The sequence below is a fragment of the Barbus barbus genome, assembly GCF_936440315.1.
Source record: "Barbus barbus genome assembly, chromosome: 50".
NCBI lineage: Eukaryota > Metazoa > Chordata > Actinopteri > Cypriniformes > Cyprinidae > Barbus > Barbus barbus.
In genome coordinates, this window is record NC_136728.1 from 14,101,205 (window position 1) to 14,346,444 (window position 245,240).

A 245,240-nucleotide genomic window follows, 5' to 3' on the forward strand; every position below is an offset into this window, starting at 1 on the left:
TGTTAGAGCCAAATAGTCTATTCTTGCCAGAAATCCACACTATATTTACCACAAGCCAGTCTATTTTGAAAAGTATATTTTGAAAGTATACACGTGGGAGCTTCATGTCCAAAAGTCAGATTCAATTAGAGTCAATAGTTTAAATATTTGTAATTAAAAAAATAATAATAATGACACCATCCTTACTGAGACCTAGAAATACAACGAAGCTAAAACCGCAAGTCTGATCCCAAAAAACATATTTTGAGACCATATAATGTGATTTTTTTTCTTAGAGGACAACCGAAATATATTCACATACTCCCATTTGCTCTATTGTCTGACTGGCCCATTTACTGTATGTGACTTTGTCTTACCCTGCAAACATTTCACACTTCTGTGCTGTGAGACTCAGTATGCCCTCAAGATTTATTCTTTTGTATTTAATATGCACACTGGCACCCCTTTCTCACTTTCCCTTTTATCAAAAGTTTTTCTATTAGAAAAAAAATCAATTTTAATGATCTTATGTGGATTCTCTTGGCAAAATTTGGCAAGCTTTGCCTGAGCAGCTAAATAAACATGCCTGAAGAATAGTGAATCCAGAACTACGATTTTAGGCCAGGCAGTTCATGACCTTATGACCAGCAAATAGCGCTTTGCAAATGCATTTTTCAGAGACAGCTTTCCCATGAGACAAGTCTCTTCATGGTCAAATTTAGCATTTTCTGAATTCAAAATGGCAGACAGACTATACTTATTAAAGTGATATACCGTTTTCGGTTTCTAGACTAACACCAAACTGTTGCCAGTGGCATTACTTCCAGTTTGGTGTGCATGCCATCATATATGTGAAGCCATTTGTTAGAAATGTAATCAAATCTTAATTAGGATTGGTCTGAAGATCGCCTGTGCCCAATTTGGTGAAAATCAACAAAAACGTAATTTTTTTTTATACAAAAACAAAACATTTCAAAATGCCGGCCAATTTTGCCAGGCAGAAATTGAAACAACCAGGTGTGTTGAATGAGTCATAAAACAATAAAGCCCAAGCATTTCATTTGTAGACCACATGTTCATTTGTAGACCAGCAGAAACATAAGTAATTTTGAGCATGTGTCTCTGTAGTTCTCTGTTGATGCCTGAGGGGTTGTGATGGCCTATAAAAACTTCTATTCCCTGATTCAGGATTGGACGTCTCAAACCAAACAGAAGAGGACTACCTGGAGATACATACATTAAAGCCTTTCGGATTCCAGTTGCATTGAAAGCTGTTTTCTACCATTTGTTAGTGTCTACGGGTAGGTAAAAAATTCAGTAAGTGCCTGGAGAGCACCAAGACATACTTGAGAAAGAATTATATAATTAAAAGTACTAGAGTATATTAATTTTAAAAGTACTATATATATTACTATATTAACATCTCTGTTTAATCAGTACTTTTATTCATGCATTAATTAATTAAAAGTTACAGTAATAAAGATACATTTACAAAAGATTTCTAATCAAAATAAATACTGTCCTGTCTTGACAACTCTCTGAGAGTTTAGCATTGTAATATGCATGGTATTATGTAATATGCATAATATGCCTTAGTGGAATAGACCAAGTAAGAGATTTGCTACTGGAAATACATCCACAGACATGCTGTGAGCATGTAAGAAATACTGCTGCTGCACGCATGACACAAATAAAAATAAAAAACATGTATAACATACATGAAATCAGCCCATAGCAGATCTCTACAGGTGGAGCTGAGGAAGGTGGAGGCAAAATTTTGAACACAGTTGCTGAGGGGGTGCTAGATCAATGACAGGGGAGCTGGGCAATTAATAGTAAATATAACAAAAACAGGTTGTTATTATTATAATTTTTTTTAAATGAATAATAAATCGCTATATAGCTGCATTTCAAATGTTTATGAGTGTGGGAGTATTATTGCGCTTACTGTATGACATGGAGGTGCCCTGCAATCTTTTTTTTTTTTTTTCCTGCGGAAAGACCTTAAAATAGGCTACTGCCATCATTTTTGGATGTGCTTTCTGTCATCTCATGCAGTCTTCATGAATGGAGCGCATCCCAACAATGAACCAACTCACAGACATAAGAAATGCAACTGCAGAAACCTTGAAAACCAATTAAAATAAAAAACAAACCTTCGCTGATGATGTAGTCCGTATAGGTGCATTTCTCTATTAAAGACACGTCCATTACTGTGGTGATGGCGAGACAGCGCCGGCGTTCGGCAACTTCATCTTTGCAGCAGACACTGACTGAGAAAGCGCTAGTTTATTAATACATAATTAAAATGTCTTCTTTTTTTACAGATGCATTCGTAATCATTACTTTAGCCAGTGCTTTGCAGCAAGCTTTATTTGTGCGCTTGAGCGTGGAATAGGCTATAATACGCCTAAATGCCTATATTAAAGGATGGTTTAGTAGGCTAATCAATTTAATATAAACGTACGACTAGTTGACTAGAAAAATCTTTAGTTGGGGCAGGCCTACTTGGCACAAGGAACTGATTAATTTTTAAATAATTATGTGCGACTACAAATCACGTCACGTTGTATTGCATTGCAGTAGTTATGCATGTGTCCATGGGTGGAGGGTTTCTGAAGTGCGCTGCAACTGCTACAGCAAGTATTTGAATGTTAAGCATCGAGATGATTGGCTGCTGACGTGCGTGCGTGTGCATGCGTTTGTGTGTGTAAAACATTGTAGCAAACATTGCATATTCGCAATGATTTTTCCACAACCATCTAGTTTTATACTCTTTAATTCCTACTTTAAACTGTTACAGATCTCGGAAAATAAATGGACGGGTGTAGTTCTCCTCGGAAATTTCACATTCACCTGTGTTTTTGATGCCCATTAAACCAGTGGGTCACCAACTAGCCTTGAAAACCCACTGGGTTGACATGGAAATGTACTGAAGTGCTATGGTTTTAAGCTAATAATTATACATATCCTGTGAAGGCCTCCTTTTGACATGCTTAAGGGTCATGTAGATTTTTACAGCCCACAAAAAGTCCCCATGTTACCAGTTTTTTAACGCTTGTATGACTAATCCACACACACACACACACACACACACACACACACACAGCATGCTATTCCATCAGTTTATTAATCGTCCAACCAGTATATGAAGTCACCGGCGCATTACACAGAGATTAGTGAAACGTGTATAGTCACGCCATGTTCCACATCAATCTCCGACCAAAACTAACAGCAACTCCATCCCACCCTGCTGGATGCTCAGGAGTCAGACTCACCTCACTCTGAGCAGTCCTGTTTTCATTTGCGTGGTGTATTGTCTAAATGGCTGTTCTTGCAGGCCAGGTCACACTTCCGTTCACCAGAATAGGACCGTGACCCATGTGCGTGCCAGCTGAACCCACTACTTTCTCACCGTCCTGAAACTGTGTGCGGCAGAAAGAGAATGATGAATGGGCGTGGTGTAAGTGTTCGTGTGTGTGATGAGTCTGCAGCAGAGGACACCTTGTCCATTCCACCACACACACACACCAAACCAAACAAGACTCAGGGGTCAGTCGCTCATCCCAGCCGTGCAATCTGTCCCACCAAATTGGGTTTGATAACAGATCGACTATAGCGTCAGCGGGCAAAATAGCTTCATGCCCGGCGTTATTACATGTGCCCGTCCATGGCCAGATGTCTCCCTTAAAATCTGATATAAGACCGTTTCCGTTTGTCAAAAAATAAATATAAACACAATATTCTTTCTGTTATTGTAGGGTGACCACCTGGTTATTGCTCTGTTGCAAGACAGCAGATGCGATTTTGCGGGACATGTGGGAGAGAGATAAATTTACTACTATTATCCACTTTTTTCCTAACAAGCCTAAATTATGGGTAATTATCCTTCATGTTGTATTTTCAGACGAGAATTATGTAAAGCTTGATATTTTAATGTGTGCTAAAAGCTTGTTTTTAATTGTATAGCAAGAATAACTATGGAAGATCCCTTTTCAATTCGCTTCATTCTTTTCCTCTGATTATTTTTTCCTTTATATTCCGCTGCAATAGTATGAAAAAGAGAACATATAGTGTACATTTGTGGTCTGCTCTTGCAGTGTAATTTATGATATATCATATGAATAATTCACTGGTATATACTAAGAATTTCTCATTGTTCTCCCAAATCTTCATGTCTCCTTCCAGGCTTGTTTTCACAGATGCTTTAAATTGCAATAGTTACATTACTTATTTTACATAATATAGACATATATTACTACAAAATGTTTGCAGATAGAATCAAGCTTTTCATAGTCTTTTGAAATTTGTTAATGCTTTTACATTTTTAAATTTCCTTTTAATTTTCGCAGATTTAAGGATGAATAAAATAATGTCACCTCATTGTATCCCTTTTTTGAACATTTTTATTATTGCGTTTATAGAGAGAACCTTTCGTTAGGTTCATAATTCACGCAAAGCCCTATGGGGCTGAGTAAAATTGTGGATACTATGTAAATATTCATTTACATTAGTTAAGCAGCTTATTTAGTGTGACGTTGGATGATATATATATATATATATATATATATATATATATATATATATACAGTCATGGCCAAAATTATCGGCACCCTTGCAGTGTTAATTTCGTTGACTAAGACGACGACGAAAAATATTCGTCAACGAACCTTTTTTCTGTGACTAAGACGAGACGTTGACGAGCTAAAACTAATATCTGATGATAAAAACTATGACGAAATTTATGCGCGTCTTCGTTAACAAGACGAGACGGGACTAAAATGTTATTTGAGGACTACCAGACATTCAAAATACATCCTATAGGCTAAGTTAACTGACTTGTCTTTCAAAATGTGCGTCTCTGTCATTGGATAAGGGGCGTTTGCATATCTAGCCTCAGTATGGCAGCCGCAGTGGACGGATAGGCTACCAAAACGCGAACTATAGCGATCTGAAACAATGGCCTCCGCAACCGAAGGGTTAGGGAGTGGGTGACCAGACGTCCCGTTTTTCCCGGGAGTCACAATTCATTGTCGATTAACTTAAAGGTGCCATAGAATGCATTGATACAGTATTTTAAATTGTTCTCTAATATCTACACAGAAGGTATGTGGCTTAGGTAAGGGCAAAAAATCTCCAGAAACGATTTTACATGTCCATTTACAACCCTAGGATTTCTCCCTAGAATGAAACGGTCTGTTATTGGCTTATTTGGCAGGGTCATGAATAATAATGAGCTCTGTTCTGATTGGCTGTTTCACAGTACGGCTCATCAGCAAGAAGGAAGCACAGGGAGGAAAATATATATTTAAATACTTTCTCTCGCAGTTATATCGTCGGGTAATTATACTGTATATAAAACGCGGGCATCAGGGAGCCGTTATTAATATGCGAGGCATTGAAACGGCTTTTGAACGATCCATCGATCGCGTTATAGTTTCACTTTCAAGAGACGCGATCACACAAACTATGTTTACATTATGGAGCAACAGTACTTACCACACATTTCACAAGATCAGATGCTTGTCAGTGGTGCTCAGGATCTGTAAGTCATTCGCCATCATCCTCATCTCTCCTTACTGAGAGTGAAATCTTATGTACTGTAACAGGCTACCGCTAGCAAGGAGCTAACCATGTCCCTTTAGTGGCTCACGTTATTTGCTTTCTGTGCCTTTCTGAATACAGACACCAACCCATCCCTGCACGGCCTGGAACATAACATTTATTTTGTTATTTTCGCTGTTGTCCGCGCTTGTTTATTTACAATACCTGCAGAGCTTCTGATTGTTCGGCCGGCTTAGAACAAGGGCGGGTTTATGCAAATGTTGGGGGCGTAGTGATCCCGACTGTTGCGTCACAGTCGGTGTTATGTTCTGATTCGCCTGTTTTTCAGTGGTCTTTTTTAATCACGATATTTACATATGAAGGAGGAAACTATGTGTTTGAGGCTCACTGTATGTCATTTCCATGTACAGAACTGTTAATATTTAAATATGCCAGGGTAAAGACAGTTTTTCATTCTATGGCACCTTTAAAGTCAGTGAAGGTGCGATAGGCGGAAACGCGCTGATAGAAGTGCTCTCTCGCGCTCGCTCCACTTCTTCAGTTCTCATACAGCGCGCGATCAGTTCTCAGCGCTCAAATACACACACAGCAGTCCAAATGTCTCTCATGTAGAGTATCTCACGGAAATACAGTCCGTTATGGTTTAAGTGCGCTTAAACAGGTGGGTGAAAACTGAATGTAGGCCTATGTCAGTAGGCTATTACATACATACCTTCCGTCTTAAATGGACAGCATTCCTAATTATCTGTCATAAATGTTAACCACCAAAAGATGTTAAATAAATGTATACTTGTTAAGTAAACCTACTGTATCTGAAAAATGAGTTTAATTTATATTTCTACCAAAAAATGAAAATTTATTCCAGTTTTTCCAAATTCAATCCTTGATTCAAATTTCTCATAACTAAGCTTAATTGATTTGGTCTAAAGAGAGAAGAATTGATGACTATTTTTGTTTGAATACTACATATAAAATAGCTTCCAAAATAAATGTTGGTAACTGCAGTTTGACTAAAAGTTGACAAAAATGCAATGACTTTTTGTCGACTAAAACTAGACTAAAACTATGAAAGACTCATATGACTAAAACTAGACTAAAACTATGATAGACTCAAATGACTAAAATGTGACTAAGACTATTAAGCATTTTCGTCTCAAGATAAAGACTAAATCAAAAATGCCTGCCAAAATTAACACTGCACCCTTGTATGATCAAAGGAGGCTGTGAAAATTAATCTGCATTGTTAATCCTTTTGATCTTTTATTTAAAATATTCACAAAAATCTAACCTTTCATTGGATAATAAAAATTTAAAATGGGGGGAATATCTTTGTGAAATAAATATTTTCTCTAATACACATTGGCCACACTTAACGGCACCCTTTTGTTCAATACTTTTGGAAACCTCCATTTGCCAGTTTAACAGCTCTAAATTTTCTCCTATAATGCCTGATGAGGTTCGAGAACACCTGACAAGAGATCAGAGACCATTCCTTCATCCAGAATCACTCCAGACTCTTTAGATTCCCAGCTCCATGACGGTGCTTCTTCTCTTCAGTTCACCTCACTCATTTTCTACAGGGTTCAGGTCAGAGGACTGGAATGATCATAGCAGAAGCTTGGTTTTGTGCTCAGTGACCCATTTTTGTGTTGTTTCTGAGGTTTGGGTTTGGATTATTGTCCGGTTGGAAGATCCAAACATGGCCCATTATAAGATTTAAGAGTCAGTCACTTATTGATTTTTTTTATCTGTTGGTATTTGATAGAATCCATGATGCCATGTGTCTAAACAAGATGTCCAGGACCTCCAGCAGAAATATAGGCCCACAACATCAAAAATACAGCAGTATATTTCATTGTACACATGGGGTACTTTTTATCCCTGTGTTCACCAAACCCATCTTGAGTTTTTGCTGCTAAAAAGCTAATTTTTTTGTTTCATCTGACCATAGAACCCAGTCTCATTTGAAGTTCCAGTCGTGTCTGACAACTGAATATGCTGGAGTTTGTTTTTGGATGAGCGAGGAGGATTTGTCTTGAAACCCTCCCAAACAACATGTGGTGATGTAGGTGCTATTTTTTGAGACTTAGCTATTTTCTGCAATTTTCCAGCTGTGGTCCTTGGAGAGTATTTAGCCACTCAAACTCTCCTTCTCACTGTGCATTAGGACGATATAGATACATGTCCTCTTCCAGGCAGTTTTGCAACATTTCATGTTGATTGGAAATTCTTAATTATTGCCCTGATTGTGGAATTGTGAATTTTCACTGCTATAGTGCTTTTCTTAAAGCCACTTCACTAATTTGTGAAGCTCAATTATCTTTTGCTACACATCAGATATATATTCTTTGGTTTTTCTCATTGTGATGAATGATTATGGGAATTTGGACTTTGTTTTCCCTCCTATTTATATTTCTGTGAAACAGGAAGTCATGGCTGGATAATTCCATGTTCATAATCGCCCAGGAGTGCTCAAAATTGTGATTATGAAGGGGAATATACTTCAGAGATATTTTAATCATAAGAATTTCTAGGGATTCCAATAATTGTGTCCAACATGTATTTGAGAAAAACATTTATTTCATAATGATATTTCCCCCCATTTTAAATTATTGGTATCCAATCAGAATCAGAATCAGAATCAGAATGAGCTTTATTGGCCAAGTATGTTTACACATACAAGGAATTCGTTATAGTGACAGAAGCTCCACAGTGCAACAGAAAGACAGTAACTGGACAGGACACAGGTAATAAAACAAAATAACTAGAAATAGCCAATAACCAATGTACAAAGCAGCTAAAAAATAAAAAATACACAATATATAATATAGGCGACTATGTATGTACAGGTCAAGTATGTGCAAATTAGAAATGAGAAAATAAAAATAAAATAAGTGAGTGTGGTGAATGGATAATGTATTATAGTTGTGTGTTCTACGTTTATTTATTGAGTGTTCATGAGATGTATTGACTGAGGGAAGAAACTGTTCCTGTGTCTGGTCGTTCTGGTGCTCAGAGCTCTGTAGCGTCGACCAGACGGTAACAGTTCAAAGAGGTTGTGTGCTGGATGTGAGGGGTCCAGAGTGATTTTACCAGCCCTTTTGCTCACTCTGGATAAGTACAGTTCTTGGAGAGTGGGGAGGGTTGTACCAATGATTCGCTCAGCAGTCCGGACTACCCTCCGTAGTCTTCTGAGGTCAGATTTGGTAGCTGAGCTGAACCAGACAGTTATTAAGGTGCAGAGGATGGATTCAATGATGAATGAGGGTTCAATGAAACCCTCTCTACAAATACATTGGTTGGTTATTTTGTCTCACTCTAACTAGAACATGACAGCTGTGCAAATGGATTTTTAAATGCTAATCACAGTTTTTATAATATTTTTTATTGTGGTATTGTACTTTCAGAGAACAAAAAAAAACACATACATAACTGAAATGCAAGACACCCAATTTCGGGACTATGTTAGTGTGGTAACATATACACATTCTTTTTGAATGTAATCATTCAATTTGTAGGCAAATCCAGTCTGACGTTCCTCATATTAGAGTTTTGTGAATCAGTCTGCCACTTTAATACTTTAAAAATCTTTTTGTAGATTATGAGCCCTATCTGTCAGCCCACACAGCAAATCTCCCACAATAACCCACCCGGCAATGACAATCGAAGACATTATCATGGAAGACTTTGCTTCAGGAGAGTTTTATCTCCATCAGAAGGGGTCATTAAAACTTCTTAAACTAAGTGCACTTGAATAAAACGTTCACAGACAACAAGGTAATCTTGCAGACACTGAAACTCTTATTGTACCAGCGATGTCTCCCTGTTAAATAAAGCAATGAGGCCCAGTGATATGCCTCGCTTTCCCATTTAAACACCCACCTATCCTAGAATTTCATTTTGAGGTCTCAATTATATTTATTCATATGCATTTTAATTGTTTCATATTTTTATTTTTAATCTCAAGTATAGATCTCATCTGATCTTCTATAGGTAGTGAACTTGCACAACTCAATTTAGGTAAGTAGTTAGAGGTGCTTGCTAAAGCAACAATTTCTATTGGATTAAGAGTTTTCATACAGTTGGGGTCAATGGGGTCTAAAACAACATTGGGCCCAATTGACTTTTCTTCTTTTGTGTTGCACTGAAGAAAGAAATGACCCTCTTTAGCAGCAGTAGGAATTAACATTTTCACTGCTGCTGCTGGAGTTAAGCTACTTCAGCTCTGTTTGTAGACACTTCAAATATACAGACATCATAATTTCACTGAATTAAAATCAGAGACTGTTTGCTGGCTGATTCAGTTTGTAATCAATGTTCCCCTTATATGACCGCTTTAAAGAGCCCCAAATCTCTGATGGAAAAGAAAATAGTCCATTAGATGAGTTCAAGAGTCAAGTTGAGTCTTATATCCTTCTGAGCTACTGCTCGCAAAATCACGCACAATTTCACAATAAATTATTCGTATATTTTCTGAAAACATTCTGCAGATCAATATGAGACGGCTTAGCTTTGCAAAGCATCAATCTGTCCCTCAGCATCTTAAAACACTAATGCATCTATTTTGGATGAAGCACTTCTTACCCTTCGGCTGTTGATGGGCTTCAGATAAATGAGTGAGAAAGCAATCTTATTTTCGCTAAGAGAGGCTGAGAGAGGGAGGATGAAAATCGCATAAACTGCAGTGGATGATGGAACCAAAAAGTAGAGGTTTGCATATTGAGGTTTGAAAGGATGTGTTTTAGGGAATCGCAGCTAAATCATTCTTGGTTCTGTTGTTGTTTGATTAAGATGGGCCAGTAGTGCACCCAATATTGAAGTGTTTAATGGTTTATTCACAAATACCCAAATTTCAATCAAACAATGAGAATTTAAATGAATAGTTCACCCAGAAATTAAAATTTGCAGAAAATGTACTCATGCTCAGGCCATTCAAGATGTGGATGTGTTTGTTTCTTCATCGGAACCAATTTGGAGAACTTTTGCATTACATTACTTGCTCACCAATGGATCCCCTGCAGTGAATGGGTGCCATCTGAATAAGAGTCCAAACAGCTGATAAAAACATCACAATAACCCACAAGTAATCCACATGACTCCAGCCCAACAATTAACATCTTGTGAAGCCATTGTTGAAACCATTGCTTCTGGCCTTCAAAATGTATAGACATTTTGTCTAATGCTGTTTTGGACTGTTTTCACTTGTAAACTATGTGCATATTTCTCTCCTGATTCATACAAGATGGATCTTTGACTAGAGAATCATGGACATTAATGGACATGGATTATGGACATTAATTGATGGAATGGAGTTGTGGATTACTATGTTTTTATCAGCTGGTTGGACTCTCAGTCTGACGGCACCCATTCATTGCAGATGATCCATTGGTGAGCAAATGATGTAATGATTCTCAAAATCTCTTCTAATGAAGAAACAAACTCTGCAAATTTTCATTTTGAAATGAAATATTCCTTTAAGTTAGTCATCCGTTTTAATAACTGGAACTAAAACAAGGCAAGCAGCATGCAGTACAATCACAGCGGCAAGACATTTTGGCTGTTACTTTCTGAAATGTTCCCACAGAATGTACAGGAAATTATATTTCTTGTCTGTTTAAACAGGGAGCAAAGCAACTGGAGATGTTTGAACAGTTGAAACCAGCTTTGAGTACCATTGTCAGATCTATTCATTCTTCTGAAGTTTATGGTTTACTCTTCAGACATAATTTTAGTGGAATGAACGGATAATGCTGCTTTCCGAAATTGTTTAGTGTTCATAGTGAATTGTCCATCTGTCAGATTAAGACAAATCCTCCATTAACAAATGAAATGAAACGTCCAGATGGCATGAAAATAACACTTCATTATGGTACCAAATGTCACAGCAGAGTGGTTAATGCTCTTTAATTTTTGCATCTCTTCATGCATCAGTTTTATATTTTTTGTTCATATAGACTGTTTTTAATGTCCTTGCTATCATACACTCAAGTATTATACTTTGAGATGATATATAAAGACATATGTTACTCGTTTTTCCCATCTCTGGCATATTATTTGGAACAGTAGAATTTGTCCTCAGAGATCTGATTTAAGAGAAATCCTCAGTGTTTCTTACATCAGTGTGTGCCTTCCTACAAAAGTCATAATAAAACTAATAAGGGAGAGGATCAATGAAAACTCTGGGGGTCTAGGTTATCAGTTTTCAGATATTAGTTCTGAAATGAATGCCTGTAAATAGAAGCTTGAAAGGATTTTTTTTTTTCATTTTTAATTTAATGAGCAGCCAAGAGAAAATGCATCTTGTCCATCCTTTTTTATTTCATTTAATGTAAAATCATGTCTGTACTACCTGAAGGATATAATGCTTAAAAATCAACAAAAAAATCCTAAAAAGTTAACTAACCAATTTTCATTTTCCAATATGTTTGGACATCTCTGGCTTTATTAAGCATGCAGTATAACAAGGTCATGTGACATGCAAACAGAATCGTTCATTGTGAAATAATGTCACAATGATAAAACTATTCAGTAAGTTATTAACATATTCTGTCCAAAAATACACAGTAATTTTTACAATTCCATTTGCGTTGTATTTGAAATATTTGCATGCTGAATTGTGATTGGTCTTTTGTACATCCATTTGTTCCAGCTACTGCATCCTATTTGTGTTTACAACTTTTCTAACTATCCTATCCTACTTTTAGCACTGGTCTTTTGCTGCCTTGCAAGCACCAGTATTTCCTTCAGGAAATGCAAATGTGGTTTGTTTGGATCATTGCATCTCTCCTGCCAGACATCACAGGCAATTTTGCACTTATCACATGCAGAAAGAGATGAAGCCTTTAATGTTTACAACCACTGCTCCGTCGACCGACACAAACCAGTGAACAAACATTCATATCGTTTCATCTCCAGAGCCCTGGAGTCACTCACCCTGTGATCCAAACAGAGAGCAGTCCATCGCCGCAGCAAGCATATAATCTGCACCCTCTGACTAAAAAAACCCCTAGAGCCCTCCAGGATGGAGAACAATATTTCCCCCTGACTCGCTACAGCTGCGAAATGAATGCTCCGCTGAAAAACAAAATCACCACCGGGGGTCTGGCGACTTACTGCTGACATGAGAATCAGCGATTTTCAAGACTCCAGTAATTAACGCCTCAAAGATGGAAAGTTACCAGGAGCCGCTACATCAGTGTGTGTTTTCCACTATCCTCAGCACACACATCACCTGCGTGAACTTCTAATATTCTGGATGCTCCTGTTTATCTGTACATTGAGACTCGAGAAGCAATTTTTGCTACACTCATAGATGTTTTCCGAAATTTTTGCGAGATATGCAATATGTATTTTGAGTGGAGAAGGTCAAAATGGATGCAGAAAAAATTCAGGCTCGAAAATTTTGTTCAGTAATAAACACGAGATATATTTCATGCTGCCACATTTATTTCTCAATGTATGAAAAAAAAAATATATAGTGTGCATTTGTTTGCATTGTTTAAAGAAATTATGGGCGGGGCTTGAAGTGATCATTCACCCAAACATGAAAATTCTGTCATTAATTACTCACCCTAATGTCGTTCCAAACCTGTAAGACCTTCGTTCATCTTTGGAACACAAATTAAGTTATTTCTGATTAAATCCGAGAGCTTTCTGACCCTGCTTACAAGCAATGCACCTACCATGTTCCAGGTCCTGAGAGATAGAAAGGACATTGTTAAAATAGTCCATTTGACATCAGTGGTTCAACCGTAATGTTATGAAGCTACGAGAATACTATTTGTACGCAAAGAGTTTGGAACGGCACGAGGGTGAGTAATTAATGACAGAATTTTAATTTTTGGATGAACTATCCCTTTAAGGCCTGTTTACACAAAGCACAATAAATATATGATAGCCATTAAGTTTTAATTATCATTCAAATTCTACAAGAATAGGAAAGTCCACATCACATTTATAACAATAAGAAACTATATCATTGGAATCAATTAAAAATTATTTTTTATGAACGAAAAAGTTATTGACAGCCAATCAGAATCCATCCTGCTTTAAAGAGCTTGAGCACTTCAAGTGGCAGAAGACAAATTGTGCGCTTATAATACACAGAACGTTATTGTGCCTCAGTTTGGACACTAATATATTTATAGTTAGATAACATTCTTGGTGTGAATGGGCCTTTACTGTACAAAACTAGCTGACAAAATGCAACAGTGCTTGCCAAGACATTGTTATGTGGTTGTTCTATGTGTATTTTATAGTGTTGCTATGCAGTTGTTAGGGCATTTGGTGGGGCATTTTATCTTTATGGAAGCATTAACAATATAAAAACACACAATGTGCTGCCCATTTATGTAAATGTATACTTACAGGATGAGTGAACTAAAATAAGTTGTGAACAATAATGGCTGTTATCTGCAAAAGCAAATCAACATCAAATAGCTGTAGTCAAATAGAAAGTACAGTAGTTGTAAATAATGTACTCGATTTGGAGTTTGGGAGCGTTTGCTTCAAGTTTGATTTATTCAGTCAGCAGCACTCTCTAAGGTGCACTAAACCAAATAGGCCGTTAATAAAACAACAACGTTAGATATGTATATAAACACCCTATGCACCAACATTTTAGATCTTTCGTTTTTTTAGACAGATTAATTTTTCACACTGATTTGGGTAATATTGGTGGTTGCTCACTGGCCAAAGTAAAAGTGCCCAAACCCAAGTCCGTAAAAGTGAGCAATAGTAAGCGATACTTGCTTTAAACACTCTGAAATAAATTAATCTTTCAGTGATCTGATGAATTATTGATGCTTCATGCAACATGCTCATAGCACATGTTGTTAAACCTAACCAGAAATGAAGTGAAATCTGAATCATAAATGTGCAGGATGTTGCCAGCTTTCTTCTTACGCCCTAGTAGACCCGGCATCATCCTGTGAGAATATTACTCACTGTTTAATGAACACACCATCGTCATTTTCCATCTTCTCTGCCTAACCAAGTAAAATTTTTAGACACTTGTCTGATTTTAAATGTCTCCGCTTTTGTCGATCTTATTTGCTTCCTTATCCTGAGAAATCGATAGGATGTGGGAGAAATAAACATGTATTGATCAGAGAAGGGAAGTTAGATGCAAGGGTGGGATTAGAGCAGACCCCTCTCTATCAGTCTGAGAATGTACCTCTAAATGGGCTCACACACACTCTCAGATGGTGATGCCAGAGCTGCTTATTCCATCCGATTCCACATCAGATTTGAAGATTAAAGACTCATCTGGGATTTATCCTCAGAGACTTTTACCAGTTTTTTTTTTTTTTTATTACAAAAGTTGGAGCAGAGTGCAAGTACAGAGCAGTTAAAGGCCATGGCAGGTCACCAGACAGCTGTTGGATTTTCGAGAGCCAATCACGACTGTTTGAGCTGTAGCCTAATATTTGCCATGTTTTCCAATTAAAAATGACAGACACAGACAAACAGAAAATTGCCTGAAAAAACAGTCCAGCTTGATTCATATGAACAAAACGCCTGACAACATCCTGTATCTGGCTGATATATATCGTTACTTCTGATACTGTTGTTGGTTTGGTTTTTGGTTGGACGAGAGGCCCTTAGACTATGTTTGTGGATTATAGACTGACTTTCATTGACATGCTAAATTGCTATGCTAGCAAGTGGTAACAAGTGACTGTGTAACAAATGAGTCATGGAATCGTTGATTCAAACAATTTGTTCAAAAACACTTATTCATTCAGGAATTGTGACATGTGACAGTCTTTATGGATGAGTCACTGAATCTTTCATTCAACTGATTCTTCAGGAAAATGTAATGTATGAATGATTCAGTGAACTATTCCTTTGACTGATTCGTTAAAAAACACTTATTCATACAGGACCAGAGCAAGTAAGAGTCTTATGGAAGAGTAACTGAATATTTTAATTCAATTGATTAATTTAGAAACTTTATGAATGAGTCACTGAAGCATTCACTCCATTCAAGAACAAAACAAGTGACATTCTTTTTGGATGAGTTACCGAATCAACTGATTTTTTTATGAACATGTAAAACATGTAACTCTATATAAATGAGTCAATGAATTATTCACTCAACTGATTTATTCAAAAACACTAATTACTTCAGAAACAAAGCAAGTGATAATCTTATAGATGAATGATTGCATTTTTAACTCATCCAGTTTTAACATTTATTAATCTTGTAGCAAAACAAGTAAGTGTTTATAAATGAGTCACTGAATGATTCACTCAACTGATTCATTTCCAATCCATTCAAGAACAAAGCAAGTGACAGTCTTATAGATGAGTGATTCAATTGTTCATTCATCCAATTTGTTCAAAAACACTGATTCTTTTAAGAACAAAACATGTGATGGTCTTTTTGGATGAGTCACTGAATCTTTCATTCAATTGATCTTTTCAAAACACTGATTCATTTAGTAAGCAAGTGATAATCTTATAGATGAATGATTAAATTTTAACTCATCCAGTTTGTTCAGAAGCACCGATTCTTCAGAAATGAAATAGGTAACTGTATTTATTAATGCGTCACTTAATTATTCACTCAACTGTTTAGTTCAAAAATACTCATGCAGGAATAAAACAAGTGACAGGCTTTATAGATGAGTCACTGAATATTTCACTCAGCTGATATTTTTCTCCCAAAACCACTGATTAATCCTGGAGTAAAACAAGTAAGTCTTTATAAATGAGTCACTGAATTATTCACTCAGCTGATTTATTTAAAAACACCAATCCATTCAGGAACAAAGCAAGTGACAGTCTTATGGATGATTGATTCAATTTTTAATTCGACCAATTTGTTCAAAAACACTGATTTATTGAGAAATTGAATAAGTGACCTTTTTCTGGTGACTGAATATTTTCAGTCACTGAATCTTTAATTCAACCGATTCGCTCAAAAATACATATCATATGCTAATGTCACAAGGGTGGGTAAATGATGACAAAATTTTCATGTTCGAGTGAACTATCTCTTTAGATGGCTGATCATTTGCACTTAGCATCACAGCGAAAAGAAAAAAACCGGTATCGTCCATCTAACCCAGCAGCATGAAGTACAGCTAATATCCAGCACCCTCCCTCCCACCAGCCACGTCCCAATCAGCCTAGCCAAGCGATTTATCATCCTCACCTGCGGCCGCTCCATTTATCATCCTTAGATCGCATCTCCAACGGACAGGAAATGTTTATTTTCGCTCATTACAGTCACCACCATTCCCCTTCCACCAATGCCGACTCAACCCCCCAACCCTTATGTGATACCTGTGCCCGTCTGATCTCATTGCATTTACCCCTGTCTCATGCAGACCATGCACCACTGCCCTCAGCCATCAACCCCTCACAGCCTCCAGCACCACTCCATTTGCATTTAAATGGCCAAAAATACACATTTCACAGCCTGTTATTGGATTACACTCCCCCTCCCCTGATATCTCCTATTAGCAACCGGAAAGGTTAAATGGCTAATATTGTCAAGTCACACCAGGACTCGTAATAAAATTGATGCGATGCTGCACAAACTCATATGGAGGGGGTCCGAGGGAATTACCTTACATTTTATACACCAGCAGCATCCCAATTATTCTGTCAGACCTGTGGTGATAGCAAATAACACCCACATTTCATACAAGTTAACTCACCCTGGCGAGACTGCATTAGAGTTGAATTATGAGGATCCAATAGGGATTTGTTTGCAATCTTGCATAAAACCCTTCATCCTGGAGAATATGATCAAGAGCAGAGTATTATTACAGTGACTGCTACAAGCTACCCTTGATTGCACACCATGTAGTGCAGACGGTAAACAACCATCTCCAACCACCGATAAGGGCACTTGAATCTCTTTCACACTTTGCTTCATTCAAGATAAATCATTACAATCCTCTGCGCAGGGAAAGGACTGTTTGCTGGCACCAAACATCCCACTTTTTCCCCACACTCTGCGTAGCATTGAAATTCTCATTTGGAACTAAATCCATTCAAAATTTTGTTAATGTTAGTGTGTGCAAGCCTGTTCTGATCTCTCTCAGTGTGAATAAACAGCTCGATAACTTCACGTTTGTACATCTCTCTGCTCGTATTTCAGTCCGCTGTGTTTTTCTGGCCTCTAATTACTAGACTTGGTTTGGCTGGGATGAACCAAAGCTCCTTTTAGAGTCTTTCTCCCCCGTATTTCGCTGAAAACTGAACCTCTGCCTCTGCTTTCCCTGCTGACAAATCAATCCAACACTTTTCTTTATTGCAGCAGGCCGGAGAGGAGCTATCGACTGCCTCCTTCGGTTTTGTGGATTGTAATGTACTTCAGTAATGGGGAATAAATCATATACACATGCTACAGTAAAAAAAACTGTCAATTGTTAAGTTATCATATAAAAACAATGCTAAAAATATTTTTTAAGACTTTACTGTAGACTGCAGCAAAAGATATTTTAAAGTAAAAATGATCAATTACTATATAACTTATGACAAAAGTTAAATATTTTATAGTGTATCATATATAGACAATATGTGAACTTTTACAATAAGAATACAATTATTAAGGTTAGTAAAATATTTCACGTTAACAAATCATATTAATATTATAATACAAAAACATATTCTAACCTTTGATTTTAGAGTGAAAAGCAGTAAAATTGTGTTCCCTTGCTTTTAATGATGTCATATTTTGACCCTTGATTTTATTCATTTATAATATTTTTTTATATTTATGTATTATGTTCAGTTATTAATAAATGTATTTATTTATGTTACTAGTTATGTACAAGTATTAGAATGTTACACTTTTTGTAGTTTATTGTTTGTTTGTTTGTTGCAGTGAACCATAGCTCACCTGCAAGTTTGTTTAGCAGTAGGACTCTACTTAAAGGGATAGTTTATGCTGGGTACACACTAAAAGATTTTTTAAATCTTATAAGATCTTCAAAATGTGAGAGACCACAAACATGAGGACAAAAAAAATCCTAGATTTAAGGTCCCGAGTCCCGACTGTGAACATGGGAAATCTTGCAAAATCTCTGGAAACTTGAGAATATACAATATATATATATGTTTTTACCTCGAAATGACTGCGTTTGTTATGCTTCCGTCTTCTGTCAGCTCACTTTCTGATTAGATATTGTTTCGTTCCACATGATAATCTGCAGATCATATACATGCGTTTGTCCTCGGGGGTTCCCCCCACACATCAGGATTTCTGATCGTAAATATTCACCATGCTCAACACCACTCATAACACACCTCACACCACAGGAAAATCTGATAAAATAATCTTTAGATCCACCATCTTTAGATCGCCCTAAAATCAGCCCGATTATCTTGTGGTGTGTACCCAGCATTACCCAAAAATTTTAATTCACCCTCATGTCATTCCAAACCCGTGAGACCTTCGTTCCTCTTCGGAACACAAATTATGATATTTTTGATTACATCTGAGAGCTTTCTGACCCTGCATAGACAGCAACGCAACTAGAATGTTCAAGGCCCAGAAAGGCAGTAAGGACATTGTTAAAGGGTTACTCCACCCCAAAATGAAAATTTTGTCATTAATCACTTACCCCCGTGTCGTTCCAAACCCGTAAAAGCTTTGTTCAGCTTCGGAACACAGTTTAAGATATTTTGGATGAAAACTGGGAAGCTTGTGACTGTCCCATTGACTGCCAAGTAAATAACACTGTCAAGGCCCAGAAAAGTATGAAAAACATCGTCAAAATAGGCCATCTGCCATCAGTGGTTCAATCTGACTGTTATGAAGCGACTGTAATGTAAAAACGTAATATGCAATTTAAAGCAAATAGTTTAATTTAGCTCAAAGGGAATCATTTATGATTTTATAGGGAATTTGAACAGACTCACTGATCACTGAGGCGGCAGCGATTCATTAACCAAGCCATAACACATCAACTCTGCACTGGATATTAAAATCCAAAATATAGTGAAAACACTATTTAATAGCACAGTAACAAGATCGGCAGATTAAGACATTAACTTGTAACCACAAAACACAAGATACTTCTCTTTTCAATATAAGTAAGATTTTATTTATATAAACCTAAGACATAAACTAATCTAACACATGAACACAAGCATTCATACATTCACACGTTGCAGAAAGAGAGAGAGTGAGGAAAGGATGAGTTTAAGAGAATGGAAATGTGAAATCCCAAGTTTACAGCAATATGCGCTATTGCATAGACCTGAACAACCATCAATCACTTACCTTCGCTTTGAGTTTCTCAACGAGGCTAAAATTTATATTAACTGCACCAATTCAGTTAGAATTTGAGGTCACTTGCTTGTTGCTAAGGGAGTCCCTTTTGTGTCCTCATTGCAGAAAGGGGGTTCCCCGAAGTTGCTGATTGGCTGAGAGTTCAGTAGTCGTGAAGTGACGTCTTAGTAAGCCGATGGTTGGCTGAGGATGCGGAGTTGTGGCTGGTAGAAGTTTTGAGGCGGTCACAGACTCGAGTTGAACTCGGAGACGAGGCATGGCGGCAAAACTTATCTGAGTACACGAAACTCGCAACGGAAAAGAAAATAAATTAAAGTAAAATAATAAAGGGATGTAAAGAGACTAGGTGGGTTTTCTTCTTATCGTGGTGTTAAGTAGCCGCTGGCATGTAGGCCACAGCACGCTCAGAGAGCGCTAAAAGGCAGTGTCAAAACGCGGTGGCAAAAGTTGAAGGAGAGAACCGAGAGAACAAAGAGAGAGGGTTTGATGGTGTCCTGAGTTTTTAAACTCGGCTTCTGGACACATCCCATCTGGTGTCTTGACCAATTAGATAGGCCATTATCTTAGCTAGGGGTGCTCCTTCCATCATAAATCAGCATGTTATGAATCACATGGTCAGAATTTTACAGGCTCTTGCAAAGTATACTTTTGAACATGATTTCTATAACAAGACTATGATACATTTGACAAAGAATTGATTGGAAGAAACATTTAAAGCATGATTTTTCAAACTCAAACATATCAAACACGCATATGAAACCTTCAGCTATTCAATAATGATTAAAAAGACATACATAATATTTGATTAAAGTATGATAGTCTAATGTGTGGGTTACATGCATAATATGGAGTGATGCATAAAAAAGATTAGTTTCATTAAAAGGAAAATTAAAGTCTTTTAAGATGATTTTAGGTGCATATGGAAACGATAGTCTCTGTGAACAAAGGAATTTCAATCTGGTTCTTTCTCTTGTATGTGTGGGGGAAAAGTCAATCTAAAGGAAGCTCGTGATTTCAATCGTGGAACACGTGATGGCCATCTCTTTGACCATCAGTCTTGATTACTTGCCCCCAAATTTGACGATCTCCTTCCTGAATCAGAATTTTCAATAAGTCAATATCAGAATATCAATATTCTTTTGTCTTAATGTTGTAAGCTGTTTTGTGAAAGAGGCTTGGTTAGGCTTTCTTCAAACGGCTGGAGCTAGGAATATGATTTACGACATCCTGTTGGGCCTCTCTGGAATTTCAGCTTCTCATGTTTCGATGTTCTGATCGAATCTTAACTTTGTCTGATTCGGTCTCTGATATCCTACACGACGAGAATACTTTTTGTACGCAAAGAAAATAAAAAATAACGACTTTATTCAACAATTCTTCTCCTCTGCGTCAGCGTAGCACCATTTTGGAGAATATCCGCTGCACGCAAATAGTGTACTCTGTTCTGTGTCAGCTGCACCACACAGATACACTGTTTTCGTTCAAATCAAAGAGTAAAGAACATAGAAGACGAATCCGTGAAAAAGTACAAAAAGTATTCTCATCACTTCATAAAGTTCAGATTGAACCATGGACTATTTTTACGATGCCTTCACACTCATCCAAAATATCTTAAATTGTGTTCCGAAGATGAACAAAGCTTTTACGGGTTTGGAATGACATGGGGGTAAGGGATTAATGACAAAATTGTCATTTTGGGGTGGCGTAACCCTTTAAAATAGTCCATCTGACATCAGAAAATAGTCCATTGCTGTCTATGCAGGGTCAGAAAGCTCTTGGATTTCATTAAGAATATCTTAATTTGTGTTCCAAAGATGGTTTTAGGGGCTTGGAATGACATGAGGCTGAGTGACAGAATTTTCATTTTTTTGGGTGAACTATCCCTTTAATGATATCAGAAATTAGTGATTTGTAAAAAAACTCTTATTTCTCATTGGAAACATTGAGTGGCTGGTAATTAGTAAGATACATATGCAGACAATGTGTGTAGGCGTATGCGTGCAAGCACGTGTCCATTCCCACTGGAATATATCTGATGAGATCGTGTGAGATTAAATTGTCTGAAGCCTCTGCACCTGAACTAAAGTGGTTCACACTACATGGCAGAGAGCCCAAGAGACAGTTAGATTTATATGACAATAACACAAAAAGCAAGCACTCCACTCTTCTTGCATAAACACAAGATGGGGACAGAAAAATTGAAGACGGAAACACAAGGATGCATTTGTCATCGGCTACAGAACCTTCAATGCCAGGGTCACTCATATTTCAGAGAACAACTAATTAGAAATGCTGAATGCCAGATGAATTCTTAGTAATTCTTGTATTCTTAGTCTACAAAGCCATTTTTATCCATCCGTATGATCAACCAAAGCCATGTTCCTAGATGGATATTTATGCACAATTTTAAAATGTTAAATGTAAAGTCATCAATGCTTGTTTATTGACTTAATTCAGTTCCAAAGAGTTCACAATAGTGTTTTTTTTTTTGACACCCTAAACACCTTTGGCTCAATTACTTGCTCCAAAGTGACAAATATTACCATTTTTATTTCTGTTTTTTTACCATTTTTTCAGACACACAATATCACAGTGAATTATGTTTTCAATTAAACTCAGTTGGACCTAAAAACCTTGAATATTTTATGTATTTTTTAGATACGCGTCCATTACCATGACAGAATACGCAGTAGGCCATTGTATAAACCATTTAATGGTTAGCTTCCTTTGATATTAGCTTGTATTATGCAAGAGCGCTCTTTATTAAACATTCATGCTTACACATCAATCTCAAAGGTGGAGCGAAACCCTTTTATTTTGTGCAAGCAGAAAAAGAAACACGTTAAATAAATTTCCACAGGAAACATCCAAGCACCAAAGAAATCATTTGACATTATAGCAGATGAAAACCGGCAGCGCAAAAATGCTGACGTAGAGCGAACAGACCTAAAATGCGAAGCTGACCCTTGCTAAGGCCACCACTGAATTAAATTTGATATTTCTCAACAAGGGAGAGCTTTGACTGGCAGATAAATTAAACGAAATGACATGTGTTACCCAACCGCAGTCGCATTCTATGCAAGCAAACGCGAACTACTCCGTTTGCCTCAGGTAAGAAATCAGAGTGCAATTATTTCAAAGCATTTAAAAGCCTGTTTCTAAACTTCAACTCGAATACTTTGTGCCCTATGTTTGCATAAGTGTTCATTCTGTCGGATATTTTGATATCTGAGTCAAAGCTGCTAAGGTAAAGAATGCTATTTTTGCATAATTGCATCTATTGAGTGGCCTGGCACGCTGTAATGCACGGCTGATGAAGGGGGTGAGAACCAGCTGCCAGCTGTGGCATAATAAAACCCTTTTATGCCTCACGCTGATTGCTGCGCTACAGAGTTAGAGTTTATGACCACCGAGCTGATTTCCGCCACCAGAATAGCCCTTTTCGATGAGATGTAGGCTGTGTTTAAACGCTGAGAACATACTGATTCAGATTTGGTGTTTGCGTAATATGTTGTCCATGATACCTTCAGCTGGTCCGTTTAATATGTGTGCTCGAGTTGAACTATACTTGACTTCCACCGACAGGCAAATCTGCCGATTTCAGGAGGGAGAGGAGTAAAGAGTCACTTTCTACTTCCTGTAGTGACACACACTAACTCGTTGTTTGCATACTTTATCACAGATAAAATGGATTAGATGCAATATTTGTCAAATTCACAGATTTTCAGACATTTTTATGAAGCAACAACAACACTTTTCTTTCAGTAATTTATGTGTGGTAGTATAATTTTTATTTTATTTTTTTGGAATTTCTCCAAAGTTGATATGAATTTGTTCTAGATAGGCTACTTAGAAGTGATATTGCAATGCCTCAGAAGACTATCTGAAACCAAAGACTATTAAGTTTGTTTTCAACATTAATAATAATAAGAAATGGTTCTTGAGCAGCAAATCAGCAAGATTTCTGAAGGATCATGTGACACTTATGACTGGAGTAATGATGCTGAAAATTCAGCTTTACCATCACAGGAATAGATTACATTTTAAACTATATTAAAACAGAAAACAATCATGGTAAATTGGATTAATATTTCAAAATATTACTGTTTTTACTGTTTTTTTAATTAAATAAATGCAGCTTTGGTGAGTATAAGATTCAAAAATAAAATAAATCTTAGCAACCTCAAACTTATGAATGGTAGTGTAAGCGTACAGTTTGTGTACATTTCTACAGTTGTTTATAACAAAATTCAGGAAAATTATTCTGAAAGCTTCGTAAACTGTTTCAAACAGATTGTAGGCAGATTGTAGACTCGGAGGTAAATGCCCACTGCTATGATTGGCTAATAGTTATCAATGTTTGACAGCCTATGTCCTTCACAGATGGACGCAGTAGTGATTTAGGTTAAAAAGCAAATACTCAGTATATCAAACGATCTGTAATTACGGACAAAGCAATAGTGATCACGTAATAAGTTAATGATTACATAATAAAAACAGTAATAATAAAAATCAGTAATAAAAACACTTGTGTGTTGCTACATTTCTGTCAGATACAAAATAGTCATCACAGCATCGTCTTTTAGTTTCAATCTTTCATAAAATCCTCGAATTGTGCCTTGTTTGAAAACAAATTTGTGGTAAAATTAAGTGAACAAAGGATTAAGTTCTTACTGATGTGGTCTGGAACTTAATTAAAAATAAAATTCATCAAATAAAGTTTATCGTTTGGTTTCTGTGCAGACCTGCATTTGCCGGTCTTGTCATTTACCTTCTACATGCGCGAATCGCTTGTTTTTTTTGCATAACTCTGGGTCATCGACATCAAGCTTCGTTGCAATTTCTTTCTAGGAATTAAATGCTTTCTCTGAATCTTTAAAGTCTCCCCGCGAGCAATTGTACAGGTGTGAATATATTTGTGGCAGCTCAGCTATTCGACACAGTGTATTTATGTTGCTAGTGACTTGGAGATGTTGTTCTCCTGGCTGAACTTTGTTGAATGAGAAACAAACCGGGGGGAAAAAAAATTGCGCGTCAAAGAAGGCGGAGTTCCAGAACACACCCACCAATTGCATAATCGCCACAGACCAATGGTAGCTCAAAGGTGTTTAGGAGCCAAAACTAACTTCCCCAGAAAGTTCACTTTGGTGAGCTGTTTCAATCTGATTTTGTTCGAAATGACGTCATATCAGTTCGTTCTTCGATTTCGTTTGAAGTATATCGGGGCCTTTAAACAGGCAGTGATGTAGAAGCAGGCGTTGATCTTCTTCTGCAGACGCGGTGTTTAGCCACACTATTACCTCATAAAGTGGCACATTGCACAACCTGTCATTTTGGCAGATTGGCTTCAATATAAATTGATTTTAGGCTATCGACAAAGTTTTGAGTTTTCAAGCTTATAGGATGTTTTTATAGTACAGTGACCTTTTATGTCAAAAGATCAAGGGAATTTAGATTTTTTTTTTTTGTTTATGACCCCTTTAATACATTAAGCAAGTTCTTTTAAAAACCATTGCTACATTCGGATTATTTAGACAAGAAAGTGTACTATAATGTTCACTATAGTATCCCTTGTGGCAAAACTGATAAATTATGAATCGCGACATAAAGCTGTTTGTGCAAGAGCATTCACATACATAAAGATTATTCCTTTAATAAGTCCTGACACATTTTGGAAACAATTTAGGCTTGTGTATTCCGATGTATCTCCAAAAAAGAAAACATTAGCATCAATTTGTCATAATTAGACGCCTGAATGTCACCGTCACTTCATTGTCAAAGATGAACTGGGTGCTATGTGATACGTTTCTCTGAAAATACACTTGCTCTTACTCTAATGATGCTGATTACTCGCCAAACTTTTCTTTTTTTCTTTTTTTTTTAAATTGGGGCATTAAGTACAGTCATGAATCTTGTTCTTCCCCCAAATGGGAGCGACGTCAGGGGCAGCGCAGGATTAATGGTCATTCCTCCTGCCTTCTCCTTTTTCCTCAGGGCCTGGGTTTCTATTCACCCACAGGCTAATGCAAATTAATATCCACTCTCCCAGAAAATGAGTCCTGCGGAGCTGGGCTCTCTCGGCCCCGACAGATGTCGAAAAGGAGTTGCGGAGTACAAACACTTCATTAACTATTTCTTCCCGCATTAATGGAAATAAAAAGCAGTGGAACCTAGCCACAGACTTGATGGTGGTAATTAGTTTTCCACTTGATTGTTTGTTTGTTTGCAGAAGAGGAAGTTAACCACCCATGGGTCCTCGTTTGGTTAGTGTGATGTGTATATATTCAGAGGAATTCGAGGACAAATGGAAATCCATTCATTGTGTAGTCGTCCTTGGTAAGATTCGTTTTGCTCTCACTCATTCATTCATTCTGGCTACCAGTGTGTAAGTTTCAAAGCACTTTTGACCCTGACAAGGTTAAACATCTGCATTGATTGGTAGCTTAGAGGGCAACTTTCATCAATGTCATGTCATGCTGCACATGTAAGTGAAAAGCCTTCAGAAGACTGTTCTCATGCACAGCTTTTTAAATCCAGATGTGACTCAGTAAAGTGGCACAATTAAAGCCATCTCTATGTAAATTTGAACTTTTGTCCTAACCAGCTGTGAAAAGGACATTTTGTCGACAGTTTGCTTGATTCAAAATAATGGTATATGGTATGATTTTATGGCAATGTCAAAATTAAGCAACTTCAAATTAGTAGGATGTCTGAAAACACATTTCATAAAACAATATGTTTTGAAAGTGTCTCTGATTTAAATTTCATAGAAAATGGAAAGGTTCATTAATGTTGAATTTATTTTGATGGTTTTTTTTTATTATAGTTCCTAAAATAAATAAATAAATAAAAAGGTAAAATAAAAAACATAATTTTTTTTAAACATATTTAATATTTATGACATATGCAAGATGATTTTGCTGGCAAAGTCAGATTTAAGCTATTTTAAAAGAGCAGGATGCCTGAAAACACATTATTCATAAAACAACATTTTAATAGTCTCTCTGATTCAAACTTAAGTAGCAAAAATGGCAAGCTTGTTTTCATTTTGAATTCATTTTGATTCATTTTTTAAATTATGGTTCTTACAATTAATACATAATAAAATGTTGCATTTTTTAAACATTGAATATTAATGATATGTTCAAGATGATTTTGCTGGCAATGTGAAATTTAAGCAACTCATTATTTATAAAACAGTATGTTTTGATATTGTCTGATAAAATGGCAAGTTTAAATTTTAATCAATTCAGACTGTTCATTGATTCAACGATTTATTTGCATTATAACATTTTCGTTTACACTTAACTCACCATGAAATCTTATTGGCCTTAAATCCTAATATATATGCCACCCATTTATTCTGTCCATCATCCTGCTCTTTCCTCTTCATGGTTGTTAGGTGAAATTTCACTCTGGCATGCATGAAGTGGGCCAGGCTTCCTATGCTTGCGGTTTTCAGGAAGTCGCACAGATGGAGACTTGCCTCGGGTGGATTTGTCACATTATCTACAATTAGACATTCTGACCAACATGCCCTGCAGGCTGAGTCCAATACCCATGATACAGTTTGTTAGCAGTAGTTTTGGGACAAGGAAGGTTTCGCACAATATGATGCATGTTTGACAAATTAAAAGTGTGTTGTGCAGCCTGATTTCCATAGAAATGATTCTTCAGCTGACAGGAGACTGTAAAGACACAGAGCTTCCTCAGAGAACTAAAGCGTTCCAAGCTCCATGTGTGCATCGCTGTGTCTCAAGAGACTAAAAGATGTAAACACATCACAACACAACTTCACGTCTGTCATTTCATAACCTTGAACCACTTAGATGATCTCATATGAGGTTTATAAATACAGTACCGTCTTTCAAAGCATCTCTATTTTGATTCTGCTTTCTGAAAACTCTGCTGGACTTCCAAGGATATCAAAAACGATGGGGCGGGGTAATACGTGCCACTTTTTTCTTGTCCTATAAGTAAAAGAAACAAAGACATGGCTAATACTGCTAAATATAAAGCTGTTTTATAAAGCCCTCATGTCAAGTGGTAAGTTGAATTACTGGGGAATATATATAAATATATATATCATTAAAAAAAAACATACTAATGCACAGTCCTATTCCAAAGTCATATTTTATGCACATCATTTGCGATAAATAAATTGATACCCATGGCCTTGCTAGTGGCATGCCTCACTGTTATGATTAAATCTATTTAATTAGAAATTAGATTAGAAATCTCTTTAATATATAATTATTTATATATAAAATTTTAAATAATAATTCATATCTAATATAAAATTATCTAAATACAGTCATGGCCAAAAATATCAGCACCCTTGGTAAATATGATCAAAGAAGGCTGTGAAAATTAATCTGCATTGTTAGTCCTTTTGATCTTTTATTTAAAAAATAAAAAAATCTAACCTTTCATTGGATAATAAGAATTTAAAATGGGGAGAAATATCATTATGAAATAAATGTTTTTCTCTAATACACATTGGCCACACTTAACGGCACCCTTTTATTCAATACTTTTTGAAACCTCCATTTGCCAGTTTAACAGCTCTAAATTTTCTCCTATAATGCCTGTTTTAATTTTAGTTTTAGTCGAGTCTTTGTGTGAAGCTGTCATTTTAGTTTTTATTAGTTTAAGTCACGTTCATACTCTTTTTAGTCTAGTCAAGTTTCAGTCAACTAAAAGTCTGAGCATTTTAGTCTTATTTTAGTCAGAAATAGCCATGACTATTTTCGTCTAGTTTTAGTCAATGAAAATTGCATTTTAGTCTCTATTTAGTAATTATATTTAACCCAGTCAATATAGTATAAGTACCTAGTAGCAGTGGCATACCGTGGGGTTTTAGTCAGGGCCTTCAGTAAGCAAGGTTAGTTGTGTATAGGTTTATAGTGTTTTTTTACTTCATTGTTGTATGTCTGTATTTATGTAGCACAGTGGTCCTGCGAGGCACGACATTTCATTCCACTGTATGTCCCCACATGTAGCGGAATGACAATAAAGCTCAACTTCAACTGTAAACATCTTACACATCTCTATTACAGCTGATGCAGCTATATGCATATAATGCACATATTATACTGCACACTCGTTTTCTACAGGGTTCAGGTCAGAGGACTGGAATGGCCATAGCAGACGCTTGGTTTTGTGCTCAGTGACCCGTTTTTGAGGTTTGTGTTTGGATAATTGTTCGGTTGGAAGATCCAGACATGGCCCATTATAAGATTTCTAACAGAGTCAGTGACTTGTTGATTTGTTATCTGTTGGTATTTGATAGAATCCATGATGCCATGTGTCTAAACAAGATGTCCAGGACCTCCAGCAGAAATATAGGCCCACAACATCAAAACTACAGCAGTATATTTCATTGTACACATGGGGTACTTTTTATCCCTGTGTTCACCAAACCCATCTTGAGTGTTTGCTGCTAAAAAGCTAATTTTTTAGTTTCATCTGACCATAGAAGCCAGTCCTATTTGAAGTTCCAGTCGTGTCTGACAACTGAATATGCTGGAGTTTGTTTTTGGATGAGAAACCCTTCCAAACAACATGTGGTGTGACACAGAACAGCCTGATTCACACCCTAGCCAAACCCAGCGCACCTCATCACCTGAATACTGATCACCCACATCTGTTGCTCATTCACCCAGCCACTACTTAAGCACTCACAGCGCCTCACTCCAGTGTCCGGTCTCGTAGAAACCTTGTGGACTCCTACCTGATACAAGTGAATATTCCAAACGATATCCTGATTGAGTTATCCCCTGTACTTACCTCCTGTGTTTTCTCCAGAGTGTTCTCCTCGTCTTCGTCCTCCTTCGTCTCCTTGATCTCTGCCTCCCGGAACCAGGCACTGAAGTGCTCACCTCATCTGTAAGACAAACCTTAACTTCACCAACCACATCCAGAAACCGAAGTATCTTTGTCCTGGTTACTCACCTGCTCATCTGCTGTGTGTGTTCAGAAAATCTGCTAACTAACATCTCTGTGTCTGGGCATCCTTCCGTAACATGGTTATGTAGGTGCTGTTTGACTTTTTTTTTTAAGGTTTTCTGACCCTGAGACTCAACTATTTTCTGCAATTCTCCAGCTGTGGTCAAACTCTCCTTCTCACCGTGCATTAGGACGATATAGACACGCGTCCTCTTCCAGGAAGTTTCGTAACATTTTCTGTTGATTGGGAATTTTGAATTATTGCCCTGATGGTGGAAATGGGAATTTTCACATTTTATTAAATTTTTATTTAATAATTCATAACTAATCTTCAGCCAAATATTTTGCATGATTTTATACACACGTGCATGATAGATATTTTTAGAACTGGATGAATTTGCTTTGACATTTAGTCTCTTTCCAACATGTTTTATCAAGCGATTTTCACATTGGCATGATTTATCAAGCATATGACACTGTGGCATATTCGCTTCTCATTTTAATGACCCCTTTCCACTCATCAAACAGGAACGATAAAAGCAGCAGCACAATTTCCTGTTGTGAGAGGCTAAAAATACCTCTGGCTTGCTGATCTAGATGGATTCAGTCAAAAAAAGTATGTGAAAATAACTACACAGCTCAAAAGGACAAGGCTAGTAGCCGGTGAGCGTGCATTTGCATGAGAAACTATATGCATACGTGTGTATTTGCATGCGGATGTGCATATAAATGCATCTGACAGGTGTGAATGTAATGCAAAAGAGCCAGGGAGTCGATAGAGAGCCCATTCTAATGAAAATACTCTGTTAAAGCCCAGTGCCGAATGGAGTTATAGGAGAGCTGTTTGTTAGACCACTTCTCTCAGCTTTTCTCATTTGGGGAGCTTCAAATTAGATTCAGTCTGTTACCACCATCAGTTTTCAGCAGTCCGTCTACCTTCTTTACTCTCTGCATTCTAATTTGATTCTCTTTCAGTCGCCATTCATTTTCCGCCCCCTCTCTCTCTTATTCACTCACTCTCTCTTAAACTCCTCAACATCTCTGTCTTAGCAGTCCAATTTAATTCCAATCAGCCTTGTACTGTCCAGCAAAAAAAGAAGAAAAAAAAGGAGCCAAAGAGAATAATGGAAGGCATTGTTAATCCAAGAAAGCCAGTGATATTGGATACCACATTAAAGCTGAAATAGCTGCTTTAGAAACTTAAGTAAACAGATTGCACTTGCTTTTCCTAATGCCCTTGCACTTGGTCTGAAATATTTCCAAATTAAACATTAATTGTAACAAGGTAGTAAGACACTAACAAGCCAGCATTGCCCATATTGCTTCATTTACTTGTAAATAAGACTGCTTCTTGCTAGGCCTTGACGATATGTTGAATGTTAATGGTATATTCAAAAGGTTTTTGCTTGATATCCAATTTAGTTTCTTAAAGATCATTCCTACTGTATAATACGTACATTGAAATATCTGAAGCAGCACTGCTCTGCTGTTAAAATAATTGTTTGTATATAAAAAAATAATAATAATAACTGCAACCATAATTAATATAAATAATTTAATAATAATTAAAATAATTTAATAATAATTAAAATAATTAACAAATTAATTAAAAACAATAAAAACAAATTAAAATCTGAATACACAGTATTGAATACACAGTACTAAATTTTTATTATTTTTTTTTAAATAGCATTTCTAATTTAAGCAGCAAAATGGTGTTGAATCATTTAATGAATCGGTTTAAACTATTTGTTTCAGTGAATCAAAACTCAATTATTCATCTGAATCACCGCTCAAAACTGATGATTTGATATGAAATGATGGTTTATAAAATACAAAACAGCCAACCTTTTAGCAAGTTTGATTCATTTTGAATCAGTGCCGATTCAGATTCAGAATGAAAAGTTATGATTCCTTTTCAGTGTATACTTTCGTGTATCAATTTGAATATTCCCTATTTCTTACTAAGTCCTGTATTAACTATTAAATAAGCTGAGACTTTTTTTTTGGAAACAACAGAGTTGTAATAGCTTTAATAGCATCTCTGATGTAAGTAGCAAAAATGATATTAGAAATGGCAAGTTTGGTTCATTTTTGTGATTGAGTTCAAACTGTTTGTTTTAGTCAAAACTCTGATTCACTGATTTATTTGAATCATCTTTACAAACAAAACATTTTTTTTTTAAATGATGGTGCATAAAATACAAAACACCCTCTTAGCAAGTTTGATTTAATCAGTGCAGTACACTTATGATATTGATTCAAAACGGTCCTTTTCAGTGTATCGATTTAAAACTTATTCAAAGATTCATTATGTCATGACTCAAAAATTAAAAATGGTCTAATTTAATGAACACTTTCAAACATTTCCGGATGAAATAAACAAGTATTGAGATATCAAATATCCCTATTTCTTACTAAGCCCTATTATATCTAACTAAGCAGAGATTTTCTGGAACCGAGAGAGGAAGGGAGCGAATTCAAAGTGTATCAGCGGCTCATTTGCATATAGAGGAGGTTTCACAATCGTGACCATTGCGAAATGAGTTTGATCACTGATGAGAAAATAAACAGTATTTGTTTGCTCATCTATTCACTGAAGTGCACTTTTTGCACAGAGTATGTTAAAAAAAAATTATATAATAAACATGTTACATTGCACTTTACAAACCATTTGAAGGTCATTCTGTGAATAGTTGCATGGAAACTGGAAATATAATTGAAAGGACATCCAGTAAAGGATGACAATGAGAACAAATTAATCGAACTGTGTTTCTATCCCATTTACAAGTTATCTGTGCTGATAGCAAGCAGTTGGGAAATGGGAAAACTCTTATCTTCAACTTCATTAGCTGGGTTATCTAAATCACAGCCCTTATCTGTTTTAATTATTAATTTAAGTTTTAAATGACTTCTGCATCTGTACTGTTCAAATACAGTGTGGTGCTACACTGCTGAAAGAGTTATAATGAAAAATTGTAGCAAATTTCAATTACAAGACTAAAGGATTTTCATGCCCTAGAACTGTTAAATTAATACGAGGCTCCCATCTGCTTGTCGTCTTATTCTAAGTCATCCAACAGACCCAAAAAAAGAGGGAAAGTTTGATTTGAACCTGAAATCCACATGGTGCTCTGGCGTTTCATTTACGAGCCCAGCAGCTCCAGACTGCAGTCAGATTTCAGCACCATGGAGAGCTCACAAAGCAAGCACCGCGCAGCTGAGCGCTCCCCTTTCAACTAGGGAATTTTTCTGTGTGCATGTGTGTTTTAGGTCTGTTTTTGGAAAGTGGCATGAAATATCATTTCCTACCTTACTGGATGGCTTCTGTCATATTGTTCACCTATTTTCCCTCTCCTCAAATTTAAATTAAAGGCCCATTTGAGGACATTTCATGCCACTAAATCGTTGATTACTCAATTATTTGTGTTAACTGTGCAGCTTTCTAAACTCTAAAATAGATAGATAGATAGATAGATAGATAGATAGATAGATAGATAGATAGATAGATAGATAGATAGATAGATAGATAGATAGATAGATAGATAGATAGATAGATAGATAGATAGATAGATAGATAGATAGATAGATAGATAGATAGATAGATAGATAGTAAAAAAAATGACAGCCCATCCAATTTTGGGGTCAAATAAAATTAAATAATTATATTAAAATATATATAAAAAATTAAATTATTATTTATGAGTAAAATCATTTACAGCCCAATAAAACAAAGAAAAATTCATTTAAATTTAATTAAATAGTACATTAGTAAATAAAGTAAATAAAGTAAAGTAAAACCTATTTAAAATATTTGTATTATTTTAACATTATTTTTATGACAATGAAGCATATTTAAACTCCCATCTCCCAACTAATGCAAAATAAAATAAAATAATTATAATTGTATTATTTCATGTTTTAAAAGTGGCAGCCCATTTATTTTTTTGGTCAATTACAAATATTTTAATTAAATACAATTATTTTATCAATGTTTTTTTTTTTATGTTTCATCTATTACCAGTATTTGTGTGTGTGTGTGTGTGTATATATTTATATAATAATTATATTATATATGCAGCCTTCTTAACCCCTAAATGAAACAAGCAATGACAAATAATATATAAAATTATTTTATTTTTCATGTTTCATCCATTGTATATTTATATACATATGTAATTCAATATCAATAATGTTAAATCATCAACATAAATAGCTGTCATTTAGCAGACTCAAAAAAGAAGATACCTCAACCAATTAAAAACAGGTATGCATTTAATGTGGTAAAGTTAACTGGGTTAGGGTTAACTGTATTCTTCACTGACTTAAGTAGTCAATCCAAATTAAGCTAATTATGACTATAATTTTCTTGTCTTGTATTGTAGCATCGCAGTACATATGCTAAATGCTTCCTTTCTCTCTCTTTACTTCTCATTTTTAGTCTGTCCTTGATGCCATTTCACTCAACCCAAGCCGAAAAAAAGCTACACGGAGCTATTTTAGCAACACAATAGCTTTTTTTATACAGCGCCACAACCTTTTGGCCCATTATCCACGGGGCCTGTGAGGTCATTCAAATAAGACCGTAAAGAACAGGAGCCTTTCAGGCGCTGTTGTGATACGTCTTCGGATTTACACAGTTTGGTTTCGTGCATTTGCATATGAATGTACATTGCTAATAAAAAGCATTCACGAGCGCAGACCTTTATTACTGTGCTGCAAAACACCTCCACCGTGGTTTAATTAGTCCCATTACCCAGCATTCTCTCTGGCTGAGCATTGATAATACAGCGAATGCAAACGCTGTGTAATTGTATTCGAGGCCCTTGCTTGAAGCGGGCGTCTGCGACACATTAAAACTGAAGCAGCGCACATACCCAACTCTCACAAACACTCAACTTGCTAATCTCCTGCCTGAGTTAGCACTTGTTATGTTGAGGGGAGAGTCAAATAGTATGGCCCACTGCCTCACAGACAAATGTGCCACATTAGCATTTGAATATGTATTGTATTCTAATCTCCTTTCACTCTAACATATTTGAATATAAACCAATTTCCTTCCTGCCCATTCAGATTAGTCACTTTGCATTGCTCCAAAAGGACAAGTTTAATATTCAGTATCAGATTTTCATATCTTGTAGTTTCATTGTGTGATATTGATATTTGATGCTATAATACCTTTTTTTAGTGACTTTGATGTTGTAGGTTTTATACTTGGCTTTGTCTGAAGGCCTTTTTTTCTTTTTCTCTGATATGAACCTGTCTTTGAAGCTGTCATAAACTTTGGAAGGATGTTGAGCAAAGTTTCAGCATGCTGTATTTAATCAGAGCTTTGAAGGCAGGTGCTAGCCGGCTTCTTCTGAGCGAGCCTCAAAAGGCCAGATCTGACATTTTTTTTGACATGTGGTTTATTACAGAAGTATTATTAGCAGGGCTTGCTGAACAAAACACCTAACCCTGAGTGTTAAATGCAGGCACGTAATTGGCAGGTAACAAAACAACACCGAAACTTCATTTATAGATGCATCTTTCTGCTGCACACAAAACCATACAGCGTGAGCAGTGTAGTCTGATTCACAAACAAATGACTCATACGAACCAATTATTTTCTGTGATTCAAAAACATACAGCACAAACCGTGTAATGTGATTTACAGAGCTTTGAATGCCATTTCAAAGTAGTTCCTGAATCAAAATTATCTGAACCTTCCAGTAATATAATTAGGGGCCAAGCAACCCAGGTGCGTAGGCACCTATTGTAATCGTTAGCGTTCTATTATTCTTCGTCTTCCGCTGTGGAAGTCTGTGGCAGCCCATAGAACCGCGTGCGGGAAAGTTGTAAAATTTGGCACACTGGTAGATGATACGGTCAGTAGTAACCACACCAAATTTGGAGTCTCTAACTCAAACTCTCTAGCGCCACCACTTGTCCAAAGTTTCACTCATATTTATGTTAATAACTTTTAAACCGTAAGCCACAAAATTAAAATAATTTTTTTCTTCTGAATCCTTGGCTCAAGCTGAGTCGAATCAAGTCCAAAATTACAAAATCGTAAGGTTTAGTTTTTTTCGCTATCTTCAAATGTTCGTAAAACCTACTTTGTCGAACTCGTCCTAGACAGTTTGTCAGATTCTCACCAAAATTGGCTCAGATCATCTACAGACCATGCTGGCAAAAAGTTATGGAATTCAAGTCGATTCGTCCAAGCGTTCTCGAATACCACACTAACGAAATCGCTGAAAAGCACGATCTGAGTTTATAACTTTGCCAGGGTTTGACGGATTGAGACGAAACTTGGTGGGTGTTATAACAAGCATGACCTGAGGCTACCTGCAGTGTTTTGGCACTGTGCCACCTAGTGGTCAGGATATATAAAAAAATGATATTTTTGCTTATAACTTGTGAAAGGTTTGGCCAAAAATCATAAAAATTGTCTCTTTAGATTCAGTGCATCATGCCATTTTTGGCGTCGGCCATGTTGAATTTTGTACTAAAATGCTATATTTTACGAAGACATTAAAGTATCATTACGAAACTTGGTATGGGTCATCAGCACGATGCCCTGAAGGAGCCTGAGAAGTTTTGAGGCAGCGCCACCTAGTGGTAAAATAAATTTTTCACATGCTTATAACTTTGAGTGGGGTTGACCTATTTTTTACGAGAATTACATTCTTAGACTCCTGAAACCTTGCTGAGTCCAGCGATACCAAACTTGCCAGATTTTGGCTTATGGTTTGTGCAGTGTTGCATTTTAGCGCTTAAAAACATTTGCCAATATCGTAGAAACCGTTACTCTGATCGACACGAAACCAGCGTAGGAAATTCGAAAACTTTGAGTCCCGGCTGTATACTAATACCCAATTGCCAAAATGTTTATATTAAGTGGCACAAAAATGCAAACAAAGTCAACAGTCAGTCATTTTTCATCTGATCATATATAAATATGTCTATAACTCCAAAACAAAATTAGATATTTTCCCCAAATTTGACACATATGTATGGGCACACTCTCAGGACACGTAAAAAATTTGGTGGGATTGTGCCTCTTGGTGGTGCATTATGGTGGTATAATTTAACAAAACATGAAATTGCCATTGATTATAATAGATTATTATTATATAAAATGCTATATTTTACGAATGCATTGGTATACCATTACAAAATTTTATATTTACCATGGAGACCATGACCTGAAAGTACTCAAAAAGTTTTGAGACAGTGCCACCTTGTGGTCAAGATTTACAATAACATGTCAAATAAATGCTAATACCTTTCTGTGAATTGCTGGTCAAAAGTGAAAAGTCATTCAATCATATTACTAGTAGTTTTAAATTATTTTTCAGCCATTTGGACTACAATAATCTTAATATGCCTTCAATTACTAATTTCTGCAGTTGATCTGATGCTCCGTACTATGCTTAGCTCCTCATTTTGCCGCTGATGTGCTTGGCCCTGTCAATTCATATTATATAAATATTTCATAATATATAAATTTACATTTTTAAAAGTAACAACACATTATGCATAATGATTATAAATGAGTAATAAGGACTGAAATTATATATTCAATATAATAAACATTATAATTCACAATTACTATATGAAGAGGTTATTTGCAAAAACAGATAACCAAGTTCTTTTTTGTGTTATTATGTTTTTATTGTGTTTTATTGTGCTAGTTAGCTGTATTTTTTAGTTATTATTATTATTTAATCAAAACCACCCAGCTGCAGTTTGATTGATATTAATTGGAATGCAGGATAAAAAATATGAAATTCAAATTCAAAATCTGTGTGTGTGGTGTGTGTGTGTGTGTGTGTGTGTGTGTGTGCGCGCGCGCATTACAGATTACATTGTTGGTTACTTGGTTACTCATTAGGTAATGTATTCTGACTACTTTTTAGATTACTTTTAGATTACTTTTTTATCAAACTTGTTTTAAACTTTTCAGATTTCAATATTTTCAGAAAGGAGAATTTAAAAGAAGAAGAAATAAGAATTAGAATATTATGTTTGTTTGTGTGTGTGTGTGTGTGTGTGTGTGTGTGTGTGTGTGTGTGCATGTTTATGTGGTTTATGAGGACACAAATTTGTATAATGACATTGGTATGACAGAGGTATTACAATATGAAGGTGGTTTATGAGGACACTGCCTATGTCCCCGTAATTCAAAAGGTTTAAAAAACATACAAAATGGTGATTTTTTAAAAATCTAAAAATGCATAAAGTCTCCTGTGAGGGCTAAATTTAGGTGTAGGGTTGGTGTAGGGCAATAGCACACACAGTTTGTTCAGTATAAAAACCATTACGCCTATGGAGAGTCCCCATAAACCACAAAAACCAGCATGCGTGTGTGTGTGTGTGTGTGTGTATCAAACCAAAATGGAATTGAAACTAACCAAGTGCTTGTTAATCTGAATTTAATCTGGAAATGAGTATTGACACCCACCTGAAGCTGCATAGAAACTCCCAGGACAGTGACCCACAATGCCCTTCCATTGTGAAAGCGAGTCTTTCATGAGCAAATACTGCTCGAAATCTACAAGCATCTCCATCTGGTGTGTGCTTCATGAAAGCCCTATGCGACTAACAGGCTTCTGTAGATAGAGCTTTGCCAATCAAATATTGAATTTCTGGACTTGTTTTATTAAAGGACAGTATTCAAAGGAAAAAAGAACAGCCTGTCTCATCAGTGTCGTTCTTTATAGCAAAGGACCCAAGCAGGTGGTGATCATTAGTCCCCGGGTTTGATGTTGCTTCTGGGAAGTGTCTAAGTCATTGTGTCTTATCAAAGAGAAATGCACCAAGAGGCCACGGCTTCAGATGACCACAGCGGTGCTATTGTGGATCTGTTCACCTCTAACATAATTAGAGGTTAAGAGCTTTTAAAATGGCCCTTGACTCATTTGTTTCACCAGAGCTATCATTAAAGGATTTGAGTTCTGCACGGGAGAGCCTAATAACTCTCTGTTTCTCACTAAGTGTGAAATCGTGAGAGTACAGTCTCACACTTCACATTAAAAGACTTTATAGCCATTAGCTTACTGGAGCTTCAGAATTCTGGAGGCAAAAATACTGTAGATAGATAGATAGATAGATAGATAGATAGATAGATAGATAGATAGATAGATAGATAGATAGATAGATAGATAGATAGATAGATAGATAGATAGATAGATAGATGTATTTAAATCTACGCTTGTCATGAAAATGATTTCATAATGCAAAAAAACCTTAATCATCTTTTTGATTTTAGGCTGAAAAATGACCCAGCCATTTCTTTGTAAAATTCACCCTCAGCACTTTCCACTGACCACAACGCTGAGCTATGCATTCAGACCCACAAGTGAGGGAAGCGCCTGCAGTCAGCTGCGAGCAGCCGTTCGTGACAAGTTACGTCCATGAGTTGACGAAGCGCATCTTCAGAATGAATGGTGTCAGGTCATTACAATGACATATTCTATGGGTGGATTATCCTTTGTTTGTTTGAAAGGTGGCAAACAAAGCAAACAGTTATAAATATTAAACAGTTTTATAATGTTGTGTCTGGGACAGCGTTTGTTGTGATGTTGAGGCCTGTGCAAATCTGCTCCGCGCTAAAGGACAGATATCAAAGTGAACATGTGTCCAATGGCATGTGTGAGGGTGATTGTATCGATGTAAGCACCGCGCGTTGAATTTCAAAGAGGGATGCGTTGAACCTGACTCCAGTCACAGTGGGCTGACAGTGAAATGCTTCGGATTGAGAGTGGATACAATGTCAACATTCATTAGACAAGGCCCTAAATGAAATGGAGAGCTAATGGACTAGAAACTAAATGAAACTCTGGTCTGTGTGTGTGGACAGCAGGATAAATTCATTCGCTCGTCTGCTTTTAACTGCTTTTCTGGAGTTTTTTTTTACCTTGGCTAAGCAAACTTTGCATCAAATATTAAAATAAGATTATACGTAATGAAATTTTAAAGCTAATGACATCAATTTAGCATATTATAATGGCTCCTCTTTAAATTTCAAGCACAGCGAAGCAGTATTGTTGAGTCTTAATTAATGATAAGCACAATACCTACAGTGCCTTTGAATGCCGACCACAGAATGTGTTCTATAGGAACTATGGGTTCCATCTATCTAGTACTTCTGAGAAAGAGGCAAAAAAGAATGTCATTTGCAGAAATAAGCTTTTATAGATGAAATACCAAGAGTAAGAGAAGAATCAAAGCCCATTGAAACAAAGAAAGTCGTCGTTTTCAAACAATTAGCCAGGCAGTGTTGGCATAATGGGCACAATAGTCTGATGTTAAGAAATGTGGAAACAGAAAGATCTTTTACAAGAAGAGTCTCTTGTAAAAGCCATTTAAAACAGGCTTCATTTAAAAGTTATACCTCAGGTATTAATTTCAACATGTACAGTCAATTTAAATGTTAAATATTAAAGGGATATTTCCCAAAAAAATTTAAACTCTGTCATTAATTACTTGCCCTCGTGTCATTCCAAACCCGTAATACATCATCTTCGGAACACGTAAAAATAATCTTCGGAACACAAAATAAAATAAGAAACCTGAGAGCTTTCTAACCCTCTGTAGACAGCAACGCAACTCAAATTCCCAGACCGAGAAACGTAGTTAAGACATCGGTAAAATAGTCCATGTGACATCAGTGGTTCAACCATGATTTTATGAAGCTACAAGAATACTTTTTGTGCAGAAAGAAAACAAAAATAACGACTTTATTCAACAATTCTTCTCCTCCAAATCATGTATTCCGCTATTATAGAGAGTACCACGACACATGCACGTTCATTCCTCTGTACAGAGGTACTCTCGATAATGGCGGAAGGCGAGATTTGGAAGAGAAGAATTGTTGAATGAAGTCGTTATTTTCGTTTTCTTTGCGCACAAAAAGTATTCTCGCAGCTTCGTAAAGCTGTGGTTGAACCACTGATGTCACATGGACTATTTCAACGATGTCCTTACTACCTTTCTGGGTCTAGGAACATTTCAGTTTTGTTGCTGTCTATGGAAGGTCAGAAAGCTCTTGGATTTCATCAGGTTTTGGAACGACATGAGGGTGAGTAATTAATGACACAATTTTCTTTTTTTGTGGGGAACTATCCCTTTAAACTTGTAATCTCTAAAGATAAAACTCCCAAATGCTTAGTGATGCAGACCAGACCAGTGTTATTTCAGTATTATTTCCATATAGTATTTTTATTAATATTAATGTTGATCCCTGAAGACATATATTTTTATTGAGACATTAATGCTAACAACACATATGCCTACACAAACACTCATTGATTTTAGATGGCGGTGGATGAGAGAGTCTGTAGATGCAGGATTTGTATTCAGAATGCTTTGGTCCAGTTGAATGAGCTCATGTTTTGTAATGATGATCGTAATAAGAGGCTGTGTGTTTTCATAAAGATATCCCATGAGCCCCATTATGGACATCAGACAGCTGCCGCCGCCACCTCTGTCCACCAGTTCCAGCATCTGCTACACACACACACACGGACGCCAATAGACACCATTCACTCACCTACAAAGGCAGACTTCCTGAGGAGCCAATAGAGGCCTCAAGTTTCACTTCTCACCTTTAAAAGGTGAAACAAACCCATTCGGCCACTGGGACGTTGTACTCTTATGCCAGTAACCGTGCCAAGTAAGGTTCATTAACATTTTTTCTCATTAAAGTGAGAGGTCACCTATGAGTTACAATTCTGTCATCATTTATTCACCCTAATGTTGCTTAGAACCCGTGTGACTTCCTTTCTTCTGCAGAAAAGGATATTTTGACTGATGTTTCAACTGTTTTTGTTGAAGTCAGTGGGTTCAAACACTGAAGAATACATAAGCCATACAGGTTTCTACAGAAGAATACATAAGCCATACAGGTTTGGAGCAACATTAAGTGAAAAAAATGATGACAGAATTTTCTTATTTGGGTAAACTATTGCTTTAATTAATTTTCTTGTAAAATTCTACATAAAAATTATATTTTCTTACCAAAAATTGCTTAAAATGACCTGAAACAAAAAAGTGCATCAAGGAATCAATTATCATTTAAATGCACCCAAGGTTTATTTTACATTTTAACTGTCAGACCTCTGTCGTGTGTGTCATGTGTTCCTGCCTCTTGTACCCTTATTTGGTTTGTTTCATGTCCTCGTTTCATGTCATTAGTAGTTTATTCTTGTCCAGCCCTGTTCTCCTTGATTATGCTGAGTATTTATAGTTCTGTCTGTTCAGTGTAATGTCGTCTGGTCTACTCGTTTCTCCCCGGTGTTTGATGTCTGCCTTGCCTTGCCTTGCCTTGCCTTGCCTTGCCTTGCCTTGCCTTGCCTTGCCTTGCCTTGCCTTGCCTTGCCTTGTCCTGCCCTGCCCTGCCCTGCCCTGCCCTGCCCTGCCCTGCCCTGCCCTGCCCTGCCCTGCCCTGCCCTGCCCTGCCCTGCCCTGTCTTCATCAGTAAAGTATGTTATTTGAGTTTACCTCCTTGTCTCCGTGTTCCTTGTTCCTCCCTGCTGTGTGCACCGTGACATTAACTCCATTTTCTTCCCCAAAATTCAACAAGGAATATGCTATCATGTAAATTCACTTGAAAACTCATGCTAACAAGTTATATTTTCCCCATTTTCTTTTAATTTTCCAGAATGCTTTTATAAAATCGCTTACTCATTGTCTATAATAAAATGCATCAGATTTCTTTTAAAATTCACTATAAAATAATTTTTTTCTTCCACCAAAATTACTTAAAATGGCAAAGAATCAGTCGTCGTTTAAAGCACCTCAGAAATAATGCAGACAGGGTTTATTTTACAATTTTTAACTCAATTTTCTTACTCATAGTCTATTTCATAATGAAATATAGAAAATAGACTATGAATAATACATATATATATCTCTGTTATGTATATTCAGCTTATAACTAATGCCAACATGTAATATTTTGCCATTTTTCTTTTAACTTTCCAGATTGCTTTTATAAAATCTGTTTGTTTAGTTTTTTTTGCCGTTTTTAATTCACTGTAAAAAAACATTCTTCCTCAAAATTGCTTAAAATAGCCTAAAACTAAGAAATACAACAAGGAATCAGTCATTGTTTAAAAGCACCTCAAAAATCATGCCAACAGGGTTTATTTTACATTTTAACTCTATTTTCTTTCCTAGAACTGCTTACTCATAGTCTATTTCTTAATGAAATTTATTTTTCATTATAGTTATATTTTGCCATTTTACATCAATTTTCCAGATTGCTTCACTTACTCATTGTCTATTACATATAATGAAATGTATTTTGAAAAGACATTAAGTCTATTTTTCTGGTCCACTAGAGTAACATAACCACAAAGTGATGTCAGCAAACCCCGCCAGACCCAGTCCACAGTTGCCAAACATGTTAGCCGATAGCTTCATGTGTGCCAAACACCAGCAGAAATGGGAGGGAATGTTCACCTAAAACTGACTAATCATGAGAAACCAAGATGACCCAAGCCTGACTTCACCGATCTGTCGTTTTTTTCCCTCCGAGGGGTCAAGATTAAGCCGAACAAATGGAGAGATTGTGCAAAAGAAACCCCATCTCCTTTCAAGCCAACTTTATTACATTGTGTTGTCATCCGATACCATGATTAGGACAATGACTCTCACTGTGAGACAGCGTATGGCTATACGAGACAGAAATGAATATCCTTCGTTTCCCACAAAAGCGGCCTTAAATGTTAGCAGACATCCAAACTCAGCAAGGTTTGGATGTCTATTCTGAATTCCTGATTATTCAGACTAGATGGACCCCAACAATATGTCTGGTGTACAATGATCATCTCTAGTGCCCATTTAGCAAAGGAAAGAAAGAGCAGCTTGTTGATTAAAAAGCTTTTTACTTTAGACATGTCCTCCATTAATTCTATTCAAACGCTCACGTCAAATCGCCTTGTCTGGAGGCTAATCACTATGAATGATCTGTAAACTCAAGCAGCTCAAAGAGAAGCTTTTCATAACCGTTAGCAGCCTCAATAATAAAGCCTTCTAATGCTTTAATGGCTTTAGCTGTTGTGTAGCGGGATTCATTTTCCCTTTTAAAAGCAATTACATTCACATACTCAAACAAAGGTGCACAGTCTCTCTCAGAGCTATTTACTGCAACACCGAGCACAATAACCCTTCTTTTGGGTGGCGTATACTAATTTAAAAACAGCAGATTGATTCATATGCGAGACTTTATAGCTTCCGCAAGCTCTTTGATGGATGCTAGCACGGTTTTAGCGTTGTATAATATGTTAAAACTAAGCTAAGCTAACTCACGCTCGAGCCTGGAAAGTTTTGCCAGTTGGCGCCGTGATTTTTAACGAGCGCAACCTCTCATTACTGTCAAGAACTAAAGAACGGTCCTCTCTGACCTAAAGGCTCTAATTTCGCAAACAGTGCATTTTTCATCAGTCAAGACCTCGTTCCTTTATCTTTTCTGTGGCACGCTGCAGATTTGAATCCGCGCCGCAGCCGCCCCTAATTAGAGGATACGGGTAAGAAACTCATCTCCTTGAAAACTTGCTTCCTCCCACTAGCCAAATCAGCAAAGACGTACGGTTGAGAGCTTGAGTAACACTTTGCGGTGGAAGCTAAAAGTCAGTCACGAAAGTTTGCAGACGGCACGTACTGTACAGCACCTCTAGACTCTATGTCTCTAGTTTCTGTTACTGTCATCACCTCGCTCTTCCAGACATCTCAAGGGGACGCAAGCAGGTGCAGAGGGTCATTCATGGCAGTAATACATTCTCATTCATTCTGACAGAGAAAAAGAGCTTTTCTGAGAAAGATCTAAAGAGGTCGTCTGCCCACCAGCTGATAGTTGCATTTTAGACTGAGAAAAAATGAGAAAAAGAAACTGTAATGTTGCAGAAATATTAGTGGATGTAAAAAAAGAAATTCATCATTTTCAGCCTTATGTCATTCCAAACCTGCAGGATTTTAGGTTTACTGGAAAGCGCAAAAGTAGATGGTTAGATGGACGTTCACGCTGCTCTTTTCCATCAAAGTGAGCAGTGACCTGAAAATCTGTATAAATTGTTCTTTATAAATGAGATAAATGTATAGCTTTCTTAATATTTTTGGAAGGTGGCAAGGGAGTCCATGGCATTGAAAAGCTTGAAAAACTTTGGGTTAACAAACTCCAGGAGGCATCTTTTTTTCTTGTATTTCGTTGATTTCTTCATTGCGTTTTCATTTTGATGATAGGCTTCGAGACGGTTTATTCTCTGTGACATTAATGATTCAGACTGACCTACCATGTTTGAGACAAATAACAAGGCCAGTGCTTACAGATTGCAGTACCAGCAAGAGTGGCAAATTATCTAAACATCTGAATCCTGCTATAGCAGATCATCCGACTCATCCTCTCCGGCGTGTTCATTTCAGTTCATGCCTAATGACATTTCCCAACAAGCGTTCTTGTTCGAGGTAGATGGAGGATGAGTCATTGGAAGCGTTTTAAGCTCATAAATGCACTCTGCTCATCATCTGCAACTGATGAAGTCATAATTACAGAGTTCTCGCCGTGCAGCCGCCAGATATCATTCAGCATCACCTCCATCCTCAGATGTCTGACTAACAGTCGGGCGAATGAAAAGAGATGCTGCACAGCCACAGTTATGAATCCGTGTTCACAGATGGTCACAGCCTTCAAACACTTTTTGCAACATCAATCTTGTGGACGTGACATTTGGCCCCCTCTCGGCGCCTTACACAAAGGTTGCTTTTGAAAGATTACTTCGGAGAGCGATTTTCAGGAGAACAGAACAACCTGATATATTTCGGTCCTGGAAAAACCTCAAAAAGATTAAATGCAGACTGCACCTGCACCTGCTATTGACATATTTTTGTACAGCATGATAAATGGATATCCTAGTTTTTCAGTTATTAACTGCATTAAACAGTTTCTGTACCACTGAGCAGAGATCTGGTAGCCAGTCATTAGTAATGCTTGCTAAAGCAAAGCATTGCTATCGCTTTTGCTCATACTTAGGGGATTTGAACAATTCTCTAACACTAAGCAGTAAACATTGGTGCATAAATTTTCCTGAATGCCTAAAATCAAACAGCTTGTAGAGGAAATGTGCTATTGCGCTCGATTTTTATGTCTGGTGGACAATAAAACGGATAAAAACAACCTTAGACTTAGACTGAAGAAGAGACCTGAGCCAAATCTAGAGACCAGAATAGTGTAGAGATTTGGGGATAAGTTCATCTCTCTCTCTCTCTAACTCTTAACTCAAAATTTTGTATTTCAATAACAGACGACTGCAAAATTATCAGTTTCTCTGGTGTTTCTATTTATAGGTATGTGTTAGAGTGAAATTAACATTTTTGTTTTATTCTATAAACTACTGACAACATTTTTCCCCAATTCCAAATAAACATCTTGTCATTTAGAGCATTTATTTGCAGAAAATGACAACTGATCAAAATAACAAAAAAAAAGATGGTTTCTGACCTCAAAAAAAGCAGAGAAAACATGTTCATATTCATTTTTATACATCACAATACTTATGTGTTCAGAAATACATTTTTTGGAATAAATCTGATTTTCATTCACAGTTTTCATGCATGTTGGCATGCTCCCCACCAGTTTTTCACATTGCTGTTGGGTAAATATATTCCACATTTGATGGCTTGTGACCATCCATCTTCCTCTTGATCACATTCCAGAGGTTTTCAATGGGGTTCAGGTCTCGAGATTGGGCTTGGCCATAGGGTCTTGATCTGGTGGTCCTCCATTGACACCTTTACTGACCTGGCTGTGAATGGAGCATTGTCCTGCTTGGATAGTTGGGTAACAGTGATTACATTTATATGGATATCGGTAATCTAATTATTTACTTTATTCTAAATAAGACAATATTAATGGCACACGTCATTATGTCCCCAAGCGACGCCATCCGACTTCCCCTCCAAAATTTCACATGTAAACATATAGTTTGTCTTCGTTATGATGCCATACACAGTTTTAGGTGTTTGTTTTTTAATTTTACGAAAGCTTTGAGTGCAGGTTATTATTTGTCATTCTATACGTGCAAACAGATGGCGGCGTTGTTGAAGGCACGCTCTATTGGCGTTTGGCGTCAAATGGTTGACCACTACCATGTATGTATCCTGTCGCAAAATGTGGTGAAAAGTACACGACGGTAATGGTATGATTAAGGTGTTAACGTGTCTATACTGCACTTTGATAATCCGACTAAAATAGGAATACTCCACATCTTAATTCAATTCGTGTTTACTTCGATTATTTCTATAGCCGGATTAAAGGGGTCATCGGATGCCCATTTTCCACAAGTTGATATGATTCTTTAGGGTCTTAACAAAACGTCTATAACATACTGTACTTTGGTTAAAATTTCTCAATGGTAGTGTAAAACAACACCCTTTTAATCTTGCCAAAAATGGCTTTGCACACAGCAAGCAAGGTAATCAAAAATCTCTGTTTACATGGTAGATTCTTAATCAGAGTATTAATCGTGTTAAAATTGTATTATTGTTGTCCATGTAAACGTACTCAGTCAGAGCAGAAGGAAGCAAGTTTTCTTCCAGGACAACCTTGTATGTTATCCATGTGCCTAATTCCAGCCTTGCTGTAGCCCCCCAGTTTATCTCCGACCCTCCACCTAATTTTACAGTGGGTGTGAGACATTGTGGCTTGTAGGCCTCTCCAGGTCTCTGTCCAACCATTACGACCAGCTGGACTCAACAGACAAGACGACCTTACTTCAGACCTCTATAGTCCGATCCCTATAGTCTTTTGCAAACCTCAGCCTGGCTTTTCTTTGCTTTTCATTGATGAAGGGCTTTTTCTAGCTTTGCACAAATTCAGCCCTGTTTCGAACCTTCCTCGCCACTCGATCACTTGATATCATCCTATGGCTGCTGAGTGACATTCAAATGAGTTGGCGGTCATCCGATCAGTGGAGAGTCAGTAGTTGTTTTTTGATTCCAATTACTTTTGATGTACTACTAGCACTGTTTTTACCATCCAGCTGGTCCTTTTGCAAGAGGATATTAAAGACCACAGAATATATATAGAGAGAAAGAGAGCGAGAGGGAGAATGTAATAATGTAGAGAAACATTTATTGACGAATACATAAATGCATTTTGGTCTCTTGAACAATTTTGAAAATAAATTTAAAACATTTTATTCATTGATTTATTTGTAGTCTTTTAAAGGTAAATTCGACAAGACTGCTTTGCTGTTTTCTTGCACCATGCCAGCTCTGTTAGACATCCAATAAATCACCTGTGCGTTAACTGGCATGGACACTCATTCCTGGCAAGACATGAATTAAACCTAATACAGCATGGATCAGCACCACCTGTTCTCTCAGAACAACAAGCCTTAGACCCAAAACTTATCGGTTTTCATTTCAAGAACAACACTTTACATAAAAACACTCTTAAACCACTATAAAAATGGCTCTTGGGAACTGACTTGGTTTGAAAAGAATGATACCATTCACTGATAATGTCCGTATCAAATCTATTATCTTTCTAATTAAGTCACATTCACGATTTAACATAGTGACCCTTGCTACTCATATAGTCCTGAACATACAAATGAATGTAAGGTTATTTATATGCTTATATAAATTCATATTGGAATAATAATTTATGTTATATATTTACCATGGTATACTAATGTTTCATACTTTTATTCCTTATGATATCTACTAAACCCATTTATGCCTAAATTTGCAGATTAAATATTTCAAATCCTGTACAGCTGCTAAAAAGATAAAGATAACCATCATATACCTCTCAGCTATTGTAATATCTGGTATAATAATAAAATGGCACTGTCTTAATCCTGTGAAATGCCAGATTAAGAGACTTCCACAGCAGGAAACTATTTCTAATGAAGTCTACTTTTAGATACAGCATTACTAAAAGAAATGAGAAGGTCATTAAAAAAGCAGGAATGTGTTAATCATTTATAATGTCTGAGACGTGTAAAAAAAAATAATAATAATAAAGCAAATGCTTTTCCTAAAGGCAAATTTCCTCAAGTAATATACTTTTACATCGCTTGAATTTTACAAGAATGTAGTTTATATTCAAATTTCTTCTATTGGTAGCAAGGGACAGCTTAATGGTCAGCTCTGTTGACGCGCTTTTTAAAAGCATTCTGTTTTATTTGTCCTTGGCTGATTTTAGGCAATAAAAAGGGATTATTCTAAGAGATATTTCTCTGATATCACTACATACTCCAGGAGTTTTGAAGGCTTATTGCAGAGCAGGTTCTTGCTTATCAGCGACTTTGCCTCTGCTTTGTCAGTGATTGAATTTAGAGCCTTTAACACCCAGAATTTTATCAGGCCATTCATAACAAACGTCTGGAATGTCCCCAAGTTCAATCTAGACTTACCATTATTGATCAAAACACATGGCACATCTCAAATTGGATTGGTCGTCTTGGAAAATATATAAAAATAAGAGTGAGCGTCTGTTTAATGCACATCATAAGGTGTGAGGTATTTGAGCCATTCTTAATGCAGATCTTAATTTTGATCAGCAGAAGAAAGAATTTTGTTTATAATTGTGATTAGACTTTAAACCATAACAATTTAATGGAAGAAATCCGTATTGGCATTGTAGATTGATAGAAAAATAAAGGGGGAGGCTAGTTTAAAATGTGAACTTAAAGCGCCCTCTAGAGGCCAGTACATTATTATATTTATTATATATTTTTTTTCTTTTTGGAATTATAATACATATATAATATTTATAATTTAAAATATGTATTATAATATTTATACAGCATCTTCATTCGTAGTATTATATATTTAAAATGAATTAATAACATAATACTTTGAACATATGTTAATTTAATAAAATTATATAATTATCTTTTATATATTTCTTTAAATATTTTTTGTAAGTCAAAAACATTAAACATTGAACCATTTTCTGGGGCCTCAGTAAACTTCTAAAGATAAACAATGATATATTAAAAATGTATACTATTATTTAATGTGTTTAAAAAAAAAACATTTACTAAATCATTTGACACTCAATATATAGTGCAAAATTGATCAGAAAATCAGAAATCACAAAAAAAAAAAAAAAATCTGCTGATTTAAACAGTTTGTAATGACAAATTCTCACAGACATATATCAGTTGTTACTTATATTACTGACATTTTCTGAAGAAAAAAATGAGTGGCACTCAAAACAATAGGCCTACTCTTAAAAATAAAGGTGCTTAAACGGTTCTTCACAGCAATGCCATATAGAAGAACGGTTTTTGGTTCCACAGAGAGCCATTTAATCATTTAGTTTAGTTTCCATTTAGTTTCTTACCTTTTTATAATCTGAAGAACCTTCTTTCGCAACAAAGAACCTTTTGTGAAACATAAAGGTTCTTCGGATGTTAAAAGTTCTTTATGGAACCATTTAGACAAAAAGGTTCTTCTATGGCATCATGAAGCAGCTTTATTTTTAGAGTGTTATGTCAAAGAATTAGAGAAAATTTGATTCTCCGTGACATGACCCTTTAAAACATTCTCTGTTTAAAACATTTTTCTTTCATTCTAAAAAAAGGAAAAAAATACAATTGTAAGATGGTAATATTTATGTGCAAAACCTTGTCAGAAATAAATGCTTTAAAGAAATTAAAAAAGTGGTCATACAAACTGATTTAGCTGAACACAAATCCAGAAGATGTCAAATGCTTGAGGCATTAAAATTAAATATGACTAAACACAAAAGTCATGTTCACAGTTATTAAGTTAAAAATCCTGACCAATACTCTAAAAAATGTTTTAGTTCGTTTTAGTTTTTTTTTTTTTTTTTATTTAGAAAGTTTTTTCTTTATTGGCATCTCTGGTTCCATAGACCTTTAACATCCATTGAACCATTCCATTGCAAATATATATATATATATATATATATATATATATATATATATTAGTGGACAAAACATACTTTAGATTACTAAAATATTCTTCACATTTAAAAAAAGGGATACTTCACCCATAAATAAAATAGTTTTGGTTCCAGAAAAATGAAGAAACTGCAAAACAGAGACAAGACAGGGCAGGTTACTTTTAGTATGAAACACACATTTTGTCATTTTTTAAGAAAGGTAAACAAATACCTTCTTTTTTTTTTTGGCTCTTTAATGTGTCTGTCGGAGATGTCATGCAGTCACAGCCTCCACCGTCACCACAGTCATCAGCTGCCACTTACACCAGATCCCACTCACCTCTATTCTGATCACCTGCACCTGCCGATCTCCAATCAAGTCTCCATCTAAAGCACGTTGCACCCTGTCTATCACTGTCCGGTCTACTGTTCACTACCCTGAACTGTGCCTGACTCCCATGCATTACTGTATGTACTTATAGATCTCCAGATGATTCTCCAGCGTTTCTCCCATGTCGATTCCTGGACACTTCAGCATCTGCAAAACCTGCAAAGATACAGACTGTCAGCATTCAGCTAACCCTCGAGAACTGGTTTTAGTGTTCAATACTCACCTGCCATTGCTCTTCTCAATCTCCCATCTCCAGTTAATCAATAAACCTGTCTGTTGATCACTTACCTGTTGTTTCTGGCTCGATTTGTGACAAAAGACCAGACCAGAGACATTCAGGAACTGGTCAACACTCTCCGGGCTTCACTTATGCCAGTCACAACTCTGCTTCTGTATGTCCCATGGCCATGTCTGCTTCCTATGCGGATGATGCAGCTAAGTGTGGCGGCTTCCTCCTACAAGTAGCGGTCTTCATCAAAATGCAGCCAACGAAGTTTCCCACTGAATGCACAAAGGTAGTGTTTTTGACTTCTCTTCTCTATGGTTCAATGTTAATGCCAACACTGCCATAAACACTTCCTACGAGGCTTTCACTAACTATTTCAAAGAAGCCTTTGGCTCCGCTACTGGAAACCTCTCCATTTCTGACCAACAGCTTTGATTGTGCCAGGTTGCTATGTCCACCAATGACTATACCTTGCAGTTTTGGACGCTGGCGGCGACCAGCGGATGGTATGAGGCAGTGCTCCTCAGTGCCTACCAGCAGGGCTTAGATCCCCACATTCGTATTCCGATGGCGATCTATGATGACACAGTTGGTCTGGAGAGCTTTATGCAGAAGGCCATTCGCATAGCCCAATGCTTGTCAGCCTGCCACACTACAGAAGCCGCCCACCAGTCTGTCGCACCTGCCACCAGCCCTCTAGTACCAGAGCCCATGCAACTGGACTCCACTTGAATCTCCCATGCTGAACGTGCTCGCCACCTCGCGGGAGGACTCTTCTTATATTGTGCCACCGCAGATCACTTCCTCATCTGAACCTGCCCTGTCAGACCCCCATGCCCAACGGTGAGTACATTAAAATTAGAGCCACCCATTTCCTCCCTTTCCTTGTTAACTCAATGTAACTCTCTAAGAAATACAAGTCGCAGTTGTACAAGCTTCTAAGAAGGTCACGACTGGCTCCCAGCATTAACTTGTGCTCAACAGCATATCTGCTGGGAGAAAGGTGAGGGATTAAGGTCGTTTGGACATGATAGAGTGGTTCAAAAAGATAGAACAACTGGTTGAACAACTGTCCAACGAAAGAGGAGCCACTACGGGTGGTCGCCAAGATGAGGATGTGAGTCTTCCTGGAGGAACTGCAATTATCACATCCGATCGAAGGACTTCGCATCCTGTCCCAAGCCACAGTTCAAAAGGTTAGGAAGCAGACATTTATGAACATCAAAATCTATCACTGTGTATTGAATCGGTATGGATACCAATGCAAGCAGAATCACTGTCTTTCTTTAACACTGCATAGCTGGATAAGTTCATTTAGATGATGCGGTCTGATGTAGTACTGTCGACAAAGACCTGCCAAAAAAATTCTAAAAAATCATTTGAGTCTGTATCACAAGCACTAACCAATTTTATTTTAAATTCAGGTGCGAATGAGCAAGTTAAACTTCAGGACTCGCCGACAGCCCTTCTCGATGTTGATATCTGCCTGCTATGACCCTTTGCACAAATCTGAAGGATTGAGTTGTTTCCCATGCATCATATCAGAATTATGGAATGTAGATGGGCTACAAAATGAATTCTTCTCATAAACTGCCTCAAGATTATCCCCGCAGAATAGCCAAAGGCAAGGTTTCAGTTGTGATATCTGACATGTTTATGACTTATTGATGCTCAGAGTAACCTTTAACATACTTTATATCTTTTGACACATACTCCTTCCATTTCCCTTTAGCCCTGACTGTTACGGTCACATTATTATAGGCTACTAACATTACAAGCTGGAGAATCATTCAGTTATTACTCTATTAATTGTTCTCAAAAAAGCATTATTAATCAGTTTTAAACCTCCAACCAGACATGTAATAACAAAGGAAACTTTATCTATAAACGTTATGCTAATTCACAAAATGCACCAATTTAACTTATAAATATTTATGTTTGTTTTGTTTGGGGTCAGATGTTTTGTTTTTGTTTTTGAAAATTCCAAACAGACTATTCTCTTTTCATTAGGTTTTTTACAGTTAACTGTTATGGGCATATAGCATCCAAACTCGGTCCAGGAGAGCCACTGTCCTGCAGAGTTTAGCTCCAACTTGCCTCAACACACCTGCCTGGAAGTTTCTAGTACGCCTGGTAAAACCTTGATTTGCCCGGGTCAGGTGTGTTTAATTGGTGTTGGAGCTAAACCCTGCAGGACAGTGGCCCTCCAGGACCAATTTTGGACACCCCTGGTCTATAGGTATAATATTTAACTACATATAATGTTTAACTACATATAATGTTGCTCCCTCTCTGTGATCAAATCAGCGAGTTTCTCTAAAGCTGTGCTCACGTGCACTTGCAGTGGAATGTAAACACTCACGAGAATGAACGAGCAGAACTAAATAATAGAGAACACATAACTCTATTATTTATTCACCACACTTGCTTGCTTTTTTTTATCTAATTTTTTCATTTCAAATTTGCACATATCAGACCTGTACAAACATAATTGTCTATATTATATATTTAGTTTTTGCTGTTTTGTACATTGCATATTTGGATATTTGTATTATTCTTTATTATCTGTGTCCTGTCCTGTTGCTGTCTCTCTGTTGCACTGTGGAGACAATTGCTATAAGTGGCTGTCATTCAGTCAAAAGCAGTGGGCGATTTTGTTCTAATGCACAGATCCAATCTATTGATACACATCTGATTTTATTCCCAACAGTTTACATTCACTTAAGAGCTTATGCATTGAGTTCTTTTTTAGCAGGCTACATCTGTAACATAATAGAGCTTCGACAAATCATGTAAAAAGCAACTAATTATTAAGATAATAAGAAATGTACAGTCCTAGAGTGACACTAAGTGACACTAAGAAATCACAATGTAGCCTGCCAATTAGAAACGCAAATAAAAAGTCGTTTAACACTGACAAACGTCTTCTAAAAATTCTTCAGCAAATTAACAACTCCCTAAAACATTCTAATAGTATTAATATATAATATAAAAATATGTCATATATTATAAAGAAATGCATTAAATATTGTAATTTATAATAACTCTTATGATGATGATTGTTACTATATAATTTATTACATTTATATGAATAACATACACTTTATTAATATGAATTTACATTATTTGGGGCTAAATATTGTAATACACATTATTATTATTATTATTATTATTATAGTAATGTACTATGTTAAGGTGTAGATTACATTGCTACACTTTTGATATACAATCAAATACATTATATATAAACATCCATTCCTTCTGGAGTTGTATATACATAAAGAAACTCTGGTCAGAAGTTAAATGTAAACTTGAAACAATTCTAGATATTAATCTCCCGCTATCACTCTCAATGTTTCTGTTGGGAGATTTTTCTTACATTAACTCTTCACAAGAAACAAAAACATTTATCTTTACCTCATCCATACTAGCAAAAAACAAAATTAACAATATTATTAAACTGGAAGGATAGAACTAAAATATCTATTACCTAGTTCAACCTATTAATAGACACTTTATCACTTGAGAAAATGACTGCCTTTGAAAAATATGGAGTCCTCTTTTAAAGTTCCTGGACAGTTGAGTTTAAAAAATAAAACAAGGTATATAATTAAGGTGTGGATAATTAATTAGATACTGATTAGATACTTAGTGACTTGCGTTTAAGATGATGAATGAAGTGAATATAGTGTTAAGTATATGTGTTTTTTGTCTGTTTGTGTGTGCAGCATCTGTGGTATTATACTGTAAATCTATCTTATGCTCATGTTTGTTTGATGTATGATTCATGTGTCTACATCAGGGTTCCTCAAATCTTTCCCTGGAGGGCCAATCTGCTGCAGGGTTTAGCTCCAACCCTGATCAAACTCTCCTACCTGTGATTTTCTAGTGATCTTGAAGACTCTGATTAGCATGTTCAGGTGTGTTTGATTAGGGTTCGAGCTAAACTCTGCAGGAGTGGGCCAGATTTGAGGATGCCTAGTCCACATTATATGTATTGTATGTATTGTACCCTTCAACTAAATAAAAAATACAATGCACATAATAAATAAATATATGAATTAATATTATTACAGTTACTACTACTACTAACAACAAGAGTAATAATAATAATGCATTATATTATATATTTGAATTATTATATAATTTTATTATTAGTACTACTACTAACACCATTAGATTAGATTTCAACTTTATTGTCATTTTGCAGAGTACAAGTACAGAGCTAATGAAATGCAGTTAGCATCTAACCAGAAGTGCAAGAATATAGTGTTTTATATACATATAAGTGCAGAGTAAATGAAGATATGATTTACAGAATGTACAGTGGAATTGCTATATACAGTATTGAGCAGAGTATATACAGAATATAAATAGGAATGCAATGTAGGGATTGTATGTACATTATGAACAGAGCAATGTGGGATTATATATACACATTATGAACAGCAGAGACGTGAGAACAGTGGTAATAAATAAATACAGCTGGATGAGTGTGTGCAAGTATTGATAGAACAATGTATTCTATGCAAAATAACAGTAGTGCAATATTTTATAGAAATAGTTTACTGTGCTTTGTACAGTAACAACTTTAGACAGTTTATATTGTAATAACTTTAACAATGTGCAGTCTGTGCAAAATATGAGTAGTGCAAATGCATGTGTGTAAAGTACTGTGACCAGTGTAGTAATAAGCAGGTGCAGGTTAGATTGGTGGTGTGGCGTTCAGAAGTGTCACAGCTTCGGGGAAGAAGCTCTTCCTGAGCCTACTAGTGCGAGAGCGTAGGCACCTGTAACGCCTGCCGGATGGAAGGAGGGTGAAAAGTCCATGGTTGGGGTGAGAGGCATCCTTGATGATGTTTCTTGCCCTGCCCAGACAGCGCTTATGATAAATGTTCTCAATGGAAGTTAACTGGGTGCCGGTGATCCGTTGAGCAGTTTTCACCACCCGCTGGAGTGCTTTGCGGTCAGATGCGGAGCAATTGCTGTACCATACTGAGATGCAGTTCGTGAGTATGCTCTCAATGGTACAGCAGTAGAATTCCACAAGGATCCTGGGATTCAGGTTAACTTTCTTAAGGCTCGTTAAGAAGTAAAGGCGCTGCTGTGCCTTTTTGACCAGAGTGGAGGTGTTATGGGACCAGGTGAGGTCATCAGAGATGTGGATGCCAAGGAACTTGAAACTCAACACACGCTCCACTACAGCTCCGTTGATGTAGATGGGTGTGTGTGCATGACTCCTAGTCCGCCTGAAGTCCACAATGATCTCCTTTGTCTTCTGGGTGTTTAGTTCTAGATTATTGGTGGCACACCACACAGCCAGGTGCTGCACCTCATCCCTGTAGGCTGATTCATCGTCATCCTTGATCAGACCTACCACCGTGGTGTCATCTGCAAATTTGATTATGTGTTGGAGCCATAAACAGGAACACAGTCATGGGTGAAGAGGGAGTACAGGAGAGGGCTCAGTACGCAGCCCTGTGGCACGCCGGTGTTCAGGGTGATGATGGAGGAGGAGAGGTTATCTAACTTAACGGACTGAGGTCTGTTAGTCAGAAAATCTAGAATCCAATTGCAGATGGGTGTGCTGATTCCAAGCTGGCTGAGCTTGGAGATCAGCTTGGAGGGGATTACTGTATTAAATGCAGAACTGAAATCTATGAACAGCATTCTCACATGTGTGTTTTGACTGTCCAGGTGGGTGAGGGCAGAGTGAAGCGCTGTTGAGATGGCGTCCTCTGTTGACCTATTGTGGCGATAGGCAAATTGGAATGGGTCTAGTGTAGCAGGGAGACAGGATTTTAAGTGGGATGCAACCAGTTTCTCAAAACACTTGGCAATGATGGGGGTGAGTGCAACAGGACGGAAGTCGTTAGGGACCGAGGCAGTGGAGTGTTTCGGTACTGGTACGATGGTGGAGGTTTTGAAGATAGTGGGGACAGTTGTTTGGGCCAGGGACAGATTGAAAATGTCCGTGAAGACCCCAGCTATCTTAAGGCTTTAAGCACACGACCAGGTATTCCGTCAGGGCCAGCTGCCTTCCGTGCATTCACCTTATGCAGAGTGGAGTAAACATCTGATGTGGAGAGTGTGAGAGGCAGTTCACTGGGTTGATGCTCAGCTTTGAGTGAGATCTCCTTATTATTTTGATCAAAACGAGCATAAAAGTGGTTGAGCTCGTCTGGGAGGGAGGCAGAGCTGGGGGGGGGGGGGGGGGGGGCACAGAGTTAGGTGGTTTGTAATCTGTGATAGATTGTATGCCTTGCCACATACGCCGGGGGTCTGAAGAATTGAAGTGATCTTCAATCTTCTGTTTGTGTGTGAGTTTGGCCTGGCAGATACCCTTCCTCAGGTTGGCTCTGGCTATAATAATACTGTAGTATATTACAACAACAACAATAATATTTTATATTACAGTATACTACATTACTGTTGATGTACACTAATATGCATTATAAATAAATATGAATTATACAGTATTATTATTAGTAGTACTACTAACTGCAACAAAAACAAGAAGAATGTATTATTACAACAACAGTAATAATGTATTATACTACAGTATAGATTACATTGTTACACTCTTGACATACAATAATGTATTTATAAATGATATACATATTTTAATTATACAATTTTATTATGATTAGAACTACTACTAACAGAACTACCACAGTAACAACAACAACAGAAACAATGTATTATACACTACAGTATAGATTGCATTGTTACACTATTGATATACAACTTTTATCCATATTATAAAAAAAAATAAAAAAAACAGTCAGGCGGTTACAGCACTGGAACATGGACGTATCAACCACAAATGCTTTAAAAGTTCATTGACCCTAATCTGAACCTTGTTTTATCTGAGCACAGCTATGCGAAGAACTACCACGAGGGGGCGCAAAACACCACTTAACTGCAAGCACGTTAATGCAAGTGCGTTTCTTCAGTTTATGCTGATAAAACATGTAGACCGGTATCCACACCTGTGTGTACATGATACATATATTTTCCATTTCCGTCATGTCCTCTCGCGTTATACCAAAATCCCTTTTTGTATTATATAATCATTGGTTATACTCAGTATATAGTCTGCTATATTTAACAAAGACTGTCCGTCTTTATCTCAGATCACTTACGCGCGCGCCCTACATGTTTTACCAGTTGCATGAACTGATGTCATAATTTGGCGATTATTTCCCACGAACAACACACGAGAGAAACGTGACGGGGCTGGATTTCCACCGTGGGGCTGAACCAATAGCAGCTCTTAAACCCGAGTCACTCATTCTGGTAATCCTTACACGTGTCACTGTGCTGCCCAATGGAAGAAACGAGAGCGTCTCCTCTCAAACTTCACAGACAGGCGTAACGTGGCTCCTGGACGGCTGAAATCGGGGATTGTTTACGCTTTTGGACTACCATCGACTTCGCTGAGCCTTTAGGATGGAATAAAGTGCAACTATGGTGGTGAATTCCGTGCATTGGTTTCGCAAAGGGCTGCGGCTTCATGATAATCCGGCTTTGCAGGAAGCTCTCAATGGCGCGGATACTGCACGGTGTGTTTATATTTTGGACCCGTGGTTTGCAGGCTCGGCCAACGTGGGAGTTAACAGATGGAGGTATGTGCCTTTTGTTTAAGGGGATTGTTAGTTATAAACAGGCGTACGTTGGGAAGTTTGGTGTAATTGTGAAGGGTAACGTTAGATATGGTGGCGCGTAACTAACGTTACGCAGCTCGTTTGCACAGCCGCTCTTATGTTTTGGCCCTGACATGCGCCGACTTGGTGTGCATGGTAGCTGTTTTGTCATTTTAAGGCAATACTTGTGCAGAGATCTTATTTAAGCCCAAAATTTTTTTTATTATCCATATATGTTATAAAAAGCGTAAAATATTGACTCGCGTAAGGGGCCCGACTGCTGTTTACAGCAGGTGAATGAACTTTACAAGTCAGCTAGACACTTCAGTTCAACTATTATAAATCCAATAGAGTATGTTATTTCTGTTTTAAAAATACGCGTTGAATTAATGAATCGTTAATGACATGAAATATGAATAATTGCGGTGGTGCCATTACAGCGTTCAGACCCAGACCATTAAGCTATATGGAAGCTAACAGGTTAGTTTTACTCACGCCCACTTTAGTTTTATATAACAGCTAAAATGACCAATTTCATTATTGCGTCATTGAAAGTGTTTATCGGTGAAGTCAAACGCACGTAGTTTGGAGACAATGAACGCGTAAAAAGATACTAAATTCAATCGCGCGAGTCACGTGATGGAACTGTCCAGTTTTAACGTGTGCTGTGTACCAAGCATGCTGTGAGATGAATTGTGTGAATGAATGAATAACCTAGTGCTACAAATATTTAAATGGAATACATATCAGAGCATTGTCGTGTGACCTATCAAAACAAGACTTTTGAATCTTTTTATTGACGATAGTTTCGGTTTGTAATCAACCTTACCATATATAGGCTAATTAACTTTATTACTTCAACCCTGAATCAGACAATGAGTTTTATAAAATATTTTTTAGCTAAATGATTCTTACTATGGGGTTTTGATTCATCCCACTGACTCGAATCCTCTGAATTAATTCACCAGGATTTGTTCAATGACTCGGTTACGCCAGTAAGTGCTAAACTAACCATTTGAATCATTCACTTAACCATTTCGTTTTGGGTTTTTTTTATACTGCAAAACTTGTAGAGACATACAGAAGCAGGGAAGGGAGACATGAATATATTCCAACAAAGCAATCATAAAAATAAGAACAGAAAACAAATATTCTGGATTTGCGTATGTCAAATTATGGTATTATCTATACATAAAATGACATCCTTTTAGAAAAGTTGGCATTTAAGCATCAAAAAATTGGCACTCTTTTTGTTATTTCTAAGTCTAAGAGATGAATCGAGAGTCAAATTCAACAAGAAAAAGGAGATTTAAGCCATTTTTGCTTCTGAATGAAGAATTTTGCCTTCAATATAAGAAAATTAACAAAATATTCAGCAGATTATAGCTTTGGATTTTCATCATAAAAAATAACATCTTTGAGGATGAAGGTATGGGTCACATTTGTAAGGTTAGAAACATAGGTGCTTAAGTCAACCCATAATTTGTTGGTAACACCACAATCAAAAAAACAAATGTGCAGCTGTTTCCTCAACAAAACCACAAAACGAGCAAGACTCATCAACATTAGAATATTTAGAAATAGACAAATTAACTGGATCAATTTTATGAATTATTTTTATAATGAATCTCCTTAACCTTGTTATATATGTGAAATTTACTTGGCAAAAGCCAGGCCTTTCTCCAGTTTCTATTTGTTATAAAGGAACCCCAGTAGAATCCTTCTCTTTGTCTGAAATATTTAGCGAATATGTCTGTTATTGCACTGATACCACACAAACATAAAGCCGGATAAATACTGTTGCCTTTACTGAATTTAAGGTGACTTTTAATTAACAGGATTAGCCTACTGGGATGGCTCTCATCAAAGTATTATATTCCTTTGGCAGGACTGGAGAATTATGGAGATTCATAAATTGTTAATCAGTTAAAATATTATCAAAATCCTCAAACACAGACAGAATACAGTTCAAGTTGTTATTAAACAATCTAGGGGAAAAAATACTTATTTCTAACAGTGACATCAGCATTATTCCAAAGGAGAACTTTGGACAAAATGCAATTTCCACAAAAGAAACTTAACCATTTCGTTAAAAAAAACACCAAATGGTTTTCGTCCGAAATAGGTCTTACAAAACTTTATTAAAATATATGTACAAATCTATCACAAAAGCATCGTTCTCATTTTCTTTACAAATGACAATGAAGCAGATCTGTTGTGTTTTTAATTCATTTTTTCTTTTCAGTTATTTTGGGCATGATTTTTATAACAAATATTAACCTTAATTAATCAGTTTGTTTCAGTTAGGCACTTGTGGAGTATTGTGGATTATTTCTACACATTTGTAATTCATTTGCTCCATTTTCTCTCTCAGAACACTTAGCAGATCATCGTTCAGAAAAATGCTTCAAAAGGAAGAGAACGAGCAAGGACAATTCATTAGTTCAAACACAGATTTTATTCACTGCTGCCTATTTTAAAAAGTATATTAGGAGTAGCGAGCTGGAGTTGTAAGAGGTAGAATGAGGTTAAATAGTATTTTGGTGGCAAGATAGAATTTTCCAATGAAACCTGAATCAATAACATCCAATAGAGATTTGGGTGATCAGTGCAAGGTGCTATTAATATTGCAATTTGCTGAAAATCATTTGCATTTTTACTTAACGGTGACATATCATGAAAATCCAGGTTTTAAGTGCTTTAATCAAGTCCCCAGTGCATCTACCAACCAAGGAAACGTGAAAAAGATTAACCCAGTTACTTTGTTTTAGTAAGCCTTTTTCTGCAAGCTTCTGATAAAACGACCGCATCTGATTTCGCTCCCTTGGTGATGTGGCAAAGGGATCTCATTATAATATTACCGCCCCTTAATCTGTAAGTTTCCACCCGCTGCGGTGTAGCAGTTCTAATGCCATGCTTAAAGTTTGAGCAAAACATGATAACTGTTCTGCCTTTGGCTGCAATTTACGTTAGTCCCAGCCTCGAGAGAGCAGTATTGATTTATTTAGTGTATGCTGCTGCCACACAGATATAAAATAATCACGCGATTTATTTCCCAGCTGTTCACAGACATAACTGACTGTTTTTGTAACTCGTGTGTGTTTTTAACGTAAACTTGTGTGTGGATGAGAACTTAGTTTACTCACATGCTGTGACAGCCGCTTTCTGTCCGTGTGCTTCGGATGTGTACACTCAGAAAACCGTATAGCAGAAGTTTAAACTAATATGGTTTAAAACGCATGATTTCAGTGCGATAAACATGATAATCGGAACCAAAACAGATGTTTTTAGCAGGTACGAGCTGAAATATGGAAAGGGGCGGAAGCAGCAGCTCACTTGGATTTAAAGACACAGGCACGAAAATCAGAGTGTTTCTGCTTCCACTAAAAATAAGCATTTTCAAAGTCGTATAATGATCTGTGGGGTATTTTGAACTGAAACTTCACAGACACATTCTGGGGACACCAGAGACTTGTATTACATATTGTAAAAAGGGGCATAATATGTCTCCTTTAAAATTTGTAAAGTGGTTTTATCTTACATGTTGACAGAATATACAAGATGTACACTTCCTTAGTGAGAAATAACTCCTGGTAACTCTTGCTAGATGGTAATAACTTCTCACATTTAGCACTACTTACAAGGTCATGGAATATTCATATTAACTGTTGTAGATATTATAATGTTTGATATTTTCTCTCTGGCAGATTTTTACTGGAATCTTTAGAAGATTTGGACACAAGTTTGAGGAAACTGAATTCAAGGCTTTTTGTGGTGCGAGGACAGCCAACGGATGTCTTCCCGAGACTCTTCAAGGTCTGTATTTTTCTCAGGGTATTTGTCTTATGTCTTTTAGTCTCACTTTGGCTTTTAAAATCTAAACAGTTATGCCTGATGACTTTCCATCAGGTCTGAGCATATACTGATGCACAAAGCAATGCTGAGTTTTTTGGTATGTTCGTGTGTTTACTTTGTTTAGTGGATTTGACTGAGCGTATTTTAACAAAAGCTAATTTTTAATGTATCTGCAGTGATGTTAGTGGTCATTTATCATTGATTGGTTCATCTGCAAGTGATTTTTCTCAAACTATGAAGAAACTGTGAACTGCTATGCATTTGTTGTGGCAGCAGCCATTTTAAACCGATAACAAGCCTGAACGCTGATTTAAAACATTGCCAAATATCAACCTCTGGCTAATTAGTTTGGCAAACATGAGGTCTTGGCTGGTTTCTATGGTTCCATAAAATACACAGTGCGGTGTGGTCTGCTGGAATGACTAGTGAATAGGAAGCTGTGGGTGTTGTGATCGCTAGTCCACCACAGTATCAACGGAAGAAACATCTTCAAGCAAGTAGATTCGTCAAAATGATGTTCAATTTCCAGTGTTGCCCATTCGGTAGCGGACATAATGAAAGAATGTAGTTCGACAAGGGTGGTGTTTGGTGGAAATCTCAGCTTAAGTAGTTTTTGTTCTATAATAATAAGACTAATTAATCACAAAGTGTTTAGAGATGGTCTCCATGGAGGTTGACAAACCTTGTGTTGCTTTTGTTTATTATTTCTCACATGTTCCAGGTTGCCACTGAATTGCATCATCTTTGTTTTTTGGGGGGTTTTTTTGTTTTGTTTTTAGCTGGTAACCTAGAAAGATAATTACAGTGTCTTTTTTTTGTTGTTGTTTTTTAGATTACAAATACACAACCATTCAAAGGTTTTGGACCTAAGTATGTATGTGCGTATATATATATATATATATATATATATATATATATATATATATATATATATATATATATATATATATATATATATATATATATATATATATATATATATATATATATATATATATATATATATAATTTTTATTTTTTCCAGTATTTTTTATTCATTAACACAAGGTTTCACAAAATTGTACAGTTTAGTTTTAAAATCCAATTTCACAAAGTCATGGAAATGAGTAAAATCTTCAAACCTCAGAAGATTGAAGTTCTGTAGTGATTTATTTTTTTCTACTTGCACTCAACTGTAAAAAATAATTGGCTGGAAACTGCTCATTGTGTGTGCAATCTCTATAAAATAATTATTTTCAAATTCTAAACTGACTCCTGATCGATTTACACCAGCATTTTAGAGTAGTTTATGAAAGATCTCATTGTCATGCAGTCAGAGAGAGTCTTTTCTCTCTCAAGCACAGCAAAGCATCAGTCAAGTGTCTTGTACGAACCCTTTGGCAGGTTAATAGTGCTGTTTATGCAAGGGGGTGAGGGCACCAGCACACCAGCTCTTCAAAGTGCACTTGTATAACCAAGAAGCCACAGAATCCGCCTACAGTACACTTCTGAACAGCTGAGTAGCACAGCATCCATTTTTGTGATGATTACCTGAGCGACGTGTGAAAGGATATTGAAATGATTAGTAATGGTTTTCCTTTTCAGGCCTTTTTTGGTAATATAACTCTAAATTACTATATCACCAGATGTACTGGCTGTCAAAAGAAGCAGTTTGTCAATGATGTTAACTCCCAAGAATTTTGGCTTCTTTATATAACACCTTTTTTTTATGTACTGCTTTCTACATGGCTAGAAATAAGGGGAAATGTACTACACCTTGATGTTGTTCTAGTTAGTTTTGATATTTTATCATTCTTTAACATATATGTCTGATCTCTTGTCTCTTTCAGGAGTGGAATGTCACACGTCTCACATTTGAATATGACTCTGAACCTTATGGCAAAGAAAGGGATGCAGCCATCATTAAAATGGCACAGGAATACGGTGTGGAAACCGTGGTACGAAACACTCACACGCTCTACAGTCCAGACAGGTGGGTGATGATCTGAACTCACACACATTGCTCATGGAAAATAGACACATTCACTCACAGATGCAATAAAAGTTTTTAAGGTTTTGCAAAGAAATTAATTTATAGGTGCAGTTTATTTGTCTATAAAACTGTCTGGATTAAATTCACTCAAACACGTCAAATATTAGCAATATTGTTTATGAGCTTGTTTTACTAGTGATGACCATTTGAATATGACTGTATGTATGATTTCAAATATTTTTGGAAGAAGTCTCTTATGCTCTCCAATGCTGCATTTGTTTGATCAAAAGTACAGTAAACATTTTAATATTGTTATATATTATTAAGAATTAAAATAAATGTTTTCATTAATTTAAAATATATTCCTGTGATGGCAAATCTGAACTTTCAGCATCATTACTCCAGTCTTCAGTGTCACATGATCCTTCAGAAATCATTCTAATATGCTGATTTGATGCTCAAGAAACAGCATTTATTACTTTCGATGTTGAAAATAGTTGTGCTGATTAATATTTTTGTGGAAACCGTAGTATGTTTTGTTCAGAATTATTAGATGAATAAAAAGTTAAAACGAACATAATTTATTTGAAATGGAAATATTATAAATGTCTTCACTATCCCTTATGATCAGTTGCTTGAATAAATGTTAATTTCTTAAAAAAAAAAAAAAAAACCTTGCTGACCTCAAGATTTTGAACAGTAGTTTGCATGAATCAGGAATCAGCAGAGACATGGTGAGATTACATTGATATGTCAGAAAACATATACAGACATTTTACAGTTATTTATTTGGTGTATAGTTTTTCAAAAATGAAACAAAAAATGTTTTTTGTTATTGCCCTCTTTAATCTGTTTTGAAATTTGGTGCATAATCACATTTTTAAAACATTCAGAGTTGAGACAAATCAAAAGAAAGTGTGAAATTATTATTTCCCTCACAGACCTGATAAGCTTAAGAGTACGGTATTGTAAAATAATGCAATATTTAGAAATACAAACTGATTCTTTTACCGCATCACTCCTAACATCACATTTTCAGAAATGTGCCCCTCACAAGTGTAGCTAAATGAGTGCTCCTCTCATTGAACAGAATTGAGAGACACTTTATCATATGACCCTCCAAATTCACTCGGGTCTCAATTGCCATCATAGAGAATCAGTTTTACCATTAATCACCAGGCATTACATAAGTGTTATTGGAGAAACTAATCTAAAATTCATTACCACTTCCTGATAGGGTTATTATTTGATATTATATAATTTCAGAAATTCATCTTTTGTTCTTTACTTTTCACTCGTCAGGCTAGGTAGGCAACACGTTATGTGTGCTGTTGGCTCTTTTTTCTGCATTGATATTATTACTGAAATATGCATTAGTCTTTTGTTTTTCTCATGTAACTTTTTACTATAAGTGGAAAATATCTCAATCGTGGTTATGTAGTAATTGGTTTGATTGACACCCGTACTTGTGTGGTTATAAATTAAAGTATAAGTAATATATTAGTATAATCTTTTTAATCAAATTCTATAGCTTTCATGGAGTTACATGGTAGTATTATTTCCAGCTATTATTTAGCTAGAAATGTAGTTGGTAACGTGTGCGCATGTAAGTATGTAGTATAATTTATTCTTATTTTAATAATACATATATTACATTTACAGTTCTATAATTCAGCTATAATTTTATAGAATTATAAAGTAATTATTATATATTTTATGAGACTTGTAATATTTGTAATACCAATAAATATATACAATGAACTATATATACATACACACACACACACACAATTATATAATTTTCAGCTTTTACAAGTTGTATTTATGATAAATATTTATAGATGTTTGTGTGTGGGGGGGGGGGTTCTCTTTTTTTGGCAAATAGTATAGGAAAACTTTTAAAACTGGTGAAATATAAAAATATAACAATTTACTAACAAAGTTCAAATAAAAAAAAAAAACAGTGAAAATGTTGTCAGTAGGACAGGTACAAATCAGAACTACTGGGCCAGAGAGGAAAACCTCCTTGTTAGTGCAGTCAAGGGCAACATTCCCTAATAATTGACTAGATTCCTCAGTAAACTTTGCCAGCACTTCACTTTTAGCATAATGTGACATAACAATGAACTATGCAGTACCGTGACCCTGGCCTGCACTTGTGTTTATGTGCAACTCGTTCTCTCTCATGCATTTCCTGAGAGTATTACCAAAGAGGAGAGAATGACTCTCCCCTTCTCAGATCATCGTGCAGATACCACTACTCCTGACGTGTAATGTAAAACAAGTGGCCTTTTGCGTAGGTTACATAAATGGGTTGGATGTTGGTGATACGCCCAGACTCTGTCTCATTCAGAGGGGAAGAGAATGAGCTTGCAAGCATAAGCGTGTGTGAATGCATGTGCGGGTGTGCATATGACGTCTGTCGCTCTCCTGGAAGATATGAGACTCGCTGCTGCCATCCAATGGTGCACAGCGGCTCTGGCGGTCACACTGCAAAACATGTGCTGTGAGTGGGAGGGTGAAATAGCTCAGCATGCAAGTCACCACTGCAAACATGTGCGAGCCGAGCGCCAGGCTTTTCCTAACGAGCACGAGGGTGCTCCCCTGACTGTGCCGAGAAAACCGGCCAATGGCAGGGGCTCCACCCCTGACGGATATAGGCAGGAGTTGTATAAGATCAGGACTATAAATAAGGGACAGGCTGTTAATGTGTTAAGGCTGTTGTTTCTCTCTTAGAGGAGCCACTGAGACTCGCTTGAAGTCTCTCAGAGCCAGACAGGCACATTGCTTTTGGAGAATGTGGAGAAATGTTACCTTAGGACACGCTGCCATGCAGCTAATTGAATAGGACTTTACTTTAATGACCTTGTTTCCTTGAGAATAAAATTGGGCTTTTTGACGTGCAACCTCAGGTTATTTGAAACAGATGGGTGTATAGAATGTTCTAGAAGTGGTGTGTCCTATAATCAAGCAAGGTTATATTGATGTCAATCAGGGAAAGAAGTCGTTGTTTTTTTCAGTAGTTCAGATTTGTACTGATCCCACCACATAGTGGTTTATATTTTACTTTAAATGATGTAATTAATGTGTATTTACACTACAGTTTAAAATGTGTTTTTAGGTAGGAGTGTTTTTCAAAGTCTTTTATGCTCAACAAGGCTGCGTTTATCTGATTGAAAAAAAAAACCGTAAATCTGCAATGTTTTGAAATATTATTACTTGTTCTAATACTTATAATAATATACTTAATACTAAATTTTATATGAAATAACTTTTCTGTTTTAATATATTTTAAATTGTAATTTATTCTTGTGATGGCAAAGCTACATTTTTGGTCTTCAGTGTCACATGATCCTTCAGAAATCATTCCAGTATGCTGATTTGGTGCTCCTCAAACATCTATTATTATTATTATTACCAATAAAGAAAACCGTTGTGCTGCTTAATATTTTAGTGGAAACCATGATACACTGTGATTTTCAGGTTTCTTTGATGAAAAGAACAGCATTTGTAATGTTAATTATGTCCTTGCTCAATTAATATTCCTTTTCAAAAAAAAAAAAAAAAACTTACTGGTCCCATATATTCTAACAGTAGTGTAATGTATGTTCATGCCTTTTGAAGAAAATACATGTTTTTTTGGGGGTTTTTTTACTAAATGTTGTAGTTTAACCCACATACATCAAACATATTGGGGCTCTGTTAGCCCTATCAGTTTGCTCAAACTTTTATCGGATATTAACTCAGTGATGCCTTTGAGAGTTGTTGTACACTAAAACACTCTTAACAATCAGTCAACAAGATCAAATCAAACTGGTTTAAAACAAAGACATTTCTCCTTCTGAATCTATTAATATTCAACCTTGGAGTGAAAATAGCTGCTTTTAGGCAGTGAAATCTGAAATATGTTTTTGCTTTTCCCTTAGGATCATAGAAATGAACAACCACAGCCCCCCTCTCACTTTCAAGAGATTTCAAGCCATTGTGAACAGACTCGAACTTCCTAGGAAACCATTGCCAACTATCACTCAAGAACAGATGGCCAGGTGTCAGACGCAGATCTCGGAAAATCATGATGAATGTTATGGCGTACCCTCTCTCGAGGAGCTGGGTTTTAAGACTCAGGGTGACAGCTCACATGTATGGAAGGGTGGTGAGACAGAAGCCCTGGAAAGATTAAATAAACACTTAGACAGAAAGGTGAGACATGGTGATACTTAATGAAGTTACACATTTTAGAATACATTTTAATAATGACTGTTGACATCTTAATTATTTACTAGAAATGCAGTTATGTATTTTTAAATTTATAGAAAAAAAGAATGATGGTTATAACTTTTTTTGATTTAATCATGTTGTTTTGATGCAGGCCTGGGTAGCGAATTTCGAGAGGCCTAGAATAACCACTCTATCACTGTTCGCAAGCCCAACTGGACTTAGTCCTTACCTACGATTCGGCTGTCTGTCATGTCGCGTGTTTTACTACAATCTGCGGGAACTTTTTATGAAGGTAAGTCATTGTTAAATTTATGGCATTGTTTGTAATCTAGAAAAGATTAATAGTTAAAATTCAACAGTAACCGGTATAGAAATCATGAAAGTCGATGTTCAAATCAAATATTTACACTTGCCAGTAGATGCATTTATATTGAATAATAGAGGGTCCCAGAATCGAGCCTTGGGGGACACAATGATAAAAAGGGATAAATATACAATACTAGCCAAAGTTCTGGACGCACTTGACTGAATGTATTTTTATTATGATCTTAAAAGACCTTTTGATCTAAAGGTTGATGTTGAAATGCTTGAAAGTAGTTGAGGAGCTCAAGTGTCTAAATATGACAAAACTAATTAAAATGGATAGTGATGCAAAAGGATACATGGGAACTTCAGTACTCATAAAAGTAAGGTGGATAGTTTATAAGTTAGTTTTGTACAAGAGAATTAATATTTGGCAGTAATAATATAGTATGAGAATTAATTATTGGAACATGCATGTATGGTTATAAAAGATATAGTGTAGAACTGCCACAGCAGTTATACAAATATTTTGTGACTCTTTTCTTGACCTCTTGCATTTGTCCAGCTACGGAGACGATCTAGTCCACCCCTCTCGCTCTTCGGCCAGCTGCTGTGGAGAGAGTTTTTCTACACTGCAGGCACCAACAACCCCAACTTTGACCGTATGGAGGGAAACCCCATCTGCGTGCAGATCCCCTGGGATCACAATCCTGAGGCGCTGGCTAAATGGGCAGAAGGTCGGACAGGGTTCCCTTGGATCGATGCTATCATGACCCAGCTAAGACAGGAAGGCTGGATCCACCACCTGGCCAGACATGCCGTAGCGTGTTTCCTCACTCGTGGAGACCTGTGGATCAGCTGGGAAAGCGGAATGAAAGTAAATAAGATGGCAAAACACCACCTTTCCTTTTGTATTACTTGTTTTTTTATTACTTAATCTCCCTCTTTTTGTCTCAGGTGTTTGAGGAGCTGTTGTTGGATGCGGACTGGAGCGTGAACGCAGGCAGCTGGATGTGGTTGTCCTGCAGTGCGTTTTTCCAGCAGTTCTTCCACTGTTACTGTCCCGTGGGCTTCGGCCGCAGGACGGATCCCAGCGGAGACTACATCAGGTACACAAGCCAGCCCCGAACTACATCTAAGCACATCTTACATCACTGGCTGGTGTTATATGTTTTGTAGATTTGTGTTGCATAAAGGCTTGTGTAAACCGCTACGCAGATTCAAGCTTTTCCACTGTGCATATTCAAAAGAGCAGCTGTGACATAGTGGAGACTTCTAAATTAGGAATATCAGAAGAATATCTTGGAAAATAACAAGCTGCCTCAAATTGTGGTGCACACAGGATGCCATAACAAACATTAAGAAATTATGAAATGCCTTTAATACCGATATAGTAATTTGTAATAAAAATGCATGTAACTATAAAAAAAATTTTTATTTTGCAATCATTTGCACCTGTCAAAAAACTCTCTTGTACTCACTTACAAGGAGGTACATCCCAAAGTTAAAAGACTATCCTAACCGCTACATCTACGAGCCATGGAATGCTCCAGAATCAGTGCAGAAAGCGGCCAACTGCATTGTGGGTGTGGACTATCCTAAACCTATGATCAACCATGCCGAGAGCAGCCGGCTTAACATCGAACGAATGAAGCAGGTTTACCAGCAGCTATCGCACTACAGAGGCCTTAGTGAGTAACACACAGTGTACCTATCCATCATGACATAAGGTTTATTACAGCCCTCTTATGGAGGAAATGGGTAATTACAGCATTTTTTCACCAACAAAAAAAAACATTTTGATGATATTGAGTGTTTGTATAAGGGGTTATTTAAGCAGTTGCAGTAATTTACAGTACAGTAAATATTTCTCACTAAATTGTTTTGACCCAGTAGCTCTAAGTACTGTAATGAAGCAGTTTGTTTTTGACCCCTGATTGAGTTTGTTGATAATTTGTATTTAGACTGCATAGAGAAGTGATCATACTTGATTACACGAAATGGAAAATATTACACACGCAGAGGCTGTATTGGCTGAAAATTGATTGCAAATGATCCAATAAGTGAAAAAGCTTTTCAAAGCTGCCATTTTAAAAGATAAGATACATAATAATAATAATATTCTGATCCGTTGCATTGATTGCAATTTTTAGAGTATTGTTAATTAAAATTGCAAAAAAAACAAGAACATTGCTTGTTATGACTAAAAGAGGTCTTGCTACACAAGTCCTTGTAATTTCAATGTGTCCTAAAAATACCAATAGTTGCAGCATTTTACTAACAGATAAAATAGGGAATGTCCGTGAATTTATAACCCAGTACATAGAAAAGATTTTACAATTACATTGTAAAGTACATTACAAATATGATTATTTGTAATGTGACCTCTGTATATTTGTTATGCAGTTGTATGCAGATGATAAATTGGTGAGCGTTTACAAAAATTGCAACAAAGTTTCTTTCTCTTTCTCTGCAGGTTTGCTCGCCTCAGTCCCTACAATCCAGGAAGAGGCGGAGCCTCCCATGTCAGATGACTCTCAGGCCAGCAGCAGCACTGCTGGTGAGACACTTCAATCATCCATCATACTAACAGGATTCACTGTGCAGCTTTCAGTTTTCTTAGCTATGCTTTGTTTTTATCTGTAAAACAAAATGTAATTACACTCCCTGATCTCAAAAAAAAAAGTTTTACAATGCCAAAGAAGATAAATGCATGAAGCAGACTTCAACCTTAATGTTAATAACGTAACCATCCCTTAACCAAATAGTTCTTCTAGTCAGGAGAGTACTTTTACTGAAGCACCATCATGTTTTCTGCAGGTGAAGCGTCCGCTGCCACCCCTGCACCATCAACCCCGCCCAACTCGGAGCCCTCCACCCCAAACTCAAGCCCGACAGCAGCTGCCCCCGGGGCCCACACTCAGAGAAAAAGAGTCCGACCCGCTGGGCTCCCAAGCAAACAGAAGTCAAAAGTCAAGCACACCATCCAAGCCAAAGGAGTCGAGCAGAAGAATGATGACAAGCAGTGACCACAGGTACCAGCCAGAGTAAAAAAAAAAAAAAAAAAACCACTCTTTTTACTGAAGATTTATTAATAATCATAATAACTGTTCATCAAAATAACAATATTTGTTTTGCAATAATTAATAAAAAAAATGACATGACTAATATTGTATTTATTTTTACTTATTAAATAACTATTCTTATATTTTAAAGTAATTATTATAATTGTATTTATCTATATATTAAAAAAAAAATTCAACGCTTCTAATATGTTGTGAAATTAAAAAGCATGTATTTAAAATTCATTCAAAATCCCATTTTTAAGCTCAAAATTATTCATATTTTTAAAACAGCCCTTTTAGGCCAAGTCAGTAATTTTAATTTTAATAGCTAGCAGCTCCGGTTTCATGAACATGTATCTAGTTATTACTGCAGTGCTTTGTGATGTGTGTGAGAGCCGTTTCATAAACCCAGATTGCTTTCCTTCTCAATTTATTTTGCTGAATCCCACAATTGAATTAAGCATATTCAGCAAGGAGCAAAATGAACAGTGATGATGATGATGAATTATATTTTTGCCCTCTTCAGGTTGAGACTGCTTTTGCAGTCCCATATCCAAGGAAGTCTGAGGAGTCCACTTCACTGTGAACCATCTGACAGACAGAAACGGCAGGAGAAAAGTGGGCAAATGGCGCCACCTTTCTCAGAAGAACAGAAACAGCATTAATAAAAAATAACAAAAGAACGCTGCAGTTCCATCAATGCATGTGACAAATCCAGGGCGTATTTGTCAAACATCAATAATAATAAAAAAGCTGCTTTTGTTCCAGTTTTGACCTGCTAAACTAAACATGATTGTATGAAGATTCAGATCTGTATCAGATGTGTAGTTCTCCCGGCATTGCGATCTGACAGAGATCTAATGGATATTGCCATCGCCAGTGAAAGTTTAGGGTAACAAGTGATTCGCCGATATAAGTATTCTTGGAATCTAGCCAAATTTTGTGCAACTCTGGTTTATGGATTAATAATAGAAATGATGGAACATTTGAAGATACTGCTTGCAGTGTTCTGACCACGTGAATTTGAGAATATGAAGTCTGATGTAGTTGAACTCTATAATTGCTTACAAGCAACTAGTTGACACAAGCAATGAAGAATTTTACTTCTTCGGTTTCTGGTTCAGTAATTTATCCCCATAAATATACGCTTTGTGTATGTAACTCTGAGTGCAAACATTTCATTGTCACTGGCTGCACTAAAGTTTTCTGAATTTAACAGTATCCAATCCTCAATTTATAATTCAGTAAACTTGATTTATTTACCAACTGATGAATTGTAACATTTTCTAACAGTCAACAAGGATTAATTGTACATTCCGCTAATGTGTGCGTTCATGATAATTTAACAGTTTAAGATGTTCTCTCTGCCAATGTGGAACAGCTTTATTTTTTTTTTTTTTTTTTCCCTTTTCTTTTTTGTATTGTATAAGAGTTTATTTTCATTAAAAGGCTGACGGGATTAAGCTGTTCTGTTTGTAGGCAGTAATTTATTTAAGCCTTTTCACTGCATGCTTCTGTCAGCGACAAACAATGTTTCTGCGATATATTGCATCTACGATGTTTCAGTGTAGATTACAATATATCAAATAAATTTCTTGAACCTATATGAACCAGTTTGTTTTTCTTTAATCTGAAACTTCATGTTATTCATTCGACACCCTTTGTTTTACGGACATTAATTCTTGCAGCTTGTAGAGGAAAGGTGTGTTTTAATTTTTCTAAGTGATCAGACAGAACTTTTGCCTGGTGGATGTTAGAGCAGCCGGATAAATTCCATAGATCTACACTGAAGAAAGGATTGGAGCCATATCCAGATATCATATGATTTTGACTTAACCACACAGAAACACCTAGCAACCGTTTAGCAACTCCCTATCTACCACTCACAACACTCTAGCAAGGTGATGGAGATTCCGAGGAGCGTCTCGCTGCAGCCCACAAGGTCCAGGGGGCCTGCTTGAATCCAGATCCAACTCTTCCCACCTTACATTTACCTAAACCTACCCATCTCCACGCCCTGATCCCTAAACCCACCCCTAAACCTACCAATATGATGTCACACTTGGATGTGGGCAGGGTTGGGTGTCCACTGCAGGATGCAGCTAGCCCTACTTGGAAATTCCTGTACAGTCTGGTTTTAGTCAACCACCACTAGAGGGTAACATATGAACCTAATGTTGGTTTGTTTTTAATAAATAGTGATTATATTTATGGTCATAGTCATAAATCTTTCCAAATGTTAAGATGTCTCTCTTTATGACTAACAAGTACATGTATTTGATTTAGTATTGTGGGTTTTATTTCTGCATTTTCTTTATTTTTAGTTCTAATAAATTTATATTTATTTAGCCATTTATTTATTTTTTCCTTCATGTACTTTTTTGTTCCATCTTGGGTCCTTGTGTATATATAAGCATGTTTAGTTTTTAATTTTTATTTAAAACTTTAGTGGTGGGGGGGGGGGGGGTTCAGTGTTGTAATATGAGTATTATTGTTTATTTAGTATTGTTTTATTTGAGAATTTTTGCCTTTATTTTTTATTTCTATTAAATTTATAGTATATTTGTATTAATTTATGTCCTGTCCTTGTGGTGTCCTGTTTTGTTTTTTATTCCTTTTGATCTGTTTTTGTCTTGTGTTTTGGACTTTTTGTTGTCTCTTCTGTTTGATTTCTTTGTTCTGTTTTGGTGTGTGTTTTGAGGGTTTTTTTTTTTTTTTTTTTTTTTTTTTTTTTTCCCTTCTTTTATATTCTATGATATTCTTTTTGCTTGTCGTGTTTTTTTTCTCTCTCTTTGTTTTGTTCTCTGTTGTTGTTGTTTGTTGTTTTTTATATACATTAAAGTCACAAATGCTCTTTTTTTATTCTTTTTTTTTAATGAAGGAATGATTAGAATGACATCTATGAATTTCTCATTTGTATTAAAACAGTGTGCCATCAGTGCACATCTGAGTGAACGGATCAGCATCCAGCAGTGTGCTGGTGTTTATCTCAGACTTGCATTGTAGTAATGTAATAGAGCTGCAGTATGTAGAGCTGATGTGAATGGAGTCCTGTGGGAGCTGCGGTAATGAGGGAAGAGCTCTCAGCTCCTGTCCAGGTCAGCTAATGTCTGCTCTTATAGAGCATAATGACCATTGAGAGACTCTTATCTCTGCCTCTTTGCCTGTTTCCCTCTCTTCGTCGTCCATCTTCTGCAGAGTCCCGCAATGAAACGGATCTCCTCCAAGTCAATAACACGTTATCTGCAATCACCCCACTGCACACCGCATGTAAAAAATGTAAAAGATGGTGCATGTATGATCCATCAATAACATGTTTGTTTTTCCATTAATGAAACGCAAGAAGATCTGAATCTAATTAGGGTTTAGGAGGAGTTTCTAATGAACTTTAATGATACAATATATATCACAGACAGCCTTCCAGATATTTTCATCTGTTATCAATGCCATCGATTCTCAGCAGGCATCTCTTCACCGAACCGGCCTGCACTTGTGTGGAGGAGGCAACTCGAGCCGCATTGATCTGGACCATCAATCACTGGGGTGGCAGACTCTTTTAGTGGAGACTACGCCTCTCTCTCTTTCTTTCTCTCTCTCTCTCTCTCTCCGTCACTCATGCACTGCTGACTTTAATGGCTCCATTGAAGGACACACGCAGAGCAGAGCAAGGAGTGTCAGGGGTGTACAGTAGGATGTTTTCCAGGGGAAGTGAGGACATCCACTACAGTTCCCGTGGCTGATGTAACCCCCATGAGGACACTCGTGGAGGACGTTTCTGTGTGGAGTGCCGGTCTGGTGGTGGAGAAAGAAAGTGGCATAATTGTAAGCTCCATCGATTAGCCCCTCAAGAAGGGTCCAGTGGCACCCCGCCCTGCCCCGCAGATGGTGCTCAGCCTGGCCATGGACTCCAGAGAGGATGGGGACAGCTGGATGGAGGAACAGTGGGAGAAATGGTACAGTAGTGATGCAGCCGTGTCCCCTACACGGCCTTTTTATGCTGCACTTAACTGACCTTGGATCAGCTTGTGTGTTCTGAAATAGGCCAATAGGTAGTTTGGTGTGCATGAAGGAAATATATGTAGGGTTATGGATGGAACTGAAGATTTTGATGAGTTAATGAGTATATAGTGTTTCTGATCTTGCTTTGAGTCTTTTGCATGGTACAAAATCACAATCAAAAGATAAAGTAAAGACTGTGGTGTGCAAAAAGACGTAATAGATATGCTAGGTTCACGCACTTGACTGAACTCATGTTAAATTGTCTTGTTCATCTCGTTATCTATCTAGAAATGTGGGCGCTGCACAATTACAGGTATATAAACAGGAAGTACTGTGAATTTAGTATGAGTGCTTTTAAAGCTTAAATTATCGGCTAGCTTGCAGATAAACGGTAAGAATAAAGCAACTTTATTTCTAAACATTAGGTATAATATAAATAATGCTGTCATTAAGCAAGTTCATACAATGTGTTAAATAAGCATTTACATTTAGGAAAGAAAACTGAGAAGAATTGTGTTTGTTTTTGCCTATGCGTACTTACAACAGATTTCCATATGCGTAACTTACATAATTCCGAATATAATCTTTGATTAGTCTGTAATATATTCTTTTATGTACATTTGTTTATATAATTTATATAAAGGTTTCTCAACAAACTTAAATTATAAACTTTAAGTTAGCAGAATAGGATTACATTAACTGACATTAAAAGAAACTACTTAAAAACATTTTTTACATGTATAGATGAGTGAGTAATAGTTTACAGCATTGCAGCAGTAGTCATGAAGTTATCAGATGAGCAGGAGAGCCGTGCCCTCTCTCTGTGTATGATTGTCTAGCGATGGCCTCGTGGAGGGATGAAGTAGTGTGTGTCACTGTCTGCATGGGTGTGCTGGTGCTTTGCAGGTTAACCCATGATATCAGTCTGAATGAATACGAGGATGACGACCTGTCAGAAGTGACAGAAATCACAGATGAGAAGGGAATCACTCTCAGCCAGCTCAACTTCGACCCTAAAGTAAGTCTGTACCCTCAAATAAACTTACTGTATAGATTTTAGTCTGTTTTTATAGCTGGAATTTGGGGGCAAACAAATACATTTTTATACACTCTCAGAAAAAAAAGAGATACAAAAGTTGCCACTGGGGTGGTACCTTTTCAAAAGTACATTTTTTGTTTAAAGTTCATATTAGCACCTAAATGGTACATATTATTACTTTTTGAAAAGGTACTGCCCCAGTGACAGATTTTGTACCTTTTTTCTAAGAGAGAATCATTTATTTAGGTTATTTCAATTTAAATATATTTATCAATATATTTAAACTTGTATATTTAAGCTATATATTTGTGATTTTCACTATTGATTTTTTTATTGGCATATTTAACTGAATATATATTGTGGTGTCAGGGTTTACTCTTGATTTTGGGAGGTGTGCCAAAGCACCACCTGTACATGCCTATACGGGTTAATTAACATGTGCTCAGAGCCTGTAGCTAATCTCCAGTGGGCTAAAATCCAGCTATGAACTTACAGCTCATTACATTAGACTAGTTCAGGAGTCAAACTTTACACTTATCATCAAACAGGTTTAAAATTACATGACGGTGAGTAAATGACCAAAAAGTTAGCTTTTGCGTGATCTATCCCTTCCATTTTTGACCTCCCTTGTGTCCTCCCTTAATTAAAATTAATTTAAAGAGTATGATTACCATTAGTAAAGTAATCACAGTTATCTTAATTCAAAAACAGTAGCCATCAACAAATAGATTTCTAGGTCAAAGGCACATCATCAGTTTCCACGTATTGCCGTCCAAATATGTGTAGAGATTGAGTATATCAGTATTCATATAACTATGAGTGAGTGAGGTCACAATAGAGGCTGTGTTCAGCGCCAGTTAGCAAAGCCGTCAATTAGCATAAGACATGAACACTGAGGAGAGATGTCAAAGTCAATCACATCTGTTTATAGATATCATCGTCTAACCATTTAAACTTAAACAAAAATCCCTCATAATTTCACAGCCTTTTTTTATGCAATTAGCAATATAGTTTCATGCTAAAAAACAGTTTACAGACAATAACGCAGTCGCATTTGACTGTTTATCATGGATATCGTCATCTGAACTCTTATGATTTCACAACCTCTTATGCAGTAGTATCATAGCATAAATGTTTATGCTTAGAAAAGCTACATTTGAAGGCAATAAAGCATTTTAGCGTAATTGAACAAAAATCCCTAGTTCATGATTTCGCAACATTTTTATGTGACTATTAGCATCATGTGTTTATGCTAAGAAAAGCTGTGTTTAATGACAAGAAGGCAGTTTAGTGTAATTGGCTTTGAGGGAATTTATAACGTTCAATAATATCTGACAAGTTGTCATGGATATCATCATCTGACCGCTTAAACAAAAATCAATAATTTATATTTCACTACCCTTTATATGCAATAATAATAAAAAAAATATTGCAAGATAATGCAATGATTAGCATTACAAGAAAACGTGTCGAAAGACAATGAGGTTCAGCATAATTAGCTTTGACAGAATTATAACATGATCAATAACACCTGAATGCTTAGTATGGATATCATTATCTAACCACTTTAAAAAAATCCTTAATTTTTGATTTCCCAGCCTTTTAATGTGATAATTGATAGTGTTTATGGTAAGAAGAGCTGCATTTAAAGACTATAAGGCAGTTTAGCGTAATTAAACATGTTATAATCTCTCTTCTCGTCATTTCTGGGTGTGTTTATTTTGCTTATGTCGTGTGACACGCCTCATTGTTCTCTGGGATTGAATTAGCTTTCCTTACAGCAGCCAGGAAGGGAGCCACAGGCTGATGTCATCAGTGCGCTCTGATTGGCCGGCTGCTTCTGACTGCAGCTCCTTTGCTCTCGCCTCTAAAGCTCTGCTGCCTGCTCTTCCCAGGATCACATGACTCAGCCGACCAATGGCACGCCGAGGAGCGGCCGGAGGAGGGGGCTGGTGGAGCTGCAGACGGAGATGCTCCACTTGGACCTGATTGATGCAGAGGGAGGAATCTTGGAAGAAGAGGAGGAAGAGGAGAACGAGAGGCGGCCGGTTGATACCATCGATGACAACCACAAGGAAGAGCTGGGCGCAGGGCCGCCTGTCATTCAGCCTCAGCTAAAGGATTTCATCCCTGCTGTCGCCATGGATACATACCGGCCCAAGAGACCCACCACCCTGAATCTTTTCCCCCAAGTGCCAAGGACTCAGGTGAGACGGACAGTTTTGGCAGCGGCCTACGGTCTTTAAGAGGCTTGTGATTACGTCCAAGGCAGTTGGACGGGGATTAGAAATTGTTTTACAGTAAAAGTGATTATTTCCATACTGCACAAACAGGATCTCGAGCGGTAATGTCATCTCGAGCCGTTGCCCTGGAGGGATGGCGTGTATTTTTCAGTGTATGCGCAAATCAATGGCATGTAGCGTTCGGGTTTCTTTGATACTCCCGGCCGGTGATGCTGATGACGTTTCCTGTTTGTGAGCTCCCGCTCGGCCCACCTGCTATGAATCACTGCTGTCCGCCCTCCGTGCGTAATGCAATCCGACAAGAACGAGCGGGAGTGGATCGTTACTGTTGACCTGTGAGGGTCAAACAGCAGGGGGCGACAATTTAATGGGCCGATTTGAACAAAATATAATGAGGTGGGAGTAAAAACGCTGTTTTTTTGGATGTCATATGTGGCGCTGTTTTTGAATGGGTTGTGATTGACATTTTTGGGCTAGCTACTGTAGATAACTTGATCTATATATCATGTTAAAAGAGACTGGGGCATGTTGTCACAGTTTTTACACCTTGGAGTATTTCTTGGCTACATTAGTTAACATTTCCAACATTACTGTCCTGGAAAAAGATATTGTGTGACAACATTCCCCAATGGAAAAGCAACATACTCTGACCTGACATTTATGAGTGTAGTTTTATCATGTTCAGAAATATGATGATATTTGAATTTTAGTTGTGACAACTAAGCCCCGATTTCTATTATGCATTTCCGAAGCACTAAAATGAAGTATTATATAAGACAAACTGTTTTGAGCTCTTTAATTAACTACACTTTGCCTCAAAATTTGGTTGCTCTTAATATTAAATGCTCAAATTTATTGTATTTTACAAAACAACACTTTTAAATGTCAAGTAATGATAATTACAGACATTATAAATGTTAAAATGTGTTGTTAATTTATTATTACTGCGCATAATAGTTCCTAGTATTGTTACTGTTAAATCAAAGTAAAACTATTAAAATAGTTTGTGGTAATTGAAATGAAGTTCAAATAAAATAAATATTAGATTAAAAAAATTAAACGTTGCCTTGGCAACTAACTGAAATAAGTTTAAGTACCAATATTACTAAACTAAAACAAAAAAAAAAATGAGTTAAATAAAAATATTTTAAAGACAAAAAACTAATAAAAATGACAAAAGCACATACAATTACTAAAAGTAAAATGCATTAAATACTATATTATAAAAAGTATTAAATGCAATAATAATAATAGAAATACTATTATAGTATTTAATATATATAACACTGATATATAATATAACGCTGATATTTGAGTCTTCTCTCTCGGAATTTTGAAGTGCATTATGGGTAATGAGGCTGAAGAAACTAAATGATTTAAGAGTAATGGCCCTGCACTGATCTCCTGAAAAGACTTCCAACCCAGACTGTACTGAACTTAAAATGACCTTTGCAGTTTTCTCTATTACTGCAATAGTATTTGGTTATGCTGCCTGCTGTTATTTTCCAATATCCCCCCGAGTTTTTTCAAAACGACGTTTGATCATAAAGATTCTAGAAATAATGATTTTATGTTACGTATTTTCAACTAAATGAAGTTTTAATGCACAAATGAATACTGTCATTTTTTTCTCACCTTAATGTCCATCCAAACTTCTATCTTTCACAGAACACAAAAGGAGATATTTTGCTGAATGTTCCAGCTGCTCTATCACATATGTCTAAAGCACTTTATTCCAGATCTTCTGAATGCAAACAAAAACACAAATCTCATTCTTGATTTAATATAGGTCAATAATACAGGTTTGGAATGATATGAGTGTGAGTAAATGACAAAAGATTGTTCATCACTTTAACCTGCTGAGCTAAAAATGCACATTTAACACAATGCAGTTCTGCACTAATTGCATAACAATATTTACCATATTATAGCATTAGTGCTGGCCAGTCCAGTGTCCTGAATTCCCAAATCACCAGATATATTGAAACCAATGATCTTTATAATTAAGACTTGCAAAAGCCCACTTGTATTATATCTAATTATTTTATCAACTGGTTATTATGAGGTTGACATAGTTGCTTGTGTAAAAAAAAAAAACAGGCTTTGGTTTGAATATTTGAGCACACTGAATCATATCCAGGTCGGCAGACCTTTTTACAACCAGAGAAGATGGTGGATGACTGTAAATGTGCTTCCCTGTCTTTAATCTCATAATCTTGGTTTGTTGAATCTCTCCACGTCTGTAGCACTGGCACAGCCATGGGGCTCAAGGGGCATTTGAGGAATTAGCAAAGAGCTTTTCTACAGAAAGTGAACAGAGTTATTGGGTAATACAAGTAAAACCGTGAGAAGTCTGCTCTAAAAATATCTACATTGTGACAGAAATATTTCAGCTAGTGAGCTAGAGGCCTGGGTGTTGGCTGAATCCCTCAGAATCAATGTGAAGCACTATTGACAACCTATTTCTATTCCTTCTGTAATCTGACACGTTATTGAGTGAAATAGGATATTCAACCATTAAAAATGTAAAGACTTGATTTTACGAGGAAATATAATTTTTAATTTCATGGCATACCTGAATGGAATTGGAGGAGCTTTGTGATGTCATTCAAAAAAGAAGGTCATTTTAGAAGCGGAGCAAGTTATTTTCATTTTGTTGAAAGATTATAAATAACGTACACCAAAGATTTGCGTACAGTAACACCAGGAATGTGCATTAAGAGACTAAATAGGGTCATTTCAAGTCTTGGTGAATTTCACATTATTGTCATAAAAGACATTGTTTTTTATTTTTAATAATTTATTTGAATTTGATTTACTTTTTTGGATGAGCATTAAAACATGCTGCCATTTTGACTTGGTTTAAACACTTGAAACCGTATATTTGGGCAGAAGTAGTGTTTGTTATTTTTACACTAGAAAGCATCTGATTGGACGAAACGATATTGATGACTCAACAGGATGAGTTATCAATATTTTACGACCAAGAATATGTATCTTAAATCTGCTAAAGGAACTTTTAGGAGCACATTAGAATACAGTTAAGGCTGTATATGATAGTAGCATATAAATAACTTTGAATATAATAGTAGCATATAGATAAAAGTATATATAACTGTCAATTCTTTGAGAAACGTCTTTGTCAAATGTCATTTTATTTCCTGCAGAGATAAAGATTACTTGGTTCTAGTCTGATACAGTAATAGGCTGAGATCGGTTCCAATTAATAAACTAGATAGCAATGAACTGTGTGGATCGAGTTTCTCCCATCTGGTTTCTTTCCTCATACCGTTTTTAGTGTCACTAAATAAGAGCATATCAGCCATCTGTGTCACGAACACTACTGTGTTCCCATTTACCCCCACACTTATGCACACACTGACACTCTCTCACGCATGCCAATTCCTGCATCATCGATTGGCACGTTGCTATGGCAACATAGGAGTGTCAGTGTTCAAGGTGCATTAAAGCAGCGTGGTCAATTGGTGAGTCAGCATCAGGAAAGAGCAGTAAATCTATCGGTTAGATTGCTCTTCCTGTAACTCTCTCGTTTTATGGATCGTTGTCAAATACAGTTTCTGTTTCTTGTTTCACTATAGAAAAGCACCTAAAATGTGTGACAATGAGTAATGGTGAAATAAAAATCACATGATTTATCCAAGATGGAGGGCTGTACACGTGTCAATTTTAGTGTTTTTTTTATTTATTATTATATTTAGTTATGCCAAGGTATTTTTAATTTTTTTGTAAGAGTTTATCTCAACAATACTGGTCTGAGTCTCTCAGCATTTTGTAATATTAAAATCTACCCCTCTGTCTTTTTACTTCAATTGCAGGACACAATAAATAACAATTCCTTTGGTGAGAAAGAACGGAGGAAAGAAAAGAAAACCCATTCTTCATCACCACACATTAAGGGTGAGTAATGGCCATGCACACCACACAAATGAACATGTCTGAAGAACTGCTGAGACTTGAATTTTCAAAACAAGTAATTGTTCATAATCACTTCTATGCTTTACAGGAATTACCATAAATGAAAGAAATACAAGTTGTAGGTGTACTGTTGTACATAGTTGTAGGTGTTTTTGTAGTATTCGGTTCCATGGAATGAAAATGTGTTTACGTGTTGTAATTAACTTAATGGGATTTTTGTCAATCTACTTACCCCGAGAGTTCATCAGATTTCATTTGCGTCCGACTCTCCTAGTATGAAAAAAGGCTTGGCTATTGTAAAGCTAATGTGTTTCATTTTTGTTGAAATGCATTTTAAGTTTAAATATTATGGCTTTGTCCCAGTTTGTATGGGTTCACTATACACTAAAATGATATGCTTCCCTAATGATGGGAAATTTGCATTTGGCATATGTAAGCATTAGCACCAACCAAAATGTTTGAAATTAAATTTCACACAATTTTACAAACCCATATTTTTGATCTTATTTTGAACAATTCATGCATGTTTGACTTTTCTCTTTTTTTCTTCTTGTATTCCCCTGAAATTCTTAATCAAAATATCATAACTGGATGTTTTTCTGGTGACAAACTTCTCCAATTAAGATCTGCCACCATCCAACCGATGGATTGAAATAAGTCCCTGCCCTATAATATTTTTTTTTCAATAATGTGTTTCACTAAAATGTACATCAAAATATGGATGAAAATACTGCCACTACTTCCACTGCAATACGATTTTAAAATTCATTACTATTTTAATTTTACGTTCACACATTTGGTGCTGAGGAAGCTTTAATCTCATTTTATTTGCTGGTACCTTTCTTTGGTTGATAAAATGACACACTTCAACACCATATTTTATACCATATATCATATATTCACCTTCTATATTAGTTTAAAAGTCATCAAGACGGATTACTTCTTGTGCAGAGTTTTTCTCCATTAGGCTTATTGCCTAATGTATAATCTTCTGTGTGTGTGAAACAGGAGATCCGGTGGCCAAACCTGTGCAGGATAGCCTGACCGATGGGGACAAAGTTCAGGCCAGGGCGGACACCAAACCACGGGGCCCTGCCTCCTCCACGAACAAAGCCTCCGCCTTTCACACCAAGAAGAAGGACAAGTTGTCCGAGTCTTTGAACAAACCCAACGTGTTGGCGCCCCTCACACAGACAGTCATGAGGGAAAAATCCACGGAAGTGACCCTGATAGAGGGTGTCCTTGACATCCCGACCATTTGCAAAGAAAAAGCCCGGTATCACACCATCAACGGCTATCGGGAACAAGTGCAGTATCCTGTGGAGAATGAAGGTACGTGTGACCAGTTGGTCGACAAAAACAAGGACTATCACATTTCAGAAGGAAATGCAACAGAGGAGATCCACCTCACGCCAGTCAACGGTGAACAAGAGCGACCATTTCTGTCTCAGAGCAGCGACAGCAACCGCATGTCCATTAGTTCGGACACGGAGATTCCTCCCCTTCACTACTACCCATCGGCGGGTTGTCCAAACCCCTCCATTAGCGAGGAGGATGAGGTGTACCCACCCACGCCCCCATGCCGGACTGTCAGCCTCAGCGAAGCAGGGGATGCAAGTAAGTGGGCTGAAAGCCGCAAGCCTAAAGTGGCAAAGGAGGACACAGGGAACTTAAAGGCAGTGGCGGTCAGCACGGATGCTTCGGGACTGACGTATGACTCGGTTAAGTACACTTTGGTGGTGGATGAGCATGCTAAGCTTGAGCTAGTGAGTATCAAGGACTGCTACAAAGGTTACGAAAGTGACAGTGACAATACCGTCTATGAGTCTGCCATCGACGAGGACGAGGAGGATCAGGAAGTGGATGAAGAGGAGGAAGAGTCGGGAGCAAGGGGCATGAGGAGAGACACTTCCTGTTTGTCAGCAGACTCCACCACAGACACCACCTCAGACATGCCCCGTTCCCGCAAGTTCATGAATGTCTTTGTGAATGGACAGTCACGTTTCTCAGGTGAGTAATAAGAGCTGATTTGGAATTTGGAAAATAATAATTAATTAAGAATTTATGTGTAAAAAAATTAATTCATTTTCTTAACATAGGGGTTGTTGCAAAGGTGCACAGACCTTAATTAAGTACTCTAAAATCCATTTAGCCATTTCTTGAGGCTGCTGGGGTATTTCAGCTACTTTTTCACTACTGTGAAACACTTCCATTGTCCACAATGCCTAGTTTATGAGTTTATTTTTTGGCTTCCGATGTGTTACAATAAACTTGAAAAAAAAAATACATCTGATACAGAAAAGTATCTAAAATCAATTTAAAGTGGCAGTTGTGCAGCAAAAAAGGCCATGTGCTCCCAGTAGATCTTTTTATCTCATAACCTGTCCTATAAAGGGGTTGACCATGCAATATAATTCAGAAACAAAAATCATGGCTTATACATTTTAAAAATTAGCAACATCCATTAACCTTTTATATTCAGTGGATACACAAAATGAAGGCAAAGGGCGGTGTGAAAAAGGCTCAGAAGGAATGGCAAAGGGCCAAGGGTTGAACCTTGTGGCACCCCTTCAGTAATACATCTGCCAAGGCTTTGCAAGAACTACAGATTTTCCTCATTAATGGGTTTGCTAATATCAGAACCACCTTTCACCAGCCAGGATCAAGATGATGAAATTCAGCCAGCAGTTCCTACTCAAATTTGTCTCTATCCTTTGTTGTTCTTGTTGTGACAATGAACGTTTGTTCTCCCACTCAGGTGCTGAGTTTGGATTCTTCTCCTGTGTTATTAATGGAGAGGAAAGAGAACAGAGCCACAGAGCAGTGTTCAGGTAAGGATTCGATCAAATCATTGATACACTATTTAAAAAAAAAAAAAAAAAAAAAAAAAGCTAGAAAAGTGACTTAAAGGATCACTCCACTTTTTTGGAAATAGGCTCATTTTACAACTCCCCTAGGGATAAACAGTTGAGTTTTACCGGCTTTGAATCCATTCAGCCGATCTCCGGGTCTGGCGGTAGCACTTTTCGCTTAGCTTAGCATAGATCATTGAATATATAATAATATTGAATATTATATATTACGCAGCGCCTGAAAGTAGTCCCCGGCTGTATCATAACTAGTTACCTAGCTGGGCACCGCTTTCTGGCGCTGCGTAATATCACTGCGCCTGTTGCACCCATGGTACGGCAGCTAAATTCCTTGATTATTACGCCGGAATGAGAGTATAGTTCCTAGCCATATCAACCTAGAAAATCGCAACTTTTCATTTTCCGTCGGTCTTAGTGCACGATGTAACTACAGAAGAGTAAAGCTTTAAATAGGAAAATTATCGAAAGTCTTTAGTCATTTTTGATGACCAAATGCTAATGGTCTAATCCGATTTAATGATCTATGCTAAGCTAAGATAAAAGTGCTACCGCCAGACCCGGAGATCGGCTGAATGGATTCAAACCCGGTAAAACTCAACTGTTTATCTCTAGGGGAGTTGTAAAATTAGCCTATTTCCAAAAAAAGTGGAGTGTTCCTTTAAGAGATAATTAAACATATCCCAGCCAAGAAATTTTCAGGCCTTTTTATAATTAAGTAAATTTTTGGGACCATTATTATTATTTATTTATAATAAATATATAAATATACTTTTTTTTTATTATTTTTTGACAGTTACGCAAACAAACATACTTCAATACATTTTTACTGTATTTGTTTATCATTATTATTATTTTTAAAGTGACACTTTACTAATGGGTGGTACCCTAAACCCCTTTTTGGAGATTTCTGAGCATTCTTAATTTTGGCTTGTTTCCAGGTTTATTCCTCGCCATGATGAGGAGTTGGAGATGGAGGCAGATGACCCCCTATTGGTTGAGGTGCAGGCCGAGGATCTATGGTGCGAGGCCTACAACATGCGCACTGGATCCAGAGGCATCTTCCCTGCATTTTATGCCATCAAGGTGACAAAGGATGAACTTGTTAAAGGTAAATCTTGGCTTTGCTATAGTATTTTAAGTATTTGAGCTTTTGTTTCCTGTGCATTGAGGAATAATGGCCTTCTCTGTCTGCTGTGATTTATTCAGAGGTCAAAAGTGACTGGATGGACAAATTCTGGGTAAAATTCCTTGGTTCTGTTCAAGTGCCGTATCACAAAGGGACCGATGTTCTTTGTGCCGCCATGCACAAGGTATGCTAATCCATTTTTGCATTATATTTCTGCCTTGGATTTCCATGTCTTTACATAATAACTACAATGACATGATGTTGTTCATATTTAATCTGATGTTCATATGCAATCTGATTATGTCAACAGATAGCATCAAACAGACGAACAACAATGCAGTTCAACCCCCCTTCACCTTGCATTCTGGAAATCAACACAAGAGGACTGAAAATCATTGTTCAAGATGACTGTCGGACTTCTGGAAGGGTTTGTATACTGCATTCTTCTTAAAAAAAAAATAAGCACAAGGGTCATTCCTGTCATACAGTAACTTTTCAAACCTCAAACATTAAAAAAAAATCTTTGTTATTTTATAACTTATGTAAGTAATTCAATAAGGCTTGAGGGTGTCAATTTAATTTAATAAAAATTGATGATGATATGAAATAGCATAGTGGGAATTAATAAAAATTCACATTTGAACTCAAGGTCAAATAATTCCTTCTGCCTTGGCTTCATATTTTGGCTAGATGTTGCCACCATAAGGCTCTTTCACTCAACTGTGCTCTGTGACGCAAATATTCAGTCCCACAGTTATGCAATGAAGCGTCTTAAGACTGAATGGTAATCTGTAGCGATAATGTGGGGGGATCTCGCCCCCTAAACCCCTGTGTGTGTGAATTAGTGAGTGCGCTCAGTGATCTAAATCACAGGTTTCAGGAGTTAAGCACACATACTAAGACGACCTTGCACCGCACTGACATCATGAGGCTGCAGCTTACACTAATGTGTTTCAATCCCTGCAGCTGATTGGACCACTTAGTCTTTCTTTCCATATTTTACAGGGTGAGAAGTGCTTTCACTTTTTTCAGTTGAAAAACATCTCCTTCTGCGGGTGCCATCCGAAGAACAAGAAGTGAGTTTGAACAGAAAATCATGGTTTCCCTCAAAATGCTATTATTAGGTCCTTTCTGTCAATTTCAACTAGTTCTGAAGTGAAAATAAGTGAATTAGGGATTAAATAAATTTATAAAATACTTGAAATAAATGAATACATTTATAATAATTTTTTTATGCACTAACTAATGTTAAAAACAGTTGTGCTGCCTAATATTTTAGTAGACATGTTCTCAGGGCTCTTTGATGAATAGATAGTTATTTCTATATTTCAAATAAACTGCATTTATTTGAAATAGAAATATTTACAGGCACATTTGATCATTTTAATGTATCCTTGCTGAATAACAGAATTAATTTCTTTAAAAAAAAATGGAATGGTAGGACTAATATAAAATTCTTAATTTGGGACTCAGAGTTTGTGGTCACTTATATAAAGCTGTATATACAATAACCCAATTTTTACCTACCTACAACGCCCCCTACAGGGAAAAAAGAGAACATACAAAAACAAAAATACAGCCACATTCTTGAGAGTAAATAAATACTCCATCATTTGTTTTTCAGGTATTTTGGAGTAATAACGAAACATCCAGCACACCAGAGATTTGCCTGTCATGTGTTCTTCTCAGATGATACAACCACGAAACTGGCTGAATCTATAGGGTGAGTTCTCTAGTCATTTAAAGATCCCACAAACACAATTTTCCTTTTTGATTTACTGTTTAAACACTAACTCATATATTGAGGAACATATCATACTCATTTAACATACTGCTTTTTGCATATTGCTGTATATAGAAATACATTAGTATACATGATTTTTTGCTAGTTAGCTGCAGGGCATATCATCTTCAATTTAGTAACCAATTTGATTAGATAATAAGTAAATAGATAAAAATTTAATTTGACAAAAAAAAGTAATTACTTATTAATATTATGGTCCATTTTCCCAGAAAGAGAGATTTTTACATTATCTTTTGTCAAAAGTCAGCTTTTAGTTGTATGCTAACATAGAGATAATCTCAGGGCTAAATCTATATGAACTAAGGACCACAAAATGTCGATTGGATGTTTTTGCTAATTTGATTTAAAAAAAAATAGTAGAAATTTTCTTTTGACTGGTCAAAAAAAAAAAAAGAGAATAGAGTGCAACAGTGTCTTTCCACTTTTCAATTTTCACATTGTGAAATGAACTAAACCAGCTGGTTACAAGGTGAATCACATTGTTACAAACTTTGATTTGAAGCCAAGAAGTATTTAAAAATTGGACCAAAAACAAAGGTGCAAGAATATGTGGCTTTAACTACAATCCCATCAAGCATTACGTATGACAATCAAATGAAAAACAATAGAGAAATAAAAAATATAGTTATTAAAATGTTGACTTGATAAGTAGTTTGAGAGCACAGAAAGACTGTGTACTACTTTTGGTGCAATTTGTCACTAATTACTGATTGGTGGAGATTCTCTGAAGAATCATGGGTAATGTAGTTTTTCTCCAGGAATTCTGCTGTTAAACGTGATTAAGAAACAAATTAAAATTATGCAGGCTGGTTGCTTTAACAAAAGCGTATACCAGCGATTAACAACAACATAGCTTAAAGTAGGTCTCTATTATTAATCAATTAATTAGTTAATGGTTTACAAGTTATCGTTAAATCAAATCAACTCCCTAGTGGAGAAAATGAATGGAATTTTTACTTTCAAAATCTGGCTCTGTTCCTGTGTCGATTTTTGAAAGCACAAATAAAAGCAAAACTCATTCTACATTCACATCTATATCTTCCCACATAATACTTTTGTTTTTACAGGAAAGCTTTTCAGCAGTTCTACAAAGAACACATGGAATATTCCTGTCCGACAGAAGACATCTTCCTCGAATGACCTTCAGTCTATTCGTATTTTTCCATTATCACTTACTATATGAGATGCCGCATGATGGTGGTTTTGAGCCTCTTTGTAACTTGTCATGTCGATGATATAATGTTGATGTCTATTTTAGACAAATGTTAAAATCGAAAACAGATATCAGCTATAGCGCAACTACTTTCACATCGTACAACTCGAGTATTACTGACTGGTGTAAAGCCTTACGAAGTTCATTAACAAAAAAAATGTTTGATGTGACTTGTGAACATCATTTGTGCAAAGTTTGGTTTTGAATTCATTCGAAGCACAATGTTTGATGCATTAATGATGGATGAAACAACATAAGACAAAAAGGAGAACTTAAAACAACTGTATGTAAGTTTGTTTGTTTTTTTTTACCTTGAAATATCAGTTTCAAAATCTTCCAGAGGCGAATGGTTTCTGTTTCTTTCCCGCGCTCCTCCATAAACGCCTGGAGCGAAAACGTGTACAGCTGTTGACTGTAATTACGACAGCAAATTTCACTCTTTTAACTGTAGGGAGCTCCGAAGTCGCAAAAATACACATACAGTTGCTTTAAAGCTAGACTGGATCCAAAATCAAAGTTTATCTGAAACCAAAGCTTTACTGGGCAATGTCCTTCTTCATTCAGAATGGAAGTGAACCATGTAATTGAATTCAGCCCAGTCTGTCCATCTAGTGTCCCACTATGCGAAACCCCAGGTTAAAAACCACTTTCCAACATTTCTCACATGGTTTTGAAAAGGTGGTTAGCACCGCTTTGAACCCAAGGTTATGAAACCGTGATCCAGAGCATTGCTGTGCCACAATTTCAAGTGTTGTATGTTAAACAGGGTAATTGCTGCTGTTTATCTTCAGTCTGTTGCGCACTACAAAGTCTCACAAATACAATATGGCATCCATGCTCCGTCTGTGAAAGCTTTTTCTTTTTGGTTCTCGTATTTAATGTTTATGTGTGCTTATTCCCATATGTTGCTCTGTTAAACAGAGCGTATGGGTTTATTCACATTCTGCTTCAATCTCAGTATCCCTGACGTATGTAGCTGTGAAAACCAAATAATTTTATTTTCTTTTTACATACTATATATTATATCTTATTTATAATTATATTGAAATGGAAAGATCTTAAAATATATTATTCTGGCACTTGAAAATATATACGGAGAGGCTGCAACACTATGGTGCTGACGAATACGGCTGTCTGGTAATCAAAAATTTGTGCTTTCTCTTTTTTTTCCCCCAGATACAAAAAGAAACGTTTTAAAGCCAATGCCTAAAATGGACTCATCTTCACCAGTCCTTTCAAAATGGCACACCCTCGCAGCATGCGCTTACCTAATATGCAATATTCACTAAACAAGCAAAGTTTTCATTGAATAGATCAACAGGCCAAATGGTTTTCTGTAGAACAGTTTGAAGATGTTTTGCTTGGTATGGCCATTTTGAAAGGTGGTATTCAGTTAATAGGACCATTTGTGTCTGCCAAAAAAATATCTGTGAACTGATCCTGCAAATTCACAAGTTGTGCCTATTTCATTTATCACTGTACATTGTTTTTTTTTGTTTTTTTGTATGATCATAAGTCTTCTGTGGAACCCATAAAGTTAAATCCTATTTGTAAATGGACTGTCCTGGTGTGTAATTATTAAAAGTGTGTGTGTTGGTGTGTGTATACACAAACAAAAGATTTTTACATACACTATTGTTCAAAAGTTTGGGGTCAGTAAGATTTTTTAATAGTCTTTGAAAAAAACTTAAGCTCACCAGGGCTGAAATTATTTTTGATCAAAATACAGTAAAACCAGTAATATTGTGAAATATTATTACAATTTAAAATAATTTAGTATTTGAATATGTTTTAAAATGTAATTTATTTCTGAGTGGCAAAACTGAATTTTTAGCATCATTCAGCTCCATTCTTCAGTGTCACATGATCTTTCAGAAATTCAGATTTGGTGCTTAAAAAATGATCAGTGTTGAAAATTTCAGAACATTTAATGTAAATATATTTATAATATATTTGTAACAACGTAAAAGTAAAAAAGTCTTAACTTCTGATCATTTTAATGCATTCTTCCTGAATAAAAGTTAATGCAAATTTTTTTTTTTTTTTAATATTACTGATTTTTGTTTAAAGTAAATTTTATATACATGTTATTGCACTCAATTAATTATGATATTCTTTGGGTTAAGTCCATCACAGATCAATTACTCTACTACTCAATGTTTCTTTTAGGCAACAGTTCTATAGTTCTAACAAGAAGTTAACATAAAATAATTGTAATTTAAGACAACATGGCTGTCCAATTTATTTATTTTTGCTTCAGCAACGAAAGTAGTTGAGTTACAGAGACGCCCACAGAACTAGAAAGCAGTGAACACCGACACACATCAGCACTATTGAAAACGCCACTTTTCTAATCAAATTAGTGAACCGGCACTAACAGTAATCTTAAAAAAATCATAAAGATGCTAACAAGCAGGTCTGTGCATGTTAATTCTCAGAAGAGTCAGTCTCCTCTGTAGAACCATCACTCTCCATATCGATCCTCTTGCGTTGGTGCAGGGACTTGCGCGGTGAGGCCTTCTTGGACGTTTCCTTCTGTCCCACAGCGCTGCTGCTGCTGTTGTTGGACGTCGGGCTGATGGCGACTTGAGCTATGCTGGAAGAATCACAGAAATCTAGTGTCAAATGCTAGTACATTAGCTTTTTTTAAAAAGTGTTAAATATAAAAAGATTGTTCGCAAGCTCTCCGTCTTTTAATAACAGACATAGTTAACCAGCAAGTGACTGTAATATACTCTTTGAAGCAAGTCCGTCTCTCTCACAGTCTCTCCAGCTCCTGGTCCATCTCTGGATCAATCAGCAGGTCCGATTTATTGGGAAGAGCACCTGATAAATAAATGACACAAAATAAAGCATTCAGTTTATATTTTGAATTATTAAAAGTTACAAGGATTCAGAAATACATTTAAGCATCATCTAATGCTCACCGATGTCTTGGTTTACTCCCTCATGTTTGGCCAAGGCCACCAGGAAGCCATAGAAAGACACTCGCTGACTGCTCTCTAAGATCTCCTTAACGGCAACAGTGGAAGGAAACCTGGGAAAAATGAAATCACTATCAGGTTGTAGTTGTGAGGATGGCTATAGTGGGTTTTATTATATTTGGTGATAAACAAGTTACTATATACGCCTGCTTTTATAGTTGTATATAAATATTGATGCAATAATTAAAATTTAATTCAATACTATTATATATTTTATATATAATTAAAAAACAAAATTGTCAGAAGCATGTAACAACATTTTTAAAACTTCAACAAAAATTAAAATATAAACATAAAAGCTCATTTAAAATATGAATAAATAATATAACAGTACTGTACGAGCGTAAGGGATGCTCAAGGGTTCGGTTGGGTACTAGTAGAAATGGTGGTAGGAGTTTCCGGTTAGAGAAACGGAAGCAAGAGAAGGTCTCAGTTCCCGGATTTTATTGTGATTATCTTTACATGCATGAATGGTTACAGGCACTTGCCCATAGGAGGTGCATGTGGGCTTGTGTGTGGTCTACAATGAACACAGAAAACAGGATAGAATATAAGATTTGAAATATAAACAATAATATGGCTAGCCTAAAGAAATTAACGTAATACACAGCCACAGTGGCAGTAAATCACAGTATCAAATGTCAAGTAATAAAGGCATTTATGTTGCATTACTTTGGCAAAGTCCTTTCCATTTAACTATGTACCGTAAATGGGTGTACAATTTTAGCTTATGTATCTAAATTATGCAGTGGAACATGCACAGTTTAGCAGCATTAAACTAGTGTCAACATTTGACTTAGCATAGACTGTAAAACGGATAACTTACTTTTAATCAATCACTCACAGAAGAAACAAACATGCAGTAGTCCTTTCTCTTGTACAATGAACAAGTCAATCGCTCCACCCATACATACACTGCCTCCTGACACTTGTCTGGACATGTCTGGACTTGTTCAGCTTTGTCCAAGCATTAAAGTTATAGACATAAAAATACCTCTGGGTGGCGTTGTTGGGCTTTCTTACATAGCCGCCCCCAAATGTCACTCTGGACATTTGAACATGTTAGTAAGCCCTACCTAAGTGGCAGGATTGGATCTCTCATCATCCTCAAGTTTGGGAAGTGGGATTAACCGCGCCACTGGTCTGACATAAGTTCGGTCCTGAACCCGAACTGCAACCGTCCTTACTCGTCCATCAGGTCCAGGGAAGGTACGAGTCACCTTACCCACTAGCCAAAGGGCTCGTGGAAGTTGAGGGTCCATGATAAGCACTACCTGGTCGACCCTGAGTTGGTCATTGTCCTTTTGCCACTTTTGTCTTTCTTGGAGACTTGGTAGGTAGTGATGAATAAATCTGGCCCAGAACTGGTCCGCAAGTACCTGACTATGTCTCCATCTCCTGGTTCCCAGAAGATTGCTGGCATCATACAACACTTGTGGGAGAGATGAGTCATGGCGTCCCATGAGCAGGATGCTAGGAGTGATAGGGTCTGGATCTGCGATATCGGATGATATATAGCCCAAAGGCTTGGCATTCATGATACCCTCCACTTCAATGAGAACAGTGCGGAGGACAGTTTCAGGGACTGTCTGTTCCTTTAGGATGACTTTCAAGGCTTGTTTCACTGATTTGACTTCCCTTTCCCAAATACCACCAAAATGTGGAGCACTGGGAGGAATAAATCTGAAAGAGACTTTCTGTTCAGCCAAGAGCTCTTTCAGTTGGGGTGCCATAGCTTCATATGCCTCTTTGATCTCTCTGTTCCCTCCAGTGAAATTGGTGCCATTATCCGAGAAGAGCTCAAAGGGCTTGCCTCTTCTAGCAACAAATCTCCGTAGAGACATCAAGAAGGCATCGGTGTCCAAACACTCGAGTAGGTCCAGATGGAGGCATCGGGTAGTCATACATTTGAAGACTATTCCCCATCTTTTTTCAGTTCGTCGTCCTATTTTTACTGTGAATGGCCCAAAACAGTCCATTCCAGTGGAATAGAAGGGGGGCTTGTAAAGCCTAAGACGAGCTGGTGGGAGATCTGCCATCATAGGGATCTTGGGTCGAGCCCGCCACTTTTGACAATCCATACATGCAAGTTGATGGGTTTTGATGGCTGCTCTTCCTCTCAAAATCCAATAGCGACGTCTGAGCTCTGCAAGGACTCGTTCTGGCCCAGGATGAAGGAGATTGGCATCGTATTCCTTAATAAGGAGTTTGGTTATTTGTTGATGGGGGTCAAGAACTATGGGATGTAGAGCATGAAGGTCAATGTGTTCAGCATGACGTAGTCTCCCTCCAACCCTAATTAGTCCAGCATCTTCATCATATTCCGGAGACAGGGACATTAACCTGCTATTAGATGGTAAGGGTCGGTTTGATGAGAGCGCCTTGACCTCCTCTGGAAAGGAATCCCTTTGGGCTTGTTGAAGGAGTAGCCGCTCTGCTTCAAAATAATGCTCGGCTTCATCTGTTTGGGTGGAAGGCTGAGCCGCCCCGTGTAGGGACGCTACTGTAGCCTTTACCAAGTCCTTCCATGTGTTGAACTGGTTTGCGCCTGGGAGTTGGACATCAAGACTAGTACACAGGTGTAGGCAGAGTGTGGATTTCTTTAATTCAGTATCCAGTTCAGGGTCAGCAGCCGGCATGGTAGGCCAGGAGACTTCTGATTGCTGCAAGAAGTCTGGTCCATTAGCCCAGCGGCCTGATTGTATCAACTCCTTTAAGGATTTTCCACGGGTTATGTCATCTGCCACGTTCTTTCCCGAATCCACATATCTCCAGGAGTTGATGTCTGTGAGGGACTGAATTTCAGCAACTCGAGTGCCTACGAAGACCTTATACCTGCAGGAGTCAGACAGCAGCCAGCGAAGGACTGTGGTGGAATCTGACCATAGGATGACTTGCCTGATGGTGACTGTGAGCTCCCTTTGGAGGACTTTTGCCATCTGCGCTCCAGTAAGTGCTGCACTCAATTCAAGTCTTGGTATGGACATTTGTTTCCTGGGTGCTACACGTGAACGCGCCAATACAAATGAAATGTGTATATGGCCATTATTGTCTTCTGTGCGTAGATATGATACTGAGCCATATGCCCTTTCAGATGCATCACAGAAGATGTGCAGGTCTCTGGTGGTCATTTCCTCATGCACTTGAAATGGAGTGTAGCATCTGGGAATCTCTAGCTGTTCCAAATTGGGCAGTTCCTGTACCCAAGTTTGCCATCTGTTTTGTAGGCTGTCAGACTCGATGAGGTCATCCCATCCCAGGTGAAGTTTCCATAGATCCTGAACGAGTATCTTGGCCTTTGTAGTGAACGGAATTAAATACCCGAGAGGGTCATACTGTGATGCTAATACCTTGTAAATATTTCTCAAAGTTGGCTTGAGACATTCCACTTGGCGAGGTCTGTATCCTAAGGAGTCATGGAGACAGTTCCACCGCAATCCAAGTGTGCCCTCCAAAAGATCTGGGCTTTTTTGGGATAACCATAGCTCACTGCTTTGTGACCTTGCTTCTGTCGGAAGGTGTTCAATTGCTTCAGGTCTGTTGCTGGCCCATTGACGAAGATTGAACCCTCCAGTCAACAGCAATTGCCGTAGGCCATCGACAAGAGATCTGGCCTTTTCGGTTGATTGTGCACTTTGAAGACAATTGTCTACGTAGAATGATTGTGTGACTGATTCGGCTAGAGTAGGATCAATTTCACCATTGTCATGGGCCACTCGTTGCAGAGCATATATAGCACAACAAGGACTGCATGTTGTGCCAAAGGGCAGGACCTGCCACTCATAGATCTTTGGCTGCTCAGTCCTTTGCATGTTTCTCCACAGGAAACGCAGGATTGCCTTGTCATCTGGCAGTAGGCGAACCTGGTGAAACATACCTTTCACATCTGCGCTCACCGCCACGGTGTGCTGCCTGAACCGAAGCAAAACTCCAAGCAAAGATGGACCAAGTATGGGACCAGGAATGAGGTGATCATTTAATGACTGACCCTGATACTGGAAAGAACAGTTAAACACAATTCTGTTTTTGCCATTGTGTCTCACCATATGGTGTGGAATGTACCAGGATTCAGCTGACTTCTCAGCTTCCTGAGGGGAGATTTCTGCCACATAACCAGCCTCCTCTAGTTTGGCCATCTCAGTGCAGTATGCTTCAGACAGGTTTGGGTCTTTGGCGAGTCTCCGTTCAGTGCTGCGAAGGGATGCCAGTACTGCCTCCTTTGGGGTTTTAAGGGTGACCATATTTGGTCGTTTGAGCAACGGAGTAGCGTATCGTAGAATGCCATCAACCTCTACCCTAGTAGTGCGAGTTTGGAGTAGTGTGAGAGCCTGTTGGTCCTGTTTAGAACGAGTGGCTGCTGTTTCGTTAATGTAGGGTAGGGTGTCAATCTGCCAAAGACGCTCAACGTTCTTGAGTAGTTCAGCATTCTGACCGTCTACAGTGATGTTCAGACATTGTTGGTCACAAGGGGTAGGTAGGCTGTACCCAGCAGGGCCTTGGAGAGTCCAACCGAGCCTGGTATGAACAGCTATAGGAGCATTAGGAGGTCCCATTCGTATGGGCTGGACTGGCACTAGTAAATGAGGCATGTCTGACCCAATGAGTAGCAAGGGTTGTGCTCGCTCAATCTGTGGCAATGGCAAAGACCGGATATGGGCATATTTGCGTTGGAGAGCAGCTATAGGATAAGAGTGTTCAGACAGTCTCAGATTCTCGGCTGTGAAGGCCTGATTAATCTCAAACTTCCTAGTTGGCCTGTTTAACGGGGACACAGAGAAGGAAACAGATGCTCCGTTTAAGTGAAGTACCTCCTGACGTATTGTACGTAGAGTGAGCGTTTCAGGCACTGCAGTAAGGTTTAACTGTTTCACAGCCTGTGGTAATACAATGCTACGCTCAGAGCCATCATCTAACACTGCATATGTCTCCATGGTTCTGTCTCTGTAGTGGAGTAGAACCTTGACTACCTTCAGCATCACCTTTGGAGATCGGTGAGGATGATCTAAGTAGACCTGGTTAGGGGGAACATTGACTAGAAGAACACTCTGTTGTGTCTGCTGGACTGCTTCATGGAGAATGGTAAGATGCAATTCTTTGCAAGTCTTGCATGCACGCTTCAGAGTACAGTTGTCTGCAGGATGTGCCCTTCCACATTTCCAACACCGTTTTCCTTCTGTTATCCACTTCAATATTTGCTCTGTAGTCAGAAGCTTGAATTTTGAGCAAGAGTTTAGGAAATGGTCCTTATTGTTGCAGTATGGACAGTATGGTTGGAACTTGGGAGTCTGAACTCTTGCTCGTCCTTGAACAGTTGAGGTACTGTTAGTTGAGTAAAGGATCGAAGTGGCTCTGTCTTTAAGCCGAGAAGGTGGGTGGGACTCCTTCTTGGCTGTCCTGGGTGCCTGACTTTGGTAGAGAGCTGCTGCCCTATTTGAAATACGCTTAGCCTGAGACTTCAGCTGTAGCCAGGCAGAGAAATCTGGCAGGGTGTAGGTACGGTCTGTGCCAGTCTGGAGAATGCCATGGCTAAAACAGTACTCAACAAAGCTGTCACGATACGACGGTGGCATTTTGCTCAAAAGGCGATCAACATGCGATCCACACCTTAACTCATAACCATTTGGACCTTCTAGAGTCCTGAGCATCCCTACTAATGAATGGATGGATAAGGCAAAGTCATCAAAAGCTTCAGCATCTCCAAACTTCACAGCAGGAGCATTCAACATGGCACCTAACTCACATTGGACTAGTTGGCGTGGCTGTCCATATTTATCTTGCAGCGCTTGTAGTGCAGCTGTGTACGGCCGGGGATCATGCATGTATGCCTTGGCGAGCTGGATAGCACTGGGAAGCTTTAAGTGCCCTAGAAGCACTTGATATTTGTATTGTTCACTTAAGTGCTGTTGATTGTTCATCAGATTGTCCAGTGCCATTTTAAGCAGTGCGAAGTCACTTTCACGACCACTTTCAAAGGATGGTATGACAGGTTTTGGAATACCATAAGCAGAAGCAGCTAACATCTCTAGCCCGGGTGGCTGAGCTTGAGGTACATAGATTGCTGCTTGAGCTGGGAGTGCATGATCTGGAACTGGATGATGGGCAGGGAATGCTACTTGATTGTGAGTATACGGTACTTGGCGTGGCTGAGGAAATACAGAAGCCCCTAAGGTTGCAGGATCGGCAGGTGAGGCCATTGAGGGAAGCACACTGACAGCAGGTGTCTGATGGTAAGTTACTGTTGTCACAGGAGAGGTTGGCTGCACTGTAACAGTTGCTGGGTAAATAGGTGATGGACCAGTGAAAACGGTTCTAAAGTCTGAAGTCAACTGAGCTGTTGCACGTGGAGGTGATGACCATGTCACTACATTGGGATGGCGAACATCAGGAGTAAAGTCCTGGGCACTGAACGTTTGTTGCGCCACCTGTGGGGCTGGAGGAGCCAATACTGATGCTTCAGAGGTAAGAAACACTTGTTGTGGTAAGGAACATCTGTGCATTTCCTGGGCATATGATGTTAAAATATCATTAGTAACAACTCTCTGTGGTGAGTTTACTCCAGTGTGTGCTTCAGCTAAATCACTGGCGATGCTAGACTGTGATCCAGATCTGCTGTTGTTGTCCTGTTTAAGGAACGAGGTAACTAGCTTGGCAACTTCAAGCTCATTTTGTGCTTTCTTGAGACGACGTCGTGTATCAATCTGTTTAGCCAAGGCCTCTCTGGCTTTGAGTGCCTCTCTGGCTTGGTCGTCAAGTCTTTGACATTCCTTGTCTGCTGTAGCGTCCTCTTCAACCTGACGTTGTAGTTCCTCTAGTTCAAGGGCCTTTAATCTCTCCTCCAGTACTGCTGCTTGGACGTCAGACAGAGCATGTCTTGGAGATCGACTTGAAGCACTGTGTCGTGATCTGGAGGTAGCTCTGGAGGCTGTCCCAGATGAGATGGATTTAGAGGAATGTCTAGAATGTCTCTGTGAAGAGGTGTCAGCTAGAGGTGGTGCCGATTGTAGGTGCGTAGGGAGCTGGACTTCGTAATCCTCTAGATGGGCCGGGAGATGTCGCTCTCTTTGTGTGCGGGGTCGAACCGCGGGATCTGCTGTGCCGGCAGGATCAGAATCCATTTCTACAGAAGTACATCCGGCTCGAAGGACCATGTACGAGCGTAAGGGATGCTCAAGGGTTCGGTTGGGTACTAGTAGAAATGGTGGTAGGAGTTTCCGGTTAGAGAAACGGAAGCAAGAGAAGGTCTCAGTTCCCGGATTTTATTGTGATTATCTTTACATGCATGAATGGTTACAGGCACTTGCCCATAGGAGGTGCATGTGGGCTTGTGTGTGGTCTACAATGAACACAGAAAACAGGATAGAATATAAGATTTGAAATATAAACAATAATATGGCTAGCCTAAAGAAATTAACGTAATACACAGCCACAGTGGCAGTAAATCACAGTATCAAATGTCAAGTAATAAAGGCATTTATGTTGCATTACTTTGGCAAAGTCCTTTCCATTTAACTATGTACCGTAAATGGGTGTACAATTTTAGCTTATGTATCTAAATTATGCAGTGGAACATGCACAGTTTAGCAGCATTAAACTAGTGTCAACATTTGACTTAGCATAGACTGTAAAACGGATAACTTACTTTTAATCAATCACTCACAGAAGAAACAAACATGCAGTAGTCCTTTCTCTTGTACAATGAACAAGTCAATCGCTCCACCCATACATACACTGCCTCCTGACACTTGTCTGGACATGTCTGGACTTGTTCAGCTTTGTCCAAGCATTAAAGTTATAGACATAAAAATACCTCTGGGTGGCGTTGTTGGGCTTTCTTACAAGTACAATACATAAATTATGAATGAATGATGGGTGTTAAAAAATGTCTTACTTGTGTTTAAACCTCTCACAAAGTCCCTTGATACATTCACAAAAGATGGCGGAGTCTACGCCTTCTTGAGCGTCTGGCTCCTCGTTGGCTGTGCTGGATAACTGCTCCACCGAGGTGGAGGTCGGGACTATGACGGTGTTTGGGTTCTTCCCCGACAACAGGTCTTGGTAAATCACAGACACACTCTCCACAAACTCTGTGAAAGTGAATGAGGATGAGATCATTCCGATGAAAGACGGAGCCTCGAGTAACCATAGAAACGCTTTCACATGGTAGTGATGATGTCACTCTGGCCTTTTGTTACAACCGCAGTTAAACTCTCAAGGTCAGAACGCCTTTTGTTGTAAGCAAGACCTTTAAATATCACCAGTGCTTTTGTATTTAGGTGCATGACTGAAACTACTTTTTTAACATCAAGATTTTACTTTTCATATTATTTGACTGTATAAGTAAAACCGTTTAATTTAAGTGATTACATTGGTTTTTAATTTAATCTGAATTCACTTAAATTGTCTTTTTTTGCACTAAAATAGGTTCTGTGACTTAAAAGTTTAAGAATCTCAATTGACCGTTTGACTACCAAAGTGAATAATTAGACAAATACAGCTTATTATTAGTTATAATTGCAGCTTCATATTGTGTAATATATTATATTATGTTATACATTTTATTACCTTCATAATAGAACTGCATTTGGAATGAATAAATAAAATCTGAGAATGACATTAGACAGTCTGTGGCATCATCTATCAGGACAATCCTAAAACAGAAAATAAATAAACCTGTTAAATATCAATATGAAAGAAGGAAAAGGTCAAGGAAACATCACAAAACAAATATGGATCTACCTGGCTGCATTTTGTACCATCTCAGTAGGAAAGTCAGGACACAAGAGCTGTAAAAGTGAACTGTATTCTGACATTGCCAACAGATCTGCAAGAAGAAACAACTGTATTTATTCACTGTAAACAGATCAATGCAAACAAGTAAAGTAAAGAGTTATGGCTTGACTTAAAAAAATGATAAAGGGGACATTTGACTCTGCTTACCCCCATTTTTGCCAATCTGTCTAAAGCATTTCCAGAAGATATGGATGAAAGACTCTCTGTTATGAGGAGTCGCCTTGATGTAACTGAATTCCCTGAAGAGCACATGATTCCCATTCTTCACACTGGTAAAACTGTAAAATTATATTATATTTTGGGACATGGTTATATCTGTACTTAAAAAATATTCATATATAAATAAAATATTATTATAAATAAACATTAAATTTATTGATTGTGTGTGCGAATTTATTAATAAATAATAAAACATAACTATAATATTTTATTTATATAACTGTATAATTATTTATTAATAAATAAACAAAAATGCTATAGCTGTATAAGTGCTAAATAATCACAACTTACTATTCTGCAAAATATCGGACCACACCGAACTGAGTGTATTCCTCTTTATGTTCAAGTAGCTGTGTGACTGCATCGTTGAGATAAAAGACGACATTCGTTTCAGCTGGAAAGGAAAAAGAAAAGGTAGTGACATGACAGTATGGTGTTAAAAATGTGCAATGCATCTCTCAGCTGCAGCTACGAATCATCAAAACAACCACCAAAGCAATAATAACCGTAACATACATAGATACTCATCAACAGTGAGGTTGAATCGATCCGTATTCATTTTCGTGGTGTTTTATGGTTTTAAATGATTATGGGATGCAGATGCGGTGCATGACTCTGCTGGTAACCCATTCAGCATGGAGTCTCTAAGCTTCTTTAGCGGTCAGTGTGCCCACTCTACACTGCGCCAGACACAGCATCCCTACGGTTTCTTAGGGATAAGAGCTAAAACTACTGGTAAAACGGAATATTAGTCTATTTAAATAGACTATATTATCTTATTTGAAAAATATAGGATCACTGGAAGTCGATATTTGCAACATTTATTTTGTATTTATGTAAGAACCTCAATATCCTTGCTCAAATTCATCTAGGGATATAAATCAACCAATAGACGACGCCGTTGAGCAGCACGTGACACAACACGGAAGTGAGCGCTGGGTGGAGTCTCGCCCTCTTTTTTAAAAAATGCTTGGCTGTGTTTCGTCAGTTTTTGTTGATGCAGCCGCGGCTATGGAAACCCGCGCATGCGCAGCGCAGCTGTTTTACTGCGCCCATATGGCTGGCTATTTAAATACTAATCCAGAAGATCTGTTAAGTATTTTTGTGCTGCCACAGCGCGTGTACGTACAGTTTCCAAAAGCAGACTAAAAGGGTATTTAGTTATTTAGAAAGCTACATTTTATTTATTATGTAAATGTGATATTTTAAAAATTACATATTCTACAATGCAAATAAAAAAAAACCTTGACAGTATGCAAAGTTATGTACATTTATTTTATATATACATATATACATTCATATATATATATATATATATATATATTACCAATAAATAAATCACACACACATGTATGAGTGTGTGTTTGTGTGATTCTTCAAATTGTTTTGTTTATAGACAATGTCCCAAAGTTGGTTCCAACACCACTAAAAGTGCATTCTTTACTGAAAACGTCTTTTGACAATATAAGATTAAATTGCATTTAATTGCATGTTCACTTTACTGATACACAAGTATATTCAAATACTACATATCCAATAAAAACATGTTTAACAGCATAAAAGTGCATGGCAAGCCGTTTTGACTTTTATTCCTTCACATTATATGAATTCTTGATATCAACAATTCAGTTTTTACTAGTTAAAATGTTAATTCTTGATATCAACAATTTAATTGTTGATATCTGTAATTGTATTTTAGTTACGTCACCATAGGCTGCCATTCAAAATCAATTGTTGATATCAAGAATGAATTTCTTACTAGTTGAAATTCCAATTTCACATATAAAAAATACAATTCTTACTAGTAAAAATGTATATTCTTGATATCAAGAACTAAATTGTTGATATCAGAAATACATTTTCAGAAATGAACATTGTCACTAGTAGTGAAAATTGAATTGTTGATATCAAGAATTCATATCCCGAGAATGAATAAAAGTCAAAACGGCTTGCCATACAAGAGCACTGTACAGACATATGTATAACACACGACACGAAGTGATGGTTTGAATGAAAGCTAGGCGTCTCCTCCTCTGTCTCCCCGCCCTCGGAGGCGTTTCAAAGCCTGGAGAGTAATGACCAAATATTGGTCCCAGCTGAAGAAGATCGCCCTGTCTTCCCTCTCTAAAAGCAGGTAACTAAAATTTATATATTTACTTATGATCGGGAGAGATCGGAGATTATTACACAAAAGCCGTTTTGTGCCTCGTTATAGGTTGCTGCGTTTTATTCGAGGGCCTCAGTTTTAGTGACGGACTGAATAATATCAAGCCGCATTTATATCTGTGACAAACAATAGTGTGAGTCAGGGTTTTCATTTCATCGTCGCATATCAGGTTGGGTGAGATGGCAAGGATTATTTTTGACACTTCAAGCGTTGTGTTTGTTGGGGGGAAGCTGTGAAAATGGGGTTATTTAGTTTGAATCTCGTGATGGTTGCAGGACTAACAGACAGTCAGTCAGGGCCGCGTATGTGCTAACAGCTAACCGGTATATTTAAATTTAGCCATATTTACGCTTCGAAGCTAAACAAACCGTGCACTGAAAGGGTTTTAGAAGGCTGTAAGGAGTAGATCTGCCATGTCCTGATTAAAGTAGGCGCATATTTAAACGTGTTACCCTGCAAAACGTGACGGCCCGAGCAACAGCAGCAGAGGGTCGCTAACGGCTCTGCTGCACCTCGATGGTGTCTCACATGTGATGCGCTGCTAACCACTAGCTTTTTTAAAACCCTCAAACTACTTCATTTATCATTATTTATGCTGCTAAGTCGTTTAAACGGATGCTATTGCGTATAACTGCCCTTGTTTGCTTATTATGTTTGTTTTGGCGGCGGTTTCTGCATGCATCATTCTCCTACACGTATCTTATGCATATTTTGTGTTTTCCTCACTTAGCCAGGGCTTTTGTGTTTTAAGGATTTACTTTTAGGCTCGGATCGATATGTAATATGAAACTAGCCTCTTCTGGGAAATGCATTAGTGGATGTTGCTCTGCTTTGGCTGCAGATCTGGATGATGTGTGCATTTGCTGTGAAGTGAATCAAGAATTTCTTCTGTCTGACTGGAGGTTGTTGATGAAATGCATGTGAATGATGATCTTGCAAAGTTATTGTGACAAGCTGGTCAAGTTGCTCATGCCATCTTAATTTATATTTATTCTGAATGCTTTAGATGTTTGAGATGTTTGTTGCATGCATCAGATGAGCTCAAATATGCCTAATTAACATTAAACTCTAAAATTCTGCATTTATGTGGTCTTAAACTGTGACTTTTACATATTTAGGGCAGACATCTGTGATGGTGTAAAAATTTGTGTGATTGCCATAGACTTTTTTTTTTTTTTTTGTTCTGCTTTGTATGCTGTGCAAGCAACCAGAGTTTCCCCTTCTTTTGTTTAGTTGAATAAGACAGACAGAAAACAGCCATGGGGGATGACAGTGAATGGATGAAGTTACCCATCGACCAGAAATGTGAACACAAGGTGAGTGATTCCGGCTACTTTTATATTTTGACCCATCCAAAATCCCCTGATGGTGTAAGAAGACCAGCTTTTGTGTTGGTTGTAGAACTAAACTGTCAGCAGTTCGCTCACCCTAATTGTTGCCTTCAGAGATGAATGCATGCAAAGCACTGAATTAAACTCAAGTAATGTCTTTATGGAAATATAATGCTTATATTGTCAGCAATCTCATTTAAAAGTGAGCAACCGCTTTGCCATATGGTTGTCACAAAGTCAAGTCATTTTGCATCACTTGCACCTAAAAACTCATTTTGAGGTTTTTAATAAAACATATCGGTTTTCAGTTGTTTCTGCTCCAAACCACTGCAAATCCTGGACACTGTAAAATCAATTTTAGATGTTTTAATTTTAACTTTGTTAATATTTTAAAATGTAACTTATTCCTCTAATGGTAATGCTGAAGTTTGAGGAGACCTTATTTGGTATTATTAAGTGTCACATGATCTTTCAGCAATCATTCTGATATGCTGATTTTGGTGCTTAATAAATATATAGCAATGTTTTTTTCTGGATACTTTGAATAGAAAGTTCAAAATTCAGCATTTATTTAAAGTCTTTTGTAACATTAGAAATGTCTTTACTGTCACTTTATTCAATTTAATGCGTCCTTGCTAAACAAGTGTGTAAATTTTTCTTCAAATGTACTAACTGATCCCAAACTTTTGAACATTTTGAAAAAAAAAAAAAAAAAATTCAAATCTTATTGATCTATTTTCTAGAGTTAATTTTTCTAACTAGCTACTGGAGAACTTTCCTGAGGTGAATGTAATGTTAGGTGACAGGTTGTTTACATGTGACATCGTCCCGCAGTTTAAACTGATTGGACGATTGCATGATAGATGATGCATTCCAGCCAGTTGTGTTGCTGCTTTCAACATACCCTTTGATTTTCATTCATTTATATTCTTGCTGGAACTTGTAGTAAAGAGGCGGGACAATTGGTGGGAGATGGTAGTGAATAGTGCTTCTGTTTGTATCATCTGGTTCAATCTGACAGATTTTTCAATTGCTTGGTCACACCACATTAAAGAAGTATTGCTTGAGTTTCTTGATAAAAATTGAGTTTAATAGCTGGTACTAATAGCTTGCACATTACCACTCAGGATGATAAAGCATTTCAGACATAGTGACCTTGAGTTCATGTGTCCTGTATTATGAATGATGGTGGTTAAACATGTTTAAAGTTACATCAAGTTACAAGCTCATTTATTTGGTTGTTCGTTGTCATGATTGATCTTCTGGTTTCCCTTAGATTTGGAAAGCGAGATTAAATGGATACGAGGAAGCATTGAAGCTCTTCCAGAAGATAGAAGACGAGAAGAGCCCAGAATGGGGCAAATACCTTGGACTTATCAAGAAATTTGTAACAGATTCAAATGCCGTAGCCCAACTCAAAGGACTGGAGGCAGCACTTGCTTTTATCGAGAATGCACACGTGGCTGGCAAGTAAGTAGTCCCATTTTGTCTTAAAATGCCAAGAAGCACCATAGAAGTAGTTTACGCAACACAAGTCTTTGAAAATAGTGCTATTCGCTAAGTTTCAAGCAAGTTTCACGAACCACTGATTTTTGTCCTTGGAGCATTAATGGCAGCGATTGCTTTTCCCTCGATCCCTGAGCAGCTCTTTGTTTCAGTGACCTGTTTTATATGGGATAATATTTTGTAAGGGCTTTTTGTTTACAACTGAGTTTTGGAACAAAGCAGAAATGTGATACTTGGTGAAAGTCTATTTCTGGATTGAGTGAGAGTCATCAAGCAAAGTATGTGTCTTGTTTACAGGAACATAGTAGCATTAACCCATTCGGAAAACATGGAAATGTACCTCATTTCCTCATTTTTTTTTTCCCATGAGGAACACTACAATTCCTTAAATTTAGACATCACAGAAAAAAAGGCCTACATTTCTGCTGCTCTGGGCACTGCTTTCCATTATTGAGTTGATGTCTTTGTGACGGTCTAAATATAGCCGAATAGAATCCGGTCAGTCATTGTTAATGGTACAATAAACTCTTTTGTAGAGTATCGATTGTTTTAATTGAGCTTGGATAAAGGAACGATGTGAAACCAAGTAACTTATTCTATTATGTTTGTGTTTTAATGTCATGTACTCAATTTGCTTTAGGGATACAATCTCAGACAAATCCTGAAAACAAGAATATTTTCTATTGAAGTAAGATTATTTTTAGCTATCTGTGACACCAAAGTTGTCTTCAAGTTGGTGCATTAAACTGGGAGCATTCTTGGTGCCGTGTAGAAGAATTTTCTAGAGAATGTTGATTTGTGGATTCTAGTATCTATAATGTCTTAATAGGATCTAATGGAGAGTCTTGTCTTGCAGGACAACAGGGGAAGTGGTTTCTGGAGTGGTCAGCAAAGTCTTCAACCAGCCCAAAGCACGAGCCAAGGAGCTGGGAACTGATATATGCCTCATGTACATAGAGATTGAGAAAGCAGAGGTTGTCCAGGATGAGTTGATCAAAGGACTGGATAACAAGAACCCCAAAATTGTTGTCGCTTGCATTGAGACGCTAAGAAAAGCACTTTGGTGAGTAGGCAATTTTTAAACTTGTTAACCACAAGGAAATGCAGTAGTCAAATAGTCACTTACTTGCTGGCACTTATTCAGCATAAGATACTTGTACATTTCTTTTTCAGTGAATTTGGATCCAAGATCATAACTCTCAAGCCTGTTGTGAAAGTGTTGCAAAAATTGTTTGAGTCTCGAGAAAAGGCAGTTCGAGATGAGGCCAAATTGCTGGCGGTGGAGATCTATAGATGGATCCGCGATGCTCTGCGAGCTCCCCTCCAAAATATCAACTCTGTACAGGTGAGACTGCTTTTCTTCGTTAAGTTTTCAAATGCATAAAAATGTGCATTGAGAGATTCATATTGATTGGATCTTTTGAGTTGAGACATTCATTTCTCCATGTTAATGGTGTACACAGGTTGTAATATTAATTATTTGATCCTTTTCTTTCAGTTGAAAGAGTTGGAGGAAGAGTGGTTGAAACTGCCAACTGCAGCTCCTAAGCAGACCAGGTTCTTGCGCTCTCAACAGGACCTTAAGGCCAAGTTTGAACAACAGCAGGCTGCAGGAGGAGATGAGGCCGACGGTGAGAATACAGCTTCTGCACCAGTGCAAAAAGCAATCGGTGGTTCAAGACCGTAGTGAAAATTCAGCATTATATTTGAACTATATCATGAAGACAATAATAATAGTTATAATCTTTTCGATTTTTTTTTTTTTCTTCCAAATCCTGTTTTTATAACGGTTTAATTACTATGACTAAATGAGGCTTATTTTAAAGTTTATGAATTGTGCCAATTTGTACAAAGCTAGCTGTATTTTTGTAACATTTAAAAGATGGATAATATTTTGAGGTTTTATTTAATTTTTTTTTATTTTAAGAATTTAACTCAAATTTCAATTTCTGAATTTAGGAGACGATGATGATGAGGTTGAAGCTGCTCCGGTGGATCCTTATGAACTTTTGGAAGCTGTCGAGATCCTTTCTAAACTTCCTAAAGACTTTTATGAGAAAATTGTAAGTCAAATCAACATACCCCTGATATGTTTAAATCATATTGGGTTTTGTCAGTTTTACTCCTGCGTCATTTTACTTTCTCATTACAGGAAGCAAAAAAATGGCAGGAGAGGAAGGAAGCGTTGGAGGCAGTGGAGGTTTTGACTAAGAACCCAAAACTAGAGAACGGAGACTATGGGGACCTGGTTCGAGCACTAAAAAAGGTAACAGTCCTAGTGGGATTCTTGGTAATGGGATATCCTGTGTGAGCAAGGCCATTAGAAAATCCTCCCATTTGTTCTAGGTTATCGGGAAAGATGCCAATGTGATGCTAGTGGCCATGGCAGCCAAATGCTTGGCATGTCTGGCAGCAGGATTGAGGAAGAAGTTTGGGACATATGCAGGTCAAGTAAGTGCTCACAATGAACTCCACGGAAAAAGGATAAGCAAATCATGGTGGTTGTTCAAAGTAAATAGACAGCCGTTTAAAATTGTTTTCTTTTGAAGGTGGTGCCAACCATCTTGGAGAAGTTCAAGGAGAAGAAACCTCAGGTGGTTCAGGCCTTGCAGGAGGCCATTGATGCAGTCTTCCTTACTGTGAGTATTCAAAATGCATGGTGTTTATTGACGCATGATTGGAAATTTAATCATTATTAATAACCTGGAAAATGGCAATTGTGTTGCAGACAACCTTGCAAAACATCAGTGAGGATGTTCTGGGAGTGATGGACAACAAGAACCCGTCCATCAAGCAACAGGCTTCACTGTTCCTCGCCAGAAGCTTTCGTCACTGTACCCCAAGCACATTGCCAAAAAGCGTTCTGAAGCCCTTCTGTGCAGCGTTCCTCAAGGTACAGGTTCCTCACCAGTCAACGCACTGAAACACTTTTTGAAACATATCAATGCTGCTGTCTTTAGGTCTTGAAATTGGTTCCTCTCTCTGTGCAGCAAGTGAATGATTCTGCTCCGGAGGTTAGAGATGCTGCTTTTGAGGCTTTGGGGACGGCCATGAAGGTAGTAGGGGAGAAAGCAGTTAACCCATTCCTGACTGATATTGATAAACTCAAGTTGGACAAGGTAAAAATGTGTTTAGCTTTGCATCACAACATTTAGGTTGCAACTTTTTGAGGAATGTTAATATAATAGCTGATAACAAATAAATGACAATTTTCGTTATTTTAGTCTTTAAAAAGAATGCTAATGTAATTTTAAGTGCTTCAAGCGAATCGTCACACTATGTACAGTAGGATTTGCCAAAGTGTTTTTCAAAGGTTAAGTGACTTGTGTAAAAATTGGGCAAATGGGCATGCATATCCAATATTGTTTAATACATTTATTCATTATATTATAAATATTGTGAGTTACAGAGTTAACCTTGTAATATGAGGTTTTATATTATTGATCTGTGTTTTAAATTAATGGTCTTTTTTTGTGTAAATTCATACTGGCGTTTTTTTGTCTCTTTCATACTGGCGTTCTGTTATAACAGCAAAATAATTCAGTGTTTGTCAATTGTCCTTTAAGAACCTGCAATTCTGAAAGGTCAATAAAACAATCAGCCTATTTTTTTTTTTTGTATTAACTTGGAACCTTGTAAAATTTCTAAAATTGCATAAAACCAGCCAGTCGAAGGTAAACGACCCCACACCTTTGGGCTAACTACGAGTTTTCCTTGCAAATGTGTATCAGGCAGTCAGTGAGAACAGACTGTAGGTGAAACTAGTGCAAAAGTTCATTACTCTTCCTTGTTTCATGCATTAATAGATAAAAGAATGTGCTGATAAAGTGGAGCTTGTTGGAAAGAAAGGAGGAGGTGGTGGCAGTGGAGGAGAGAAGAAAGGGAAACCTGCTGCAAAAGCAGCACCACCTGTTGAAGCACCTTCCAAGCCATCTGGGCCTCCTAAGAAAGCTGCTCCTGCAAAGGTATCATCAGTTCTTTTTTGTTAAATCAGTTATTTTTAAGCAAGGCAAATTAATTTGTCTCATTCTTTATGAACAGGCTGCAGGACCTCCCAAGAAGGGCAAACCTGCCTCTGCCCCAGGTGCGAAGTCCAAGAAAGCTTCAGACACAAAGGAGATTGTTGAGACTGAGTTATCTGTATGTCTGCAATTTTACATTGACGCATTAATATTTTATCGAACTTGACCAACTGTTGATTACGGTCATGTAATTATTTATGTGTTAATTAGCCTGAAGTTTGTGAGGAGAAGGCTGCCGCTGTGCTCCCAGCCTCCTGTATGCAGCTGCTGGACAGCGGTAACTGGAAGGAGAGACTTGCTAGCATGGAAGAGTTTCAGAGGGTGACTGGATTTTATGTCTCTAATTTTTGTGCTGTTTCAGCTTATTTGTAATTGTTTCAACTTTAGGAACATGCTCTAAACTTGAATGTGATCTGCTTAGGCTGTGGAGCAAATGGACAAATCTGAAATGCCATGCCAGGCTTTAGTCAAGATGCTGGCTAAGAAACCTGGATGGAAAGAGACCAACTTTCAGGTAGTCCTCTTAACCATGTAGGGCTGTTCCTAATTCTCAGCGTTTGGTATTCGATCTGGTGCTAGTTTCAAGTATCTTTCCATCTCCAGGTCATGCAAATGAAGCTCCACATTGTGGGTTTAATCGCACAAAAGGGATCGTTCTCAAAGACATCCGCATTGGTGGTTCTGGATGGTCTAGTTGATAAGATTGGAGACGTGAAGTGTGGAAGTAATGCTAAAGAGGCTCTCACTGCGATCGGGGAGGCCTGTTCTCTGCCGTGGACTGCTGAGCAGGTAGGTATTTGTGGTGTGGGACTGTTTCTTCATTTTAAAGGCAGGGTAGGTGATTTGGCCACATAGCCGTAGATCACTAACAAGCTACACAATGTGTATTAAATGCGACTCCATTTGAAAGCAGGTGATGGAGATTTACTGCTAATCACAGAACCGGCTTTACCGACAAGATGCGCATGATCGTCACATTCGATATATCGCCCAGTCCTACATATAATCATTGCAGTTAATAGTGTTCATCATCTGTTTGATTACATGTCATTAACTAACTGCATGAATTGTACTGTACATCTCTGCCATATGGACATCAACTTGACATAGTCACCACTGATAAACTACTACTAAATTATAATGTAGAAACTTTAAAATAGAAACTTAAGTGTTCTGTAAAGCTGCTTTTCATCGATTTGTATTGTGAAAAGCACTATACAAAAACTTGAATTGTATTGATAGGCTGTCCCGCCTGCCTGCCTGTCAAAATATGTATTTGCATACCTCTGCGCACCCTGTTCACGCAGACATATGCAGTCATCAGCGCGTTCCAGCATAGGCGCTATTATTGTAATATGCGCTTTGTACTGTAATGTCTTCTCAGTGGTTTATGAGACTTGATGTAATCTGACAGCGTTGCATTCAGTCCTCCACCATCGCAATCTCTCGTGACGCTGGTTAGTCTCTGCTCTGCCGGAGCGCATTCATGTGTTTTGGAGGAGGTGTGACTTTGCACAGCAGTTATGCTGGAAGGGTGGGCTATCGTTAGCCTTTCCGAAATTGCCTACCCTACCTTTAAACTAGCAGGAAATTAATTTGTAATTAAGTTTCCATTTTGTTGTTGTTGTTGTTTTTTTTTTTTTTTTTTTAAGTTATTTGTGACTTATAATAATAGCAGTAATAGATGTTTTTAATACTGTATACTTTTCAAACGTCTGAAATGGTTGTAATAAGTGTAGTGAATAATGCTCATTGTTCTACATTTTTATTATTATAATAAATGGTAATTGAAGTATAAACACTTGTTGCTGTTGTATCATTATCATAGACCTGTTTAAAACTTTTATTGGTGCTAATAGGGGTTTATTTGATTATTAAACATTGCATATTATGACATAATAAAATTTATGATTTTTAAATAATTGCCCTTGTTTCTTAATTCGCAGGTTGTCTCAATGGCTTTCACTCAGAAAAACCCTAAAAACCAAGCAGAGACGCTGAATTGGTTGGCCAATGCCATGAAGGAGTTTGGATTTGCAGGGTGAGCAGTGTATACCTGCAGTTTGTTTGTTTTGTTTTTTCTCCCTTCATACGGTTAATATTTTCCTCATTTATGACTCTGAATCTAATCTCTCTCTCCCCCCCCTAATCCAGAATAAATGTCAAGGCGTTCATCAACAATGTCAAAACTGCTCTGGGTGCCACAAATCCTGTGAGTAGTTTTTCTGAGTCATGGTTTCAATATATGTAACCAAACATCTGTTGTGCATTTCAAGTGGATTGGCATGTTTAATGGTCCCTTTATGTGCAACACTTACTAGTGATAGTGATTAATAAACATCATTTGCCTGGAATATTATGACTTTATCTTGATATTTGGTCAGACTGCACATCCTGATATAATTGTGTGTAATGAGCTGTTCATGTTAACTTCAGGCTGTGAGGACATCAGCGATCGCTCTGTTGGGAGTCATGTATCTGTACATGGGTGCTCCTCTTCGCATGTTCTTTGAAGATGAAAAACCAGCCCTCCTTTCACAAATTGATGCTGAGTTTGAAAAGGTAAATATGCCCTTTTGAAAAACAGTATTTGTAAGTGGCCGTTTCAAAGAGTTGCCTTGACCCATCAGTGGATTTTAGCTTGCATTAAAACCTGTTTTATGTACATAATCATTTGAACCACACCTGCTTATTCATTGTTTTAATTTGGTATTGCCAGTCCCTCCCTACCTAGCTTATGTGTACATAATAAGGGTGTGTGTTTGTGTATATGTTTACTGCTTTATTGTCTGTAATGACCATGTTTTGTCCATTAGTTACATCTTGTTTATCAAAGCATGTTGTTTGCTAGGGCACAATCTTAATTTCACACTACTGATATGTTTGAAACTAATTTCAAAAGGCAGTTGTTGACTGATTTTCTTTGGTTTATTGATTGTAAGTTAAATAACCAAGAACATAAATTAAATTAACCGAGTAAAATAAAAAAGTAAATGAACTAAAACAAAGGTAAACAAAAGTACATAAAAGAAATAAACAAAAGACGCAAGTAAATCGGTAAATAAGAGAATAGTAAAATAAAAGGGGAAAAGAAGAAACAATAGTAAAAGTGAGGAAAGCGCAAAGAAATGAAACCAAAGAAAATAAAATATTTTGGGAATTATTATTTTTTATTTATTATTTATTTTTTTATTTTTTTTTGGTCATTCAATTTAAGATCACCTATTGAACTACAACATGCTGACTTAAAGGGATAGTTCACCCAAAAATGAAAAGTTCTGTCATTTACTCGCCCTCAAGTGTTTTGCTGAACACAAAGGAAGATATTCTGAAGAATGTGGAAAACAGCAGTTTTTTTTTTTTCTCTCTACTATGGAAGTCAATGGTGCCCCAAAACAGCCTGGTTACAAACTTTCTTCAAAATATCTTCCTTTGTGTAGAAATTCATATAGGTTTGGAACTACTTGAGGGTGAGTAAATGATGACACTGTTAATTTTTGGGTGAACTATCCATTTAAATAGAACACTGGTGTTAATGTATTTTGTCTTTCCCCCTGTTAAACCACTCTTTCTTTTTTTTTTCTTCTTTTTTTATAGATGCAGGGTCAATCTCCTCCCGCCCCCATCCGTGGCACCAAAAAAGCAGGAGCAGAAGAAGAGGGAGATGCTGCTGAAGAAGAGGAGGTGGACGGTGGAGCTGGAGACATCATGGACTTGCTGCCCAGAACTGATATCAGGTCTGTGAGTGTGACAATACTTCAGAAAAAGTTCTCTCTTCAAATGATACATTCATCAAGCAGTTTTTGGATCCCAGTGCAAACAAACAGTTGAGATTAAGTTACTGATTCTCGTTCACAGTGATAAAATCACGTCGGACATGGTGTCAAAGATCAGCGACAAGAACTGGAAGATAAGGAAGGAGGGGCTCGACGAGGTGGCAGCAGTTATTTCTGAGGCCAAATTCATCCAGTCCACCATCGGCGAGCTGCCGATGGCACTGAAGGATCGTCTCAATGATTCCAACAAACTACTGGTAATTCAAATGACTAATGTCAGAAATAACACATTTGAATCTAGCTAATGTGTTTTAGTTCTCCCCATTGCCATTCAGGTAATTCAGTTGTAAAATTCAATTAAAGGCATGGTTGTAATTGCATAAAATATGTCTGTAGGTCCAGCAGACTCTCAATATTCTGCAACAGATAGCCACTGCCATGGGTCCATCTCTCAAGCAACATGTCAAGAACCTAGGAATTCCGGTTATTACTGTTCTTGGAGACAGCAAGGTATGAAACACTGATTGGGAGTTGTTATACTACTTGTGCTGCTTGTCTGGCTGTTCAGATAATCTACAGCTAGAGCTGTGAGTTGTTTCTAATTTGCTTGAAATTTGACTTCAGTCCAACGTCCGTGCTGCTGCCTTGTCAACGCTGAATGCATGGGTGGAGCAGACTGGAATGAAGGAGTGGCTTGAAGGAGAGGACCTATCAGAAGAGCTCAAAAAGGAAAACCCCTTCCTCAGACAGGAAGTATGTCACTTGTGGTTTACCCTGTAATAACTGGCATTTAAAACAAGTCAATCTTTTTTTTTTTTTTTTTTTTTTTAATAATAAAAGAATATGGAGCTCATGTAAAAAAGACATGGCTAAAACACAGACCTTATTTGAAACAACCTTATTTGATCAGTGATCACAAGCGAAAATGCTTTTAAAATTCTGTAGATGCTGGGCTGGCTTGCTGAGAAGCTGCCCACACTGCGGACGGTGCCCGCAGACCTCATGCAGTGTGTGCCTCCCCTGTACGCCTGCCTGGAGGACCGTAGCGGCGATGTGCGCAAGAAAGCTCAGGATGCGCTTCCCACCTTCATGATGCACCTGGGCTATGAGAAGATGACCAAGGCTACCGGAAAACTAAAGGCAAGTGGGAGAAGTGGTGAATTTTCAGCAGCCGTTACTCCAGTTTTCAGTGTCACATGATCCATCAGGGATCATTCTAACATTCTGATTTGCTGCTTAGTTGTACTGCTTAATATTTTTGTGAAGTCAGTTAAATGAATGTCAAAGAAGCATTTATTTGATGTCCTTTGTAACGATACAAATGTCTTTACTGGCACTTTTTGATCACTTTAATGCATCCTGAATAAAAGTATGATTTCATTGTTATTTTAGATGGTTAATAAGACCAAATCGCATGGATCAACTTTTGACTATAGACTATAATGTCAGTCTCACTCTTGTCTTTCTGCAGCCGGCCTCAAAGGACCAGGTGGTCGGCATGCTGGAGAAGGCCAGGGCCGTGATGCCAGCCCAGCCTGCAGCTCCTGCCAAAGCTGCAGCTTCCAAAACTCCTGCCTCCAGCGCCCCTGCTGCCAAACCAGCCTCAGGTTCGTGCACTTTCCCTTTAACCACAGCTAACATGACCACCACTTCCTGGGTGGTTTATTGAACAAGTGTATATTTGCATGTTCGATAATACAAACATACGCACACCATAAGATCACCCCTTTTTTCCTGTCTTTTCTTGGGGTAATTATTAGTCTTTTTAAAAATATATAAAAGGAGATATATTTTGATCTATTTATTTATTAGTTTGTGCAAAATGAAAATTAAAGACGTTGGTCTCAACTTGAACATCTTCATTTTACAGCTCCAGCCAGGAACCAAAGTCCCAGTGAAGATTTCAGTGATCCAGAACCCAAACCAGACACTAAGAAAGCTAAACCAGCAGGTCCTGCGGCTAAAAAGGTGTGGCGCATTTCAGTGTTTCTGCTTTGCCTGTTTTGGGTAGGGAGTTGCTGCTCATGAAAGATTTAAAACCTTTTCCCAAACTGCGATCTGAAACATCAGGTCTGTAATACACAAGGAACTGTTTGTGGGAAGACGGCGACTGTTCGTTTGCTTAAAAAAAAAAAAAAAAAAGCCTCTACTAAATGTGAATTTAAATTTTGGCCTATTTTTCTATAAAAGTAAACGTTTGAGGATGAATTGGGTTCTGCATTTTGTTATAAAGAAATCTTGCTCTCTAAAGTGTCATTTTGTGCACTAGAGAGGGAGCATGGAGCTCAAAGTGAAGGGAGAGAAAGATAATGCTAAACAAAACAGGCTCTCAAGAGGGACGCCTAGCAGTGAACAGGTATATTAGAATTTCAGAGCACCAGGGGAGCTGGCATCAGGTGGCACGGTTTGGTGTGGGAGCACTGCATGTAACGCAAACTGATTTAAAACCTTATCCTGTCTTTCATATTTGGCTGTAATGGTCCAATCCGATTTTGGTAGTCAGTGGAAATTCTTACAAATATTGTATCGAAAAGCACTTATATAAACTTGTTGCCAACAAAGAAGCTTTAAAGGGATAGCGCACCCAAAAATGAAAATTGTCATTACTCACCCTAATGTTGTTTCAAACCCGCAAGACCTTTTGTTCATCTTCAAAACACAAATTTTATTCAAAAAACATTTCTCTTTATTCAAATCCAAGAGCTCTCTGACCTTGCATAGTCAGCAACGCAACTGAGATGTTCCCAGGCCCAGAAAGGTAGTAAGGACAGTGGTAAAACAGTCCATGTGAAATCAGTGGTTCAACTTTATTTATTTTTTTATTTTTTACGAAGCTATGAGAATACTTCCGTCATTTTCGAGAGTACCTCTCCACGTAAACGACACGTGCATGGGCCTGCTGATGTAGAACATCTCTATAATGACAGAATACGTGATTTGGAGAAGAATTGTTGAATAAAGTCATTATTTTTGTTTTCTTTGTGCACAAAAAGGATTCTTGTAGCTTTGTAAAAATTAAGGTTGAAACACTGTCACATGGATTGTTTTACCAATGTCCTTACTATGTTTCTGGGTCTTGGGACAATTCAGTTGCGTTGCTGCCTATAGCCTGCACCAAGCCAACGGTCGGCCATCTGGCAGTTTTTGTTCGTCGGCCGACGATATTTTTTCAGTGTTCCGTGCCGTAAACTGAAGTTGGTCCTTGTCAGCTTGTTTTCGGGCGATTCGACATGTTGAATCAGCATCAGAGCTCGTCGGGCCATCTGATCATTCTGATTGGCTGTTCAGCTGGCGAACCAGTGCGTGAGGAAAAAAACCTTACTTGGCCGTCAGGTGTCGAGCATCGGCTTGGTGTGTCAGGGCAACTTTGGACCAAGACACTGCCGACGTCGGCCGACCCCACAGTCTGCTTTCGTCGGCTTGGTGTGTACCGGGCTTAAGGAGGATCAGAAAGCTCTCAGATTTCATCAAAAATATCTTAATTTGTGTTCCGAAGATTAACGAAGGTCTTACAGGTTTGGAATGACATTAGGGTAAGAAATAAATGACACAATCTTAATTTTTGGGTGAACTATCCCTTTAAGGGCTTCCTATTATTTTAGTGAAAAACAGAAGCTTTTTTGCACTGTAATAGAATTTTTTTTTTATTTTATAATTAATATATAATTAAAATTAGAATTTTCTGAAGGCTTTGCTCCTGATTGAGTTGTTAATATTCTAAGAGTTACAACCACTCATGAGCTAAAGGATTCGTAATTTTAAACCCATTTACCAAACTGAGGCACTACTATCAAAGGTCTTGTCGGCATGAAGTAACACCGATTCAGTGTAACAATTGTTTTCCTGAACTTTTAGGGTGTTGTGGGTAAGAAACAACCAGTTAAGGCTGGTGCAAAGGACGAGGAGGACAAATCTGGCCCCATCTTCATCTTCGTTCCCAATGGCAAAGAGCAGAGGATCAAGGAAGAGAAGGGATTAAAGGTGAGCAGCTTTTGAACTGTTCTCATGAACATTTGTCAGCGCTGTTGAGCATCACCATTAGGCTTTTTTCTCATGTTTATTTCTCAACTCTTTTTCAGATTCTCAAGTGGAACTTCATCACTCCTCGTGACGAGTATGTGGAGCAGCTGAAAACTCAAATGTCTACATGTCTGGCCAAGTGGCTGCAAGACGAACTTTTCCACTTTGACTTTCAGCGCCATGTAAAAGCTATTGGAGCCATGATCGAGGTTAGTCATCTCGTAATTGGTGAGTCAAATCAAATCAATCTAAACTAGACTTAACTTATGTTTTAACTATTTTCCAGCACGTGGAGGCTGAGTGTGAGGCTGTGATTGGCTGTCTAGATCTGATATTGAAGTGGTTCAGCTTGCGATTCTTTGACACAAACACCAGTGTGCTGATGAAAGCCCTGGAGTTCCTCAAGCTGCTCTTCACCATGCTGAGCAGGAAGAACTACCAGCTCAATGACTATGAAGCCTCATCTTTCATCCCCTACCTGATTCTCAAGGTGGGTCTTTATCCATCCAGACAATAAGTAAATAACAAGCATCTAATTTGTTGAAACGCACTGCCTAACATGGAGCTTTTTGGTTTCTTGTCCTTGCTCAGGTTGGTGAGTCAAAGGATGTGGTGCGTAAAGACGTCAGAGCTATTCTGACAATGCTGTGTAAAGTCTACGCGGCCAGTAAAGTCTTCCCTTTCCTTATGGAAGGGACCAAATCAAAGAACTCCAAGCAGAGATCTGGTAAATGCGCATGGATTTGGTTTCTCGAACACAAAAACGAGTCATTTTTACAGTGGAAAGTTTGTTTATCGTGACCGTTTCTGTCATCAGAATGTCTTGATGAGCTCGGCTGCCTGATTGAGAGCTTCAGTATGAATGTGTGCCAGCCGACTCCAGGCAAGGCTCTTAAAGAAATCGCCGTTCACATTGGAGACCGTGACACCACGGTCCGCAACGCTGCACTCAATACTGTCGTGGCCGCCTACAACGCCTGTGGAGACCAAGTCTTTAAACTCATTGGCAATGTAAGACACTAATTTACCCTCAAACTTCAACATTTCACCTTTTATTTCTAAAATGTCATGTTAGATGTGATGTCGTGCTAAACCCAACTTTGAACATTTTGTCTTTGTCAAGCTGTCTGAGAAAGAAATGAGCATGCTAGAGGAGAGGATCAAACGTTCGGCTAAGAAGACACCTGCAGCATCAGCCAAACAGGAGCGACCTCAGAGAGAGCATCCCACCAATCCCAATGCAACCTTCCTGCGCAAGCCTGCTCAAGAGGAAGTGCCCAACAAGCTCAGGTAATGTACTGCTTATGTACTCTTGAATGATCGTTTGAAATCCTAGGGTATTATGTGGGAAATGGGAATTCTGGTCCATGTGTAATACTTTCTATGCGTGCAGAGTCTCGTTTTATCCTCTTGTGTCATTGCATGTTGTTTCTTAATCGTAAGTATTTCTCTTCTGCTCTTACTATTCCTTTCTTTTCTTCGCTGCCCTCCATGGACAGAATAATGTATCGCACTTATAGGATGTAAGTACTGCCGTACAGCTGTAGCCACTGCTTACAAGGCACCTGATATCCTGGAGGTCTAGAGATCACAAAAAAACTGGACTGAAATATTAGGGATATTATTAGATCGTATGGATGACTGTTATAGCCAAATATTTTTCAGCCTCCTATTTGAAATCCCTATGTATTCGCTCTGATTTATGTAAAGAGTATAGTACAATACAAATGTAATACAAAACAGTACAAATGTAGTTTGAAAGCATTTTTCCGAGGTTTCATAATTAACACACAGAAATTAATTATGCACCAACATGCTTAAGAAATATTAAAGGTTTGGGGTAAATGAGTGTATAATACACACCATAAATGCTCCAAAGCTTTGATCAAAAATACAAAAAATAAATTGTAATGACCATTTTAAAAATTATTCTTGTGATTGCAAAACGGATTTTTTTTTATCAGTCTTTTTTTCTCAGGATTCTTTGAATAGAAAGTTCAAAAAGAACAGCATTTATTTAAAATGGGAATTTTTTTTTGTAACATGTTTCTATTGTGACTTTATTCAGTAAGGATGCATTAAAATTAAGTATCATTTATAAAATCTTATTGACCCCAAATTTTTGAACAGGATTGTTTATATATACTTATGCAATATTTTTGATAAAAGCTATGCAATTTAGCAAACATTTGAGTGAGGGCACAAATTAATGATGAAACCCGTTTTAAATAGGTTCATTTGAAACTGTTTGAACTTCGCAAAAGAATCAAATGAACAATTGTTTTTCAATTTTTCACTTTTTTTTTTTTTTTTTTTTTTTTTTTTACCATTTCAAATTGTAATATTCATTGTTGCAAATTTTGTATTGCAAGGAAAATCATAAGTGGATTAACGCTTTGATTGCTTTCATTTTGGCTGGTACTGAATCAATTTTAGGGACTTTATTCATGTTGTGGGGAATTGTGGCATAATTTTTCTTTTTCTTCCATTTTCAACAGTCAAGCTCGGGCACAGAATGCTCACTTGGAGCAGTCGGCTCCATCCATCCCGAAGGAGTTTCAGCTGGATCTGGACGTGTTCGAGAACAACCACACGTGTGCCAGCGACATCCCTGACCTAGTGCAGCACAAACTGGATGAAGTTCTGGAGCCGGTCCTGATTCCTGAGCGCAAGTAAGAGTTTAGCACTATAGAGGTTTTGTTTTCAGTCTGTTAAATGTATTGCATAAAATATTTTGGCTTCTGAAATTATAGTGTACCACTCTTTTTAAATTATTTAAATGTTGTTTTTGTGTGTTTTCAGGATGCGTTCAGTCTCTCCTCATTTTGACGACATTCACAACAGCACTGCCTCCACCATCAACTTCGTCATCTCTCAGGTGGCCAGTGGGGACATTAACACCAGTATCCAAGCCTTGGCACAGGTGAGTGTCCTGCTTCCACTCTTTGGATTCTTACGTCATAGCCAGGCTCAATGTTTCAAGCAACTTTTTTTTTTTTTTTTTTAAGGAAATTTAATACTACTTTTTTTCCAGCAATAATTCCCACTTTCAATAAGACCTTTCCCTATATATTTTTTTTCTTTCTGAAGATTGATGAGGTCCTGAGGCAGGCAGACAAAGCAGAAGCCATGTCTGGACACATCGACCAGTTCCTCATCGCCACCTTCATGCAGCTGCGGCTCATTTACAACACCCACATGGCCGACGATCGGCTGGACAAGAAGGACATCTTCAAACTCTACAGCTGCATCATAGGAAACATGCTTTCTGTGAGTGCTGCTTTACTTTTAGTGTGGGAAGAGAGCTTTTGTCTCGGCGTAAAGGATTCCAGGAAGCTAAGACCTAATTTCTGAACACATCTAGTATTGTATTCCAAGAAACAAACAGTTTTTGTTTGCAGAAAATCGTTTATGCATTAAAATGCATGGAGTGTCTGCAGAGCAAACAAAAGTCATCGTTCTTTGGTGTGCTGAGTCACTGTGTGTCCGTTTCCAGCTGTTCTCTATGGAGAGTCTGGCGCGGGAGGCCTCCATGGGCGTCCTGAAGGACCTGATGCACGGTCTGATCACGCTGATGTTGGACTCCAGAGTGGAGGACATCGAGGATGGACAGCAGCTCATTCGCTCCGTCAACCTGCTCGTGGTTCGAGTGCTAGAGAAATCTGACCAGACCAACATCCTGAGGTTAGCAGTGTGGCTCGACTGGGCTGCTAGTTCTCTAGAGGAAACTTTGTTTTGTGTACTGTTCAGTGTTCATTTGGTTACACTGCAGACTGACTGTAATCGATGGTTGTAGGTTAAAGGTTATTGTTTTCTTTCCAGTGCTTTGTTGGTGCTGCTGCAGGACAGTCTTATCAGCACTGCTGGCTCCCCCATGTTCTCTGAACTTGTCATGAAGGTACGACTGGTGCACTTTGTGGTCGTATGTGCATGTTGACATTTGAACTACATCATATTGCAAGCAGGACTCTGTTTTGTTTTAATGAGCCCGTAGGACTTAAGTTACTTTCCACAATTCAATGAAATTGTGATGGATAAAATTATTTATGACTGTGTATTACACACCCAGAAGTCATGTCAACTAAGTGGGAAATATTTTGGAGGAGCTTGTTTTTGGTATTTTTGATTTTGAATTATCAAAAGAAATTGAATGCACTTAATTCCACCCACACACCCGGAAAGGTCATTTTAAAGGTACAGAAGATCATTTAACATGAACACGTTTTATTTTGAACTGCATGCACTGATGAATCATGGGCAATAATGCGTTCACAATGTCAGTTATGTTAATTGCATTTTTCCTGAGTGGTAAACACCATTAACATTGTTGAACTCATAATTGCAACTTGGAAACACTGAACTTTATGAATGCTCCCAGTAGACTGTTGTGACGTAAAAAACAAAACGGCAGTGGCCTGAATAGTTAAACATTTCATATATCATTTTATTAGCCTTTTTGTGGAAGAATCTCTCCATTTTCTCCCCCCTTTTAGAGCAACGCTAATCAGTTGTGTCCAAGTCAGTTTTATTGTAAACTCAAAATCATTTAAAAACTTAAATCATGTTCAATAATTAAAATAAAGTATAACTGTTAGAGGGGAAAAAAAAGAACTTAATTAGTTGATGACTTTTTTTTTTTTTTTTTTTTTTTTTAAGCTGAAGTACTACAAAACTGAAAGCTAAGAAACTAGATGACAAGCACATAATTTCAGATGTAAAATTAAACAAAGTTTAAAAATGAAATGTCACCGTATATACATTAGGGGTAGGCGATATGACAAATCTTACATCACGATATTAGTAATTTTATTTCACGGTAATGAGATGTATCACAATAGTTATTTTTGCTTTTAAGGTCTTTATAAATTTTTAATACCATGGAAATTACATAATTCTTGTCACCAGTGTCGAGATCACAAACTAATACTAGCCTGAAAAAACAAGCTCACTGAAGACAAGTAAAACAATTAATTAAAAAGAATAAGAAACCAATTACAAGCAATATAACAAATTACAGTTGAATACATGTTGAACAACACTGCATGTTCTTTACTCTAAGTAAATATACATTTAATTTACAAAGTGATTTAGTCAAGAGCAGTGAGAGATTTTCTTCTGTTAAACATTAATGACAGACAGACTTTTTTTTTTTTTTTGTAAAATTATCCGTTTTAATTAACACCTGTCTCTGTCCCATGCAGTGTCTATGGAGAATGATCCGTTTCCTGCCACAGACCATCAACAGTATTAATCTGGACCGCATCCTGCTGGATGTGCACAATTTCATGAAGGTTTTCCCTAAAGAGAAGCTGAAACAGCTGAAAAGTGACGTTCCTCACCGGACGCTGAAGACACTGTTGCACACGCTCTGCAGGCTCACCGGCGCCAAGGTACACATTTGAGACCTTAATAGACCCTGAAAGTTTTTCATGCAACTTGCTTTATGAAAGAAATCTGTGAATGTCCCTCTCATAGATATTAGATCACATGTCCATGATTGAGAACCGCAACGAATCAGAACTGGAGGCGCATCTGAGGCGGGTGGTCAAGCATTCAGCAAACCTCACCGGACTCAAGTCTGACAAGAGCACAGAGAAGGGCGCCCTCAGATCGGTATGTCCTGCTGGGTCTCAACTGAAACCTTCATCTTGATGATACTTGAAAAGATTGTAGTGGCTGATCTGGTTTCAACTGTATTTTGATTTGGATAGGATGACAAAGTGATCAAGGCCAAAGTGAGTGACATCCTGTCTGAGATCTTCAAAAAGATTGGCTCCAAGGAGAACACTAAAGAGGTAACAACAGTTTGTGAAGACTTCCGATTTTTGCAGAATTACTGGAATTATTTGCAGTTCTCGGTTCAGTACTTCTGTTCAAAGTGTGTTGTTTCTCAGGGTCTGACAGAGCTGTATGAATACAAGCAGAAGTACTCTGACGCAGACCTCGAGCCCTTCTTGAGGAACACGTCTCAGTTTTTCCAGAGTTACGTGGAGCGAGGGCTTCGCATGATTGAGTCAGAGCGTGAAGGAAAAGGCCGAATTCAGACCTCCACAGGTGAGTTGCACCAACTTTCATGAAACATCTTTTTGTTTTGTTGTCTTGATTTTTGTTCTAGCATACTAAGGTTTCTGTCGTTTCAGTAATCCCTCAGCATAGCACAGACTCGTATTTGCCGAGCTCCAGCACCGTGCCAATCAGCAGTAACGGAGAAGATCTGAACGCCGCCGCCTACTACGAGAGACTGAAGATCTTACGGCAACGGCGCGGACTTGAGAACTCAACGGTTTGTCTCCTAAAACTTCAGTCAAGACACAATTGACCACAGTCATTGTTTCACTTTGTTCATATTGTTACAAAGTCTTGGATCATGAAGCTGATTTATTTGAATTCGACACAATGTTACGTGTTTGACGCCCAGGTTTTTATGATCCTTTTTTCTGACTCATCAAATTTTTAATTTTGTTATATCAGTAATTTACTAATACCTTTTTAAAAACAATTAGTTTCAATTACTAATTTAACAACTATAAATAAAAATTGTTTATATAAATTATTGATCTTTGTATCTTTTAAATATTTTAGAATTTATAGTTATAATAATTCGTTTTAACTAACAGTAAATAAAAAAATTATTGATATTTTATACATTAACAATTTTAGGATTTTATTACATTTGTTTAACTTTTCTTATATTAATAAAATGTTAGTGTTAAATGTAAATGTTAAAAAAAATTAATAAAATGTTAAAATCATTGTTAATAGATCAGAAATCAGCAAAGCTGTTTTTATTTACTTTAAATGTTATTGACCATAAATATTCAGTTAATAAATTAATATTAAATCCAAATATTTACTTGAGTATTATTGTAATGCATCAAAGAATCGATAGTAAATATTCTGTATTTATGAAAAATATTAGGCCCCGTTTACACTAGTTTTTGTTTTAAAACGCATAACTTTTACTACGGTTACACCTATCGTTTACACTACTCCAGCGTTTTTGAGGATTGAAAATGGAGACTTTTTGAAAACGCTGCAGACCCCGCTTTAGTTTGAAAACTCCGGGGTTGCGTTTCAGTGTAAACGGGCCAAAACGGAGACTTTTAAAAACAATGGCGTGGCTGCCCACATTTGCTCTGCGTATCCTTGACGACCGTGTAAATAATAACAGCATGCTTGTTATTGTACCCATAGATATGTATGGGTAGATTCCCCATTTGATTTTTATTCTTATTGATGATAATTGATGTATTAATACTTGAACAACTAAGATTTAGGAATTTTATATTCAGTATATATAATTGATAGTGTATATATAATAAATATTTGCATCATCTCATGCAGCCGGAGGAAGACCGCCCTCCATTCTGCTCCCTGAGACCATCGGTAGCCTCCTCCACTGACATGCTCCACAGCAAACTGTCCCAGCTGAAGGAGTCCCGCGAGCACTTCCAGCAGGAGCAGTCGCACTCCCACAGCCACAGCCCCACCCGCTCCTCCTCCCCTGCCTCCAACCTCGACGACCTCAAAAAGAGGCTGGAGAGGATAAAGAGCAACCGCCAGTAGATCAGCGCCTCGCCTTCATTCTACGCTAACGCACTAGATAGCCAGCCGACTTTCCCAAACTCCACCATCCCAACGTTTTTCAGGGTAAACGCGTGCATAGATTACGGTTATGCGAAATAGGATGAAAAAATAAATAACTCTGTCTGTCTACATTGTATAATATGAAGTAAACATTTTCTTTGTTAGTATTGTGCACAGTTGTTTTTGTACATACAGTGGCTAACCACACCAGGCTTTTATGTGTCATTTAGGGTTTTCCGTGTACAGTTTTCCTGTGCAGAATGCTGTAATCTGTGTAACTGACGCTTTTTTTTTTTTTTAATAGACATTTTAGAGAAATCTAAATTAATGTCACTTTCACTTGGTCTCAACTTCTATCTGTTCAACACTGTTTGCTATTTTTGCTGTTTTCTTTCTGCCTTTTCTTTCTCTATATTCCAAGCATCTCTGGAGCTATCATAACTTTTGAAGAATTGATTCCTTTTAAGGAGTATGGCATGAAGTACTGGATCTTTCTTTTTATGTAAATAAAGTTTGCATTACTAAAGGCTGTTAATTCCATTTTTCTTTTAATATTATTCCCAACATTTTGCACTCTGTAGTGTGATGTTGGTTATTGATGCATTGTTTTGTATTATCCAACTGGGATTAGTGTTGAAGTGTTGCTGTTAAGTTTAAGTGTATAATCTATAGTAAAAATGGCAATAAAGGTTTTTTTTTTTTTTTATATATATATAATTTAACAAACTATACATTGATGCTCTTCTGAATTTTTATTTCAAGGGGCTGAGCGTGTCAGTCTGTGCAATGCACAATACTATTACATTATAGATGTACATAAATCCGGATTGTAATAGTACTGTGTATTGTATAGCTCTAGAAAAATGTGGGGTTTGTGAGGGTTTTTTAAACTCTGCAAACGTGCATTAAATATGCATTTCAAAAAGGAACTGTAAAAGTAATTTTTACAAAAAAAAACCCAATGCTGTTATTTTTTTGACTATATTCAAAGAAGGGTTATTGATAACTAACAAGTAGGAGAGAGAGAACGGGAGGTGAGATTGGGAAAGCTCCACTAGCTGGGACTCGAACTTGGGACGCCCAAAGTGCAACGGCGCTATATGTTGGCAGAATGCCGCCAGGCTGTCGGCGCCAACAATATTACTGTTTTTACTGTATTTTTGGTCAAATAAATGCTGCTATGCTGAGCATAGTTTTTTCAAAACAAAATTATAAAAAAATCTTACAGAGCCCAAACTTAAAAGTAGTGTATACTTGTGGCATAGTAACTTTTTCACATAGTTTATCAGATATTGTGTCTGTTTCTTGACCTTTATCAGAACAAAAAGAAAATACTGTCCCAAATGATGCAACGAAAAACTTTATTGAGGTCATATGTGACGGTCTGGGATAGGTGGAGTCATATACTAGGATGCACTTGTTACAACAAGTGACTGGCCAACCTTGGATGTCTTTTTAGTTTCTCTTCCAGTGCCAGATACTTCTGAGGCGCTCTTTCCTTGTGTCTACAAAAACAATATACAGATATGCTCATGTTAAAAAAACTTCATACTACAAAAAGGTCATGTTATCATAACCGTATTATTCAGCAAATGATTTAAGGTGTGTACCGAATGAGTCTCATTTTGAGAACGTGGATCCTGAACATGGATTCAGAGCAGTAGGTGAGGTAATCGTCCTCGTCCTCGTTGGACATAGTGAGATAGTTCTTCTGGTACCACAGCTGCTTCTTCTGTAACTCCTCTGTCTCCTGAACAAACAAGTTCACCAATTCACTAGAAGCTTTTTCTGGCCCTCTTATCCAGGTTAGGTGACGAACTAAAGATTATATTGTTTCTGTGCCTTTAAGGGGTGGGTTTATCTTTTCAACATGGAGTCATCCAATCAGATTGTAACTGCTGATGTTCTGCTAGCTAGTTTCTGTTTTATGTTTGTACACAATTATGAATTAATGTACACAGAAGGTGCTAAATCTTGAATTATCTAACGTGCCTTTTCGATTCTGCTCTGGATGAGGCTGGCTTTGTTAAAGAGCTGCTGTTTAAACTCATTCAGACAGTCTGTCTTCAGCTGAAGTGCATCCTGGCGTGTGAGGACTTCTGGGAGTCCCAGTCGGACCTGGGATGGAGCCAGTAGGTCCAGCTCTTTCTCTTTCTGCCGCTGCTTCTTTTCTTTAGCCATACGTTCCTAAGAAACAAAAGGAACCAGAGGTAGGTGGGTTTGGTTAGTTTGGATCAATGTGGTGAAAGTGGCTGATTGATTAAAGCCTTGATTCACCTTTTCTTCCATGTGCAGACGTGCCGTTTCGTTCCTCGTAGGGTTATAGATAGAGATCAGCAGGTCAGTATTACTGTCTTCCTTTTCTCTTGAGGAAAGAATGGACCTAACCTGAAACAAACATGCTAACATCAATGCAATTGGCTAGATAAAGATGTTACTGTAATGCTGCTTGTGAACTGCAGTACCTCTTTTTCTGAATCTCTGATACGAAGTTCAACATTCTCCTCTGCTCTCATCAATTCCACAAGCATTTCATATAGCTGCAAGTTCTTGTAGGGTTTCGTAGAAGGATCCACCTGAAGATGTAAAATATAACAAGATGTGAACACAAACAAAATGTAAACCATAAAACCATTTTCATTTAATTTTTCTATCTGCAGCAAAAATGATCTCACAAAAATGAACTATTTTACAAACTTGAAAACTTGTAAGAATTTTCCACTCAGCAGGTTGTACAAAAACATACAAATGAGATTGTACAAATTCGCCAGTTACGAATTGTCATGAGACACTGTTGGACACTTAACACAATCATCTACTCTTTTCTTTTTTTTTTACTTTATTGGAAATAATTTTCATTTCTGAGTCAACGATTTTTAATGAACTTTATAAAGAAAGTCAATCAAAGTTGCAAGTTCACACTAATTCATACAAATATTATATGATTTCTAATAAACTACACCCCTAAACATAACCCTCAGTGTGGAATTAGCAGGTCATATATGTACGACTGAGATTATAGAAATAAGATCGTAAAAAGGAGATTCAATACAAATCTCGCACACCAGTTTGTCAAAGTGTAATGTGACTATTGGACATTTAATATAATCCTTTTTAAAATGTATTTATTTATTTAGGTAGAATTTTAATTTCTGGGTCAATTTCTTTAAAAATCCAGATATTTGAAACCAGATTTGGTCCAATGAGATTTTACTGTGGGTGGGGTTATGCATTGTGACTGGACAGAAACAGAAATGTCCTTGCTTTTCTGTTTTCAGTTATTTCTCACAATATTATTTGTTTTAATTTATTCTCATAAAATATTATTTTAATTTTGTCTTGCTATGATTTTATTCTTGAAATTTTGATAGTATTATCATAAAAAGGCCTGTTGAGATTTTCTTGAGAATTTTTTTCTTGTAATGTTTTGCGGTTCTTTTCGAAATCTTTGTTTTATCATTTTAACGTGCCAATAAAACACAGTCGTATAACTTATGCTTATGGAATATTTTGATGTGACGTCAGACCTGAAAGCCAGACACCATCTGTGGAGTAAAAGCTTGTGCTTTCTGTGAGTCTGCTGCTTCTTTGGGTTTGATGAAGTTGAGCCAAGCTGGGATGATCCTGTCTTCCTCGAGATGAAAGGTCACCTGGATCCGTCTGTCCGACACCATGAAGATCCGTTCAGCCACATCTTTACTTGCTGGCTTAGAATGATCTCTGTGAAACCGCTCCTCCACCCTCTGTTGGAGACCCCAAACAAAATTTAATTGGCCCATTTTCCCCATCTTTTGGATGTTTTTTGTTAGTAAGGCCACTAGTATATTGTTGGTTAATACCTGTAAGATAATATTGGGTTAAACTGCTTAAAGGTCGAAGCTGTTTGTTGAGAGAGCATTACCTGTAGAGGCCGTTGTTCTAGAGCCTCTCCAGCCCGAATCACTTTGATTTGCTTTCCATAAACAACATGCTGATAAAAGAGGAAGTCAGTGCGATCTTCAAAGGTTTCTGTCATTTCGAAAGGCTTCTCGATTCTTCTGGCTAGACCATCTGTGCGAATATGACTATAAAAGTCCATCTGACGCTCCGTCTCAGGAACTAAAGTGATGTACCTGTGGTCTAAACAAAATTCAACTTTTAATATGTCAGGCCTTTTTTTTAATGCCCCTTTAATAATTGTTATTATTAAAGTTAATGAGTCATCATCGGTGAGGTAATGAGTCACATTTACTGACATCAGGATTATAATAAAAATGTGTTAATTACATTTGAGAGCGTCACTTCTTCCAGGCCTGAAATGTTCAGTTGTCACATTGCTGTCTGTGTGTAGTTCTCTCTCGTCAAGATGATCACTTCGATGTTTGAACCATTCCTTAATAGTGCTGGCTTGTGTGCCTAAGAAAGTGACAAAGTGGGAATTTGTACTCGGTGTCAACACACAGACTAAAAGCTAAATTAACGTGTTTTTTAAAATAAACAATATTTATTCAGAATGTCTATACTATTTTAATTTAATATGTATATTATTTATTTAAGAGAGTAACATTTATATGTATATATTTTTATATATGTATATGAGATAAAGTGAGAGTTTGTACTTGAAAGCAGGTTAAAGGCTAAATGAACATGCTTTTAAATAAATAAACATTTAAAAATTATTTTAAATATTTAATCATCATTAAGTATTATTATTAAATGCAACCATATAATTAGATATATAATTGATTGTTATTAGTATTCATTTAAAGGCATGATTTAAATAGTGATTATTTCAATTTGGGTGAACTACCATTTAACATGCTTTTAAATAAATATCACTTTTAATGGATTTGTTAATATAAATGTATGTATTTATATAGATCATCATCATATATTATTTTTCATAATTATTATTATTTATTTTCTATTTTATTTTAAGGCGTTATTTACATGATGCCAAAATTGAAATTTTTGAGAACTATTGCTATTAGCATGTGTGTGTGAGTGTGAGTGTATATATATATATATATATATATATATATATATATATATATATATATATATATATATATATATACAGTGCCCTCCAAAAGTATTGGAACAGTAAAGACAAAATTGCTCTGTTGGCTGTGGAGTCAAGACATTTGTAAATATGATTAAAAGATGAATATGAGACAAAACTACAGAATGTCACATTTTATTATTGGGTGATTCAACACATACATGTTTTACCAAATAAAAAGAACAGCACTTTTAGAGTTCATCCCACTCATTGATGTGAGCATAAGTATTGGGACAGTTGAACATAAGGCAGATATAAAAGATTAAAAGCTATTATTTAGTTGCAGATCCCTTGCACACAATCACAGCAGTGAGTCTGTGACCCATAGACATCACCAGACTCATGGTCTCATCTTGAAATACTTTAATGCAGCCAATTCCAATTATTGTTTGTTTTGGGGGGGAGTTTCTGCCTTTACTCTCCTCTTCAGCTGGTGAAATTCATGTTCAATCGGATTTAAATCTGGAGACTGACTTGGGCAATAGAAGACTTTCCATTTCTTTGCCCTATATAAATTCTTTATAAATTCCTTGACTGAACTGGCAGGGTGTTTTGGGTCATTGTTCTGATGCAATATGAAGCACTTCCCAATGAATCTGGTGGCATTTTCTTGAATATTGGTAGGCAAGATGATTTTGTACCCTTCCAAATTCAGTCTGTTACTGTCATCATACATTAAGTCATCAGTAAAGTTGAGAGGGACTGATCCAGAGACAGCATGCATGCCCATGCCATGCCACCACCTCCACCATGCTTTACAGATGAGGCTGTATGCTTGGGATCATTTGCAGTTCCCTTTTTTTCTCCACATTTTTGCTTTCCCATCATTTAGATAAAGTTTCATCTTTGTCTCATCGGTCCATAAACACTGTTCCAAAACTCTTCTGGCTCACCTTTGTGCTTTTTTGCAAACTCTAATCTTGCCTTTCTATTTTTGGTGCTGGTCAGAGGTTTGCATCTTGTTGTGTAGCATCTGTAATTCTGTCAAAGTCTCCTGAGGACAGTAGATTGTCAGAGCATCATCCCAGCTTTCTGGAAGTTGTTGGTGATTTTACAGACACGTCTTTTAGGATTCATTTTCACAGCTTTTATGATTTGTCTGTCATCAACTACTGTTGTTTTCTCAGCCAATCAGGTCGTTGTTGGTTGCTGGTGGTTTCCAAACTCTTGATTTCTCCATGCCCTTTGTTTTTGCTAGAGCTCTAACTGACTTCCTCTTTTCTTTTAGCATCCAAATTGCTTGCTTTTCTCTCAAAGTCAGCTCCCTCATCTTCATCCTGGTTTGTGTGGGTCATCATCAAATGCAAGATTCAGAATGCAGAAGTAATGGATATAACTGATACGACACATTCCCTGCTTTTAATATCTGAAGAATTAATGCAACAGGACACAGCTGATCACTTAGAAAGACCTGTGAGGCAACTGTTCCAATACTTATGCTCACATCAGATAGAGGGATGAAACTCTAAAAGTGCTAAACTTCTTAGCTGGTAAAGCATCTATGTGTTGAATCACCCACATAATAAAATGTGACATTATGTAGTTTTGTCTCATATTCATCTTTTAATCATATTTGTAAATGTCTTGACTCCACAGCCAACAGAGCAATTTTGTCTTTACTGTTCCAATACTTTTGGAGGGCACTGTGTATATATATATATATATATATATATATATATATATACACACACACACACCTTTTTTGTTTGGTTGATATAAATGTACATGATCAACATGGTGACAAGGTATGTTGGAACTAAAAACAGAAACATCTGCAAAGATCTTACAATCGAGGTCTTTATAAGTGGTGAGTTTGGTCACCAGACCATCTTTCAGAAGATAAGGGGCAAACTTCTCCAGCTTGGCTTTCCTGTACTGAATAACATTCATACACCCTGGATAACGCATTTCCATATCTATTAAGATAAAAATAACATGTATGATTATTTAACCTCAAGAGCTAGTAGATAATGGATGAAAAGCTATATGTGAGAGTGAGGACTTGACCTGCCGGTGAGATGTCTATTTTAGTCACCCAAGATGGAGGCATCTCAAACACTTTTAGCTCATCCATTTCCTCCTTCAGAAACAAAACGGGTAGTTAAATCTAAGGTAATAGATACTGAGCATAAGTATAGATATAAATATCAGGTTCAGTGTGGAATGGGCCCTTCAACAGTTAAATCAATAATGCCATTAAAACTACATGGAAAATTAGAAACATTCTGTACTTCCTCCTCGTCTTCTGGCTCTTCAATTGTCTTTGGGTCTGAAATGATTGACAGAGATTGGCCACATAGCACATACTCCCACTTTGACAGATCGCCCAGGTCAAAGGTCATCTCCTGCAGACACACAAAGACCCGGTGAACTTTCCAATGCTCATCTTCACTGAAAATATTAAAACGCATCCACATTATGATATACTGACATTACACCCGAAAGTGCAATCTTGCTTGTTGACCCAGTAGTTTCGATGGTTCCAGACGCTCTCTATGCCCAGGAAGTTCTCATTGGTGGTGGAGTAGCTCTTGCCTGTCAGAGGGTCAATGAAGAAGTTCTCCGGTACCTCCCGGTTTCCTGAGAGCACCAGAACCCAGCAGTGAACTCTCAAGCCCCGAAGAGGGTCAGGTGGTGGACGTTCTCGCTCCTGTTTAAGAGGAACTGGTGAAAATGCAAGTCAAAAATCAAACGGAATTTCATTGAAACATTCTTTGCCCAACCTTCTGAAGTCTCTCTGCGTCCAGTTGTTTCTTCAGTGCGGCTGCTTCAGCTTCTGCTTGCTGTTTCTCCTCTTGACGCCTTTCAAAGTTGCTGTGCAAGTCACGTGGGGGTTTTACAGAGTATTTCTTTATTGGCTTCTTCGGTTCCTCTGTTTTATCCTAAACAGGTCATGCAAAAATCATAATATGAGTAATGAATCCAGTTTAGACTGATTTCAACCACTCAAGGAAATTTGTGTTAAAGCTGTGTTCTTCAACAGATGCTACACAACCTCTAGGGTTTTTGTGGAAATACTTTAGGGAGAATGCCAATTATAAATTGATCTCAAACTAAATTTTGCGAAAATACATAAAATGTGAAAATACAATATCAACAATAAAAACAAAATAATACAACATAGGATTCATGACATGAAAACCATTGAAGACCCTTGTTAATCTGTATAAATTTACATACTATAAAAGAATGTTAAACTTATATTTTATTATTTAACCTCTATAATTTAAATCAAATGTGCGTAAGTTGTGCTTACTTGTATTTGAGGCTGCAGTAGGGGACACTCTTGTCGTGACTGATCAAGAAGACAGATCTCTTTTGTAGCGTAGCCACTGACGCAGTAAGCGTTGTATCCCGCGCCCAACAACAGGCTACACAGCACGATGGAGAAATCAAAACACGTTCCTCTCTGAGTCTGCAGAACCCAGGTGGGAGATGACAGTTGCTTGGGCTAGAAAGAACAGAAATGAAATAAAAACATGTTTTTGAGTCCAAGATGCAAAAACAACCATCATAAGTCAAGTCTGATTCTCTCACAAGTTCAAACGGTGGATCCAGAAGCTCCAACGAGAGATAATCAGCCACAAAACTGGCACATCCCTCCCACTCGTACAGCTCAGGATACGGCAGCAAGGTGCTTCGCAAAGTGGTGCTTACAAATTTCTGTTGATTATACATTGGAATAAGAAAATGTAATGGACAAAATTGAGTATTAAGGGCATTTGTGGTAATGTTGCCATGTCTGGAAAGCGTATTTGCTGTATGCACCTGAACGCCACACTCATTCACAGGGCACAGGAGAAGAGCTTTGTGATCCGGGTACAAAAGCGCATATTGCTGACGGAAGTTTTCTGCCATCGCTAGCATGAGCTTCTCCTGGGAGGAGTTCTCCTTGTATGAGGATGGACATTTGGAAAGGGCCACTTGAGGTCTTGGCTTTGCACTGAAGAAATAAAGAATAAAGACCAGCAAACAGAAAGTAGATGAATTGTTTATTTATTTTAATCAGTTGTTTTGTTGTATGTGTGGTCTTGGGACCCATGTTTTAATGTTTAAAGAACATTTTAACTTAAAATTATTTGCATTACCTGTATACATTCAAATAATACTTTAAATATAAAATAATTTGCATTGCAACATTATTTGATATAATGTTATTTTTGTAATATGTTTATGGAAAAGTCTCATTATAACTTATAATGTTTATACATGATTTTCTTAAAACATTTCAGAAGTATATTTACATTTATGCATTTAGCAGACGCTTTTATCCAAAGCATTCAAGTTACAGTTTTTACATCTTTATCAGCTCTTGCTTTCCCTGGGAATCGAACCCATGACCTTGGCATTGCTAGCGCCATGCTCTACTATTTGAGCTACAGGAAATTTTTATAAATTGTTTTGTTTCCAAAACTTGTGTTTTAATGTTTAATGAACAATAATTCTGACATTTACTTGCATTACTTGCTTTAAGAATGTATAACTTCAAATGTATTCAAACATTACATTAAATATTAAATAATGAATTAGTTTAGGAGCATTAAGATTTGTATTGCTGTAATTTTCGTGATATTTGTAATTCGTAACTTCATATGAAAAAGTGCCATTATCATAATGCAATAAAAATATATTACATCATGATTTTAATAAATAATATTTAATATTTTAAATAATAATAGTAATTGTAAAGAAGTGCCGACAGGATGACTCACATTGCTGATTGTTTTTTTTATATTATAATTGTTTTATTTTAATTTATTAAAAGGTATGTTGTGTTGCTGTGTAATTTTGTCATTTTTATTAGTATTTATGTAGTTTTTATTCATTTAGTAAACTATAATAACCCTGACCTGGATGTGTTATTGACAGGCTTCATGAGATTCATTCTTGAGTTACAATATAGCACACTATATAATTAAACTCCCATCTCCATGCACTAATTTACCCTGTAGTTTTGTTAAAGTAAAGAGTTTAAGGTGTTTGGCGACCTTAGTCTGCTACTCTAATAGTGCATGACCTGATATACCACCCGTGTTTGTGGATAATGCTTAAGACCACTGTAAACATCCAGCGTGTGCACGTGAGAGGAGCTCCTATGGAGAAATGCTGAACATTGCTTTAACATGCGCGTTCATGAACACATGAGTTTACCACATGTTGATGAACTTTAGTAACCTCACATGTGTGTGACTGTAGGGGTTATTCGTATGTTAGACAGGCTGATCTCCAGATCCTCCGCTCTCTCTTCATCTGTTATAGTAACGTCCTCTTCACAGTCCACCTCCGCCAACACTTCCATCTAAAACAAGCCATGCACATACTGAGGAAAATGTTTAAACGACATACAGCAACACGAAGGTATCTGACAGATGGTTAAAGCGACATATATGGTTTTTATTTTTGCGTTAAGGAACATATCAGTGCATATGAGAACTTACAGTTTAATAAAGTGAATCTCTTCTCCGGTTGTCCTAAAATTTAAGCGAAGTTCATAATAACCATTAGCAGTAAGAGAACCCCGGTACTTGTTTATGTACCGCAATTTGGTTTCCATGGCGAGGGATCGCTGACGTAACATTGGAGTCGACAATGTTCTCGTTTTCTTTAAAATAACTTTTTTTATTTTTATCATTTTAATTAAAATGTTATATTTGTAAGTAAGAATTATAAAAGTACTAAGATTATAAAATTATTGTAAATCTTTAAAACATATCAAAACATTATTTATTTAACTTACTAAAGTTTATACTTATACTACTAAAGATCCTGCAGCAAAATTTAATTATTTAATTCTACCTTTTCACTTTCAAATTTTTTTCTTTTTGTTGTATTTGTAGTATTCTGTGTTTAATGTACTGCCAGATTGTAGCTAACAAAACAATTTCTAAGAACGTTTTGCTAACCTTCCCTGTGAGTTATGAAAACTCTCTAAACCTTCATAGACCGTTTTTTAAAAGGTTTAAATCGTTTTTCTTGTTTTATATATAAACGGTCATAAAACATTCCGTTTTATAATTTTGCAAACATGAATGCTACTTTTGAATGTTCTCTGAACGTCCTGAACCAAGTAACCTTAGTGTCATTAAAAAACGTTCCATCTAAAACGTTCCAGAAAAACGTTCCCTGAATGTGTTAGCGGTGTTTTTTTTTTTTTTTTTTTTTTTACATTATTATTAAAAACCAAACTGGAAGAACGTTTGTTCGCCAGAAGGTTAGCCAAATTTATTTTTTATTTTTTTTTACATATAATGAAAAAAAAAAAAAAAAATAAATAAAACATTTACACATTTTGACTGAAATAACACGTGCTTATCTTTTCAACACGATTCATGATTTTTATTGTGCCTTTGATCGACCCAAGTTCATTTCATGCATGACCTATTGTCATTGAAATATATCGTTATAATGTAATCACCACAAACAGTAGGAGCTCTCACAGTGTTTACGGTCCAGTGACCTCCCGTTCTGATACACTCACCGCCCCCCCGCGACGCCTCATTGAACGAAGACGAACGCTTTAATAGATACGAACTAAAGCCGCTGGAACCAGAGGCAGACATCCAACACAGACACAAACACAATGGGACATTCGCGGTCCTTCAAATGCATTGCATTTCTTCTGATTGCACTGCACCAGACCTCTGGATTCTGGTTATTTAACGTTATCTTCCCTCCGACGGCCAAACCTCGCGTCATAAATAACAGCACTCCTCCTCTTATCATAGGTAAGCAATCTTACGTTCTTAGCATGGATATTTAAGTTGAGAGTTTGTTTAATGTGTTTATTAATTTAGTAGAAAAACATAAAATATTACATAAGGCAGGCTATACAAGATGTCATGCACTTTTAGACCAGTTTAAATCCATATTATGTGTACAGATTGTTGCAAGGTCTACTGTTGACAACAAAATATGTATCTGGTAAAGTTAGTCTTCGAATTAAAAATTTTTGACTCCTACAGTACCTGGAAATCTGGGTAATCGCCTTGAGGCCAAAATAGACAAGCCCACACTGGTACACTGGATGTGTTACAAGAAAACTGAGGACTGGTTCCCTCTGTGGATTGACCTAAACATGTTTATGCCCATTGGAGTTGACTGCTGGATTGATAATATTAGGTAAACTCACTTTGTAACATTATAAATTAGGCCACTTTACTGTCACTAAAACTTTAATGCAGCCTTGCTGAATAAAAGTATTAATTTCTTTTAAAACAAAAAGACTTGATCGGTAGTGTGTGTGTGTGTGTGTGTGTGTGTGTGTGTGTGTGTGTGTGCTTATATATCACTACTTTTATGCTTGCAATGTAGTATTACTCAATTTTTAAACTTGTTTTGTCTCATGTGCGCAAATTCACAGAGCAACCCGTTCTAGGTACCTCTGATTTATTGACTGTTGTTTCCTAATCATCCTCAGTTCTGTATTTCAGGTCATTGACCTTTTGTGTATTGTTTTTGGAGGGTTCTCAGAGACTGATGTCATAAGACAGGCCAGTGTATCATAATCAATATTTAGTAGCTCTCTACTGTTAGGTTAATGTTGAATCGGGTTATCAGAAGCTCTGATATATTTGAACAAAAGCCACCCTGCTTTTGTAACCTTGACAGAATACATTTTCTTGTTTTTCATTGACCCGATTGTAACATTTGTTGCTTTTGTGTAGAATTGTGTACAACAGGACAACTCGGAAGACGTCTAATGCTCCCGGGGTGGAAGTCAGGGTCCCTGGATTTGGACAGACGCACCCTATAGAGTTTCTTGACTTAAACAAACTGACAGGTGAGTATACAGTAACATCTCAATGAACTTCAATATCTTATATTTTTTATACTGATGATGTAAAAAATTTTGTAGGTTACTTGCATACCATGGTTCAGCATTTGGTCAGCATTGGATATGTGCGAAATGAGACTGTACGTGGTGCTCCGTATGACTGGAGAATCGCTCCAAGTAAGTGAAATCACAGTGACAGGCAACAACAAACATTTAGCCATAGCGCAGAAACAAATAGTTGACTGTACTCACTACATCAGGATTACTCAACAGTCGACAGAGTTCAACTCCAACTCAAATCAAATATGCATAACCATGAGAACCAAGGTCTTCAGGATTACATGAAAATGACAGGCTGAAGTGTTTGATTAGGGTTGGAGCCAAACTGTGCAAGACAGTGACCCTCCTGGACTGGAGTTGTATGGTCCTACTCTACATAATTAACTCTGCATATTACTCTACATATTTATTGTGTTTTCATATACATTTATATAATGTACAGAGGCAATTCAAAATTGCCAACATTTAAACCCACCCAACAGACAGTGCAGTCAAGCACAAACATTTGCAAGTTAGAAAAAATAAGTATGTATAATTAAAAAAATAGATTATTTATTTATATATATATATATATATATATATATATATATATATATATATATATATATATATTAGCACCACCACCCCTATATATATATATATATATACACACACATACACGCAATAAAATGAAATAGTTCATGTGAGTGTTTCTGTTTGGTACCGTATAGATGAGCAGGAGGAGTATTTTTCACATTTGAAGAACCTGGTGGAGGAGATGCATGACGAGTACAAGCAACCAGTCTACCTTCTGGGCCACAGCATGGGCAACAACTACATCCTGTATTTCCTCAACCAGCAGACTCAGCACTGGAAAGACCACTACATTAAGGGCTTCATCTCTGTGGGAGCACCTTGGGGTGGTGCTGTGAAGTCCCTCAGAGTCTTAGCATCAGGTACAGTAAAGAAAACATCCATAAATGCTGTCAGCTATACATTTTTTTATGAAAAATACAGTAAAACAGTAATATTATGAACTAGTTAAAATTTAAAAATGTTTTCTATTTTAATATATTTTGTGATGTGATGTTAAAGCTGAATTTTCAGCATCATTACTCCAATCTTCAGTGCCTCATGATCCTTCTGAAATCATTTTAATATGCTGATTTGCTGCTTCAAATTTTTTTTATATCAATATTGAAAACAGTTAAAAACTGTGGAAAATGTTTTTTTTGTAATTAAGGATTTTCAAAAGATGTTCAAAAGAACAGCATTCACTTAAAATATTACATATTATATTATTATGCAAATTCAGTAAGTGCCATTAATCCATTAGTAGCAATGTTATTTTAGTATCATTGATAGGGTTACAAAGAGGGAGAACATTTCCAGAAACTTTCCATTTTCTAAAAGTTCTAAAAACAATAAAAATAAATAAATCATGGAAATTTTACAAAACTTCTCGGAAATATTCTGAATTATATTACATTTTTTGCTGTTGTAAATTCCATTTTATTTGAAGTTTTAGTAATTTTTTTGTAAAGTTTTTTTTTTAATATATGTCTGTATAGTTTTTATTACGTTTTAGTTGATTTAGTTTCAATTATTTTGGTGCTTCAACTTTAAATGAAAATGATAAATGTTGACTTCTCAATATAACTGAAATAAAACTATATATATATACATGCAGACATAGAATATAAAATACTGATTATTTTAATATAATTAAATATATATAATAATAATATAATATAAATAATTCATATAATTTAAATTTTGGATGACCTATTTTTTTAGCACGTATTCAACATTTAAGTTTTAGTTTTAGTCTTTATTTTATCCCTTTTTAGGTGAAAATGATGGCATACCCTTTGTGTCTAATATAAAAATCCGTGAAGAGCAACGGATGACCACCACAAATCCGTGGATGATCCCTTCTGAAGAGGCTTGGCCCAAAGACCACACATTCATCTCCACCCCCTTTTTCAACTACACCAACCAGGACTATCAACAGTTCTTCAAAGACATCAACTTTGAGGATGGCTGGTACATGTGGGAGGACACCAAAAACCTCACCGCCGGTCTGCCTCCACCTGGCGTCGAGGTCTACTGCCTCTATGGGGTGGGCCTCCCTACACCCGTCACGTACGTGTACGATGAACAGTTTCCAAACGCCGACCCCATAGATATTATTTACGATGACGGAGATGACACAGTAGGCAGCTGCAGCATGAGTCTCTGTAAGCGCTGGATAGGGAAACAGGAACAGGCCGTGCACGTGACAGAGTTCAGAGGCATGGCTCATTTGGACATGGTCTTCAGTCACAAGGCTCTCACAGCAATCCAGAGAATTTTGGAGGGAAAGTACCATGAGAAAACAGACGACAGCTCTGAAGAGATTTTTCCAGCTGCATTAGGAGTGTCCTGATCTCATGCACAAAAGCCATCTCTTTGTATTGGTTTATATTAATAGACATGATATATTCGTTTGCTACAGTGTATTATACAGAATTTATCAAATGTATTTAATCTGTACATTAAATATTATAGCCACCATAGTAGCTCTTAAAGTGTGAAATGTACTAGATGTTTCTTTTTTGTATAACATAGCAAAACTTAAACTGTCTATGCTACCATGTTAATCCCATTTCATATATATGTAAAGGATCATATGTTTTTTTAGGCTGTGACATTGTTAAACTACTAGTTTAACGAATGCTTAAAATAAATATGTTTATCCATATTAGTGGTGCATGTATGTGTCCATGTTTTTCATACGCCTGTACACAGTACAGATAATATTTGCTGAACTCTGTAATCTTTGAACCAGTTTATGAGTTCTAAGTCTGATACACATCAGCTTTTTGCAAACAAATTCAAATGCGTTAGACAAATGTTCAGAGTTCACGCAGAAGCAGGCAGTCGTTTTGCCAGGGAATCTTTCCTTGATTGTTGTTGGAAAAAATAATTGATTGTTTCTCTTGAAATATAGATATTTTGATAGTAATTCTTTTAATCAGTAATAATAAGTTTGGCATTTTTTTCTTCCTTAAACCTCTATGATCTTTGGACATCATCCTCATAGAGAGTAAAACAAGCAACCTGCATGTGCAATATGACAATATACAATGGTCATCCCCTTAACCCGTGACTACATTCACAATATAACACCAATTTGACTGCTTTTGGATTATACGTTTTTATTGCTTTTATGCTTGCTACACAATAAAACAATAAGAACACACATTCTCATAAAAAGAAAATATATAACGTGTCCTACTTCTGTTAGTAGCTGTGTTATTTTAGTATTATAATATTAAATTTTTTACTTTTATTTAAAGTATTAGTAATTGTGTTGTTTTTGCTATTTTATTTTGTTTTTGATTTTTAAACGCGTATAAAGTTTTTATTAATTTGTAGTTCATTTTGTTTTTAGCTATTGTAGTAGCCTATATAAACTTAGTGAGTGAATAAAATGCTTATATAATTTTATACTTATATAACTATTGGACATTTTTAGTTGAAGTGCTAAAATCACTAATACTAAAACTTAAATACAAATAAATAAATAAATACAAAAATTTTTTAAAAAGCACATAACAACATAAAAGTAAAATGAAAACTGACAATAAAAAAAGATCATTCAATAATAATTTAGCATTGCCTGTTTTTAAATAAAATACTTTTTATTAAAATTAATTGAGAAAGCGATTTCAATTAGTATTTAATACAAACATTTAACACATTTTTTATTATTCCGATGATCTGATATTTAATCAAATTAAATAGTGTCATTCAGGCTAATTTGCTATGAGTTTTCTGATTAATAAATTATAAGGTCTACTATTTGAATAGGTTTTCACCTGTTATTCTGAAACAAACGACAGTCAATTCTTGTAGTAGTTGTAGTCTTTAATTAGCATCTTAAATCACACAATTATTTCGAAATTTACATCTGAGGTATGCATGACTATACAGATAACACATGCGCTGTTACATAAATTCTTGCAGCATTTTTTGCCTCTCAAAGCTCCACCCACCGACTCGATGCGTTCTGCCATTGTTTATTCGCGTCTAGCTGCTTTAAAAACACCTATTGCATGATCTCCACATTGTCTATGTTCATCCAGCTGTCACTGTTCCGCAGACCCATTCTCAGATCACTCTCAGACCTCGTGATGGACAGATAAAGGCGAATGCACGGTTGATCCAGTAAGCCAGCAGAGGTGTGAGCCACTGAAAGAGATGCTTTCCTGCCATCGCTTGATCCTTGCGTCGCTCCAGCTGTGTTTGTTGTTGTCGGTGTCATTTACCGACAGCATAAGTTTGAAATGCTCCTCGGGGAAAGTGTGCTCGGATCGACCGCCTGTGGTTCTCAGTAAGTTGGTTTATTACAGCGCAATGTCCTGTTGCATTTCTGTACTTGACACAACTCAGTTGTTTACTTGTCTCGTGATGAACTGTCACACGGGCTGGGTCTCTAAACCTAATGAGCTGCCTAACTAGACAACACTATCGTTATCCAGGTAGGCAAGTCAGTAGTTCAGATGCTTAAAAGCTATGATGTTCAAAATGTTGTTTAGATAGATAGGTTTTGAGATAAAACCACTGTTGCATACACATGTATGATGTAAGTTACAGCAGTCCGTTTTAATCTCATATCCATGCATTTTATAGTATTATATGGGTTGTTTAATATCTAAATGCGTTTATAAGCAGATCTTGTCTGTGGTGGTTTAACACTTCTTGAAGGGTGTCGGTGTTTCATCAACAGTTTAATACATGTGACTAAGCAGCTGCGAGCGTTAAAGCGACGTAATTATTCTCTGGAATTTACCGAGGAAACGCAGTCAGAGAGAAAACATAGCAAATCCATCGTATTATAGCCTATCGGTTAGTTTCTGGCGTTTTCTTCTGGCTAAATGTTTATTTTCGCTTTGGTGGTTTCTCATATGACGCGGTCATATGACTTGAGGAAAAAAAAATCAAACGATTTCGCAACCGGCCATATAAAACATCAAAATAAAATAATTTGTGTTGCTTTTTAATACCACACAGGCAAATTATGACTACATTTTATAAATTAAGAATTACATACGCTGTTTTTTCAAACTTTCTAGAAGTATTGTATAGAAGTTCCATGTTTTTGACATAACCTAATACATATTTTTGTATTTTATTTATTTAGTTAGGTAGTTAGTCAGCTATATGAACCTTAAAAGTCTAATATACTTTGAAATATCTTAGAGTACCTTGTAAGTACCATGGTACAATGTGCTAACTATTATCATACTTTCCATGCACCATTGTCTGTTGATGGAGAATCCATCTAAAAATAGTATCTATGTTTTGGAACATAATGGCAAGTTTTTATCTGATCCGAGATGTTTTTTTTTTTTTTATCTGATAATGTGTTCCATAAACCATTTTGGCCTCCTTGATCTTATATGGCCCACTGGTTCCTGGTTTCTGCCTGGTCATTAGCTGATATAAGCTGGTAGAACAGCTGGCCATACCACTTTTATGTAGCCAAGACCACCTTAAAGTCTTGTCTACTAGCTGGAAATCACCTCAACATGTTACAAAACAAAACTAGACTGGATTTTCCATCAGATACTTTTTGTGTAAAAAGATTTGTCTTTGTGTCTAAATTTACACTATATCATTATACCGCAATAAAACCATGGCTTAAGTACACTATTTCTACAAAAATATCTATAACAGTATCTTAAGAACAATATTTGATTAGCCAATATTTACATGACCCCTGATAGCAGGAGCAAAAATTCTTCTTTTTAGTCTTGTTAAATATGTGAAAAATGAATTCTGGATGTGGTGACCAATGATAAAGACATGCAAACATTGCAGGAAGTATATTGGGGGGGTGTTAATTCTTTTTAATCAGTGGTTCCTTGATCATATCTATAGTAGTTTAAGTGTTTCTTATTGAGCTTCCTGTGTAAACTCCTTAATATTTGAGTAAGCTCTCTTGTATTTTTTATTTATAGTGATTTTGTGATTGTTTAGCTAGCCTAATTACTTTTCTCTATAGTTCCAGGAGATCTTGGGAATCAGCTTGAAGCTAAACTTGACAAACCTAGTGTAGTGCACTACATCTGCTACAAGAAGACAGAGGACTACTTCACATTATGGCTCAACCTGGAGCTGCTGGTGCCGGTGGCCATTGACTGCTGGATTGATAACATGAGGTAAAGGGCAAAAGGGCATCAGGAATCGGAAGTTGCTCACGTGATGTGGAAATTGATAGCCATACCATTTTTCAAAAATAAGCTTCCTTCTTGGTTGTTAAATCAGTGGTATTGTTGAAGCGCCTATTCACATTGTTAACCTATTTTCAAAATAATTGTTTAACAGCCAAATTTGTTGAAAAAAAATACATTACCCATGATGCTAAGCAGAAAATTTAATCCAATTATGGTTGCAGTGAACAAATCCGGCCAAACCTGTGCTCAATAAATTTAAATATATTGTTTCTATAGATATAATTAACAACTTTATTTTATATTTATCCCATCATTTAAATTGAATTGTCATTCACAATGCTTCATGGGATTGTAGTTTTTCTCACAGTAAGTACACCGTCTTATACCTTTGTCTTTTTTCAAATATGATTTTTGTTTCAAATTAAAGTTTGTAATGTTGTGATTCACCTACAGTAGTAGCTGGTTGGCTTGGTTAATGGATTGTTATAACGCTTTAATTAATACTTTTTAGAAATCTCTATGGGAAAAATTTATAAAAAAATACTTCTGGAACCAACGGCATTGGAAAAAGTTGGCTGGCACTAATGCATTTTTTAATTGAATGTAAAAACATAGACATGCTGTGCATTTTTTGAGATTGGAAGTTGACTCTTTCTCCTTGTGACTTTTTTTTTATACCTTTCTTTGAATATGCAAATATGTAATTAGCATATATTTTGTTTGCAGGCTACTGTACAATCACTCAACCCACCTCACTGAATCTCCTCCGGGGGTGAATGTCAGAGTGCCTGGTTTTGGACAGACATATAGTTTGGAATATCTGGATCCTAGCAAACGGAGTGTGGGTGAGTGCAAATTAGGTGTTTATTTCATTATGTTAGTATGTTGATTGGTAACGGTTGTTTGACGAGAGCTTTGTCTGTTTCAGGCATGTACTTCTTCACTATAGTACAAGCATTGGTTGAATGGGGTTATACCAGAGACGATGATGTTCGAGGTGCCCCCTATGACTGGCGTAAAGCCCCAAGTGAGTATCTTCATGATCTGTATGTGCACAAAAAAAACTAAGTTCTGGGGAACATGTTGATTATGTCTAATTACTTGTGTTTTCTCCTGATCTGGATCTGTAGATGAGAATAAGGAGTACTTCTTGCAGCTGCAGCAGATGATTGAGGAGATGGCAAATAAAGCTGGTGGTCCTGTGGTTCTCATCGCGCACAGTATGGGCAATATGTACACGCTCTATTTTCTTAATCACCAGCCACAGGCTTGGAAGGACCGGTACATCAAGGCATATGTGTCTTTAGGGCCTCCATGGGCCGGAGTGGGCAAAACTCTGAGAGTTATGGCAACAGGTATGGGCCAAATTTGTTGTGGAAGGAGCTTTTTTGGAAATTAATTTGTAGGTCAATGAGGTGGCTTTTTGTTGTATTAAATTATATGAAAATTAATTATAAATTCATTCACATATACAGCCGCTTGAATACACCTTTAATTTCTGAGTTATAATTAACTTGGTTTAATTTATAAATAACATAACTGATATTTTTTTTGTTGGCATAAAGTCAGAACTGTCACAGTGAAGCAGTTCAAATTATTTTTGATACTTTTAAGGGCATAAAGTCAAAACTGTCACATTGATACAACTGTCCTCATATCATAATGAAGAAAAAAAATATTTTTTTTTAAAAAGGATACCTCGAGTACTTTGGCATAATCTTGTGTTATTATTTCTGGGAAAACATGATTATTTAATATTCTAGAATAAAAAACGATTAAATAATATTATAATTTAATTATTTATTTAACAAAACTGCTTATTTATATTAATATTTTTAAAGCTTTTTTGTCATGAGGTTTGCAAACTCAAATGTAGTAATTTAAACAAGTCACATTTATTCATATAGTGCTTTACTTAATACAGTATAGTTAATGATATTTGTAAAAACATTTTATTTTGAAAAATACAAAGTGAAAAAGAATTTCTGGTAAATTTTACAAGCAATTATAAAGAAATGGCAAGTTACACATTAAATTAAACTTGAAATTTTGCACTTGAAAATCTGAAATAGCATTTTCTTGTTAAACATAATTCATTAATCTGTTTTATTTAAAATAATTTTTTTTTTTAGTGTATATTAAATTGTACTTTCATTTTTAGAATAAAAAAACCTTGACAATTATATACAAATTATTAAAATATTATAAAATATTTTTCAAAACCATATGAAATAAACCATAAATGGAATACAAATACATAAACACAACACAACGTGTTTTTGCAGTCAAACATGCCTCTCTAGCACATATCAGAAGTCAGAAAGAGCTTTATTGCCAATATTTATATTTACATGGAAAAACAATAAAAAAACATGCATTGAAATGCAGAAACGAGTCCTGTGTGAACAACCCCTAAAGACTTGGCACTTGTGTTTTAAAACCCATTTTCGATCACTGATTTGACCTTTTGATGGTTTTGGTTCCATCACAGGCGACAACAACCGCATTCCTCTCATCAGTCCTCTAAAAATCCGCACCCAGCAGCGAACGGCCGTCTCCACCGTCTGGCTCTTACCCTACGCCCACACCTGGCCCAAAAACATGGTCCTGGTTTCTACCCCCAACACCAGCTACACCGTCCAAGACTATCAGCGCTTCTTCAAAGATATCAACTATGAGGACGGCTGGGCCATGAGGCAGGACACAGAACCGCTGGTCAGTGCACTTCAGCCTCCGGGCGTTCCTGTCCACTGCCTTTATGGCAGCGGAATCCCCACACCTCAGGGATACAATTACACAAACTTCCCAGACACAGATCCCACCGTCATCAACGGGGATGGAGACGGAACGGTCAACCTGCTGAGTGCGACACAATGCAAACGCTGGATCGGCCAACAGAAGCAGCCTGTTAACCTGTTCGAGCTGCCTGGGAACGAGCATGTTGCCATGCTGTTGAATATAACCACGGTTAACTACATCAAGACGGTGCTGTTCTCACCGTGATGGCATCACATTTCCCTGTTTAACTTTGAACTGAAGATTCTGGTTTGCCAAAGGGGCAGGACTTGGTTCTGCTTTTTGGGTGGGATGGGTCGCTTCTAGAGGATGTACATTATATAAATTTGTTTTCAAAGTTCCCTTATTGTGGATTTCAGGTTTATCAGGAGATTAGTGTGAAATAGTCATCTGTTGTTGGGCACAATCAACATTTATAGAAATTGTTGTATTTTTTTTTACTGCTTAATTCAAATCGAACAAATTAATATTATAGAGATTTTAATGCAACAATTACAGTTGATTCGTGTGAAATAGCAATTGCCTGCCGTTAAACCTGGTCAATTAAATTTTTAAATACTGTCCGTTTTTAACCTCTAACCTCCTACTTCTTAAAATCTACTGATTTTATCTAATCAAAGTGCTTTTTTAAATGCATTTTCTATCCAAATTGTACTGACGTTGCAGTATTTCTGTCGAACAAGTAAGTGGTTATTTATCAGACTGTCTGTGACCAGTATTGATTTATGTTTGTTTTTTTTTAATCAAGAGATCTCAAATGTAGTGCAATATGACTGCTGGATATCTCATTGTTGCTCAATTTGTTGGCTTAACCTGTGACTACAATTGTGCCACGACCCACGATGGGTTAACCTGTGTTACACGTGTACAAACTCTGCTCAGTTTTTTTTTTTCTTTTTATACATGTACTGACCTCTTGAATATAATGATTTGTGAAGCAAGTTAGTTGTTGCCTTTAAAATTGTAGTTATAAGATTAAGTTCTGTTATTAAAACAAAGACTATTTTTTAAGGTACAACTGTGGAAAGTGAAACCAGGTCTTTCAGTTTCAGGATGTGGTGTGTTGCTCGTAAAATGGCTTGCTGGTAAAAATCCAATGCACTTTTCAGTGGAATGCAAAGGCAGGGTCTGGCTGTTTGTCGTGAGTTAGTGAATCACCATGTTGCAATTATGTACAATAAAGTGCTCTTTACCAAAATATTCAAATGTAACAAAGAGATCTTTATGCATCAGTTTTTGGTACAAATCTTTATTATATTCTGCTTAAATATGAAAAGTCTTAAAACACAAATGTTGACAGCAATACATGTTAGCAATTCAAGATCACTGGAGGGGGAAAAGAAAGACTTTATTTCCCGATTTGCAGCGAAGCTCCGTGCAGTTGAGCTGTATGTAAAATGGCCCATCTTCATGAACATCAACGAGACTCTACGCCAAAAAACACAGGTTATTATAGTTCAGATGGCAACAGCCCAAATACACAACCTTTGCCTTTAATCAATACTCATCCTTGTTTAATTTGTGGTGGAGATCTGTGTTTGGGTTCCTACCTGCATTTGTGATAAACATGTTTTTTTCATTCTTTCCGTATGGTCGCCCACACACCAAGCAAGGCTTATGTGGAAAGAAGGATCCTAAAATAAAGAAGAGTGTTAAATATCTAAATTTGATTGTATTTGAACCGCAAATATGATTTCAATGCCAGGGTTTACCTTATAAAAGGTGCTAAGGTTGAATTCTTTCATGGTTTCATCCACTATTTTGATAAGCTCAAGCAACTGAGTTTTTCCAGTGGAGATTTCCATACCAAGAAAGGTCCTGCATGAACAACTTGATGCCATTAAAACAGTCTAATGAAGAAATAATAATAATACACATCCTAGTTGGGTCATTAACAGTTAGAGTAATGACATACCTAGTCTTTTCAGCATTAGAATAAACCCCCAGTTTATCGGCCAAGCAGAAAAACCTGAGAAAACAATCTGACTTAGAAATCCAGCAACTAACATAAGGCATAATGAAAAAGTAGGGCTTTTCACACTTAAAATAGTTAACCATGAGCCATTCTAAACCCTGGATAAACACAATCCTGGTTCTCTTGGTAAAAACCAATGCTTCTAAGGTACTTGTGTGATGCGTCCCTCTTCCTGGGGTTATAAACGGTGTTCAGAATGATGATAACTCAGAGTAAACACTGACTTCTGGAACTGTGTCAGACTGGTCCGAATGGACTGGATGAATGGTTGGATCCAGTGATGCCGCAGAACCACAGTTTTTGAGAGACTGAGGTGAAACTCTTCAGCCAAGGTCAGAGGTATGCTCTGAGCAGATGCAACCACCATCATTTCATTGAGTAGCTCTAGAAAGGCCTCCTCGGGATCATCTAAAAAAGGGTTCAAGGTCATTCAGAGAAAAATTACAGTGTCTACCTCAATAATACACCGAGGAAAATGCTTACAAGGACAGAACACATATGTAGCCCAGTTGCCCCGCTCATGCTGGAAGGACCGCTGACGCCCTTCATGCTCTTCACTTTTATCGATCCACTGTTCTTCAGATTCTCTGAACATCTCCTTCACGCTGTCAGGAAGAGGCAGGCGAGGTGTCAAGTGGCCTGATTTGCTAGCTTTCCTTTTAACAGATCCATGATCCAAAGGTTCACTGGTGCTATTGAGGTAAAAGAGGAACTTAGAGCTCTGGAGATGCAAATCAAAATAAAACTAAATCAAGGAACATAAGATCAAACGCACCAAACCTGGTTTCAGTGTCAAGTTTTCCTCTTTTCCTTAAAGGTGAGGAATCATCAGGTTCCTCTTCAGAACTGCTACTGCTGCTGTAATTGACAATCATGCTAAAAGAAAAATCTATTTAAAAAGCTGCACCGGAGTATTCAACTTTTTCTAGAAAAACACCATCAGATACGTGATGAGATGCTTATTGTGACGTGCAAAGTGCTTCCGTTAAAAATAAAAATAAAAAATGTTGCTGTTTCTTCACAGCGCCCCGCTACAACAAACCACAGAATTCGTTAACGAATCATTCTTATGAGTCGGATCATTTACAATGAATCAGTTGAACCGGTTCACAGCACTGGTCAGAATGATTCATTCACAAATCTGATCGAAGCGGTCCGTGCGGTTCTGAGCTACTTGATTGTATTATGCAATCACACGAACGACACATGTTAGGTTTATAAAAATAGTTTTATTTATTTATTGTGAGTCGAGACATCCGTTTTATTTAGGATTACATTTTTACTCAAAGCATGGATGAGCGCGTAGGTACGTTTTAATCCGGTTCTTTGAAACTAAACATTCGAAAGAACCGATTCTGATAAAGATTCGGACCTCCCATCACAAGAAAACAGGTGCTTCATCACAGCGTCCCACTACAGCAAAGATGAATTCAAATGGTTCCGGGGTCACCTCCCGGCTAATTTGCCTTCTGCCTCATAAAACATATCAGCATGACATAAAGCCTATATACATAATCTTGCATCCTAGCATAAACATTAATGTTCACACGAACAAAATGTTGACGTTGATTTTCTTATTGAAGCTTCATATGAACTATTATCCTGTCGTGTGCTACAATAATTCCCATAAAAGCGTTATAATAAAATAACAACTTGCCCCTATACCCTGAAACAGCGACAGGCACATATAATGCGTAAAAATGACGGTTTTTAGTATGAATATGTACATCTAAATGCCGTTTTTTAATAAAATTAATGAAGTTCCGGTATGTTTTGCGAGGATGTCAATTATGTGTTATTCAGGTTCCCGTGCGGCTGTCGGGGGTTTCGGTGGTCAGCGATCCCAGCCCCAAATAAAACACACTATGTGTCGGACCATCCTCGCCTTTTGGCTCCCCTAAATGCGCTGCAAACGTCAAAAAGACTGCTATCGGGTTTTTGCGGCGCAACCCAAGAGAGATCCGGAGAGTTGGGAGGGTTTTCGTGTTTTTGTAGGCACTGGCCAGGGGGTGCGGCCTAGCCGAGACCGGAGGATTTACGGCCTTCAGAAACACCATAAGCTGTTTTTTTATTAAACGTATATTTCCGAGAATAAACATGCATGGACCCCGTTTATGAAAAAGGTAATATGCATATCTGAACAAAATGTAGAAGGAAGTGTGTGTTTTGCTAGGCTACAGTTAGCCTGTTAGCCATTTTGCAAAGCTGTGTGCTTGTGTTTTCTTCCAGGTGTCTTGAAAACCCGCCGGTTTTATAATCTGTTGGGTTCTGTGCTGGACATAAATATTAGTGCTACCTAACGTAACAATTTTGTCAGCGGAATGAATACACAAATATGTGTTTCGCGAGTTGTATGTAAACAAATACGCGGCGATCGAGCCTCATTCGTTACATATAGTTCTGTGTTATTACATTTTCTTAACCGTGCATGCATGATTTGGGACAGGTACCCCTTTTGTTCACAGCCTATAATGTGGTGATTGAGACAATAGGACTGTGTCTAAAACACAGTGAGCTTCCTACCTGGACAACATTTATGCATTTCTGTGATGCCCCAAAATGCTATTTGTTGGCATGTCAGTCTATCTCGCTATCCGAAATGAAACCTGAGGGGTACCAGACAGATGCTCGCTCCTTTGTTATTATTGGTGAGAGGTGGTCTGCGATCAGATTTCATTTGGTGCATATGATACTGTCTTTGCTCATTGTTAGTTGATCAGGTGCTCAGGTAGAATACAGGTGTGCACTTAATATATTCTAAGTTTGTAAGATATTATTTGAAATGTGCATTGGCGGAAAGGATGTAGCCTAGATCTCTTTACGGATCATTCAGCCAAGACTCAAAGCCAGCTGTTGCAGTAAAGATTAAGGCCGTTCACATTAGCAGTGGTTAAATTGCCAAGATCCTCAAGTCACTTTGCTGATGTAGTAGGCGTTCCAGCTGTAACCAGTTATATCATGAAGTGAATCACATGAGTGCTGCTGTTTGTTTTTTTGTAAAAATTGATGCCCACTTTGTTGCATCACCAGCAGTCTTTTTAAACTCATGTTGCCTTAAATAGCCAGCTTTCTCTGAAAATGATATCTTATGGTAAATTTTAATGACGCAAGCCACTGTCGATGTCAGGGCTTTTATTGTTGAACAATACATATATTTTATTGTGTCCCATTCGGACCAGTAGATTTTTTTTTTTTTTTTTTTGCGCTATACTGCCCACACACATTTTAATTTCAGCTATATTTTCTATATGCCAGAAAATATATTTATATTTTTCATAGAATCCTGATTTGTTTTTTCAACATCAAGAAAATAATTGTGTAATTTTTAACCGTCTTACTGATGTTTCCAAGAATACATTTTTATATCTGTTTCAAACTAAAGTTTACACTTCAAAGGTGACAGAAGTGCTTCTAAAGTGCTTCTTAGACTAATTAAATGCTACTCAGAGGTGGCATAAATGCATTAACAGCAATTGCAACTGTACAATTTGATACTAGGGCATAAGGTGGGTCAGAGCAGGCTTAATTTAGACTGTTTTTGCACCAATGTATCTTTACACTGAATTTTAAATGGGTACAAAGCAGCCTTATCTTGGCAGTGTAAAGATGCCTTGGTTAGATGATGTTTCACTGGTAACATTTAAATCAGTAGAATATGCAATGACAATACTCATTTTAATATAAAGTTTAAATTTGCAAGGCATTAAATTGGCATGTACAAGATCAACAACTGTATGATGAGGCAATTGATTGTTCCATCAGCTGGCTCGAAACTGTTTCACAAGCCTTCCTTGTTGTGGAGCCCTGCAGTGTGAATTCCCCTAAAGATGTGTGGAGTGTTTTATTGCATGTTTTTCATCCAGTTTTCTTGTTTTTCTCTTATAGGGCTGTACCAAGTTGATGAAGAAGGTCAAGCTCCTTTGCACTTTTGGCTGATGCTCACATCCATGTCAGTTCGCTGTTATATCAAGCCACAAAGTGTTTCTGAAAACATTATTGCATAGAATTTTTTTCTTCATTTGTCATTCTCACGAACTGTCAAAATAAGTTCCTCTTTGCCTCCTCACCTTTCCCATCGTGGGCAGTCCAACAATCCCTTCCCCTTGAATTCACCTGGAAAGAGGTTAAACTACGGCTCAAAGCTGAATCCGTACACCCGAGCCCGGATGTCAGAGGCGTGGCAGCAGCATGCTGTTGCCCCGCCTCCAGTGGTGCACACCATCCCACCAGGGACGGACACACTGGGCTGCACCGTCTACGGTATCGTCCTCCAGCCGGACACGGCATTGCAACAACAACAGCAGCAGCAACAATCCCAGCAACAACAGCAACAACAACAACAGCAGCATCACAGTCAGCAGCAGCAGCCCTCTTTGCATGTAGGGAGCGAGGGAGGACACAAGTGTGGTGCGTGTGGCCATGACATCTCCCATCTGGCTAATCCTCATGAGCACCAGTGCATGGTGAGCCAAGACCGTTCGTTTCAGTGCACGCAGTGTCTGAAAATCTTCCACCAAGCCACCGACCTGTTGGAGCACCAGTGCGTGCAGGTGGAGCAGAAACCCTTTGTTTGCGGGGTGTGCAAGATGGGCTTCTCCCTGCTGACTTCGCTAGCGCAGCATCACAATGCCCATAACAGTGGCAACCCCATGAAGTGCTCCATATGTGAAAAAACATATCGGCCGGGTTCTGGAAATGCCACGCCAACTTCGTCAACGGCCACTCCAGGGCAACCATCCAATGACGAAGCGTCATCCAGTGGCAGCGCTGCCGTCGGGACATCAGGCCAGCCTACATTCGAGCCTTCGCAACCTGACAGGCCCTACAAGTGTTCGGTGTGCTCCAAGGGCTTCCGTCACTTATCTGAGCTCACCCGCCATGAACGCGTCCACACGGGCGAGAAGCCTTTTAAATGTGAAACATGTGACAAAAGCTTCAGCCAGTCCTCTCATCTAGCCCACCACCAGCGTACCCACAGCTCCGAACGGCCATTCAAGTGTGCGGTGTGCGAGAAGAGCTTCAAGCACCGATCCCACCTAGTCCGTCACATGTATGCTCACTCGGGTGAGCACCTGTTCAAGTGCAACCTTTGTGAGTTGCACTTCAAAGAGTCTTCCGAGCTCCTCCACCACCAGTGTCAGCCGCAAGGTGCTCGGCCGTTTCGCTGCGCCACGTGTGGGAAGGGCTTCAAGCGTCCGTCTGACTTGAGACAGCACGAACGCACCCACTCGGAGGAACGTCCATTCCACTGTGAAGACTGCCAGATGAGCTTTAAACAACAGTACGCCCTGGTGCGCCACAGGCGCACGCACAAGCCCTCCGCCGACCGCCCCTTCAAATGCAACCTGTGCGACAAGGGCTTCCTGCAGCCGTCCCACTTGTTGTACCACCAGCACGTTCACGGCATGGACAACCTTTTCAAGTGCGCCTCCTGCGGAAAGGGCTTCAGCCAGTCCGGGGAGCTGCTCCGTCACAAATGTGGTGAGTCCTCCTCGACACCCACAAATCCAGACAAGCCCTACAAGTGTGACGTGTGCGGAAAGGCCTACAAAAAGGCCACCACGCTACAGCGCCATCAGAATTCCCACTGCACCGAGAAGCCTCTCAAATGCTCGCTATGTGACCGACGCTTCCTGTCCTCCTCAGAGTTTGTGCAGCACCGATGCGACCCATCCCGGGAGAAGCCCTTGAAGTGTCCCGACTGCGAAAAGCGTTTCAAGTACTCCTCGGAAATGCAGCGGCACAGGCGCGTGCACACTGGAGAGAAGCCCTACAAGTGTGCCAGTTGCGACAAGGGCTTCAAGCAGCGCGAACACCTGGCCAAGCATCAAAGCGTGCATGCGAGAGATGCCCAGTTTAAATGTGTATGGTGTGGAGAGCGATTCGCTGATCTAGGAGCCCTTCAGGAGCATACTGTCCAGCACACAGCTGAAGGTGGGGGGTACCCTGTGTCCTCTCTCATTCAGTAATTTGTGCCCCCCAATTACCATTTGCAAAGATATTAGCAATCTCCGCAAACTACCCCAGTTGAATGAATTCTTACAAGGCCCAGTAACCTGATAATACCTAATTTTGTTCTAAACATGCATATGCTCAACAAGTAGTTATTGATATCAAGAGGCATACTTTAATTGGATTTTATCTACAAAAAGTTATCGATTTGTTGGTTTATATCTGAATCCTGGGAGAAGGCAAGAGGAGATCTCCAAACTCTGTCCCAGATAGCACTGTGATCCTAATCCAGTAAGGCGGCATTTACCCTGCATTGTGGCTCCTTGACCTGACGTGGCTCACAATGCCCCCATCAGATCTCTAGAGCACAAGACAAAAAAAACGATTCAGTCTGCAACTAATTGTTCAGTCTTGATCCTTCATATTAAATCAGCTATACATTTTTGGTAGTACCTAGTATGGTTGAAATACTGCTTACTTTGTGCCTCTACGTAATAACTCTGTTCTGATCATTAGCCTTGCTCCAATATGAGTGCATTGTACACACATTTGGAGCACCTCTGGCAGCCTACTGTGCGCATTTAGTTCACCCCAAAGCTAATGACAAAACAAAAAGGGGGACAAAGTTGTGCTGTTATGAACTGTTGAAACTGTCTGTCTATGTCAATGTTGACGTTCCCCTCGTTGTGGCAACTAATGGTATGTACCAAAAACCATCACTGTACTGTACCAGAACTTAAACGGGATAGATCGTTAACCAGCAGAAATATAACGACCTCAAACGGTCTCTACATTTCACTGAGATTATTCGTAAATATATAGAATCTATATAGAAATGTAAACTTCAATCTTGTATACAAACAGTTCATATTAACACGAGAATCAGTACAGCTGTCCTGAAAATTGCCTAAAAAAACCCCTGAAAAGGCTTCCTGTATTACTGTATGTACATAGTTAGTATGTATGCAACATGTTTACCAGTCCTGTCATTAGATATTGCATTGTCTTTCTTAAACTGCACCACAATTTTATAAGTAGCTTTCCATGTGACGTTCTGATTCATACATTCTTTAAGTTTTGTTTCCGATTTGCCTTTTTAAAATTAATTTCAACCTCTTTGTAGATGTAGTTTGGATTGTAATTGGTGTGTTCAAGGTTGTGTGAAAGTTAAGTCTGTTTTTATAAAGGTTTTTGCCCCTTGCCCGGCCACCCACTCCCCCATACAGTAATATAGGCCTTCTTGTACAGTACCCTAAGTGTCATTCTTCCTCTGCTGTATAGATTTATCCATGTGTTTGATCTCTAATCTGCCAACACCGTGTCTTGCCTGCAGTCATTTGCCTTTCGCAACATGACGGCGAGTCATTTCTTGTTATTCTTTTATAAAAACCGTAAGCTCAAAGACTTTCAAAATGGATTTTCAGTTCCCCTAAAATCCAAGAGGGAAAGTGTTTGATTTTGGCCTCTAAGGCCTTGACTTAAACGCACATCATTCAGATGTGTTTGTTAGTGAATGCCTGTGTTGCATACTCATCAAACGATAACCAGTACGTTCTTTTGAGAAATTGATTTTTAAACTGACACTTACTACAATCGTAGTATATACTCATTTGATTTAGAGGGTAAGTGGTACTCATTCAAGAGTAATGTTTGGTTTTTGAATCACGTACTCTCCTTTTTTTAATATTTGAAGAAGCTACCACTTTTTTATTGGTCTACAAAGCTGAATTTGAATAGAACAAGCTGTCCAAGTCTTGATTTGCCTGCTTTTTCCCCCCTCGCACCCACATCACGATTTCCCACATTCATCTTATCTGGGGCAAAATGACGTTCTCAGCTCTGTTGCTTATGCAGTATTATATGTTGACCATTTGCCCTTGAGGAGCATCTCCCTCTTGCAGTTAGGTTTCTCCTAGTACTTTACAGCGAGGTGACACTGGCTTTAAGCAGGGGCGTCTAGTTTCTCCGCAGAGCCCTTTGCCTCCAATTTGTTTCCCCTTTATAGTATCTATTTATCCATTGTTTTAAATACCGAGGGGGCTTTTTTTTTTTTTACTGTAGGCAGTAAGAATCAATGAGCAGTTGGATTTGGAAACTATGTTGTGTTTTTTATGTTTTCACGTTTGTATATTATTTTTTATTAATATTGTTTAAAATCTCTATATAAATATCTATATTCTTGGCAGACATTTCAGGACCACAGGGGAAAGTTAAGATTGGTGGCCTTCCTCTATGGTTTTGAGACCTCTCCACCCCGTGCATGCCTGCTGTGTTAGTACCCGTAATCTGTTCCAAGTATCTGCACTTCCGAGTGCACATACTTCTCCTTAGCTTTTTTCAAATTGTAGATTGTGAACGAGCTAGTAAGAAAACTTCATGTGGCGGTTGATGTGACATTCATGCTGAAATATCTGTATGTAGCATTTAATATACACAGCACTAACTAATAAACCTTTTCAATAATGCATTGTTGTGTGTCATTTTTATGTTCATTTTATTATTCTTCATATTGATGCGTTTGTTTTAAAATATATGGGCATCTTTGACATCATCTTGGGCATTGAGGTTATTTAGGACATGTTTAGTTTTTGTTGTTTCAGAATCCATACAATCCCGCATCTATGGTTGCAGGTCGTGCAGGAACTGCTCTGGCTCCAGCAGTGATCCTAAGCTTGTCCCAGGATTTTGAGTATGCTTTTAGTGCCATCTGGAATAACAATGTCATTAAAAAACACAATTTTGGAATAAAAAAAATCTATATTGAAGTGTTTGAAGAATCCTCACCTCTGCAATCTCCACCTTGCGTTCCCATTCTTTAACACTCTTCTTCAGCTGACCATGAGACTCCTTAACTTTGATGTATTGTAGGACATGTGGTACATGAAAATCGGCCAACTGACCCCTCAACTTCCTGTTCAGAGCCTCTGCTTTGTTTCGTTCCTGTCAGGAAAAAAATCCATATTATGGCTTTCGGCCAGTGGAGTACCGCTCCAAATGGTACAAATGTCTTTTAGTCTATTTTTGTTGTTGTTTTTAATAATGCTTGACAGATTACCAGAATTTGAATATTTATTTATTTACTGCCATGATGTTCTGAAGTGCATATAAGGAATTTCATTATCCTGACCTCCTCTGCTTGCTTGGTCTCCTCCTCAAATTTAATCAATAACTTCGCCCGTAAAGCAGCGTCACTGCTCAGCACATCTGACTCATGTGTCAAGGTCTGAAGCTTCTCCTGCAAGATGGAAATATTGAAAAAAAATTCTCTAGACACCCACAGTTTTAGGTCAAGGTCCGATCAAGGCCAACAGTTCCCTATAACAATGACCCTTACAAGACCCGTCCTAATACCGTGGTGTGTATAGCTCAACACATAGTTGATATTTTAAAAGCTGTCAGGACCACATTATGGCTGATTGAGCATCTCACCTTATTAGAATTCAAGACGTGCAGGGTCTTCCCTGTGAGTAATTTGAGTTCCACATGTCTGAGGTTTTGCTCATCCAGTCGCTTCCTACATTTCATGTTCCCAAACTTGAGCTGCTCAAAGTCCAAAGCTGTCAGCCCTTCACCCATCTCCTCTTGTTGTTTTAACTGGATTTGTAGTTTTTTCTTGTATGCGAGGAGTGCTCCATTCTTCTGATGCAACTTCTCAATCAGGCTTTCCTGACAAAATGTGGGCAATTTATTATGATTTTAAATGGCTATTCTCGTCTGAGTAAACCTGCAATCTGAAGTTTTCTTTTACCTTGGCCTTTACTTTATCCTCAATGTATCTGATGACCTTCTCAGCACTCATCGTCACACTCTTTTTATCCCGCAGTGGTTTACCAATGTCACGATCAAACTGGCCACATTCTTTTTTAACCTCCGCCAAGTGGATATCAGCTTCTTCCAGAGTTGCCTAAAGAGAGTAGAATCAATTACATAAGCATATGAAATGAATTTGTAATAGCCTCATGAGCTTGTTCTCTCTCTCTTGACTAATGACCTTGTAATTGTCCAGCTCTCTTTCTGAAATGTCTTTTGCTCTCTTCAAATCCTCAAGCATCTGTTTATGCATGCTTTTGGCGACATCACATTTCTGCTCTAGTGTCAGGAGCTGTTGTCTCTCTGGAGTGCGTGCTTTAGATTTCCTTCCTGGACTCTGATATCAAAAGATTGATAATGAACGAATGACGGCATGGAAATTTACATGCACAAGTAATATTTCACCTCAAAATGTGAGTGGACATACGTACTGAACGCCATGACTGTAATCATTTGTTTACAATAATGAGAAATTATTCAAAACGTATATAACACGCATCGTATATGAAATACGTACCGTTGCCATTTCTATCTGTGATGCTGTTTCATAATCCTCTGATTGAGGCTGCAGGACGTCCAGCCGACTAATATATCTCTCAAACATATCGATCTCTGCTTGTTGCGCTGCATTGGAGCGTCTTAGATTCAGGAAAACAAAAATGAGTTTTTTTAATTTTATTATTTTAAATTTAAATGTAAAAATAATATATAATATAAAATGTTTGTAGACAGAACAAGAAATAAAACGTTTCGAATCAGGTGCAGGTCCTCGTTATAAGCCAACTACATAACAGTATTTAAACGAACAATATGAATTATCGTTTAGCAATTATGACAGCAAGAATAATAAAGATTTTAAAAACTAAACTTTTGTGCCTTACTTCAAGTCCTCCACAAGTTGAACAAGTAGTTTTTTATCTGTGTTGATGTGACCGTCCTCTGTTTCCGCCATGGTTGCTAAGATAAACAATGCCATCCCAGATCGTGCACGCGCGTTTGCTTCGTCATTAAATTATTTATATTAAAATAATAAACACATAATACATTCATTATTGTGATACCCTATGAAAAAGAAAAACATTAAAAATTACGTTTTAACACGAATGTTTCTTTAGGGACAGGTTATACCAGATGTTACACCATGTTTATGAAAGTTCTTTAAATTAAAGAGTAGCTAAATAAATAAATAACATCAGATTTGTTATTTAAAGGATTAGTTCACTTTCAGAATGAAAATTCTGTCATTTACTCACCCCAAGTAATTTTTTTCCTACTATGGAAGTCAATGGTGCTCATCAACCATTATTATTATTTTTAATATCTTCGTTTTCAACAGAAGAAAGTGGGGAGTCAGTAAATGACGACAGCAATTTCATTCTGAAAGTGAACTAATCCATATTGCGAACAATTATGAGAAAATGTACAAGCTAGATTTATGTAATATCATTTATACAGATGTATGTGTTTCCTGAGTAAACCGTTTATTAAGATAAGTTAAAGCATTTGTAAAAACTGCATTTGTTATGATTCATTTGAAAGGGAAAACAGTGGAAAACATAGCTAGGCTATGCATTTCCTCAAAATGTATATTTTCTTCATTGTACTTGTGTCAGTACGCACTGTTCCTCTGCCATCAACGGAAACGGAAGTCTGTCATATATGGGCGCATAGCAACGGACGGACATGCCCGGTGGCCATTATATCTTGTACTTCCGGCTGTTCAATGCTAATTGATAAAGCTATCTTGCGCTTCCGGGTCAAACCGTTGCAGTCCGTTTTTTCCTGCAGCAGCACGGGGGGATTGGTCCGAAAACCCGAACCCCGATCACAAGCAGAAGGGATTAAAAGCGGGTTTCGCGATTATTGCATTTCGACGTCACGGTGACACGGTTTTTCACGGGAGTCGAGCAGAACATCGATCTGTAGTCCTCCGCCTCTCTCTCTCTCTCTCTCTAACCAGTCAGTATCCTAAGCCTAGAGGCTGGTTAGTTATATTATACTCAGTCTCGGTGGTCTGCATTTTCAAACATCCATTGCTACAGACTGAAGACTGAGAGGAAACACATCCTGGATTTTCTTCTCGGATCTCTATGCTTTGGATCTAGGGATTTGAGGCCCCTTTGGGGTGGTGGGGGGGTTTAACCCACAATAATTAGATTTAAACAAACCCCCCCGCCTAGGACTCAAAGTCTATTTTTAAAACTTTTCACAAAACTTCTCACATACAGATCCAAAATAGACCATCTAGACTTCATTTTCGCAGCTTTGCACTGCCAGCGCATTTCATAGACTATCCACCATTCATTTTCACCCTCGGATCTCCAGGCGGGCTAAACATCTCTGACAAGCCGGGGAACGAGCGCTGCTCAGCGGCCACCGCGCTCCATCGTTTACGCCGCTGATATCCGCTATATCACGCCCGAACCGGATACCATCAGACCTCCCCCGGGCTGGTCTGCCGCTGATCGGTGGTCCTTCGTGTGTTTTGGATCGGATTTCTCCTACACCCTGAGCCCCGTCGCGCGCCATGCCCGGCCCGGTGGCCGGTAGTAAATCTCGGGTGTATGCCGATGTCAACACTTTGAAGAGCAGGGAATACTGGGACTACGAGGCCCATGTGCCCACCTGGAGGTGAGAGTTTTAAGCCTATAAAAAGCCCAAGTGCAACATCACCTGATGCTGTGTCTCAAAACCCAGCGAGCTGCCTACCTAGGCGCGTTTCGTGTATAATTTTGTGCATGTGTCTGCTGGTTTTCTTTGCGCAGTGATTCACATTTTATAGGTTCGCCATCGATCGTGCTGGGAAAGTCATCAATCTGCGTGATCGAGCAGCCCCTGTTTGAGAGCTGGTGATGAGAGGCTTTACCGATGCAGCATTAGAGAGAGAGGAGTGTGTGACTGTCCACAGCATCCACAGATTTTATGCAAATGCACTGATTCCCTCAAGTGTGCTGTGCACATCCAGTAATTACCATTCTAAACCAGTGCACTTATACAGCATTTAGTAGCTTTAATGGTTGGTTAGATTCCTGAGGATCAGTTAATGTGCTCCTGTTTTGCACAGTGGACATATATAATTACAAGTGATGGTGAATATGCTGTCATTTTTTATTAATTTTTGTTATTTTTTTCCTGTAGAACAAAAGAAGAGTTTGTTATTTTCACACAGCTCTTTTCCATTCAGTGAAACTGATCATAGTGACTTGTCTGTCAAGCTCCAAAATACGCCATGAAAGCACCATAAAATTAGCAACTTTTCTGCTTTGTATCAGTCTGTTAAAGCGGATCTGTTGCTGTATTTTTTTCTGAGTCGAGTCAAAATTAAGTCTTAAGTCATGCAAGGTTCAGTGACATTGATGCTAAATGCAATGTGCCTTTTTAAATATGCAGAATGGAAAATTACAAAATTATTATTATTATTATTTTTTTGGTTGCTATAAATTGGTGTATGAATAAAAATGTATCAAAAATGAATGAACTATGCCAGCATGTAACTTAATATGGCTAATTGTTTTTTTCTGTAGGGTTGCACTGGCATTGGTGAGTCATTTGGATGCCAGTGTTGTTATTGATAAGAAACCAAAACTATAAGATAAAAAAGCTGAAAATAAGATAAAACTATATTGAAAATTAAAATGTTACCTTGGCAAATAACTGAAATATAAGTTGAAGTACTAAAATAACTAAAACTGAAAAATAAATAAATCAATCAAGGTTAAACAGACATATAAAAATAAATAAATTGCAAAATGACAAACTGAAAATATAAAAGCAAATTAAAAATATTACTAGGCATTATAATTGTATATAAACGATGCTAAAAATAACACAGTTGAAAGCAACTGAAGTTCTTTTTTCTTTAAAAAAACTTATAGTTTGTACATTGTAATGCATATGTGCCTACTTGTATTTATTATAACTTGCTGCTTTTGATTTAGATAAGTGTAATTCTGCATGTACAAGGCTCTTTTAGAATAGTGGCATTTCATTACTATAGTTAAAGTGTTTCAGACAGCAGACCAATGCTTAAAATGTCATCTTTGGCTCGGTCCCTTGGTAGAGACGTCAGTCAGCCCTCAGTTGACAGGGGAAATGATGGGCTTGGTCATTTTCACAGATGGCTGAATGTGTTTCAGCCCCTTCATGCTCGCAGAAGTGTTTGTGTGCTGGGCTGGAGATGTTTCTGTGCTGGTTTCTGGTGTAGATGCTCTATATGACTGGCATGTGAATCTGTGTACCACCTGCAGTAACCAGGAGGATTACCAGCTGGTTCGGAAGCTCGGGAGGGGCAAATACAGTGAGGTCTTCGAGGCCATCAACATCAACAACAATGAGAAGGTGGTGGTCAAAATCCTCAAGGTGAGAGATTGTATTCAGTGTGTAATCTATGGCCTTTGTCATCTGCTTATTTAGGGCTACAGGGCTGAAATATTGTGGTTTCTCTGAAATAAATATAATGTAGATGTCTCTCCTCTTAATATTCTCACTAGCAATAGCAAATTCTGTTTTTGAGGTAAACGAAAGGCTGTGTTTAAACAGAGACAAGCCTTCTGAAGTGCCTACTTCAACTTACCCCAGTGTTTAGTAAGCCATGTCAAGAGGTTTTTACTGTTATTTAAAGGGATAGTTCACCCAAAAATGAAAATTTTGTCATCCATTACTCAGCCTCATGTCGTTGCAAACCTGTATGAGTTTCTTTCTTATGTTGAACATAAAACAAGATATTTTGAAGAACGCTGGTAATCATACAGTTGATGGTCCCCATTGACTTCCATAGTATTTATTTCCCTACTATGGAAGTCAATGGGGACCAACAACTGTTTGGTTCTTCAAAATTCTTCAGAATATCTTCTTTTGAACACAAATTGATGACAATTTCATTTTTGAGGTGAACTATTCCTTTAATGTTGACTAGGTTTTTATATTGTTACATCATTGATTTCTAAAATAGCCTGTCAAGAAAAAGAAGATTAAGCGAGAGATCAAGATCCTGGAGAACCTGCGAGGAGGAACCAACATCATTCAGCTAATGGACACAGTAAAGGACCCTGTGGTACGTTCTCCATCTCTCCTCCTCCATTGGTGATACTTGTCCAATCAGGGTGCATAGTTTGTCCCATGAGGACTTTGATTTTCTGTCTCTGAAGATTGTTGGGCGGACAGTATTTGAGACGAATTGCTTTTTCTAGCTTGCAGGTGCAAATTTGGGTTTAGGCTGGAATTAGTTGTAAGAAGTTTTTATCTCAAATTTGTCATCGAAATTACATTGAGAAATATCAGATTGGAAATGTCACAGATTTACCATACGAACATAAGCAACCGGTAATAGAGTGATTCCAAAGGATTATCTGGACACAAATGAGATCATATGAAATTACTGCGAAGCATAGTGATGATTATTTGAACAGCAAATTCGATTTTACATCTGAATAATGAGTTGCAGCCAGTCGTGATGCTTTTGTAGTCCATGTGCTCCTGTTTTACTCCTGATTGTGATCACAATGACTGCTTGATGGTGTCTGTTAATGCTTACTATTGTTGATTGAAGGACTTCCTTTTTTCTGATTGTTCATCTCGTTTTCTGTCTGTTTTGCGGTTTCTCCCCAATCATTCTGCAGTCTCGAACACCTGCGCTTGTCTTTGAATGCATCAATAACACAGATTTTAAGGTATTTTCTAATTAAGGTTATCGGTCTGTCTGTTGTCTGTCTATATGTCTTTTTTGTCTATCTGTCTGTCTTTCATTTGTCTGTTTGTCAATCTGTCTGTCTGTCTATATATCTTATCTGTTGTTGTTTTTTGTCTGTCTATCTATATATCTGTCTGTCTGTCTATATATCTTATCTGTTGTTGTTTTTTGTCTGTCTATCTATATATCTGTCTGTCTGTCTATATATCTGTCTGTCTGTCTTTTATTTGTCTGTCTATCAATCTGTCTATCTATATATCTGTCTGTCTGTCTGTACCAGTTTGTCTATCTATATATCTGTCTGTCTGTCTTTTATTTGTCTGTCTATCAATCTGTCTATCTATATGTCTGTCTGTCTGTACCAGTTTGTTTGTCTATCTATATATCTGTCTGTCTGTCTTTTATTTGTCTGTCTATCAATCTGTCTATCTATATATCTGTCTGTCTGTACCAGTTTGTCTATCTATATATCTGTCTGTCTGTCTTTTATTTGTCTGTCTATCAATCTGTCTATCTATATATCTGTCTGTCTGTCTGTCTGTACCAGTTTGTCTATCTATATATCTGTCTGTCTGTCTATATATGTCTGTCTGTTGTTTGTCTACCTATCAATTTGTCTGTCTATATATCCGTCTGTCTATCTGTCGTCTGTCTATCTATATATCTGTCTGTTGTTTATCTATCTATCTGTCTGTCTGTCTCTCTGTCTGTCTATTTATGGTAATGAATAATGAACTGATGGTCATTTCAATATTTAATAGGAAACTATTTAAGGTGATCAGTTATTTTGCAAAAACATTTTGCTGTCTCCTGGCTAATCAGAATCCAAGCAATACTGTAATAATTAAAATGATCTGAAATGTCTAAGGTGTATTTAAATTTAAATCCTTCAAATCTAATATCTTTTGTTTCCTTCCTGTTTAGGAGCTGTATCAAAAGCTAACAGATTATGATATACGTTTTTACATGTATGAACTACTAAAGGTAAACTCACAAGTGTGTGCTTTACTGGCATGTTTTGGAGACTTGTATGCATTGCTAAGGGTTTTTTTTTTGTATTTATTTATTTTTTAAACGGGCAGGCTCTGGACTACTGCCACAGTATGGGGATCATGCACCGCGACGTCAAACCCCACAATGTTATGATCGACCACCAGTTAAGGAAGGTAATAAGGTTTATTTATTGTTTTTTTATTCATTTTTTTTAGTTCTTCATCTTGAGCTGCATTCAAGACATTGAGAATGCAAATGTTCCTTCTATCATGTAGTTACTTGGCTTTACACACCAGCAGGGGGCATCAGGGTGCCAGTTTCTTTTGGCAAACATGGTGGTTTTCAGATGTTGATTTGTGTGTGTTTGATGCAGCTGAGATTGATAGACTGGGGTCTCGCTGAGTTCTATCACCCCGCACAAGAGTACAATGTCAGAGTGGCCTCACGCTATTTCAAGGGTCCAGAACTGTTGGTGGACTACCAGGTAAAATGCTCTTTATGAATCACACAGAAAATGTAATATTCCTTGATTTTATGACAATACATTTTCTCTTATGTAACTTACAATTCCTCAGATTTTTGTCAGGAACTTGTTCATCCAGTTACAGATCAGTTTAAGTACCCAAAAATATGTATCTGCACCACCATCTCGATCTATTGAGCTGCTCAACGTTATTGTTTATACTGAAAGTCTCTGACCTTAGATCAGAAATCTTCCTGACACTGTTGTCACATGAAAGACAACAATAAAAAGCTGTCAGTAACAGTCAGATTAGCATGAAGTAAGCAACAATGGTATTTAGAGCATCACTCACGCACACGTAGCATGTCTGATGTTAGACCGATGCTTGATGTAGTTTATAATTTTTATAATCAGACTAATATTCAGTAAAAGTTTTTGAATGTCACATATTGCTGTTTTCTTTTAAGGTTGTCTATGGTTATTGGGTTAAATGTGTGTTGTATTGTGTGTACAGATGTATGATTACAGTCTGGACATGTGGAGTCTCGGTTGCATGCTGGCCAGTATGATCTTTCAGAAAGAGCCTTTCTTTCATGGCCAAGACAACTACGATCAGGTGAGTCATATTAGTATCTTTCATATCAGGAATAGATATGCATTTTTATAAATATATTTAAAATAAATACAGTATTACGCATTTAACGCTACTAGCTAAACGCTTTAAGCACGTGACCATGATTTAATTTGATTTCCTTGTTCTCCAGTTGGTGCGGATTGCAAAAGTTCTCGGGACGGATGAGTTATTTGGCTACCTACGCAAATACCACATTGAACTGGATGCACGATTCAAAGATCTGCTTGGCCAGTGAGTAACAGCAGAGGGTGTCATAGAGGCATTTCAATGGATTTTTTAATACACAGTATTAGAAAGCAAAATTATATCATGTTATATATTATATTTAATATACCAATTAAGTTACTACATAACAAAAAAACACTAAATCTGAAATAAAAATTTTATAACATATAAAACATTGTATCAATACTGTGTGCCTTTTATATTGATAAAAATTCTAATAGTATATCAGTGATACTGAAATGACACGCATACAAAGTACCAAGTACCGACTGATTTAATACCAATACTGACTATCTACTACTATACAAGTTTGTCCAGTTATTAAAACTCTCCTGCTGTATCCCACAGGCAGACACGGAAGCGCTGGGAACAGTTTGTGCAGACGGAGAACCAGCATTTGGTGAGTCCAGAGGCTCTGGACCTTCTCGATAAGCTGCTACGCTACGACCATCAGCAGAGACTGACCGCCACCGAGGCCATGGAGCACCCTTATTTCTGTGAGTTAGCTCACCTCACTGCTGACAATGTATATAGATAGGGCTGGGTGATAATTCGATAACGATAATTATCGCAATATTATTTTCCTTGATAAAATGATACGAAGAGTTCGATATAATGTTTATGTGCCAAAAGCGGAACGAAACAGTGCGACTCATTTGAATCGCGCCACATGGACCATATATCCGCTCGGACCAAAGTCAAACTGCTGCGCTGTCGCGGATGAAACGGTCACGTGAGCACTAAACAGAGCTGTGAGATCCAGTGTGAAGCGCTTGCATTCAGCGGTGAACACAAATGACTCTGTGATTTAAACTAGTTTAAAGCCAAACAGGAGAAACACTGTGTGCAACGAGACAGTCAGAAGACTTTTCTTCTACACATCGCCATCATTTACCACGGATTTACTGTAGTAACAATCACTGCACCATGGTATTGTAGCAGAAATGTGGGATATTCACATTGAATTTTATTACAGGAGTTATGGTATATAATTATAGTGCATGTATTTGTGATTATGCTATAGCATGTGTGCATTTATACTGAATGTTTTTAGACTACGGTTTTTCATACAAATAGGCTACCTAAAAACCATATAGTTATATTTTTTACCATGGTATTGAGGTGCATCCTAACTCAAGCTACTATCAAATGTGAATTTCTAAGAGACAAAATGTGATATAATTATTATTAATATTATCAGGCAACCCAAACCTGTTTCTTGATTTGAAACTATATCACTCATTAGAACTTGCAGAAACTAAGAAATAAATATTTCTAGTTAGATATTTATTTTGTGAAGGAAAACTTTCACTTGAAAGAAATAAAGATTTGAGATTTATTGTGATAATTATCGATATCGACTGATATTAAAAAAATTGTGATAATTTTTTTTTGCCATATCGCCCAGCCCTATATATATATAGACTAAACAAGCAGTCGAAAAATCCTGAAACATACATAATTTGTGTCTTTAGATCCAGTGGTGAAGGAGCAGTCTCACACTAATTCAGATGGCACCATAGTGTCAAGTGGAACCAACACACCCCGATGAGAGCTGGTATCAAGATTTAATTAGTGTTTATTTATTTAGTATTTATTGGTTCAGTCAATATTTAATGTTACGTTTATTTTTTGCCTTTAGATTGCATGTTTATTTTTAAAAACATTAACAATTTAATAAAGCTGACAAATGTAATATTTAGAGACTCAAATATCTATTATCATACTGTACCTCAGTGTTATTTTTATTATTATTTATATACTATTTTAGTATTTATTCATATTTTAAATGAGCTTTTATTTGTATGTTTTCAGTTTTCATTTTGGTTTAATTATGTGCTTCTGGCATTTTTGTTAATTTTTTATATTTTGATTTAGCTTTGATTTATTTTTATTTCAGTTTTAGTCATTTTAATATTCAACTGATTTTTCTGAAAATATTTTATTTATTTACTTATTTTTTCAATTAACAAAAATGATTTTTAGTAGTTTTGGTTAACATTAACAACACTGGTGTAGCATATCAAATATTCATTGTAGTATTTTCTGTATTATTATTTACAAAGAAATAGTGATATTAACCAGATTACATTTTTTTTATCTTTACATGTATAAAAGTGATTAATTATGATTTACACAGAATCCACACTTCTGGTTTTTGTTTTTATATAGCATATTATGTTGTCTAATTCAAATAATATTGAATAATTCTTTTTTGTCGTTGTTGTTTTTCAGGACCCGGAAAAGGAAGGCGTTTGTTACCTCAATTTTTTATCCCTCGTGTCTGAAACCTCTTCAAGTGTACAGTGAAAGTTGGATCTAAGCAGCACCTGTTACACCTCGTCTCTGACACACACACACACACACACACACACATGCACATTCGCATACACCGACACAGACAATTCAGCTTTCCTGTGTCTGTCATGGTTGGTCTGCCCTTCTATAAACAGGTCTGTTCCTCTAGCTTGAAGATTTCAAAGCTTTCCCTCCCAAGTTTTAGATGAAAGGAATATATCCTCGACTCCACCCCCAAGTACACTGGCCCCTCCCACCTTAAACTAGGCATGGAGAATGAGACCAGAATGAACCCCGCCCCCTCTCTCCTTATTGGTCTGTGTGTCTGTCTGTTCAGTATTCAGACCTTGGCGCAGCCTCCACATGCTGTAGTAATAAAGTGGCATGGTGGACCTTTATTTCTTTGCTCTAGGTAGATTGATTACTATATTAATGAAAATAAATGATTTTTATTTAGATTTATGTGCCTTGTTATTGTCTGTTAATTTGCTGTTTGAAATGTGTGGCTATTTGTGGTGTTTGCAGTTAGGGGATAGTCTTCCCTAAAATGAAAATTGTACTCATTTACTCACCATGATGTCGTTCCAAACCCGTATAACTTATTTTTCTTCTTTGCAAAACAAAACAAAAGACATTTTGGAGAATGTCACAACATTGGAGCCCATTGACTGTGAAACCAGTGATGTCACATGGACTATTTTAATGGTATCTTTACTACTTTTCTGGGCCTTGAACGTATCAGTTGCTTTGCTGTCAATGCAGGGTAAGAAAGCTCTCGGATTTCATCAAAAATATCTTTATTTGTATTCTGAAGATGAACAAAGGTCTTATGGGTTTGGAACGACATGAGGGAGAGAATTTTCCCTGAAAGGTTAGGTAATTGAACAAACCGCTAAAAATGTAAACATACTGTTTGTGAAAACAACAAGAAATGACAAAATCTAGCAAGAATATTGTTTCCATTGACCCAAAACCAAAAAACACATTCTTGTATGAGATTAATCAAATATATACATAACTTGAACATATTACAATTTATAACATTTTAAGAAAATGACACGAACATGTAAATCTGTCTGAAATTACAATTGTGTTTCTTATAGGGCAACAAAAATCTGAGTAAAAGCATCTAAAAATCAATCAGATATCTACTTTTAAAACTTTAATTATACAGTATTTTCAGTTGCACAGTGAAAGTGTGACGCAAAACATGGTTTTGTTAAGTTTGTCGAACAAAATCCTCATTTTCTTCAGTTCATTGTTGACCACGGTGTGTGCAATATGATCTCTTCATCTCTGATGTTAAGCAATATTTTGGCTATACGATATCTTGCCTTTTGCCAACCAGGTTAATTAATTGGCTCTGGCTCCCACGCTCCTCTGTGTCATCATAACAGCTCTTTTGTATGCAAGAGATGTTGTTGCCCTTACAATACGGGCTACTTCATAATAAAGCTTTTTCTCTTCAGAGGGATTAAACATTTTTATCAACTCAAAACTTACAAAAGCGAGTCCCAAAAGACTTTGCCTTTGTAAAACACAAAAGAAAAGATTGTTCCATTTTAACCAAGGCAAGTTTTATATGGCAGTCTTTGGTGTGAGCGACTCCCCACGTGACTTACGACAGCGTTTTAATAGCGATTTGGAAGGCATCTCAATAGCAGCCTTTTGTGACACCAAGGGCTCAAGTGTCTATTGCTGGCTCATGGGATGACGCGATTTCTCCAAGACCTCCTTGATCTGTGAAGTCCACATTGGTCCGGCCTACCTCCACAGGTCACTGTTCACCTGTGTTTAGTCCTTTTTTTAACCCTCTTCTCAATTTCAGTGTTAAACAGAGAGACTCATAATTATTCATGTTCAGGCCTTGTGTGGTTACTTCTGCCCTCAGTGGCCCTGACCTTGACCAACAGCTCCTCGTGCGTGACTTAGACGAATATTTCCGAGTGAATCTCATATCAGATTGAGACCTGAGAGATTGTATGTTAATCACAAACCTCACAGGACTTCAAATACATATGCTTCAAGCCCAGAGCCATTTTGGACACCTACTTGTCTGTCTTGACAGAATACTTGCTGTTTTGGTTGACCAATGAAATGAAAATAAGGTTTAGAGACATTACCTGTCACATCATGACCTTTAACATTTGATGAAGTGACTTCAGTAATGACCTTACGTAACTTCTGCTGCACCCAATGGTCATACTTAGAGGTGAAAGGAACCCTGGGTCAATTTGGTTAATTTAAACCACATCCAGCAATTACACTGATGAATGGGAGTATGGTTGGGTAAACAAACTCCAAAAGGTCACTTAAAGGGATAGCTCACCCAAAAATGAAAATTCCGTCATTAATTACTCACCCTCATGTCGTTCCAAGATGAACAAAGGGCTTATGGGTTTGAAACAGCATGAGGGTGAGTAATTAATGACAGAATTTACATTTTTAGGTGAACTATCTCTTTGGAATGACACGAGGGTGAACTTTTGGGGTTAACTATCCCTTTAAAGGTGATAAGAAAAGCCATTTTGAGAAAATAAGGGACTGTTGGTGCCAACAAACATGGATGAGATTCCCATTTCATTGTGGCGTCAGGATGAAATTGGAAATAACTGAAAAATGCCAGAAACATTTGTCAGAAACTGACAGACGCTGTCCAAACATACTTTTAGTCTTGACAATATTCTTACAAGGTGACTCATTGATAGTATATCTAGCTTGAGCAAACAGAAGGATTGATTACCCAGAATGATTGACAAACACAATCATCTGACCGATGATTCATCTCCAAACCTCTTTCCCAGAGTATATATAGCTGCACTGTCAAATACTAAGGTTATTAAGCTGACAATTGCATTAAAATATTGTTTTCTGGAATTTTCTTGACTGGTCTATAATGAGTTTCATGAAACCAGACTTGTGATTATTGACATATTTTGTGCTTTGCTTGCAAGATTATTCTGGCTAGGTGCCATAGGAAGACATCATCTAACCGACATGCAAGTCGTGCAACCAACCACAGTTTGTTTTTTGAAGCAGGGAAATCTAATAACACAGGCTGTTGAGAAAAAGCTAAACAAGTCTCCCTAAAATAAGAAAAGATTAATTGAAATAAATTAGCCACCAATTTGCAACAATGTAAAAGTGGTTTGCGTATTAAAACAAAATCTGAATATCTCTATTTTTCTTTTGTGCATCAAATCAAACGTCAAACAACAGACTGTGCACATGCTGTTTTTGACTGAAACTTCTATGCCATTGTTTGTCATATTGAATTTACTTGACCGTTTTTAAACTGTGTTTATTTATAGCATCAGTTCAGTTGCCTCAGACTACAGGCCAACAGCTAATGTAAGAGTGAGACCGGGCGTGAATGCAAGATAAACCTCCTGTTCAAGAGGACACCTGATCCCTTGCTTCCTGTCCTACAACCTGACTCCTCAGCAGCTCACGTTCAGAAAACATCATCACCATGAAATTTTCAGCACTGCTTGGTTGTACCATGGTCTGTGATGCCCAGTCAGCGGTGATGATGACAAGCCCACCTGCCCTTTGTCAGTGGAAAGCCATAAACTGCAGAAACATGAGGTGAGCTTAACCACTTAAAGGAACAGTTCACCTAAAAATAAAATTTCTGTCATTATTTATTCACTTTCATGTCATTCTGATCCCGGATGACTTAATTTCTTCTGTGGAATAAAACAGGAAATGTTCTGAAGAATCTTCATGTGACATTCTTTCATACTGTATAATGAAAGTGGATGGTGACCAAGGGATTTCAAGCTACTAAAGTACCACAGATTCTTCATAATAGTCGTTCATGAGAGTGAAGCACGTCCGAAGCCATATGATAGCTTTGTGTGGGCAACAGGCAGAAATTTAAGTTGTTTTTCTCTGACCGCTGTGTTCACCATTCACTTTCAATGTATGAAAAACAAAAGCAGCTTGGGCTTTTTGCTGTTAAATTCATTTTTCTTTTCCAAATAAGAAAAAAAGTCATGCTTTACCCTGTACTTTTAATTTCAAATTTTGTTTCATTTGAGCACTTCATAACAGTTCCAGAGTATTTTATATGGTGAAGTGGTAACACATGAATTTATGATGTTGTTTATAAAAGACTATGCAAATATCTTCAAAGATTTAAACATTCTGTTGTACAGCTGGTTTTCCCAAAAGAGGTAAAACAGTCCGTATTTACTATATAATGCTATTTGGTACTCGAAAACTGCAATTCTTGGATTTCCCTTTCTTCAGCTATTTTTGTTTGTTTTACAGTAAGTCATGATATGCATATGATTTGATAAATAAAACATTTAAAAATAAATCATGTGAACTCCACTCAACTTGAAGTCCTAGGTGTTTTATTATTGAAAGGGTATTCAAATACATATAAATGGGAAATCAGTAAATTCACAATGTTGTCACGCAGTTTTAGTTTCAACACGGTAATGCACACCGGTAGCTAAGTTTCCATCACACCTCTTTGAGAGAGAAGGAACCTTGTGCCCCCCGTCCCACACAGAAACAAACAAACAGATGAATAAATAAACAAACAAATAGCTGTGTCGTATTTCCCAACTGATGAGGACTTTCCACTGGTTTAATTACAGATAGAAGCACACAAACCTGTTTGACCCTACTGGAATTTCATAGATTTCACAATTCAAGTCCAAACGTCCAAGAAAAAAAGAATCGTGTAAAAAAAAAAAACCTCCTGTGTCATTATGAAATGTAAGAGAGTTCCAGCACTCAGGGCATCTAAAGAGCTGCTTCTTTCCAATTAATACCAGATTTGTTGCATGTTAAATCCTCCCAACAATCCAACAAGATTGTAGAACGATGTCTTGATCCCTCACTTTACGTCTTCTGAGTAGAGTGAGGTCTGGCTCCGTTGCCCAGTTTGTAAACTCCCACAGGGCTGAAGTTGTTGGGAGGTTTTGGAGACTGGATGCTTAACTCACTCTTTTAATATTGTTACTACGCCTACGCCGAAACCAGGCAGGTAAGCAACGCTTCTCCGATTTAATCATTGGTGAGCTGGGAGGAGAGCCCTGTTTTCTGTAGATCAGAAACACATAGAGTAAAAATAACAATCAGTTAATTCATGTATTTCAATTTATACAACAGTTCCTCCTGAGTACAAAAAGCAGTGGGATGTTCAGTATTTTCATTACTCTACTGTGTTATGTGTACATGTTCCATACAGACGGTCAGTCTGCAGGTTATAGGTGTTTTTGAGTCTTTGAATATTTAATTTGTTCAAAACACCAAATCTTTCGAACAAAACACGTGTTTACGAATGAGTCATTGTACTGTTTACTCAACCGATTAGTTGCTCCTAAACACTTGATTCCTTCAGAAGCGAAACATGTCTTTAAAAGCGAGTCACTGAACAGATTTGTTCTAAAACAATGAGCAATTTGTTCTGCACTGATGAACTGAACGCTTACGGTTAACTGCAGCAGCTTTGTTTGCAACAATTTTACAGACAAATCAAAAAATAGACAAAGTAACTGACAAATTATGAGTGAATAGCGTATATTAAGTTAAAATGACTTATTAAATAATATATACTTAATAATTAATAGCCCACTTTAACTTAATAACTAATTTATTAAGTAGGCCTATAGTACAGAGACCCACACATGACATGGAGGGGGATAAATTTAAATCATGGGCACAAAATAATTCATTCTACATCCTGTCTGCATTCCCATAAACCAATGTAGACGCCTCTCACTTAAAATGATTCCATGAAACGCTGCAAGGCTTTTGAGAATGTCTTCCAACTCCAAATAAAACCCAATTAAAGTGTCGAACGAACAAATTATTATATTGTGCGGACTATTTACTTAAAACGAGGGAATGTATTATTATATCAAGCACACAATTTACTTAAAATGACAAAACGAATAATTATATTGTGTGCATGATTTACTTAAAATTAGGAAATTAATTAGTAAATTATTTGCACGATTTAGTAAACCCAGGGAACGAATTAGTAATTTGTGCACATTTTGGGGCTCCATTTGTTTTGCTCTGGAATTAGTCGGTGTTCAGGAGAAAATGAATCAGTTGAGTAAATGTTTCAATAACTCATTCATAAAGACATGTTTTGTTATTTGAATGAATCAGTATTTTGAACAAATATTCAAAATAATAAAATATCGAGTGTTATAATGTATAATTATATACTATACTTAATATTGAATTTTTTCACCCACAAATCACAAAATTAAAATTTTATAATTATCAATTTTCTCTCTTTCAAAAAAGGGATTTATTTATATCTATTCACATTTATTTTTAATAATATTTAGCAAGAATGTTGGCATTGCTTTTTGTGAGTACAATGAAAATGAATCTGGATTAGCCATAGTAACCATTTACTTTAACTGAATAAAAAAACAGCCTGGAAATTCTGATAAGCAACTTTTTTTTTTTTTTTTGTCTTCCACAGATAAAAAAAAGTCACACGGGTTGAGAACTACAGGAAGATGAAGATAGAATTGAGATTTTTGGTGAACAACCCCTTTTATTATGAGTATTTGGGAAAGTAAGCCTCACCTGGCGGCTGCAGCTGCTGCTGCTGCTGCTGCTGCTGCTTCTTTATTGCGCAGCTGCCGCATTATACGCAACATGCAACAAATCTGACGCAGTGTCATCTTTGGAGCATGGCAGGCCAGACGTGGGCGAGGGGTCCCTCTGGGCCCTCTGTAACTAAAAAGGGACATGTAATCGCCACCAGACCCTCTCCCAAAGAGCTGAACACTGCTGCTGCCATAGCAGGACGCACACTGAAAGAAAAACAACAAGAATAGTTTTCCTTGAAATCAAGATTGGGATATGTTTTATATCAATTAACCAACCAATTGATAACAAATTAATCAACCAGTTGATAACAAAATCAATTAATCAACCAGTTGATAACAAATCCTTCACCAAGCTATTGGTTTCAAACCAAGAACACGATTAATTAACTACATCCTGAGAAACCAAAGCCTTCACACACACACACACACACAAACAAACTCTATACAAGCTTGAAGACACACAGATTCTTTTACTTGACACCTGATCGGCCCAGAGCACAGACATGATACATCCACACCAATAGCGCTGACAACATGACCCAGTCTAGAACAAAGAAAGCTCAAACTAACTGAACTGAGAATAAGATTCATCATGTTAACTGATCAAAGGCATGACTTTTATTTCACTAGTATCACCACCAGAGACACTATTGTATTCAATAATGATCAATTTTTTAAATCTCAACCTCTTCACGAAAAACAAAAAAGCATTAAAATCAAAACCCGTCTTCCAAATATCAACTAAATAATTCCAGGTGTGCAGCACAAGATAATGTTTCTTCTGTTTGGACCATCTGTTATTGAACTCCAATCATGTGTGAAGTCACCTTAAGTTCTTAAAAGTGAATAATCATCAACTCATCTACAATCCCCAAAAAAAATAAAACGCATTCTTAATCTTCAAATACTCACTGGTACAACTGTTGCCATGGTAACCAAGTCAGTTCAGGGCGTCCCAGGGATGCTGCAGAATTATGCGTAAAATTTTCCCTGCCTTGACCGAGCATTCATCTCTTATACCTGTTGTCTTCCCAGGTGCCACATGATGTGACCAATCGCAAGGGACCCGGCTGTCCAGTTCCGCCCTCTGAACCTGACATCACCAAGTGATGTCACTCCGCCGCTGCTTTGAACTGGACACAACAATGGGCAGCGGGTGTCTCGTGTTTCAGGGCCTCGACAGCAGTGACATGCAGTTAATTATCACGCTACCTTTTGTCTCTGGTGGGTAAATTTAGAGTCTAGTAGGAGGGAACAAAGGAGCATTCTAAGTACAATGTGTGCTATGAATTGGTCGACGTGCTCATGGGAGAGAAGCTTTGTGTCGCCTACAAACATAAATTAAAGCAGCTCATGCTCTACTGACAATGACACTGCTATACCATGACGACAGGTCATGGGTTACGTGTATGTTTATTAGTGTTTGGTCATGGATATTTGAATTAAGGGGAATTTGATTAAAAACATAAAAATGATGATCAAGGTTAATGAATGAATGGCATTCATCATTGGGGCACAGGTAAATTTATGTATAGTAGCATCAGTTCAAAGCACTTAATATGTATGAAAACTTAAAAAGAACACAAAAACAACAACAATATTAATAATAATAATAATGATCAAAACAGCAACAACAATAGTTAATTAATTAATTAAAAAACTTTAATTTTAGATATTGGAAAAGCAAATATAAATTGAATACATTGGCATAAGGCAAGCCTATATTATTCAGAAACTTATAAGATCTTCAGAAGCTTTTTAAAAATGTGAATATTTAAAGGATATTTATTTTTTTGTACAATTTTTATGAATTAATGGCTTTTTAAATAGCTGGTTCACCAGCGGTGATGCTTTGTATGGTGATGAATGAATGAATGAATTTAAAACTAGGATTTGGATCACATTTTGACAAATGGTTAAAGAAAGCAAATAAATGGAAAAGCAGAAATGAAATAAAATCAAATAAGCTAAATATAAAAAAAATTTAAGATAATATAATAAAGGATAATATAATAAAGAATACAGTGGCATATATTATTCAAAAACTAAAGGAAAGATCTTCAGGTGTTTTTAAAAATGTGACTTTTGATCTTGTCTGATTTTAATGAAATTTTAGTGACTTTTTTTTACAGATTTTGGGACATACTGACTTATAGTGTAATTCTTTACACTGTATGGTGCAAACAAAAAAACAATGATTTGGGTCACATTTGGAAGGACAGTCAAAAATGCTTTAGTATTAGTGAATATAGTACTTTAAAAACCAGTAAAAACATTAAAATCAATCCTATGCTTACATGGCAACCATTTTAAATTAACTAAAACAATATGCAAGGCATAGATCCATGAATCAATTTCGTAGCATCCACCAGTGATAAGCATGGATTTTGTATAAAACAGTATTAGCAAGACTTAAAACTCAGTATATTATCTAAAATAACACCATCACGAACCCACACCACATCTGTGCTGGCATACGTTTGCAGGCACATTTTGACAGCCACAGCTTTTTTGCCTTGTTCAACTGTTGTCTCGTGAAAACCAATCATCACCTTCAAAAACCTCAAGACAGGCCTTACGAGCTCTGCAAGACGAAGCAGGTCACACAAAAACCAGAAGTAAGTTTCAAGTAATCAATCAAGAGTGCTGCATGTGCAATCTTTAAAATACGTGAGGAAAAAGTATTGTTGAATTATATTGGAGAAATAATCAGGATAGTATTTTAAACCATATACCCCCCAAAAAAAGCAGTATTGGGATAGCATTACAGGTGTTATTTTATATTTTGATGTTACTTTTGAACATTATTTGATCATGTGATATGGTGCAGAGCTCGCTGAACTCTCCACTTCTCTTTATCTTCTCTCCTAGCTGTAAATTTGTATGGTTCAATGTCATTAAATATGGAGCTGCAATAAATCTCTTAGTAACCACCAGTGCAAATTTCAGCAGCCACTAAATGTCCTTCCTATTTCTTTGCTCCTCACTTTAGTAAGTCACCCTTCATCATAGTCTACAGTACATAGGCTATCACCACTGATATCGCCCTGCCTTTCCGAATGTCAATACTTGTGCAATATAAGAACGTCCGATTCCACATATTAGCCTATTAGAACTACTTGTATTTATTATTTGGGCAACTTTAGTACTGTTTAAGCTTGCTTTACATACAATATTACAGATTTCCTAGCAATTGACAATGTCTCTTTTTGTAAAAACATGGAAATTTTTCAATTTGTTGGTGAAACCTGTTTATTTACTTAGCAATACTGCCACCCTGAGACGAAACTGTTACGGCCTACAATAAACTGGCCTCAACACTGAAAAAGTGAAATGGACATTGAAAGTATAGAGGGAAATTCCTTTATTATTTTTTATTATTATTAGGCTATTTTAATTTAAGGATTTATATTTAATTTTGATATTGATGGTAAAACTAGGTTATAAAAGATTTTAGAGTATTCATTCTACTTAATTTTTTTTTCACATTTAAAAGAATTAAATCTCATTTACATTCCACATTACATGTATATAAACTACAGCAAATTAGAAATCTAATTATAAAACTGTCCTGCTATTTAAAAACATTCAGTATGGGAAACCAACATTATTATTATTATTAGTCAAAGGCGGGTTATCTCTGTCTCAGGTTAAATTAAAACCTAAAAAAAAAAAAAAAAAAATCCCACTTATCGAGCAGTGCCATAAAACGCTATTGGCAGCCTATTTGAGTCTCGCCCTGTGTGCAAACACAACAACACCCACAAGGAGGAAGTATACACTGAGCAAGTATCGATAGTTTACGTGAAGAGTTAGCTTTTAGTATTAGTGTTTTTTTTATTATTATTATTTTAGAAAATAAAACACGAAATGAGTTTATGTGTGGCACAAAGACAGCATGTCCATTGTTTTGTCGCTCGGCTCGCGCAACAGGTGCACGGATTGGCAGTGACTGCGTCATGAATTATTCATGAGATGCTTAATGAGCAGCTGGGTATGAACTCTGCTCAGGCTAGAAGTCGAAAGTTAGTAGTTGTAGTCCACGAGCGCTGGAGAAAGTCAGTGGGGGTCCCACCTGCGCGCCTACCGTTCTCTATCGTCTTGTGGACACCCCTAAATGAAAAAAAAAATGTCACCTTCGGTGTCCCCTCGCTTTTTTTCCGAAAAGGAGGTAGCCAAACATTGCACCAAGGACTCGTGCTGGGTGTTGTTAGGGACGCGCGTCTACGATGTGACAGGGTTCCTTCGGATGCACCCTGGCGGAGAGGCGCTCATCCTCCGCCGCTCTGGCAGCGACATCAGCCGCGAGATCGAAGGACCCCCGCACCGGCACTCGGTGAACGCCCGGCGGTGGATGGAGCAGTACTACATCGGTGAACTCGACAGAGACAGCACAGATAAAGACACGGAGGTGAGTCCCGAAATAGCAACAGAAAGTCACTCAAATAGTCACGCGCTATTTTGAGGAAGTTTAACTATAAGAGAGGTCATCTTAAGATGGCAATCTTTGGTTCAGGAGCTAGGCTACTTTACTTAACACAAACAGAGCCAGAAAGATACTTAATGTGGACGTTTGGTGCCTAAAGATTCTTAATAGTCATGACAGTTTTGAATTTATTTTTTAATAAATCTGTGGAGTTCGCTCACGATTCGGTCCAAGCGGTTCTCCACATAGCGACTCACTGAATCGAGAAATAAAACATACTGTAGGCTAAGTAGTCTGTTTACTGTTTAAGTGCATGCTCATTTAATCGTTTATTATTAAAACGTGAAAAACATTAGCCGTGTCTGTGGGAAATAAATTAAATGTATGTTCTAAATGACTGAGCAAACTAAACTGGGACTCATAAAATTACAATGAACATGATCAATACAACATATTTAAGAAAAACCAAATAAAAGCATTATATGCTGTATTGTTTTTTTGTATGCATGTTTAAGAAAAAAATCACATGCCATGCTGTTATGTCACACGTGATGACGCAACTATCGTCAGGTCATGAAAGAATCACCGAATCGATTTTTTTTTTATTTTATTTTTTTATAAAATCAGTTTTATTTTTTTTCTTTTACCAAAGTAATATTTGAAAGCCCTTTGATAAGAAACGCCTAGATTATTATGGTGATATATTTGTGTGTCGTGTCAGCAGGCAGATATTCCACTGAGAGCTCTTATCAGATAAACAAGCCTTCTGTGCTTGCCTCTCCTCTGTCACTCCCCAAGGAACAAGCTGGGGAAGGACCAGGTATCTCGGCTTTTATTTATTATTTTTATTTTATCATTAGTTTTATGCATATCATATAAACAAAACTGTTAGGTATTGACAGGATTTTATTGCTGTTATGCCTGTAATAAATATTTTGATATGAGGCATGTACTGTCTACAAGCTCAAAGTGCAGAAGAAGGCTGGATATTTCAGAAGGTAGAAGGTGTAAATGAGTGTGTGTGTGTGTGTGTGTGTGTGTGAGCCAATAAAACCGGTCTGTCTCGTCTAAGCAGTGGCATAAACTCCAGCATGACCCACAACATAAAAGCTAAGCAGGAAAGTTTCCACGCCACTTCAGGTTTCACAGAGTACTGTCAGCATTCACATGAAGTATCATTGCAATTAATGGTCACTTCACAATTTCATGTTTGTTTCTGAATGAAATCAAGCTTCAGTCATTTGCTGGTATCTTGGACCATTTCAACTATACGTGTATATAATATGGGAGCGTTTCAAGTTGCATTGTACATTGTTGTGAGTTGTGATTGCTTAGAAATTAGCTGCTTGCAGTGTAAACAGTCTGATCCTTTTAATAGTGTGAGGACTTGAATCCCCACCACTCAAGACAAGGGCTTGGCCTGAGACATTGCTGATCTATATTTCCACAGTTTCACAAGCACGTTTTAACACCCTCAGGTGATGAATACTGCTGTAGTACAAAGTATTTTATTATTTTTTGTAGTGAGTCATAGTGATTTCAAAATCAATGTATTTTTTCTTTAATTCAATGCCAGATATCAACTACGTTTCTCTCAAAGATTGAAAGTGTATTTGTCTCATGAAATTATCTATCTAGGCGATTTGCAATTTATTTATTTTTTTGACCTTTGATATCTGATATGAGAGTATGGCATACAAATTTAAATGTAAAATTCCTATTAGTTATTGAGTAACCAATGGAAAGCATTTATCTTTCAGTGCTTTTATTTTATGACTATTTCACTGCAAAATATCAAAAACAGAAGCAAATTTTAGAAGCAAGGAATTTTTAGTCTTTAGATATTTGTTAAACTTTGATCTTTTTAAGAAAAAAAATAGTTTTAACAGAACTGTTTCAACATGAATAATTATCAGGAATGTTTATTGGGCAGGAAATCAGCATATTAGACTGATTTGTGAAGGATTGCGTGACACTGAAGACTGGAGTAATGATGCTGAACATTCAGCTTTGCATCGCAGGAATAAATTATATTTTAAAATATATCCAAATAAAAAAACTAATAATAATATTATTACTAAACTAGTAATAATATTTCACAATATTACTGTGTTGTGTTTTTGTTTCAATAAAGGCAGCCTTGATAAGATTTTAAAAAGAAAATCTAAAAACCAAAGCCCTACACACTTCTGCCTCACCTTTGACTTGATTTTCATGATAGAGCATTATAAATTTGAAAGATTTATCAAAGAGAAGACGGCCCTAAACCAGCTCTATCTTCAAAAGTTCATTAAAATTTATCATGCTTATCATTTTTTTTATTTTTTTTATTTTATGATGCACTCATTTTCAAAACAAGCTCCTCCTTGCGATCTTGAACCCATTTATTGCTGTTTGTTCCCATTTTGAAACAACGGTGACTCATGATATTAGTCTCACATTCCCATTTCATTCTGAAAATCTGGCTAGACCTGCTATAAACTTTGAAAACTTGAAAGTATTCATAGTATTAATGCATATGACATTGCAAGGACACACCTAAAAGGCCTTAGTCAGGCAGCAAAACAAACATCCAAGAAATTTGGGGGGACGTCTGTCTCTTTGCTCGTGAAACCAGCTGGACCTATTGACTAGGTGCGGGGGCTGTAGTCCATATGCTCATATCTAGTAAGGATATGACAAGGCGATGAACTGTTATGGGCGTGCTGCCAGTGATGTAATGACAAAATGGTATCAGGTGGTTCCATTTCTTGAACAAGCATGAATTTGAATGAGGAGATCGAGATAAATGAAGTGATGCATGAATGTCTAGGTAAATAGCTGTTAGTGTTCTGGATATATTGATTGTCCTTTATGAAACAACTGGCCTTGTGGCTGTTAGTTACCATGTAACTAGAATGGTAAGATCGTAATGATCACTATTGTAAAGCAAGGCATCACTTCAGTTCATAACTCTGTAAAGAGGTGAAAGGACAAAGGCTTCTTTACACCTTTATTTACATCACTCGGACGTTTTTCGTGGCACGTAGTGGTGTCAGCTCAAGTAGCGCCCACATTCCCACTCCCAAATGCTCTGACACATGCACATTTGAATTTATGATTTAAGGTTGGATTATTGGCTTGACTTAAGATTCAGGTTTATTTATTGTCTATTCCATTTACAGAGATATTATGCTGTATAGGACTAAAACGATACAAGGAATTTGATTAACTTTCTTATAATCAGAAAAAATATTTTACTGGTCCAGATTCTTTATTCTGAAACCAAATTACCCATCTTGTATTTCTTCATACTTGTGCTATTACTTGTATTTGTGTTATTTGATAGTATATTTTTTCGTAATTTTTCATCAGAATGATTTGCTTTTAGGGATTTGGCGATACAGATTAAGCCATAATTACGCTCATGTTATGGCTGATAACTGATAAATTACAGATATTTTGATATTATACTATTTTGTCTAAATAAATTACAATTGAAATACTAAAATCAATTATTATAAATGCTAAACAAATTTAGGCACAACTTTATTCTGTACAGTGTGGAAAGTGCATATTTTGAGATTAGCGAAAGATATTTAATAAGTTTATTATTATTATTTTAAGACTAAATAAGCGTTAGAGAATGAAAAAGCCTGTAAAATCTAAATGTGCATGCTTTTATTAATTTTATTTTTTACAATTATTCAAAATAATAAATATGATGATACCGTATAAAATTGATCTAATATTGACTGATAACTATTATGGTACCAATATGTACCAGGGCTTCTTATGTTTGACTGCAAACTCTGGTCTGAAATTGTTCCATTTAATGTTTTAAAATATGTCTCAATACTAAAGTAAATTGGCTTGATATAATAGAAATCAAATTTTAGGCTGTAGTTGTTCTAGTCCATTTGAAACCTTTAGTGAACATCTCACCAAGTTAGAGTGAACTAGTTTAGTTGCCTGTTCATTTTTGAGAAGAACGAAGGCATGAATCACTGGAATGCTTCCTTTCTGAGGATATGAATCTCATTTCTCCTTCAATAGCCTTTTTGTTTTCCATGGCTTCAGCCACAAAGCAGCATGCCAAACTTCACCAAGGGCCATATTGGTTGTGAATGCTCAATACAGAGTAATTCACTGAAATTCCTTGCATAATATTGTCTCGTCGTTGGATCAGTGTAGTTCATGCTATAATCCAAGTATGCCTATAACCACAAGACTGTAGGATGAACAGGTATCCTCTGGTGTGAGAAGTGTTTACTGCCGGCTGCTATGCCAACAGGGATGGCCGCAGTACTTAGTTGCTCTAGTGTCATCAAACATATTTGCCTTATAACCCTCCATTCCCTTTCCCCAAGGAGACCGTGTCAGACTGGCGAATTACACCTTAGGAGCCAAAGGTCCAATTGCAGGAGGTGCTTAGTTCTCACTGATAGATTATAATGTAGGTCACTGATAGAATATATGCAGATGGTTCGGTCACAATCGGTCCCCAAGGTAACAAAGGTTTGCTTGCTCACTAACTGCATCAAGCTACCAGACGGCCCCCAGGAGAGGAGCATGCTGGGTAAAAGACTCATAATCCTGGTGTCACCAGGAGACACTTGTTTCTATGGCTCTCGGTGGAACCCTGGGATCCGGAAAAGCTCTTAACGTAGCAAAATGCACAATATGGATAAGGTTGGTTTTAAATGCCTTCCGGAGACCAACAAACTCTTTGTCAGTAAGTTGATGTACAGTAAAAGAGGGGAATCGGTGCTAAAATATACTCTGAAAAGAACTCTTGCAGAGTTAAAAGTTCACACTGACACACTCCCATGAGGCGCACACATGGTTTCGTCTCGACTAATTTATCTGCTTATAATACAATGCATAGAGAACCATTGTGCCAAGTGAATAAGTGTGATTCCTGTCTGAATTGTGGCTTTGCCAAGAAAAAGGGTGTATTGTTCCAAAACTGACACGTAGAAGTTCAGCAGAGCCATCCTTCACATTTTACATAGATTTTCTGGAAAAAAAGCTTGAAATCAAAACAATGTGTTAAAAAGGTTCTTAAAGATAATAGATACTAGCCAAGACAAGCTTGACCAGAGAAGGTTACATTAGGAACAATCAGGTGGTGTCATTTTTAGAACTCAAAGGATCTTTTGTAGGATCTCATTATGACTTCTGTGCTTTTGTAACTTTGGTACTTGAATGGTGTTTGCCTTCAATGTGCTGGTGATGTTTCTAACAGGTTCAGCCAGTAGAGAAGAACCTGGATTGTTCAGCTTGTCAAAGTCTTCAAACGAGATACAAATGAGGAATAACACATCAAAATTAGAAACCTGTGTTTAGTGTCATTGATTCTGTAGGATGCGCGTTACCCCCGTTTCCTATCTTTTCAAACGCATTTGCTACTCCCTTTATGATATAACTATTGACTTTATAGATTTCTTCTTATCTCATAAAATACCTGCATTATACAATTGTTTGTTGTAGAGAACTTGAAGCTGAGATGTTCCTCTTTAATGGAGAAGCTGGCCCTTGTTTGCCTGCTTGGGGGATATTTGGTTAGGTTGAGTAAACTTTAAACTGCAGGCATGTCACTTTTCCACATTTACAGTAGTCATTTGTTTCAGAATTTTAAAATGGTTGATACTGATATCATAGCAAAAGCCAATGAACACATTTGTGTATTATCAATATTAGTGTAATATTAACAGATTGAATTACAACAATGGTCTTTTAGTAAGTATTCCTCAATTAAGTGAAATAATTTGATTTTCAAAGTTGTTGTTATTTTATTATATATTTTAAACTACTATGTATAACTCATTGCAGGCAATAGATACAAATTAGTTAAACGGTCATGTTTTTTTTCTGGTTTCGCGGTACTACCAATACTGTAGAAAAGAGTGGTATTGTTAATTTTTTTTTTAATCAGTTGACATTCATACAGGCACGACTGTACTCAACATCACACACATTATCTCAAAATGGGGAAAAAAGTGCCCAGGGTGCAGACGTAGGAGAATCTGTGAACTTCAGACGTGCTAATCCTGTTGCATGGATTTCTAATCTTCTTGATGATGCTCTTTCTGGATTGAAGGTCTTTACGTGTGAGAAGGCTTTTGATCTATGAACTCTGTACGATAGGACATGTTCATGTGTGCGGACCTGCAAATGAAGAAACCTTTGTACCCTTGTTTGAAAGGAGGAACCTGAAAAGTGTTATTGCATGAAGATTTATGGTCTTTTACAAGCGAACATTTTTCACGTTTACCCTTTTCATTTTTTTTGTTTTTTTCCCCTTTGCACTATGCAAATACAAGTACTTTTACTGGTTTAATAATATCTTGATTTAAAAATCGGGTTTATTCTGTCATAATGAGATGAGAATTGACTGGTTTCAAGATGGATCCTGTGAATAGTCACAACAACCTTTCCCCGACTATATCCCAGATATCTAATCTTTCTCATATCTGCCAAAACCAGGATAATGAAGCTGGTCATTGATGTTAAATTTGGCTTGGCGTTTGAGGAAAGAAATGAAGCAAAAGAGAAAAAGAGCGAGAAAATGCTCTCAGTAAAGGACTCTGTCTCTGGCCCAGCAGGTTCCACCAGTTCTCTGGGTGATGCAGCTTGCCAACCAACAACATCTGTTTATGGTGAGAGTGGACGGCTCTTAACCCCGCCTACCAGTTTAAATTCCAGATCGACAGGTCTGGGATCAGTTTCGGCTTTGGACTGGTGTCTTTTATGAGCAAAGAAAAGTGGTTAAAAAGCCGATCCTGAAACAGCTGTGGAACGGAACAAAGCTTGAGAGGAAAGCACAAAGAAAGAGGCATTGATTTGAATGCAAAGTCTACAGATAACTCAGCATTCAAAACCTTAAAGGATTATTCTGGGTTCAGTACACGTTAAGCTCAGTTAACAGCATTTGTGCCATAAAGTTGTTGATTTTCACTGAAATGAATTTCCACTTGTCCCTCGTTTTCTATAAACCAGAATTTTGGGGCCAATTTGTAAAAGTTAAAATAATTTTTGTAAAAGACAGTTATAATATAATAATATAGCCAGAAGTTGGCTTTAGTTCAAATAATGCACAAGTTTTAACAGAAGAAATAATGTAATTGATTTTTAATGAACTTTTTCTGCTTTGCATTTCTTAAAAAACTGTCCCTATTCACTTCCATTGTGAGTACCTCACTGTAACCTTCGGTTTTTTTTTTTAAAGAACATGAGGGACAATTAAAATTATATTTTTCTACATTGTCAGATAATGTCCAACTGTGACACACTACAACCAAGCTTGTTCTTTTACATGTATGGTGCATATTTGTGGTTCATAATCTTAGAACAGTGATGCATTCAGCAACCCTTCCCTCAGTACATTTGCGTTAACGTACTTTTGTTTAATCATTTACATATGTTGAACAAGAAGCCAGCCTTTTCTACTTGTATCACAAGACTTTGCCAAGTCTGCCCACCTCGCCAATTGCGTCCATCAACCGTGCTTGACATAAAGCCTAAACATCCTTCATGGAGAACAAGAAAATTTTTCTACAATTTTTAGAAAGAAAATCGGTGTGTTTGGAGAGATATGTGGATCTGGGAATTGGATAGGTTGACAAGGGACTTCTGCCTGCGAATTTACATAAGTGTTGCTCTGAATAACACTGGCCAAATGTTTACATCTGCCCCAAATCAGTGCCGCTTCACATGGCTGATGTTTTCGACAGTTTGGAGTAGTCCATCAGTTGCTGCCTCTTATCAGGATCAGTCTGTCCAACTGTGTATCCTGGCACTGACTGGATAATGGTTAATTATTGACTTGGAAGAACCCTCATGGGTCATGTCCTGACCACTGTTGAAATGGGTGAGGTAATGCGGCATAGGTTTTTTTTTTAAGCTAGCATTTTTGATTTCAAAGAACCATTGATTTTCATTCATTTTGGACAAACTTCTGGAATGATGCCTGATAAGGTTGCGTCAAGATTCTTCAGGGATCCAGTTTGACCTAAGATGAATGAATGATTTTTTTTTTTTTCTTTGCAGGTCAACAACCTAAATCAGAGTTGTCTGATCCTGTTTCCAAAAGGCCAATGTCCCACAGAGTTTGGCTCCAATCTGCCTCAACACACTTACCTGGAACTTCCTAGTAATTCTGACACCTGAGGTGTGTTTAATTTAGGCTGGAGCTAAACTCTGCAGGTCAGTGGCCCTTTAGGAGCAGGATCAGACACCCCTGGTCTAAATAGACCCAAATGATGTCAGTCGATGTGAACTTTGACCATAGCACTTTTACTCTACTGGAAACCCCTTCTCGACAAGAACTCAGGCTTGGCCAGCCAATGGTACTTAAACGCATATCTCGTTGTACACGCATTAGAGAAGCAATCGCTCAGTATCCAAACTAGTATCTATGCTTTTACAAATATTGCCAAACATCCTCTCTTCCAGTACCTTTGTTAATGCTAAACTGATTCCAAATGTCTGCAGTTTGAGAACAATAGGGGTGTGTTTTTCCACTAGTTGGTATGTGGCTACATTTGTTCCTACATCTTTATCTGGGGAATGTGGTGGGTTTGAGCAAATTGTGAAGAGCACTGCCTACCGTCACCATCGACTGGGAGAGTTAAGCTTATTAGGGTTTGGCTAGGCGTTGCTGATGGCCTTAGTGCCCTTTTGAGAGCATGTATCCGAGGCTCTCAACCCCTAACCGTACTCTTACCGCCACCCCAGCACCAATCGACACACTGTTTGGATTGTACCAGCCTGAGCTCTCTTCCTCTGTCTTCCATGCTTTTGTTCTCACAACTCTTTCTGTATGTATGTGCGTCTCTGTCATTCAGTGTCCCGGACCCTTACTGCTCCATAAAGAAGCCTTATTGTTCACCCAGAGGAATTCTTTCAGTCCCCATGCCAATCTACATCACCAGCCTCCTCCTTGCCCTCATCTTACTGAACATTCATTTTCTACATTTTGCCACTGAAAATCTCGTTGATGACTATATTACCAACACAAAACATAGCAGGATCTTGCTGCTTCCCTGGAATCCAGATGATCTGAAGTGTCTGGATTAATCGTCTTTAAAAGAACTCATGCTCCAAGGTCGGCCAAGCCCAAATGTAGGGTTTCCTGACTGCCACAATAGGATAACCCTGAAAACTTTTCATGCCTGGTTTATGCAATATTATTTACGTCACGATGTAAACTATGCTGTTGCTTGATTTTGAGTCTGCCGGTGCAGCTGTCGTAACTTTAGTCCAATAGATATTTGCATACCACACCGGAAAATGATACCGTCTAGGTGTAATGAGTTATGATTGTATTTTCATACATTCCACTCTGCTGGTCTTCATGCAGAGCGTCAGTCCTAATCACGCAGTACGTTTGCTGAATGCTAAAAGTGACAACTTCCTTTTGCTTGCTTTCCTTCCTTCCTTTTTTCTTTCATACCAATAAGGACCATGCTATACAATTGTGGTTTCTAGACATCAGCATTCACCATAAAAACCTAACACCAACCACTAGAAAGGATAATTAACCTCATCCAGATTTAATTTATTCTCTCAATGTCTACTGAGAACAATTGAAAAGCCTCTCTTTTGTAAATAAGCACCCTTTTACAAGGTAATAGGATATAATGTAGTATGGGGGACACAAGATCTGTGGTTGGTTGTGTTGTTTGTGCTTTTATCAAGAGACATAGGATCACGTACGCTTCATTTCATTGCAGATTTGTTTGGGTTTAATTAACTGTGAAGAAATCTAACAAAGGCATAGACCATAAAAATTTAAATGAAATGGAAATAGGAAGTGGTCTAGTTTTGTGGGGCGGGGGGTTCTGCTCAAAATATCCATGGAGAGGGTAGTCTTTGTGTTGTGGTTTTGTGGTACAGATAAAGTGGTCTGACTAAATGTCTCGCTGTCTCTTAGGACAACAATACATCTCTTTGGCTATGTGACCTAGTTTAGGTTTAACCAATATTCTGACTGTGGATCAATTCAGAAAAATTTTTCAGGTACACACTTAAACCTCATTTAAATTTCATGCTTGTTCAGTGAAAATTTAGCTTTTAGATTTATGTCCCTCAGGGATAGACCCTCGTTTTTGGGAAAAGTCTTCCGAGTTTTGTATTTACACATGACACAAACCAGCATTTTCTGTCTCAGATTTCATCAAAAATATCTTCATTTGTGTTCCGAAGATGAATGAAGGTCTTTACAGGTTTGGAACCACATGAGGATGAGTAATTAATGACAGAATTGGGTGAACTATCCCTTTAAATTCATATACATTTCAACCGAAGGTCTTGATGCTGAATGAAATGTGGAGTACATGTGTATGTTATGTCAACTATTCTGTTTATTTGGAGTCCAATAGCAACCTTGTCCTAGGAAGCAGAGTTTCACAGAATGAGGTTTACCATCTAGACACAATGCCTTTGAAGGATCTTTCCCCCACAGTCCTGTTGAGCTCAAACTATCTTCTGCACCACAGATCAGAGAACTCCTCTAGACCCCCAACCAGCCACCTGCATCATGGGACGATTAAACCTTAACCAGCCCTACAGCTACTGTCTCCCTTGAACAATTGCAACTTCTTCTAACCATAATCCAAGTCTCATATGTTTGTAACTAGGCCCTAATTGGCCTTACCCTATCCAAGCTTTTCTAGTTTCCTTCTAATTTCCTTCCTGATAACTGTATTATTTTCCCCTACTTTAAAAGACTTTTGCACTTTACCAAATTGCATCTCACCCTTCTTTTCCTAAAGACGTCTTCACCTGCTTTTCCTAAGCTTTTGGCTGCAGGCATCTTGCACAAGAAGCTGCCAAAGTTGGCTAAATCACCTGCCAAGCGACCACACATGACTGAACAGTCACACTCATATCTGCACCTCCACTATCCCAGTTCTCGCTTCAGCACCCTTGTTCACCTCGGCAAAAGGGCAGCACACGTTTCGTATCACGTGCTGGTCGTAATGCAACGCGCACACACCCCCACTAATACAACACTATTTCTGAGCTATAAAGGCAAATGATTTGCTGGCATTCACAGTCAATTTGAGGTGGCTCTTTGACCATGAACTTAAAAACAACACCACAACTGCCTCACCACAAAGTCATGGAGTTATCAAGACCAGATTGTATCTTCTTTTTGACAGTTTCTAAGTTTGGTACTTGGATGCTATGTATACTATACAAATTGTTCACTTGAAGGCATGCAATCATGATGTCAACATGCAAGTACATGAATCGTACGACTAAATAGTATCGTTTGACCTCTGTTGTCTAATGTTTTGTATTGTGCAAAAGGCCTGTGTTGCAGGTTTTCAGAAACTGCAGTGCTCTGATAGTGACCGTATCTATAACGACAACGGTTTGTTTCTAGATGCAATCCCTTGTGTTTTGTCCTAGGCACTAGTTTTAATTTCTCTGTGCGTTTGTGTGAATTGTTTCTTCAGGGTGTAAAAAATTCTAATAAAAATTGATTTTATATATTTGCAATCTTTAGACCTGTTGATTTTGTCACTAACAACCAGTGAATATTAATTATTGAAGTGTTAATCCCCATTTCCTCTTTTTCCTTTAAGTTTGTGTGTATTTCTAAGCTAATGATTGGCGTGGCTCTTTGTAAACAGTGAAACACCCCAGCAGTCACGTATGCATATTGCGTGCTGGGTGTGTCCAGGTGCAATAAATCGGAATGACGACTTGATATGGTGCTGTATTCTTATAAATTGTTGTATGTGTTATTCAAGCTGCAAGTTAAGCATTAAAGTGGACGTTATTTTGAGTGTGACAACAGCACGGACTGACTCGGAGTAAGCTTTAGCTGGAGTCAGTGTCAACAGAAGTGAACTCGAAGATGGGTTTACATGCGTGTATGAGGTTTGGACACAGTCGTCTGGAATATCTGGTCAAGTTTGTTTGAGCAGTTTTCAGTTTCTTGCAGAATCATCTTTTTGCAGTGTGGGAAGCCCCTTACACTTCACTATGAAAATAATAATAATTGTATGTACATGTATATATGTGTGTTTGTGTATGTAGAAAGATTCAATTACATTTAAAATTCCATAAAACAGTTGTTTTAATATAGTTGTAATAGTATTTCACAATATTACTGTTTTTACTGTATTTGATTAAATATATGCACCCTTGGTGAGCTTCATGAGGCTTATTTCACTGTATAGTAATCATACATTGTATATTAAATTTTTTTCATGTATATTAGTTATAGTGAAGGCCTGTTTTAATATACAATAAATTATATTTTATTATATCTAACTGATTCAGTGGAAAGTGGTGCAGAACATTTTTTGATTTTATGACTGTGATATGCAGAGACAGATGATGGGACAAGGGTAAAAGACTCATTGAGAGAAAAAGAAAAGGAACACACTGGAAAAACAGGACGGAACGTGGTCAGGTCACAAATACTGACTTGGTCTTCAGCAAACCCAAACTGAAGGTCATGAAAACCAGGGCTGTGACCATGGCCCTCAAAGCCTACTTTTTACACACTCACTTAATTGTCGATTCTTGTTACAATCCCATTACTGTTACTGTTCTAATACAGATATCATTACTTGTATTAGCAGGAAATTTCACCTGTTGTTCACTTGCTGTTAGGACAAGCTGTTTTACACAATGGAAATACCCGCATGACCTCTTATTTACAACATTTCCAGATAAGACTATACCAATAAAATAATGAACTGGAGAAAATAATTTCTCAAGTGCATAAAATGACACGATCACTCCATCAAATCACCTGACCCTGGGAAGCGATGCCATTGATGGAGATTCTCCAGTCCACAGTTTTTAATGACCAGTTGTTGCGACTCTACATATTCTGCTTGGGTTTTCCCATTCGGTCTTGACATTCATTGATGATTTTCATAAGAAAAATTAAGCAGAATTAAGCTATTTTTATTCCCGTTAAAAGTGCGACTTTCTTACAGGTCGCTAGGTAGCGTTTCACAAAACCTCCCCGCAAGAAATAAAGATATTTAGACCTTTATGAATTATGTATGATGAATTCTGTTGCAATATGTTGTATTGAAATTGAATGCAGGTCTGTATACAATTGCGTAAATATCATTCAATACCATGTAACCTCTGCGTAAGTTTGCACTGTTTTAATCGTAATAACCCAGGGGGCCTGAGTCACACACAGACCGCAACAGTACAGCCGTCAACCTCTATAACTATAATTCTATGGCGAGTGTATGGTGTGGGTTAGGGGTTAGGTTGCAATGGACGTGTGTGTGTGTGTGTGTGTGTGTGTGTGTGTGTGTGTGTGTGTGTAGGTGTGAAGGGGGCAAGGTTAATCACCTCTTTCACGTTAAAATGGTATGGTGCGACGCGAGACCAGATTAATATTTCACCCGTCCCGCCAAACTAGCCATCTGTGAAGGGTGTGTTTGAATGTGTGTGAGACCATATGGAGAAATGGGAAGCTCTTCCATCTTGTGGGATGAGGTCCATGACGTGATGTGTGTATCATGAATAAGGCATTGTGTACTTTGGTGGTATGATGATGACGATGAGGGTAGGTGTATGTTTTATCTATGACGTGAAAAGCTTATTTGTCATATTTATTATTACTGTTATCTGTGCCATGTTGTAATTTTTACTGTTAGATTTGAATCTTTTAGTACACCGTCACTGATATTTTTTGTTTTATTAGTATTAGTTTTCTTAACAACGGCAGATCTGATTCACAAGGGACTTCGGTGTCTTAATTCCTTATTCTAGTCCACTCTCTCTGATTGTTTTTTTTAATTGAAAGTATTTTGTTTTTGTTAGTATTTATTTGATTGATTTTGGATTTCTGAACAACAGCAGGTCTGACTTAGAAGGGATATATTACTATATAGCTTTTCAACTTTTACCAGAAATATTTCAGAATGTTAATTTGTTGACGCAACTAATATACTTTTAAACTGAGCACACAATTTAATCATAAAAAAAATGGTTTGACTAACTATTTGAAAAGCAATTTTTACACAACTGAGAAATACTTAAAGTAAAATATCAGTAATAAAGAGCAAAGTAAATAAGATTAGTTTTATTACATATTAATAATTAATTAATATTAACATTTAAAAAAGTAAGTCTTTTTACCTTTTTAATATATGAAAAGTGCTTGTAAAAAAATAATGTTTCATGTACACGTTTTCATGTTTTCCTGTTGTCAGACAGGTTCAAATCTCGTATCAGGCCATGAATCCTATACAGTAATACAAAAAAAATTCATAACAAATGCCAACACAAATTGAACGGGGATGAATCTCACCTCATGATCATGAGGCTCAAGCTTTTCTGAACTCTTCCTATTCTTCTGTTCTAGACTCTGAGACAGAGGAAGAAGATCCCAGAAAGCACCACAGAAGAAGAAACCTCGGCCATCTATAAGTGCAGCAAAGTCAAAGAAGAAACGGTATGCGAAAGTGAAAGACAAACTGGTGTTACAAGCATATTCCTGACTGAAATGCAAGCTCCAATCATAAAAAGAGACTTTTCTCTCAAAACAAACATAAAAAATGTGTTTACAGTTATACACAACCATACATAGGCTTATATCTCTATATAAGTGCATTTCTGTGCATGTTTTTTTTTTTTTTAGCACAAATAAGGTTAAATAGTTTATTAGTGAGGTTTATCTAGAATTTTTCTCTTTTAGTTTGAGCTTAGTTAATGTTTTGCACTGTAGTGCTACGTGCCCTGTGTGAACAGCTCGTGGGAAACGCATCTGATCGACGTGTGATGGACAGGACGCTATACCTGTCTAAATATATATTACTTCCTTAAGACATTACGAAAACAGTTTTACACATTCATACGTGCAAAATGACTTTCTGTGGTAATCAACAACATGCCACGGATGCTGGTGATTGAGCAGAACTTGCATTTACCCTGAACAGTCATACAATCATATCACATATTTGTTTGCTTGACATCTGGAAGTGAAGCTTTAGTTCATATGACAGGAAACCGCAAGCAGTCATTCCTCTTCTTGCTCGAACCGACAGTGAAACCCTAACAGAGCAGGTGACTTTCTGTTGCTCTGTCTTTCTAGCACGGTGTTGATCATTTAAGACTTATCTCTTTAAGACTTCCCTTTTCTTGTGGTTGAACGATGCCACAAGCCGGATAAAGTGAGAATACTTTTGTGCTTCACTGACAATGAAAAATGCTAGTGTATATACTTCTCTAGCTCTAGCTTCTCTAGCTCTCTTTTTGTGTGTGAATGTCCTGTGTTCTCTATCAGAGGCATGCAGGTCTTTCACAAGCATCGATTGTTTGGTTCAAACCCCTTGAATTTGACAGACGGGGTCAACGATTTAGAGAACATTGACCCCCTTTGCAGAACCATGCTGTGCCATTCGTTACTACTACTAGTAATAAATATGTGCATGCGTGTGATGTACTTTCCTTATTTATTAGTAATTTAGTAGTAAATTCTGGGGGGAAAAAGCTTTAGTAATTAAGGAAAAATAATTAAAATTTTTTTACATATGAGGGTGTTGGTATGAAGTTAATTTTGATTATAATAAAATTGTTAAATTCTTAATATTAAATTATTAATAATACATTAATATATTAATATGTTCATGCATGTGTGAAATTGGAGACGTATTTCCTTATTTACTTGCAATTAGTAGTTCTGGGGAAAGTTTTACTAATTAAGGAAAAATAAATAATTAAAAATAAAATAAAATATATATTTACATATTGGGTGTTAGTACGAAGTTAATATTGATATAATATTGTTAAATTCTTAACACACATATAAAGTAACAATGTATATTTAGAAATTATAATTACATTTTATATAATTTAATTTATACTTTGTCATAAATATGTGTGTGTACATTTATAAAATTAATGATTGTGATTTATTAAATTATTAAATATAATGATATGAATTAATACAAAATATTTATACAAAAATACAATATATATTTACAATTACATATGAGGGTGTTAGTATTGTTAATTGTTCTATGACTAAGTTGTTACATTCTTAATATTACATGATCAATAATACAATAATACAAGTTATTACTTTGTTTTAGAAATTATAATATAATTTTTTATATATTTTTATATAATCTTATGTATGCATGAAAAATATTTAATAATTATATAAATTCTTATTATATTTTATACAAAAATAATAGGATAAATTACTTTTTTGATTTTGATTTTACAGTAAAAAATGACCCACCCAGACTCTTTTCGTAGTGAGATTCAAGTTAATTGTTCTTACTCCGTCGTTCTTCTTCGCACCGTAATTAATGCCTTAATTAAACTTGTAAGCCAGACAGGCTAGTCAACCAGTCCAGACCAGATTTCTGGGTTCATTATAGCAGGAATGTGGTCTCGGCACTGGTTTATTACCCGCACTCTCAATCATTCCAGCGTTGCTGTAAAGCAAAAGTCGTTAATTCGTCCTAACATGACCTGTTATTGATGATGTGATGGACATTTCCTAGAATTAAACCGGAATACATTGTTCTGTCCTCCTCCTCGTTCCACAAAACAAGTCAAGTGGGTGGCTATGGTTAAGTTGTTCTTGGTATTCTGTCATGGTGGAATATTAAATGTAAATAACGCTGACTAAATCAGTGCTATGTTCAAGCTTTTTTGTGAATTGGGCCCTAGATAATGTTATTGAATCGCAATGACCTTTTGTACTTTGTGACTAGTCACTCGCCCATCATGGTCCTACATCGTGACTCTGGAGAGGTGTTAATATGCGCATGATTACCGAAATGTCAGCCTACTGTTTCATAAATTACACGCACAGAACCATGCACATATATAGACTTCAGGTTCAGTCCACCTTGAGTTCAAGGCCTCTGCTTCCCGTCTTTGAATCTCATTATGTTGTAGCTCCCTATAGGTCCTGGGCCAATATGAACTCCTTATCATTATACTGTTATAGTGACCCCTAGTGGAGAACATAGGAAAAGCATCTGGTCAAAGTTTGCACCATAAACAAGGAACATTAAAATGATTCAGCAAACTAACATCACTGATAGCCAGCATTCCTGGTGCGCAGCACTTCTTGCACTCTGTTAACTTTTAGATAATGGCAGGAAAATGAACAGGATATTTAATAGGATCGCAATAAAGGGTTGAGTTAGTCGACTTACATGACGTTGTTTGTATGAAGTTAGTAATTTAAGTTTTTCATCTAACTGCTAACATTAATGAAATGAAATTTTGCCTTGGCAACTGAAATAAATATGCTGAAGTAGTAAAACCAGAACTGAAATAAAAATAAAATAAGTCTATAAAAAAAGACAAAGTGCATAACAAAATTGCACACAAAAAAGCCCTAAAATTAAAACTTAAAATATTAGAATGATTCTAATAATGTATAAATGATATTAGAATAACACTGTTATCAATTGTATTGTCCATACAGGATCTGGTAGACTGGCGGAAGCCACTGGCCTGGCAGGTCGGATATCTTGGAGAGAAATATGACACATGGGTCCATCAACCTGTGGACAGACCAATCAGGCTGTTCGAGAATGACTTTTTTGAGGCCAACACAAAGACTTCATGGTAAGAGAAATCACATACAGGATTTCTCTGGCTGCTTGTGTTTGTTTAGTTAAACATTGTACACTAGTAATATTATGCTGCTGGATTTGCTATGTTATATGTGAGTGGTGGTTAATTAACAGATACTTGAACCTTGCTGTGTGTGTTTGAAGGTACATGGTGCCAATTGTATGGATGCCTTTGGTGATCTATCTGAGCTGGTACTGCTACACGTTATTGGCACAAGAGAGGACAAGACTGTTTATTACATCAGGTGTGTGTAAAGTGTGTTTTAAAACATTCTCATTTGATTTACCTAAAATCCACTGAAGTATTATTTTAGTATTATTTATAAACTATTATTTAATATTGTGTGTATTTTTCATTACCCCCCCCCCCCCCCCCAAATTAAATTAACTTAGATTTGTTTTATTTTTAAACTTAATTATTTTAGTTAGTTGCTAAGGCAATTTCGAATTTTAGATTTAGGTTTAAAGTTTTCCATCTAATATTTATATTGAATTTTATTTTAGCTATATTTCAGTTACCAAAAACTATTTTTAATAGTTTTAGGTAACAATAACCACACTTGCAAAAACACCTTATTAAAGAAGTAAAAACAGTTTAAGGGATAGTTCACCCAAAAATAAATTCTGCCATTAATTACTCACCCTCATGTCGTTCCAAACTCACAAGACCTTCGTTTTTCTTCAGAACACAAATTAAGATTTTTGTGATGAAATCTGAGAGCTTTCTTACCCTGCATAGACAGCAACACAACTGACACGTTCAAGGCCCACAAAGGTAGTAAGGACATCCTTAAAATAGACCATGTGACATCAGGGGTTCAACTGTAATTTTAAGAAGGTATGGGAATTTATTTTTGATTCTTTGCATACAAAGTATTCCCGTAGCTTCATAAAATTATGGTTGAACCACTGATGTCACATGGACTATTTCAACAATGTCCTTACCTTTCTGGGCCTTGAACGTGTCAGTTGTGTTGTCTATGCAGGATTAGAAAGCTTTCATATTTTATCAAAAATATCTTAATTTGTGTTCTGAAGATTAACGAAGGTCTTACAGGTTTGGGACGACATGAGGGTGAGTAATTAATGACAATTTTCATTTTTTGGTGAACTCACTTTAAGTAAATGATCTTAGTGAAGGATTATGGACTGGTGGATAATTTTTATTTTTATTTTACACTTTTACTTTTTAGACTACTCTGTTCTGGTCCACAAGTACAGCTTTCCGTTCATCTTCATGCTTGGCATGTTCCTGTGGTCGTTAGTCGAGTACTGCATCCATCGCTTCGTCTTCCACATGCGCCCGCCTGCCCACAATTATTACCTCATCACGCTGCACTTCCTGTTGCACGGCCAGCACCACAAGGTGTGTGATTTTGTTTGATACTTGAGATTCATTCATTGAGTAGATGAATTTACATAATTCATTAGATATTGATGAAGCTCAACCTAACTGTCTTTTCTTACCCGTCAGTCTCCATTTGACGGCTCTCGTCTGGTGTTTCCTCCGAGTCTGGCCGCCATCGTCGGTGGTGCTTTTTACCTGATACTCAGGCAGGCGTTTCCTGAGGGTCTGGGAACCTCCCTGTTTGTGGGGGGTCTGTGTGGATACGTAGTCTATGACATGATCCACTACTACCTGCACTACGGCTCGCCACAGAAGGGCTCCTACTTGTACGGGCTGAAAGCATACCACGTCAAACACCACTTTGAACACCAAAGGGCAGGTGAGGACATGAGATTTGAGATGCCAGGCGTTAACCAGTGGTACACCAGTGTTTCTCAATCCTGTCCTGGAGTACCCCCATCTCTGCACATTTTTTGTCTCCCTCATCTATCACATCTATCATAACTAGCTCATTAGTGGAGACTGCAAGACCTGAAGTGGGTGTGTCAGATAGGGAGACATACAAAATGTGTAGTGCTGGGGTTACATCATGGACAGGTTTGAAAATCAATGAGCTTAAGACCAGTGTCAAGTTAAAGTGAATAAAAATGTTAATTTTAAATCATTTTTTATACAATAATAATAATAATAATTTACTGTAACCTTATATACAAAAAAGTAATTTAAGGTGTTGTTAATTTCTTTTACTTAAAAAAAAAAAAAAAAAAAGTTTCTTTAAAATTTTATGCCACTCAAGTTTGTAGTGCCAACTTTAAATTAAATTATATTAAATTAAATACAAAAAGTGTAAATGTTGCAACTAGTCCATACATTGACAGTGTTTGAAAACCTATAAAAAACTTTTTTTTTAATTGTATTGCATGATGCTAGATATCATATATAACAAAATAATAAAGATTAAATATTACTAATTTAATAATAATGTATCATTATATTGTTTATAATATATTATTAATTGAAATAATGTTGAAAATATTACAAATTTGTTTATATATATATATATATATATATATATATATATATATATATGTACAAATGTTATTATATTGTTAATATTACATGTACTATTATTTTTAATTATGATTTTGAAAATGTATTCTTATAAATTGTGTATATGTATAAATTACATAGCACAATATAAAATCTAGTATACAAATTAATATTACTAATTTAATGAATAATAAAAATGTATTAAATTATTATATTGTTAATATTAAATATAATATTAATTGAGAAAATTAATTTGAAAACTATTGTAAATTGTGTGTATGTATGTATGTTTAGGTCACATAGTATGGAGGGACAAATGACTCAAAATTAAATAATTAAATAAATGTTGAAATAAATCGTTAAATACATAATGAAATAATGAAGTACATAAATGCAGAAATAAATATATAAATATTAATTAATTTATTCATGAATTTTATTTATTCGTTCGTTCATTTATTTATTTTTGTTCATTTATTTATTCATTTATTTCCTCCCTCCACATTTCATTATCAGGGTTACGGTTGTCGGCACGTCACTCAGTGGGCGGTGTCACCTTTCAAACTCGATTTCTTTGGTCTTTCTAATTTAGGCGCTTGTTTTTCGCATCACGAGCTATACATAATTGACCAATCATGGTGATGGTGTGTGTGAGAAGGTGGGATCTACGGTCAAAGCGATAAAGTGTGTTTGACTTGCACATTATTTTTGCACATTCCTCTTATTACTATTTAGGTCAACAACATACTGACCTGCACATTTATATTTATATTTTTTATCTTATCTTTTATTTTATTTTTTTCTACTTTTCTTCTCTTAATATTTGTATACTTTATAATTGCACTGTCCTTGGAGCGGACCTGACCTACATTTCACTGCTGGTTATACTCTGTATAATTGTGTATGTGACAAATAAAACTCTTGAATCTTGACTTAAAGCGGTGCGGCTCAGACCGATCGGTGTTTGACATCAGAGTACCTCTAGAGCGTTTTGAAAGCATAAGGAACCATTGATGTCATACACCGATCGGTCTGCACACGCAAACAAAGCCAAAACCTAGATATTTTAGGCAATATAGAAATCCTGGCCAGGACACGTCTGGGGAAAATGGCAGATATGGTCACCCTAAAGAGGGGCACACGTCGCATCGCAACAGAGTATGCTGGCCATATCATACATCTAAGCACATGGCACACATTGTTCAGAGGAGAACGCTGGAAAATACGACAGAATTGATGATACTGGTCTGTATTTACAGTACACAAGCCGCGGTTCAGCTGCGCGCGACAACGCTGCCAGTATTAAAGCACAAGAAAAAGGCGCCTAAATTAGAAAGACCAAAGAAATCGAGTTTGAAAGGTGACGCCGCTCACTGAGTGACGTGCCGAATACTGTAACCCTGAAAATGAAATGTGGAGGGAGGAAATAAATAAATGAATGAATGAATGAATACATAAATAAATTAAATGAACAAATAAATAAATACATAAAGAAATTAATGAATGAATTTCTGCATTTATTTATGCATTTAATTATGTATTTAACGATTTATTTATATATTTCAACATTTTATTTAATTTAATTTTGAGTAATTTGGCCCTCCATAACATAGTGCAATATAAATATATTATTAGCATATTGTAAATATTAAATATAATGTTATTAATTTAAATAATTTTGAAAGTGTATTATAAATTGTATATGTATAAATTATATAGTACAATTTATTATATATTATAAAATTTGAATTGCTAATATTAAATAATATTATTAATCTGAAATAATTTTACAAGTGTATTATAAATTGTGTATGTGTATATGTAAGTCTTCAGAAGGCTTTAGGGCTATGGCATTTAAAAGATTTATGTTAATGAATCATATTTATTGCATATTGTTTAATATTAAAATAAATATTTAATGTTTTAACATATATTTAATTGTATTTATTTATTACATTTAACCTGTTGTTTGCATTGCTTTTTGTTTTCTCCTTTTTAAAACTTTCTGTTCATCCTGTGTTTTTTCCAGGTTTTGGCATCACCACCACATTCTGGGACTACCCCTTCAACACAGTCATCCCCGAGCAGACGTTTTAGAAGAGCTCTTTTTTGCCACAATGACCAAATCAAAATCCCCCAAACAAACTCCCATAAGCCTCTCCCTTCTGCATTCTCCCTTTATCACTGTGTTAGGTACAGTGTCTTACCCTGCTGCTGCTACCAGCTATTAGTCTTAGCTCCACCATCATCCTCATCATCATCATCACCATCATCATCATCGTCATAAATTATTTCGAGAAGGGGGAGTGCCTAAAACAAACAAACAGAATGTCAAGCTATATAAATATTTATATACTACCTATGAATGTACTGACGAATCAAAATGTTGGATGAAATCTGTAAATGTCTTTTATTAGAGGCACAAGAATATCAAATTCACATATTTTGCCCCTCCGTGTAAAGTCAAGAGATGCATAGACAGGGACCGGTAAGTGTGGGATGGTGCGTGAAGGTGCGAGTGGAAATTATTTCTCAGTCGTTGTGTTAAGAAGCTGAAGGCCAGCAGAAGGAGGTCCTTTCGGTGGCCAAGTGCGCCATTGCCTTTAAGGAAGACTCAGGAAAGTCTCAGTTGCTTTAATTCTTCTCAGTGTTGATGCTGCAACCGCTTACAGACCCAGCTGTCAGTCATAACTTTGCTCCACCCTAATTGTGACATCACACCCGTTTCATTCAGCTCTTTTCTTTCTCATCTCACCCACTTCCAGGTGTTTTTTTTGCCAATCGATTTACTAATATCCTAATCCGGAGGACGTCACAAGTAGCTGCTCCTCGAGTAATGTGTTACATGTCCAGTGAGATATTAAGTTATTGAGGATTGAAGCTGGCTTTTGTTTCTCCTGTGGATGATTCCGCACTTTGAGCTCATGGTGAGGGCGTGAAGCGGGGTGCACGGGCCTCTCCTGCCGGTGAGGGTTGCCAGCCGTCCATAGCTGTCATAGGGTGGAGGGTCTGTAGAAATCCTCTGTCGTCGTTATTAGCGTAGATCTAGCCGGCGCAACCCTTCCATCTGGTGTGACGATCTGTTGCATCTGACCAGGCGTCAGGAGAGCGAGAACATCCTCGGCTGATCTCTCATCCGTTCATACGGCAGATCTGTTCACTTGTATTGTTTCCTGCTCATTTTAGCCCTTGCCTTTGTCTTGAGTCAATGGTTCAATGATGTTGGAATTCTGGGAAATATCCTAGAAAAGCTGTGACCACATGTAACTCAAGCTTTATACAGTCATTTTGAGCATAATTAATGTTTCAGATGAATAAATAAATATATATGATATTTAAGTAAAAATGATTCTGATGTGCCTTAGGGGCATTGCCTACCTTCCTGCTCCTTCCGAACCAATTGGTTGGACGTTTCAGCCAAAGACATGGAAGGACATTTGAATAGAGCTTTTTTCTTTATACCGTGATTCTGTTGGTACAACAAAACGAATAAAATGCAATGGACGTTGTAATGATTTTGGATTATTTTGTAACTGTGACGCCATCCTGGACAGATCCTATGTCATAGGGTAATGCTTTCAGTTGATGCAAGTCAATAGAGCAATATATTTATCTGTTTACTTGAAATCACATTGAGAGCTTTTAATTCAGATAAAATTTTCAGCGATAGATGCCTCTAATAAATCTGTTTACTACTATGTATTTTTATTTTGGAATTTTAAATTTCTATGCAAATGCAATTGTATTTGTAAATAAACTGTATATTTCTGATGACATCTTGGTGATTTTACTTGGATGTTTTTTTATAGAAGAAAACGACAGTGTGAACCATTTAAAAGTCTGAAGTTTGTATGTTTTTTGAAAGAAGTTTCTTATGCTCATCAAGGCTGTATTTATTTGATCAAAAATACAGAAAAAAAGCAAAGCTGAATTTTCAGCAGTCTTCAGTGTCACATGATCCTTCAGAAATCATTCTAATATGCTGATTTGTAACCAATGTTGGAAACAGTTGTGCTGCTTAATATTTTTTGGAGCCTGTAATACTTTTTTCAGGATCCTTTGATGAATACAAATTTTAAAAGAACAGCATTTCTTTAAAATCTCCTGTTCAAAAGTTTAGGTCAGTTCATTTTTTTCTGAAATAAATTCCTTTGGTAACACTTTTCATTAGTTAACAACATTATCATGAACTAAGAATGAACACTACTTCTACAGTATTTATTAATCTTGTTAATTTCAGCATTTACTAATGCATTATTAAAATCACAAGTTGTTTGTTAACATTAATGCACTGTGAACTAACGAACAAATAATGAATAACTATTTTTATTAACTAACGTTAACACAAATGAATACTGTAGTAAATGTACTGGTCATTGTTTGTTCATGTTAGTTAATACAGTAATTAATGTTAACAAAAGACACCTTATTGTAAAGTGTTACTGGTTTGTAATTTGAATTATTTTTACTTGAATCTTGAAAAAAAGTATTGCAGTATTTCAAATAATATTAAGCAGCAACAATCAGTAAATCAGAATGATTTCTGAAGGATCATGTGACACTGAAGTCCGGAGTAACGGCTGATGAAAATTCAGCACTCCATCACAGAAATAAATTATATTTTAAAGTATATTAAAATAGGAAACCAATATTAGAAACTGCAATAATATTTCACAATATTACTTTTTTTTTTCTTTTGATCAAACAAGCCTTGATGCGCATAAGAAACTTCTTAAAAATCTTACTGATCCCAAACTTTTAAATGGCAGAATTAAATATTTTTTTAATATAAGCAGTGTGCATAAACACACACTTTATGTACATAAAGGTTTGCCAACGGTTTCTTTAGAGAAATGAGCTCGTCTGGTCATTTGCATGAATGTATTTACAAAGCGGACAGTCTTGTTCATCCGCCTTTGTCTCCACCCACTCAGTGGTTTTAGTAGCAAAATAATAAAGGAAACTGCATGATAATTCACAAGTTAGCTTATAGAAATGAGTGAGCACATTTACAGGATATTATAAAGTAATCATTTGTAGAACAGAAATCTAAATGTTATATACTAAAATTTAATCAAAGAGGATGTTACAGTGAATGCTAGTAGTGACCAGAAAATAAATATTACAATAACAGAAATAAATGACTAAAAATTTATTTTTATTAAATTTTAGATGATATTTTTTAAAGCATATTTTTGTAATTGTTCATAAATTCTAATAATATGTTTATAATGAATAATAATATATTTATAATAAACATTAATATTATATTATATTTCAATTGTATTAGTTAAATGCATTAATTTTGTCATCCTAAATGAGTGAAAAATTCAAGCTAAAGCTATAACAGTTGACAATAGATTAGAAATAGAAACTAATTTGCTCCCTTTAGTCCATTGCACATGCTCACTCATAATGCTGAGTGTGTTGTATGCCATATATTGTATGGTTATAGTTCATTTCATATATGGCATATACTTTAATTGTAAAGTATCCTGTAGACTAGCCATATGCTATTTTCAAAAACAAACATGGTAAGCAGTAGGACCCAGATGTGCTCATACTGCAGAACAGCATCCACCATCAGAAAAAATTAAAATGTCCTTCCACACCCTAAAGGCTGGGAGGAGAGACGTTCAACTGCATTCCTCTTCTCTCCTAGTAAACCAGCGAATGGATTGGCTCTGAACAGGGTTAGTGTGGGGAACAACCCATTCTAGAAGTGTGCCGTACAGTCTGACTTTCAGTTTTTCACACTTTCACACTTATTTGTTTCAAACAGCACACTGGAGGGGGAGTGAACATCAACAAAACTCAAGCGCTCCGACAGAAGAAGGTCCCTGGCTTTGACAGGTAGCCTGCAGAACCTTTTCCTTTCCATCTACAGTATTTCTCTTGCGTTCTGTAACTCGCTCACTTCCTGTTTATGTTTTAGTTTCACTCTCATTTGAGTTTAAGGTACAACTTTAGTCATTTTTGGCATTGTAAACAAAGCCTGTGATCTTGCTTTCAGTCTTCAATGCTATGTTTCTCTTAAGTGCCTGAAGCACTCTGCTTTAGCTGGAATGATGTAGTTCAGTACTTGATGTTTGTGTGGATACTGTAAAAGGGTGTTTTGTTTGGTATGAGCTTGTCTATTGTCTTTCAAACAGCCAGGTATCTGATAACTCACTCACATGTTTGCATTTATAGGAGGTGATTTGAATGAACTGTTGATGTGTGTTTTGTTTCCATTCGCTTCTTTATTTGTTTCGGACTTTAATCTTGCGGGTCAGTTGTAAAAAATTGTTTATTTCTTTATAGACCCTCTTTATAGGCTCTTTCCACAAATTGCTTAATATGTTTTTGAAATATTACAGGCACAAATCTTGTTTTTTTGTAATCAACAAAAACAAGTTCACTATTATTTAACATAAAATTAACCTAGCATGAAAAGTAGTTCATGCAAATGTCAGCATCGCCCTTAAAATGATGATTTTGGCCTAAGAGGTCTTGACCATTTCAGCTGTCTAACAATTAAAATAATATATATATATATATATATATATATAAACTTTTTTTCACATTATTGTATCAATATTGACTGCATTGTCAAACAAAGTATTAAAATTTGTTTTACTAAAATTTTTTATGTTTTTATTTTATGAATTTGAAATATAAAAAGGTTTCCTTTTCATATAAAATATAAATGTAAATATGATACATTTATATTTCTCATATAAATGTATTATATTTCTCAACAACAGCAAAAATAAATAAATGACAACAAAATACTTTAATATTATAATATTTAGTTATAAATAAGTAAATAATAATTCAAATAATAAATACAGTTTTAGCCCATTTTGTACCTGACTCTCGGAAAGTGCAGACTATTAACAAAAAAATATATATTTAAATTTAATAATACTACTAATAATACATTTTACATTAATAATAAATACTGAAATAATAATTAAAAATAAAGTTTCAGGCCCTGTTTTGCACCTGACTCTTGAAAACTATTAAGAAATACGTATATAGCAAAATGAAGAACACAGTAAAATAAATATACATACTGTCTCATGGGTTACAATTCCACAGGGACACCATGACGTCCCAGAAGGAACCTCAAGAGGGACTTTCAGCCCCGGCCAAGGTGACAGGACCCAGCTCCTGGTCCCGGGTCAGCTGCCCCTGCTGTATCTCCAGCCACATAGAGCCTTTGGTTCTGATCCAGCTGACTGAGAACATCCAGCCCATCACCAAACAGTGGATCATGTCTGTGATATCTGCACCTGTGAAGGCTGGAGGTAAGAGCACTAAAATGAATAGTAGTAGTAATATTAAATAAACTTTTAAAACTCATTATCCTGTGTTTTAGGAGCTCAACTGTTAGTTCACCCCGGTGAGGACATGAAAGGGGACATGATAGTTGTGGCAGCTCCTCGCTGTACCCTTCTCCAAGTGACTGAGGACCTGGGCCTCTGCAAAACCTACCAGGATGGAAACATGACAGCCTTCTCCTTTGAGGACCGTGACAACTTTTGTAACATTGGTGAATATTTGATAAATAAAATGGTAACACTTTATAATAACTTTCATTAATAAATCTTTAACAAACATTATATAATGTTTAACTAATCATTACTTAATATATATATTCACATATCTAAATATGAGCTAATGTGCTTGTTAATGTTAACTAATGTTAAAGTGTCATTAAACTTCAGTTCACATATTAGCTCATGCTGATTTTGCACATCTTATATCAATTATTAATTATTTGTTAATATTTTTATCTAAAGTGGAAACTACTCATTAATTGTAAATGTTTATAAACATTTACTGATCATTAGTTCCTTTATGAGCAGTCATTCCGATGGCAAAAAGTGTCCCAAATACTGAAATTGACACCTATTTTCACATCTTTACAAATCATTTATTAATCATTTGTTCATGTTTTTGCAGTACCCGATCTAAAGTAGAGACTATTCATCATTTGTAAGCATTTTAATTTACACAAAACATTAATTATTAGGTAATGTTTAATACATTTATTAGTAAACATTAACAAGCACATTATTTCACGTTTCTAAATATGTGAATATATATTAACTTTATGATTCATTAAGCATTACATAATGTTTGTTAATGATTGATGAATGAAAGTTATTCTATGTGTTAGCATGTAAACGTGAGCATCCGGCTAATTTTATTAGCTTAAAATTCACTGTTATTTGACTGTTTCTGCAGACAACATGCAGCAGTTCCTGACGCTGGCCGAGAGGCAGTACATCATCAAACATGAACTGGATTCCATGAGAGCCATGGAGGACCAGCGTATCCCAGGAATCCCAGCACCCAAAGGGAAGCTGAAAGCCAGAGAGAGCATCTGTGAGTAATCTGTATGTAGACTTATTTGACTGGACTGACAAAATTAATAACTTTTTTGCATCAAATGTGATCAAAATGTAAAGATAATTCTATTTATTTTCAACTGGCTATTTTCAAATTAGCATACTATCATACAATTTTTGCAGCTTGCAGTATGCACATTTTCTTCATGCATTGGAAATGTTATTGAACAGTGAAGGTACTGTACTTATAAACTGACCTTGTAAAATAGCAGACATTATACAGTGCATTCTGCTCAGTATGCAGTAAACAGTATGCTAGTACACTATTTATAGCATGCAGTTCCATGAGTAGCCAATAGGCTCCGCTCTCCTCTCTCTCTGAACTGCTTAGTCACTGCATGCCACCTAGACTCTCAATGATATATCCATAGTTGAAACCTAATATGATAATGACCTGTCCCTCTATGTCTATCTATCTATCTATCTATCTATCTATCTATCTATCTATCTATCTATCTATCTATCTATCTATCTATCTATCTATCTATCTATCTGTCTGTCTGTCTGTCTGTCTGTCTGTCTGTCTGTCTGTCTGTCTGTCTGTCTCTCTCTCTCTCTCTCTCTCTCTCTCTGGTGCAGTACAGAAGCTGGAGAAAGCAGGCGTGATCCGTAACATCACCCCTCTTCATGAGCAGAAGCTGCTGTCGGTTCTGGGGAAGCAGTGGTACTCTCACAAGAGTCTGTGGGGGCAGCCTTTAGGTACAAACAAACACATTCATATCACATAACTAAACATGCCTCCCCATCAGGTTTTAAATTATACACAATTATCTTTTGCTCAGGACCATTTAATTCATATTAGTGCCATCATGGAGGGACTAATAAAACTTTATGAAGTCATTTGACTAGAACTCATAAATGTGTTATAAATTTAATTTCGCTGTGTGAAGCTACCAATTCTGTACACCTGTTTTTTTTAAGGCACATATATATATCCTATACAAAATCTTTTAGCCGATTGTTCAGGACGACATATGCCGGTGGTACCAATAGTTTAGTTTTCTTAGGGGAAAAAATCACTCCTAACTAATGCTGTAAAATATACAGGGAACCCTCTCGTTTGGTAAATAATAGGGATGCACCGATACCACTTTTTCCAGTACTCGTCCGATACGATACGTTTATTTTTGGTACTTGCCGATACCGAGTACCGATACTGATATTTTCATTGCATTTGTACATTTTTAAAATATTGGGTATAGAAACCAAAAGAGTATGTATAATGTTAATTGGTTAACTTCATTTATCAAATAAATACAGTCAAACCAAATGTCGTGTATGCTTAAGGTTGAAAATAAATGATGGTTTATAGTGAATACCCCTATAAATTGTCCTATATTTACGATTTAGTTTTAAGCCAAATGATGCGTGTGCCAAGTGAGCGATCATCAATAAAGATCACACAACAGAAGTGCGCGCACGCTTTCTCTCTCTCTCCCTCCCTCCCTCCCTACCGTTAAGTAACTCGTGTATTGTTTTACTTACTTGTTTTTGACATATCCGACCGAACTACAAACTATCCAGTGATGTCTGTGAGAAAGGGATATTCACTCGACGAGCTCGCGCATCTGCGCCTCCACGTGATCAATCCACTCAGTGTGCTTTGCTTAGCCCATCAGCTCGCTCACATCAGCTATACAAGCATCAATACTGAATGTTTAACATTAATTTCATTGCATTCATATACTTCGTAGACATCCTTAATCTCTAATTACTCCATTCTGCTGTCTCTTGTTCTGTTGTCTGTATTTCTTTGTCTGAATATGACACTGACTTATCACATGCTGTGTGGTAACGGCGTTTGGTATCGGGGCATTTTAACGAGTATGAGTACAGGAGCTTAGTATCGGTATCGGTGCATCCCTAATATTTTATGTTATGATGCAAGGAACTTAAGAAATATATGAAACATATTCTTACTTTAATATATATATATCCCCACAAAAATTAAATCCCTGACAAACTGAAACATTTCCTTACTTTCATATTTTTTTATCTGTACTATATTTTTATATGATAAGAAATCAGGTAACAATATAACATAAAATATGTTATAACTATAAAAACAATAGGTAGGTAGATAGATAGATAGATAGATAGATAGATAGATAGATAGATAGATAGATAGATAGATAGATAGAGTTTGCATATAGCCTATAAATAATATATATAAAAATGTATATTATAATAAAAAATATGTATATTAAAATATAATAACTACATATAATATAGTTTGTATTTTATTAAAATTATTTTATTGTTATAACTCTATCATTCTTTCTCTTTACAGACTCCATCCATGCTTATTTTGGTGGCACTATAGCCTATTATTTCAGCTTCCTGGACTTCTACACTTTGTCATTGTTTCCTCCAGCCATCCTAGGCCTCTTCATCACGTTTTTCCTCCCCAGCGCAAACTTCTCCAGTGGAAATAAAACAGAGAGCGTGCCGGAATCACCGAAGGACGACAATGACCAGCCTTCAGTCAGCTCCTATATGGTGCAGGCAGTCTTCAGCATGCTGTGGTCCACGGTATTCATGGAGCTGTGGAAGAGGAGGAGCGCAGCTTTATCCTATCGCTGGGGCACTTTCAATTTAGCTGAACAATTTCAAGAGCCCCGACCAGGTTTCCATGGAGAACTCGGCACCAATCCAGTCACGGGCAGACTGGAGCCGCTGTTTCCCGATTGGAAGAGGAGGCTTAGGATAGGTCTGGTGTCATTGCCTGTGGTCGGGGTGTTTTTGGGTCTGGTGGTCATGGGGATGGCAGGTTTCTACTTCTTTGAGCGCCTGGTCTCAAACTGGCACAAAACATCTGGATCATACTTCACAGCAGCCTTTCTATATCTCCCTTCTATAGCCCATATTGTCTACACTAATGCGCTGGGGAATATATATCGCAACGTGGCCTTGCAGCTAACAGAAGCAGGTTAGAAAAAGATCAGGCAAAAGAACCTGATTATAATGTTGAGAGATGCAAAACTACTCAATACTATTTGTCAAAAAGCTAGGGCATATAATGAAAGCATAATTTTAATTGAGTTTTGCTCAATTCAATTAATGTTAATTTAAATTGTTTATTTAAATTCTTACTATAATTATATATAATATAAAAAAATATTAGACCTAATTATAATGTAAATATGATATACTAATAATATAATCTTTTCATATAAAGTATTCTGTAAAGAAAAAAATATCGATATATTTTTAAAATAAAATAGTAAAAATATACATAGAATATCAAAATAATAGAATATATTTTTGTAGAAATAATTAAAATGCACATTGCATTGAGATATTCAGATCAACTATTGCTTATATATATAATATTCAATAATTACAATTGTTTGACAATTCTATTAAATAATTTATTTAAAATACATTATATATTTAATTTATTATTATTTTTAAATATTTATAATTATTTATAATAATAATTAAATACATGTAGAAATAAGAAAACACACACACACACACACACACATATATATATATATATATATATATATATATATATATATATTTATGTGTGTGTGTGTTATACAATATTAAATATAGCTACCTCTTTTGTCTTTCAGAAAATCATAGGGAGGAATCCTCTTTTGATTATCATCATACCACCAAAGTCCTTGTGGTGAGTTTAATAATTGTATACATAGCCATATGTTGTTTTTTTCCCCCACCACCCCTTATAAATAACCTGTCAGAGTGTGCTTCATAGCATGTGTTTTACCTCAAAGATCTCAAGCGTATTTTAAATGCTGATAACTGTATATGTCTAGACAAATATGTTCTGCAGGACTGTGTAATACTAAATGAATGCGCCTCTCTCTCTCATTCAGTTCACCTTTTTCAATAACTTTGCTGTGCTGTTCCACATTGCCTTCTTCAAGGAGGACATGCCTCTTCTACGCAAGGTGGGAATTTCCTCAGAAACCGTTCTCACATATAATCCTAAGATTTATATCTCAACACAATATCCGTGATCTCCTCCCCAGAGGCTTTCCTCTCTTCTGATCGTGACTCAAGTGGTGAATCAGTTCACTGAGGTGGTGGTTCCTTTCCTCGTGGACCGTTTCATCACATCTGCAGACAGGAACCTGAAGGAAGATGATCCAGAGGTGGACCATCTCCAGGCTCAGGGCAGTCTGCCGATTTTCCCAGTGAGTATCAATCAAATAAGCTTAAATATCAAGAATACAAGAATAATATTTTCCTTAAATTCTCAACCTTGTTCCTCTTCAGGGCCTGTTTGCTGAGTACATCGAGCTGCTTGTTCAGTTTGGCTACTTGAGCCTTTTCTCTTGTGTTTATCCTCTTACTGCCCCTCTGTTACTGCTCAACAACCTCACAGAGATCCGCACAGACGCCTACAAGCTCTGCAAGCTCTTCAACAAGCCCTTTTCCGCCCCTGTGGCCAACATGGGCGTATGGCAGGTCAGATTGTGATCTGTCCTGTATATATGGATGTTTGCTTTATTATACTGAGTTCTAATATGTGTCTTTGTATTTTTTTTAGACAGCGTTTGAGGTGCTGAGTTTCATCTCGGTTATGTCTAACTGTTGGCTGCTGCTTCTGTCGCCACATGTGAAGGAACTCACAGAGGACGCCGGTCTCAGCAGCAGCAAAGTTCTCATCATTGCTGTCATTGTGGAGGTTAGAGAGGATTTTGGTACAGCCTTAAAAAAATATGTGTTCAAAAATGAGAAGAGTAACCACAAGTTTAAAAAAAGAACAAAGAAGTTTAAATTTTGCTGTGACAAAAAGGTCAAGATTTTCTTTTTATGTACCACAGATTTGGAAGAAAATGAGGATTAAAAAAATGAAAATTGTAATTTTGGTGAACTATCCCTTTAAATCAATGTGACTAATGGTGTATTCAAGTCCTTTTGGAAAGATTGTGTTTGAACACAAATGAATACCACCACAAAGTTGTAATTACAAGCAAGATTGTTGCTGTTTTTGTTTTGGTAAATGTATCACTGTCAGTCCCCATGCTCACAAAATGCTAATGCTAAGCTGTTCTGAAAAAGGTACATCACCATCTTGCTCCAACCAAAGTGTTTTGAATGCACCTAACATTGTAATTACATCTTCCCAACTCATAATATGACTTGTACTAGCATTTATCTGAAGTGAATTAGCTGGCTGCTCTGTTTGTGAATAAATATTGTGGCTTAATTGTTTCTCATGCTGGTTTTTCTCTAGCATGCCCTGATCATGGTGAAGATGATTTTGGCCTTCATGATCCCTGATGAACCGGATTGGGTCCGAATCAAGAGAGAACAAATTGAGTATCACTCCATGCAAGCGTTTAAAAAACAGGTAACTTTAGCTACTAATGTTAACTGTTAGCATTTTGCACTCTAGTATTTAGTTTAACAAGCTGTATTACATTTAAAGTCTATCTATATACAAAGGCGAGACAAAAAGTGTAGCAGTAACCATTATGCTAGTTTTAGCTGCAAGAGCAGCCATAAAGAAATGGCCTGTCATTTTTAGCTATTTTCCAACATTGATAATAATGCTGACAGAATGTAATGTTTTTATTACTTTATTAATTTAATCTAATTTCTTATCATAGACTAAAGGCCTCATGTGATTAACCAACAAATTATTTTAAATCTAATGTAGGTTATGGACTGTTTACATAACCGGAAATGTCATTAAATATAATATTTCTGTCTCACAGAGGATCATGTGCTCTCGTGTGGTGGATAAAGTCCCATTAAAGGCCTAAATGGAAGAGTAACCAAAGACTATTTCCATAAAGACAATCACAAGAAGGGCGGTGCTTGGCTGTAAAGTCATATTTAGCTTGCTAATATACCATACGGCACAGTGTACCAAAGATAGTTTTTATAGTTTACAGGGTGTTTCAGCCCAAGTTAATAATTGTTTGCGTCAGTGGTACCTTTTTGAAAACTACTGAAAAGAGATTATTAAAGTCAAGGACGACAAAATTATGATAGTGGGTAAACATGGTGACGTATTGTGCTGTATTAATTATTTTAAAACAAAAGTTCACCACAATCACAATGGAACAGCTAATTTAAAAAAAAAAATGTTGCTGTTGTTTTGTTTGTATATTTGTTTTACATTTTTTTGTTGAAATATTGTGATGATTTTAACTTTTTGTCCTCAGTTGCATTTCTACATTTCATCAAAAGTGATCGTATTATTACAGCTGATTTTGCTGTATGAATAACCACCCAACGCTTGCTTCACTTAATATGTTATGTAAATGTTAAGTGATGTAAGTGGCCTTGAAGAAACTGAAAATAAATATTCTACAAATGGCTTTAAACTGAGAAAACCACATCATACAATAAACAGCCATACATGAAGATCACTGTGGTTTAGTGCTCTAATTCTAATTAAAAAAATAGGACAACACAAGTGGCAGTTTAATCAGTTTTAATAAATAAATATAAAAATAAATTAATCTCATTGAGACAGTCATAGTTTTAGTAAGGGTCAATGGGACTATAGACAAACCCAAATCCGACTTTCGTTGTAAAGTGATTACAGATGCTTTGAAGGATGGAGACCCATGTCAAATGAGAAACATCAAAATAAGAAGAAAATAAAATGCTGATTACGAAAATATAGTGCATGTCTGGTTTTACGTATATATCACTCTGCCCTCTGATTGGTCCAGAAGGTTGTACTTACAAATCATCCTAGGCCAGGGTGGCTGTTCCTTGATTAAACATAGAATGGGAATGAAAATTCAAATCTCAGAAGTTATGGATATGTAATGTGTCTATATAGGCCTATATTTCTTGCCATCTCTCCCTAATGCACCTCTTACATGATCTATTCTTTGTTGATTTGGTCAAGCTTATCTGTGGTCCAAGATTTCGCAAACAAAAATAAGTGTATTTGACATTTGCACTTTCATTGGCTACAGTATGTGACCAAAAAAAATAATTCACCGGTGACAAGTGCACTACGTATAGCGCAGAAAATTACGAACATGTGAAGTGACTGAATAGCTTTGACGTCCTTTAGAGTACCAAAGTAAAAGTAACCACAGTCACATTTGCTATCTAAAAGATTCTGTGATGTGTTTAGGCTGTTTAGGAAGTAAAACAACAGTAACCGCTAGCTTCACTCATGCCATTGCAACATACGAAGGCTGGATTTTGTCAAATGTACATTTTAAGCTAGGCTCAGCTACGCTAGTTAACGTTACGTTAGCATACCGCTCTTCAAATGTATTTACAACTATGACACAAGAAACTATATGACCTTTTTGTCAGTCACCAAACTAGTGTCATCAAACGGCTACGTTCACTGAGTAAGATCAAAATGGAAGGGTTGAAATGTTTGGTATGTATATGGTGCAAGGGTCAAAATACAACATCATACCAATAGCATAATATGTCCAAAAGAATATATACACTGTACATGACTGGATATTTCAAACAGATTATCCCCTTACAGCATATGTTAAAGATGCACCCAGAGGCAGATGGATAAACAAAAATAGAATGTTATGTAATTAATCTCCCTATCATATCTCCTTATGTAAATAAAAAAAAGTGTCTTTGTCACCATCTTTCCAAAAAACCCTTGATAACTCTCTAATACTTGATAAAAGCTTCATAATATTTCCAAGAATTAGCAGTTTTAAAACAAACTCTAAAATATAGCTCCAGGAAGACCAGTCTTCTATTTTGTGTAATATTATGTTCATTTCACAAAAAGTCTCTCTTCATAAATTCTCAGAATAATCTCTGTTTGAGCCCTCTTCTTGTTTTTTTTGAAAATATACAGATATACTTAGCATCTTTCCCTGGTCAGTCCCCTGCTCTCAAAATGCTATATGCTAAGCTATTTTGATTTAGCATGCTCTCATAACCATGCTCCCAAACTGTCACTGTTCACTGTATCAATGTGGCAAAGTGTCCTGCTTCCTTCCCCACTGCCTAAGGGTAAAGATGCTTGCAAACATGCTAGCATGAGACAGTGGTGTAGGAACAACAATGCCACAGCATGCAACTTCTTAAAAGTTCTGAGTAAAGACTGTTGCCTCACAGGTGCCTGCAAAAATAAGTCAAACGAAAACCAAAAACTTGTCAGGACTACTACACTGACTGGACAGGTAGTTCTTAAATCTAAACATCCACTGTTGTGATTGTTCATTGTCTGGGCTTGTGTTGGCTTATTATGTGTTGCTCTGAAGCATGGTCTTCACCCACTCGCTTAGTGATATGACTTGGTGGAACTCTTATTGTGGTAAAGATATTACAGTGCAAAATGACAAGTTATTGAATTAAAGCTCCTACGCTAGCAAGACATACAATATTTCTAATCAAAGTCTCTGAGATAGCACAGAATATAGTGAGCAGTGTCAGTAGATACAGGTGTTAGTATACACAGCATTGCCAAGAGGTTAACTGTTTTACAGGAAAGCAGCAAGGAATTCTGGGTTGGGAAAGAAAATAAAAATATACAATAAGTAGATTGTGTGGAAAAGCACCTCTGAGGTTACAGTATGAGGTGAGAACACACTTTTTCTTTTATTGTCTGAACAATTCCAGAGTTGTAGAGGTTGGAGGGTTTCGGTTGATATCAGTTTGTTCCTTGATCTTGGGATACAACCTCTACAACACATGGCAGCAGTTGTACTGTGCAAATGGGAGGAGCTTCTCTTTAGAGGTGGGCTGAATGTTGAAGGACAAGGCTTTTTCACAGAGCGGGAACTGCAGCAGGCGTTCTCGCAAGTTTACGTTCTTGACCTTGCTGGGATCAGCCCGGATAGCAGGGTCAGTATTTGTGTCCCTGGTTCCCTGGAGGCCATTTTGTGGTTTTGGTTGTACCTCTTCAGGCTTCTCGATTTCACCCACAGTCTTACGCATCTCCACCCCATCGGGACCCAGGTCCACACAGTGGTTCCTTGGCAGGGACCTCGGGGAACCACAAGGGGTTGACACCACACCAACTTCAAGCAGTCGAGATTTGGCTAGGGTGTTATTGTTGTTTTCTAGGGTGTCCTTTGAAGGTTCACGCTGTCCCCAGCAGCACTGCACAACATCTAGTCTGGGAGGTGGTGGAGGTCCATCTATATTTGGAGCTTGAATCTGTTCTCCTTCTTGCTCATCCAAAGACAAACTAGGGTGGGTGAAAACACCCTTGTCCCTTCCTCTACCTGGTTGCTCTGTGTGGTTTACCTCTTCCACATGGGCTTCAGTGTTTGGGGGCATCTGTCCTTGATGTTCCATGGTGCCAGAAGTGTTAGACACTGAATCCGAAGGCTTCTTCTGCTCTTCTGTGATTTCCGACCCTTCCTCAAGTTCCTCCTCCTCAGCCAGAGTTTCACAGTTTCCCATCACTTTACAAGACGGCCTCCCTGTTCTCCTCTGAGTCTCTGATTGCAATAAAGTTGTAGAAGGTTTCAACGAGAGATCCGTTGAAAGAAGAGGATCCGGTTTACCTGGTACCACCTCAAGCTTCGTCTCATCCCTGTTCTGCTCATTTTCATCATCCTCATCCTCTTCTTCCTCACAGATCTGCTGTAAGGCTCCAAGGCTCTTGACAGTAGGTTGGTCCGGAGGTAGAGAGCGCAGACCGAGGCTCAAGCAGGGAGCCGTGCTGCAAAAGTCACTGAAGGAGTTGTCATGACGGTTGGGTTTGGGAGCCAGCAGGTCCCCAGATTCACTCACACCACGCCGGACATAGCTGGAAGACAGAGAACCGAGAGGTGCTAAGGGACCTAGAGGGGTTCCTCTTAGCGTATCAGTCCGGGGAATTTGGCTCACCAAGTCCAGAGGTTCTGACATGGGTCTCCTGTAACAACAGTAACCAGTATTAGGAACCTATGTACCGAGGGTTATGTGGTAAGATTATCTCTACCACCTAAGAAGATAAAACACCTTCAGATTCAAAATGATCTATGATACATTTAAGAATACTGGGACTTACTGTGTATGTCTTTGTTCAGGAGAGAGACTTGACTGCTCTTGCTTTTCTCGAAGGAGTCGTTCTCCCAGCAAGTAGTACGTGGCTGTGATGTGGTTATATCTGTCAGCCTCCAATGCTCTATCACAAAATATGCATTTGTATTAACAACTTACATAATGCAAATCTGAAGAGGCCAAGCTACTCTGAGACCAAAGGAAAATATCCAAGAAAAATAAAGAGATACCCACTCCTGGATGGCATCTCGGTCAGCAATGCTGCCACCGGTCATGGCCTGCAATATGAACTCGTGCTCCTCGGGTAACAAATTGCGGTGGGAGGTGAGCGGGGCGGCTGTGTACCCGGCAGGCGAAGGGTCAACACCCTGCAACCAAGAGTGGCCCTCGATCTCTGTCAGAGATGCTCGTTTAGCCGGATCCCTCTGCAGCATACGTGAAATCAAACTGATAGGAAAAAGGGAAAATGAGAGGGAGAGAATAATGAGAGACTGTTATTCTTTTTTTTACCAGAGCAGAACGAGAACATCAGACATGACCTTCTGTCGGGGGAAAAAGAAATAAGAAATATCCCATCATTCACAAATAGGCTTTATTTTGTCACCCTTCATCACTCTTGCCTCCATCTCACTTCATTTCGGTCTCACTCTAGTTGCAATTTTCATACTTTCCTTTTCTAGCAATCTTAATAAATATTCTCTGCCTAGATGACAGGCGATGATTGCACAGGCGCATCTTGCCATCAGAGGAGACAGAATGAAAAGGAAGTGCTTATCTTTCTGCTGATTAATATTCATGAGCACCTGCAGAGAATTGGTGCTTCAGTGAGGCGAACAGAAAGAATACGCAATTGGTTGGAACTCTTGAGATCCAAGCTTGTGTGTGTGTATGTGTGAATGCACTGCACCCAGCTTGTTTATTCAAGGCATTTGAGTGTTTTATTTCACTGCGGTACTGGCACACATTTCTCACACAGATGACCAGCAGGGGGAGATGTTTTCCCTTTCGAAGTGTGTTTTTTAAGGTCTCTTTAGTATTTGTGTTTATAATCCCACATGCTCCATCGCCCTTGAACATCAGCAGAGTCTCTTGGGGTGTTTAACCTCAAGACCTTAAATAGCCGTGAGGAAGGGCGGGAAAAAAGATGAACAGCAAGTTGAAAGTCTGCCTGAAGACACAAGTGTTCTCCACTAAGAAAACCCTTCCCATTAAAGGAAGCTTTTGATTGTGGTGGAGATCATGTGACCCAGTCACTATGTTTGGTTGTGCAGCCAAGCCCAGATGTCTAACACACACTCGTACACACACTCTTGCACAATTGACTGATTCAGACCTAAACTCAAGCCTGAGAGCTGTTGCTTAGGGGATGTTCTGACTACAAATAGCCTGGACTAAACCCAGTTAAAAATAACTTCACTCTGACAAAAGGCAGCCTTGTGCAAAAATCTGGTCACTATAGAGCTGCGGGGAACACACTTAAAAGCAGGCTTGTGCACCATTGAGAAGTGAACTGAGAATGTTTTGTATGTTATAATTAAAGTTTACATACAAATGGAATTACAAGAAATTTGTGTTTTTAGTAACACATTTAATTATTTTTTTCAGCATGAATGACAATGATGGAATAAAATGCATTTAATAAATGTTTTCGGTGGACTGTAGTAAATTAAAGTATATACCAGAATTCTTTAAGTTACCCCAAATTGTGATATTTGTTTTTTATTAAGTTATGTGAAAACAATGTGGAGGACATTTTTTGGTTCTTAATGGTAAAATCTATTTGAAAAATACTTAACTAAGAGAAATAAGTCTCCTCATCCGAGGACAAAAGTACTCTATATGAGGGAATTAATAGTCATAATTAGTCAAAAATTAATCATGCAATTATGCATTGTTGCAAAGCATTTTTGTGACTTGATTCCAATTAAAATCCAAATTCCAAATCATGCCCAAGCCTTCTTAAGAGCATTACAACATTATGATTCAAATAATGCTAATACTAAAGCTTAGTTAAGTAGTCAAGTGCATCTAATCAATCTGGAAAATCTAGTTAAAGCCCTTATGGAAAAAAAAAAAGTCGAGTTGCCATGACCTGTTTCATTCATTATCCGTCACCTGGCCCAAGGATGGAAATTTTGTGTGTCTGTCATAACTTGCTCCTAAATCTAACCTCCAAGAACATTTTGCTCATCCAAACAGAAGCCTAATTGGCTTGCTCAAGCGTCAATTAGAGACCCAGAACCTGTGATTGGCTGGTACAAGCGGGTGTAAACAGACAAAAGTACAGTATGTTCAGATGGGCTCTGGTCTACATGTAGGTATGAAGTTTAGCATGAAAGTGGTACAAACTGGAGTGCGAGGGAGTGGTGTTTGAGAGGCTTTCAGAGACTACATCCTATCAGTTCTCAGAAAAAAAAACAAAAAAAAACACCACAACAAAACACTGTGTTCCAATGGCTCACGGCTGTCAGGGACATCTTAAAAACTAGTCTATTTACTCAAGCATGTTTTTGTGGCCATGCATCAGATTAGGTCTTTGTGGAAAGGGTTTTACCAGGGTCATATCCTTGGTAATACTGGTTTCCAGAAATAGTGAACTCTACAGCACCAGCATGGAAAGAAAAGACCATTGATATATGACATCTGCTGACCCTGAAGAAAACACTCAGCAGATTTAATAAAACTTTTTACATAATGCCCAATTACTATCATGCTGAAGAGAAGACTATTTAGATATCAACAAAAAACATCTATTTCTATCGTGTTTCCCAGTGAATACATTAAAACAAGTTTAATTTATGTCAGAAGCAAAATTGCTTAAGATAACATTGCTGTAACTTGAATTAAATTCATACCCCAAATGTTTTTTTGCATAAATGTAGTGAGGTTCATGCTTTAAAGAAGAAAATTACAAATGCCAATGGAGTAAGAAAAATGAACTAATAAAACAAAATATGTTGGTGGTAAACAAGTCTTATATTTAATGCAATTTTGCTTCAAGAGAAAAAAAAATAATGAAAGAGCAGTGTATAAATACACAATAACCTCCTTCTGGATTAAATCTGAGAAATCTGTTTATTAGTTGTGTGTGACATACATACTCTTTGCATTCTGTAGAGACGTGGTTTGGCACAGTGTAACGACAGTCCATGATCATGATGAGGGTCTCGCTGTCATTGGCCTCTTGAAAGGGTGGGTGTCCACACACTAGCATGTAGAGGATCACACCCAGTGACCAGATATCTGAAAAACACACAATAACAGACTTTAACTAAAATATTGCATATTTATTTGCAACATTTATTTGTTTTAAATGCAGTCCAGGATCCAAATTTTCATTTAAATGAGAAACAAAAGTTGACTTATAATGTAATAAATACAATTAATAATATAATATAACTTCATGACTTTAAGTATGTCTTTATTTTTAAATATCTATTTTTATTTATATTAATATTAGTGATATATCACCATGATTTCAAGATACAATTATAACCAAATCAAATTGTTGTCAGAGTAAATATTTACACCCCTAGAGAGAAGTGTAATAGGATTTGTACAGAAAAGAGGAAGAAACATGTCAAGGGTTTTTATCCAATACAGTCCTCATGTGACACATGCTCACACTATCAAAACCAGCTAATACAGGAAGAGAGGTTAAGTGAAACTAAAACGTGAATAAAACCAGGCCTTAACCTCTTCAGCAGAGTCAATGTATGTCCTCAGACAATAATTAACTCTTAACTTAAGCAATCATTAATCACCAATCACTATAGACCTTATAGACGTGTTTCTGACCGAAATTAACCTGAAATTGTTTCCCCATCCAACTCGGTGTCAACCAAGGATCCCAGGAAGTCTGACAGAACATCATGAACCAAGAACAGAGTGAGCAGGACACGAAAAAGAGAAAAGTAAGAGAGGGGGAAAGTTAGTCCCACAAGAGACATGTTTGTTTTAGTGGCGTATTTTCCACGGTGGCGTTCCAAGAAAACAAACTTCCTCTTTTACGTTTTTTACTTGTGTGATATGTATAGAGCGTGTGAAAAAAACAAACAAAAAAAAACATACAAATATGGGTGAGAGGTCTAAGCTTTACTCTTTTAAGTCAGATGATTTTAAAATAATAGGGTCAGTTTAGATTTCCTTGGTTAGATCACTTATTTCATATTCATAACATTTCATTTAACCTTCAATTTCAAAACGAAAGAGTACTGAGAAAGTGCTCATGTATAGTTTTGGTCTAGTGTGCTGAGCTGACCGGCGGTTAAATATGGCTGGGATATTCTTGGAGTTCCATTTTGGCGAATACAGAAATTCAGAAAAGGCCAGAGGATGAATGCAAACACTAGATCCCCTGATATTAGTTAATTTAGTTTGAGTTATTTTACTCTTTCAATCTAAAAAAAAAGACAAAAAAAAACAATTATATTATATATATATATAAATAAAATTATACTTTTGGAGGGCACTGTATATATATATATATATATATATATATATATATATATATATATATATATATATATATATAAAACAGAGCCCTCCAAAAGTATTGGAACAGTAAAGACACATTATGTGGGTGATTCAACACATAGATGCTTTACCAGCTAAGAAGTTCAGCACTTTTAGAGTTTCATCCCTCTATCTGATGTGAGCATAAGTATTGGAACAGTTGCCTCACAGGTCTTTCTAAGTGATCAGCTGTGTCCTGTTGCATTAATTCTTCAGATATTAAAAGCAGGGAATGTGTCGTATCAGTTATGTCCATTACTTCTGCATTCTGAATCTTGCATTCGATGATGACACACACAAACCAGGATGAAGACGAGTGATCTGACTTTGAGAGAAAAGCAAGCAATTTGGATGCTAAAAGAAAAAGTCAATTAGAGCTCTAGCAAAAACAAAGGGCATGGAGAAATCAAGAGTTTGGAAACCACCAGCGACACCAGCAACCAACAACGACCTGATCGGCTGAGAAAACAACAGTAGTTGATGACAGACAAATCATAAAAGCTGTGAAAATGAATCCTAAAAGACGTGTCTGTAAAATCACCAACAACTTCCAGAAAGCTGGGGTGATGCTCTGACAATCTACTGTCCTCAGGAGACTTTGACACAGAATTACAGATGCTGCACAGCAAGATGCAAACCTCTGACCAGCAGCAAAAATAGAAAGGCAAGAAAAGCACAAAGGTGAGCCAGAAGAGTTTTGGAACTGTGTTTATGGACCGATGAGACAAAGATGAACCTTTAAGTGATGGGAAAGCAAAAATGTGGAGAAAAAAGGGAACTGCAAATGGTCCCAAGCATACAGCCTCATCTGTAAAACATGGTGGAGGTGGTGTCATGGCATGGGCATGCATGCTGTCTCTGGATCAGGCCCTCTCAACTTTACTGATGACTTAATGTATGATGACAGTAGCAGAATGAATTTGGAAGGGTACAAAACCATCTTGCCTACCAATATTCAAGAACATGCCACCAGATTCATTGGGAAGTGCTTAATATTGCATCAGAACAATGACCCAAAACACCCTACCAGTTCAGTCAAGGAATTTATAAAGGCAAAGAAATGGAAAGTCTTCTATTGCTCAAGTCAGTCTCCAGATTTAAATCCGATTGAACATGAATTTCACCAGCTGAAGAGGAGAGTAAAGGCAGAAACTCCCCAAAACAAACAATAATTGGAATTGGCTTCATTAAAGGCTGAGAAAAGCATTTCAAGATGAGACCATGAGTCTGGTGATGTCTATGGGTCACAGACTCACTGCTGTGATTGTGTGCAAGGGATCTGCAACTAAAAAATAGCTTTTAATCTTTTATATCTGCCTTATGTTCAACTGTCCCAATACTTATGCTCACATCAATGAGTGGGATGAACTCTAAAAGTGTTGTTCTTTTTATTTGGTAAAACATGTTGAAACGTCTAATAATAAAATGTGCCATTCTGTAGTTTTTTCTCATATTCATCTTTTAATCATATTTGCAAATGTCTTGACTCCACAACCAACAGAGTAATTTTGTCTTTACTGTTCCAATACCTTTGGAGGGCACTGTATATATATATATTATTTTTTATTTTTTATAATTTTCACTTAGTTTATTTCAGGCATTTTTATTTTATTTTATTTTAAGGAACAATGTGTTTCTTCTTTTTTTATTATGGTTTCATTTTAATTAAACATTAACATTAAATTATATATTATTAAATTATGTATCTTTTAAATAACAACAACAATAATATAGTACTTAAAAAAAGAAAAGAAAAAAGTAATTCACCCAAAAATGCCTTTAAAGTAAACTCACAAAAATAATCTTCTTTTAATGCTTTATTTTATGTAAATCACCAGCAGGACAAAACAAAAAGGTTTCAGCTCAAGGCCTTCTTCAGCGCGTTGAATAATTCAGTCCCTCCATCCACTTTTTAAATCATGAATTATATTGACGCCATTATTCACTAGGTAATGCTAAATCTCTAAAAACACACCTATACATTCCATACAAATGCTAGACAATTTCCATTTGTCGAAATGTTCACATCTATCACTACATTACATAAGACATGATTACACCCATGCCTATAACATGATTCATAGAGGATGCCATATTTATTACAGTTTCATAATTTAAAATATGAAGTGTATATTTATATTATAAATATAAATAAATAAAATATAAAGCGACAAAAGAGCATAGTGCAAACGGCTTTGTGGACTTCTTGAACTTTCCCGTTTAAACAACAGCTTCAAATCTGACATGCTGTTCTCAGTGTGTGTGTGTGTGTGTGAGGATAAATTCTGTGTGAAAGAGCATCTACTGTATGAATCGGAGCAAAGGATCAGCGTGAGAGACAGTCCAGAGAGACAGCATTGTCCAAGCAGTGTCTTTAACTGCTTTAACAATAAGCCCTCTCTTCTGCTCTCTGTACTGTGTGTTACTCCACAGATACAGACAGAAAGACACACACGAGCGCTACATGTCTCATACTGGCATGCAGCTTGTTATTTAATGTCTATTGAAAGGCACAAATTTTTTAAGCACACTCAAATGCTTATATAATATATGTCTGGTTGGACTTGAATAGAAATGTGACACCAAAGTGCTATCAGGTTTAAACTGCATAAAAATAATAATATCCTTGATTAAATTAATATTATATTTAAAACTTAATTTGAGTACTCGACTGATTTTCTTAAACTAGCTTTAGCATTTATCCATCACAAATATAACATGAAATTGTTTCTTACAAGAAAACCTGCCTTGACAAATAATGTTATGTGTGGAGGTGGCAGAAATAATGAGTTATTGTAAGTTTTTTCTTATCTTGTTCCATCTGGTTAAAATAAAATGTCACAGCAAGATAACTCTGTTGTGTGTCCACAGTTTTAAGAGCAGCACACCTCTTTGTGTGTGAGTGCCATGTGACTACAGTTTACACAAAACACTTTACACACAATGAAGGCTAACAAGGAACTGCTGTGTGTCGATCTGTGTTGAGGTTACATAATGTGACAACTGTGTGAAATGTCTCGAGACTTGAGGTTCTGTTCAGATTCTAAGATTCTAGGATTCTAAGGATTCAAATTATAGACAGCAGAATCTCTATATCTATATAAATATCTATAGTACTGTGATATCAAATAGTAGAAATGTTCTGTTTTGAATCTTATCTTTAAATTGTTTAAAATCTTTGAAAATGATCTCTGATATAGAATCCTAGGTTATTTTTAAAGTATAGAATGATGAATTTTGAAACATTGAATCTTTAAAATCTTTGAAATCCTTATGCTGAAATCAACTGAATTTTATTAGAATATTCGGACATCTAGAATCGAAGGAAAATTGCACTACCATTCAAAACTGTTTAGGTTTTTTTTTTTTTGTTAAGACTTTTCATGTCTTTTTCATAAGAAGTTTCTTATGCTCACCAGGGCTGCATTTATTTGATCAAAAATACAGTAAAAACAGGACAATTATGAAAAATTACTACAATTTAAAATTTTCAATGTGGAAAACAATTGTGCTGCTCAATATTTTTGTGAAAATTTACATTTACATAATTGTTTTCAGGTTTCTTTCCTAAATAGAAAATTCAGAACAGCATTTATTTGATCCAGAAATCTTTTGCAAAGGGGTGGAAAATTTCTGGTAAATTTCAGGAAACTTTCTAAAAATACCAGGAAGATTCCAAAAAAATCATGAAAAGTTTCCAAAATTTCTGGAAAGTTTGTGAAATTTACTGGGAATTTCCACCTTTTTGCAACCCTAGTTACATTACAAATTACTTAAATGCCGCGTAAGACTGCATGTTGGAGAAGGTATGTGTTATCATTGAAGTGTGTGTGTGTGTTTGTTTGTTTGTGAGATGTCACTGAGTCAGTCTCTCCCAGCTTATCTATCTCAGAACATCTCTGATCAGCAGTGTCGACAACCTGAATCCTGATGACACTGAGCTTCACACACACACACACACACACACACACACACACACACACGCGCGCGCGTGCACACCTTTCCATTGATTTCTATTGTTTTACAAAGAGCTAGATATTTTCTAACCTTACACATAACCGTCACTCATATTTTCTGCATTTTTTTTTTTTTTTTTACATATTTAATATTTTTATCAAACCATTTTCCTCATGAAAACGTGAGGACATTTGGTCCCTACAAAACCCGTATGCATTCAAATGTTGTGTTTTGAATAGAGTGGCAATTACAGCTTAGATGTGTATGTGTGTGTGTGTGAGAGAGAGATGGCACTGAGTGACTGAACTCTTGTGAGTGGATTAGAGCTGAGCAGCTGATTACTGACTATGAATAAAACCTCTCACTGAGCTAATGAATATTCAGCCATCCACACACACATTGGCTCAGGCTCATGCATGCACAAAAAAAAGTATAAAGAAATATTTGCACACACACAGAGTGGAAAGGGACCCTTCTCTGTTCACTCGTTCAAACATTAGATATCAGCTTCCCAGAGAGGCATTCTACTCTTTCCCATCTCTCTCTCTCTCCTGCTACTGAGGTTAATGGTATCAGCTTGGCCTAGAACTGCTAGACAATAAGGCTTTCCAGATTAAGTTTCAGATGCCAGCCTGTGCCCAGCAAACTTCAGGTGCTGATTAAACCACTAGGCAGAAGGCCACAGGCTCAGCCGACGGGCATTGCCAAGCTTTCACAAGAGATGCTAAACAGACTAGCACATGAAATGTAAAAATGTAACTGGATATTTTTGATTAAGTCTAAGAAAAATAAAAGTATCAAAAGGGATGATAAAGCACTTCGTATATCTGCTGGCACTGATGACAAAGACCTAGACCTATATTATTAATCATTTATTATTTTGATATTCTTTTTTTTTGTTTATTATTGCTGTTATAACAATAAATATTACTATTTTAATATTTCACTTAAATTTTTTTAAAGAATAAATAATATTAATTATTATATGATTTAATAAAAACATTTTTTATTTTACACTGCAATGTAAAAGTATTTATGGCTTTCTTATGAATTTCTTCATTTTCAAACATTAAACCATCAAGCTTTTATTTTGGCTGGAAAACCACAGGGAGACTGCTCTTTTGTTGACAACAGCTGGTTTATAAGAATTTCTCATTTGCTTCAGCAAGTTTAGGAAGATGGTTTGCACATGTTGTGGTCTCAAATGCACACTATAAGGGATCTAAACTCAGAGAAGATGCACAGAAAAAGTTCATATGAAGCAGCATTTACTGTGAACCGAGTGACTAAAAACGGCAGATCATGAGCTGCCAAGCTTCGAAATTATGCTATAGCTTAGTGCTGTGATTTATTCTGAACAATTGTGTGGCCCTACAAAGATATGCATCCAATTCTACAGTATTTTAGTGTAAATGCACCTGAGAAGCTAACTAAATTAGCCAAATGCTAACATGGGCAGGTTGTTCGACATGCTCTCATCTTCAAAAACCATGAATTATACAGAGTCAGGAACCATTGAGAGTGAGATGAGCTTGTTTCACCAGAACTACTCAATGTATTCATGCTAACATGCTACCTGCTAAACTACAGCTATAGGAAAGCTTCTCCATTGCTTTTGTGTGTGTTTACTGTTCATTTTGACTGACCCAGTAAGTTAAACATCTGTAATGCATGACTACTCAGCCCTTATCTGCTCTAGTTCTAAGCTGGTGGGTAGATTTTGCTTGGAGAGAGGTGAGACAAGCCCTCAGGTTCATAGGCTTCTAGCATCCTAGCTTGTGTGCGAGTAGGCTATAGCCTCCTTTGCACGCTTTGTTGAGTCTCGGCGGAGACTGACCCACTTTGTGCAGATCTAATCCTGGCACATGCAGCCTCTGTGAGAATTACTGTCCCATCGTCACATGACGCTCTGGCAGAAAATATCATACAAATATGATATTAATAATGTCAGAGCAGAGGAGCGGAAGGGCACACATGGCAGCTCAGCACACATCTGTGCTCTAGAAATCCCTAGTGAACTGGAATGAGAGAGAGAGACCGCAAGAGAGACAGACAGGTTCAGTGTCAGTGTAAGTCTTCATCCTCCGGTCTGTGTCATAATGTTAAGCTCAAGTATCCTCTAAAGTCTGTCTCTCTTTCTGGCTCTCCACCTCTCCTTCTCTGTATCCATCTTCATCGTTCGTCATGAGCATTGCGTTTTTAAGACCGTGTCAAGCTAAAAATTGTTTAAATTGAAAAACACACTACAATCTGTTCTATTCTGTTGCACTCAAACTATTTTTGAACAAGAACTTGAGTTATATGAATGCGCTCTAAGAAACACACCAGATCAGGGTCAGGGAAAGCCAAAACTGGCCAAATTATTTTAAGATTCACTAAGACCAATTAAGTCACCTAGCCACTCGGGCAACCTAACAACTAGTCACTTTTGAAAATATTATGAATCTCTATTTTAAATCTATAAAACAATAGACCGTTAGAATCTTAAATCTATAAATCTCTAGAATCTATGACTCTTTGAATCAATTTTGAATCTTTAAATCTTTAGAAACTTTAGAATCTATGAATATATAAAAATGTGAATTTATCAGTTAAACTATGAATTTTTAAACCTGTGAATCTGTGAATTCTTTCAAACTATGAATCCTTAGAATCTCTAGATGAGAATCTTCAGATCTTTAGAATCTGTGATTTTAATATTTTAATCCATGAATCTATTAATCAATCTACTGTATGAAGCCTTTCACTCCTTGTAATTTTAAAACCTGAATCATTGACACTATGAATCTTTAGAATCTCTGAATCCATGTTAAACCTATGAAGCATGATGAATCAATGGAATCACTGAGAATTTTTAGAATATTTAAAACTATGAATCTTTTAATCTTTGGAATCTTGTACATTTTTTATTATCTTTAGAATTTTTGAATCTATTTTGAAACAACAAATCTTCAGAATTATTCAAATAATTAGAATCTTCAGAATCTGTGAATATATAACCATTCAATTCTTTGAAACTGAATTTTGTCATCTTCAAATTGTTTAGAATCTTGGAATATTTGGAATATATAGTGTTTGGAATATTTCAAATCTTGGAATGTTTGGAATCACTGGGGTCTTCAGAACCTTACAGTCTTTAGAATCATTTGAATCTTAGAATCTCAGAGCAGTGAAATGGAACGGTATATACTGTAGTTCAGAGTCTGTGCTTAGTTCACATCTATGCTCTAGAAAGCTCTTCTGATCTGGTCAAAGACAATAACAAGAAAGAGAAAGAGAGACAGAGCAATTTGTTGTCAGTCCTGTTACTCTTCATCCTCCTGTCTGAGTCAATGTTAAGCTCAAGTGTCCTCTAAAGTCTGTCTCTGCTTGCCCCAGTCTCTCTCTCACCGAATCTCTCTCTCTCTCTAAATCTGCTTTCTTCTTGTTTCTCCCCCTCTCTTTTGCCGTACATTGAGTCTCCGGAGCTTAATAAGGTGACTGGGTCTGAACAATGGAATGGATGATGGATAGAAGGAACGTGAGTTCACAGCTAGCCACATTCATCCTCCAAACAATTTTCAAAAGACACAACATTTCAGCACATACTGTACAAGAAAGTCCCAGACCAAAGCACTGGCTGACACAACAGAAAAATGTGCAGCAGACAGCAAAAACATTCTAAATATCACTGTGGTCTGATAATATGGGTTTTTAATTGTCTTAATGTCAATGTTGTTTGGAATCAATTTTACTACTCTCAATTTTATGCAAATTTGCTGCAGCGAATCTGAATGCTGTCAATTGAGTCATGTGTAGGACTGACCCCGACACAAATCTCCTAGCTTGACCCCTGCTAGAGCACAGATGTGCTGTTCATTCAGTAGAAGATTTCCGCTCGGCAAACGGCAGCGATTAAACCCATAAGAGGCACGTGGGGAGAAGAGAGGGGAGGATCAACTCTGAGAGGAGAGCGAGGCGTCCCGGTGTTCTTGTGACACAGACACAGAGCTTGATGTGCAGGCCCGCGCGCCTCTGCGATTTAATCCCTTGGCAGATTAGTTTGACTGTGCTGCATGTAAATTAAGTGTCCAAAAGGACAGAATTTAGCCCTCTACTGAAGACGGAATAAAAGGACACACTTGGAAACATAAATAGAAAAGAAATTTTTAATCTTTGGAATTTTAAAATCTATAAATTTTTGAAATTATGAATTTTTAGAATCTATGAATCTTTAGAATGTCTTTTGAATCTATGAATGTTTAAAAAAAAATTATTAGAATCTTAAATACACAAATCTTTCAATGTTTGAATCTTAAAATCTATGAATCTTTAAAATCATGAGAATCTTAAAGGGATAGTTCACCCAAAAATGAAAATTACCCCATGATTTACTCAGCCTCAGCCATCTACATGTAGTTGTATATGACTTTCTTTTGTCTGACAAATACAATCAGAATTATATAAAAAAAATGTCCTGCATTGCTCTTCCAAGCTTTACGATGGCAGTGAATAATGGTCAAGATTTTGAAACCCCAAAAAAGTGCATCCATCATAAAAAGTGCTCCAGTGGGTTAATAAAGGACTTTTGAAGCAAAACAATGCATTTGTGTAAGAAAAATACATATTTTTAAACTTTATAGACCATAATCTCTAGCTTCCACTAACTGTCGTATGAGTGTTCATGAAAGAGTGACATTCTAGCGTATGACGTGTGGAGTACTTTTTATGATGGATGGATGCACTTTATTTTGTTTCAAAACCCTGATCATCATTTTTGGGTGAACTATCCCTTTAAATCTATGAAACCTTGAAACTATGAATCTTTCATTCTATGAAATCTTAAAATCTATGAATCTTTGAAACTATGAATCTTTCGATCTTGTGGGTGATTCTGAATAGGAATTTGGCTCAAATGTGATTATCAGGGATTTTAAATGCATTCTGATTGAGTGGCTGGATGAAACAACACACTTGGAAACAGACAGAGGAAGAAAAACTGTGATAGAAGAATCTGTAGGAGGTGCAATGTCCAAAAAAAGATAGTTTTGCCACTTACCCACTGCTGGAGCGTCATACTCTTCGCCTAGCAGTATTTCTGGGGCGGAGTATGCTAGCGAACCACAGCTGGTCATCAACATGGTCCCGGGCTGAAAGTGGTTACTAAAGCCGAAATCTGTCAGCTTCACTGTCCCCTGCTGCCTGAAGAACACCACATTCTCCGGCTTCAGATCCCTGTGGACAACGTGCAGACGATGGCAGTAGGCTATCGCTCGAACAATCTGCGCAAAGTGGACTTTCGCCGTGTCTTCGGCCACCCCGCCTTCATGACGCAAGATGTAATCGTACATGTCACCTCCATCGCCCAACTCTAGAATGAGGTACAGCTTGGTCTGCGTATCGATGACCTCATACAGTCGCACTACGTTGGGGTGCTGGACGAGTTTCATGCAGCGGACTTCTTGAAGTAAGTGGCCGGTTGCTAAGTCATCAAGTTTTGTCTTGTCGATGACTTTGACTGCTACTAGTTGGCCTGTGAACACGTGTCGGGCTAGTTTGACCACAGCAAAATGGCCTTTGCCCAGTGTGCGATCTAGGTCATATAGGCCAGCTATCTTGCCCTCATAACCACTTTTGGTGGCAGCCATTTTGGATCAAGCAGTGGAGGTTCAGTTGAAGGACTGGGCTCTCTTACCAGAGGGAGCTGAAGGAAACTGGAGCTCTACTGAGACATCACCTGTGGAAAAACAAAAAAGATAAAGACAGTGAAGAAACAACATACTGAATATAAACAGTAGACCCTAAAAATATTAGATATAATGACATTTTACCTCATATATAGGGAAGATTTAGCTAAGTAATGATGCTTTAAGAATACCCCAACAACCACCCAAGCAACTGCATAGAAATGTGCTAACAACCATAAAACAGCACTCTCACTTGTGTGGTATGGCTTAATAGAATAGTAAAAGGTTTTTGTATGGCATCAGGCTGGAAAACCCTTTTAGGAATCTTTAAGTGGAGGGGATGTAGTGCTCTTTATGTTGAAACAGGCAGAGCTACATATAGAGGTGAACTGCACTTGACTTTCACATATGCAGCATTACTGAAGAGAGGAAGGCGAGTGTGTGAGCACAAAGTAAGCGGTCTAACAGGTTTATATAATGACCTTATGTGTTTTCTCAAGAAAAGATGAGTACTATTGGTATTTGTCTCTAAGAATGCCAGACACTGATCTTAAAATCTTTAGAAAATTTTTTTTTTTCTCAGAATCAAATGATTATTATGGCCACACAGCGCTTACTTTGTAGTATAACAGTTACTTAGCAACAGTATTTACTATTACTAAGAACTCCAAACAAATCCACCCTGTTACTTAAAAGAGAACTCCTCTATTATCAGACTTATAGGGAGGGACAATAACTGCATGTCCAAGCACGAATATGGCTGTCTACTACAAATTCAGCCGAACCTGGAGGAAATGTCATGATGCATGCTAAGACAAAACCCATCAATCTTTTGTAATTTCATTGTATCATGCAATTGCCAAACATTTGTGATGATGAAACATTTTATTCAAACAGTTGATATACATGCAAATTTAAGAATTTAAGGGACTTTAAACATCAAAAGTTAAAATCCAAGCAAAACAGAACAAAACAAAAACAAATACCCCCCCCCCCCCCCCCACCCCAAAGAAAGACACTGCAGTACAAAAAATAAAAAAATAAAAACAAACAAAAACAACTCACAAAACAAAGCACAAAAATAAAAAACTAAAATAACCCCCCTCCCCCCAAAAGAAAGACAATACAGCACAACAACAAAAAACAAACACTAAAAGAACACACGAAACAGCACAAAATAAAATAACCTCTCAGAGAGATAATTCAGGGAACAATAGAAAAACAAAACAAAACAAAAAAAACTTACAGATAAATATGCTCTGATGGATTGGACACAAGAGAAGAGTGGAAAAAGAGGGTAGTGAGAGGAGAGTAGTGCATTTTGGGACCTAGCGTCAGAGGAGTCGGGTGACAGAGGCATAGCACAAATGGTGTAGATCAATACCTGTAATATGATATCATTATTAGGGGGTGTGAGAGTGCATGTGTGTGTGGTTTGATGAAAGGATCTGAATTGTTAATGACCAATAATAGAGGTTGAACAGGGCACTGATGCTATGATGCCCATATTATTGTTAACTAAAACCAAAACTAATACAAAAATTGTTCATACAGTGCTGCTTGAAAGTTTGTGAACCCTTTAGAATTTTCTATATTTCTGCGTAAACGTGGCCCAAAACGTCTTCAGATTTTCATCAGTCCTGAAAGTAGACAAAGAGAACCCAATCAAACAAATAAGACAAAAATATTTTCTTTCTCTATTGTATTGTCATTTATTTATTCAGGAAAATTATCCAATATTGTATATCTGTGAGTGGCAAAAGTATGTGAATCTCTTGGATTAGCAGTTAATTTAAAGGTGAAATTAGAGTCCATCTGTGTAGAGGTGATTTCAGTCAGCGTAATGACTATCAAATGCCAGTACGTGACCTGTTTTATTCAAAGAACAGGGATCTATCAAAGTCTGATCATGTTTGTGGAAGTGAATCATGTCACAAACAAAGTAGATTACTGAGGACCTCAGAAAGAGAGTTGATGTTGCTCATCAGGCTAGAAAAGGTTACAAAACCAAATCTAAAGAGTCAGACAGATTGTGTGGAGGAAATTCAAATGGAGGAAATTCAAGACCACTGTTGCCTTCGCAAGAAGTGGTCGACCAACAAAGATCACTCTAAAGCAGAACATGTAATAGTCTGCAAGGTTGCAAAATGTCCCAGGGTAACTTCTAAGCAATTAAAGGCCTTTCTCACATTGGCTAATGTCAATGTTCATGAGCCCACCATCGGGAGAACACTGAGCAACCATGGTGTGCATGGCAGAGTTGCAAGAAGAAAGCCACCGTTCTCCAAAAAGATAATTGCTTGCTAAAGATCATGTGGACAAGCCAGAGGACTATTGGAGAAAGGTTTAATAGATGGATCAAACCAAAATAGAACTTACTGGGTTAAATGAGAAGCTATTATGTTCGGAGAAAAGAACACACTGCATTCCAGCTTAAGAATCTTATCCCATCTGTGAAACATGGTGGTGGTAGTATCATGGCTTGGGCCTGTTTTGCTGCATCTTGGCCAGGACAGCCTGCCATCATCGATAGAACAATGAATTCTGAATTATACCAGCAAATTCTAAAGGAAAACATCAGGACATCTGTATAAGAATCTCAAGAGAACTTGGGTCATGCAGCAAGAAAACAACCCACAAGTCAGTCTACCAAAGAATGGTTAAAGAAGAACAAAGTTAATGTTTTGGAATGGCTAAGACAAAGTCCAGACCTTAATCCAATTTAAATGTTGTGGAAGGACCTACGCAATCGGTTCATAGGAGGAGGTTCTGTACTAAGGAATGGGCTAAAACCTCCTACATGTTATTGTGCAGGACTGATCAGCATTTACAGGAATCTTTACCTTCAGTTACTGCAGCATAAGGGGGTCACACCAGATACTGAAAGCAAAGATTCACATACTTTTGCAAAGCACCGATATGTAACACTGGATCCTTTTTCTCAAATAAATGACAAAGAAAATATTTTTCTCTCACTTGTTTGATTTGGTTCTCTTCGTCTACTTTCAGGACTTGTTTGTCCTGATTTTTGTTTGTCCTGAAATTTGATGATGTTTTGGGTCATATTTATGCAGAAATATAGAAAATTCTAAAAGGATTAACAAACTTTCAAGCACACTGTATATAAAAATATAAGGTGAAAATTTGACTTGGTAACCCACTGAAAATAAGTAAAATTAAAAATATTAATAAGCACTAAATCGATTAAAACTGAAATAAAATTTAAATAGTTCATAGCATTTTTAAATCTAAAATTATTAATAAATACTATAATAGTACACAAATAATACTGTAATAACAATGATGCATGCTCACACTCAAGCACACACACGAAAATTAAGTGTACTCAGTGCGTTTCTTGTCTGTTAAAATCAATGCTGCTAATAACCTACTCTTTGACGGAGTTTTTGGTCGATCGGTACACAATTACACACAAAAATGTTATTCTCGAATATCTCACATAAGAAAATATTTGCACTCAACATACACATTAAATTTTTTCTTTAAAAAACTGCATGTATAAATGATACATTGTGTTTTTAAAGCAACAGCTCACCAAAAAATTAGAACCTTCAATGTATGGAAAAGAGCAGCCTGAACATTCTTCATAAAAATTTCCTTTTGTGTTGCCGGAAAGAAAGAAAAGGAGGTTTGTAATTCCAAGAGAGTGATTTAAATGACTGTATTTTCATTTTTGGGTGAATGATTCATGTTTTATTTTGTGTCTAATTCAGAGTTTCCTGCTTCTGACACACTGGTGAGTAAAACTTTGATGTTTTGTTGCCTTTTGTGAGATGTATTTATTTAGTGGTTGAGACCGAAAGAAAAACGGAGCCAGGTGACTAACGAAAGAGCAAAAACAGAGTACATGGATGTAACAAAGACCGGTTGGCCTCCATATTGAGGAAGGATAGGGCTGTCCACCCTTTCCATGTTCAGCTCTATCATTTACAAAGCATGGCAGTATTTCCCTAAAGGGAGCAGGGAGCACACATGGTGCTTCCTTCTGATAGCGTTGAGGCAGACACCCAGCATCCGTAGTTTAGGATGACTCTCACAGTTACACAAGATGCATACATGCTAACATACGCAGACATGGCATTTCCTCGCCTTCCTGTGAGCGAGGAACTCACACAGAGGAGATGGGAATCCAGCAGGCTCAGCGTTTCTGCGAGAAAATGTCCGCTGCCTGAGACGCTAGGGTCTTTTGTCACCCGCTGCATGAGCGTCAAAGGCAAGAAAACAGACCCATTTGTACGCCGATACGAAAAACACAAGCCCGTATGCGGGGCTGTCAGGAGGCTCGCGGTCTGACAGGAGGCACCAGGGGAGAGGTGTGAAAGGATGAGTCATCCCGCTCTTGCTTTTGGTGGAGGGAGGGCTGATGGACGAGCAGAGTGAAGAGATGTGAAAGAGATGCAGAGTTGGGGAGAATATAATGGGGTTTCCTTTAGATATGATCTCATCGCCCCATGTTCCCATCATGCAACATTCATGGTGATGAGGTCAGCATGGCGCAGTGGGAGCTTGCGTGCCTGCTGTTCAAAGTGCAATAACGTGTACACTTGCACAAGCAGTAAAACATTTAAATGTCTGGTCTATCAGAAAAATTCATATACTAGCACCAACATGCACATATTTAGAGAGTGGGTCTGAAATCTGCGTACGAACATTTTCATGAACAAACCATGATTCACGAATAGTTTGTTTAATAATTTTTGTCTAATTGAAAAAATGTATTGTAAATTAAGAAAAAATGTACAGCACACGTATGCCAAAAAACACCCTTAGACTTAAGATGAAAATTGCCCGAAGTGTGAATCTGCATTCAGAAAGGCACGGAAAACAAATAACAATTGCTAACGGTTGCCTGTTACATTACAGTAAATTAAATTTCACTTACCACATAAACAGAGTAAGGAGATATGACTGAGGAAGATGGCGAATGATTTACAGATCACCACTGACAAGCATCCAATCTTGTAAAATGTGTGGTAAGTACCGCTCCATAGTATAACAGCATGTGCAATCAAGAATCTCGAAAGTGAAAGTGAAGCTAAAAAGGATCGTGCATTCAAAAACCGTTTCAATGCAGAGTATAATAGCGGCAACAAGCGAAGATGGCACAAGCATATTCAAGAAAAAGCCAACACGGATAAGTTGTGTGAAAAAGCAAAATCAACGTTACTCAGCTATCAAGAAGAAATAACGCAACCTCGGAGTCCGATTCGAGCCCTTCCCGCTCTTTGAGTTCTCTCCACTGCTGGAAAGCTGCTGATTGGCTACAAGTGTGTTTTGGGACTCGGTCAGACACTGCGGTCAAAAGCGTTTTTCAAAAATAGCTTAGTGCATGTTTAAGGAGCGGCGGGCCGGGCCGCCACTAAGGTCAAAGTATACTTCGGCCGTCCACGCACCGTCTGCATTATGTAGCCTAATGACACACCACGTCCGCGTACAGGCATTTTTTTGAGACTGCGCGGATGGTGAGCGTACAACAGCGCATGCACGAGATGAATGTCGAGCTCGTCCGTCCGCACTCAGCCGCGGCGTGGACAGCTGCGTGGACAGGGCTGTGCGCGAGACGGAACGGAACATGGAAAATTAAGTATACTTGGGCCTTTAGGCTAATGTACATAGCAGAAACCCTGATTAATCCTCTGTTTACGATGTCGCCTTGACAGTGAGGGGGACGGATCGGGTCACTGTGAATCTGGGGGATCATGCCCCCCCCCCCATCCCTAGTGCCATCTGTGCGCCTGGTAGTAGTAATAGTATATATTTATTTAATGCCATGTCAGCATCAAAGGCTATTTTCATGGCAAAAACTATTTAAAAAATACAAGTATAAGAAATACAATAAAAACCAGCAAACAAACAAACACAAGCTATATTACCGCTCATTTAGAATAACAAGGTCAAGAATAAATTCATGTGCATATGCAGGTTTTGTGAATTGGGCCGAAATTTTGTGAGAAGTTCTCCTGTGAGTACAAATAGAGAATGAGATCCAGTGTTCCAAAACGTAGTAAGCCACCTACTGATGGAGAATTTTAAGGGCACACTCCTGACTGTTCTAAAAAGGTAGGCATCTGCTTCCTAAAAGTGCGTTCACGCCATGTTGTAATTAAAAGATTCCAAAATGTAAAAAGTGTTCACGTCCTCTTAGAACTTGTAATTACACTTAATAAACTGGGAATAAGCACCGAGTAGAATGTCATGTGTTGTCTTCTCGAAAATTACGGTAATTAATTACAACATGGCATGAATGCAGCATGTTACCAAATTCAAAGGAAGCATCAAATCTGGGAAAGCAATCCCAGAGTGCATTGCAATTGGTTTGAAGATTGAGGACAACGTGAGAAATGTTAATTTTAAATATACTCAAGGGCCATTCACACAAAACATTTTTTGTATTCCACTGGTCTACTTTTCCCTTTCCACTAAACCCTTAAACTTAACCCACATAAGTTTCCAGTGACATGCAGTTTGTCTGCAAACACAAATCTGCTGCGTTGCGTGACAAAAATCACAGCCAATTGGAAGAAATTTGGTCTCTACAATGTAGGTGAAACTTGATCTAGGTGACCCACGCTCCCCTCTTGTCATGATTCCCTCAGGCATGCCTTGTGATAGAGCTGATGTGTCTTAGGACACTACTGTGACACACACACGCACACGTCTTCTCCTTTTCAATCTGAGGCACAAAAGAATCACTATGAAACCCACAAACTTGGTAGTTTGCCAGCATGCACACACACCATATTCTTGCACATATGCTCACACACTTGCATGTGCACACAAACAAACACACTGCTGAGTCTAGGACTTTGGCTGCATGCTATATATACACACACACTCAAGTATTTACAGTGATGCATGGAAGACCATATAGATAACAGTCTAATGGCTTTACCCAGCATCCTTTGGACTGGATCGTATTACTAAGAATTTCACCTAGTATTCCATTTAAATTCCACAAAACCTTGCAGTTCAACAATAACAACTTTGCTCCTCAATGCATCTCTCTTATTTATCAGTTTTCATTGTCACAGGATTCCCGCACTTATCGAACAATTAGCTCATGAAATTTGAATAAAAATATATAATATAGCACACACACAAATCTCAATATTTCAAGAACTATAAATATATATATACTATAATTTTACATATTTCTAGCTCATGAAATACTTCTGAAACAATGAAAATGCTAATGAAAGAAATGTATGCGTGTATCATGAATGTATTATTATATTTAGATATTTCATTAACTAGAAATATATGTATTATAGCTAATATTTAATAATAATATAATAAATGCAATTTTAATTATACAATTTAAATACTCCATGAGCTAGAAATATATAGAACTATATGTATTTTAGCACATAAAATAAGTCATGCATATTTTACATATTAAAATTATAAAAAATATGTAATGAACTGTAAATATGCAATTAATATTTCATGAGTTATGAAATGCCCTTTGTGAGTAAAAGTTAAAGATGTTTACAAATGACCTTAAAATTCACTAAAATTTCCATGACTACAGTTACACTATTTTCTATTTTGATGTGTTTTATTGGCATGGCAAATCTTTGTACATTCGTATTACCAAAGCATTTGCAGTTATATGCAATCAACTTGTACAACAAAAACAGACATACTAAATTAATGATATTAAAAAAACAATACAACCCTTTCTGGGTTTCTATTCCTGTCTCTGTCTCTTTGTCTTGTTTTCTTTCTCTTACCTGCTGTGTGCCATGCTGTCAGATGCCCCTGGATGTCTCCAGGGCTAGGACTACACAGAGGATAGGGTGACTTCCATACTGAGTGTGTGTGAAGGAGAGAGAGAATGCAGGCCAGCACAATGCAATGCCTCTGACCCAATGTTTGTCTGCCAACCTCCCTAACTCACCTTTATCATTCAATATCTCTAATAACAAAAATAATCTACCAACTATATAAAATTACACATTTCAAACAATAACTGCATACATTAAATAATTAAAATCATCATTATTAACCATAACACAAACAATAACATCAAACTATTACACTCTGGCACAATAATCCCAAATGAAACTCAATGGAATTAAACCCTGCATTTTATATCCTACATATAAATCACTAAGGACGACTTCAGTATTCGAGTCAACAAATAAGCCAAACGCATTTGTATTCTATAATAACTTACCATACAAAGTGGTACGCAGCGTTTCAGGCGTCTATATGTAAACGAGCCTCCGTTGGAAATATTCTCAGCTTCCCTCGCGTATTTTTCTCGAGGCTACACAAAAAATTCGCTCCCCAGCGTCTTCAAACGTCCGCTCACTGTTGTTTTTATCAATAAATGATGCCCGCTGTCCGACCAGGACGAGGCATGTAGTGGTGCGCGCGTCGCTCCGCAGTGCTCTAGCGCTCGAGCGCTCTCCCTCCTCTGACGTCAATGCATTCCAGCTTGAGTGAGTGAGGGAGAGAGAGTTGAGGCGGCCACATGAAATGTTTCTAAAGTCTCAAGAACACTATTATGCAACTGGCTATAATTAGGTGAAGGGACCGAAAGGAAAAACAGCACTCGGACTGACATTCCGCTCTTTTATGTGCACTCTGGATCGCTTTCATTTCAGAATGTATATGCAAATAAGCTGACTCACTTTTGCAGTCTGAACATTCTTAGAATGCCTGTAATGAACATGTAGGATGCAGGCAAATTGCGATAGGAACTGAAGAATTAAATAGTTTTTGTTAAACGTACAGTAAAATATGGCTGTTGCAATTTGTCAAACTTTAACATGTGAAAAAATGCTGTTGGGCATCCCGAGTTCGAATCCCAACTCGAGGACTTTTCCCAATCTCGCCCCCTCTCCCACTTCACTTTCTGTGAGTTCTGATCCGTCTTATCCAAAGATGCCAAAAAAAAATAAGTCAAAAGAAAAGAAAAAACACACACACACACACACACACACACACAAAAATAATTACGCAGCACAACCATTTTCAGTACTGGTAATAATAATAAATGCTTATTGAGCACTAAATCAACATATCATGTGACACTGAAGACTGGAGTAATGATGCTGAAAAGTCAGTTTTGCATCACAGAAATCAAAATGTATTAATATAGAAATAGTCATTTTAAATTGTAATAATATTTCACTGTTTTTACTTTGTTTTTGAACAAATAAATACAGCCTTGAAGAGCATACAAAAACATAAAAAACCCACACTTATGAATGTAGGCTAGTGCTAATCAAAATCTAAACAAATGTGATGATTTGTGGAATTCTGTCAGTTCCCACTTCTACACATTTCTTCATGCTATATATTGAATTATAATTAAATTCTCTATAAATAAGGCATTTCATAGTTTTTACTTTTACTTTGAAAAACATTTTCTGTAAGGTAACTTACATTTAACCCATTAACTGGCAGTTTTACCATCTTATTCGCTAATTAGTAGCATTTTTACAGTGCAGATTTATGGAGCTTTACAGAAAACTCATCAGGTCACTATGTTCTCAGAAGTACATGCTAACTCTGTAATGCAATGAAGTTGTAATAAAGCTTCAATAACAGCAGCTGAATTGGTTTTTATGAGGTCAAAGTAGTATATTAAAAGATTTTAAGGGGGAAACAAGAGGTTCATTTGGGAATTACTACTATTATTTTTATATCACTGTGGTGTCTGGGACTGCAGACGTAGAATCAGTCTCAACAGGCCATGAAGGTTAATAGTGGCAAACATACAAGCCAGAACAGAGGACATTCTTAAGATTCCAGAAGACTGGGGCAATTGATCAAGATTCCATTCACTCACTTCCTTTCTATGCTGGAGCTGACTGACTGACATCCTCAAAACACTGGAGTCAAGGAGACCGTGGCGTCATCTAAACACCAAGTGCAGTGAATTGCCTTAAAACAATCAGAAAATTACATACTTATAATGAATAGCACAAGCCCTCTCAAGCCCAGATAACTCTGTTTTGTAAGCTAAAAATACTTGCATTGTTCATCTCTTCATATTTACTACGTCAAGAACAAGCGTTGGTCAGACCACATCCATGAGGGTTTTATTAGAAACAGGTTTGACGATGATCAAGTTGGAAGTTCTTTGCAATGAGTGTACGCTTTCATCTGTGTTAGTCAATGTAACTATTAAGAGGAGAGAAAGACAGACTCTCCCCATGGGGAACAAATGACGCTCGTACATGGTGGAGAACACACTGGTTACTATGGGAACCAATGGCGTAACTTGTCAGCTCGATCTACGCAGGTCGCAAAGCCCACCGGATCTTCATCTAGACTTGCATATGAGGGTGCATTAATATGTAAACTCAAAAGTACACTGACAAGTTAATAAAAGGTCAACTGAACTGATTTAGCTCAACCTTACAGTACCTGGGGGCATTTCTACATCAAAATGTATGATTACTCTTGCACAATTTCATCATGTGGGTATAATTATGGATTTATATCACCTGTCAAAATGCGGGCTCGAACAATGACAACATCCTGTGTGGCCTATTTTTGTTCATTTTATTGCATATTGCATAAGTTCAAAATTGAGTCTAATTTCAAAAATAATTATAGTCTTCTTAAGTATTGGGACGTGTTTTTAATTTTGATAAGTTTATGAAATTGTGCATCAGAGTAGACCTATTAGTTTTATATTGGTAGACAAAAGCAGAAGCAGTTATTGTTTAAACCATTGTAGAATAAGTATGAAAATAAAATAAACTGTGGGAAATTCTTAAGAAATATGTATCTGTATTTGATCATTTAATTTCTTGGACATACTGGGTATATGAAGCTGATGTCTACTGAATTGTCAAAACAGAGGACTGCCTGTGTGGTGTAGCACTGCCACCTTGTGGCTAATCTAATAACTTTTAAACTACATTG

General features: G+C 37.1%; 14 protein-coding genes across 21 annotated transcripts; 9 read left to right on the top strand and 5 right to left on the bottom strand.

Moving 5' to 3' along the window:
- The first annotated feature begins 58,359 nt into the window (after positions 1–58,359).
- On the top strand, positions 58,360–73,938 carry cry2 (cryptochrome circadian regulator 2). 2 transcript variants are annotated; one of them, XM_079414363.1, is made up of 11 exons: positions 58,360–58,899; positions 62,625–62,733; positions 64,602–64,744; positions 68,671–68,944; positions 69,114–69,254; positions 69,831–70,142; positions 70,223–70,374; positions 70,754–70,956; positions 71,742–71,825; positions 72,086–72,300; positions 72,857–73,938. In XM_079414363.1, the coding sequence occupies exons 1-10, from the start codon at positions 58,742–58,744 to the stop codon at positions 72,292–72,294; spliced, it is 1,785 nt and encodes a 594-aa protein (XP_079270489.1). In that variant the 5' UTR covers positions 58,360–58,741; the 3' UTR covers positions 72,295–72,300; positions 72,857–73,938. The 2 variants fall into 2 exon arrangements, with proteins under 2 accessions (XP_079270489.1, XP_079270490.1); XM_079414364.1 differs by having other exon boundaries at positions 58,584–58,899; positions 64,602–64,709; positions 72,857–73,934.
- Positions 73,939–79,323: 5,385 nt separating this feature from the next.
- Positions 79,324–90,897, top strand: mapk8ip1a (mitogen-activated protein kinase 8 interacting protein 1a). The gene is made up of 10 exons (XM_079414365.1): positions 79,324–79,575; positions 83,448–83,529; positions 84,556–85,557; positions 86,306–86,378; positions 87,356–87,525; positions 87,624–87,727; positions 87,854–87,970; positions 88,549–88,619; positions 89,168–89,266; positions 90,415–90,897. Exons 1-10 carry the CDS (start codon positions 79,339–79,341, stop codon positions 90,485–90,487), a joined length of 2,028 nt encoding a protein of 675 aa, XP_079270491.1. The 5' UTR covers positions 79,324–79,338; the 3' UTR covers positions 90,488–90,897.
- A 1,646-nt stretch (positions 90,898–92,543) lies between these two features.
- On the bottom strand, positions 92,544–103,440 carry cstpp1 (centriolar satellite-associated tubulin polyglutamylase complex regulator 1). 2 transcript variants are annotated; one of them, XM_079414391.1, is made up of 9 exons: positions 103,070–103,419; positions 102,845–102,947; positions 102,482–102,612; positions 102,281–102,365; positions 102,107–102,192; positions 101,433–101,628; positions 93,488–93,597; positions 93,296–93,386; positions 92,544–93,156 (listed from the first exon to the last, which is right to left on the bottom strand). In XM_079414391.1, the coding sequence occupies exons 1-8, from the start codon at positions 103,110–103,112 to the stop codon at positions 93,319–93,321; spliced, it is 822 nt and encodes a 273-aa protein (XP_079270517.1). In that variant the 5' UTR covers positions 103,113–103,419; the 3' UTR covers positions 92,544–93,156; positions 93,296–93,318. The 2 variants fall into 2 exon arrangements, with proteins under 2 accessions (XP_079270517.1, XP_079270516.1); XM_079414390.1 differs by having other exon boundaries at positions 92,774–93,156; positions 93,323–93,386; positions 103,070–103,440.
- A 1,113-nt stretch (positions 103,441–104,553) lies between these two features.
- LOC306868264 (cytoskeleton-associated protein 5-like) lies at positions 104,554–127,666 on the top strand. 2 transcript variants are annotated; one of them, XM_079414358.1, is made up of 45 exons: positions 104,555–104,687; positions 105,954–106,036; positions 107,328–107,521; positions 108,414–108,620; positions 108,731–108,902; positions 109,056–109,188; positions 109,517–109,620; positions 109,710–109,823; positions 109,904–110,008; positions 110,107–110,196; positions 110,286–110,450; positions 110,548–110,676; positions 111,364–111,522; positions 111,599–111,697; positions 111,790–111,900; positions 112,001–112,093; positions 112,183–112,368; positions 113,526–113,620; positions 113,734–113,791; positions 114,016–114,141; positions 115,177–115,316; positions 115,438–115,612; positions 115,752–115,865; positions 115,980–116,108; positions 116,301–116,495; positions 116,827–116,962; positions 117,226–117,323; positions 117,625–117,711; positions 119,211–119,336; positions 119,435–119,584; positions 119,662–119,865; positions 119,967–120,102; positions 120,193–120,386; positions 120,499–120,665; positions 121,874–122,047; positions 122,178–122,298; positions 122,466–122,645; positions 122,872–123,059; positions 123,198–123,273; positions 124,577–124,765; positions 124,851–124,988; positions 125,087–125,170; positions 125,270–125,429; positions 125,516–125,658; positions 126,720–127,666. In XM_079414358.1, the coding sequence occupies exons 2-45, from the start codon at positions 105,980–105,982 to the stop codon at positions 126,939–126,941; spliced, it is 6,123 nt and encodes a 2,040-aa protein (XP_079270484.1). In that variant the 5' UTR covers positions 104,555–104,687; positions 105,954–105,979; the 3' UTR covers positions 126,942–127,666. The 2 variants fall into 2 exon arrangements, with proteins under 2 accessions (XP_079270485.1, XP_079270484.1); XM_079414359.1 differs by lacking the exon at positions 117,625–117,711 and having other exon boundaries at positions 104,554–104,687.
- A 638-nt stretch (positions 127,667–128,304) lies between these two features.
- ccdc135 (coiled-coil domain containing 135) lies at positions 128,305–137,568 on the bottom strand. Of its 2 annotated transcripts, none has more exons than XM_079414360.1 (18): positions 137,442–137,568; positions 137,184–137,302; positions 135,772–135,946; positions 135,541–135,666; positions 135,260–135,454; positions 134,727–134,885; positions 134,435–134,653; positions 134,235–134,348; positions 134,011–134,083; positions 133,791–133,919; positions 131,229–131,357; positions 130,864–131,081; positions 130,490–130,705; positions 129,428–129,538; positions 129,240–129,350; positions 128,955–129,149; positions 128,573–128,712; positions 128,305–128,467 (listed from the first exon to the last, which is right to left on the bottom strand). In XM_079414360.1, exons 2-18 carry the CDS (start codon positions 137,300–137,302, stop codon positions 128,383–128,385), a joined length of 2,514 nt encoding a protein of 837 aa, XP_079270486.1. In that variant the 5' UTR covers positions 137,442–137,568; the 3' UTR covers positions 128,305–128,382. The 2 variants fall into 2 exon arrangements, with proteins under 2 accessions (XP_079270486.1, XP_079270487.1); XM_079414361.1 differs by having other exon boundaries at positions 137,184–137,323; positions 137,442–137,557.
- Positions 137,569–138,502: 934 nt separating this feature from the next.
- On the top strand, positions 138,503–142,560 carry LOC306868276 (phosphatidylcholine-sterol acyltransferase-like). The gene is made up of 6 exons (XM_079414385.1): positions 138,503–138,728; positions 138,966–139,122; positions 139,668–139,783; positions 139,859–139,954; positions 140,548–140,772; positions 141,667–142,560. The coding sequence occupies exons 1-6, from the start codon at positions 138,584–138,586 to the stop codon at positions 142,242–142,244; spliced, it is 1,317 nt and encodes a 438-aa protein (XP_079270511.1). The 5' UTR covers positions 138,503–138,583; the 3' UTR covers positions 142,245–142,560.
- Positions 142,561–143,865: 1,305 nt separating this feature from the next.
- Positions 143,866–150,044, top strand: LOC306868277 (lysosomal phospholipase A and acyltransferase-like). The gene is made up of 6 exons (XM_079414386.1): positions 143,866–144,194; positions 145,869–146,025; positions 146,767–146,885; positions 146,969–147,067; positions 147,171–147,395; positions 148,532–150,044. Exons 1-6 carry the CDS (start codon positions 144,062–144,064, stop codon positions 149,041–149,043), a joined length of 1,245 nt encoding a protein of 414 aa, XP_079270512.1. The 5' UTR covers positions 143,866–144,061; the 3' UTR covers positions 149,044–150,044.
- Positions 150,045–150,073: 29 nt separating this feature from the next.
- On the bottom strand, positions 150,074–151,874 carry usb1 (U6 snRNA biogenesis 1). Of its 2 annotated transcripts, none has more exons than XM_079414393.1 (7): positions 151,592–151,874; positions 151,295–151,503; positions 151,036–151,219; positions 150,752–150,805; positions 150,549–150,654; positions 150,387–150,470; positions 150,074–150,264 (listed from the first exon to the last, which is right to left on the bottom strand). In XM_079414393.1, exons 1-7 carry the CDS (start codon positions 151,684–151,686, stop codon positions 150,160–150,162), a joined length of 837 nt encoding a protein of 278 aa, XP_079270519.1. In that variant the 5' UTR covers positions 151,687–151,874; the 3' UTR covers positions 150,074–150,159. The 2 variants fall into 2 exon arrangements, with proteins under 2 accessions (XP_079270519.1, XP_079270518.1); XM_079414392.1 differs by having other exon boundaries at positions 150,549–150,666; positions 151,592–151,869.
- Positions 151,875–152,612: 738 nt separating this feature from the next.
- znf319b (zinc finger protein 319b) lies at positions 152,613–159,228 on the top strand. The gene is made up of 2 exons (XM_079414362.1): positions 152,613–152,934; positions 154,697–159,228. The coding sequence occupies exon 2, from the start codon at positions 154,978–154,980 to the stop codon at positions 156,778–156,780; it is 1,803 nt and encodes a 600-aa protein (XP_079270488.1). The 5' UTR covers positions 152,613–152,934; positions 154,697–154,977; the 3' UTR covers positions 156,781–159,228.
- An 8-nt stretch (positions 159,229–159,236) lies between these two features.
- Positions 159,237–162,980, bottom strand: cfap263 (cilia and flagella associated protein 263). Its single transcript, XM_079414387.1, has 9 exons — positions 162,194–162,980; positions 161,455–161,635; positions 161,091–161,211; positions 160,755–160,910; positions 160,512–160,667; positions 160,193–160,429; positions 159,891–159,998; positions 159,548–159,703; positions 159,237–159,470 (listed from the first exon to the last, which is right to left on the bottom strand). Exons 2-9 carry the CDS (start codon positions 161,547–161,549, stop codon positions 159,360–159,362), a joined length of 1,140 nt encoding a protein of 379 aa, XP_079270513.1. The 5' UTR covers positions 161,550–161,635; positions 162,194–162,980; the 3' UTR covers positions 159,237–159,359.
- LOC306868279 (casein kinase II subunit alpha') lies at positions 162,239–172,006 on the top strand. 2 transcript variants are annotated; one of them, XM_079414388.1, is made up of 12 exons: positions 162,239–163,204; positions 164,821–164,932; positions 165,525–165,626; positions 166,192–166,242; positions 167,187–167,246; positions 167,345–167,428; positions 167,629–167,739; positions 168,233–168,334; positions 168,483–168,583; positions 168,926–169,074; positions 170,053–170,135; positions 170,813–172,006. In XM_079414388.1, exons 1-11 carry the CDS (start codon positions 163,101–163,103, stop codon positions 170,127–170,129), a joined length of 1,053 nt encoding a protein of 350 aa, XP_079270514.1. In that variant the 5' UTR covers positions 162,239–163,100; the 3' UTR covers positions 170,130–170,135; positions 170,813–172,006. The 2 variants fall into 2 exon arrangements, with proteins under 2 accessions (XP_079270514.1, XP_079270515.1); XM_079414389.1 differs by lacking the exon at positions 166,192–166,242 and having other exon boundaries at positions 162,338–163,204; positions 170,813–171,336.
- Positions 172,007–181,197: 9,191 nt separating this feature from the next.
- Positions 181,198–205,644, top strand: fa2h (fatty acid 2-hydroxylase). Its single transcript, XM_079414133.1, has 7 exons — positions 181,198–181,879; positions 196,233–196,322; positions 199,320–199,462; positions 199,615–199,715; positions 200,664–200,836; positions 200,945–201,197; positions 203,898–205,644. Exons 1-7 carry the CDS (start codon positions 181,586–181,588, stop codon positions 203,963–203,965), a joined length of 1,122 nt encoding a protein of 373 aa, XP_079270259.1. The 5' UTR covers positions 181,198–181,585; the 3' UTR covers positions 203,966–205,644.
- A 1,799-nt stretch (positions 205,645–207,443) lies between these two features.
- ano10b (anoctamin 10b) lies at positions 207,444–216,874 on the top strand. 2 transcript variants are annotated; one of them, XM_079414735.1, is made up of 14 exons: positions 207,444–207,561; positions 207,651–207,721; positions 208,952–209,160; positions 209,232–209,405; positions 210,104–210,244; positions 210,847–210,966; positions 212,558–213,196; positions 213,849–213,904; positions 214,113–214,187; positions 214,269–214,433; positions 214,516–214,707; positions 214,790–214,927; positions 215,480–215,596; positions 215,964–216,874. In XM_079414735.1, the coding sequence occupies exons 3-14, from the start codon at positions 208,959–208,961 to the stop codon at positions 216,009–216,011; spliced, it is 2,067 nt and encodes a 688-aa protein (XP_079270861.1). In that variant the 5' UTR covers positions 207,444–207,561; positions 207,651–207,721; positions 208,952–208,958; the 3' UTR covers positions 216,012–216,874. The 2 variants fall into 2 exon arrangements, with proteins under 2 accessions (XP_079270861.1, XP_079270862.1); XM_079414736.1 differs by having other exon boundaries at positions 207,559–207,721.
- snrkb (SNF related kinase b) lies at positions 216,673–242,771 on the bottom strand. Its single transcript, XM_079414734.1, has 6 exons — positions 242,533–242,771; positions 233,705–234,382; positions 223,296–223,437; positions 220,429–220,641; positions 220,202–220,318; positions 216,673–220,066 (listed from the first exon to the last, which is right to left on the bottom strand). The coding sequence occupies exons 2-6, from the start codon at positions 234,291–234,293 to the stop codon at positions 218,884–218,886; spliced, it is 2,244 nt and encodes a 747-aa protein (XP_079270860.1). The 5' UTR covers positions 234,294–234,382; positions 242,533–242,771; the 3' UTR covers positions 216,673–218,883.
- Between the last annotated feature and the right edge of the window lie 2,469 nt (positions 242,772–245,240).

Bases quoted from the DNA above. Each gene is read 5' to 3' on its own strand.
- cry2 (XM_079414363.1), top strand. From the start codon at position 58,742: ATGGTGGTGAATTCCGTGCATTGGTTTCGCAAAGGGCTGCGGCTTCAT. The intron at 69,255-69,830 runs GTAAGTCATTGT...GCATTTGTCCAG, and splicing joins TGCGGGAACTTTTTATGAAG to CTACGGAGACGATCTAGTCC. The intron at 70,143-70,222 runs GTAAATAAGATG...TTTTTGTCTCAG, and splicing joins GCTGGGAAAGCGGAATGAAA to GTGTTTGAGGAGCTGTTGTT.
- mapk8ip1a (XM_079414365.1), top strand. From the start codon at position 79,339: ATGCTCCACTTGGACCTGATTGATGCAGAGGGAGGAATCTTGGAAGAA. The intron at 83,530-84,555 runs GTGAGTAATGGC...TGTGTGAAACAG, and splicing joins TTCATCACCACACATTAAGG to GAGATCCGGTGGCCAAACCT. The intron at 87,971-88,548 runs GTTTGTATACTG...CATATTTTACAG, and splicing joins ACTGTCGGACTTCTGGAAGG to GGTGAGAAGTGCTTTCACTT.
- cstpp1 (XM_079414390.1), bottom strand. From the start codon at position 103,112: ATGAATACGGATCGATTCAACCTCACTGTTGATGAGTATCTAT. The intron at 102,193-102,280 runs GTAGATCCATAT...TTTCTGTTTTAG, and splicing joins ATGGTACAAAATGCAGCCAG to GATTGTCCTGATAGATGATG. The intron at 93,598-101,432 runs GTAAGACATTTT...CATTTTTCCCAG, and splicing joins TGTGAGAGGTTTAAACACAA to GTTTCCTTCCACTGTTGCCG.
- LOC306868264 (XM_079414358.1), top strand. From the start codon at position 105,980: ATGGGGGATGACAGTGAATGGATGAAGTTACCCATCGACCAGAAATGT. The intron at 115,613-115,751 runs GTAATTCAAATG...ATATGTCTGTAG, and splicing joins ATGATTCCAACAAACTACTG to GTCCAGCAGACTCTCAATAT. The intron at 120,666-121,873 runs GTAATGTACTGC...CATTTTCAACAG, and splicing joins GAAGTGCCCAACAAGCTCAG to TCAAGCTCGGGCACAGAATG.
- ccdc135 (XM_079414360.1), bottom strand. From the start codon at position 137,302: ATGGAAGTGTTGGCGGAGGTGGACTGTGAAGAGGACGTTACTATAACA. The intron at 134,654-134,726 runs GTTGGGCAAAGA...CCTCTTAAACAG, and splicing joins ACGCAGAGAGACTTCAGAAG to GAGCGAGAACGTCCACCACC. The intron at 133,920-134,010 runs GTCAAGTCCTCA...TTATCTTAATAG, and splicing joins AATAGACATCTCACCGGCAG to ATATGGAAATGCGTTATCCA.
- LOC306868276 (XM_079414385.1), top strand. From the start codon at position 138,584: ATGGGACATTCGCGGTCCTTCAAATGCATTGCATTTCTTCTGATTGCA. The intron at 138,729-138,965 runs GTAAGCAATCTT...TGACTCCTACAG, and splicing joins CACTCCTCCTCTTATCATAG to TACCTGGAAATCTGGGTAAT. The intron at 140,773-141,666 runs GTACAGTAAAGA...ATCCCTTTTTAG, and splicing joins CCTCAGAGTCTTAGCATCAG to GTGAAAATGATGGCATACCC.
- LOC306868277 (XM_079414386.1), top strand. From the start codon at position 144,062: ATGCTTTCCTGCCATCGCTTGATCCTTGCGTCGCTCCAGCTGTGTTTG. The intron at 146,026-146,766 runs GTAAAGGGCAAA...TTTTGTTTGCAG, and splicing joins TGCTGGATTGATAACATGAG to GCTACTGTACAATCACTCAA. The intron at 147,396-148,531 runs GTATGGGCCAAA...GTTCCATCACAG, and splicing joins TCTGAGAGTTATGGCAACAG to GCGACAACAACCGCATTCCT.
- usb1 (XM_079414392.1), bottom strand. From the start codon at position 151,686: ATGATTGTCAATTACAGCAGCAGTAGCAGTTCTGAAGAGGAACCTGAT. The intron at 151,220-151,294 runs GTAAGCATTTTC...ACCCTTTTTTAG, and splicing joins TACATATGTGTTCTGTCCTT to ATGATCCCGAGGAGGCCTTT. The intron at 150,265-150,386 runs GTAGGAACCCAA...TTTTTGGCGTAG, and splicing joins CATGTTTATCACAAATGCAG to AGTCTCGTTGATGTTCATGA.
- znf319b (XM_079414362.1), top strand. From the start codon at position 154,978: ATGTCAGAGGCGTGGCAGCAGCATGCTGTTGCCCCGCCTCCAGTGGTG.
- cfap263 (XM_079414387.1), bottom strand. From the start codon at position 161,549: ATGGCATTGTTTATCTTAGCAACCATGGCGGAAACAGAGGACGGTCAC. The intron at 160,430-160,511 runs GTAAAAGAAAAC...ACATTTTGTCAG, and splicing joins AGGATAAAGTAAAGGCCAAG to GAAAGCCTGATTGAGAAGTT. The intron at 159,471-159,547 runs GTGAGGATTCTT...TTGTTATTCCAG, and splicing joins GCAAGGTGGAGATTGCAGAG to ATGGCACTAAAAGCATACTC.
- LOC306868279 (XM_079414388.1), top strand. From the start codon at position 163,101: ATGCCCGGCCCGGTGGCCGGTAGTAAATCTCGGGTGTATGCCGATGTC. The intron at 168,584-168,925 runs GTGAGTAACAGC...TGTATCCCACAG, and splicing joins TTCAAAGATCTGCTTGGCCA to GCAGACACGGAAGCGCTGGG. The intron at 169,075-170,052 runs GTGAGTTAGCTC...TTGTGTCTTTAG, and splicing joins CATGGAGCACCCTTATTTCT to ATCCAGTGGTGAAGGAGCAG.
- fa2h (XM_079414133.1), top strand. From the start codon at position 181,586: ATGAAAAAAAAAATGTCACCTTCGGTGTCCCCTCGCTTTTTTTCCGAA. The intron at 181,880-196,232 runs GTGAGTCCCGAA...CTTCTGTTCTAG, and splicing joins GCACAGATAAAGACACGGAG to ACTCTGAGACAGAGGAAGAA. The intron at 199,716-200,663 runs GTGTGTGTAAAG...TTTACTTTTTAG, and splicing joins AAGACTGTTTATTACATCAG to ACTACTCTGTTCTGGTCCAC.
- ano10b (XM_079414735.1), top strand. From the start codon at position 208,959: ATGACGTCCCAGAAGGAACCTCAAGAGGGACTTTCAGCCCCGGCCAAG. The intron at 209,161-209,231 runs GTAAGAGCACTA...CCTGTGTTTTAG, and splicing joins TGCACCTGTGAAGGCTGGAG to GAGCTCAACTGTTAGTTCAC. The intron at 214,188-214,268 runs GTGGGAATTTCC...TCTCCTCCCCAG, and splicing joins ACATGCCTCTTCTACGCAAG to AGGCTTTCCTCTCTTCTGAT.
- snrkb (XM_079414734.1), bottom strand. From the start codon at position 234,293: ATGGCTGCCACCAAAAGTGGTTATGAGGGCAAGATAGCTGGCCTATAT. The intron at 220,642-223,295 runs GTATGTATGTCA...TTTTCCTATCAG, and splicing joins GTCTCTACAGAATGCAAAGA to TTTGATTTCACGTATGCTGC. The intron at 220,319-220,428 runs GTGGGTATCTCT...ATTTTGTGATAG, and splicing joins GACCGAGATGCCATCCAGGA to AGCATTGGAGGCTGACAGAT.